The following is a 275,275-nucleotide window of genomic DNA, read 5'->3' on the forward strand; positions in this document are numbered from 1 at the left end:
AGTTGACTGCTATTTCTGTTTCTGTTCTGTCACAAAGGAGGCAGAAACATGGAGATCTGATAGAAAAAAATACGTAACGCGTATTTATTTGGTCAAAAGCAAGGAAAAAAAGAATCACTAATATAAAGTGTACCCATTTCATTTACTGATACGATTGGCCTCGACCAAGCGAGTTTAAATAGTCATTATGAATTTGCGAAAAATTGTATTTTGGACGTCAAAGAAACTGTTACCAGTTTACTGTTTTAGGAGTAAAATTTAAAAGAATATAAATATTGGCAAATCGCATCCCAGACGTTTATCTGAGGTTTATATATCTTTATTCCTTTTTAGATTTGAATATACTATAGCGAGTTTTCAGAAAAAAAAATGTCGGAAATATCTTGAGTAGTTTTATCATTGCACTGAAAAAACACTACACTGGTATTTTGGACGTAATGTCACAGTGTCAATGTTTATTCTTACATTAATGTATACGACGATACATCTCTTAATTCACGATAATACCTAGTTTCCGACTTCGCAATGATAATAAGTAGGTAAGTACATCCTATCATGATATTCGTTTCTATAATAGGTACGATTTAAAAATTAGTGCAAAATTATATTAAAGATAAAAAAAAGTTTAGACTTAGTACTTACACGCGTAGATCAAGATATGGTCTACATTTACTTCATACTTTTAAACCTATACTTTGGATAAGGTTGTTACTCGAGCTGTTTTTTTTTGTATACAAATTACCGTTTACATATTACGTGCATGTGTATTCTTCAAATTCAAACAAAGCAGATGAAATTTGAAAAGTTGACTACGAGCCGTTGGAGAGATTTACTATCCATCCGTATCATCAAATAAGATCGACTTACCAAATATTTCTAGTCATGATAGAGAGAAAAAGAAACGCACTATAAAAGTAACGTGTCAACTTTATTATTTAAGTGTGCGTGATAGCTACGCTTAACACTTGCAAAACTTCATTTTATTATAGTGTGCGTGTACTTTGTGACCAAAAGTTGGATACTATTTTTTGACGCGTTTTCCCCTTTGCACGATACAATGAATAATGCAAGAATTGATTAGCCAATTCCAATCTAAGGAATCAAGATAATCAAACTTTAAATTTACATATTCTATATGATTAGTTAATAGCTCATCTGCATGTATTGTTCACTATAGTACAACAGTGTTTCACTTAATTACTTATATCCATTTCAGTTTCATCATTCAAAACGTCATTTTTTTGCATATCCATATTGAATAACTATTATAGATTATTCAATACCTATGATATCGCTTCTGTTTGATGCAAAATGTTTTTAATTTGTTTTTACTTATGGTTGGAATAAAATCCCTTTCGTAAGTAAGCACTAAGTGTCTTCTCAGTAGTATCTATTTCGAACCGGTTGTAACTTAATTCCGAAAAATGACGTTTGAAATGTATCTATGCGAGCTGACTTAAGCAAATTGTATATTAACTTTTAGCTCACATCAAAAGGCAATTATTCAAATTACATTAAATATAGATAATAAGTTTTTTTTTTATGGAATAGGTTGGCGGACGAGCATATTGGCCACCTGATGGGTAGTGGTCACCATCACCCATAGATAATGACGCTGTAAGAAATATTAACTATTCCTTACATCGTCAATGCGCCATCAACCTTGGGAACTAAGATGCTATGTCCTTTGTGCCTGTAGTTACACTGGCTCACTCACCCTTTAAACCGGAACACAACAATACTGCGTACTGTTGTTTAGCTTTTATATCTAAAAGATATTCATATAAATTTTATGAGGTGGCCTCATGAATTGATTGATCATCGTTAAAGTTTTTGTAATTTCCGGATTCCCTTCAAGTGGATTAATATAGTTTTGTCACTTACCCCGAAGCCTGCAGCTATCTCTGCAGTACTTTGTAATGGATTTGCTTTTACAATAGCCTTTAATTCTTCATTCACTTTATCTCCACGGGGTTGGTTCTGAAGGTCGAAATTTCCAGAATAAAAACGTTGAAACCAAAAACGCACTATGCATTCTTTTGCGACACCAGCGCCGTGCACATCATTAATCCTTCGAGCTGTTTCTTCAGGACTGGTGCCACGGTAGAGCTTGTAATCGTAATTATACCAATAAGTATATCATGTTGTCCATCGGTTAAAAGCGATGTCAGAGAAAAAAAATGAATGACTGTTATCAAACATAAATGTACCAACTAAATTAATTTACAAATTTGATTTCGAATTCTTAACCATAGAGAAGCTATTTCAGATCGATGTGGTCAGTACGAGAAAACATTAATTTCATATGTAAGGACCCTAATAATTACATAAACAATATAAGAAGCAAAATTTAGGATAAAAAATAAAAATAGGTATAAATAAACGTATAGCGTAACTATGCGATTCAATAAGGTTGATTAATCGAACTAATCCTGATCTCATTTTTTCTTTGCGAAATTAATAAATATTCTTCTAAGCTATTTTTTTAATAAGATACTCAGTTTCTATTTAGATTAAATCGTCCTTATATTTTTTATGGCGCAAATATTTAGTCTTGCTTGATGTACTATTTAAAATATATTTATTTAAAAGTATTATTACAATATTTATTAGTATTATGTCATTTGATCTAAATATTGTTAACTTTTATTAAACAAACTAATTAGTATTTTGAGTACTATTATGCTTTGCTTTTTACAGGGGTAATATCGAGAAGAAAAGTGTTCGACAGTCATTCCAATCATCAGTAATGTTATAGTGTAATGAGCCGAGTGGCCCAGTGGTTAGAATGCGTGTATCTTAACCGATGATCAAGGGTTCAAATCCAGATAAGCACCACTGAATATTCATTAACCCTTTCACCGCCAGAGTCGGATTTATCCGACAAAACATTTCGAGCTCATTCCGCCTGAGTCGGATTTATCCGACACAAAACCCTGCCTATTATAAATTCAATTTCTAAAGGTATTATGATGTTTTAGGCTAAAATAGATATTTTTTTCGAAAGTTTATCTTTTCAACCTTATATTTAGTCTTATAATTCACATTTACTGTATCAAGAAACAAAATAAAATACTATTTCATTACGGTAAATTTACTAATATTATTCAGAAGAAAATGCATTGACTTCCAACGCCTGTGTCGTATTTATCCGACCGCAGTGATGAGACATAATGTTAGAATTTATAAGATATGGAATATTTTTAAATAAAAATATTGTATTAAATACCAAGTTATTTAATAAAAAAAGCACATTAAGTTATTGTTATTTAATAACGTGTGTTTTTTACTCTGTGTAAATATATATTTTTCTAAGAAATTAGCGATTTAGTTATTTCTGTATGGATAACTATAAATGCAAATTCCCATCCCTAGACTGTGTCCATTTTGCTTATATAGCCAGCTCCTGTGTCGGATAAACACGACCGTTCATGACGTCACAACCGTATGGAACTTTCAATTAGTGTTGCGCGTGTTTTTGTAATAGTTTTATGTTCCTGTTTTAATTACCATGACAACTGCTGAACAATTAATGCGGATTCTAGAAGTCGATGACGATGTTGAATTTGTGTCAAACGAAGATTTTATTATTGATGAACAGTAATTATAATTTTTATTTTATTTTTTTTTAGTCTTATTTCAACTGAGGTAGGGTTAAAGTAGGACATATCCTCCTCGAAATATAGAGTAGCCCGACGGTGAGTAAGGTAACCAGAGCTCCTGGGGGGAGTTCGGCAATGCGCTTGAGGTGCTTTTAGTTTTTAGTGTTACAAGCTACGGTTGTCAGTCACCATCAGGTGAGCCCTACGCTTTTTTGTCGACTTAGATGTATAAAAATTATAATAATAATTGTAATGTATCATTTTTTAAATTTTCATTCAGTAGTAGTAGTAGAGTATACTGTAGTAGGTAAGTATGTATGTAGTTGTTGGTTAACCAAGCTCGTAAATACAATATCATTATTATAGCCAAATATCGACATCAACATAAAAAAATGTACCCACAACCCTATTTGTTGTAGGTATTATTTTATTGTTAAATGTGCCGGGCGCTGGGGGCACGCCAATCGGTAAAAAGTCTGGCGGTGAAAGGGTTAACTTAATTTGTGTTAATAATTCATCTCGTGCTCGGCGGTGAAGGAAAACGCCGTAAGGAAGTCCGCACTTGTCTAATTTCATAGAAATTCTGCCAAATTTGTATTCCACCAAACCGCTTTGGAACAGCGTTGTGGAATATGCTCCAAACCTTCTCCTCAAAGGGAGAGGAGGCCTTAGTCTAGCAGTGGGGAATTGACAGGCTTTTGTTGTTGTTTGTTATAGTCCATACAATTTGTTTGACTAGAATACATTTATATAATGTATTTACTTACTAAAAATAAAAACACCTGATAATTTCTTAAAATTTATTTTCTATGCAACATAAAAAAATATCCATCGTAGTTACAATAAATTACCGTCACTTAATGCGAAATAAACAGTTAATTATTAATTCTTCAACTCAAATGTTCATCGTGCCAAATACACCTAGGCAGTAACACTTACAATTTGTCATGAGTAACTTTAAATGCAATTAAAGTCGAACAATACTCTGAAAACATTTCAAAAGCTAAAATAAGTCGTAATAGAGACACATTCTGAAAAACCCGTACAGTATATCTGTATTTATACTATTCTTATAACCCGGAAATAATAACTCCATCACTTGTCACTTAGAGAACGTGTCTTTATTACGACTGTGTATACAAAGACTTAAATTTACTAAGATATATTCGAGAAATACACTTTTCTATTTCAACTGTTATAAGTTTAATTTTTTTACATTACGTCAAAAATCTGAATACAATTACGGTCAAATGAAATATTCCTGCACGTTTATTCAATCGCAACATATAATTGACAAAGGTTTGTCATGTAACTAATAATTCGGAATACAAAACTGGTACACTTTTGTGACGTGTTAGAAACATTCATAAATGCATATATTGTGCATGCGTCGTACAAGACCAAGATATATTATCTATCTATTTTCTCTAACTTGATAATGGTTCTCCTCCACAATTATAAGGCAAGTATCGACTAACCGATTTGTATTGTTGAAAAGGTAAAATGTAAAATGAACACATATAAAACTCTAATATTCTTAGGGGAAAAGGCAGTGATGTATATCACCGTAATTTTTAGTGAGTCAACAATTTAACGTCATTTGTCATTTTGAATGTTAACAATTATTCCAAGAGAGAATCTATCATTTATCAACAGCACGGTTTAATAAAAAAGCGACGAAAACAGACGCGAATCGAACAAGGCATTCCTACTATATTAATTAATATATATATATTAAATTCTTACTAGACAATAGACATGATAAAGACTCCTTAACAAACAACTTAAAGGGGCTAAGATAACAGTGCTTTCAAATATAATAATGCAATGTTACAAGGTACCAATCGTTACTCAGTAAGCTCAAAATCAGAACAATGTTAGTGTTGCCATTTTAAATATATAAAACATCAGCTAGTTAAAAATCATGACCAGAATGTGATTCTATCGATCGCCGCGGTCGCCGTCGGTCTAGTTTTAAAAACATTGTCCAGATTAAATCTGACTGACGACTGCCGTTTGACGAATAAAGGATATTTCACAAAATCAACTTGGTTTGACCGCGTGGAATGTATTTTAGGACCCGACACCTTTCAGGCGCATAAATAAATATTAAATACATAAATAAACATTTTATATCCACTGTCAAGTCTGTCGATCATTTAAACATTGCATAAACAATAAAGAGTACACGCAAGAGTTACTCGACAGCGTATTGTGTTGAGGGGTAAAATAAATAATGCAAAGAATACATACTTATTACAGTAGAGCGACAAGCGAACGCCTTAGCTGTCTAACATTAGATAACACGAGACCCTTAATACTAACACGAGATACATTTGAGATGATTGCCATGTACATATTCCTATACGAAATTTCGGTGCATGGCAACACTGGCGAAGCGCTCGTCTGTATCGCGTCAAGGATTAAAACCGGAAACATCAACTTGTCATAACATTTGTATGGTGCGTCGTAAAGGCAGATAAATATTAAAATTGGGAGATAAAAAGCCTTAACGTTTACTATCACTAGTGGGATAAAATTACGATTGAAGTCTCAGCAACGGTTAAATTTTACGGCCATTTTTACGGTTTCATTACATTTAATTCGTTTTCGTCTAAAGAGAGCGGTAGTTTGAGATTCTTTATAATATCGTTACAGTAATGCGATTTACAAGGCGGTTACATCAATTCGTTTCGTGCCCCGTTCCTTTGAAGGCCGAGCGACGGCGCGCCCTACACTTCGTGCGATCACAACATCGAATACAGTCGTCTCCGATCACCCCGCAAAGCACCAACTTCGTCCGGTGGTCAAACCGCTCGCTTACAAAAATACTCGATACATTCTATATAGGAAAATATATTTATGATATAAAGAGTAATTGCTCTGATTTTTTTATTACAATATATTATTACTTTTAAATAATTAAAACGAAACTATTCGACCATTACTACATAACGGTGACTCGATTGGATAGTGGGAGCTAACGGTGATAGTTGGACTTATAACGCTAAAGAAATTACTAATAGTTGCAAGAAGCGAATACATTTGCTCTAAATAGAAGAATAAATATCAGAATTGATCATTTTAATCTTAAATAGTAATAAAATATAATTTTCATAGTGGTCCTAGCAATTTTGTAGACAAGTGTATAGAAAGATATGCATTTTATATAAAAAATAAACGTGATAGAATGGTGCCAGGTTTTCTATTATATATAATTTCAAGCCTCTTCACATATAGATAAGATACACGCAACTCGTATAAATAGAGTATTCTAGATATCCTCAGCGAATCTGACCACCGGCACTCAGAGCAATTATTTTTCTTTAAATTTAATCAAATACCATATCATCTGTGACAAAAATAGCATTTCTTATATTCCAAGTCTCCGCGATCCACCGCACTTACCATACGAGTAATTGATATCGAGCCGGGGCCGTCCCCCACGTTACTACGATTTCAGTCGAATGGGTGTGTTTTCTTTCAAAAATTTGATCCTCCACGGCGTCAGATATTTCTCGACGCCCACACACTCGACTCTAGTGTCCGACTACGAGGACTAAAATATTACACGGTTACTTAAAATCAGTCTTAAACAAACGAATCGCATCCTCACTGAAATTAAACATCGGCCTCCGGCTCCGGACCGAACATGAAAAATAAACCAAATACACTGCGAACTGAGAGACATGCTGGGAGCCGCGACGCCTACACGTAGGTGGGCGGCTGCGCGGCGGGCGGCGCGGGCGGCGGCAGCACGCGCGCGCCCGGCACGTACTGCCCGATGAACGAGCCGTCCTCCGTGAAGCGCCCTGCCACACGCACGTAACCACTGTCACTCTCACTCTCACTCTCACTTACCAGTGCGAGGCTCGGCGACCTCGCCAGCGACAGCTAGCGGGCCCCGACTACTTCAAACTTTAGGGTAGGACCTCAATAGGCTATTTGACTGGTTTTTAATATCCATTTTATGTTATTAAGTAGAAACCCAGGATTTTTTATTTTTAGAACATATTTGCCAAAAAATATCATATTTAAAATTCCATATTTAAATAGCGCACGAAAACGCTACTTTGACATTATGGCCCTGCAATAGAGTCGGTGACGTCACTTCCCTGTATTTTAAGCTGGCAGGCAAGAGCGTTCCACACAAGAGCGAACCAATCAGGAGCGTTTTGTTTGAAAAACAAACGTTTGAAAAAATGAATTTTGGTTTATGGATTTTTGAGTATATCAAGTATGATTTTCAACTTTCGTTAGTAAATAACCATTTTTAAATCCATAATATACACTGATTACAATAATTAACACTTCATTTTTCGCATCGTCAAATAGCCTATTGTTGCACTTAGTGTAGCTAGGGAATATTGAGGATCACTCGTAATCATTTACGGTGTTCATTTCCCTCCTTCCAAACAACTGTTTTTTATCCTATATTTTTACAAGTAATCCCCTTGATAGTACATATATATATATATACATACATACATTATTGAGTGGTTTTGTTATTCCATTTTATTAGAATTTATATTCAATTCAAAAATTATTTTAAACTTGTTCCAAAAGACGGTGGTCGTGAAAACGGCCTATGTGGTGATATAGGGGGTCGAACAACACCGCCCATAAAAGTTAAAGGGGAATGTATATCATAAAAATGTAAATCAAACAAGCATACAGTAAAACAAAACAGTGTTATAAAAGCTGACAATGATCAATTAAAAAAATAAATAACATAAAAAAATAAAAAAAAAAAACAAAATCATACCTCTTAAGAAAACATAAAAATGGCGGCGCGTGCAGGAGATAGGATAAACAGACAAGGACGGAAACATGGATACGTTTATCTATTCTATTCTTACAATAAATGCAAACTAAAAAACATAACGCTCGTGCTCAATAAAAAAGACTATATTATATTTAGAAACATTCACTGCAATTCACTCTGTCTATAATATCTTTTTTACAACCTAATTAGCTTACGACTAACGTGTACTTAACACCTAACCTAAACGCGTAAGTAGAGAAGACGCCTTGCAATTGTTGAACATGTGGAACGACCTTTACTGCGACTATTTTTGAAATAGTACAATAAGATCAAAACGTCCTTACATTATCGATAAAAACAAAGAAATTCGAATTTCAAAGAGATTCTAAACACAACCAAATAGAATTAAAATGGTGGGTAAATTTGTTGAATGAGCCGATCAAATCGAAGACCTCGCTTCGCAGCGATTGGTCGATTCGTTCCAGTTGTGATGCAATGGCACTACGTTTTGAGATTCGTCTAGCGGACAGAACGTATATCAGCTTTGTGCAGCCTAAGGGTGTGTGCGGGGAGGGAGGGGGGGGAGGAGGCGGGGTTACACGAGCGTAGCGAAGGCCTGCGAGGCCGAGTCGGGCTGACCGGAAGTGGGCGGGCGTCGTTTCCGCCCGTACTGGCCGATGAACGAACCATCCTCGTTCATGCCCGCTGCAATAATCATGCGTACAGGCAATCGTGACAAACGAAATAAAAGACTCATGCGATAAAAAATAAAAAAGAAAAAAAATAATACATCATGTCATGCTCTTAAAAAAATGAAAGGATATGTAACTCGAATCGGTGTATCCGATATCGACGTACCTGTCTCGCCCTCGCCGTACTCGGCCATGGAGTCGGTGTCGCTCTCGGGGCCGGGCTTGGTGCCGCTGCTCATCGAATGCCGAGATTTGTTGTCAAGTCTGAAAATAATTCAAATTCCGCATTCATTTGACGATCTCCTTGGTCGAGTGGTGTGTACATCGGTTTTCATGGGTTCGCCACTCTGAGGTCCCGGGTTCGATTCCTGGCCGAGTCGATGTAGATTACCATTAGTTTTCTATGTTGTCTTGGGTCTGGGTGTTTGTGGTACCGTCGTTACTTCTGATTTCCATAACACAAGTGCTTCAGCTACTTACATTGGGATCAGAGTAATGTATGTGATGTTGTCTCATATTTATTTATTATTTATTTATTTATATAAACCGCTCCGCGAACGGGGGGGGGGCGAGGGGGGGGAGATACTGACGGGTGCGTGTACTCGTGGAAGGCGGCGTCGGGGCAGTCGGCGCGGCCGTGCGCCAGCTCGCGGTCGTGCACGTCGTACTTGCCGCCGCGGTTGCGGCGCGCCACGCACACCAGCACCAGCACCAGCAGCAGGAAGGCCAGCGCCACCATCACGCCGATGAACCAGCCCGCCGTCGCCGTCGCCTCCTCGCGCGGACGCACGCGCGGGTCTGCGGACACCACACGCTCAGGTTAATTAATCACATATACATTCACAGAAAGATAGATAAAGATACGAGTGTAGGTGTTTAATCTATTAAATTTACTGCGAAATAGAGTAAAGTAAAGTAACAGCCTGTAAATTTCCCACTGCTGGGATGAGGCCTCCTCTGCCATTAAGGAGAGGGTTTGGAACATATTCCACCACGCTGTTCCAATGCGGGTTGGTGGAATGCACATGTGGCAGAATTTCGATGAAATTAGACACATGCAGGTTTCCTCACGATGTTTTCCTTCACCGCCGAGCACGAGATGAATTATAAACACAAATTAAGCACATATTTATAGTGGTGCTTGCCTGGGTTTCGCGTGCATCGGTTAAGATGCACGCGTTCTAACCACTGGGCCGTATAGAGTAGCAGAAGATTAAACTTACCGATATTGGTATCGACAACTTTGACTTCGCTGGTGCTGAAGTATTCTCCGTCGTGAGCGGTGACCTTCACCTCGTACTCCTGCCCTGGCTCCAGGCCCGTCAGGATTACATAGTCGTCCTCCGTGACTTCGTTGCTCTGCAGCCAGTCTGGATGACCTTTCAGTCTGTACCAGGCGACAAAGTGAGTTCCGGCGTGACCATCTAGAGAGGGAATCCACCTGACCAGGATGTGAGCCGTTCCCTCCTTGGCCGGCAGCGTGCTGGTCTCGAACATCGGTATGTCGGGCACCGCGTTGACCATAGCCTTTGTTGTTTGTTCCACATAATATTTGTCTCCTTCTCCTGCCTTTGTCTTCGCGCGAATTTCAATTCTGTACTTCGTGTTCGGTTCTAGTCCGGCCAGCTTTGCGCGGTCAAATTTGGGATCGATCTCCTTTTTTCTCTCTTGCAGCGGTCCGAGTGACGTGCCGGTGACTTTTTGGTAGTAAATTTTGTATCCCGTCAATATACCGTTTTCGTCCAACGGTTTGTCCCATTTGAGAAGCATGGCTGAAGATCCAATCGGATAAACTTCGAACGATCTGACGGTTCCAGGTTTACCTTCTGGAGTTACGAAGCTGAGAGTTTCACTGGGGGGTCCATTAAATCTTCCATTGTACACTAGAATTCTAGCGTTATTTTTCTTGAACGGCTTAAATTTCGAGACTAAAGCACTGGACGCGTCGGCTTTAACTAAAATTTCTTTCGGCCGGTCTTCTTCCCCATCTGACCAAGTCTGGATTTTGTATCCCTTAAAGTGTCCTCGGACCGACTCAGGGGTCACAGGATTCCAACTCAACAATGCGGTAGTGCCTGTAGTTACTTGGACAAGGGTGAAGTTTAATGGTGCCTGCAATGGAGTGTCTTCGCCTGACCACCCAATAACCTCAACTGGTGCGACATTCGAAGTTCCTTTGGAATTGACAGCAATTACCTGTTAGGACATAAGCGTACAATAATATTTTACGTTACTGAAATCTTGAAATTAGTCTATAGATAAAAAATTAACACTGTAAAGGTACAAATTAAAACGATTAATTGAATTTACCTTGATCTTGTACGGCTGGAAGGTTGGCGTATTAGGCACTACAAGTTCGGTCTGCTGCCAATTCCTAACCTGCTCCTCGGTCCAGGTCTGCCCCGTGATGTTTCGTCTCCAAGACACCAGGTAGTAGAAGCCGGGGCCGTTGTGCTCGATCTGGGGCATTTTCTGAAAGAATACGAATGAATCGATAAGTCAGAGTCGCGGCCTCTGGGCGCCGGTAGTTGGTCACCGACACTCACCGACCACGAGATGACCATGTTGGTGGGGTGGCTGCCCTCGCCCTCGACGCGGTCGGGGTTCTTGTAGGGCACGTCGGCGCGCGTGGAGCACACGTCGGAGTGCGCGGAGGGCGCGGACGGGCCGATCTTGTTCCACGAGAGCACGCGGAACGTGTAGTTGGCCCACGGGCTCAGCTCCACGGCCCACGACGTGTCGATGGCGGGCACGCTGTCGCTGGCCAGGTCCCACGTGTCGGGCGTGAAGCTCGTGTTGTACTGGATGGAGAAGCGCAGGATGGGCGCGCGGTTGTCGCCCATCGAGTGCCAGCGCAGCTTGGCCAGCTTCTCGTGGCACTCCACGCCGTCCAGCGCCGGCGGGTTGGGCTTGTCTGCGGACGGCGGTGGGGTGAGTACGGGTCGCGTGGGTGTCGAGCGCCGTGACGTCACAGCGGGGCATACCTTGGACGGTCAGCGTGGCCTGGGCGCGCGCCTCGTCGATGGCCGTGCGCGCGATGCAGGTGTACTCGCCGGAGTCCAGCTCCGTGGTGTCGGATATGAGCAGCGAGTAGTCGTTGGTCATCCGGAACCGCGGCTGGTTCTCGAAATCGATCGGCTGTCCGTCGTTGAGCCAGATGATCTCCAGTTTGAGCGAGTCGTCAGCGTTGGCGTTGCAGCGGAAAGTCGCCGAGGCGCCCGCCGCGACCTCGTAGTGCTCGGGTTTGTCCGTGATGACCGTGCGTTCTGTAAGACAGGGGAAATGTTTATTTACTTATGTCTACTTCCATTCCATAATATATACAGAATTTTTATGACGTCTCTTAAACATATCCCATTTCAGGTTTGATCTATGTTATTTCATTGGTCTGAAAACGTCTTTCTCTACGATAAAATTAGAGAGACAATGATCACACTAATAGAAGAAGCATACTAACTTTTAACAACAAGCGATCCAAATGCGGACTTTTCTCCAAACTTGTTCTTAGCGTAGCACTGGTAGGTGCCCATGTCGGTGTACGATACGTCTCTGATCACAAGGTCGCCTTCCGAAGTTATGTTGTACCTGACAAGAAAGGAATTAAGGGTATTCGCATATTTCTAAATCACTGTGTAGGTAGCCTGGCAAACGACTTTGGCCACCAGTTAGTTGGTCACTAACGCCGGTAGAAATTGGCATATCCCAATATTAATTCAATTTATTCGCGTTATTATCATTCCTTACGAGTTTTCAATGAACAGATTTTTTTTATTAATTAAAGAAATTTACTATCTAGAGTAAAACAATTGGCAAAGCAAGACACGGAAATAATTTACGTTTATCGAGTCCCTGAGTGGGAGGCGAAGACATTACGAAGCAATTATTGTAATAACCTAAAAAGTGCCGAGGCTGCTATTCGGGGATCTAGAATTAACATTCATTGACATCATTAAGGCCATAACACACTATAATATGGGGGTATAGGCTATGAATATGACACCTTACTATATAGCATGTAAAATGGTTGAAGCTTATATTACTGTCTCTAAACAAAACCAGGCAAATAATATTCATTGTGTTTTTCGATTCTTATTTTTTTTTTGAAAATAAGAGTAATCATAGAATTATATTAAAGAAAATTATTTAAAATAAAATGTGATCATTGTTTAAAGGACACTATTTCTGACTTGCCCCAGAAAAAGAAAAAAACGACTATATATAAGAATAGTTTCCAACTTTGTCCAAGAGATATATTGTTTTATTGATATGTATATCAATGTATCCCACAAAAATGTACGCGCTTTTGGGTATGTATATTAGTGTGTCGACGTGTACCATACAGCCTAAAAAATAGTAGTTGTTTCTTAGACCACCTTAGGTTATTTTGTCGGTATAGTTAGTGACAGCATATCATCTCAAATTAAAGCGGTCGACTCACTTTCCCCCCGTGACGTCGACGTCGTCCCTCATCCATTTGACGATGGGCTTGGGCGCGCCGAACACGCGACATTTGAGAACCGCTTCCGAACCGTCCACTTTGGTAAGATTTTCTGGTCCCTCCTTGATTTCTGGCGGTATGGCTAGAAAAAAAATGTATGATTGGATAAAATTAAGTACATAATTACAATCTTAAACGTTCTTAATATAAATTAACGTAATTTGAATGAAGGACATTTTTTCGTAAAAAATGGTCTTTTGTTCGACCACAGATTAGACTTAATTTAAATGTCATTTTGACAGATTCTAAAATAAATAATATACGATGTTTTGTTGGTTGTAGTTAGTGGATCATTAATTAAAATTACTCCGCATAAGATTTATAACCATTCATCACAGATATAACAATTAGCAGAGTACAAATTAAAAGTGAGGACGAATTCATTCCGCTAATGTATTTCATAAGTTGTACCATGTGTCTCAATTTATCATCTAAAAATCCATTTTTATGCCAGAAAATTTGTAAGGAACACGCATTAATCACCGTTTTTACTATCTCGACCTATTTATTTATAAATAATTCATAATAACTCTCGCATTGCGAGCATCCGCAACAATTCGTAGATTGCGGTGTGGGCGTGTGAGCGTACCGCCGCGTCCAGCGACCTGCGCGGATGTCTCTAATACACCTCGCATCTATCATTTAGGCTTAACTTAGACGATGCAGGATGTGATGCGGAATTTGTGAACGTCTTAACGGGTTTTTGATCACATTTTATATGTCGGAGATTATGAATATATACGTATACGAACTCATTTGATAGAAAGACAACGTGATTAATTTTATGACTACGACTCTTTGTCATACTCTCGTTGCCAGTTGTCATAATATGTTCTAAAAAAAGACAGCCTAAAGTCAATTTCAGGGAATATTGGCTTGGGTTGTCTGGAAGAAATAGCTACTTAGCCATAAGACCGCCCGTTGTACTCTACAATATTATATATAATAATTGTAACATATTATAATGTGTATCATGTGGTGTACAATAAAGTATAAGTAAATAAATAAATAAATAAGATTAAAAAAGAGATATTACTAGACTAGACTTCAATTTCGAATATTATCATGTCTGAAAACGAGTTTATGCCTAACCCCTCGTTGTACATATATATCCAAATGCTAAAACGATTAACGTTTTAGTCCAAGACGAAATCCAATTTCTAAATTTGATACTATTATCATCAAATACTAAAGCGTAACGTCACATTCTATACGTAACCGTGAACAAATCGATAGCTAAACAAAGGTGTGAAGGGTGATTGAACTTGGGCAATAAAATACACCCCGGGGTGTAGCCAACCGCGGTCCGGTATTTTCGGGGGTTGCAGATGATTCATCCGCAGGTATGGAACACGCTTCGGAAGAATATCTACAGCTGGACGTATTTTTTTGCGTCACTTAAGTAACTAATCTTTGCGTAGTTTTTTTTAAAGATACTCGTTGTTATGAAATGATAATGTTATTTGTAACGGTTTTTTGCAAAATTGCAATATTTAAGTTAGTTTGAAAAGATATACTTTTTTATACAATGTCGTTATATTTCAAAAAGAGTAACTACTGAGTTTCTTGCCGGTTCTTCTCGATATAGAATGTACTTTCCGAATCGGTTGTAGCTTCACTTAAAATAGTTGTTAAATGACGATACAAAAGTGCCTACTTGATAAAATATATTTTGATTTATTTTGTTAGTTATATTTTTAATTATTATCAAATTAATAAATAATAAAAATGGATGAACGCTGGCAAGAATTATAAAGCAAGGCGAAATTTCCTTAGGAATATAAATATACGTTGAAGACAAAACTTTTATTCATCCAAAGAGTCTTGCTCGTTTATTGTGTTAGCTACCCTAATTTTCATGTTCGTTACGAGTTGCTTATTACAAACGTCATATTATTATTTACACAGCGATGAGAACTTGTGAGCTGTGACGCAAAGTAACGACGCCTTAATTAAAATTTCCTCTCTGTTACAAATAACGCGGCATAGTAAATATGTCACGAACGTAAAGCTCGCTTATTATTGTGGACTGGAATACGACAATAATTTCATAAAGATATTATTATTCCTCAAAACTAATCATTAGGTATTGAGTAATATTATAATGACTCAATTTCATCCTTCTTCACTTTACTTTGAGTGTTTGTAATTTTTATACTCTTAATAAGCTGAGTCTCGCTACTGACGTTGTCTTAAAAGTCGTATCGAAAGGAAGTTTGCGGGAAAAAAATCATTTCATTATTTTACGTTAGTTTGTACTAGTAGTCAAGCGGGGCTTCATTCGCGTTCTAGTGTGTTGATTGTCATGTGTTAGGCACAAAAGTAGCTAGTATGTTCTCTCTTGGAGATCAAGTTTGCGTCATACCAAATTTCATGAAATTCGGTTCAGCTGTTTGGTCGTGAAAGAGCGTCAGACAGATAGACACGAGTTACTTTTACATTTATAATATTGATATATTTAATGTTTAATGCTGCCTTTATTATTATGTTAATTTTATATTTTTTCCCCTTTTATTATTTATTGCGTCGATTTAATATCGCTCTTTTATTGTTACCGCTGTCAGTTCCGCAATAGCATTAGGAGACCACTGAAAATCAGTGTAGAAGCAATAATGTTTCTATTTTTCACTGAGTGGATCTCCTTTTGACTAAATTACACTGCTGCAAACTATTTATTGTTTTATATTATTTTAATTATTAATTTTTACTCTCAAAACTTGTTCTGTTGTTGTTGTATTTTTAGTTATTATTATTTTTTTCTTGTTTGATGTATTTTAGGATACATGATATTTCGTTATTTTTCGTTTTTTATGTTGTATGAAAGTTGTGTAATTTGCTCAATAAATGTTTATTATTATTATATAGATTAATAAAAAAATAAGTTTACTTACATTGTACATTAATGTAGACGTCCTTATAGACGTAACCGTTCGAGTTGGTCGCGTTACAACCGTAGTTGCCGGTATCCTTCTTCACCAGATCCGTGATGATGATTGAATTCGACGTGACCTGTCGTCTCGGGTTCGATTCCGCTTGCTCGATCGGTTTACCGTTGTGCACCCAGGCTATTTGAGGTTCTGGCGTACCGCCTGCTTTACAATTTATAATAGCTGTCTCGCCTTCAGCGAGGTTCTGGAACTGCGGCTCTTCGATGAAGAAAGGAGCGGCTGTGGAGGAAAAACAAATTACATTAGAGATATATCGTCTTGAAATGAGAGTTTTTTACGAGCCAAATGTCCTTAGTTTTATAATCTGAAAAAAAAAATAGTAAATATACAGTACGACCTAATTCGCCAATTTAGTCGAATGTAAAATAAAACTTGAAATATCTCGTACGCAATATTTTAGATTGATAGTTTCGTTCCTGTGTGATAAAAGGAAAACCGTTTCTAGATAAAATGAGATAAGAATATCATTTGTCTATAAAATAGGGCCAGAAAATATTCTCCGTACTCAAATACTTATGCATACAAATTGTCATACATACATACATCTAGCTGTATCTTTATGTGTATGGAATATATTAAATAAGAAACGTGTACCCAGCAAATGAACTGTTAATAATATATGATGTTAAATTTAGACCAATATCTTTAAATATATACCACGTAAAGGACAGATAAAGGTTACCATTAAAATGGTCCATTGTATGATTCCGACAGGATATTTTGAGCCCTTTGAACTTTAGTATGAAATCATTATATAGGGAATTATTTTAAGGCTAAGTGTTCACTTGAATATACATTTAATGACGATGAATAATACAGGAACAACTATAAAATTTTACAACTAAATTCATTCTGAAATATACCTAATTTCATGTTAAATCAATGTTTCTTTTTCAAGGCATCCACTTTAGGCAGTATTATATTCGAAATTTATAATCCCCCACCGGAGGGTAAATGTTGTATCGGCATAACGAATGGGATTTAAGTTATTTTGAGGGGTTGGAACGCATTACATACATCATGTCATAAATACTACGGTTTTTATTTCAACCACCATTTGGCAAAATACGCTTCCCTGGTTCCGTATGCATTTTCCCTTTGTTTCTACACCTTTTAAGGCTCAAATGTTCAAATAAAGCCATTGTTACAAAACCAGCCCCTCGCGAGCGGAACGTGATCGCGTGATTAAAGCAATGCATGCGACTGTAGCCCTCGACAATGCCGGTGACACCTTCGTATTGAAAGGAATTTTTATTTTACGTTAATTATTTTTCCCTCATTCGTAAACACTTGAAAAATAAATAGACCTCTTAAGCGTAAATCCGACGATTCATAAAAAATAAAAATCACTCGTTACATAAATCGTTCCCTCAGTTATTTCTGTTCATATTAAATAATAAGTCAATAGATTATGCTAGGGTAAGACTTATTCTAAAATGGTTTGGATTAATCCAGAGGCAAAATTACTTCCGATTCATAAATCTGACACCATTGAGTACGATTTATTTAACACAAATTGAGCACATGAAAACATATTCATTAACATTTTATTCATACCTCGTTTCAAGGTTGTCGAGTGTGCAGTAATCCGGGGATGTTTATATATCGCATACATAACACTCAGATGTAATCCCTCAATTGTCGCGTGCATTGCTGAGTTATTCGCGTGACACAATTACTCCAGCGTAGTGACGCGTAACAGCAATGTACTAAACAATTTGTGTAACGAGATTATGCGATCGCTTTGCCGGTTGCGATCGGACATTATCTTTCGAACTGCGGTCAGGGATTATTGGAATTTCTATCGAACCGTGCTTAGTTCGCTGAGTTTGCTTCTAAGGTATTCGATGAGCGGCATTTTCATATGCATTACAAGCGACCTCTACTATTTATTGACAAAATGTCTTAAGATCACAAGTTTCCATTATTTTGAAAAACGAACATTACTACTTTTTTCAACAAAAGGAAAATTCGGAAAACTTGTGCCGGTATTTATTGTTCAAATATTTCGTAGGCTTATTAGATCATAAAACGCGCTGCAGGACGGCTATATTTGCATGTACCAAAAATGCGAAACGGTCCATTGTCCGAAATATTGCGCCCTTATAGGGACAGCGACGAACGCTTCAATTGGGACGCATTAGAGCCGCACTTCCGGACCGTCATTACGACTAAATTACGCTTGCGCTGGAGGCGTTTCGTGATATATAGAATTAGAGCAATCAAACATCATCATAGTTATCAAGTCATCTTATAAACCGAATAACATATCTTTACACTTTTCGATATAATTCAACAGCTCAAAATATATGAGCAAAGTTCGCCCTTTCATTTGTACGGTGGGCGTAATCAGACTATATTATGATCCTATAAATAGACGAGCCAGTATAACGATGCTCATGTACACGCCCGAGTCGTCAGCTGGGCAACATGAAAGCGCTCTCCGCGAAATAAATAACCCGGTTGCGATATTCATAAGGCAAGGGAAATGGTAAGGGTGAGGGCACTCGTTCAGGCTTGCTTGGGTTCGAAAGTTTCTCTCGCAAAGCCAAAGAATATTTTTTATTTACGAATCTCTGAAATAATTCTTCATGAACGATTTCGTATGCCGTCTGAAACGTCGTGTTTAATTTGCTTTAGGTATTTTGAGCTGTTTACTCTTGAGATAAATTGAAAATATGACGCTAGACAGGGAACAAAAATATGGATTAAACTATAACTAACTAAAGCAGTGAGTCGATTAATTTATGGAGAAGTTTAGCGTGGTTTAAATGAACATACCTTCAACGTTCAACTGGATGGAGTACGTCTGGGCAGTGCCAACGCCGTTACTGACTTCGCAGGTATACGTTCCTTGATCTTCGTAACCAGCTCGTTTGATGACTAAAGTTTTCCCGTAATTGTCTTGAGTTATCCGCTGCGATGAAAGTATCGTCCGTCCTTCTTTTTTCCAAACCACTTGAGGTAACGGCCTATGGATTGTAATTACGTTAATCTTGTACGTAGGAAATATGTCTTGGAGGTAATTATGGGTTATAAATATTTATCTTTAAATTAGTGGGCGCAAGAAAACTATAAATATTGTTACATAAATATATACAAAAAAGCGATTTACTGTAGCTATCTCAAATAAATAAAGTGATCGCTGGTATTTAATTATTTATATTTTTATTTTACAAACACTATTATTCAGAAAACGGTATTTATAACCGACAATGATAAAATACCACAAATAACAATGGACGATAAATCATCATTGAATTCAATAATAGGACATGTTCCAGATTGCTGTTATCCAAGGTTTTAATAGTTCACAGGAACATGTATGATTTATCGTGTTAAATATAAAATCACAGTCACTAACGACACAAAGGCAACGTTAGGCGCCATTAACTTAGTGATTCATTAAATCATGTTGATAGTTACGAGGCGTATTAAAATTCTCAAGCTAAGGACACGGGTATGTCTAAAGGCGACCTATTTGGCACACGCCGCCCCTTATAAAGCCAAGTCTGAAAAATGCATTATAAAGTCATTACCCTGATTCTCTAAAGTACTTCAAGCACTATAACAATGTTACTTTGACAGAACAAGATCAAGTTTGTTAAGTGAATAAATAGCATGCGGGTATCGGTGCCGTATATTTTATAGATGAAAGCATCCTATTTTTCACTTTAATTGTTTGAATACTTACGTCCCGCCATAAATGCAATACAGCTCCACTTTCTTGCCACGCCATGCTTTCTCCACTCTTCTGGTCGTGTATTGCCTGACAGGGGGATACTTATTCGAGGTCGGGGATATACCCGTTTGTTCAACTTGCAAGTAAACTTTGTTACCTAACTTATACTCATTTCTGAATACTGATTTCGCGGCACATGTATAGGCGTAGTCTACGCTCGCGTCAAACCGAGTTACGTTCGAGAACCAGAGGTTTCCCTCAGGATCTAATGTCATACGCGAATTGTTAATCGTCTTGAGCTGCCCTTGTTCGCCTTGCAACATCCAGTAGACATTCGGACTGGGGTGACCGTCAGGAGGCGCGCAGGTGAGGTTGAATGGGTGACCTTCCTGTGCAGTGATTGTTTGTTGAGGTCCATCGGTCTCCTTGAATGAGTTGAGCTCTGCTTTTCTCACGTAGACCGAATTTGAGGTAGCTGTTCCCCATTCGTTGTAAGCGAAACATTGGTACTGGCCGAGATCCTCGTTACGCGGTTTACTAACTACCAGCGTACCACGGCCTGGTTGCTGGGAGATTCGATTGTCGTAGCTCGTGTATTCAAAGGGCTTGCCGTTCTTGATCCACCTATACCTGTTGGACAAAAAAAAACGGTTAAATATGATGTAATGATGAAACGAGTAACTGACGGTTCATTATAATTAGCCATGACAGAGTTTTTGCACGTTCGAAACGAACCTTCCTCCCACTACATTTTAGAATAAACAATGCTGTTAAGAGAGATCCCATAAATAAATATTCTCTTTAGTGGGCTATAAAAACGGTTATAACATTTTATATATTTACATAAAAATATACTATAACAGTGGTGAACATTTTTCGTGAACGATGTCATAATATTCGAACGTTGGTAAAGCATTGAAATGTCAATAACCGACAACAAAGGACTATCGGAACAATATGTTGGATTTCCTGAATTATTTTTCAATACTTCCACAATAGCAAATAATTTTATCGTTATAATTAATTAAGAACTTTGCCCTTAATTTCGCACAGCAAAAGAGAAACTCAGAATAGGTTAATTGAGGTAACAGTTTTTAATTATGTTAAACCAGTTAATTAAGCACATATTATGATGAGTGTTAATAGTAATTTTAGTGAATATAACGTTATTAACGGTGACACAATATATCCGATGTCTGCTCCTTGAGATGGCTGCGTTGAGTCAGAATGACTGACTCATGAATAATTTATTAGGATTCATAATGTTCATGAACGAACTTGCTGCTCCTAACCCGCATATGGATACAGACAGCTTCACTTTTGTTATAAAAATTGATATGTTTTAACTTTGGGTATTCGAAATTTAATAATTTTCTATAATGGAAAATAATATCAAAATCTAATCAATTGTTTTGATGACACCAATTTAAGATAACAAATTTTGACCCACACACACATACGTATATACATATATAGATGTGTGTCAAGTAATATAAAGAAAAGCTTTACTTAAAACTTTTCGCTTAAGGAGTTTGAAATTTAAGAATAAAATTTTATAACATTTTTTTTCGAACGGATTACATACAACAATTTAGATATATGCAGACCTTCGTTCATTTCGATTCGGCATAGTCACAAAGCATCTATTGATTATGCAATAAGTATTGTGTTCCAGATCTGGAGTTTCATTAGTCAAGAGTTTGGAGCACCTATTATACATTCAGTAATATAAACTAGGCACGATGTTTTCAGTATGTTGACGTCATTATGTTTTTTAGCGAGAAACACTTTTTAAGTAATTGTTTTAAAAAACTGCCTCTACTAACGAGATATTTAATGAGCGAAGTTCTAAGCTATTATTACGTTGTCCAGAGAGGCAATTCATATATGGAACATATTTTTGAGGTGAAAATATTAAAATATAAAAGATAAATCAAATATCGTATTTATCATACGATATTTGATTTATTCATAATTTGTGAGTTTTAATGGATGGCATTCAATCTAATGAATAACATACACCGAGCGTTCAAGATAGTTCGTACATGCCAATACAGAACAAGATATTATAAGCTTACGAATTCTAATCTATAGTTCAAGTAACTTAAACTATAGGTTAGAATCTTACTGTGTCTATCCCTATGTATGCTTAGATCTTTAAAATTACATAACTGATTTTGAAGCGGTTTATTTTAATAGATAGAATGATTCAAGAGGAAGTTTCATACGTATAATTATATTATACGTAAAATTTCATGGACAATATAATAGATAATCACTGAAAATCTGTTAACATTGTAAGACATTCTGCGGTATATATGTATAGTACCAGTATTGTAACCGTTCGAAGCCGGGGCGGGTAGCTAGTTTAACTATAAAAACACCTATAGGCGACGAACGCGATAGGAACTCCGCCCTCTCATACGAATTCGAATTGCCTTCCACTCAACCGAACTCGTTACAGCCAAGTGTGTGCAAATATGTCCTACGCGAGGGGAATCCTACTATGATGATGAGACACTTGAATCAAGGAGCCATCGTCATCCCGCTCTTGGTGTAACGATTCTTCAGTTGATCTTCCAAATCATTAATTCTTAAGTCAGATCTTTTGAACGTTTTTACCAAACAACAGTGCAAAGTGTTATCATTAGATATACTGTCTGTATAGTACATTTTTATTTCTCTTAAAATTAGTGGAAGATACAACGCATAAATCAATAGGAGCGCTCGGGGCCGGTAAAGGGAAGGGAGTACTCGCTTTGCTGGCTAATAGGATTGTTTGGGTATTATATATTTAATACTCATTTACTAACAAATTTTCAAATAAAGCGATTTCATGTGCCACTCCTAAAGCACGCACGCACTTACCTCGTAGACAGCCATTCGCAAGATTTACCCATACTATAACCTTAAACTAATTTTGTACTTTTTTTGTTATGTAACTATAAATTTACGATTACATAAACAAAGAGTATTTTATTAATTAAATTTATTGATTTGTTGACGCCACTGGTTACTGTTCCACTTCTTAGGATCGTGTTCGTTTTTAAAATAAAATTGCAAACGCGACAAAACAGTCTTTCAAATAAGAAGCGCAATTGAAATAAGCCTTTTCAAATACAAGCTCTCCAGTACTACGGCATAAAGGAGTTTATTTATAATTATCTAGTACATAGTTCCAGAGCTGCAAAACTGGCTCATTTTGTTTATTACTCACAATGAAGTAAAATCAAGAATAGTTTTTTAAAAACTATATCGTTCTGAGTGATTTTGGCTACGGTTAAATCTCAAGGGAGACCAGGCAATTACGCAGGACATATTATAGTGTACCAGTGTGCAAATACATGTGCTCTCGATTCCCTTCTCTCTAATCTGATTGGATGGCAAATCTCATGCAATACTCTCGTATGGAAATGACTTCAGGCGCAGCCCTAAAGGCTTTTTGTGGCTTAGGTGGCTACGTGGTGGCTTTACGCTTTCTGAGGCAAGAGTGTATAAGCTACAAACTTTTAGACACTGGGCTACTTCTTCTTAACTAAGAATAACAAATATACAACTTCTAATAATCAACTAAGAATACAACTAAGAATCGATAGAAAATCCAATATTTTTTATGGGTTCGATCCCTAAAGCAAAGAGGTTGACAATTTTTATAAATACATGAAGTAGAGAAATTGTAATTTTGTTTATAATTCATATATTTTTTTTGTTTTGATAAGAGACACTGCAGTAAAGTGTGTGTAGTGTGTTCACAATTAAAACTCTTTGTATTTGTACAATATTTTCAATGTATAAAGGAAGTAGGGCACGACTCGCTGTAAGAGCTTTTTTACACTTAGCATACTTGTTAGATTTCATACTTAACCCTATACTGTCACAGCCTTATATCCGTCAAGATTAAAAAACTACAAGAATGCACTCAACTAAATGTATGCATAATATATATGCGTATGCGTGCTTATGCAAGAATACCGGTAATTTACATGAATCGCAAACGATTGGATATGTTAACATACAATGAAATCATTCATATACATTTATGTGTGTGTGTGTGGTTTATTTAATTGATGTATTGATAGTGAAATACAACTTAAATTGACTATTTAAAAGTCAAACGATAAAATACTTTGTATGGCTTTGTTAGTAGGATGAGTCCATTTAAGCATCAGCATAAGGGACAATATTTTATTCGCAATTTTATAGTGTTTATTTCTCATAGTGCTGTCTATCGGGGTGGCACTAAGGTACAATTAGGTAATTTAATTTCCCGTATGTATTACTACTAGAACAAGATAAATATCAACTATCTAATTATCCCTTGACATCGGTATTGTAAAATGCATCAGCCTATTATATTGTTCTACGTAAGACATTATGTTATTTATAGTGCCTGTTATCATAGTTGCTCGCTCACCTTTCACATAGTAATACAAAACACAATGTGTAACTGTGCTAAAGTGGTGGTCTTAGTTATGTATGGGAGTCAAACTGCACTACCATTTAGAAACAGCTATTCATACAATAACTTACAGTAAGGTCCGATTGTACGATTATCGAATAAATGAATTTAAGAAAAAACACAATATTTTAAACGCAATCTGCGTTAAAGAGTATACAAGTTCTGCTCATAAACATCTGGTCACACCCTGTAGTAATATAAAGGGAAATTAGTTAGTCAAGTCACATTCGCAACAGGCGACGCGATGTTTAATTTACTAATGTATATTTCTACGTGACCCACTAACCCCCTATGGGTTATGGGTAAGGGCTTATTATATTGACTAGAAGATATTTTTATTATTAATACTTGTATGGAGCATATAATTATTTATTCACATTCTATATATAACTGGTAAAGTAATGAATCAATTTCGATGAACACACAATCGTAAAATTTAAAAGTATATAATAATATATCTATTAAGTCTTATTACAGTCACCAATTACATAATATTAGATGACCTTGCATGAACTTAGATCCTTCCCTCTAGTCTTTGTCGAACAACAAATTGTATATTGAAGTTAGGCGATTCGATATTGATCGATACGGAAATTTGACGTACATTTAGTTTATTTTTAGCAAGAGCCTTTACTTTATTGTTTTCATTTGAACGAAATGTCAATCGCTACGAATAGACGAGCGTCCTTCACCTAGGTCACGTCGCAATGCATTGTGCGATGCAATCGAAGTAAAGGTGCAGGATATGACCACTTTGTCACCCAGCGCGAATCTGGGAAGTGACATAACGAGCGTCGTAAGAACATTCGCGTCCGTCTTCGTCTCGAGTAGGTCAGTTGACATTTTCCTGCTAATTGATGGCTTATTTCATTCATGGCAACAAACCACTCGTAAATACAATAAAAGTCAAAATTTATAATTCAATATAAAATCCGAACTAAAAGTGAGTTTTTATCTGAATACGATCGCCAATCATGAAATTCTGAATACATATATACAATATGCTGTCAGCAGTAGAGTTATATCTATCAAATGCCACCCCCACACGGGGTGGGAACTAGTCATGGCAAACATTTGCACATTCTCATCCTTAAAATCTTATATCCAGACAGATAGATAGATATATATCTCTAAGCACACAACGGGATATGAATAGTGAGAATGTATGCTTGATACTTGTGTTCAATAACTCGTGGATTTTCAAGTTTAACTAGTTTATATTGCATCTATGTATCTACGATGAGAGCAATAAATGCAAAACTGTACATTTTGGGTTAGAGAGCGAGCGACGTCGCTTTAAAACCATCAATTATGTTAATCGTATTATTTATTAGAAGAGGTCATTGCTCCGTTATTGGACATAAACAAGCTATTAACTTCACGGTGTTTTAAAATTCAATTTTAAGAATAATATTTGTATCAAAAAGTGCTATGTAATCTTTTGTATGTACAATATAATGCAAAAAATCTAACCTTTTCATATCATTAAAATAAAAAAAATTACATATTAGAAAGTATTTTGAAAAATAATTAGTTTAAACTGCTGTCAAAACAAACAAAGGCTCGTGGATTTGTTTCGCATGGATGAATATAAGCTATCTTGTCATAATTAGTAACGTCTTGTATAATATAAAGAAAAGTAACAACACCGTATAAAAATAATTGAAACTTTCTTGTTATTTAAATTAAATTAAATTAAATTAAATATGCATACTAACATAGTTTTAAGATGTTCTGTTACTAATATTTTTATAGGCCTAAATGACGTCAAATAAAAAGATTTTTTTTTTATTCATTAAAAATTCCAATGCTGGTCAAAGGTTTGCTCTTCTCTTACGAAGAATATAATAATATATGATAATCTTGAAATTCTACGATACATTTAGAAAGTTCCTGTTCAATCCGGCTAGATGGGATATGTTGTGTGGTATTAATATTGACTCCACAAAAATTTTTATCACGAAGCGGTAATTAATCTCCACGAGAAACGCCATCGTATATAGGGTATATACGATTGCAGTGCCGTCACACTGGTGTGATAATAAAATGTAAATATTATTTTTGTTAATTGTTATATGTGTATAAGTTTATGTAAATAAATATCCATTGTATTCTAACAACGTTCGAATTGAGTCGAGTTAAGGTGTCGACGGAAATAAAAAATTCAATAAGACAGGGTGTAATGACCGGATGGTGTACAAGCGTGGATCCTGTTACCGGGAAGTGATTTAGCGAATAAGAGGATTAAATTATGTTTACGTTTCACTTATTTCTCGTTTGCACTGGATTCTTATGGTTGTGGCCGACTCTAAAGTATGCAATCCAGTTAATGTTATGCTAGTTATATTTTTAAGTTTATGACGTAATTTACCATTAGGCATCTACAGTAATATTATAAACGCGAAAGTAAGTCTGTTTGGCCGCGCTTCTGCTACGCTTTCACGATTAAGCCACTGAACCGAATTTGATAAAATTTTGATAGAATTTTAACGCAAATAATTACATTTGTTGGGTTTCTTTCGACGGTGTTTTAAGGTCAGTGTATTTTCATAAAAATCTTTCTCTAATCAAAAACAAAGGATAATGATTCCATATTAAACTATGGAATCTGTTTTGATTACGAAATATATATATTATAGTTGAAATATACGAGGCCTATGCGATCGAAACTGAGGACGAAAACTAGTTATTGCATAAATATTTGTTAACAAATAAATATTATGTTATTAGAATGACAGATTGGACAAAACGAATTAGTGAACGATTCGTATGTTTTCTTTTGTACATTTTGGTTGTCGAATAGTTTAGGAATAGCGAAGGTACTGACTTTAAAGAACGATAAATTTAAATGATAATAATACAATATAAATACTACAATCGACTATAACTCGCGTGGAAAGAAAATAAAAGTAACCGTTACAAGTCACGTCATCTCAAAATTAGCTACTAGTTAGCAACGTATAGCGTTATAGCACGATCAGGTCGATGGACGACGATACTTTCATGTTTTCCGTATGTGAAATTCAAGCCTTCCCTAGTCGTAATCCCCCAGGAGCCGGGGATGCTCTTAAGTAATATGGCGTGGTATGAAAGCGCTTACCGCGATGTATAGAACTTGCATCATGCACTCCTTGAAAGGTTTTTTTGAGGACATACTTTCTTCCTTTATAAATTCTAAGTTATCAGACTTCCTAGTATTTTTGCCATAAAATATCGACTTATACGAAAGATTTTAACTTTTACTAGTCTTTAGGCTTACGATCGGAAACTCTATTAGATATCCCATCTGTCTCTTATCTGTCAAGACGTTTTAAACATAACGACAAAGGTAACACACATAATGTAGAAATAAAAACAAAAATCGCAAATAACACTTCTAAACTTAGCTATTTCATTATTTATAATAAAAAATGACGTAACCCCGTCACACGATATTCAAAAAAAAAAACATTAGGAAAATATAACCATTATTAAGTTAAAACGCGAAACTAGGGTGTAAAGTATATAATGTATTTCACAGCCACCATTCGAAGGCTTTCTATTTCTAGGAAAGTAATCGTAGCGTAACCCAATGCAGACGGTAATGAGAGTTGGCGAGTGAAAATAACATCGTGCCTACCTCCGACAAATGTTTGACCAAACCACACGATACAATTTAAGCTTTCATCTCATTCAATTTCCCACATTAATATTTGGAAAATATTAATCTTATAATTTCATTGGTCCTTTAAGACCATGTTACTGATTTTATATAATATTCATTTGATGAAATTATGTAACGTATATAATACATATTATATATGTAATAACATTTAAGAAGATCAAATTATATCTATATGCATGTATATATATAATAAAATTTTACATATTATCTTTAAGAAAAGTAGAGCTTTTTAAATGTTACGTATAATTGGACCTTCTAAAAAGCATGTTGGATATATGATGATGATATATAAAACTTAATAAACCACATATAACATATAGAAGGTAGAGAGATTATTTATTCAAATATAAAATTGAAAATTTATATAATATTATATAAATAAAGCTAAGCTACATGAATTAATTTAACATTGAAGACTACCGAGTCTAGATTCTATATGTAATTAGTTTATAAATGGCAGAAATCAAATATTTTACGCATAGGGTCATATCACCCTGACCTTTATAACATAAGGCCGTTATGTTCATGTTATGACATCATTGTTCTCGTCATACTATCGTTTCTGATACTGCGACCGAGTCATCGTGTGACAACATTTTATGACCAATTTATAATGATAATTGGGCACGATATATATGTTTCCAGTTAAATTAGTCTTAACCTATTTTAACAATAGTAACGTTATTTAATTCTTAGTATAACTGTTGAAATTAGAACTCACTTCGAGCTTTATTCGTGAAATTTTGAAAATCAACTTACACTGGTTGATATATTTTAATGATTGTGTCATATGCATTTCATCGTTATTGCAGTCAATTTCGCATATAACTTTCTGACATTTCACTATAATGTTCTGCGGTGAGTTTCGGATTTGTTCTCATATAATAGCTCTAGTGTCATATACATAGCGAAGTCACAAGAAATCTGATACGGTGGTCGGTATTGCTAAGGAGTTTCTTGAACCATAGAGTGCATGTGGTATATACTTACTAAAAAAGCCGTATTTATACTCGACCATACACATTTATTGTATGAATATTACGTCGCCGCGATAATAATATTATTTATTTTTGTTTTGTTATTTATGTTATGTTGTGATTTTGTTCTACGAAAATAGATTCACACCCAACATACGTGTATATAAAAAGTTGTATCACATAAGAGTGATATGTACGATATGTTTCAAACGTCGATAGTGTGCAATAAAAAGTTTCTATTTACATAAACAAACCAAGAAATTTAACATCCTCATATGTTTTTTCTCATCTAAATATGTTACAGATACTAAATACGACATCGAATAGTAAAGTTCACGATCGTGCAATCTCTTGGCAAGTGGCCGGAATTCAGGTTTAGACCTACTGCTCTCAATACCTTGTACTGGTCTGTGGCTCAAGCTAAAGAAAATATAGAAAACATTGTTTATGTTGTTCGGTTCGATACCGCATAGATCCATTTAACCACTAAACAAAAATATATACAAACATTTTCATATACGCGTTCCATTAAATGTTTATTAAAAATATATCTTTGAAGCTTATAAGATGAAATAGAAACATTTTCTAAAAATATAATCAATCAAAACTATTCCTGACAGGAGGTGTGAAGGATTACTCGTGGTCGATATTATCCATCTTGGTCGGAATAGTTGTAATTAAAGAAACATAACTAACTCAGATATTATTTCAACAAATGTATCATTTACTAGCAAAACTTCTGCGGCTTTACCCGCGCAACGTTTATAAAACCTTAAAAAAATCCTCCTCGAGGGGTGAAATTAAAAAGAAGCCTATGTCCTTCACTAGAACTGACATTATCTCCATAGTACATATAATATAAATCGCAAATTTAAGCCCAAACAAATAACATACAGAGTTACGTAAGCAAATAAATATTACTTAATATACAAAAATGCTTTGAAATTGAAAGTAGACCGATGAATGCTAATAAAATGCTAAAAGGAAAACCAAAATAGAAAAATATATAAACTGAGAAACGTTTGAAAACTCAAATAATTTATGTACAATATATTGTTTTTCAAACTGATACCGTTTTGGAACTTTAGGTAGAAATATAATAACATTTAAAATCAATACGAGCATAATTTATGTGAGCACTATGTTTATACTTCACCGATTCCAAATAACGATTTTGCATCAAATGATTCTCGGAATATGACCTGCATCGAATGAGGTCGCCATGTTCGTGATGTTTTACGATCAACCCATTAGAATTACTCAGGACACTTTTAAAGCATTCCATAATTGGAAGTGGCGGCTATTTCGATTGATACTATATCTGAGCACAACTGAGGAACGACGATTTTCAATCATAATTAAAAAAAAATAATAATAATAATTTCAGCCAATAAACAAGACTATGGTCTTTTGGTGATATCATTTTATCTTCCAACTTGAATCTAACCTGGTTTCGCGGTTGATTATTGACTCTATTCGTTAAGGCAGTAGTCCAGGCCAGTAGTCTGGAGCAGTCATGTTTTTTATCAGCCAATTTCTAAAAAAAACTTAAGGAACCATCCCACTAAGCCTTTCACATGAATGTCTTCATACATTGACGAAATCCGTATGAAAATTGGTTGTTTTGTATTTATCACTAGACACACACGCCACTGGAACTGACATCTTATTTACATTAATTTAAAATAAATCTCCATAAAAGACAACGCATTAACACCACAATTAGTGGCTAAACAAATACAGGAAACGCTATAATTGCCCTTTGTTCCCGATAAATTAAATCCGGGATAAAGTTATAAATATAGCGATCAGTAGTCGGAGTGTGAAAATAATTATATCGGCACTGCCTTCGTGATACGTGACCACGGGGTGAATATACGTGCATCGAATTTATTATATTATCAATGGATATCAATATTTAACTGAATATTACCAAGTGTTATGAATAATTGAATACCAAATTGTTATTTATTTTAATTAGTGATATGCCTTATTAGACAACGATATCACTGAACAAGCTTTTGGTAAAGGTTTTTCGACATTCGTCTAGAGGTTTAATAGAAGTTGAAATGCGAGATCGAAAATGAACTCCATCTTCGATTTTGTAATGTCAAATCACAAATACATTAATGTCCGCTACTATACCAGGTAGTGACGTCAGCAATTTTTCAGATTTGAATTGTCACGGTACCTATTTAACAATTGAGCGTTGGTTTTTTTTGGTAACGATCACAGCCTATTTAATTTATATTTGAGGTCGTGAATTCTTATCATGTCACTTTGATTCTGGACTGAGTGAACGGTATATGGGGGTTCCCAAGTATTTATGACAAAATTTATGATCACCACTACTAGTCGCTCGCGGCTTCACTCGTGTTTTAGGCAAAATGTTATGTGTTAGGCAAATGTGCTTCATGGCAAAATTTCATCAAATTCGGTTCAGCGGTTTGGTCGTGAAAGAGCGACAGATAGAGTTAGATATATATAGATTACAATCGTGCAACATAAAAAAAAAACAAATCAAACAGTGCAGAAACTTTACTAACATTTCCTCTACCTACTTTAAAACCCTAAGTCAACGTTGAGTTTTTAACTTCGCTCGTCTATTTTCGTACGACGATTCATTTAATTACACGTACATTACTCAGCGCAGACTGCAGCACAGGGCCGGCGAGGGATTTTTACGACGACAGACGTGTATGTTGCTATATCATAAAAAAAAATTACAGTCAGGATGTTGTTTTACTGTTGCGGTTCGTGTATAATATTTGAAGACAGGAAGTGCAAAATCCGTACCAACGCCACACATACAAAGCATTTTTAGTTAAAAAAAAACAATGATCGGGCTTTGAACATGTTTATATGATTACGTACTCCTCATCCATAATAGTACCTATTGCCTTATAACAAGAGTTTATTTGTATCGCTGCTTTCAGGTATAAATCGTGAGTGAATCAGTGGAATTATTATAGACGCACACAACATCTTATATCTCTTGTTTGAATGGATTATATTTGTTAGAGTGACAATATCTAAGTCACTCATTTAACTACTAATGATCTATTTGCTTGTCAGCACTCCAATTTATGTATACATTTAAAAAAACACTCCATACATACGTCACACCACAAACGTATGAAGTTTTATTGTCCTTTGCAAATTACACGCTTTCACCGACACGTATTCAAGATATGTGACCTCAATAGAGAACAACAGATTATCACATATTCATAAAACCATTGAATCTATAAGATGTTTTTTTCAGTAATTCCATTATAAAAAACCAGTATTAGCTTAAACGATAATTTAATAAAGTCCTCACTTAAGTAAAACCCCTGAGATTGTTTGCACTGAAGACTCTGAAAGTAGCGTCAGCGGTGAAACAATAATGGTTATATGCATTAATGTCGGCAAATCTTCAAACCATTAAAATAATATGGATTGGACTACGGAAAATTGCTTTCTTTGTAATATCGACTAAGTAATGTTTAATGTTTGATATAAAGACGATAGCTTTGCATTTTCATCTTATTCAAAAAGTATTTCATTAAATTAAAGTTGAAAAAATTGGTTACCAAATATACAGTCGAAGGTATTGCGTGTCGACTTAAAAGGACAACTTTTTTCTTTATCATAAAAAGCAACAAAGAAACACGACGCTGACAGTATTCTTCAGTCGAAAGTTTTAAATCACGGAACCATTGTACGTAAAGTTTTTGCAGTAAAATCTTTTCACACATAAATGTTACGGGTATGTGAGCTAGCTAAAAAAATTCACTTGTGTTTATAATATGTATGTTTCATATACAGGAGGTATAATATGCTCGTAACAGCTTTGTATAATCTAACGTAACATAGAAAAGTTTGGTATTTCATTTAAGACAGAAAGAGAAGAGTGGAAATATAGTGGTTTATTTTTGCTTAATCTCTCTATGGAGTTCGCACAAAGCGCACGATTAATTTAGCTAGCCGAGGTAACGGCAGGATAAAGCCCTTGTGACGAGTGTACCTAACGCTGCAGCACGAGTTATCCTGCGCTGCAGCGAGTTTAAAATGTTAATTAAACACTTGTATTTTAAAATTCCTAGTCACTCCAGCACTGGCCTCGTTTTTATACTCACATCGTTAGTTTTCCACAATGGAAATTTACATTACTAACGACTATTATTATATTTTTAATTTAAAAATAAAAAATAAAATAATTATCTCCGGTAACATAACTAGTTGCCAAAGCGGCTTCGCTCGCCTACATCCCTAGTTGGTTTTCAAACGTGTTTGACATAAAATTTCATCAAATTCGGTTCAGTTAGATAGAGCTACAGCTATTATAGAAAAATAGCTCAATCATACTAACCCAAGGAACGGTAAGATCTCTCAAGCTATTGAAGTCTTGACATCCGAACCTGAACCATAATCAAGCTCATACACAAAAACGCTTCAGCAATCGTTAAAAAGTTTGTCCTCATTCTGAATAACCGTATCCTGTGAATTATAACGATGCTCTTAAAGCCGTCGAGTCGATAGTTGTTACGCTCCAGGAAGTTTACGAGAGTCGACGATTGAATCGAATACGAACGTGAAAACTTAAAGCAAGTATGCTGAAAAAATATGTGTATTCATTCTGATTTTCAGCTGAAGTATTTTCAATATTCAAAATTGATGTCGATAATTGGTATCGATTTAAACGGTTTACGTGATAAAATGTGCCAAATACACTGACCCAATTGGCGAACTTTTGAAACGGTTTTAATTTTTGGCAATTGCATAAACATGGTCTAATGTTTTATCTTTGACGTAAATGACTGGAGCTCAAGACTGCAAACATCCCAGCCATTTTTACAACGCCCATTTAAAGATTAAGCGTACATTTAAAGAAGGTATCAAAATAATAAACCTTTTTGCGGACGTACCAAACCAGTCAACTTGTTTACGTAATGATACGAGAGAGAATCTTTAAGAAAAACTTCATTGCATCGACAGGGTGAAGTTCAATGCCCCTTTACAATACGTATAAATCAGATAAGAATATTGTGATAAGCGAGATTTATTGTTCTTAATGTATGAATGGTTTTGGTTATTATCTTTGAAATGTCCAGAAGTTTTGACCTATAACATTGTAAGGAAATTAATTAAGTATTAAAAGCACGAACAGCTAATTAAACTTGTTTTATATCTTTGCTGGCTCAATTATAGACAGGAATGCAGAGTGATTCTCTGAGTATTTTCTGATTTAAGGATCGTTATAACTACGGTATATCTATGTGAAATAGAAACCATCGGTTTTCTGGCCACGGTATGTTTGGGGAACTAATGGATTTTCGACATCGGACCGTCCGGCGGCACACAAACACATATAGAGCTAACATTAAAGCTCTGAAAAATAAAACACCGATCAACTAACTGAAGTTTTTATGACCAGCCCCACATAAAATTCAGCTGAATGGCTTTCAAATGCCGTTCAACGAACATGATATCAAAATACTAATACGAAAAGTACGACTGATTTCATTTTAAAAATATTAAAAATATATGTTTGTAAAGACCATATTTTTTTATTCAATACGTAGTAAATCTATAACCTTTTTTCAATAAAACATTTACATGTTTCAGAAGTTGGTAAACAGATTATATAGATTCGTAAATGTCGTTTCGCTACTAATACTTGTTAGTGCAAAAGTTCGTGTAAAATTGAAGCACAGTCCTATAATTAAACGTATTTGTATAATACTTTATACGTAGATAACATAGCTTATGCTTTTATTTGGTGCATTGGATAAAGCACAAGGGTTAAATACGTATAAATATTAATATTTTAGAAATACAAGTAATGTCAGTTAGAAGGATACAAACTATCTACGTAGGATCTTTTGAACTAAATTATGGTATTCGTAAATCTTTCAATTATTTAGTGAATAGGCAAAAATTTTCATTATATTGCAGAGGACAAAATTCTCACGAGTCTCGATTCAAATGCTATATCTGGCTATAAATGTTATTACGAAAAAGGATCGTTCTACATACTTGGGCGCCGGCTCGCCTTCTGCTTCACATTCTATGATAAAGGGTTTGTCGACCTCTCCAGGCTGCGCCACCTGGAACAACAGCTCCTCCACAGTCGGCTGTTTGACGATTCGCGGCGGTGACGTCACTGGTACAAGATAGGACATCAATTAGTACCAGATTTCAACAAGTATTAGACATTTCAACTTCCATCCATCTTGAATAAAAATTAATCTTTGATACTGATATGTCATGAAATCAAAAATAAGTAACTATGATTTATGAATAGCTTTGGTATTATTATCACAATTTCATTTTTATTTATCTATTGATATTTCATGGGAATTGTTATTTTATGGCTATAATGGAATATTATTTATCATATGTTCAAAAGTAATTACAGTACGCATAAATCAATAATTATGTTAATTTAACAATAACAAATTGAGTCAAATGTTTAAATATATTCCAATTTGAATACCACATATAGGTATATACTTTTCACTCATCCATTCTTTATACTAATATTGAAAGAAGATACAATTTGATGTTCATATAAGTATTTGCGACTCACACCCATAGATTTACAATACACAAGAAAAATAAAAATCAAATTGCCTAGAACTTTGCAATATTAAGAGCAAACAACATATATGCATAGTGATGTATATTATATTGAAAACTATTTATGCACTTTTGCAGTTGAATAAAACAAATCTAGAGATTTATTAAGAACAAGTTTCCATCTTTACCGCTTTGTCAATGCAACGGCAAGAATGTTATCTTTATATTAGCGTCACAAATTAAAAAGTATCAATACAAATTACATAATATGACTAACACACTCCAGTATACCTATATTTTAGTACATTTTATTATATGCCTAATAATAATCAACATACTATAAATTAAAACAATTCCATCGAATTTGTAGTGGATTTAAAAACTCAATTTGTGACTGGTCTTAAATACTGTTCATAAAAAACAGTGTTTCCATACAGTATATAATTCTGTAGGCAATAAAAAACTAAATGGCTTTTCCAATAACTACAAGGTCCTTTATACTTCAATAGACGTCCATTAATAATACACGGTAACATATTTTAAACTGAAGTGCTTTATTTATTAACAAGTGGGTTGTACGTTAATCAAGTAGAAATTATTGATGAATTATATTAAATATTATATTTTAGCTACTACTTGAATATGAAGCAGCTAGACTTTTCTTTGATTGCCAAACATTTAAGTAAAAATATAAATTAATCAAAAAAGATATAATTTAGTTCATATTATTTTATCTGTAATTTTCTTTAGCAATTAATTTTAGCAAGAAGATTTAACTTATATTAATACAAATATTACATGTTTATTTTTTTAGATAGACATTGAATCAGTCTCTCAAGGAGTGAATAATTTTATTTACACATTAAATTTTTTTATTATAAATGTATCTAATTACTGATGCATTTTAGTTGTAAGTGAAGATAATTAAAATTCAACTGTTTTTTAACATAATATTATATAGATTTTTCATTTGTTAATAATTATCAATAAGTCATAGAGAATGAAACAAGGATCCTCTGATATATTACGTACTTAAGTAAATAAATATATATTTGTAAAAGACTTTTCAAAAATATTTTCTGCTTTAAATATACCAAAGAAAGTTTAATGAACTTCGAATCATATAAAACCTATAAATGATAAGAACATAATAATGTTTAATACAAAGCTTTAAATAGAAAACATATCGAAAACACTTACATAGAGCCGCCGCTTGCGCCAATATCGCGAAGAGACAAATAATTTTACTTGTTTCCATTATTGCAACACTGGTGGCTCGTAGATCTAATGGGAAATCAAACAAGTCTATTTAGTAAAACTAAAACACTTTTCTCCGGTACACATGTTCACCACACTTGATGATGACCTAATCCGAATGAAGCTCGTAAGTCGTAATGACAACACCCACCAAAAATAGTAACATTAGCACTGAACTGCCGCCCAGTTATAACAGAAAAAAATATCGTACGGTTAAGTACAGTAACGGTAATCCCTTAGCCCTTTTTAATTCACTATTTCATGACTGATCAGAAGCAAAAACACGCACAATCGCACTTTGCAACGGTGGTCGGTAAATCGATAAATTGCATTCGATATCGGCGTCAGATTCAATACACATTAAATATCAATGAATATAATCTTTTTTTCATAAAAATTACCTACTTTGTCTCTTTTATAAAAGCATCATCGCGGAAAGCCCGAGTAAATTATATTTACAGATTTTAAAGGCGGGGCCTTTGAGATTCTTGTTTCGACAGTGATCAATTCAACTGTTACCTCTACCATAGACAAAAGCTAACGGTGTTCGGCCATGACAACGTTTATTTTCTTCTGGGTTAAGCAAACGGCGAATGTTATACTGCCAGTTTTAAGAATCGATATTAAAAGCCTTCAAAAATAGCTTTTATAAGTTATCTATTTGACAAATTTAATAGTTTCTAAAAACAACTTACATCAATACAAACCATTTTAAGTAAGCCCTAACCAGATTATTATCTGCAAAAAATGTATGTAGAAAGCTTTATAACAGGAAATGAAATCCAGGTACATTATTTGAATCAATCTTTATTAAAAACAGCATAAAACATTTCTGTTAAGCAGAAGCCTTCAAAATTAGTTAAAAAGGGCAATACTAAGACAAATCTTACCTTACGTAAAGAGCTACCCTATCTCCGGTATCATATCCAACTTCAGAAAATATTTCGTTCGTGAGATTTTGAAAAAAAATAAATATTATAATTCCAACCTTTAGATTAAGTTTTTTATCAATAATTTGGAAACTAAGTGCCCTTCGGCGCTACGGCATACGCAGCACCTTCGCCTTTCGTCGTGCCGTGGTTAGTGCTGCAACTTCTTCGCACTTTCGGATTCTAAAATACTGTAGGGGTAAGACAGACAATACTAAGATCTATTGAGTCAGAATTAACCCATCCGGTTTTTGTGTCAGTCTAAGTTTTTTTAAAAATCATCAAAAGATCGAATCGACACCATAGAAAGTTCGTAACATTTGACACGATCATTAAGCGTCTTGACATATGACAGATACTGCTGTATGCTGCATCCTTGTCGAATTTGAAAAATTACGTTACTTACTTACCCTGCTGGTGCAGTTTTACTCGATGGACTGATATTGGTGTCCATAAATGGACTGGACCACTACCGTATGCAATATTTAGTTACCCCAAAATCAACTGAAATTATTTTGATTAAAAATAAAAGTTGTATTATTAATAAGTTTATAAAATGACGCTATACCAATGATGTTTAAGTAAACAGATATGTTATTAACGCACAAAAAGTGAAGACTAGAAAACGTCCTAGATGGGACGTTTTCCTTTAGTCGTTTTACGTGGTAATACATCATAATTACGTAGTTATACGTTTTGCGTAATTAAAACATCTAGTTATCCCTTTTACTTATTGTTTTTATCAAGCTATCCTTTTTACTTTTAACGAAATGTAAAAATAAACTAAAATAAACGGTCCCCGGCGCGGCACACTTTTTTCTGTTGTTTAGTATGGATATAACATATCTGTTTATTAGAATATCATTGCGCTAAACTATTTCATTATAATTATGGAGGGTCTCTATTTTAGGTTCTATAAATGAATAACGTTTTAAAATTTAATGTTTGATTCCTAAAATATTTTTCCAAAATGGTCTATTGGCTCATCTATTTATCTATTGGCTATTGGTCATCTTTATGATTTATTTTTTATTTCTATAAGCAGGAGAGTAAAAAAGTAATTTCCACATAAATATTTAATTATACTGATTGGTATTTCGCAGTATATCCTAAAAATACAATAATAAAACACAACATTGGTATTTGGTCTTGTCTCCATATCTCTACAATCAAAATATTATACTATATATACTTTTACAGTTAAAATTATGTAAACCTTTGTGATACAATAACTACAGCGTTTTACATGACATATTTATACTCTACTTTTTGGTATACATCAATGTTACGAATTTTAAAAATAAATCTCTGTTAATTTGTTATGGTCTTTTTTATAAATTATTTCATGTGCCTTATATAACTTTATATTGAGAAGTAATGTTACGGTTTCAAAATGGGTAATGTAATATTATTTACTATGTTTATATTTCAACAGTTATTCGGTTTTTAAGCGTCATCCTAAACTCGCCATATAATATGCGGACGGGGAAGGAGTCACTTGATGATGGAACCATTACTTACATCGCCATTGCGCTAACAGCTTACCAGCGGCGTATCAGCGTATTCCACTCCGACGTTCCGGGCTCGATTATCTGCATTTGTTTTCTATGTTCTCTCGGGTGCTTGTAGTTCCGTCTGTACTTCTGATTTTTCATAACGAAACTATTTTAGCTACTTACATTGGGATCAAAGTAACGCATGTAATGTTGGCCAATATTTATATTTATTTATTATAGCTTTTCTAACAAATATGTTACGTCGCTTGTGCATAAAGTTACACTCATGTGAATGAGTCCTTAGAACACCTACTGAGACTGGTTTGCACAGAACCCTACACAGGATTATTTTTTAATTAAATCAATTACTTATTGGAAAATAAAAATATGCACATATCGTTTGGAATCACGCTCATGTACATTTACGTACGCACTGCAGAGACAGAAGGACTGTTGTTACTTATAACAAATATCAAACGTCCAATCATTCCTATCTTCAGGTTATCGCAAAATATTATTTAATTTCATGTTATCTTCAAATACGGTTGATTGAAAAATTACTTTGTAGCCTCTAGAGAAGTCATAGGGTTGTACATTGTTTTTTTTTATTCAATTTCAGACCAAGAATCAGCTAATGTCAGAAGACTTAACAGTTGTATTGTGAAAATTTCTCCTACAATAACTAATTTACGAGAAGAATATAAATCTCAGCACTCAAATATCGAAACCCGACAGTATTATAAAAAATATAATGCTGGCGATGATTCCGTAAAGGATGAGGGTAATTACAATAATCGTTCAATCAGTAAAGATAATGCAGGGCAAGGAGACAAGAGGGATTCTATTACTAACTTTGATCTTGATGAAATAGAAATGAAAATACTCAATAAGATGTCTCAAGAACTTCAAACGGACGACAATTCTGTTAGTAGTCTAGATTCTAATATAAAACTATTTAAAACAACTGTCAACCAAATTTTAGAAAATTTTTACATCAATGTGAAAGAGTTTGAACTTTATAAGAAAAAGTTCCATGAAATATTAGAAAAGAATAAAGGAGATATAGTTACAGAAATGGAAGATTTAATTAAAGATATGATACAACATGTTGGATCATCAGAGTCGTCCGTTAATAATAGTAAACTCAATGAAACAAAAGAATGTAATAAAGATATCCCTACACATAGTAACTGTAAAGTAAATATTGATGTTAATAAAAACAATGTATCAAAGAGCCTAAACTCAACTACGGAAGCTTTTAAAAACGAAAGTTATTTGACAGACTCAACTTTTGAGCAAAACAGTTCGAAATTGAATACCAGTGAAAATAAAGAGAAGTTTTTAAACATTTCTCTTCTAAGTGGCACTCGATGTGTCGAAATTAAAATGAATGATCGAAGTATATTTTCCGAAATAAATATAAGAGATCAGGACTTGGACTGTATAAAAGAACCGCTGGCATCAGCAGAAAATTTGAAAAAATTAAAAGACAAAAAACACGAATTAGATAAGTATTTTAAAGAACAGGAACTACATTTGAAGGATAGAGAAATACCAGTAAAAAGTTCAAATGCAAAGAAAAATATACATCTAGATGAGGATTTCCTCGATAATGATAAAGATGAATGCAACAAGTTTTTCATATTTAGAATTTGTAACTATTTATGTCGCAAACTTCGTAAAAATGCATTTGCCTAATTCAACTTTTATAAAGGAATATCATGTTCAATATATTACGAGTATTTTATTTATTCAATTAATTTATTGAGGACTAGATAACATAATACAGGAACAAAATTATCACGCTTCACCATTCTCTTCGAAATTAACAATGTAATACCACCTAACCATAGTTATGTGCTTGCAGAGTTGCATTGCAAATTCTTTCTTCATATGCAAAAAGTGTGTTATAATTGGTAGATCAAGCATTATAAAGGCCTGACCGTCTATTTCTTCTTGCTTCATCTTGTCAGCAATCAGTTTGCAGTCATCAGTACTACTTAAGTAATCATATACATCGTCAACGGACCAATCCAGCGGATTCCGAGCTAATTTTCCCTTCCCTTTAATCCAAGTCATGGCCGTGTGTTTTTCAAACATTTTGTTATCCGACGGAAGAGGATCATCGGTATTAAATTTTAGTTTCTTTAGTTCTGGCTCCTCCGAATCCGAAACATCCGAAATATTTTTGGCATCCCTCGAATTGCAACTGCTTTCATTGGTCTCATTTTCTGTGTCGCTGTCCGCGTTGTTTTGTTTCTTCGATACGCAAGAATTACTGTAAATAGTTTCGACGTCCTTCTTGTTCCAATGCGCCTCTTTCATTTGTAACGCGAAATTCGGTAACTTTGCACCTCGTGTTTTCATTTCCATTTTCGGGTAATTGCTTTTAATTTCGCGTTTTCTTCTAGTGCTTCTCTTATAATCTGACACACTGTCAGGTGAGTTTGGCCTGGTTCCGGATTCGGAAGGCGGTGTGGACCCTGCACTGTGTTCACTCTCAACAGATTCTCCATCTCTATTGCTCTCAACTTCTTGTGGAGGTTGCTCTTTCTCTCTTTTTTCCGGAGCTACCTTTTTCTTTTTCCTTCTACCGTTCACACTGCCTTTTGGTCTACCGCGACGTTCCGTCCCATTATCTTAAAAATATAAATGACTTATTTATTATGTTTATTAATAATATAATACAACACAACAAACATATTTAAATCAATACTTACGGAATGTAGATTTTTCAACTTGCTGGCACATATTTGGGCACTGCTCTGGGTATTCGACGGGACCGAAAAGGCTTGGGCAGGCTTGAAGCTTTACGCATACGTCTCGACAAAACGACTCCACCTGATCCGATGACGTCACTATCGGGACGTAGGCGTGGTAGGGTCTGGTTTTTAGTCTAAAAATAATAACATAATTTTAAAGTACATTGTTAAAGTTGTAATATTGATATTTTTTCCATAGTGAGATTTACTTAATTACAAAATAGCCACAAACATTAACAAAAAAGTCAAGAAAGTTTACTCAAATTATAAGAATTATAAGGCAGTATTCAAATAAAAGTAATTTAAACATATTTAATTATATATAGATCACAATAATTAATTTGCTTAAGTTAATTTTCCTGCAGGATATATAAATTTATTTTTTTATGACTAATACATGTACTTAATATAAATGCGCTACTGTAAGTAGGGCTGCCGACAGAAATGCCTAAATACGATGGCTACCAGTACGTACTAAGTACTATTATAATGATTATTATTCAGTATCCATATTATAGCTGTACTTTCATATTATATATGAATACATAAATACTTATATTATTATATAAGCAGAGTCGGATTTAAAGGTCTGGAGGCCCCGGGGCCACAAAGCAGTGAGGGCCCTAGACAAACAGAAGCGTGAACACCCTAATAATTATATTATTATGAATTAATTAGTTTTTTTATTTCAATCAGTAAGCTATCATTTGTTTCGTTTTTGTATAGGTAAAATATTAAATAGTAACATTATAATTTGACTATATCTCAGTATTTGTTAAGTTGCTGAAAACTGTGGCCCCCTCTCATGTGGAGGTCCCAGGGCAGTTGCCCCGGTTGCCCTCCCCTAAATACGGCCCTGTATATAAGTATTTTGCATAAGTCATCTTGTAAAAATATGATTTATAAGTACTTTATTTTTTTATATCTTTAGATGGACAGGTAGACCTTATGGTAACTAGCCAACACCTTTAAGTTTTGGCGTTATAAAAATATTATACACGGCCAATGCGCGCCCAATATTGGACAATAAGAAGTTATATCCCTGTAGTTAGTAGTGTGCCTCACTCAATGTTTAAACTGGAAAACAACAATATAAAGTATTGCGTTTGCGAGCAGACTATTATGATAATATTAACACAGACAGGCAAGTAAAAATAACTACCTACAAGAATAAAGTTTATATCAATTGAATGACTAATGTATATGATTTCCAGGCGTATACGTCGAGTGGCTTTATTTGAGGTGGATTAAAACCTTATTTGTAAAATGAAGTGATAAAAAAACCTAAATACATATAGCTATAATTAAACATTTTATCTGTACATTTATTTTAACTATAATTGATCCCTATATATATAACATATATACAGATAGTTTTCATTCGGAAAATAAAAGTTTTTTGTAAACAATTTGAATAAAATCTATAAATATATAAAAGCATCATAAAACAATGCTATTAAAATAGGTTACACTAGAAGAAAATAATAATAAAATACAACTTACTTGGCTCTCAACATTTCAAGTCTCATGCCCTCTTCCGGCGGCCCTTCAGTTTCCCAATCTTTGAGCAACTTCGCAGGTTTGTAAGAAGCCGATATTATCTTATTCAGCACTTCCTTTAACACAAGCAGCAACGGTCCGGGCCCGACGGCCTTCGGTAGCTGGGACAACTTGTTCCGACTTATCGATGGCCCCGCATAACATTTATAGTTAAAGAATATTCGATCGCACCATTCTTCAGTCGATTTCAAATCTTCCTTAATCGTTTTCGGTTCCTCTATCGGCTTTGGTGGCTCTTTCGGATTCGTGTCGGGTATGTGGAGCTCATAATTGTTGCTGTCACACCATCCCACGGGGAAGAGGAGATCACTGTCCTGAGAGAACCAATATTTTTCTCCGATTGGCAGGAGTTCGACATATAACATATGCTCTACAATGGACTCCACTGTCGCCACATGTATTTCTTCGTGGTTAAGAGGGTTTGCAGCTTCCAATTTCATATTGACATCGATACCTTTCAAGAGATCCTTATTGCCAAAACAGTAATCTGGTGCAGGGACAGACGCAGTCATCGATAGATATTCTTCCCAATCAAAAGGCCCTTCTGTCCATGTTTTGGGCGCTTTCAGCTCGAGTTTGTTTCTCTGCGCCCAGCCTATGGGGTATATGTAGGGATGCATATTGTCACACATCCATGCCATTTTGGTGTCTTCGTAATCATCGATATGGTCGTCGAGTACGACAAGAAATTGTAGGTTGTTGAAGATTTTGGTAACAGTTGCTGGACAGAATGTGTTCATGTCAAGTGGACTTAGAGCTTCTAACTTCATACCCGTGGCGAAGCTGTGTGCTTCTAAAGTTGGATTTGGCTGTTGAGTATTCAAAAAAAAGAATTAATATACTATAAAGACATGTTAACCTTGTAAATTTATTGCATTCCTTTTTTATCGATAAATTAAAATAATTTTCCTGAAATTAAGTGTTGTTTTCCTCTACGGTTTTGATAACAGACTTAAGGAACGTGTTTCGTTACTAAAAACAAATTAACTGCAAACGACGATTACCTCACCTGAAACAAGTCAGCCGGTGTCGGTTCCTTGATAGATTCTTCGGCGCTTTGTCTCAACTGAGCACTGAGTTTATTTTTACACGAGAATTTATTGACTTTTCCCGGATATTTAAACTGCCACGGAGAACCCTGGAAATATAATAATTTCGTAAAATTTACGATAATAATTTAACAACAAACAACGAAAATAATTTAAAGAGTAAAAGATATGTAAATAATGACCTTGTTTGTGACAAAACCAAAACTACTTAGTCGAGGGTTGCAGAAAAATATCCAAAATTGTTGTAACTCCTCGTCAGCGCCGTCGTAACGTAATAAAAGACGCCCGCCGACATTTTCGCGAACCTGAAAATTGTAATATTCAAATTGTTTAATTTTGTTACTTTTATCAAATCTTCAAGAATCATATATAAATCTTTAGTCTCTAATAAAATAGAGCCCACATTATGCACTGTAAATATGATGATTATTTCAATGATGCATATTTTTTAATTCCATGTAAGTGTGTATTTGGCGTACAATTAATTAGTATTTATTTTTCAATATCAATATTTTAATACTCACTGTCGCTATCCAATATCTATAAGGATCAATAACATTCTGAATTTCGACTTTCATCCCCACTTTAATTCTATCAATTGGGGACAATCCTTTATTATTAAGTGCCTCAATTGATACCGATTTACCGACCAAAAGAGCTTTCTTCATTATTTCTATGATCGTGTCTCCACATCTATCGTTTATCTCATCTGGAGGCTCGACTAACTCGTCATATTTTCCACACCAGCCTAATGGGTGAACTTTTGTGGTGGAGATATCACACCAGAAGTCTGTTTCGGCGCCTATAAACTTAATTCTGAGGAGATGGCCACAGACCATCGTGATATCGGCTATCCAGTATACGTCCGGATTATTTTTATGACAAACTTCCAGAAGCATGCCTTGTTTGATGCCATTGTTGAGACTCGCTTCGACCTATAACAATATTTTTTATTACTTCTCAAACTACACGTACCTACCTAACTTAATGTATTATGTAAGTATCGGGTAAAGAATTATTTTTAATAAGTTGCTCAACTTATTTCTGGTATTATTTGTACCTCAGTTTGTTATGCAGACATAATAAGTCTTACAAAAAATAACGTTACAATTTTTTAAGATATATTTAGGGCGAAAATTTAATACATTTTAATAATTGAATACCTAAATCTATCCGCGAATGCCGTGTCGTAGCATAACAGTATTCATCCTTGACATCTTTCATTATTAGGTCAAGAATATTTTCGTGTTGTGGTCATTATTCGTCAATTTATTAAACATTAAAGACAAAATAGTGATGAACCGCAAGAGATGCGTTACATGAAATACTACATTAAGAAAAATACTATTTACAAAATGAAATTTGCGGTGCGCAGGAAAACCGACTGTGGTTTTTGTTGTACCGTTTTGTGTATTATTAATGTATTGTTCCTTTGGTTTAATAAATAAATAAATAAAAATAAAAAATAAATGGCTTCATTTAGAAAAAAAATTAATGAAGTTATACAGCAATAAAATAATTGTGCATGACCCAGCAAAATAATAATATGGTCCAAATAAATAAAAAAAAATTAAAACATTATAATTTACTCCTGGCTTAACTTAACACATTCGGGATACATCAAGTAAAAATTCTGTTTATATAAACTTTATATACAGTTATTTTTATTAAAGCTAAAAGCACCCTTTACTAGGTAATTATTACAGTAGCACTAGTTGGACACACAATTTGATGTCCATTAAATGTATTAACTTTTATAAGTACATTATGATGGCAAAAACTATTAGTACTCATTCTAATAAAGTCACCTTGAAATTAGCATTGTACACATTTCATAGAAGGTCAAATTATTATTCAAATAAATCTTGAGCATATAAAATACTATGCTAAACATTATTTTTTAATAGAAGACGTTATTTTAACATGTTAAATATATTACTGAAATAAATTGCCAATTTGATTGTACCATTGCCAAATTATGAGGCCATATGCCATATGCAGAGGCAAAGAAATATTACCAGAAGTTACTTCTCGTTCCGTCACAAGGATCATCTCCAATATACTCTTGAAATATCATTGAGCAGTCTATGTTATATTTGTTGGAAATACTCTAACCCCCTCCTCCAAATTATTTTAAACCAGTGACATCTTGTCCTTTAAATGTGTTAATGTTGCTCATGTTCGGTGGAGAAAAAAAACATTGTGCGAGAAAACTTTACACATATAAATGAAAAAATCTACCACAACTGTGTAAAAAACCAGAATTGGGGCAGCATAGTGGAATTATCATCAAACCTTCTCATTAAAAAGAGAGAAGCCTTAGTGTGGCTCTGATACATTTACAAGTTGTGATTATACTTAAAAAATTAATTAATCCAAATATTTTTAAGGTGAGATTATATATAGAATTAAATGCACTCCATGGTAGCATAAATACATAAGCCTCATTGCCAGTGCTGTAATTATTACGTTCAACACCACTAGGCATCATTAAAGAAGTTGTTTCATTTAAAATTCGATACTTTTTTATGTTAAAAAATAAATATAGGTACTTCTTATAACATACATTTTTATACAAACTGTTGTCGATGACTGCATTAATATTTTTAAAATAATAAATGGCTACATTTTAGAAAAATAAACTATAAACAGATAAACTTAATTTTGTTATACAGTTCTAACTTTTTAGGCATATCTTTTTTTTAATGTACTTATGTATATCACTGAAAAAACTGGACCAATTTTGATGTTATTTTTGTTTGTTTCAATATTTCTCGTTATGGTTTAGTTTGGATCCGCTAGTTGACACATGAACTGGGTCCAGGCAATATTTTTTTATACATACATAATACTTTAATAATTTGAGGCACATAATAACAGGATAATAAATCACTATGTAATATTACATATTATTATTACAGGAAATATTATTTAATATTTCAAATATTTCAACGGTTAGCATAAATAAATTGGATAGATAGATAGAAGTATTTGATCTACAGCTAAAAACTGTACATGTGTTATACACATATAAATTGTGGTAAGTTTTTTAAATATTTTTAGACTAAAATAAATATTTGCAGTTATTAATATTTAAATTTTTAGTATCCGTTCATAAAATAATCTTGATTTGTTACTCGAATGCAGAAAATATTGTCTAATATAAGAAAATAAAAAAATAACATAGATCCACTGATAAAATGAAGTAAATATAAAAATAGATTCAAATAAAAAAAAAAAACAATAATTTATGGAAATATTACAATTAACTGGCACAATGGATTTACTCTTTATATGATATTATGATTCATTTAAAAAACAACATTAAAAAGATAAAATTAAAGTACTTACTTAATTAGGCAATTATATTTCGTTACGACAATGTGGCACAATTCGTGTTTGTTCTATGTTTTCTTAGCATATGGTTTAATTCATAAATAATATTTAACTTAATAACAATATATTTCTACGCCAATAAATAAAAATATAGGATATTCAATATAAGTATCTTACTTTTTTTCGTAACTAAAATCTATATATAGGTTTAAATGGCCTTTATAAGTTGCGATGATGTTAATGTTTTTTATAAACATATTTATATTTTTATAAAAAAAGCTTATTTGAACAATTAAATTTAACTCATCAATATATTTTACTTTCATCCAACTTCAACAATAACAATTTAAAATAAAACTATTTTTATCATTATACAACATTAAAGAGTAGTTAAAAGTCGCTACTTACATGAGAAAATAATTCTTCAGGGACAGCAATACTTTTAGTATCTTCTAAATAATTATTCCAATCAAACTCCATAACTTTTACTAATAAATAAGGCGAACGTAGATTTCATTAAACTAATTATATTTTAAATAAATAAAATTTTACTCAAAAGCCCGAAACGAACTTAACTCCCCTCCCCTTTAATTTCAGTTCACTGAATGAAATTGAAATTCATAATCACCCACAACTATATTTTTGTTCTCAATCTTTGAGTTTGACGGATGTATTGTGTGAAATTATAGATCTGAGGACCTTTGATTTACCATTCTCTTACGACTCATAAATTTTGAGCTTATATTAATTAATATTTATTATTAAATGTACAAAACGTTGAATACCTATCATATATTACATACATGTTTTGAAAACTTGAATAATTATAAAGCACCGTGTAGTAATTTAACAGATTTTTTTAAACATATTCATATAGTACTATTGATTTAATATATATCATAAATATATGCAGTTCATATGTAAGGTCTAGGTCTAACTAAATATATATACATTACTTAAATTAAGTATTTTAATTATTTTAATAAAATACTATTGAAAAAAATTGCTTTAAATACCCAAAGAAAATACCATTAGCTAACTTAGCAAATAATTTATTATATAATTGAATTAAAACCATATATATATTTGCTTTAATCAATATACAAATGCACCTTAAAGTATTATTTAATATTAAAATATTAATCTTTAAGTTGAAATTCATCGTACGTGTAGTGTTGATGTTACATCGTTACATTATTAATATAGAGAGTGGAATGTAGATTGTAGTTATAGTCTGTAGTCTGTACCTTTGTATCATGTATGACGTTATGATGACGGAATGTAAGAACGAATGATAACTATTTGATCAAGTCAATCAAGTCATAAAGTTTTCAATTTTCATACAAATCATACAATAGTCAATACAAATCTATATACGCTAGACTTTTTGTGATCGAAACAACATCTTATCGTGATTTTATCATATTATTAAAACAGCTGGAAAGTGTGCGTGATCAAATGAGTCAAAGTAATATTAATTTGGTAATTTAATTATGTGAATACTTTCTCTTTACGAATTGTGTTGCGACATCAACAATGGATCGCTTTACACCAAGCAGTATACTTGTTTCTTTATCTTCAAATACCTCAAACGGAACTGATGATGAGGGTTGTATGCTTTTAAATCCGTCGCAGAATGTGATAATTACTGGTGCGTACAATGGTATACCGCAGACCTTGATACTAAACTTGATATCGTGGAGCTGTTTAATTCTATTATTTACGGTGTTACGACGCACCGCATGGAATTATGGACGGATGGCTTTGGTGCAGCGTTCTAAAAGTCGCTGGACGAATTTATTCTACCGAGGTGGAGATAATGACGCATTAGTGGAGAGACGAAGAAGTGCAGATGAGTCGTTAAATATCGATGAAGGATTTTTCACATGGCTACCTGCTGTATTTCGACTTACTCGCGAACAAGTACTTGCCAAGTGTGGACCAGATGCTGTTCATTACCTGTCCTTCCAGAGACATGCAATAACGCTTATGTTTATTGTCACCGTGGTCTCCATTGGAATAATTCTTCCGATCAACTTCCAAGGGTCAGCACAACTCGATGCTAGCACATTCAGCCGTACAACATTATCCAATATCAATGGTAGGTCCTATTGGTTGTGGGTTCATACTCTGATAAGTATTATGTTTCTACCAATCTCTGTATTGATTATGAGAAGATGTACAGGGAGAAAACCAGTACCTACATCCATGACAGGAACAATAATGATCACAAACATATCAAAAGCTGATAGAAATGAGGCAACAATAAGGGCATACTTTACACATAACTTCCCACATATTCAAATTGTTGATTTACGCCTTGCTTATAATATAAATAAATTAAATGAAGTACAGGAAAAGAAAGAAATGGTGACAGAAGCCCTTATTTATACTGATACATACTTTAGGAAAACTGGGAAGAGAATAACGGTTAAACCAACATTATGCGGGCCAGAAGTGGATGCTCTAGAATATTATACAAATGAGGAAAAACGACTAAAAGACGAAGCAATCAGATGCAAAGCTATTGTATTGAATGATCCCTTAGGTATAGCTTTCCTAACTTTGCCCTCGTATCAATTAGCTGAACATGTCATTAATCACTTCAGCTTACACCGTGGATGGGTTCTTCAACATGCTACAAACCCATCAGACATCATTTGGGAGAATTTGTGTGTGCAGCCCGGTGTCTGGTATGTGAAGGCAATTATTGTCAACTTTATTTTGTTTATTGTCCTTTTCTTCCTAACAACACCTGCTTTTGTTGTTAATCTCATAAATACATCAATTGCTAAACCAGAAACTCTAAATAGAGTTAGTAGTTTAATCTTTGAGTTTCTTCCCACATTACTTCTGTGGACCATGGCAGCTGTGATGCCAGCAATTGTGGCCTTCTCGGACAAATTCCTTTCACATTGGACCAAATCACAGCAAAATTATTCAATAATGACAAAAACTGTAATGTTTCTTCTACTTATGACTTTGATTTTACCATCATTAGGACTTGCTAGTGCTGAAGCATTCATGGCATGGGCATTGCACCATGAAAATGATACAATGCGTTGGGACTGTGTGTTTCTCCCGGATAAGGGAGCACTGTTTGTTAATTACGTAATAACTTCTGGCTTCATAGGTACTGCGCTCGAACTTATACGATTCCCAGAGCTATTTCTATATGTCTGGTATTTATTGCAGTCAAAATCGAAAGCTGAAAAGAGTTATGTGAAAAAAGCTATATTGTATGAGTTCCCGTTCGGTGTGCACTATGCTTGGAGTTTGGCAATTTTCTCTATAACTATGGTCTACAGTTTGGCCTGCCCTTTGATAGCGCCGTTTGGGCTTATCTACTTCTTGTTCAAACATATTGGCGACAAGCATAATTTGTATTTCGCCTATGGACCGTGCGACATGAGCGGGGTTGGCGGCGGCCGAATTCATGCAACTGCTGTTAGATTGATTCGAGTTTCCGTGTTGCTTTTACTGATAAGCATGGCGGCTTGGGCTGGTCTAAGAGCAGGTTTTGAGGCTCGAACGATAATTTTGATAATGGCTTCAATTGTTGCTTTTGGGACATTCCTGTTACTAAGTCCATTCCCTAGCTGCACACCTCCAGCTCCGCTCCAAGAGGAATCTAGTATGAGGTATTCGGAGTACGTTGCTCCGGTTCTAACTAAACCGCTGGATTCTCCCCCCACTTCATCGCCTTCGACGCCTGATTACGGCGCGTCATCACCGGTCGTTAATATGTCTTACAACCCAGACCCTATAAACATATAGATTGTTTCGCTTAATAACTTAATGTTTGGCAAAGTCATATCAAGAGATAAAAGAATATCTTTAGATATCGGTCGCGTTTTTGATATTGACAAAAGAAAAGTATTTATAGCAATGTAAATAGATATGTTACTAATGCAATATTTTTATATTATAATATATTCCTAGTCCTTAGGATATTTTGAAGGAATCTGTATTAACTTTACTCTTATAATAATTCATTGCCTTATTCATATATTTATGATATATAAAACAATTAATATTTTTTTTGTAATTTTTCGATATATGTATGTTAGTTATTTTATCAATTGATCTTTTGTTCAAATTAATAAAAAATGATATCAACCACTGATATAATAATTATTCGAAAGCATAATTTTGTTTACATATTTTTTTATTTAAATAACATATTATGTTATTAAAAATCATTAGATGGTGTAAGAGTAAAAATGTTAAATCCTTTAATGTAATAAACATACTTAATAAATTTTTGCTTTGTTATCAAACTCACAAGCAAAATTTTTGTTTAGCGTCTACACGTTCTAATAACACGAATTCAACGCTAATTTATTTAGTTTAATTGTCACATTACGGCATATTTATATGTAAATAATAAACTTTAATATTGTGATTTTAATGGCTGTCTAATTTCGAACACTTGGTTTGTTCACAGATATTGTCATGTTTTTGTTCCATTGATGTACATTGATATAGTTAAATTTTACAAAATAAATGATAATGTTTATGTTCAATATTGTAGTTTCATGTTGCTTTACATGACGTGTTTGCAGATCCGCTTTATCATTTTAATCATTCGTACTTAGTAATTTTAATGTAATATCCAGTCCAATAAACGATAAACATTATAATAATGACGTAATCTATTAAAATTAGTTTGTTGGTCAATTAATGAATCTTTTTAAATGAGGCTATTCTTCAATGTGAATTAAATAATTACTTAAATTCTATTAGAACATGTTTTGTTTAAGAAAATATATTTTTTTATTAATTTAATTATCTAGAAACCATACCAATGAACATAGTAACCTGATAGCTTTATAGGAATATTTTTATCATACTAACTGCAGAGAATAACAAAGACTTTTAATTTAGAACATAATTTTTTATACAAGTGCAATTAATTCGAAAGTATTGTGCAATATTGAACTCGTAAATATGTTACGTAAATTGAACTGGTTTTCACCGCGAAATTATTTATGTACCTGTTTTTTCACTTAATGTAGGAACTATGTATTTGTTAGATAATGCTTATCTATTGTATTCTGTTGAATTGGAATTTGAACTCTAAGTTAGAAGGAAGCAATTAATAATATAGTATAGTTCTACAAATATTGAAATGTTTTTATCTCAATAAACAAAACCATTTTCATTCTATAATGTAGTATTTTTATGAATCATAATACATTCAAAACATTTGCCTTTTTTTTTTTGTCTTAAAAATGGATCCGCTACTATCTCAATTTATATTCATAATAGTATAATACATATTTACATAGTAATTAAAATACTTTTCAAATTGTTGATGGCAACCATTAACCGTTGAATCTTCAACTAATTTATTTTTATAGTTTTCTTAATTAATATTACTTTTGAGATCTATGTTATAATTCACTCTAATTAAAATTGGTCCAACCGTTAGAGATATCATTGTCCTACATAGAAAATAAGACGAGAGCATCGATTATAGAACATATTCCTTTTATTGTCTCGATAAACGAGTTTTTCTTGAATAAATAATACATAAATAGATGCTGACCTAAGTTCGTATTTGATCAATAAATACATAAGAGGAAACTATAGCTGCTTGATTAATACTAATTTTAACATACTTATATCGAATGATTTTCCAACATGGCACGATGGTGTATCGGCCAACAAAATATATATATTTTTTGAAATTTGTTCACACTTTTTTATATTCTTGGCGTTGATAGCTAATAGTGCTCTGTGAGACTCAATACTCCCAGAACCAATCCACTTATGACTTACGGACATTCCTGTTCCTGGTCAAATGTGTTTAATTGTTTTTTTAACACGTGTATTTATCAGTCATCGATTTATCATCTAAAAGAACGTACTTGGGACGCCTACGAGTTGGATATGAAACCTCTAAAAGGCTAAGTGTTTGCTCGCTTTGGGTGTCCATGACACTGTTTTGAATGTCGACGCTTTATCGACATCTCGTTTGAAATTCGATATAAAGTGGATCGTGTATTATATTAATTGTGAAAGACACTTGAGAGCGTGATTCAGATAATGTTGTCTTAAATTTTCGCGATGATTACACATTTAAATAAAACTATTTATAACGGATGAATCGCGTATATTAATTATTTTTAAACATCCCGACGTTTCGAGCACTTTGCAGTGTTCGTGGTCACGGGCAGACTAAGATGACATTTGTCTATTTGAAGAACAAAGGAAATATTATTAACAACTACCGCCAACGATTTCTCAATTGATACCTTGAGTAACGTTCCGGTTGCACGCAGAAGGCACTAACTGTATCTTTAGGTCTTGCAGTCTGTTGGATTTGGGATTTTAAATTTTTAATAAGTGGATCCCAGGTGTTAGAAAGTCTCCAACCATCTTCTCTATTGAAGTTCGGATGTTTCTGAATTTCAATAGCCTCGCGTATCATTCTAGGAATGAATCTGTGTTCTCTAGCGAGGATCTGTGGTTTATCAAATCGGATAAAATGGTTAGGTTTATCCAGAGCATGTTCACAGACTGCAGACTTAGAAGAACGCCTATTTTTGACATCTCCTATATGTTCCTTGACCCTGGTACCAATACTTCTCTTTGTTTGGCCTATGTAAGATAAACCACACTCACATTCGAGTTTATATATTCCTGCAGTTTGTAAAGGAATATTACTCTTGATAGGTCTCAAGAACTGGCTCACTTTCTTATGAGGCTTGTAAACGGTTTTAATTGAAGCTCGCTTCAAGATGTTGCCAATCCTGTCTGTAACTCCCTTCACATATGGTAGAAATGCAGGTTGTCGCTCAACTGTGGGTGGCTTGATACGGCTTCTGCGATGCTGGCGAGGCACGGGCAGCTTGTTCTGGTGGAGTGCAAGCTTGACCTGACGTAGCTCGTCCTCTAGGTGTTCAGCATCGCAGAGATGGTGGGCTCTCTGAAACAAAGATTTGCCAACGGTAGCTAACTGGCTAGGGTGGTGGTGCGAGTCACCATTGAGGTATTTGTTGGTGTGTGTGGGTTTCCTATAAACTGTGTGACTTAATGTATTGTCAGGATTCTTGATAATAAGGATGTCAAGGAAAGCTAAAGAATTATTTGCCTCTAATTCCATAGTAAATTGAATGTTTTTATTTATAGAATTAAGATGTACTAAAAATGCAGATGTCAGATCACTAGGTAATATTGTGAAAGTGTCATCTACGTACCGTTTATAAAACCTAGGTGTTATAGGTCCGGAGCGAAGAGCCCTCTCCTCCAGGTCTTCCATGAATAAATCGGCGACCACGGGGGATACTGGAGAACCCATGGCTACCCCGTCAACTTTTTAGTACATCTTAATTCTATAAATAAAAACATTCAATTTACTATGGAATTAGAGGCAAATAATTCTTTAGCTTTCCTTGACATCCTTATTATCAAGAATCCTGACAATACATTAAGTCACACAGTTTATAGGAAACCCACACACACCAACAAATACCTCAATGGTGACTCGCACCACCACCCTAGCCAGTTAGCTACCGTTGGCAAATCTTTGTTTCAGAGAGCCCACCATCTCTGCGATGCTGAACACCTAGAGGACGAGCTACGTCAGGTCAAGCTTGCACTCCACCAGAACAAGCTGCCCGTGCCTCGCCAGCATCGCAGAAGCCGTATCAAGCCACCCACAGTTGAGCGACAACCTGCATTTCTACCATATGTGAAGGGAGTTACAGACAGGATTGGCAACATCTTGAAGCGAGCTTCAATTAAAACCGTTTACAAGCCTCATAAGAAAGTGAGCCAGTTCTTGAGACCTATCAAGAGTAATATTCCTTTACAAACTGCAGGAATATATAAACTCGAATGTGAGTGTGGTTTATCTTACATAGGCCAAACAAAGAGAAGTATTGGTACCAGGGTCAAGGAACATATAGGAGATGTCAAAAATAGGCGTTCTTCTAAGTCTGCAGTCTGTGAACATGCTCTGGATAAACCTAACCATTTTATCCGATTTGATAAACCACAGATCCTCGCTAGAGAACACAGATTCATTCCTAGAATGATACGCGAGGCTATTGAAATTCAGAAACATCCGAACTTCAATAGAGAAGATGGTTGGAGACTTTCTAACACCTGGGATCCACTTATTAAAAATTTAAAATCCCAAATCCAACAGACTGCAAGACCTAAAGATACAGTTAGTGCCTTCTGCGTGCAACCGGAACGTTACTCAAGGTATCAATTGAGAAATCGTTGGCGGTAGTTGTTAATAATAATTCCTTTGTTCTTCAAATAGACAAATGTCATCTTAGTCTGCCCGTGACCACGAACACTGCAAAGTGCTCGAAACGTCGGGATGTTTAAAAATAATTAATATACGCGATTCATCCGTTATAAATAGTTTTATTTAAAAGCGTGATTCAGGTTTGTTATGAGTCATCACGTTAAAACTATGCAGAATGTGTAAATACAAATAATAAATAAAATTTTCATTGTTTATTCGTTTGCTATCATTGCATAGTATACCTAAAACAAAGCTTACCGCTGTCTGTCTATATATACTTAGATATTTAAGATTACACAACGGATTTGATGCGGTTTTTTCAATAAATAGATTGATTCAAGAGTACGTTTTATGTGTATAAAACAATATAGTAGAGAAACATTGATTATTTTAAAGGTTTCTAAAGATATATCATAAATAAACACTTTTTTGTAATTATGTACATTGCAAACGTTGGCTGGCTTCGAAAAAGTCCGTGATGGTATATGGCTATCAATTTGAAATAATCCACAATAATATATTTTTTTACGAGGAATAATGGGTTATTTTCGAACCGATTTTAAGCATATTAAGTACCTCATAACAACCCTTTACAACGTGTAATTTAAAGGAATATTTTCGAAGATATTTCAGATTTCAAACGGAGGGTCATGGTTTAATCACAAAAAAAAAACTATGTACGACGTAACACAATCTGTAGTAGTGTTACTTAATTGAATTAACTTATTGCATTTGGTTCACAGTAATGAATAAAGTTGTTAGATTAAATTGAAAAGAAGGAAATTTCAAATAAACACAAAAAATCTAGGATATAAGTATATTATGTTACAACAGCGACGCGAAGCGAGCAAAGAAGAGCGTGAGCAACAACTAGTACATCATAACTGTCTAAATTATACATTTTTACATTCAGCATTGTTGTTGTAATATATCCAGCAAATAGTATAATCAGTAACATTCGCCAGCTTTAAATCATGAACTAGAAACTTTAAAATAAAATAATGTTTTAAGACTTACTTTGTGTATTTTTTATCCATAAGTTTCATATTATCTAATATATACCTATTTATATTAGATGCAATATTTATTATACGATATACTTACTAATCTTAGGAATAAGGATCTTAGGAACCTTTTTGCTGGACGCAATTTTTTTTCTACTAATAAATTATCATTTTATCACAATCGCATCGAAGCGTTATTGTGTCCGTTCACCCTTTTCCTTATCATCACGACGGATCCATTAGCGTTTCGGTCGAAGTTAGGACGAAGTACCTAATAGCGATCGCATTTGAACCGGTATTGATAAGTGATTTGCTCTCCGGTAGGTACGATTAAGCTGAGTTCTATTGTATGAGGAAATTGGATTGGAATAGAATAAGGAACGTTTCATCTTTTTATTTTAATAGAACTAGCCACCAAGTGCTATTGAAAGCCGATGTTCCATGAGTAACGTCAGAATCCGCTTTCTTTTACACGAGATCTTCCTGTTCTAGGTTCAAGGAAATTAGAAAGGCAATTGGCCCTAGCTATCTTTATAATAATAGATCATTTTATATCGATTTGAATGTACGTATCTTTTTAGTTTATATCTTATTTGTTTGTATCAATGATTGCCTTATCTATGCATTATTAACTAGTTCGAACAATTACCATATCTGCTTCATTACAACAGTTCAGATGTGAGATGACCTAGATCATAGAACACGTGGATGTTGACTAAAGGTCATGAGTTCAACTCCGTGCAGGAAAACTGACGTTTTCTATCACAATTTGTGTTTATAATTTATTTTCTGCTGAACGGTGAAGAAACATTTCATTTTTGGGACACCCATGTCGTAATGCACTGCCGATTATATTTTTACTCGTTAGGCTTACCTGAAAAAGGCTACAACCGCCATGGACATCTGCAACACTGGGAGGCTTGCAGGTAGGTTGCCGGCCTTTAAGAAACGGGTAGGCAATATTTATTATTTTTTAATAAAGTAAAATTTCAATTAATACTCTAAATTCAAGTAGACTTTTAAAACTATTGAATCTATATATAACAAGATTGTATTTAAAACAAAAAAACCACCAGTTCGAAATGTAGATTCCACCGAACAGATTTCCAAGCACCGCCAAGGAACTAAGTCGTTACTTTTCAAATATATGAAATGCAAAGTTATATCAATTAATAACAATTTATATACTAGGCTGAAAGACAACGAATATTAGCTTCACGCTTTTTTATCCGTATAATATTACATTAAATAAAATGTCTTTATTTATAAATGTTTTCACAAACGGTTAAAATTTTTGAATCGGCTGTGTTAAAATATCTGACATTTTTAGTTTAGAAACGCATATATTGCCCCAGGCAGGGTTTAAAGCTTGCGATGTTAGAAACTTATTAGACAAGACAAAAAAATTTAAAAAAAGAAAACGAATGAAATATAAGAATCGTGCAATAAATGTATGAATCTTTTCCTCTTGTATTTATTGTATCTATGTAATAGGTATTTGTTGTCTTATTTTAATTTAATATGAAGTTACAATCATTACTTATATCAAATGTTCACATATTATATCTATATTCAATACTTTGTATCAGTTAATGATATCTGTAGGTCTTGATATACGTAGGCTTTTATCTCATGGTTCGTGAGATCAATGGCCCTACTCTGATTTAATATAAACAAAAACAATAATTCGAATTCAAATAACAATAACATGAGGAATTTAAATAAAAATTATGAGTACAGCTTCGTTTTCGCATCTGCCATGCGTACTTAATATCTATGCATATTATAAAACTGGATTGTCTGTTTGTAACATTAAAATAGTCCTTTTTTACATTGTTTTAAAAATTTTGTCCGTCTCTCTGTTTGTTCCAGCTAATCTCTGGAACGGCTGGACTGATTTTGACGGGACTTTCATTGGCAATAACTGATATAATAAAGAGTAAGTTAGGCTAAAATACTTTTTTTCGTTAAATTCAAACGCGTACAAGGTCGCGGGCACAGCTTGTATTAAAATATTATTTGTAATATTTAAACAATGAAACTTCTTAAATTTCAGCAATGTTGACTACCTAATAGTGAAATCGTAATTAGTTTTATTTTGATATCATTATTAAGTTATTGTCTTGTATTCTTAACTACTACTTACACTCCATATTGATTCAAGTACATCAGAATCATATCTTAATAAATACAAAATAATTAAATCATTGTAATTGCATAAGGTTAACGATATAGCTTGAAGTGTAATATGTACTGTACTTGGCTAATTTTTATTGTTTTTTTTTATTATTATTAACAAGTTTTACCGTTAAAGTTTCGTTATAATTCGTAATAATCAATATTGGTCACAACCAAGAAAAGAAAAAAAAACTATTTTAAAATTTTACTCAAATATCACTAGAATTTGAGACGAAATAAATATTATTTCCTCGTCTATAATTTGAACTTTTACTGCAGTTCTATATTTAAATATATATTTTTAATAAATACATACACTTTTAGTGATTGATGGTCAGTGTTTGCAGTCTTGACATATTCCTTTAATCTAATAAGATTAAGTATACACTTATCAAAAATATTAATTGTACAGTAATCCTGAGCTTTGATATAGTGTACGAGTTATTTTTTATCGACACATTCTAAAGAAGGCAATTTGCTCATATATGTAGTGGTTACAAAATCAACTTACATCATAATTTTGGGAGTAAAATGACATTCAAATCTCACTAAAATGTAACATTTTTGAAAACATGCATAATTTTAACAAGTATTTTGTTAAATATCAACGTTTATTTAGTATTCTTACAATAGATTCTATTAAAACTAAGAAACTAACAGTTTCTATATCTTTGTTTCAAGTTCCTGATAAATATTTGGCCCACAGTCCCTTTAAAGAATCTAGTGAAAATGGTTAGTACGCCATAAATGCTATTATCGTTTTGAAGAAAAGTCTTTTGAAGGGAAGTATTCTTTATAAATTCAAATCAAAGAACTCTGAAAAAATTTTTGTGTTGACAATTTTATTTATTATAATGAATCAATTGTAATTGTCAATGGTAAAAGTTTTTAAATAATTCTAATATGAATGATATGTAATTAATACTGTATATTTTGTTTGTTCTTAGAATTTTCATTTTATAGTTATGTATACTTTTCCAACTTATTTATATTTTCATCAAAATAAACAAAGAGTAAGCAACATGATTCTTCAAAAAACTTTCTCATCTGAAAATATTGTTCTTAATACATACATTACTACATCATTATATCATTAAACAAATTAATGGTTAAAAAAAAAGTATAGTTCAAACAAAAGAAAATAATATAACATGCCATTCCTATGAACAGACTACCTTTAAAAAATACTAATAGTATTTCTAAATGCTAGTTTTAATGTAAATAAAATAATATACAAAAATCTTTTAAATTATTCTTTTATTGTTCATATAAATTAATAACAAATAAAGATGATATGGATGAAAATAATGATAAAATGAAATTGTTCCACAGCTTCACTTAATCCAAATATTCAACAAAATGTTTTGTGAAGTAGAATATTATTAACTATTCCTTTTATAATTTTATAGTAGCTGGTATTCGGCACAAGACTTTTTTTTCAGGTTTAATAAAACAAACAACATTACCAATGATTTTTTTACTAAATTACTAATACCTAACTAATGAGTCTTTTTGGGTTTTGAGAGCTTCTCATATTTGCTCTTTGATGAGAACCATAGACCGAATGGAATTGCAAGAGACGGCAGAGTCATTACAGCGAAGGCAGTCCAATCTAAGATGTGGGAAGAGAATTTCCGGTCGTAATCCTTGAAAGCAACAATTGTTCCCTCTCCTGGGGCACTGCTGATTGCATATTGGACCTGGAAAAAGAATTACACACATTAAATAAAAATCAATTATTCAGCATTATTATTAAAAATGTTAAAATTTTAAACACAATCAAATTATACTTTGTTCATTATGTACTATTATGTAAAAAATATACATTAACTTTTTAAAAATCTGGCTAAAGCCGAAGCAAATTTATCAAAATGAACATTACCTTGCAGAGATTTAAAAAAATTGATATTGTGTTAAAAAATTTAAAATGTCAACAGGTTCTATACGGAAATAATTTTTTTTCTAATAAGCTTCTGATATGAATTAAAATACATTTAAAAACAAATTTAAATATAAATTTCCCAGTATCCCTTGGTATACTTATATAAATGCAAACAAAATATTCCTTACACTTGAATAACTGTCAATTTACATTTGCACTTTCACTTAACTGTTTAAAATGATTGAACAAAAAATAACTGTACCTCAGCGGCATCTTCACTTGGCTTGTATGTGACTTCAGCTGCTGTGAAATTGAAGTATCCATATCTGTTCGATCTTACTGTGACTACATGAGACACATTGGTTTGTGGAGCTATCCTGTCAATCTGAGCATTTAATTGTCCTCCAACCACTGTAAATACTTCTGGGTGGAATCCATTATCAACGAGCTTCACATCCACAGCTGGTGCTGTTCCCACGTTAAACAATGTGTATTTTATTAAAATATCCATATTCTCTACCAGGTATTTGTTTAATACTTGTTTTGAGATAAGAAGCTTTGCGAGCGATGGTTCTTCATCTGCTGTCACAGCCGCAGCGATGATCACAATCAATGTTAGTAATTTTGCAGCCATTGTGTCTGAAAAGTTAGAATTTAATTATAAAACTGTTCAGTAAGAAACTATGAAAAAACTCGGCAAGATATATGAATGAAAATTAAATTGTTTAATCTTAGAAATAACAAATAATAGATATAAATTAAGAAAGGTTAATGGTATGTCAAATTTTGTTTGTATTACCTTATAGTTAACTATTAAAATGAAAAATTAATACAACTTTCCAGCGACGAGAATAGCGAAATGTTACGACTATTAACAACTGTTCAATGTACGTGGCTGACGTTTCACTCCACGCGTTCAAATCATTGCCAGATATTAGAAAATATATAAGTATACCGTTAAGGATACATCCACTTAGGTAGGTTAAACATATGTTTCTTTTAAAATGTAGAATCTTTTTAGTTAGTTTTTAAATTAACCAATAGTGTATTAATTAAATACCCTTCTAATATTAATATTTTTCATTTAATTGTAGTTTAGGGCTAATATTGATCTTAAGATCAACTTTTATTTTGAATGCTTCAAATAGTAGTTGTCAATTTCTTAGTGGATTGTATTGAATTCGTATTTTTGGTGAAAATAAATGGATCAAAGAATGTCGTGTTTTAATTGAATTGGTGTTATTTAATTACTTAAAAGGTAATTAGTGAGCTATAAAATTAGTTAAACTATGACAGATAACGAAGATGTTAATAAAGAACCCGCTAAAGAACCACTAGACGACGAGGCTCTAGAGAAGTACGATAAATTTATAATACATTTTCATGGGTTGTTTTTATTTTTAATAATAGTTTGTTTATCGTGGTAGTATAAAGTAGTTGTATTATTCATTGTTGTCATTTTATCAACAGTGTTTTTTCATTAAATAAACAGATAATCTTGTCCTGAAACATCTTACTATTCAATTTTGTTTAAATGTCATTAATTTACAATTTTATTCATATGTTAATATTATTGATTTCATTTACCCTTTAAATATTGAAAAACTTTCCAGTTTTTTTTTAATGATATTAAAAATACTAAACAAAACCTTGCAACAACTACTAAAACAATTTATTTATAAAATTATAAGTATAACTCATGCAGCTGTTATTTGAAATACATTAACCAGTAGTCCTGGTGAAATGTTCAATATTAAAAAATTACACATGTAGCAAATTTTTTATAACTCTAGTAGCCATAGTGTCAGGTTTGTATTATGGGGTTTTTTAAGTACAATTTATTAAAAAAAAAACTATTCTACATAGTTAGCAAATAATTAATTAACTTACATAAGTCAAAGGAATTGTTCTATACATCCTTAAAAAAAAATCAAATTTAATTGCTTTAATAAAAAATGTAACATATTTTCTAGACAATAATGACAATAACAAAACCAACTTTGATTAGAAATGTATTTATACTAAATAAAATTAATTATTTAACATATAATATTCCCCTCCATTTATTCCTTCACTCGATTATATCTTGCTAGATATACATACTGGCATCATTTACCCTTTTAATGCCTAAACTTAGATATTGGCCGAGTCTGTTGCCAGCTATGTGAAAGGGTATATTATGCATGTATAACACAAAACATTATATTTTGCTTCATAGTACTGCATCTGTAGCTGCAGTTTCATTGATAGGATATCAATAACAAAATGAAGAAGACGAGTTCTTAGTGGTAATAATTTCTGTACCATATTAAATTTATCTATAATACTCTTAGTATTGTTGTACTATTAGAATGATTTCTAATAATTTAACTTAATTTCTGTTGATCTTAATAATAAACACAAAATGAATTATTACTAATTTTTTTTTATTTATGTTTAAAATTAAACCTATTAAAATTGTTTAATCAATAATTAAACTACTTGTCAGGTTAGCAGTAGAAGAACTCCTACGAGAAGCAGTTCAAGGTGCTGCAAGGGCTGAAATTGTTGGTCCCTCGGGTTGGATAAAAGCACCACAGCAAAAAACTAACAAACGATTTCTAGTCAATACTCTTAGACATGCTGTGAGTTCCAATAGAGCCTATGCAACACGTAGCACACCTAGAAATTCATACAATAAATCACCCAAAAATGACCGGAAACCAGAACTCCCTATCAAAAAAGATAGATCAAAAAGAAAGTGTTAATATGGCAGAATATGATGTTGAAAGTATAATAAATAAAATTGTTAACAACAATGATACAAATTGGACACCACAGGAAAAAATGCCACTAATTATTAAAGAAATAGATCAACTTAAATTAGATGTAAGAACATATTTAGATAATTGTGATTATGATGTAGCGGCATTATTGAATGAGGGCGCTGAATTATGTGCTGAGAGTAAAGCTTTAGTTAATGAAATGGAAACATGTAAAAAGGAAATTGAAGATGAAACAATGGCCGAAATTCTTAAGTCTATTGAAAATCATGACCAAATTGCCAAAGAATTACAGTCTGTTAATTATGCTATGAATGTTGTTATTGACATTATAAAATGTAGTGAATATCTAAGGGAATTCAATGAAGGTAGAGAAGCACAAAGCTATTCAAAAGCCATAGAAGCTGTTGATGACTTACTTGAGTTCATCGAAACAGCTGCAGATGGTTTCAAACAATTAGAACTTTACGTCAATACAAAAAATACAGCTAAATTAATCTTCGACACTCTTTTGCATGATTTGAATCAAGAATGGAGCCGAATGATATCATATAGTTGCAAGCCTGGAAATCGTAAAACAGTGTTTAATTTCAACATTACATTGGACAATTCAGAGGCTTCGAAAGATATTCTAATCGCTCTTGACAAAAGTAACAATTTGGTTCATAAGATTTCAGAATTCGCTGAGTTTCTGAAGAAAGAAGTTCTCATAGAAATCTTAAAAAATGACAGCTCATTTTACGCAGAAACAGAAAACACGGCAACAATAACGATACATCATAAACAAAATCAATTGCCTCATTACCGCGTTCCAATTTCAAATATAAGATTATTGTTTCGTTTTCTCAACGACAAATTTAAATTAAAATTTATAGATGAAAAAACTATAATGAAAATACTAGGGAGCTTTATAGGAAAAGACTTTTGCGACATGATGATAAAATATTGCTTGGTACATACTGTACCAAATAACATGAACGACCTCCAATGTTACACTAACATAACCTCAGAAATACAAAATTTTCAAATTTTTCTAACAACTATAAAAATCTTTCCTGAAACGGGCGTAACGCTCTTAAAATATATGGACGATATTGACGTTTTATTTGCATACAGATCAAGTGAACACTTTTTAGAAACGGCAAGGTCAATTATGCTCAAGGATTTAAGTATTACAATGTCAATTGGTGTTGAAAAGATTCCAGAAGAATCTACGCCTCCAGAAAACTTTTCGGGTGACAGCTATACAGCGGAAGCCCTTGAAATATTTGGAAAGACATTACCGCATAGCCTGTTCTATTTTCCAAGATGTATGATATCCAAAACCGCACAAGAACTGTTAGATTTAGTCTACGTTATAATGGAGCAAGCTGTGCAGTGCCGGGGAATTGTAGCTAAAAAAATGTATTATACTGTAAGATTTATATTTGAACTTTACGATGCGGTTGTTCCTTATAGTCATGAAAATTATTTGCAGACCATCCCACAATATGTCGGTAGGTTATATGAATTTATTTTAAGTATATTTCCATTAAAGTACATGTGTTACAACTATTGCATTTCATCTGAAACTCACCAACAATTATATCGATTCATTCACGAAGGCTCGATTTTCAAAATAAATTTATTACTATTCTCGTACTTTATTACGAGTGGGTAACACTCGTTCTTACAAGATGTCTCAGTGTGTGTTCCCATACACTTAAAGTATGCATTGAAATGTATTTCTTAATTTTATTTTATTAGAACGCTGATACGTGATTAAATAATCGAATATCGATTTTTCTTTGGTTAATTATTAATATTTGCTAACTTATCTTTCAGCTCTATTCCATAACAATTGTATGTACCTTGCGCACAATCTACAGACCTTGGGTGATAAATGGTTATGTTTGATGGAAGGTCAAGAATTGGGGTATGCAATTGGATTCATAGACTTGGTCCAGAAACTCAGGGAGTTGGGCTACAGACATCTAGCTATGCACATGCAGCAACAGAGGAAACAGATACTAGACAATATACGTTCCTCAGGTTAGTTTTATATCTTAAATAGTATATAATCTAATGAGGGACCTGTCTAAAGATGAATATTTTCCTGTTTAAAAAAATAAGTGTTTTAAATATTTTATATTATAAATAAGAATGTGAAAACTACGCGCTAGATCAGACGAACTTGTCATCATGCGTCGTCAAACTATCTATACTCTCAACTCCAAGGAGTAATATAGGCTACTTTTTTAACCACTAAAACCCCAGTAGTATGATAAAATTATTATTATTATTAAAAAATAAAAATAAATAAATAAAAAATTATATTATGAAATTTACTGCGGTGTCGTGTCGCCTTGCGCAAATAATTGTGCGATTCTAATGTTTTCAATGTTTCACATCGATCAGGCGTTCCACAACCAGTTTGACTTCATATGTATTATTTTCTATCAACCAAAAAAATGTTTGGTAAAGTAAAAAAAAATATTTAATATTACTGAACTATGACTTCAAATTATACATTTGTTCGATATTTCAGATTTAAACTGCATCGTTGTAAAAGATGTATTAGGTGAAAATGCAGAAGCAGCGGTCAGGCAATGTCTAAGGCAGCTGCAACTATTGAAGAATGTCTGGATCGGTGTTTTTCCATCCAATGTGTTTACAAGGTAAAATCTTTTATACCAAGAAATAAGATTATATCTGACTATCTTTCTGATTTTTATATGACGATGTGTAGTGAAGCTTGGAATAAATAGATGATATCTTTATTTAGTTTAAAAATAATGATATAAAATAAAAACAACGAAAACAGTCTAGAAAGTCTCTAAGAAAAACATTTTTTTTTAGATTAATGGCAACACTAGTGAACATGTTCGTCGACGAGCTAATACATCGAGTGTGTACTGTTGAAGATATATCTATGGAGATGGCCACTCAGCTCACTGAAATGTACACACTTGTGGTCCAAAAGACGCCACAAATGTTTCAAGTATGTATATTTCTATTATTAAGTGGTATTCAATTTTTTTAACGAAAGGGTAAAAGGGTAATTTTACTTATTCTGTACCAACTTTATAAACCGAAAAAAATAAGAAGTTATTTTAATTATGATACTAAGATAATTTTCCTTTCAGAATTCATCAGATGTCGAAAAGTACGTTAAGTCGTGGGTTAAACTGCAGGAATTAATTTTCGTTCTTGGCGGCTCACTAAAGGATATAGAAAATCATTGGAAAGATGGAACTGGTCCTCTGGCAGTGAACTTCGAAGTCGAAGAATTAAGAAGCCTCATCAAAGCCCTATTCCAAAACACGCAATTTCGCGCCAATTTGTTGTCAAAAATAAAATAGTTTTGTTTTATTGTAGTCACTATGATTAATATAATATTATGTGTTTAATGGTCTTAGTAATTTAAATTTAACCCTTTTAGTTAAACTTTATACTATAAAGAATTATAACATCAGAAGCCAATAAACATTCAGGTACTTTCAAATACTATTAATAAGCAGTATAATTTACATAATCTCATAATCAATATAACGATTCTAAGAATTTTTTTATGGGTTCTTTTCGTCACATGTTCTTATGACAACATTAACCGTTTACGAGAAAATTGTAAAAAAATATACCGTTAATCAACAGGCTATTTTTTTAAGTTACTAATTACATTTTTGTAACATGTTCAAAACATACTCCTGAAACTAACTTATGATTTTAGAAACTTGCAACTCTGATCTGAACTATCATCTTAATGTCAGAAGCAGAACTGTCAGAAATAATTTAAATTAAAAATTTCGAAACCGAAATTTTATTAACAAATTTTAAATAGTATAGTAAATTACAGTTAAATAATTAATAGTTAACACTAACATGAAAAAATGAATGCAGTTAAATTATTTGTGCAGCGCAGATGTCCCAGTTACCTAGTTAGTCGTACTGCCACTACAAAAAAGAAAATACATGATCCCCGTGAAGAAGAAAAGTTACCAAGTATACTCATCAATATTTATTTGACTTTATATTTCTAGATAGAATTTATTAGTTTTTATTCCTAAGAATTATGTCATTCTCCTTTTATTTGTAGGTTATTAATGTTATTGATGAAAGAAAATTTACTTTAAATGACATTACCATCACATTAAATTAATTTTAATGGTCTCTTGACTTTAAAATACTCATTTATTTTTTTAGTTTTTCAATATCCAGTAAGCAAAAGTTCTGATAGAAGAGTTTATGTATGGGGATTAGCAGAAACTGGTGCTCTCGGCATTCATATGCCGAGGAGCAAGAAGACAGGCAAGAAATCTTACAGAAACAACTTTACCTTTGTCACATATCCAAAGCGATCTAGCTTTTGTGAAAGATTTGATGTGAGTACCAACTGAAAAAAAATAATTAAATAATTGCAAATTTGCCTGTTCACTTCAATATTTTTTTAAACTTGATATAAAACATTGTATTGATATTTCAGGTTACAAATGTAGCATGTGGTTATGGATTCACAGTGGCAGCAGTTAAAACAAATGAGCAGCACAAAGTTTTTGGGACTGGTATCAATACAGATTCACAAATTGGTTACCATGCACCTAGGATTGGTAAACCATTGGAAATGTTGCTAAGTCCTGCACCTATTTATATACCATATCATTCTTTAGAGACCAAGGTATGAGATAAAATCTTTAGATAATGGGATACCTATATATAATCAATTAATTTGTTGATATTAACATAGTTATATTATTGTGGTTGTTTGTGAGATTGATTTGTACAATCTGAAAATGAACTATAAGGCAAGAACATGAGCTTTAGGCAATGTTATGCATACAATATATCCAAAAAAAGTAAATTATTTTAACTTACATATACATATTGAAAAGTTTAGCTTAAAAATAAATGAATTGTCTTCTAGGTTACAGGTCTAGCAGCCGGTAGAGCACATACTCTTATATTGACTGATAATGAAGGTGTTTATACATTAGGTAACAATGCATATGGACAATGTGGTAGAAAAATAAATGCTAATGAGGAATATAGAGGCAGTATGGCTTCCCATAACATAAAAAGGCTAGGAAAAGAAAAAATTGTAGACATTTGTTGTGGACAAGATCACAGGTATAGTAAAAAAACAAAAAATAAATAAATAAATGAATACATTTAGTAATTTTACTAAAATTATTACTATTAATAGGCTTGTCTCCAATGTTGCAGACACTATCTAATGAATGATTTAAAAACATTACAACAAAACTTGCACATATACTGCCTTATTATGATTTGAGTTACAATTACAAAGAAGCAAATAGATCATATTTCTTTGCTATAGGATTAAATTGACATCAACAATTTATACTAACTGCTAACTCAAATTTTAGTGAAAATGTTTCTTATGCCAAATTGCTCAAAATATGTTATTTTATAAGTATTAAAAAAATTGTGAAGAAATATACAAAATTAATGAAGTTACAAATTTTATACAACACTGACTAAAGGCAATTGTAATCAATAGATTTAAATTATTTTTACAATTTTTAGCAGAGTGTGCACACTCTCGAGTTAAAGTAGTATAAATTGTTGGAGTCGAAATGTTTATTGTAAACAAACAATATTTGTCTTTTTCAGCCTTTTCATCACAGAATCAGGAAAAGTATACTCATGTGGGTGGGGAGCTGATGGTCAGACAGGTCTTGGTACATATGAAAATCAAGGCTTCCCAGCTGCTGTTAAGGGAGACATTACTAGTGAAAAGATAGTCAAAGTTGCTTCGACTGCTGACTGTGTACTTGCATTGAATGGTAACTGTATAAAAAATTTAATAAATTCAATGTGAGTTAAGTACATTAAATTAAGATAGTTATTACCACTTACAAATGGGTGCATTACTATGTTTGATTGTGTGTAAGACAACTAAGGCAGAAAAAATATATAGATTATATATTTGACTAAAATGCTAATAATTTACCATAGGTGGGTGGGCCTTCAAAGCTGAGTAGATGGATATACTATATTAGAAGCTTATAAATGTCTTTTAGGTAATGATTAGTTACATAGTTTAGTGGTTAGGTTAAAATATGTTACTTTGTTTTTCAGATAATGGTGAACTTTTTGGGTGGGGAAATTCAGAATATGGACAGGTACCAATGGCTACAAATCAGCAACAAGTAAACATGTCATATGCTTTAGTTAAATTTACCAAAGGCTTAGGAAAGATTGTAGATATAGCAGCTGGTGGTTCCTTTTGTCTCATATGTAATGGTAAGTGATAGGAACTACGAAGTATTGTGTGAAAAAAGTTATAGTATTGTCGATATTAAATAACAAAACAAATATCAAAAGTAATGCCAGTGACATGAGTAACTTTGGTTAAGATTTTTGTATGACTTAATTAATGCTGTTTTTTTTTAGAACATGGTGACGCCTTCGTTTGGGGGTTTGGTTTGTTAGGACTTGGACCCAATGTGCAGCATGCTAAAGAGCCCAAACAGATACCGTCACCGCTGTTTGGGAGGAATGAATTTAATCCCGAACAAATGGTGACAAAAGTTGCATGCGGTATTGGACATTTGGCAGCAGTAACAAATAATGGAGATCTTTACATGTGGGGAAGAAATAGACATGGTTGTTTAGGTTTAGGCCATTGGAAAGACCAACATTTTCCTCTGAAAATAGGTATTGGTGCCCATGTGTTGTCAGTGGATTGTAGTGTTGATCATACAATTGCAATGTGTCAGCCTTTTACCTAGTCAATGATTTTATATTTATTTAAGATAGTTATATCTATGTTATAGTTAAAAGATGTAGTTTTATTTACACCCTTTCATCATTTTCATTGGTGCTTGGTGCAAGGCTTTGTACAAGCTCATCTGGTAGGCACCCACATCAGATATTTGACTGTCAAACAACTTTTTAATACTGTTTCTGGTTTGAAGGGCGAGTGAGTCATGCTAAACTGACATCAGTTACACTAGCTTGCTTGTAACAGTACAAGAACATAACATCTTAGCTGAGGAAAGGAATGGTTAAAATTTATTATAGTACAAGTGTCAATGGGCTCTGGTGTCTCTCTGGTTTATCGGTTTATGTATATTATAAGTAAAAAAAAATAATCACTGCATAAATAAAATTGCAACACAGGTTAATAAAAGATGTCTTAAAACACTCCATAATATTAATTAAGCTTGATTATAATATATTGAAATTGTACAAAACTATCTTTAGTCCTCATAATTACACAACAAGTATGAGAGTATATTACATTGTATTACACATTACTTAGACAACTAATTTTACTCAAAACTTATAAAGGTTTTTGAAGTTCAAATTATTTTTAGTCCTTGTTTTTTATACAACACAACTCACAGTAACTGTTCATTGCAACTTGAGATATTGAAGGAGAAAGCTGCAACACAAGTATCATACCAGTGCTCCAAGCTTTCTACTTCAATACCACATTAACTATTGTTTGCACTCGTCATGAAAGGGTTCAAGTGTGCGGAAGTCACGCCAGGCTGGAGGTAACATGGAAGTGTGATGTAGATGGCATCCACATCGTTTACATGGTTCACTAAATAGGTTTACATAGCTGTGGAGCCATGTCATAAATGAGCGAACTGCCAGCTCAGGCAAAGTTGGTGAATAAAAGTGTAGCATAGCAGCATGAGCATTTTCAGTAACTTTTCGGAAGACATGGTGTCTCGACTCCGTCCATAAATCAAGAGTCTCGCCGTAACCTTTTACCATCACCCATTCCATCAGCAAGCTTTTGAAAGCAACAACGGCCTTTAGAACATGGCTTAAATTTATCTGGACAACAGCATTGCTTGCAAATGGGCGTGAAATCGTGATTTTCATATCGTTATAGGATCTATCTATGTTATTTATTACATTGTCTACTTGAAGCGGGGCGACGTTGTGGTTACTTTGCAATTTACCGCGACGCTTGGTACTTCCAGAGTTGATGTATGATCGTTTTAAAGAATTCTGACTTAGCAGTGTATGCGCGAAGGAGCTGTATTCGTGAATTTTGTCCGTCCATTTGTAACTGTTTACTAATTGAGTGTATAATGCTTGTCGATCTTGTGTTGTTTCCTGACTCAAAAATGTCGTGTTTCCAAGGTTGAACGGTGCAGTAGGTATCGGTAGCCCATTCACAGTTTGTTCTAAATCTCGTAAATTTATATTTACATTACTTAAAAGTTCTTGAAGTTCAACCAAAAACTTGTCTTTACCGTCTTCGCCGTGATCGGCTCGTAGTCCATTTGATAATGTTTCAAATACATGACTTACGCTGGAACGAAGAGTTCTCAGCGATGTTAATGCTGAGTTAAGTTGATCTACGTTAATTGTTTGATTCATATTGACAAATTAATAATTATTTCTGGTTGTTTTCAGATTTACCAAACAAAACGCATACCTATTCTTTCAAAACTAACTTGTCAATTACTATAGTGTCGATTTGACATTGACATTTAATTTTTTAATAATGAGTTAGAAAGCTGTATAGTCTTCCATTGTATTAAATATACTGTTTAATTAAGAAAACAAACGAAAATGACTTTCATAATTATTCTTATTAATTTTCTTATTTCTAATTAAATATAAAATCTCATATTAAATGCACGTATTAGTACAAAACTTCTTTCAGCAATTGTTTGTCTATGGGATGGGAGATTGCTATAGCCTATAAGTGTAAGTGATAAGACCGCCTTTGTTGTCTTGTTTAGCTTTTATGTTATTCGTTATTATATATTGTAAAATACGGTTTATAAAACGAAAAAAAGAACATATAAAATTGTAAAAACAATTGCGATTTTACAATTTAATGTTTACTTTTGAAAACAAGAGTTATGATCATTATGATTATTTTATAAAATTAAAATATGTCTCGATGGCAATAGGCTATTTGATTAGTTTTTAAAATCCAATTTATATTATTTTGTATTAAAATATTATTATATAGTTTAAATAAAAGTTTTCTAGTTGATATTTGCCGAAAAATATCAAATTAAAAAATCCATATTTAAGTGCGCGCAAAATCCGTACTTGGACAATATGGCGCTTCAATAGGGTTGGTGACGTAACTTGCCTGTACTGTATTCTGTGGTACATATAATCCACATACAGTAGGCTAACTGACGTAATCATAAACATGAAAAATCAGGAGTGTTTTGTGCCACGTGATTAATGTTTAAAAAAATGTATTTTAATTAATGGATTTAATTTTATATATGAATAGATTAATTATTAATTTTAACTTTCGTTACTAAATAACCGTTTTTAAAATCCTAATATACAATGATTACAATAATTTACACTTTATTTATCAATGTGAAATAGCCCATTTTCTGCGCATTATCATTCTTGTCATAAAACATTGAAACAATAATACAAAGATTAGAAGAATTTATGAAACACGATAACTCATTTCTTACTTAAAAAGTACTTGATGGTAACTGATAAGTACTTTGAAATTATTTATTGTTTTATTGGAATAAATTATTATAAAGTAATATGAGTTTTTAGACCTTGAAATACTCCATGAAAAAAATGTATCTTTGTATCCCTGAAATTCAAAATAAAAGGAACACTCTTAATAACTAGGTATAATGATGCCAATATTCGTAATATTGCTTATTAAAAATGGCTTTAAATTCCGTAGACGTAGACAGTATACATTGTCTCAGTGGTACACGTAAAAGAATAGCGTGAGATTTGAACTTTTGCTCCAAGCTAATAACCTAGGTAATGTAAGTAAATTGTCATCAGAGGGGTTTCCAATACTCGCAAAGCTTTTGTGATACTTTTTTTAACTTTTATAACATTTATCATATGATTTTTATAATGACACTCAGGGCATTATTCGCTGCCTTAGATTTGGTAGATTAAAGTATAAGTTTGAAAAAATGCAGCAACATTCTTTGTTTTAATTTTTTAATGCTTTGGATAAATATAAATTATGGAAGTGAAAGTAAATTTTGTTAAACACACTCACGATAAGTTGGGCTTCTACAATGACGGTAAGCTCGATCTTAATAATCATCGATTAAGTCTTGTGTAATTCGATTATTTTTGAACAGCATCTACATTCAATAAAAAATATTTATTCTATTTTACGCAAAACAAACAATTATATACTGTTATTAATAAATATATATGCATATTTATTATTTACCTAATTTGCAAAGAGAGATTATAACAGGGCTGTTTACGTAGTTTTGTACCTATGTAAATTTGGATATTAATCGCAAATTACTGATAAGCCATCGTAAACACAATGGAGGTTCGAAAGGTGCGGTAGTTTCAAAATTACTTACTTGTTTAGTTCAGACGATATCATAATTCAAATGTTGGCGAACGAAATCATTGTACTCCTAAGTAGTTTGAATGAATCATTAATACCGACCGAAATTGTAGTTTCGAATCGACTCGTTCAACAATGAACATTGAACGCATGAAGTATTACCGCTATTGTAGCTTCGGTTTTACTGCTGTTTGACTTTGAATTATTGTGTACTAGGTTACATGTAAAATTTACAGACTGAACTACACTGATATGGGGTATCTGAACTTTAGGTTACTATATTAACTTTAATAACGCTTATATATAATTGATTATGTTTATAAAATAATAGATACGGAAGTAGCTTAGTTCAAATACCACTTATTAAGTAGTGCTTTGTATTGTGTCAAACAGCAGTATTTAGTATGGGTGTGTACCTGTTCGAAGGGTGAACAAGTTTATCTAAAAGGCTCAAAGGTCATAAGAACTCAGATCCGAGAACGGTGGCGAATTGCTGATGTAAGAATTGCTAATATTTCTTACTGTGCCAATATCTACTGCTAATATCTATGAGCAGTAGTGACTACTTACCATCAGGTGAAGATCTCAAAGTGTCACGCCCTTGCATGTCTGCCTGCATATTTTATATAAAATTATATGAATTCAATATTACGACAAGATCTCAACCGCAACAAGATTCATACAAAACAATCCAAGCCCATGTAGAATATGTGAATCTCAACCAATTATAATGATTCATATCTGTGCAAATGTTTTTACGAATGAAATTTAAGTGTATGTAAGGTATGAAATTGACATATGTGTATTCAACGATCAACATTGTGAAGATATGTTACTTTCAGTGTAAAATACAAATGAAGCTTGAAACATTTGAATGACACAGGCTTTCGAGAAGAAACGTTATCAAGTTTGAAGTAAGGCAAGCGAGGCCGCCGGCGGCTCGGCTGGGGGAATTCAAATAGAACTATATTAAACTAGGTTTAAATAAAATGTTACATTACGTGCTTTAGTAAAGTTAAATAGCAGATATGAACTGGTAACGCGAGATTTGTTTGGTTTACAGCATAGCTGGGATCTGGGTGTTAATTAAATGCACGCTGTTTTAAGTAACTGTACTTATTTAGTATTTAGGTCTTTTTCAGTTTCAATTCAATTATTAGATATTACTTTATTTGTGATTATGGTATTACGACGTCTATCCGGACCGCTGTTGTATCTTAGTTATAATTTGATTTTTTTTCCATGTCCAATGTATTTATATTATTAAAACTTGGTGGTAGGGCTTTGTGAAAGCCCGCCTGGGTAGGTAAAATCCACTCATCAGATATTCTGCCACTAGACAACAGTACGCTGTATTGTTGTGTTCCGGTTAGAAGGGTGAGTGACCCAGTGTAACTATAGGTACAAGGGACATAGCATCTTAGTTCCCAAGGATATATTGTGAGCTGAGATGGCCCAGTGGTTAGAACGCGTGCATCTTAACCGATGATTGCGGGTTCAAATCCAGGCAAGCACCACTATATATATGTGCTTAATTGTGTTTATAATTCATCTCATGCTCGGCGGTGAAGGAAAACATCGTGAGGAAACCTGCATGTGTCTAATTTCATCGAAATTCTGCCACATGTGCATTCCACCAACCCGCATTGGAACAGCGTGGTGGAATACGTTCCAAACCCTCTCCTTGATGGAAGAGGAGGCCTTATCTCAGCAGTGGGAAATTTACAGGCTGTTACTTTACTTTTACTTTACTTTACTTGGGTCATACGCTCGTCTGTCAAGCTATTCCATAAAAAAAATAGCCATTACCTTTATCTATAAATTAATTTATTGAAACGTCCTTTCTGTCACGTAATTCTGAATATTCACGCTTATCTAACGAAATAATGCGGGTTTTTTATATCACTTTCATCATAAGACATATTTTTAACGAGGAAGTTGTAGATTTTTAATAAAGTACTAATCTGGGTTTTTTTTGAGGCCATCCATGTTTGAATTTTCAAAAGTAATATTGTAATTGCCGTTATTTTACATAACTTGAAAGTTTTATTTTATTTAGAAACTGTAGACAACAGATTATAATAAATCTAATCTATATATGCAAAATTATTACCCATAAAATAATTTCTTCAATTTTTCCGTCCGTCAATAGATAGGTATATCCAATGACCTGTTCCAAGGTAATAATTTTTAGAGCTATTTATCGAGCAAAAAATTAACTTTTAATGAGTTTTTCTTTGTGCCTGTAATTGCTCTAGTCACGTTTCCATCAAAACGCAGTAAACTTGTTTGCATTAAAAGCGTCTACAGCCTGCTAGAGATAGATAAGTGCCGATCGACGAAATATTGTATTCCATTTTCCGTATTATGTTGGAACCGATGATTTATGTGTCTCGGTAAAAGTGTTTTATCGAAAGAAGTTCTACGCACACAATATTTTTAATATATTCTTCAATATATTTAAATACATTTTTAGGAAAGATTCGGTTTACTTTCGTGTAATTAGTAATTTTAAATGATTGTAGAATTCTAACTTTAGATGTAACTTACATGAATAAATTGTATTGAAAAATAAATGTTTCTTTTTTGGGTAAGTTTTCATACACAAGCTTGAGCTTAGTGATTATATAGAAAGTTATTTATATGAAAGTAGCTTTCATTCTAGAATTTCACTAAAGAGGGTGTGCAATACCTCTTTCTTCCTCCTCCTTAGGGAGGGTATGGAAAGCCAAAGAAATAAATTGATAAAAAGTTTTGCTGATTTTGTTGATAACTAAATGCAATTAATTAGTTAAGCGTTTTAGTTTATTTATTTGGGTAAACCTTTAATTCAAAGACTATGTTACAGAAGTTAGCTAAACGTTTGTAGTGTACTATCACGTTCGCACAGTACAAGGACATAATTTGAAATTGAGTACAATTTAATTCACACCCATTCCTGATACGAATACGAAACCTTATTACAATAGATTCATAACGAATTTCTCAAACAATATTCACATAACATGAGTGAGTATATAGAGATACCGGGAGCGTACCCACCGTTGCGCTGTTTTCGCTACATTTCTACATTTTATGAGTGCTTTGTGTTACTCGAATGCGAACAGCCAAGTAAATATATTTTCAAGTCGATTTCATTCATTCTTGTATCTTTTTTAACGTTTTGTGAAGTAATATTAAATTGCATGAAACCGTGTTTTACATTTACGTTACAAATAAAATAACTTTAAATAAAATTTACATAATGTTATTTTGTTTTTGGATGTGTAGTAAAATTTCTTTTAATGTGATGATGAGTTGGTATAGCGTATATAGTTTTATGTATAATGTTTTTAGTGCAAAGATGTTTCATATCTGACATTTGTGCCGTTTTCCTTGTATTTATTTATTATCCTAATTCAAGAAGTGAAAATTATCAAGCCGACATAGTTTTTTGCATGTGTGCCACAGTAATATTGTTTTTTATTAAATAGGTAATTAAGAAAAAAGTAATACCTTAGAGTTGAATAAGGCTGTTATTTGTTGTGTGCTTATTACTTGATGTCTTCTTCGATTTTATAGTTGTCTTATTTAATTAATAAATTACCTTTAATATTTAAATACAGAACATATTTTTAGTGTTTTAATTTTATCATCTATTCTTTTTACACAAATAGTTGTCGTTCGCAGTTTCCCTTGCCTTTTAAGACTTGGTAGTTAGGTATAAAGCATACAGTTCATATTACATGTTCTTACTTGGAGTTAAAGCTTGCTTCGTGCGAAATTTAATTAAAATCAGTTTCAGTCAGTGATTTAGTTCATTCATCATTCAGTGATTTGGCGGCGAAAAAGCAACAGTAAGACATAAAACAGAGTTACTTAGGCTTCTTGGATTATAACTTATATGTAATATGTTTTATAAGTTTTGAATAAGTGGGTCTTAGATTGAATATATTAATAACACAATAGTCTGTTCTAATATTTTAAATGTAAACCAACAAACCGATTTGATGAAATTTGCTGTTAAGCAAACTTGAACTCTAAGAAGGATATTGGTTATTTTGTTGCCTAATACATGACAACCAACCCCCTAAAACGAGCAAAACTACGGGTGATTGAGCTGAGATGGCCCAGTGGTTAGAACGCGTGCTTCTTAAACGATGATTTCGGGTTCAAACCCCGGCAAACATCACTATATATGTGTGCTTAATTTGTGTTTATAATTCATCTCGTGCTCGGTAGTGAAGGAAAACATCGTGTGGAAACCTGCATGTGTCTAATTTCATCGAAATTCGGTCACATGTGCATTCCACCAACCCGCATTGGAACAGCGTGGTGGTATATGTTCCAAACCCTCTCCTTAACGGGAGATCAGGCCTTAGCCCAGCAGTGGGAAATTTACGGGCTGTTACTTTGCTTTAATTACAGGAGACAACTGGTAAGAATATATATTTACGTATGTACATAATATATTAATGATGATATCTATTCACATAAATTATGATTTAATAAATGTAAACAAGTAAACAAACGATGACAATTCCGTACGTTTATTAAGGATAATGAAGCGTGGTGTGAGTGTCTTGATTTTCTCGCAGGATGAATGATGGTGATCTCGACATGACAGATTGACAATTCAAGAGTGCCTTGAAAGCCTACTTGAGGGAACAATCTTACATTTGATGTTGAATTGAAACGTAATAACACTTCGTCATAATTTAATCAAATGTTATCGAAGAATTTGTTCAAATAATTTTATATTCATACGTATATTTATTTCGTAGTTTCATATTATTAAAACAATAATCAAAATTAAAATAACTTTATTCAAGTAGAATCACAAAAGCAATAATTAATCATATCAAAGTGTTGAATTCAATGTAAAACTAGCACTGGTTCCAAAAGAAGATTCTACTGATATTAATAGGCTTGTAACTCAGAAGTTACTCTTTTGGACCATTTTAATTGCATTGTATCCTGCCTAGAAATCAATAAATTCAAACCTCAGGTACGTTGAATTATTTTTTTTTACACGAGAATTACTTTTTAAGTACGTAATGATATAAGACATGCTGTGAAATAAATTGAAATATGTTTAGCGAACGGTTCAACATTAATAAATAGTTTATATTTTTAACTGCAAATGCCGCCTAGCTTTGTCTTCTCGCGAATCCGTTTCAATCATAAAATCTAATAATTATTACAAAAATATAACATTCACAGGTTATTAAAATTTACTTACATGATTTTTTTTTGCATAAATCATTTAAATAGAAATATTAACATCTATTGGCAGTGCTTTTTAGTAATCTATATTACTTAACAACAAATTAGTGAATATATTTTTATTAACTTGGATGACTTAGTATTGACCAATGACTAGAAATTAAGGTTATATTGCAATCTATTTCTACCTCCCTACCTTAAGTGCATTGACCCAATGAACTACAAGCACTATACGACTGTACTCTGCCTTAGATAGATCCGCCCTAGTAGTCGAGTACATTAGTTTCCTGTCATCTAACTGATCGCAGAGCATACTTTTGACTCGTTTTGCACAAAAACTAACAAACTGTCAACGCAGAACATCTGTTATCACAGATTTCTTAACGAAGATCAGTTTTCATAACGATCGTATCAGTTTGTTGACAATTATTCGTTAGATTTGAACAATGCGTAAAGATCTAATATTTAAACATTATTTGTTGTAATTAAATAAAAATGGTCGTAAAAAATTTGGTTCCTTCTAAATCACCATAGTTATAAATCAAATCAAATCAAAATAAACTTTATTCAAGTGGGCTTTTACAAGCACTTTTGAATCGTCATTTTACAATTAAGTGAAGCTACCACCGGTTCGGATAGTAGATTCTACCGAGATGAACTCTATATATTTCCGAAGGCAAAAATATTATACACATGTACAGAACGAAGACGAAATTATTCCACCATTTACGAGAAATATGAACGAGAATGAGAAATAGGTGACTTCACGTCGGATTTCTTTCGGTAAATTGAAACAATCGATCAAACACGCGTTAATGTAATGGGCAACTAAGTGTACTTGTTTATTTGGTTTAATTTATAAATGAAAACCTTGATTAATAGAATAATTGTCTGGATTCAGCCCTGCAGACCAATTAGTTGGATCTTTTAGAAAATATTTTGTCAGAGTCAAAAGGTTTACATACGTTTTTCAAGATAATCGGTTTACAAGCAATTCTTAAAAAACGTTATAAATATATAAAGCTATATGTTCGTTTTTTAATCGAACTGCAAATTATCGAATCTCTTGAAAACTCTAATAGTTTAAAAAAGGTTTATTTTCTATCGTCCCTCATGTAACAGGATCAGTGTTGGAAAACACATTATCTCCTCTGCAGAGGGTTCGCCGACACGATTACCTATGTGTCTCCTTGAACCATATAGGTTGCATATATCGTAACGATATTTACTTACGCTAACTGAAATCAAAAAATAAATTGTGCGACATCTTTTGGTGACAATATCAATTCTTGCTTAAGAATTGAAATTGTCACCAAAAATGTTGTAAAAGATACATAATATTGATAATATAATAAGTAAATATGCGTGCTAATTAATATTTTCGTAATATGTCTAGACATAACTAGATGATCAGTCCATACACAATAATTACGCGCGACAATATTATTATTTAAATCGATCGAAATTTTCCAAGCCGTTGACTATTTATCTTGATAAATGAACTTCGCAGACGCGCGATGGACTTTGATTAATATTGTGTTCCGCATAAGAGCTCTAAAGGGCGCATAAAGATTACGGGGCTCTTGGCCAGGGCTGCAGCGACCTTGTCCTCGCTGCCCTATTTCCCTAACATCCTGTACATCAACATTTACAGTTAACGCCGTCGGTCCACACAATGCCCTAATCTGAGATCGGAGGATTTTTCAAGGGGCAGGGCTCAGGTCGGCGTCGCGCGCACCTGAAGGCTGCGCAGCCGGGCGGGGTTGAGGGGGTCGGGAAGGCAGGGGTGCTTCGGGGGGTGAAGGCGGCGGGCGAGCCCAGTCCCGCGCCGAGCGCCGCTCGGGCCGGCCGCCGTACGTTTGAGGAGGCCGCATGAGCGCCCCGGCGTGCTAGCGCAGCGGGCGCGGGTGTGGTATGCCCGCGCGTCGCCGCCATGGCCCCAATGCTGGCGGCCTTGGCGCTGCTCGCCCTGATATCCGGTGAGTCCGCCCTCGTGTTGCCCTCGTCCGCGCAACAGGCGTCTGCCGCGCCCCCGCGTTTGTTTATCAATCGATTCCAATAAGCAAGGTGTTGTGAGTGATCTGGATGTGGTATTCGGATTTGGTAAGATTTCGAGGTCCTGGAGCTTCGAGGTCAGGTAAACTTCGGCGTCGTGATTGATTGGGCGACAGCCGACAGGATGCTACCTATTACCTGTACTGGGATATTCTCAAAAAAATATAATATCGTCTAACTCAATCATCAGACAAGCAAATGTTCTACGATGCTATGGCTAATGTCTGCATATGGTCCGATAAATATATAAATAACTCCTATATTTAACTTATGACAAAATGATGATGCCATATTAAAACCTATTTAATATGGCACCTTGATATATGAAACAAAATTAATGTTATTAGGTTATTATTCTCTATCATAAATGAATATTAATGTTAGAAAAAAATCTAATCAATCTTATCATTAAATAAAAAAAAAACGCTTCTCAAAGTTACCATCTCCGATACATTTTATTTGCAAGGCTACATTAATTAGTACCTCATGACATTAAATTTTCCGTCTCATAAAATTTTAATTGAAACTCATTGGGGTCATTTTTAGTTGTTAATATAAGCGTATTTGTATCCGATGCACATGAATAAATTACCAATAATTATTAAGATATAACAAATATAAACGTATGAAATTTTACCATATGACGAAGGGCCATTTTAAATTTATTCGATAAATGTTAAAATCCTTTCAGAAATATTGAATTTATTATCGTATTTTACTTTTGACAACGTCTTTATTATTTATAGCTACCATAAAGTTACGATTCTAACAAAGGAGTTGCTTATCACAATTTTCTTTGTTCAGAATTGTTCTTGCTTCTATGATGTTTGATATTTAGATGTGGACTGAGTTTTCGGGGTGAATAATCTTCACGGAAAACTCCAAATATTTATTTTAAAATAACTCTAGATTAGATGAGACTCTTTGTAATTCTTGGCTTTGAAATCGTCTAATTAAAGTTTCCAATAGCCAAACTATAAGTTAATATATTTTTATAATGTGCCGCAACACCATGCAGACTGATAAAACAATTATTTATCGTTACCTAATTTGGTACCTGCACATATTTCAAGAAAAAATATTTAATACACATTTCATTTTAAATTCTAATCATATTAATAGTCAAAAAAAGTTCAATATTAAAATATAAGGTACTAAGAATAATCCAATTTACGCGGTTTACAATAGAATCGCAAACATTAAAAAAATAAAATATTAAATCAATTCTAAATATTTGTCCTGCACTACGCGTACTGTATATAAATACATATATATCAACTAAGGGACTTGAACGTTAAATGGATCTTGTCTGAAATTTAACAATTTACAGATCAATGTCGTAGATATAAAAGTCTTGCTTGTTTTTCTCGAAGTTTCAAATACCTACTTGGTAAGTGTCAATAACACAAATCCTTTGATCCCAACTGCGTGTAGAGTAAAAACTTTCCGAATTGATCTCACACGGAGTAATAAAGATGGCATACATTATGAGGCAAGTCGGGGTGAATTCCATTTAAAGTTTAATTCGTTTTGTTCACTAAGGTCGATCGAGCAATCGATCCCATATTTTTTCCATTTACCAGCATACTCAGCATGTCGCGAATGAGTTATTTGACAATTTCTTACTGAGGAACTCAAAGTTTTATCGTATTTTTTTTTATAAAATACTCGTTCGGGCAAATGTACCTTGTGGTAAGTGATTACCATCGCTTATAGAAATTGGCGCTGTGAGAAATATTCCTACATCGCTAACGCGGTAACAACCTTCTAAACTCAGATGTCATATGCCGGTAGTTACACTGACTCACTCACTCTTTAAACTGGAACACACCTACCACGATTACATTATATTCATCAACCGTCTCTTTCTCTAGTCAAATTTTCAATGTATTCCTTCATCCTTCACTCAGTCTTTTGCTAGTCTCTAAACATCAAAATTTATATCTAATCGTGTAAAGACAATCATGCCACCGATATTACGTCCATACTACGACAGTTCCCTTAAGTTGTTGTTGCCGGAATTACTTTCAAACTTTGTCTTACGTATTTCATCCCTATATTAGGTGTGCTTCCTCATTACTTTAGACATCCATTTTATTCCTATCTCAAGCCCCTCAGCCTGTAACTTGGATCTGTAAATGAAAACGCGTCTGATTATGAATTTTGTTCTCTTTAAGGAAAACTCGAGGATCTCGAGTAAAACCACTGCCTTTGTCACCATTTTGCCGACTTAGAACTATTGTAACTGTAAAAATTCTAAATTCTTGAAGGATAATGCACGCATCTTTTCAACCATACGGTACCTTTTTTACGAATAACTTATAAACGAGGCATTTTAAGCAAAATGCTAATAATTCCACAGCAGGCAAACCGCTGTTATTTTAACGGTCATATTAAGGGTAGTGCCTGTTTTATAAAAATATTTTCAATTTTACGTTTCCGGGAATGGTTCGCTGCAAACGGTTACTGAAACCTGTGTGCTTTTGGAAATTCATCCGTCTCTTTGTATTTTGGTTTGCAGCTGCAAAAAAAATTTACTGACGTAAAGTTTATCGTATTTCCATTGTTTTGCTACCACTAGTGAAAATAAGTCTACAATACGAGCTGCTTTTATTCTAAAGATAGTATTAATGCAAATAATATATAGTAGAAATGATATACAGTTTACAACAATTATGTAATGTATTTTCAGCAGCTCGTTTCAAAATATCTATAAGAATATGTATAGCAAATATACCTCGGAGAGATTTATGGCAGGTCTTTCTGGTGTAGTGTTGGCAGAGCATCTATCATTTTTGTGCCATTAGTGTACAGCTGAACTCAACACGCTCGTGTTATTTCGAACGTAATAATCCGAACAATCGTTCCATTGACAAACGCGTATTTGTCATGGACGTCTTAGCTTTATTTACTATTTTTAATACAATACTGTATTTTTATTTAGAAAAACACGACACACGAAAATTTAAAAGGTTATTGACCTTTGAAATAAAATTATTTTCACATTTTGATATGGTTCACCTTTGATTACTACTAGCATTACTTATGAACGTATATACATAAGAATCATTCTGGACTTTGTTTTTCGTATGACTAACAAATACCTATATTAAAATTTCCTATTATATCTCGTGTAATTCATTGATTACAATATCTGCAAAAGGATACATGTTTCTAAGACATTTCGTTTAAATTAACTAAAACTATCAATATTATTTACAAAGCTAATTATTTTGTCAGAACATTCTATTAATATTGAGTTAAAATCCAAAAATTCCCAAATACTACTTTAATTATGTACGAATTATTTTTATACTAAATATACTTGTTTGCTTATGGTAGTTTATGTAGATAAAATAGTATTTATCACAAACAATATTTTATACTTAAAACTTCTTTCGTACGCACAAAAATCGATGTTACTAACTTTAGTGATTGCCGGTGATAGCCGAGCGTTCCCGTAGTTTGAGATGGAGAGATTCATAAAGGTATGTATTGATCCATTGGGAAAGTTAAATTAGAATATTCTCTTTAAAATAACGCGTTTCAAATAAATTTATTCAAGACGGTAGGTTGACTGGTTTTATTCAAAATACAGGAGCAAGTTTTCTGACTTGCTATTTTCTTTCACAACGTTTTGTGATTTTTATACATTGTAACATTTGAAATACTTTGACCAAAGCGGATCTATTATAAATTTAAAAGAGCAAATAAAAGGCACATTGCTTCTGACTAATCTGATCTTATAATTTTTCAAAGGTCCCAAAACGGGTGTGACAATCAATAAACAATTTCATTAATATCATGGAATTCTTCTTCAACTATACAACACATACCTATAACACATAGCCCTTGATAGTACGTGTTAATCTGGGATGCGTAACCAATGTGTACTACATATTAAATCATCGAATGTGTCGAAAATGTTCAAAAGTGATTTTATCGAGTTAAGTACGAACCTATTTTTTTGGTATATTGAACTATACTAACTCATGACTTTGCTCGCCTATTAGAGACTGATCGTCAGTTGTTACTCCTATCTTTTATTGGAGTCCAGCTTGGACTTGTTTTATAACAAATTTTATCAAATCTATTCAGTGTTTGGACTGTGAAAGAGCAATAGACAGACGGAGATACTTTCCCATTAATAATTTTATTATAGATAAATACATTATTATTTGTCTGAATTTTACGACAAAATATCCTTCAATCTTATTCAACCAATTACATATTATACCAAAAATGTTTTTCTTTTTACATGAGTATATTGACTAATAAGACCAGAATGAGTAATATACTTAAGTGCCAACGATTATGGTTAGAGGTTAAATATAATATTCGAGACTCAGTTTGCTTTGAGATAAATACCAATATCCTTTAATGTTTTCTATTAGGATTCCGTATCTATGAGGAAGTTTTCCTTCAGTGATTCTTATTTGATCTGCTTTAAGTGTCTGATAAGAGCTGATGGCTTTATTCGTAGTGTTAGTGTTAAGCTATTGTATTAGGCTTAGCATTAACTGTTCATTATAATTATAGGCTTTAGATTTGTCGAGCTTTAGTTTAGGCTTATAAATGTGTACACTTAAACTTATGGCTTAAGTTTCTAGATTCAATGGTTGCTGTAGAAGAGAATTAATTTTAATAATCGTAATTTGACATGTTTTTTTTAGTTGAATATATTTGAATCTATACGTATTTTTTATTATTCGGAAAGTTGGCAGTATATAACACATTAGTAGATTTACTAACAAGCTAAAAAATGAAAAAAAAATACATATAAAGATTATAAAAGTCATAACTGACAGCTAAATTCTGACGTGAAAGATTAAAAAAATAAATATAAGTTAAGTAGCTTTGGAATTGTAGAACATGCTTAAGCTGTCTGCTTTCATACGAAAATGCAAACAAGACGGATGCATAAATAGAAATTCGTTTAAAAAGTAATGTGCTTGTTTAAACTTGTAAGTGAAATATCATGTTCCGTGAAGGCCTGTAAACTCGAGTGTCGACTTTTGCACAAAATTCTCTTTATCGTTAAAAGATCTGATGTATAAAATGGAGTAAGTATATAATGACGTGTTAAAAGCTTTATTCAAAGTGCTATAAACAAAAGTGTACTCATTGCTTAGAGTAAAAAATTATATTTAACGACTACATAAGCCCTTATAACACTATGATAGTTATAATACTAACTACGTATTTTTATTTTTTCAGTTTTCAAAACATTTTCACTTATAAAATATTTTATATATATGTGATTTTAAAAACTTAAAATTTTGATATCTTCTATACCAAATAGAAATATTTGATTTGGATAAATTTTCTTTGGATTTTCAGTCAGTTTTAACGATTTGAAAAAATAAAATTATATAAATTTGATTTGTCCATAAATAAAGAAATAAGACTGACATATCTGTATTGAAAAAGAGATTAAATTAAATGACTAGAAAGAAGTAGGAAAAAAGTGAAACAAACCTCAGATTTTAAAATGGTATGAAATATATTCGTCAACGTTCAAAACGCCTTATTAAGCAAAACCATAGTGAATATCATAGATTAATCAAGCTCTAAATCAATAAAGTCGCGTTCATTAGTTGTCAAATTTTGTTTATTTGGCTTTTTCCTGTTACGTGTACCTACTTAATTGTTTTTATTTAGTGTAGTTGTGCAGATTATCTTACCTGGATATCACAAGGTAATCTAATTATGAACAGTATTTAAAGGAGTATTTCGTCTTATATTTAAACAAATGAAAGCTATCGATAAAGTATTGAGAAATGACACAGCTAAAACAAATGAATGGGCTAGAATATAAAAATATATTTGACTGAAGTGGTGAAATAGTGTTACCTTATCTAATTTGCCTTTTATTACTTCTCGATACCCATTACCGTTCAGTAAATAACTTCGGCGTAATTAGGAAATTGGGTTGGCCACTCACCACGATAGACCAGTGACAGTAGTTAATTGTATTACTTCTCTTATTTTGTTAAGTGTGTTAATATGAATCAACGTTTTCAGAATACATAGAATTGACACGTAAGATTTTTTTCATTTAAAGAAATATATATATTAAAAAACGTATTAGATGATAAATAATAAAACTTATTATCTCAATACCAATACTAAAGATATGTCATTATCAAATTGTAAATAGCGTTAGTCTATCTTAAGAGGTGACAAAATTTGTGAACCTTAATAAGCTGTTTAAAAAGTAAACCATTTTGAAAGAAGTGAATTTCAGTAAAATATAAAAAATAAAACTATACTAAGTTTTATTATAAATGGAATCGGTCTTCACAACATTTCAGCAGTTTATAATCACGCAAGATTTATTAGTATTATTTAAACCTTACAGTGATATATGACATCTGCTAAGAGTAGGAATATTGTTAAAACATGTAAACATAATCAAAATTAAAATAAACTTTATTCAAGTGGGCTTTTACAAGCACTTTTGAATCGTCATTTAACAATTAAGTGAATCTACCACCGGTTCGGAAAGTCGATTCTACCGGGAAGAACCGGCAAGAAAGTCAGTAGTTACTCTTTTTCAACATTTAAAAAATACAAAGTCATATTAGTTAATAGAACTATTTAAATTAATATATTCTGCCTGGAAGTCAATATTAATCAATGTATACTTTATCTAAGTATTGAGATTTTGGCGAGCAAGTTTGAATCGTACGACTTAATTTTGTATCTGTGACGACCTTATAACAAAGTAGGTGTTCGCTCACTTAAAGTTTCTGTTGAGCTATTGTGTCCTAAACTCAATCTTCTTTAACAAATCTGACAAGTCACGGTGACCTTATCGGAATAATCTTTAGTAACACACAAGAAAGATGTTAGGTTTATTTAACGTAAGGTAATATTCGGAGACACCTATATATAATCTCACAATTCCTGAGTTATTGTACTCGATCATCCAATAAATAGCTAAAATCTCCTGGAGGCTTAGTATATCCCCACAGGTTGAGGTTCGAGGTAGGTTGAGTTGCAGCCAAGTAACAGCGTTTTTATGGGAAATAAAATTGACAGTTATGCAGTGAGCTCATCTAAATATCCATTAGGAAAATGCAATAAAATAAATTTGATTATTATAATTAAAACATTAACACGTAGTATCCAAGTCCTAGACAAATAATAAGGCGTTCCCAAAAGGATTGATATATGTGTTGCTTACCTCAATACCGAAAATAAAAACGACCATTTTTGTCGGCCTAAGAATACAATTATTGCTGTGTGTGTCAACAACATAATTTATTTTGTTTGAGATGACATTTTTATAAATAATTAGATAATGTTTACTATTCAATGAAAAATAATATATTTTTTTATCCTAATGTAATCTACTCGTATACATTTTTAATTTCTTACAAATAATAGTTTACACCGAGTACATAGTTGTTCTTAAAATTTAATACATATAACGTAAAAGGGTACAAAGTTTTAAAATTTCATACGAATTCACTAAACCTTTAGTCAGTTTTTTTAGTTTTCATACGAACGTATTGAATATTATATGAATAGCCTGAATGGACTTGAACGATAAAAAATTTTGTTAAGCAACTGAGAGCTGCGAATTAAACACAGACCGCGGATTAACTTGCGGTGAATTTAAGCAAGCCAAACAAAATCGACGCGAATTATTCAATTCACTGTTTACGCTGAAATCACACTAATTGCTATTGACTTACCAATTCACTGGAAACAACTTTTTTTTTGCAACTTTATGACCTGGTTTTTAGGCACAGCTAATATTGGTTCTGGTTCAGCATTTAATATTGCGGCATAATTCAACTGCAAAACAAAAAATGTAAGCGAAGCTACAGGCCTATATTTTGCAAAGGTGATTTTGTAGAGCTTTCCCTGCATAATCGAGATGTAACAATATACAATTACAAATAGATATCGTAATTAATTGTAAGGCCTTTTTTTAATAAGAAAATATCCAAAGTAGATTTTTTTATTAAATTCAAATCTCATTTAAATATATAATATAATAATTAAGTACACAATTTAAATAACAATAAGCGTGATTATATTTTTTCACAGAAATCTTAAAACTTATAGATATTCAATGATATGAGAAATTATATGAGGCTTATGTGACAAAACACCTAAAAAAGTTGGGTCCATGATTCAATGTACCCCATCGAGCTGGTTGCACATTTAGTAAAGTTTTATTCAATTGAGAAAATATCAAAAATAATGGTACGGAATTGTTTTTAAATGAGAAACAGAGCGGCGCAGTTCAAGCGATAAGTCGCTGTGCAACAAGCTGTGAAAATGCTTAAAAACAAAACGCGGTGTGCCTTTGTTTAATTTCAAATTGTCACCACGTTTATAAGGAAGTTTTTTTTAAAGATTTCTTTTATCATAATAAGATTTATGTTATGAATGCGTTAACAATTGCTGTCGTAATGAAATCTAAAAGAGAGAGAGAGAGAGAGAGAGAAGTTTATATACGAATATATGTATGTATATAAATTACAGTATCGATAGCTTAATTAGTTAAACAAATATATCTAAAGAGTGTTTATATATTTTTGTATTGTACTCTAAATACTAAAATTAAAATTTGAATCAAAATTTGCAAAAGGTTCATTCCAGTGCGGTCATAATGTTAATGCGGGCTCTTCTAGACAACTTTTGGACAAACTGCTGATTATTATAAGATATAGGAGAATAGCAAAACATCAAGGGTTAACATTTAACGTAATACATACTTCCTTTGATTGAAAATTCAATGAAAGGCCTATTCATAATTTACACTTCAATTTTGCTCAAAGCTCTAATCGATTACCGTTTAAGATATTCGGTAATCTGAAATTAGTGAATGAAAAGCTGAGCCTAATTACTCGAACTGCCTTTAATTGCCACGAGGATTATAATTAGTATTTTCTTGCGACGTCGCTGAGATAAGTTAAAATGTCCTACAAATTACAGCCTCACGGTATCCACAAAGAAATTTTTTCCTCTTTGACGGCGTCAACTTCTTAGGCTTCCTAAAGGAAATATGAAACCGGAATTAAGCATTACTCGGCTTTAGTGCACCTCATTAGTGAATTAAAAACGCTCAATGTTATTTTAAAGTCGTTTGGATTGAAAATTCTCAATTTAAATGTCAAAACTGTTTTACCTTTAGCGCCGAATTATTTTAAATATTCATTTAAACTTTATGAAATGTTATTGAAGTTAACATTCGTTTTTCAAGTGATACTTATTTTTTAGCGCGATATAAGTAAAATTTCTGGACCGAAATTTTCAGTAAGTGAATATTTTTAAAATCCAGCATTTATGAATAGAACATTTTTAAAGTTTAGAAGATAATTTAAATCCGTGAGTGCTGTTAAACTCCACATGCTGTGGAATGTCTCGCCATTCGGGGGACGTAAATTAAAGTTTGCGGTCGCTTTTGAAGGCTTTCAATTAGCATTCTCGTACTAAACCAGACTCTGTAAGCAAGTAACTAAAATAAGGAGAACTAAAGGATACGAAATTCACTGACTGTTTCATATTTATTTTTCTCTAAAACGTACGTTTATAATTAAGCGTTACATTTTTCAACTAATAAATTAACAAAATATTTTAAAAAATAACACTTAATAAAAGAACTATAAGAAGTGTGATGTTATGGTAGGTAACATACCTTTATTAAATAGGAAAAAATTTAATGTTGCCATCAAAATAATTAAAAATTGCACTAAAACTAACTAACACGAGAAATATGAAATGGAAAACCGGCTTTTTTAATTACCACAATTCGTAGATGTGCGCTATTCTGTCTTATATTAAAGTCTGCATTGGGTCCCGTGAGGCGGACATTCAATTACTGAGCTTCTACTTTACCAGAGGATTCAGGAAATGCTGAACTGCTTCTCAAACAATAAGCCTGTTAAATTTAAGGATTTATGAGAGAATCTCATAGTATTACGGATATTTCAAAGTGTAATTATTACTATCATACTTTTATGCTTTTTTTTGTGGCTTTTATTTGTGTCAAAAAGACACAGATTATTTCGCCAATGTTACGTGCGAATACTTTTATGCTAATCTTGGTTTCAGGTAAAATGTATTAAGGTACATGTCATGATTATCTTGAAATGATCAATTGTTAATCTTCATACTTCCCTTATAAAAAATAATTATAAAACTAAGTTTTATAAAAAAACTCACACCAAGAAAAAGATCAAAATATATATAATTACACTTATTGCTATTTTTAACTAAATTTTTATGTAAGTGGAAAAAAAGTTAATAAGGTGCCCAAAAATAATGTTATTTTCTCGTATGTTATATATTATATGTTTTTAGTGTAATATTATCTCATATGATTCGAGAAGGCTGTGATTCAGTAATGGATATATTTATATATTTTATAGTATTTTTTTCTATTATAATATTCGTAAAAAAACTTTAAAAGGCGTAAAATATTTCCGAATCAGCATTTTTATGACTAGAAGTCTCTAAACGTCTGTATAGTTTAGAAAATATGGGTTAAACTTTTATTGGAGCTCGAAATATATCCGAGGATTTCATAAAGGTCGTTTGCTCGTGACGGCTACTTCTGTTATGTCGGGGACATTTCCGGCATTTGGTTTCGGTTAATTTGAAATATTAAATTTCATTGCTCTAAAAATTCAAATGCTCATCTCTGCTTATTTTTATGCACATAAATGGCATTACAGGATTATTTGATTAAATTGATGGCTTAGTTTTTGATTTCATGAATAATTAATATGAAATTAATATTTTGAAAATTAGCCTTTTTTCGTCTGTGATAATTAGTATTCTCCAAAACATACAATACAAAAATATATGTGTTTTAGGGTCGAGATGGCCCAGTGGTTAGAACACGTGCATCTTAACCGATGATTGCGGGTTCAAACCCAGGCAGGCACCGCTGATTCATGTGCTTAATTTGTCTTTATAATTCATCTCGTGCTCAGCGGTGAAGGAAAACATCGTGAGGAAACCTGCATGTGACAAATTTCATAGAAGTTCTGCCACATGTGTATTCCACCAACCCGCATTGGAACAGCGTGATGGAATATGTTCCAAACCTTCTCCTCAAAGGGAGAGGAGACCTTTAGCCCAGCAGTGGGAATTTACAGGCTGTTGTTGTGTTGTTAGGGTATATTCGTTTCTGGCGAACATTTAATTTTTATATTCCTAAACGGGGGACCCTCTGCAGGAATAGTTTCTCTCTGAAAACTTCTTACAAATTTTGCTCAATTTCATTGTAATTGGGCAAATATGTAACAAAGGCCAAACAATATCGGAGTCCATTAATTTTGTTCAGATATCCTACTTTCATTTATAAATATTCATTATTTTAGTTTACTTTGTGTTAAAATGTTGCATTTGGTATATTTTTTGTTTACAAACATTTGAGATACTTCAAAAAATTACTAAAAATTACAAAATCAAAATTAGTCCAAACATAAACGCATCTTAAAACGTCAACACAAATTCAAAACATTATACCTACAATATATTTTTTGCTTGTGTAGTTAGACTTGAAATGGGTATAGTATGACACAAATTAGATGTAGCATCGGAAAATGCAATGGAATGAAAATAAAACCAATTACTGCCGATTTACACAACCAATAGAAATAGCTCCCTATCGCGCCATTCGACGCTATTCGTCGCTATAGATTCACGCGTCAGTGAAAGCATGAAAATCGACGCGTCAAATTGACGAATATATTAGGTCATGTGATATTACAAGTTATTACGTTTGTGCAAAGACTATCTATATTCGCATGAGAAATAAATATTAATAATTTGGGATAGCGTACTCAATTCGGATGTGATCGGTTTTACGAATTTTGCCGATGCGACATCTAAGTTGTTTCGTACTATACAGTCAGACTGATAATATTTAAAACATACAGATGATTTCTGTGAAATGGAAAGAGAGATGTTAGTACAATTTATTTTATGTAAAGAGATTAAGTATTAGTTGGAGTGGTCAGCCGCCCACATTATACAAGTTGTGCCAGTCGTATCACAATTTGAGTTTGTTTGTCGTGTGTGTTTACCGCTGCAATGGAACTCGTGTAATAAACATTCATTTGCTTTAGAGGTGGTCCGGAGAGACTATTCCCCAAGTTACACCAGCCTTGAGAAACTTAAGTGCATCTGTGATTGTTATTGTTGTGAAGTGTTGTTGTAATATAGACTCTACATACATATGTAGATATTGTGATTGTTTTTTCTTAATTGTATAATTAACAAAATCCCGTTTATAAATTAATTATAATTTCTAAGAATATAGAATAAGAAGACATGCTACGCTGACCCCAAGTGAATTGACATAAGGGCAGCAGTATGATGAAAATCTTAGTATCAAACTAAAAGTCTTCTTCCATGTTCACCTATTTAACAACATCTAACAAGTAACATTCTTTATAGCGTCATCTTTCACACAATCCATTCTTCGTTTCTTTGGTCACCTTTCTTTATATTCTTCTACGTTCATGCTCAAGATATATATACAATATTTGATACTTACAATGAGTAAATAATAGCCTGGTGGTCTCACACCTAGGCAGGATTTTCCTCGTAAAGAGAAGTTCTGAGCTATTCTGTCACAATGCTCCAATGACGGCTAGGATACACAAAATAGGAATTTAATCCGATTAAGGTTTCCTAATGATAATTTACATCAACAGTTTTCACTTATAGCAGCGGACTCTTTGACATGTCTCATAGGGATGGATGGATGAATGGACTTTAATGGGACGCCCGCCATTTTCTTTCCCTGCACGGTTTACTTGACGTCTTTTAAAGATCAAGATTTGAGGTTTCTTCTAAGAATGAGGACGATTAATATCTACATGTCAGAGATGACTTATGTTCCAAATACCAGTTTTTTAACGTCGAACGTTTGTAACGTCGAAAGAAAAAGCTAGACTTCTTCGTAAATATTAATCGTTTCGTTTTATGAGTGCAACGATTTTTTATACCACCGATTACTTGTACCTTTGTTTTATGTAATAACTCCAAAAAATGTTTTTAAATGTCTTTGAATATAGTAGGAATTACAGATACAATAAATAAACAGACTGTGTCGCAGAATTTTGTACAGGAATTACTTTATTAAATATAATATGGGCAAACTACCCCTCTGATGGGAAGTGAATACCACCACTACCTACCCATAGACATTGGACCCACAATTGGGGGCCTGCACAAAGCCGCTCTAACAAAAGATTTTACCACCGAAATAATAATATAGATATCACTTTTAGAGATGGACAAAGAGTTGGTTTTCATTTACGAAATAAATAAATACATTCAACAGATAGATATATTAATTTCATTGAAATTGTATGTTACCTGAGACATTACGAAGTAAGTGATATCCACGTGTTTTACGCTCCCGACGCGCGCTCGCGACACTTCATTCAATCCTTTGTCTAGACAAGATTTATTATCCTTTTCTATTGGAATCTCGTGAAGAAATTTAAAATGTATTCAGATGTAAATAATTCAATCAACTTCGTAAATTATTTCTTCGATTCTATTGTGACAGTCACTTCGTTCGTTACTACGCGCTATATTTATCCAATTTCGGCGAAGTCAAAACGGGTTCTGATTTCAGTCATATGAATGTATGTTTTTCCATTTGTTCCAATAACTTCGAAACTAAATCGATAAATGAGAAATATTTAGAAGCGTATTGATCGTCCGTTTGCTATGTGGCGTCACATTAAAATTAAAATTAATATTCTACTCTACGAGATGGTGACATATAATGATATATAAATTAAATAAAAATATATGTATGTTAGATGATATATATTAAATAGTAGATAAATATTTGAGGCAAGATTTTTTTTTCTTATTTTTGTCTTTTTATAGCGCATTTTTCATTTGTTAGCAATTAAATTACACTCCTGTTTCGTTCTTGCGATGAACAGACCATAAGCTCCCCCCTTAAATGATGAAATAAATAAAACGTAGCGATAACTCTGTATAATTAATATATATGTTATGTTATTGAAATCTGTGTATTATGAAATAGTTCTCTTTGTGATACTAAGAATATAGATAATGCTAATATATTTAGTCCAAACCTTCACATAGTATAACTTCAGCCATATGAAAGTTTGTGTATAATCTAAAATATATTTTTCATATTAAACGGTTTTTATACAACGTAATTAAGGTACTGAATTTTTTTTAATTTCTTTATAGAAAGCTTTATATGCACGGTCAGCATTTATGTAAAAACTCGTCTATAAAACCTCTTTGAAAACAAAATGCGTCATGAAATTACTCTCAATTTGTTAGTTGAAAAACTATGGCAATTTTACGCTACACAAATATTTTTCTTGGAGCATGTTTGCTTTAAACTGAATATTTTTATTTTTAACCGAGATCAGTTATGAACTACTTGTTTAGTATGTTACTAGACTCGTGTAAAGTTTTTATGATTATGACATTAATTTGATTTTATTAAAAAAATTTTTTTTGAGGAATCTTCATGATAAAATAGGCAGACGGCTTGTTTTGTACTGCCTAAGTGAAAAAGTGCTGAGCTTAATTATAAAACGTATACCAGAAAACGCAGATTTTTAGAAGGTTTTGTTATATTATTTTAACATATATATTAGGAACGTTTTGCATTTTCACTTGTTTTTAATTTAGACTATTGAATATAGAGGCTCGAATTTCAGATTCTTGTCTCATGTAAAATAAGAGATCTCATTTCATATTTCAAAAATGAATATAAAGTAACACGCTCTCGTACAATAAATATACTTAAAATCAGTGTTTTGTCACTAAAAAAATCTTGAAATATTTTTGCGTCAGAATTGTCTTATTCAAAAAGAAAAATTGTATATGACACTTGTACAAATCTTTTGACTCATATGAATATGAAAAATTCTGCGTTCGTTTGACTGCAAAATTACTCAAAATGAACACATAAAATTTCATCACGCTCACATAAGTTTCGCTTCAAAACATAATTATCATTAGTTCTCTATGAACTCAAAACATGTGTTACGAGGTGTTTCTCGGTCTGTATGCGTGTTATCAAAGAGAATTTATCGCGCTATATATTCACACGGCCTTATTCATTTCGAATACGTTAAATTTCTACATGTGATATCCCGCACTTTATAAACTCGCGTCAAATCCACCCAGCTATTACGTTTAATTTATGGTATTTTCAAAGTATGTACGCTGATAAAGCCATGCTCCTTTCTGGCCGCCATCTTTGTCTCCCGGGGCCTGGGATTAGGGTGGGATTCAGTATTCAATAAAGCGTAGGCTGACCGTTCACTGAATAGATAGCGTAATACCAAACAAAAAATGTTATTGTTACTTATTTTATGATATATTTACATTAACTTTGTGATTTTATATACAATAAACCCTTTTTCAATTAGTAATAATGTCGAAGTGAGATAGTTATAGTAATATCAATATCACATGAGTGAGCGAGATAGTGATATGATGCGCTGTGTCGCCTGTGAATGATTCGTTTAACTGGCTGTATGTTATCGCCCATTCTCCTTGTTCATTTTGTTGTAAAATAATATGAAGTAACTCATTGAAAATAATAATATTAAATATAATAAAATAATCTTTAGAAACTGAAATCTACTTATAAAAGACGTTTTTACAAACGAGAATAAATCTAGATATTATACTGAAGTTTATTACGTAAAAGTTACATATTAAATTAATTTTCATACTAAGATGTAACTATTATTTATTTTTGTTCATTCAACTTTTCACGTGATGCAGTTGTAAGGTAAATGTTTATTTTTTAAAGGCACACACACACGTCGTGAAACTCATTATGTAGGCATTTTAACATCACTGTTTGCTGGCCACTACATTCTTTCTCTACATCTTGTTTGTATGGAAATGACGTTTCGTTATTAACTTCGTTTCGTTCTTGCTCGTGACTTTGTCGCATTTTTTTATCATTAAAACTTAATAACATATTTTTCTGCATTTTCACCTTTCCACTTTAAAATAAATTCTAATTATTGTATTGCATTATTTGTAACTGTTATAATCTTTTTTATTTAACTCATTTCAAAACCGATTTACGATTATAGCCCGCCCCTCAGAGCCTCCCTTGGCGTTTCCGAACAAAGGTAAATTTTGGAAATGTACATAATTGGCAACCCTTTTTTGAAGTAGGTACGAAATTTAAATAAAAAGTATTTACGAGGAAATATCCTTGACACGGTTCTTTAATGTCCTACTTTTGCCGTTAAGTTTTGTTACACGCTTTTATACAGCGTTAAATAAGTCGACACAGGCCTGCTCATGTCGGTACATCCTGAGGAAGCGGCAGCGGAAGGCGTAAGGCTGCACTGAATACGTTGAATCATATGCACCTTGTTTTCTGGTATGCAATTTTTTATCTCTGACAACGATAATTAATGTTCTACTACAGTCTGTGGTGCAGGAATTTGTCATTTTTGGCGGCAGTGTACGCCATTTTGAAAAGTGCACATTGTCATTTCAAAATTCAGAGTATACGCTGTATGTATGCGTTTTGAAATGTTATTTAAATTTCGAACGTATTTAAATTATTTATTGAACATAAGTTGAGTACCAACTGAAAATAATAATGTTTTTATCGTTTTAAACTGGGGTTTCAATTCAGGCCCTCAAAAACGACGAGGCAAGGCATTATGTAATGATGTATACATATTTTATCTTAATTTAACTGATATTATGAATAAGGGAATCTACACAAATATATATTTGAGTTATTTAAATGAATCATTCCCGCCGTCTCCCGGGAGTCGCGTCAATGTCCAAAGTTACAAGGCGAATCGTAATTGTATTCATTATCATTCAATTGTAAATAAATGACCTAGTTTCTCTATTAAATTATTTAGTAAATGAGAGATAAAATGTCGTTGTGTAAAAGCAATCATTGTTTGCCTTATACCTTTTCTTGTAAATTAATATTCTTTGCTAGAATTAAAATTGACGCTCGTTTTTTGAACATGATTTTATTGTAATTTTATATATATAATATAGCAGTTTTATGCTTTTGTGTTATTTTCAGTGTTAATATTCTCCACCTTAATGGGAAGGCTTTTTTAGGGCTTTCCTATTTTATTGCCCCTATCCGGTTCGGTTAGGTTAGATACAATACGTGTTTCTAAATTTCACAAGAAAACCTGCACGTTGGAATGACATACTGCATATATTTTTATATTCGTCAAACGTCAGAGTAGCATATTCGCTTAAAACTTTTTTTACCTTATAATAAGGGAAATTGCTGAGTAGTTATATATTGAAGTAATCTTACTTTATTTAATAAATAAGCAAGCATACAAATTTAACAAGAGGAAAAACAAAGCTTATTAAAAAAATAAGATATTATATGATTGCCTATTGTAATTAAGTTAATTTAATTTAATAATATTAGATATATTATTTCAAATTACCCATCGTCGTTTGGCATAATACGTTAATGCCTTTGACATTCATCTTAAGTCAATTAGTATGCTAATTGATGGAACACTAGCAGAGACCGCGATTGCTGCTTGTCATTCAATTTGTGACTAAAATTCTTCAAGGTCTTATATTCAATATCTCATTCCGATATTTTATCCATTATCCTCATTACTTTTGTCCCCACCATTACCCTCTCTAAAGGGTCTTGGGGTTTCAAAATCGATTCAGTGTTTCAGTTATGAAAGCGTAAGAGATGGACGTATCTTTATCCGTCGAATTTATAATATTATTACAGATAACATCTTGATTTGTGTAAGTATCGAAAGTGAGTGAATTGAAAATAGTATGTTATTATCAAAAAATAGAAAAAAATATGTTTTTTAATTTTTATATTTCAACTTGAATATTCATCTGGTAATTTTTTTTGTCCTTAATACATTTTGCTTATAGTAAATATTTGTATTGACTATAAATGCTGTGTACATATATATAATACGTGTATAAATGTAGCTTCAAAGGCGAATTACATAGCAACTAATAATAAGTATGTAGTATTTGATTTGAAGAAATTTAATACTCCCTCAATTAATTAATCAATACTTTCATTAATTAAATTTGTGTTAAATACATAAAATTGTTCTTTAAAACACTTGCTAGTAACATAAATATTTAAGTACTCTCCTCATTAATGGCATCAGCTTAGCTTAGAGAATTAATTAAACGCTTAGGCCAGGTTCACACAATCTCCGGTGACTGAAATTTTCATTCGAAATATTTCAGTTCGGTATTTATGAACTCGGAGGAAAGCGAAGAGGTTAATCTTAAAATTCATTTTAAATTCACAAAGTTATAGTGACCGGGAGAGTGAATGGCTCCCGTGCGACGGAACGTCTGTTTAAGTTTAGTCATTATATCTTTCGTCACCGTGAGTAGAACCGTGGAATGGAGACTACGTTATCGTAAAGAATGAATTATTAAATTGTTATGATGGATATTATTCGCTGTTCATACATAATCCTTGGTGGTAGGGTTTTGGGTAAGCCCGTCTGGGTATCCACCTACTTATCAGATATTCTATCGCCAAATAGCAATTCAGTATTGTAGTGAGCCAGTGTGACTATTATCCTAGTTCCTAAGATTGATGACGCATTAGAGATGTAAGGAATGGTTAATATTTACCGCCATTGTCCATGGGCGGTGGTGAGCACTTATTGTCAGTTTAAAAAATAAGTTTCTTATTAATGTAAATAGTAAATTTCTTAGTAACATAATATTTAATTACTTTTGAAATAAAAAAGTCAATCTTTGTACATTACAAGGATATTGTCATCGAGTAATAGTTTCTTAACATCGAGTGTACTAGCTTAGCTATGCAGGATAAGTGAGCTGATGTTACCTGGCAAATTTCCAACGAGAAGAGATTTCGGTAAAACCATGTAAATTGAATACACTAGTTTGATATTATACAACGCTTAACAACATTAAAATTCAGTGGACGATAGCGATTTAAAACTGTTTAGATCTTGCTATAAAAACTGTTGAACGACGTCTGGTGCTTCTATAGACTCTAAATTTAGATTTATGTCATACTATCAATTATAAAGCACAGTTTTAACTATTTTACTTTTAAAATTTATAAAAGCAATCTTTTTTTATGCAACATGAAAATACTTTCGGTTATTAAGCTAGCTAGATATTAGAAATCGAAGTAAGTTCTTATTGTTATAATATTTTTTAAATTACCTGTTAAATTATAAAGGACGACGATACACGAAAAATATATCATCAAGTATTTTTTAGTATTCCAATATTTAATTTATGTAATCTGTCCAAATTTGTAGTAGGTAATTTTGGCTCTTCAGATATCGACTTTAGCACAACGTCAAATTATAATTTAAAAAAAAAGTAACAGCGATTGCGCCATCCCTTGTCTAAAAGATTAAACATTTGTAAGTTTTGTTATAATTGTTCTTCTCATCTTTATTGCTTTCATTAAACCGATATGATTTAAGCTTCCCTAAGATCTCGTTGAATTACAGCACAATCGCTTCGAAATGGAACTTTAATGGTAGTGGAATGATTTATAGCGGATAGGACGGTACGAAAACATTTTTATTTTTAAACAATGCAAGAGATTGCGACGGTGTTAAATGTACTTGCCTTTTCTAAAAGGTTCATTGTTCGTGATAGAATTGTTTTTTTTTTTTCGTTACAAAGTATTTTTTATTCCTGATGCTTCCGACTTTTGATCCGAAGGCGTTTGTGGTATAACGTGATTTTTAAAACTATGTAGATTCTCTTAACATATAAAATAGGGTATTTTGTGGTATGTGTGTTCTTTAAGTAACTAAGAAATTTCATCAACTAATTAGCTTTGAAATTAAACTAATTTTCTCGTTTTTGTTCTTTTTTTAAATTTTACGCTTTGGATTTTACCTAATTTAAAGCCTGCAAGTATGTGTGTAGTAGTCGTGTGGAAAATCCGACGATCACCGATGCGCCTCTGCCGTCGTAGTAACATGTTCGTGCGCTAAATGGTTTTCGGTTTAATACTCTACTTGAGATAAATTCGCTATATCACAAATGTGACTGAAATGTTTTTGACCACGCAAATAAGTATTGAATTAAAGAATAATTCATGGTTTGCCGGCCTTGAATCAAGCCCCCAACTATCCGTAGCGGCATTGCTACGCATATCAAAAAACAAAAAAAAATGCTTAGTTCTTACATTGTATGATAAGACAATGAAGGAATGCTTTAATGCTTCAAAACAAAACAAATCTAATAAATAATAAAAAGTATTATAAGATTATATTTTTTTTTAAACGAAAGTGGTTTCTATTTATTGGCTAGTATACATTTGTCTTAATAAAAAAAAAAACTTTTGAAGTCTTTAATAAAACATATGTTTTGGAATTCAGTCTCCGAATGTATTAGATTGGGTCCCATCGGGTTATGAGTGCGCACACAATAATTTACTCTGAACAAATACCGTTGAGTATATATCGAAATCCACATGGAAAACATCATGATCATTAAAATATATTTATATATTGAATGAATACAATATCCAATGACAGAATATTATTGAGTAAGATGAGAAAAACAGTATTATATAAATTACAGCAAAAAATGATCATTATAATCGTATTTCGTAATGATATATCATTGTTATATGGCGTGTTCAGTTTCTCTCATCTTTCATACCTAAATAACGTGGCGTGATAATTATACGTCACGCGAACTTTTCCTTTGGCATTGTAATCATTATTATCAATGGTTTATTTCATTAATTAACAGAATGTTTTGCTTTGACAAAGTCATCTCGCATTACCATTATAAAAGGAATTGTATCAACAGTGGCTTAGCGACGAGCCCATATCGTTCTTATACATATGGCTTTGTCAAGCTATTCTTTGTTTGTTAGCTTTTGATGATTAATTTCAAAAAATTTAAATGCTATTTAATAAAAAAATAAATGGTCGAAACATGCAAAATGTCTATCTTAAATTTTCAAAAGTAATTTTGGTTGAATTTCGTTCACTGAGTACTCTTGGTAATCAAATTATTTAAAGCTGGAACGTATCTGCTTGATCAAGGAATAAAAATCTCTTTGAAATGAATTCGTTTGTGCAACTACGGTCACAATGGGTCAGCTTAATTAACACGTTATTACTCGCTTGCTCCTTCACTGTGAACATACAGGATCGATGGATTGTGTTTTACGACGTGACCATATTACCGAACAAAAAATATATGTTTCTTTGCTCAATCTCTAGAGTCGAGATGCCCCAGTTGTTAGAACACGTGCATCTTAACCGATGATTGCGGGTTCAAACCCAGGCAAGCACCGCTGTTTCATGTGCTTGATTTGTCTTTATAATTCATCTTGTGCTCAGCGGTGAAGGAAAACATCGTGAGGAAACCTGCATGTGACAAATTTCATAGAAATTCTGCCACATGTGTATTCCACCAAACCGCATTGGAACAGCGTGGTGGAATATGTTCCAAACCTTCTCCTCAAAGAGAGAGGAGGCCTTTAGCCCAGCGGTTGGAATTTACAGGCTCTTGTTGTTGCTTAATCTCAGATTATAATCCATCGTCATAGATTCGCATAAAAAATATGTAAGATATTTTTATTTCATTTCGTTTATTTGAGTTCGGTCTAATGGTTTAACAAAACTAGTTCTCGTCCGCAGCTTCGCTCGTGTTTTAGGGGTTTGGTTGTCATGCGTCAGGCAGAAAAGTAGCCTATGTCCTTCATTGGAGTTCATATTTGCTTCTTACCAAATTTCATCAAATTCGTTTGATAGTGAAAAAACGACAGACCGACAGACAGACAGTTACTTTTACATTTATAATATTAGTATAGATTGTATATAGTAAAGGATGAGTGTATTCGTTTTCTATTACAACTTCACTGGTCAAAGAATCTCTTTGATGTAAGTTATAGTTTGTTTTTTATGTATATTCCTTATTTAATGCAACATTTCAAGCGTCTCAGTTTTACTAAAGATTTTCAAAAGATAAATGAGTGTTTACAAAACGCGTTAATGATAAAAGTTTCAGTAATTACCCTTAAGTTTTTAATTAGAAGTGGAACATGTCGAGAATCGAGTTTCAGGTGGTAAATATTGTCTATGAAATATTTTAATTCGGTGTGCACAAAATGGGATAACAACTTAGCGAGCCTAAGCAGGAGGAACATAGGTATTTGTCTACTGTTCCAGTGGACCTCTACGTATGTATCAATATTATTATTCGCTGACTATTGATGATATTTATATTCAATATTTTTTATTCCAATATCACATTTGTTACTATGCTTGTCGTCGTATATCGTCACAGTTTATTTCAATCTGCAAATATATCAGATATTATATGTATTTGTGTGAACCTTTTTTGTCGTAGAAAATATTTCAAAACCTAAGTCACATGTACAATTGCTTATCTTTGTTTTTTTATTCAAGCGTATTCTCTCAATAAGTCCGCGAGATATGGTAACCAATGCAAAATACATACTAGACGACCTCTCAAATAACTTCATTTCATGCGATTTGCATGACAATGGAACCCTGAAATCTGCATCGTCTGGGGGCAAATATGACTGAAATATAGTTATTTATTAGCTTGACTTTATGTATATACTTTTATGAAAAGGGATATATGTTTACTAAGATGGTCTATCGGGTAGAACATATAGATCGCAACTGAACGTCGTTAATCAAATCAGGAGAAGATCTGGATTTTAATATTTGTCCTGTATATCTGCATAAGAAATTCTCGTAAGAAGACCTTGTGTCAGATGGAATTCCATTATCAAATTACTATTCTCCAGTTCACCTTGGGGCGTGGTGGTATAAGTTGGTAACGTTTTCAATAACGGCTTAAGGAAAGTTACTTTAAGTACTCTGATGTTTCTGTGTATTTTCAAAGTTTAAATAATAATAATAAATATGAGACAACATCACATACATAACTCTGATCCCAATGTAAGTAGCTGAAGCACTTGTGTTATGGAAATCAGAAGTAACGACGGTACCACAAACACCCAGACCCAAGACAACATAGAAAACTAATGGTAATCTACATCGACTCGGCCGGGAATCAAACCCGGGACCTCAGAGTGGCGTACCCATGAAAACCGGTGTACACACCACTCGGCCATGGAGATCGTCAGAGCTTTCAAAGTTTTTATGTTCTTTGTTTATCGCGCGTACGTTAAATGAAATATATATGAAAACATTCGGCACACGCACAAGCCACACTTTTATTAAACATTTGTTCTATGAACAGGGCAACAGATTTTAATATAAAACCAGAGGTCATGAACGTGTTGCTCTAAACACGCCGATACTACAAAAAGCGACAATTTGGAATAGCGACGGAATTCTGATATTACATGCATACTAACATCTGCGGTCTCGTTTTCGTATACGAAATATATACGTTCCTCTTTGTCTAACTGTAGCGAACTCAGTAGAAACTACAGCTGTTTTGAGAAATGAAATCTGTGTAGCACCAATTAGACTTTACATGATATTAATCATTTCTCGCGACTTCAACCGTTTCAAATTTTAACGTAAATCACATAAATTATATATCTCTGTCCTTTTCTACGTCACGAGCTCTTTTCATGTCAAAAATAATTACAATCGGTTCAGTGGTTTAGAATTACGAATGCATTTCTTATCCACCACGACAGTGACGTTATGGATTATGCAAGAATCTTTGCAAGTGCGCTCTGATGCCAGATTAGAGATAGAAATTACAGTTTTAATTTTTTGTGACATACTTAAAAATAAATTGTACTTTTATGAAATATTCTGTAATTCATTCGGTGGAAAAGAGTGCCTTCTCTTTCTTGTCGGTTCATCTCGGTAGAATCTACTCTGCGAACCGGTGGTAGTTTAACATTTCATTCAATACATAATGTTTTAGAAGTGATTTTATGAGCCTACCTTAATAAAGAATATTTTGATATATTACGTTGATCGCATATATGGCACCGAGGTTACAGCAACTAGTTAGATGATGCCAAGTATTTTAAGTGGTATTTTTCTTAAGTGGCAGGGCCACGCTGCATATCTTCGGGTCACAGTAAAGTGGTAGCTGTAACACCGCGTTTCGTCCGATATGTGGGACTACCGAAGGAAGTTATGCCGAATTGGGTTACAGTACTTGCAAGTACATCAGTGTTGCCGATGTCCATGGGCGGTGGTAAATAAATTCCATCAGATTCGTTTGCCACCTATTTATAAATACATACATTTTTGAAAGCAGTAGTCACCTATATTATTCAGAGCGTTCAGCTTTGTGAATACTGAAAAAAATAAGTGGTCGATATATTGTAAATACGGTCCAAATAGCTCACGAGTAGATATATTTCAATATCAAGGAGCTTGATATTCGGATAATATATGATTTACGATGTCAACGTTTGGAAAGAATGTTTCGAAATATATAAGCTCATGTCGCTGAGAGGATTGTATTGATTTATATATTTCAGTGAATTATTTTCGTGAAGAATAATTGTCTGGATTTCTTGATTAAGGCAGTAAAACCAGTTGTAGCTACAGTTTCGTTTTTATTTATAGTTTTTATGCATTTGTTTCTCTCGGTATTGTACAAAATTTGTATAATTAATGGTAATAATTTTATCCTCATTTTTTGAATAATAAAAAAGTACGTTTTATTCTACAACATATCTGAATTCATTTGTAGAAATCGTCTTAATTTTTGTATTTATAAGTAGTCTACTGACAAACTATACGGTCTAGTTTAAGTATCACAAAACCAAATTTCACTTTACTCTTTGCACATTTCGAGCGAGTTATTCCGTGATTGCGTGAAAACATCAGAATACTGACACATTAAATTAGTTAGTCTATAAATAAGAACAAAGTGTCAAAAGCAACGAATGACCCAACCTGAACATAGAATTAACACAGCTGTACAATATTTACAAATATAATAATTGTTGAAATGATCTTAATTGATAAATCTTTTAATTAATTAAGAAGTAACCTGGTATCGCACGTTTAAACCGTGTTCTCTGTAATTAAGCGCCAAGAGTTTGGTAGTAAAAGATAACGCGATCATAAATTTTAATTAACTTCTCTTCCCCGCTGCGAGCGAAGTATTGATTTTGTTATTTATTGTCTAATTTTATGGATACACACATTTCCTTCCCCGATCGATGATATACGCCCGGCTTAGAAGTGAAATGAATTGTGATTACGATTGTTTGTGTTGTGTGATTGTTGTTGTTTTCATTTCATTATTCGACGTATTTATGTATCCCGTGTGTGTTTAAGGGTAAAAAGATATTTTGTTGTTGCTACGAATTCATAAATTGAATAAATTAATGTCATTTTGTATTATTCTTATATCAACTTCGGTTTTCGCTTGTTTTCTTTTTTTTTAAATAAAATAACGCACTGTGACCTTATTTTATTTAATGTAAAGATAATTATATTATTTATTTTAAGATATTTCGTTAGTCTATTTTAATAAAATATTATTTCAATTGCGCATTAATATGATTTAAACGTAGCATATACAATATTATTAATATACGTCTGTAATAATCTAAATATAATTATATTCTAAAAGTTCCTATGGCTGAAAATTATGTTTTTATTTAGTTTATAATTTTCTGTGTAATATATTATATGTATTACTGTATATAAATATAAAAGATAGCCAACGCTGAGCCGACTCTACTGAAGCTGGAGTTTAAAATTTGGAGATAAGATTTTGTTCGTGACGTAACCACTCGGAAATGTCATTTGTATTTCGTTTAAAATTCTACAAATTTTAAAATCCTGATGTAAAATATGTCCTAAAATTTTATAACTGTGTTTCGTTATATTATTTCGTTAGTGAAGTGTTAAATTTTGTAGAGCAATTGTTGTATTTTACTTTTTAAAGAAATTTTAAAATTTCTTTTTTATAAAAATGTAAACTCGACTAAGATGAAAATCTTAACATGAGTCTCATATATATTCTCTCCATCTATATAAATCTATACTAATATTATAATAGAATAAAATTTGTTTGTTGGTATGTAATATCCGGAACTCATTATCCAAATCTAAAATTTGTTTCACTGTTATAAAGCTACATTATTTCTTATCGCTTTAGGGCATAAATATTATTTATAATAGGTACTTCACTTTTATATTAATAAGCTCGTGGGTTGGCCGCAATATTTCGTGTATATTCAACAGATTTTAAGGAATTCCGAAACTTATGACTGATTCTGTTTTGATTAAATGGTGATGTAAACTGACGACGTTATATTTGTTTTTTTTTATTACATCCATAGTTTCTACCCGGCCAGTAACTTTTTTCCGCTCTATGCAACTACATATACATATGTTAAATCGTAATAATTTAGTAAATTTTTGTTGCAAACAAGAATCCTTTTTATTTTTCTGGACATCTACGGCTGGAGCTCTTCAAAATAAGACCATAACCGATCTTTTAGGAACAGCTATCGTCCCATAATTATTGGGACAAAAAGGCTTACCCTATTAATAAGATTGAGATCGTGTGTAGCGGAGTCGTTAGTATCTTATATGTACATAAGTATCATTTGTCTCAGTATGATCTGCTGCTCATTAAAATAACCTCAACGTCGGAGATCTTGGAATCCTAATGGTTCATTTCCATTTCGCTATTACCTTGTCCCATTCGATCTCGAGAATGCGACGGATCAACTCAGCCTCAATTTACAATTGCAAATCAACTTCAGCGTGAGGTATTATTTGAACTGTTCTCTGGATACATAGCTTCGTATGGCATTATGTTACTAAGATAAATTGCCTTACGATTATTCCTTTTTTTGGAAAATTACTTATCATACAAATTACTTCTCTTCTGTCTATGTAAATTAATAGGATTTTATAAAGTTTTTACTTTTCTGTTATTATGATATTTATTAACATTTAATGAATTTATAATATGAACCTAATTAATGTTAAGCTAAACAAATGTTGAAACGATGAATTCTTTAATAAAATATAGCGTCTATCTTAAAATGTACTTCAATGAATAATAATTACTCGTGTAAATATAAGTCCGACTCTATCTGTGTTTTAAGTTGATTTTGAGCTATTTTCTAAAATGTAATTTATTATATAGACTCATATACAGACTTTGATTGATTCCCCATACAAACTGCTGCTTCCCTATTTAAGCTCTCGTGATAAAAACCTAACCTATTTCCTTTATTGGGACTCTATTTCCATGTAAAATTTCTTGTAGGTGGGTTTGGCGGTTAAAGCGTGAACAGGCAGAGTTACTTTCGCATTTATAATAGTAGTAGAAGTAGGGACACATGACACATTTTGAATCAACTGTTACACGGAGATCTGAAATTATAAAGATATATTTAAAAGAAACATTTTTCAGAAGATATATTTAAAAGTTTGTTATATTTAATTTTCAGAAACACATTGATTATTTTTAATGTACACCGATGTTTATTCACCATTGCCCTAAATGTAAATTGAAATAAATTAAGCGTCACTCAGGATTATGAAAGGATTCTAACGACATCCCATATATAAATACATCCAGGCATTTAGAAGTTATCGAGGGATATTTAAACTCAAATAAATTAATATACCTGAACCCTGAACACATAACTCCATTTTTGGGCTCCATTAGTCTAATTACCAGAGTACGCTTATCCATTCAGCATATTCTGCACTGCTACCGTTACTGCTTATGGAGATATTATGCAAACTTTGAGAAGCAACCCTTAATAATTGACAGAGATAATGTTCACGGAAAACGGAAAGGTCAATGACTGTGAATTTCATCAAGACATTAGCACTGCTCTCAGCGCTTTAGATCGGTTCTGTTTGTTAACGTTAACGGTGATATCGGAAAATGTTAAATTTGGCTCGAGACTAAGGAATAATTATTATGCAAGATTATTTTTGACCTTATTTGCTTTTATCCTGAATATCAGTAGATAATGTATTTAAATGTGAATTGATATATGTTTGATAATCCAAAATATTAGCATAGCACATACTATTATATCATAGATGTACATTTTATTTCACTGAAATATTAATGAGACAATCCAACACGATCAATGAATGATACCAAGATAACCACTTTGTCACACAAAGGCACAAGTGTGCGACAACCTTCAAATTTTGAGTGATTTTTTTTTTTTTGAAAAATCTTGTAACTGGGCAATCATATTATTTATACATGAGCCGATGTTTTCATCCTGTGTTCCTCAGTAATGGTGGCCACACACCACCAGTTGGCCTATTTACCTCACCATCTACTTATTTTATTTAAAAAAGGCAGTAAAAAGTTTTTCTTATCAACGTGCTTCAAAATAAGGCGGAGGTTGTAAAGTTGGTAGTATTTTTTTATGGTTGTTACCTCAGAACTCCGTCATTTATGGGCTTGAATTTTATTTATAATTTATTTTCTCTGAGTTTATTATTTTGAAAGCTGAAGGTATACCCACATATGGTTACCCGATACCCAACTCAAACATCGGTTTCCTCTTGCATCGAATTCGTTAACGAATGAACAAATTTACTTACATTTGAGAGATATTCGTTGGTAATATTTTGGAAAAACAAATACCTTCTCTATAATTGGTTTATCCGTGTGAGATTAATATACTCGACACTATCTATATTCATATCATGAAGGTAAAAGTCACTCTGCCTGTTTTTCGGTCTGCTATGATTTCATGGATTCGCTGAATGGCTTTGATGAATTTTGGTACTAAGCAAGTTTGAACACAAAGAAAATACGTAGGCTTAACACCTAAAATGTATAACCTAAAACGTGGATCAAATCCACGGGTGAAAACGAGTTTGATATATTTGACATATGTGTATTTTTATGAAGAAGATTTTTTAAACTATAAGTTTTGCTGTAATTTATCACAAAGTGATGAATTGCAGCTCCACACATTTATAAAAGACAACGTCGTAAGGCCTTGATAGGTCTAATATATTAAACTGATTTTGTTTGCCAGGATTTACTTAAAATATAGTTTACTGCATAATGTATGCATGATTCATATATTTCTCATTGTTCCACATATACACGTGTAACCGAAAATTGTTCGTCCATATCTTACAGGCAACATTACACGTAGGTACTTAATTTGTGTTTATTATTTTTTCGTATTTCGCGGAACAACATTATGAGACTTTCACGTATTGAATGAAATTCTGTCACATTTGTATCCACTAACCCGTAAGAAACTACAATGAGCAACAAACTTTACCTTAATAGAAAAAGAGACCTCAGGTCAGCAGTTACGGTTATAACCTATTACTGTAATATAATGTCATAAAAATACAAATCTATTGTTATTACGAACTCGTATTAGGTATGTGTAAAAAGTTGAAGATAAAACAGTGCAGTCCATTTATCTACTTAGTTTGTTAATCGATTTTTAAATAACAGTAAGATAAGAAAAAAACGTGGAATCTTACTAATATTATAATTAAAACAATTAATGCTTGTTACCCGATCACACTAATCGACTGAGCCGTCTGGAATAGGTAGTTTTTAGTTATTGTTATGTTTTTTTTGTCTTTTAGTTATGAGAAAATCAACAGATAATAATAGCCATAATAAGCCAGTAGATAATAAGCCAGTGTCACTGCACCTCTAGACTACCTCCGTGGTCGAGTGGTGAATACATCGGTTTTCAAGGGTACACACCATGAGGGCCCGGGTTCACATAGGTAATTTGCCGGTCTATTACATAAGGAATATATTTTCGCAAAACCATACGTTGTTGCTTGAAATCGGTTAGACATATCAATTACCATAATCCGCTGAAAAGATTTCAACTGATGAAATTCGCCCAAAAAAAGGTAAGATTGACGTTTACGATACAACATTTCCTAATACAAACGGTAGTGATCCGGGTAAATTTTGTCCTTCCCGGGAGACATCGATCTAATTGATATTAGCATTTTATTTTAAACATCACATAATATATGTATATATTTTTTATATTTGGCTCAATTTATTGCTGAATATATGTAAAGTAATATTACATATATTCACCGGATTAGTAAGCTGATGTGGCAGTGGGGTGGACATATTTGTCGTAGAACCGACAAACGTTGGGGAAAACGTGTTCTAGAGTGAATACCGCGACCGCGGATGCGAGTAGCCGGAGAAAGACCACAGTGGCGTGCACTTGGAGAGGCCTATGTCCAGCTGTGGTGATGATGATGATGATGTAAAATATTGAAATACAAATATTATAAGAATTATAAATACAAATTAGAATTTTTTTATTTAGTAGCTACTCGTCCCGGATTCAAACGGATACCTGTTTGAATATAGGCAATGTGGTGTATATTGCCTTTATGATTAAAAATTGATGACCAATTAAAAAACTTATAAAATTTTTAACTGGTAAGGTTAAAATTCTTAACTTTTTTTTCTGCTATAAAATAAAAATACATACAACACTTAAACATAAAAAACTAAATCTTCAATAACTTTGTTTATTAATGAAAACCACACCAAATCGAACCAATCGAAATCCGTTTAGTAGTTTAGAAGATATACGACGTGAAGCGACATTTTTTTTATCATGCAGAATTTCTAAATTTGTTTCTTATTAAAACGCACACTTTTGTTACACTAATAATAAATAAATAAATGTGCTAAGTTAACTAAACAAGGCAATGTTTGAAAGGCGAATTTTTCAAGGTCACTGATTTTTAATTCACATGAGCGTATCCACTTGAACTGACGGGCCATATTTTTGGGTCTTAAGTTCGGACGCACAGAAGATCTAAAAAAAAGTGCGTTACAATCCCACAGAAAAGCGGAAAGCTTGAAGTTTTTTAGCATTTATTCTTATTCAAATGAAGGCTTATTTTTTATTCATAATACTTTTTTTTTTAATCAATATCTGCAGCCACAAAAATTATATACACCGTAATGCTTACAGAAAGCTGTGATAAGCCTTCTCTTTAGTCGCGTAAATGTCGGATATGGGGGTACGGGGCGTACAGTGTTTGATTATCTCGTGGAATATTTTATTTCCTCGTACAAAAATTAACATATAAAGAGAGCCTGGATATAAAACATTATTATGCTAAATTTATTTTATTCAATTCCATTTAGTGATTTCAGTAGGATGTGTGTACAAATTATACTTATGAGGCAGGTGGAGCGCACGGAACATGAAATTGAAGGCAGCAAAACGAATACAAATTCCCGTTAGTGCGAAAGTTACATCGAAAGTGTCAATCCAATTATTAATTAATTGACGTATTAACAAGAGCCGAGATGGCCCATTAGTTAGAACGCATGCATCTTAACCGATGCGGGTTCAAACCCAGGCATGGAATATTCATGTGATTAATTTGTGTTTATAATGCATCTCGTGCTCGGCGGTGAAGGAAAACATCTTGAGGAAACCTGCATGTGTCTAATTTCATAGAAGTTCTGCCACATGTATGTTCCAAAGGCTTCTCCTCAAAGGATGCCTCAGGCCAGCTGTGGGAAATTTACAGGCTGTTATTGTTGCGTTGTTGACGTATTAACAATATGCATTCGCTTTTGATTCTTTCTTCGATTTTCGTCTGTCTTTTGTTTAATATTCTGTAATGGACAGAATACATAATTTTTATTATGTCTTTTCACGTAAATCTAAATAAATAATTAATACCTCTTTAAAGTTATCGTGCATTGTGTATGTTAAGTTTGTATTTCACAAATGTCGAGTCCCCGTAGTCGTTTTGAATAACAAATACGTGTTCTTTCCCCAACCAATTCAAGTTTGGTCTTTAACGTTCTTAGATTTTCGACATCGGCTTTTTAGGTTTTTACGAGATTTCGTAAAAGGCCTCATTGTGATTTTTGTAGACAACTTAAACGCGGATGCTGCCATTACGCGATGCCTCCGTAAAGGTTTAAATGGCTAAAGTAAATTGTAAGTGTTCCATTGAGGTTTTACGTTGACAAAAGTTTTGATAACGATGAGAAGTATTATACACGAGATACCTCTCTCGTTTTCATACTCGTGCTTATAAATGTGTTTAGTGATGTTTTTATGGGAGCGCGACTTACTTTAGTAAGTCAGTTAAATTTTCTTTTATTATGGTCTTAAATGAGACGGGCGTCAGTAATATCTGGTTTAATCTAGTTATATCCAGTTTCAGGATATAGTACAAGGCATTGTTTGCTGTAACTAGTTAGCTGGTTGAGAAAAATTTGTTGGATTCATTTTGCACTACAATATATCTTTATCATAGACGTGTTATTTAGTAACAATAGAATAGAATACAATGTGTTAAATTATAATATATTTAAATGGCCAGCAACGCCCCTGTAAGTTCTCCAGTGTTGCAAATGTCCATAGGCGGAGGTAGTCCATTCCCTCAGATGAGCCTCCCGCTCGTTTTCCAAAAGTAACATAAAGAAAGTCCCTATATATAATTCTAATAGCCCCCTAACAATAACAAGTGTTAAACAATAAAAAATCCTATTTTCTGTTAACATTTGGTTGTTACTAGCTGCCTGTACAGACTAGTATAAATAAAATTTTAACAAAAAGAAAAACCGACTTCAAACAAAACACTATTTTAAAACAAATGAATATGCACGAAAAAGTAATAAAAATAATTGCGTATTCAACATATTTTTTAGAGTCTTCCTAAGTTAAATGAAATGAAAAATATTAGACTACTTAAAAGTCGATTAACGATTATATCATGTAGTTATAGTTATTGGTATATTTGGAGCCGGTGTCAGCCACGGTGCCCTTGCCCCAACAATCAAAAGAAAGAAGCGATACGAGCCCCTTGATTGATCCAGTATATTATTGTGTAAAAGGTAATTTGTAAAAAACATATTTGTTAAAGTATTCTCGTATTGTTTTTTTGATAGATATACTGTAGGGTTTTATTGGCTGACACCGACTCCAAATATAACAATAATTATAACTATCCCTCGAAAGAGCTGTAATCGAACTCAGCAAAAAAACTTTGAAAAAGACCAACTATATTTCGTACATCATATGACATCACATCATATACACAAAATTTGATTAAAGATAGTAAGAAATTCTGCCCCATATCGCACCCTAACTGCGAGCCGTATAGGAGTTCCATCACTACATAGTATAAAACAAAGTCGCTTTCTCTGTCCCTATATCTTTAAATCTACGCAACGGATTTTGATGCGGTTTTTTTTAAAAGACAGTGTGATTCAAGGGGAAGGTTTGTGTATATAATACATGAACAATATAGTAAAGAAACACTGATAATTTTAGAAGTTTGCGATGTGATGTCGTATATAAACAAATTCTGTAGTATATTTAGTATCAGTATTGCACCCGTGCGAAGCCGGGGTGGGTAGCTAGTTGATTATAATATTCGACTATGATAATTACATAAACATAACCACATTACGGAAGGTGACTCAAATATCCAAATAACCTATAAATAAAAGATTCGACCGAGTATCGCTAACGTGCTCCTCAGAATTGTTCCGTTCCCTTCCGTTCCGTTACTTTGTCATGGATCCTGTGCTCAGAACCTTACCAAACTTTCACCAAATTACCCTTGAAGTATATATTTTATAATAAAAAAAGAATTATCAAAATTGGTTAACGTGATTTTCAGTTATTCACCTATTTGTCGCGCATATACATAAAGCAAATTTAAGACTTATGTCGTTTTCACATGGATACCATCGTCGGAAAAAAAAAATAAAAAAAATGGGACCCCACGGGAAGCACTACCTTTCAAACAAAAAAAAAATTATCAAAATCGGTCCACCCAGTGAAAAGTTATGAGGTAACAAACATAAAAAAAAAAAAAAAAAAAAATACAGACGAATTGATAACCTCCTCCTTTTGGAAGTCGGTTGAAAATCAAAATAGTCTTTATTCAAGTAAGCTCTTAAAGCAGTTCTCAGTCTTTATGTTTCAGTGTTGAAATGTAAAGTTATTGGTTCGGAAAGAAATAATAAAAAAAACTTATACCCAACTATCCAGGGATCCAAAAATCATGAAAATCAATCCTGCCATTTAGGAGTTCAATGACACGTTCAGAATAAATGTAAAAATAAGCCATGTAGTGATTTTTCTGTACAATTTGACCTAAAAACGTCGCGAGGGAAGCAGTTATCAATTTATTACAGAGTGGGTGATTTATAAAATGTAATGTGTAAGTATTCGGAACTTTAACAATCCATAAAGACATAAGCGATGAAAATAGGTCTGTTATATGACACAGTCGAGAACTGGAAAAACATTTCGATATATGTAGTTATACTATATAGTCGCCGGCGGTTTCGTTACGTGTCAGGCAAAAAAAGTAGCCTATGTAGTAAAATAACCTTTCTTAAAGTTCAAATTTGTTCATACCACATTTCATCAAATTCGATTCAGTGGTTTGGTAGTGAAAGAGCGACAGACAGATATACAGAGTTACTTTCACATTTATAATATTAATATAGGTTGAAAAATTCTTATAATAATGTCTTTTAGTTGCACTAGATACGTTGATATAAATACATAATTAAGAAAAGTCAGCATTCGGCTGGAAATAATACTTGGCTTATTCGCACTGAGACTCTTCACACGAGAACACTTCGACCGTTCGAAAGCTGTCGACTCGATAATAGTGCTGTACCAAGCTCACAATCCCCTGAATCCCCGGATCCCGGATCCCGGAGTTTTAACTGGCATGCTGCCTGATAGTATTATTGTCATGATTATATTGTTCGAACTTATACTCGAGTGTATGTCGTTTGAGCTATGTGCCATTTGTATTACGAATTGCTTATTAAATTTCTTTTGATGTTTTCATTGGTCCTATCTGTGCTCACAAATTTACTTTGTAGTAATAACTGTAACTTAGAAATTATCTTGTTTTGTTATTATGTTTCATGTAATGTTCTTTACATAAAGGACACGTTAAGGGCTAAATTGTGTATTTTGTTAATCTAAGTAGTTGTGTAAATTTTTAGTAATATATTTCATTTAGTTATGAAATATTTATGATTTATTTTTTTCATTCAAAATCAAAATAAACTTTATTCAAGTAGGCTTTTATAAGCACTTTTGAATCGTCATTTTACAATTAAGTGAAGCTACCACCGGTTCGGAAAGTAGATTCTACCGAGAAGAACCGGCAAGAAACTCAGTAGTTACTCTTTTTTAACATTTAAAAAATACAGCGTCATGTTAATTAAATACAATTATTACAATTAATGTATCCTGCTTGGAAGTCAACAGGTATTAACTCCACGCTTTTTTATCATCTACAAAATCTTGTATCGAATAGTATGCTTTTTCTACCAATGTATTTTTAACAAACGATTTGAATTTACTAAACGGTAAAGTTAAAAATTTCTGCGGAATTTTATTATAGAAACGGATACCTTGCCCCAAGAAGGATCCATTGACTTTGCGGAGTCGGAAACTTGGCGTTATAAGTTTATCCTTACTTGAAAGTTTTATCACCCAGTAGATAAAAAATCATATACTTCTAATGCGTCATCTATCGTTTTGTAGTAGTAGGTATTAATGGACAATAAACCTGGCAATACCTAGCTTACTTAGTGTGATTGGCAGCGCGATGACGGGAATTGAAAATCTGGAGTGAAATAAAAATCGTTTTTTTTTTCCAGCGATGTTTAATGTTTATTTTAGAAATTATGTTTAAGTTCTTTGGAAGTATATTTCGGTAAACGTTTATTGGAAAGACTAAAGCACATTTATAGTATAATTACGTATTTATTAAGTTCAGCTTTTGCTATAACTTTAGAACGTTATTTGTACGTCTTTAATAATTAATACAAGATGTTTTTAAAATTAAAAAATAAAAAATAACGGAATGATTTCAAGTAAATAGGAGATTTTAGAGAATTTTTATTTTATTTTAATCTCAGGAACAAAAAGGTTTATATATTAAAAAGAATGTGGTATTAAACAAATAATAAAATATAATCTGTATACTGGTTATATTTATATTATACATTTTACGTTGAAACTTGAAATATTACTTTAAAGGGTTTTGTTCTAGCGATTATCCTATTATTTTACGTGGGTCCATCACTAGCTTTTGTTTCAAAAGGCGTATTAGCACTCTCACTGCGATAGAAGGCACTTTAGTTCTTTATTCTAAGTGATCGTGTTTTTTATTCTCATAGAAATGTAACAGTTACTTAAGGCATCCTTATTTTTCTTAAATAACTTTAATTTCACCTCTAAATTATTGAACATCATACATTACGTATCGATTTATGTAGTTATAAAATATTATTAGATTAATTATTATATATCTAACAAATGTCGAACTATTAACGAGAGGTCTATTATTTCAGAACATTTGGAGCATATTCCACCACGCAGATATTTCTTATATATCTTTACTAGGTGAACTTTATTATATATGTATTTCATCTTCTACCTTCGCGATGTTCATGAAAATATAAATAATAACAAATATGTGGATACAGCGTGTTTCTTTTATATAATATTATCCAGCCTAGTCGACTGGCTTTTAGGCTCTTTAGTTGAAAATCAATATTATCGTTTTATAGCTAAAAACGTTAACGTATAATGTTCCCATAAACGCTAAGTGATTGTAAAAACTGATAAAGCGTAGTACCTATAACATTTTAATAGAGGCAATTTTTGCATGAAAATTGTGTCATGTACTTATAATGGGTTGTGATGTTTTTGCTGGGACTGTACAAAATGTATGTATATGACCTGGTAAAGGTCGCGGGAAGCCAGTGGTTGCGGGCTTGCCAAGACTGGTCGTTGTGGCGATCTTTGGAGGAGGCCTATGTCCAGTAGTGGACGTCCTTCGGCTGAAATGATGATGATGTACAAAATGTTTTGATAAACCTTCTCTTAGTTTCAAGATTGGTTAAAAATATTAGACAAAACTTAAGTTTACATGAAAAAGATATGGAGGATCATATCATTGACGCTTTTGAACCTGTAATGTTACTCGAATCTCCTAACGTGCGGTGGAAGTTTCGGTTCAATTCCTTTTTTGAAAAATATTTTATATATTTTTTTCCGTGTTTATAGATGACATATATTTTTTTGTGGATAGAGATGAACATGTCATTGTTATTATGTAAAACTTATATAATTTATCCAGAATTACATAATTTTGAGATTGTCAGTAACATTATAATGATGTATCAAGAATACGAGTAGTCGTGTAACACTCATATCTTGCCTTAATAATAAGTAACATTAACATTATATATGCCTTCATGTTTGAATACATTTTATGCTAAATTTTGTGTTTGAATACTGTAAAAACGCTTTTCCAGTAGGTGTCGGCGAAGTTTTCAGTTAAACTCCAATATTCAGTTGCACCGCCAAGCGGCCACCAGTGTGACCAGTTGATAAAAACATTTTACTAATAAAGTTACTTAAATTAAACCTTAACACACAATATATGAGTTTAAAAAAAAATGGAAACTTGATAGTGCGAAAATATCCTATGATACCCGAAACAATTATTTTCATTTAAACCAAAGATTCCAAAGAAGTTTTACTAAGAATAATTTTAGTTGCTCGGTTAGGTAACAAAAGGACTGTAAAATATAAAGCAGTAATTTAAAAAAAGAATAAACTCATTACAAAGGTATATTCGCTTAGGTACAAATGCGGTCACAGATAAATTAAATAGTACATTTCGCGTTGTGTCATCAGCATAACAGAGCATAACAAAATATTTATATTGTCATTCATTCGCCGCCATTTCGCACACGTGTGTCGTATGCGCATTGTGGTAAAATTACATCGTTAAATGTAATGACGGATTTTACAAGGGAAATCTTATTTCGTTACAGACTTTTGTCTACATAATTATACGAATTACTTAAAATCACCCAAATATTACTGGAATATAACCAGAGTAGTGTTATTTTTTTGTCAAGTATTCGTAAAGACTATAATTGTCTTTTAGAAAAATCCATTCACAAAATCGTCTAATACTGCAACATAAAGGTGTTACTCTATCATATTTTATTGAATTATAAATGATTGAATGAACGAATGAAGGTATTGAATTATCAATCAAGTATAAACGTTTTGTTCTATTGCAATCATTGTGACGTTTAGTACGAATATTTTAGTATGTAAGTGCTTAAGAGCCGAGCGAACGTTTGCTGGTGTCAGGGATAAACATCGACCTACACTTCGCCATTTGCTGTAGACCTAGCACTTGTGCACAAATGAATAATTCATCCCAGTGCACTCGGAAACAGACGCACATACATTTTAAATGTGAACATGTTCCTTTACAAGCGTTTAGGCGCTTGGATTGTTAAGTATATCCACTTTGTAGGTACCTAACCAAGGAGTATTTAGTTTAATAACTCTTGGTTTAATACAAATTACGCGTACTAAGAAAAAAAGTTTTATTCTGTAAATTGTATTTATGAAAGTATTTTTGAATTTATACTTACATAAGTTGCGGTAAATTAATGAAAAATAAATTACCCGCTAACGGTTAAGGCCTCTTCTTTTGAGGATAAAGTTTGGAGTTTAAACCACGAAGCCGCTTCACTGTGTGTTACTGGTAAAACATATGGCAAAGTTTCATTCGAAATCGGCATTTCCTTATCAATAAACACAATATGAGCACATGAAGCACTTGTCTGGGTTTGAACGCGCAATTACTCGTTAAGTCACGTGTTGTAAGCACTGAGTCATCTCCGCTGCTAATTCATTTTTCATATGAGCACATATGAAAAGGGAATTAGCGAGCTCAGAACGAGGAACACGGAATCTGAAATTAAAAACGAAGTCTCATTTAAAATCCAATAAAACATTATAATTAGTTCTTTACTTATTAAACTTTATCATCTCTTCTCTTCTTTCATTTTGCTTTCAGACACGTTTTTTAGGAATTATTCTCCTTAAAATTATACATAGAGCTGTTGGGTAAAAGTCTTCTCTCCAACTGTGTATAAAGTATTGAAGCTTTTTGCTTTTTGTTATGCTATAGATAGTATCAGGTTGATAAGTAGTCCACACCGTCCACACACATAGGCGCGGTTTATTTATATTAACCATTTCGTTAAATTACCAATGTGTCATTAACCATGGGAGATAAGATGTTTTATCCCTTATGCCTGGCTTCACTCCTCACTGCCTCACTCACCATTCAAAGCGTAATTCAATAATACCTCATAGTATTATTGAGTTCCGTTAGGTAGCCAATCATCTGATATATGAATATCTGATATATAATAATAACTAGATAAGCCTACACATAGCCCTACCACCAAGTTAGGAATATTTGCTCTATTTTTTTAGTATTGATTTATCTATAGAACCGATAGTAACGTGAAGACGAGACGGATAGCTAGTTAATTTATAAATTCGCAATAATAGACGAATCAATTAACGGTATTTATTTAAAATATATTATATTCTATATATTGTAATGGAAAAGCATAAATCTTTGAAGTGTTCGCGTCGAAATACATTTATATATTTTATACTTCTGCGCGTAGAATAAAATAAATATCGGCTACATATAAAAACATTTAACACAGTCGATCTTGTATCGTACGTTAATATATTCAGTAATGTAAAATACCACTGAACAAAGGATCGAGTATACCATTCAAGTTAGCGAAGCGGATTCACTCGGACGTTGAAATAGTTACCGGCCAGTATATACGAAATAGCATTTACGAGGTATCCTTTTAGTGTTAACTTGCTTGGTCGTATATTTAATCTAAGCTTTAAGAGAGGTCACAGTTGCATTTGCTTTCCCTTTGCTTAATTGCTTAAGTGGATTCAAAGCAAACGGTAGTTAGACCTCGGATGTGCACAGACACACCACATACGTATAATTAACGTTTGTTTAATAATTAATATATAATTACCTACAACCAGTATTAGCACACTCAAAGATGAGTGTGTTCATACAATAGAGTATTCTAGTTATGCTGAACAAATGCTTGCGATAAATATTGAGTCAAACTGAGATTTTTTTAATTTAATCAACGATTTAAATCAATAATTTAAAGAACTGGCATGAAAATTATAAGTTAGTATTTTTGTTTAAGGGGTCTAGTTAAATACTGTTCTGTCTTATTCTTTCGAATGTAAAATTATGATGACGGAAAGAGCTATACATATAAATTTTAATTTTTAAAATTAGTATGTCTACATTTCAACTTCTACGTAATCATGAAAATAATAATTATATATTTTATTAATGTAAAAAAAATGAAAAACATTTTGTTTGCTTTTTTTTAAAAATCTTAGTCACGAGCTGATATTTATGAACTTAATTTCTTCAGCAAAAAGGTTTAATGATTTTAACGACTCAATTAATCACCACATAGAGGCCACACGACCCTTAGCTGGGGATTAAGTGAGCAAAACAATATGGCCATTCAGATACTCGCCTGAACAGAAACCTCTTAGGCTTTCAGTAATTTACGTGTTAACGTTTTCCTAATTGACTACTCGACGACGACGTAACAAAGGGCAGTAATGCTTTGACACTGTTTTGTGATTGGTGTCCTATAGCTTCAAACAAGAAATGTATATACATATATGTGTTTATATTTATGAAATGTGTCTAAATTATTCGTTTTCAAAGTTAAATTGCATGCCAAGGGTAACTTATTCAAATAATGTATCTTTTACATGTTTAAGTTGATTGTTCATTCACATATTGTTTAAATTTGATAATATGAGGGATTCCCCAATATTCGCGTACTACACCTTCGTGTACATATACAAATGCATTTTTTTTTCTTGAACTGAAAATTAAATCTGTTATTTTTAAAAAAAGAATGAACATTTTATATTTCATGTTGGATTCTACTTAAATTAGATACTAAAACGAGAGGCGAGGTGTGATATTTCAATTATACTAGATAACAATGTAGCCAATTCAAGGACCATTTACTGTTTCGCTCTTTCTCATTCCTTCTCGCTCACACATAACTATGATAGGCATGTGAAAACCCATTCGATACTTCATTCGTTTTGAGACCTAGTTGATTCGATTATTATTTTTATTATTTACTGACTTTATACATAATATAATATTTAATTTTACTTAGCTAGCAATATGAATGTTTATTAAACACTATCCGTAGGACACAAATGTGCCAAATAAGATGCTTTAGCATAGCTATGGGACCGTTAAAGTCTGTTACAGTGAGTACAAACAATAATTTTATTAATTATAAATTTTAAAACAAAATTTTAAGCACGTTTTCTATTGATATTCAATAAAAACTGATATAACATAAATGTTCGTAACGATCCGCCCCGCCTTCGCAAGGGTGCAATACTGATACTAAATATACTACAGAATTTGTTTATTAACGACACCACATTGCAAACTTCTAAAATTATCAGTATTTCTTTACTATATTGTCTATGTATTATATACAAAAACCTTCCTCTCGAAACAATCTATCTATTAAAAAAAACCGCATCAAAATCCGTTGCGTAGTTTTAAAGATTTAAGTGTACAAAGGGACATAGGGATAGAAAAAGCGACTTTTTTATAATTTGTAAAGATGTGTGATTATAGTTAGATTGTTGTTAGATTATGTGACTGTTGATTTACATGAATAAATTTAATATTTAATATTTTGTATTGTATGTTTAAGTCTTCCATTATAAATAAAATATTCCATAAAAATATACATTAGCTGCGATCTCAGAAACGTTTTCTTCAAGGTCCCGGGGGGAGGCTTTCAAAGACATTGCGACGAATAATCTGATCGAGAAGGCGATGAGTTCTGAAAAGAGAAAATAAGTACTTGTTTAAGGATATTTAAACAATAATTATTGAACAATTTTTTTTTATATATTGCTAACTAGTTACGGATCAAACCTGCAACCAAATATACATATGCTTTAATAGCTATTATTAAGGTTTATTATATTATTTATTTTCTTTGAATAAAGTGTTAATCTCAGTTGTTCATATAGTTAAATAATAAAAATAACTTCATTTCATTAAGTTGAGTTTTTAGGTAATGTACACGTGACATTAGAAGATATCGTAATAAAGATAAAACGAGAACATAAACATATGTACGGGCATATAGTTATACAAAGCAAGGTTTGTGTACAAATACTTTCTATAAAGTCATATTACACAATAAATCCTAAGCGATGCTATGAAATATTTTCCCGCCGTCCGCCATATTGCTTAGTTATGGCCCATAAAATGGCGTCGGATGCGTTCGGATACTCGCTGAGGCAATCGCGGAGGTAACCAAATCTAGATCATGGTTTTTATGTCGCGTAAATAACTCGCGGCGCTGTATATCTTGAAACAGCGAGATGGAATTCTTTTATACGAAATAGGGTGTAATTTTATTTTTTTTCGTTTATCTAAATTATTTCCTTCAATATTTTTTCGCGATTAAGAAAACTAAATGTAGTCAGCTTTCGTGGTTCTACTGTCAAAGGCGTTTTGTTGCAATTTTCATTTTATATAAAGATGGAAAATTGAAACTATTTTATAAGGATTTCAAACCAAGCCTACCCGTCGCGTTGTCTGCTACGCGTGAAAGATTTGCTACGAATGCAGCACGTAACACCGCTACGCCGCTACGCGATGTAGCTGACAAGAGCCATTTTCTACGTGGTACAAAGGAGAAACATAGAAGTGAATAAATACGAGTGTAGTTTTAAAAATGTTAGCGTTCGTGTCGTTTTGCTCACGTTCTTTGAATTTGGCATACAATGGTGTAAGGAAAATAGAGCATGACATAGCTAATGTAATTTCAATATGAGATGTTTTCAAAGAATCGGATTAATCTTATACGATCTGTTCTTATTTTGATATTGTATGTATTTAAAATTACTCATCGTATAAGGTCTTTTCATATTAAAGAATAATTTACAAAAATATATTTTACTCTTAAATGCTATTACAACATAAGTACAAGTTTCGTCTTCCCTATTGCAATAAACAGTCAAAATAGTAGAAACATAATACTTCTATAGACATTAAAAGGTTATAAAAAAATGAATTAATTTTTATATACTTATTTATGAAAACAATAAAATAATTATTTTTCTATATAAAAATAACTGTTTACTTTAAACCGTTATTTCCATAAAAGATTATATTTCAACTAAAGTTTAGAAAGATTTTAAGCCCGTCGAAATCAACAAAAGCAATTAAGCCAATCCCAGCCTCTCGACTTGAAGAGATTACGGAATTAAATTTATTAAGAAATTCTTGTCAATATTGGAAAGGCCTGATAACTCGACTGTTTTCAGGAGGAGATGGAATTGTTCGTTAAATACATTTATTTAAAAGTCAATTCTTTTTGTTCGTGTTTCACCGTATCTCGATACGTTTTATTAACATATTAGTAACATTGAGAGTTACTTTTTTCACGACAGTAACACAGAGATGTGGTGTGCTGTGGTTGTGGAGACTTGGAGTCTAGATGTTTGGCCAAAAATAAATAGAAAACGAAGATTCAAACGTCAAACTTCAATGCGTTCGGATATTTTGGTTAACGTATAACAAAAATATCCGATCGCTATTTATGTCACTCATAAATACAAAAAAATTTATTGTATATTTATAAATGTAATTAAGCTAACATTTTTAAAACATACGGTAATAGGCTATTTGACAATGCGAAAAATAAATTGTGAATTATTGTAATCAGTGTATATTATGAGTTTAAAAATGGTTATTTACTAACGAAACTTGAAAATAATACTTAATTTATTCAAAAATCAATAAATAAAAATGCATTTTTTTAAACGTTTGTCACGTGACACAAAACGTTCCTGATTGGCCGGGCTTATGATGAAGTCACTTTCTTGTAAACCTTGCTTTTCTACTATATGTACCACAGATTAAAATACAGCAAAGTGACGTCACCGACCCCATTGCGCCATATTCTCCAAGTAGCGTTTTCGCGCGTTATTTAAATATGGAATTTTTAATATGATATTTTTCGGCAAATATGTACTAGAAATAAAAAAATCAACTTTTACTGGGTTCCTTAACCTCTATTAAATAATATAAAACGGATTTTAAAAACCAGTCAAATAGCCTATTGTAAATGGTTACAGTATAATTCTTAGGCATAAATTCACTTTTTTTTTAAATATCGAAATTGTACCACCGGCTTGGGAATAAATTCAGTGGGACAATAACAGTAACATATATTTTTATACATTTCTAGCTTTCTTTATTCTTTGAGAAGGATTGAATCGTCTTTCACTAATACGGATACACAAGACGGGGGCTTTCATCCATAACACGTAGGTTTTGTTCGAGATGTTTTCCTTAACCGCGGAGCGTGAGACGAATCATTTGTTACCGTTTTCACCACTGAGGCATCTCGGAGATCGATGCAATCATGAGAAATCAAACGCAAATAACAAGTTACTTTACATCAATCTTTACATACAACATTTTCTTTCCCATTAACGTCTAGTTCGTGTATTTCCTGCTTCCATAATTCATGCCCCATTTATCAGAGAGTTCTTAATTGCGAAATTCGTTCCCCTAAACGGTACGAAATTTTACTTATATAATTTCGAAATTGTTTCTTCCTTGATGCATGGCTGTTAAGTAAAGCAACGGGTAGGCTAACTGCCTTAGTGACGTAATGTAATTCCGCTTGCAAAACATCTTAATTTAGAAAAGTTTCAGCTTGTTTGTCGTGCCTGTTTTTGTATATATATTAATTTTGTAATAAACGGCGACTTTAGTAGTTAATATGAAAAGTATGTTTATGTTGTACAGTTTAATTCCTCCTTTAAAATGTAAAATATGACTTAAGATTTTTTTTTTGTCTTATGTGGTATAATATCATATGACATACAATATTCTAGATGACAAATACCGTTAATGTTAAGAGTAACATTAAGAAATGGTTATATACTTTGATTTTGTATGCATTAATCGTACCTTATATTTCATATTAACGATTGTTTTTGAAGTTATATGTATGTTCAAGAAGTCTACAACTGAATAAAAACAAAAAAAACAATCTTTCTATTCGTCGTTCAATATCCAAATAACTTTATTCAATATAGAAGCATTACACTTTCTTATTGATGGTCAATTGAAACACTACCACCGGTTCGGAAAAGAAAATACCCCGACCTGAGAAGAACCGGCGAAAGAAACTCAGCGGGTATTTTTTTTTTATTTTGTCTCATATATCATTTAAACAATTCAATATGAGATGAAATAGCCAGGAGGCGATCGCCTCATTCCCAAGGTGTGCTATCGATCATAAACTCATTAAATTCCAGTTCTATCTCCGTTTACTAAAAACACTTAAAGTAATAATAAATTAAACTTCTGACATTTTATTTCATGTAATTTTTTATTGAAACAAGAAAAAGTATCTTTAATTTGTATATTAAAACGTAAAAGATTACGCGGTAAATTAAAAAAAATATAAGTGTAAACTTTAACTCGGATCCTCACCTTCGCGAAGTGTGTCCGCCCGTTCATATTCTGTTTCAACGGATTTTATCTCGAAAATATTTTTTAAAAAACTTTTGTGCAAAATATTTAACGGAAAGTGAAATATTTTCGTGCGGCATTTTCAGATTTTCGCTTAAATTATATAGCGGCATATTCGAGTTGGCACTTAACGCAGAACCGAACGATAAAATATCTACAACTGGCGTAGTTTTCTTTTTAATATCTACAAACTTCGGGTGGCGGGTCGAAAACTTAATGGAGAAAACAAAAGAGATTTATAAAAAAAAACTTTCATATAACATTTTTCATACAACAAACTTTTTTTTTATTTTTATCGACATAGACGTGTTCTAGCTTGCCAGTATTTGTATTTGAGTTTATTTTAGTAACCGTTTTTATAATCAGGCAAAGCTGATTTGAACTAAAATTATTTTAAGTTTAATACAAACAAGATTTCATTTAATTACGATATAGAATTGCACGTCAGGTCTACACATATGTAATTTTATTTTCTGTATCATTTGTACGGTACGCTTATATTAAATATTTAAGCTTAAACCAAGGAACTCTTTTTCAATAATCTTATATTTTTAGACAGAAATGCGACACGAAATAACCATTACGGTTAATATAAAATAACTTCCCATGTTATTGCCTTTGTGGTGACAGAGGGTTCATATTTCTCATAAGATAATTGAAATTGCGGTTCAATGGAGAATTGTTACTAGCATTCTTGCTTTCATTCCGCGTTCAAGATTAGATTGTAAGAATTGTTTTTTAAATTAATTTAAAAATAGGAACTTATATATTATATACATATATAATATACTTCGTTTTAGTAAAAGTAAATATTTTGGTATCTTTTATTATCAACGCACTGCAAACTTTCAGATTATGTTCCGAAATTGAACATTTTACGACGTAAACATCCATTAATATGACATCGGCCCGAAACGCGTAGTGAACCTAGGACCATAGAATATTTATTCTTTTAAGATACAAGACTATCAATACAATCAAAAACTCAATTAATGAAAATATATATGTAAGGTAGATATAAAGAAGTTTTTGTGTAATATTAGATCGTGACGGCTTGACGAGGTAACAAATTATATCAGGTAGAGTGCACATTTTTAGCGACGTCATGTTATGTTAGCGAACTCATTTATTTCGTTGATGTTCCATTTATATTATGTCAAATCGTTTTAACGTAAGCCGAACGGTACAAAAGGAAATTTACAATGACAGTAACAAGCTATTGTTTTAAAATTTCAATAAAATAATAAAATAATTAGGCAATAACCGACTGTGTGGTCATGGGTATTAAATTTCTTTTGCCTTGGAATTACCACCGGTACTTAAAACCTAAAAACATGATATGCCATATTCGGATTATAATATAATTCATATCTTGTCTAATTAATTTTAATGCTTCTATTAAATGTGGGTACTGCGGTAATCAAAAGGAACGATTATATAAGATCGAAAAGAACTAGCGAATATTCAGTTGTCATTACTTATAGGAGAAAAGCAAATAGAAGAAGGAGGCGTTTGATGTGAAGAAGGTACAGTCAGAGTAAGAAAACCTTCGTTAGTTTTCAAATTAATTCCCTTATCAAGTTTTAAACTCTTAGTACCATTTGAATCTAAACATCAAATCATTGCGACGCAATGTGTCATTCTCTATCGGTAAAGCAGACTATCGCTCATTCTGAGTACACGAAAGTAGATCTTAAAGTGAAGAACCTTTTCTTACCCCGACTGTACGACGAACGTTGTATATGATGTATGTGTTTATAACTTTACCACCCAACATGTAAACAAGCGACTGTAAAATTTATTTTTTCCAGTTATTTTCCTTAGTCAAACAGGTGCGACTAGAGCCTTACAAATGTTAGTCGAGGAGCGTTGTCGTTTAGCCTGATTGCGGGGGCGTGTTCGACACTTAACAGTTTTGTTGTGATATCCTTGTATTTTTAATATTTTCCTCATTGCGGTTACATCGGAGTCCATTTACAAGCTGGAGACGTCACCTTTGACAGATTCCTGTAAATTATGTAAGATCGGTTCTTGTAGGGCTGCGTTTTGTGTTCTTTGTACGATATAACAACGCTGTGACTATAATGAGTATATATTTTTATGAGAGAATAGTTCGAAGTCAGTTATAAAGGATGTTTATGTGGTTAATTTTTAAAGGTCAGTTAAACTTTAAGATATTATCAAATAGTGTACTGAAAGTCGGAATACTTTACGTAGTATCTTGTCCTCTTGTGTTTGAAAACGCGATCGTAGATCAAGATTTATTTTGATAAAACAAAATGGTATCTATAATGCTGAGTTGATCTTTGAAGGATAAGTAATTAATCGTATCATCGATGATTATGTATGAATGCATTGCATATGTTTATGGGCCAAGGTAACCATTTACCATTAGATGGCACAAATGCTCATATATCACATTAAAAGAAAAAAAAATAAAAATAAAAATATCACACGAATCCGTGAAGTCACCGACTAATGTAATCTATATAAAAAAAAAAACAAAGGCAATTGACTTTATCCAAAATCTTCCGACTGTCGCACACAAATGGCGTCAACTCTGAGCGCTTAATAATTCTTTTTGCACGTTTTCCGCATTCCGTGAGCGTTTTCGTTCTATCCATATCCATTTTTTTTTGTTTCCCCGTAGATATCGGAATGACTTTATTACATCGTCTGCGGGATGAACCATCTCTGAAATGAGAATAGCGACATGAAAGAAACGTAAACACAGACTCGGAATATTGAATCGAGAATTTTTACTGGATTTTGTTATCTTATATACTTTTTTTTATGAAGAGAAAGCTTTCTTGGCTTGAAATTGATTTAAAATGGCTTGCGATACATTTGTTTGTTTTTGTTTATATAAACTAGTTACTCGTCCTTGCTATACCAAGAACAAAAATATATGCAACTTTTAAATTGAAAAATAGATGTAAAAAGAAAAATTCTGGCTAGGAAAATTGAAATACTGTTTTATTTGCTATAATATAAATTTATCACATTGATTATTGATGAAACTGGGTTTTAAATTCGTTGCGTACTTTAAAAGATTTAAAACTAATATCATATTAACGGTAGGAAGCAACTTTATTTTTTATACTATGAAGAGATGATATACATAAGTATATCATTAGAAAACAGTAAGAAGATTGGTTTTTAACCGAATATAGTTTCTGGGTTGAAATTTTGAAAAAACGGTGCCGCAATGGGGTTGATAGGTACATAAGCAATAGGTATTAATTCGAAACATATAAAATTTCTTGAAAACTTGAGATAAATTGCATATTAAGCACATAAACGGTGGTCTTAGCCCAGACTCGAAACAGTAATCGTCTATTATTACGTTTCTTTTAATAACTATGTAACTGTATGTTTCTCTATACTCCTTACACACATGCCGCAGATAATAGCAATCATAATTCTCTGAATGATAGAACAGCACGCATTGATCGAATCCCACATCGTTATCAGAACAATAGACAACACAAAGGAGAACCAATCAATGTCATTTCAGATTCCTTAATCTATGACTTGAGGAAAAAATGATATATCTTCATTAGAGCAAATAGTGCGGAATATTTTAAGATATAATAAAGTTATTGGCAGTTCGTTTTTTATTGATTAATGACAGGCAAATGACTCGAGTCATAATAAGTGATCTGCCTTGTCCATAAACACTTGTAATGCTAGATGAATTTATATTTATAATAAATAATTAATTAAACGTAACGTAACTAATGGTAGATCCGATGTCTATGATGTAGTATTTGCCAGACCGGACACAGATGTATTATTTTTTATATGGTTGTTATATTGTTAAATGGGATGCCTGGTGGTAAGTGTTCACCACCGCACATAGACATTACCACTGTAAGAAACACCAATGCGCCATCAGCCTTGGGAACTAAGATATTATAGCCCTTGTGCCTTGGTTACACTGGCTCATTCACTTTCAAACTCAAAAAACATTAATGGTTTCCGTCTAACTGATTATTATTATTTGTGGGCCGATCACATCTGTAGAACTGATAGCAAGAAAGTTCTAGAGTGGAGACCGCGAATCGGCCAGCGTAGTATAGAACGCCCTGTGGCACGGCGGAGCGATGATGTACTGAAAGTAGCCGGTAGAACGTAGATGAGAAGGGCTGAAAATTGGTCTCAGTGGTGCGCGTTAGGAGAGGTCTACACCCAGCAGTGGAATAATACAGGCTGATCATAATGATGATCATTGGACGGTAATTGTGTCCAAAGTTTAGAAGCTGGTGACAAATTTATGATATTAAAAATTGTATCATCATAAATATTTGCCACATAAAGGCTTGTTTAAAAAAAGGTCATCAATATATTTGATTTCATTACAAAATCAAAAGGCGACTGAACTTACTTACGTTACTTCAGCGTGAAGTTCTCTTGATACGAGATCTAACTTAATGAATACGTTATTGTTTTATCTCAGTCGGGATAATCTCTGTATTCTGTAAACGAGTACACAATTGCCTTTATATGTGCTTAAATAGGGCATTGAATGGGATTAAAAAAAGACATCGCTGCCAAATATTTTGTACGAGTAAAACTCTTTTAAGTTTTATCTCAATGATCCTGAGGTTGGCGTATAAGAGATGAAAGTGATAAGGCCGCTTTTTATACGCAATTTTATTTTTTATTATTTATGTATGTAAATTGCCTTCATTTTTGTAAATGAATGAATTTATCTCTTTTTATGGTATAGGTTGGCGAGCATATGGGCCACCTGATGGTAAGTGGACACCATCACCCATAGATAATGAAGCTGTAAGAAATGTTAACTATTCCTTACATCGTCAATGTGCCACCAACCTTGGGAACTAAGATGTTATGTCTCTTGCGCCTGTAGTTACACTGGCTCACTCAACCTTCAAACCTTCAATAACTGATGAGTGGGTGGTACCTACCCAGACGGGCTTGCACAAAGCCCTACCACTAATTTTTGTAATTGAATGAATTTATGCTTTTATCTTCATATATTAGGATCCTACCCATCTGTTTATGCATCAATGCACGCGTTACTTAACGTTAACGGAGGCTTTAGCTAAGCAGAGAACATAAACAGACTGCTATTTTAATTGCTACATTACGTGTAGGAGTTTACAGATACTCCTTTTACTACCTAACACCACAGATTAAACTTAATAGATAAGTTGAATATACGTCAATATTATATAAGAGAAAATATATATTGTATTCTTTATTATTTTCTTTTTTTTTACATATTTATATAGAATAGGTCTTCCATCTCACCTGATGGAAAGTGTAGATAAAGATAAAGGTGGTACACGCCCATCCAAAAGAAACCTGTTCACTCTTCTCTTAAAGGCTCTGGAGTTCTACTTATCAGGAAAAATAGACGCATGCAGGTCGTTCCATATCTTAGCGACTCTTAAAAAAACGAGCTGACAAATCGTTTAGTTCGACTTATAATGACATATAAAGAGGTATAAAAATATACTCGGTATAGGTTATTCTATGTTATATTTCAAAATTATTAAACAGTAACAACATATCCAAAATTTCTAACCAACAATTTATTGTTGAAATTAAACGCAAACGTTTTGCTCGTGATGAATTTAAGTGAATAATTTACATGGCCATTGTAGTTAAGCCGGCATTGTATAATAAAACAGTTTATCATATTAATGCGTATGAACGCACAGGCGTGATGAATCGTTCTATTGTTCGGTGATAGGTTTCTATCAACGAAGCGATAAGGCACGATTACGCTTCGAGGCACCTTAGTTACATTCTGAGTCGTACTAATACAACACATGCAGGCAGGGAAACATGTACAGGCAATAGTTACAAATAGACCAATTAGCAATTTGCATGTGATACTTTGTGATTAAAATTGTGGAATAGGTCACGGTTTCTTTTTCGTAGAATTTGCTTTCCGAATCGATAGCTTTACATCTAATTCGACACTGTAAAATTACGATTGTGTTTTTTTTTATTTTATAAAATAATGTAAGCAACTAAAGACAATATAGGAATGATTAGTGATCTTATAATTCACCACTACATATATCACCTTTTAAATTCGTGTATATCTGGGCTGGCGTGCTTTTTTATAATGTAAGCGGACGGGCTTTTAATGTTCGGGATTCGAACCCTTTAGTTTTCCAGCCACAGGAAAATCTTGGATCATGTCGCTTCATAGGTTACTTAATAACATTTCTGTTTCAATATACTGAATTACACAATTGTAATCTGTATAATAGGTATAAAATAGTTTTTACTCTGTGGCTAAATGGATTTTTTATCCATCCGTCATTTCACTCATTAAATGTGTCACTTTCATGAAGTTTATCATCCAAAGATGGGTTACCCGTATGGCGTATACTATGGCATTTTAAAATCAATTTTTTGATGTCATTCGACGTCATCTTTACATTAAAAAATCAAATTTTACCCGTATTTATTCTAGAGTCATTAAAAAAATTTCAAAATACCTGCCCTAATTTTAATTAAATATATCGAATGAAATCTCGAATCTCAAAAAGAAATATAAATGAAATAAATAAATATTAAATTTATATATAATATTAATATTAAATACAATAAACATAGATATTCATTTAAGGTGTGAAAACATCTGAAATGGCTAAATTACATTGATTTCTTTATTCTCAGAATAGCATATTCTCCTCTTCGAAAATCGAGACGATCTTTTGAACGAATATGAGGTTCCATATTTGTTTGTAACGAACAATCAAGCAAGATATCAACTAATAACAACCTCGTAATGACTTTTTTAAAAGGTAAATTGACAGCCAAATGGTCCATATAACGGTCACTATTGCACCTAAACATTATTCTGTATTATAAACCATTTCTTATCGCGAACATTTTAAATTAGAACACAATAATACTGTAATAAAAGCCAAGTATGATATAACCACTTCACTAATTTATCAAAAGGCTACAAACAGTTTGCGTCAAAGTGGATGTTTTCGAGATCATCATCAAACAGACACTGTTGTATGCATCAAAAAGTACAGACACGACTCGGGCGAGATAAATAAAAAAGTAGATTCCGAACACAGGCGTCAATATGCAATATTGGCATGTGGCGGTGTTACAAAATGGAATCGCTATTTCGTATTGTGACTCGTGATTGCGTCACGTCAGTCAAATAACAAAATACTAAGCTATTTTATATGTAACAAACTGTAAGGACGCATGATATGATAAGTCTATTTAAAATATTTATATTAAAGGACAAAGATACAAAGAAGATTCCCTTTTTTGTGGGCAGAATACTTCGCAGAGATTTTTCAAGTTAAACAATATAGAGCACAATCATTAAAAGGACGTTTATATTTACTTTTTTAAGATTGTATAATGTCGCAGTATTTATAAGTTACACAAAAGTTAAAAAAATCCAATGAAGCTTCTACTAACCTATGTGGTAAGTAATATGTGTTTATGAAAAATTATATCATGAATAATGAACCATCATGAAATTCCTCCTGAACAGAGTCACCTGATCAGTGTTGCATAGCAAGGCAAGAAAGTGCGGCTGAAACTTGTTTTTTTGAACTAATTACGACTACCAACTAAATTATATAAAATTTTTATATAAAAACAGAAATGGTATATATGATAAACATAGGAAAGGCTACAAATAATATCTAAGCAATAATTGAATGAGTAAAATTAATATAATAATAAATAAAATTTTAACAAAAAGAAAAACCGACTTCAAACAAAACACTATTTTAAAACAAATGAATATGCACGAAAAAGTAAAAAAAATAATTGCGTATTCAACATATTTTTTAGAGTCTTCCTAAGTTAAATGAAATGAAAAATATTAGACTACTTAAAAGTCGATTAACGATTATATCATGTAGTTATAGTTATTGGTATATTTGGACCGGTGTCAGCCACGGTGCCCTTGCCCCAACAATCAAAAGAAAGAAGCGATACGAGCCCCTTGATTGATCCAGTATATTATTGTGTAAAAGGTAATTTGTAAAAAACATACTTGTAAAAGTATTCTCGTATTGTTTTTTGATAGATATACTGTAGGGTTTTATTGGCTGACACCGACTCCAAATATAACAATAATTATATCTTCATGATATAATCGTTAATCGACTTTTAAGTAGTCTAATATTTTTCATTTCATTTAACTTAGGAAGACTCTAAAAAATATGTTGAATACGCAATTATTTTTTTTACTTTTTCGTGCATATTCATTTGTTTTAAAATAGTGTTTTGTTTGAAGTCGGTTTTTCTTTTTGTTAAAATTTTATTTATTTTTTGATTTTAAGTGAAGCTGATGTTGACTAACTAATTTTTTTTAATATGGATAGATTAAGCGTTCCGTTTATATGAGTCAGAAACTACTTCGAGGACAATTTCAAAGGAAACTTGCGAATAAAGCAAAAATAGACTTTCGAAAATGCGGATTTAATACGTCACGCGGCGTAAACTACAAGGATCCCTCGAAAGAGCTGTAATCGAACTCAGCAAAAAATCTTTGAAAAAGACAAACTATATTTCGTCATCATATGACATCACATCACATAAACAAAATTTGATTAAAGATAGTAAGAAATTCTGCCCCATATCGCACCCTAACTGCGAGCCGTATAGGAGTTCCATCACTACATAGCATAAAACAAAGCCGCTTTCTCTGTCCCTATATCTTTAAATCTACGCAACGGATTTTGATGCGGTTTTTTTTAAAAGATAGTGTGATTCAAGGGGAAGGTTTGTGTATATAATACATGAACAATATAGTAAAGAAACACTGATAATTTTAGAAGTTTGCGATGTGATGTCGTATATAAACAAATTCTGTAGTATATTTAGTATCAGTATTGCACCCGTGCGAAGCCGGGGTGGGTAGCTAGTTGATTATAATATTCGACTATGATAATTACATAAACATAACCACATTACGGAAGGTGACTCAAATATCCAAATAACCTATAAATAAAAGATTCGACCGAGTATCGCTAACGTGCTCCTCAGAATTGTTCTTTTCCCTTCCGTTCCGTCACTTTGTCATGGATCCTGTGCTCAGAACCTTACCAAACTGTCACCAAATTACCCTTGAAGTATACGTAGTCGGTCCCAAAGTTCTGTCATATATGAAAATAGTGATAAAAAGAATAGTACCAATCTGTTTTTTATAAATTATATATTATATGAAAGAACATTCAATAAGGAATTATATTAACTTAAAATTATTCAAAATGACTGCCCTTATTTTTAATACAGGCCTTTAGTCGCCGCGGGCAGTCGTCTATCGCAGCACGCACCATATTCATGTCTATTTCAGCGACTGCTTTTATTATAGCTGACTTTAGGCTGTTCAAATTTTTATGGGGCTTAGCACACACCGTCCTCTCTAAGACTTGCCAAATCTTATAGTCCAGAGGATTAAGGTCCGGACTGGAGGAAGGCCAATCTTCATGTCTTATGAAGTCGATGTTTTGACGCTCGAACCAGGCTTGAGTGGTCTTGGCTTTATGTGCAGGTGCAGAATCTTGCTGGAACACAAAGTGATGTCCTGAAAATAACGTGTTGGGCAGGTCTTTGACATGCTGATACAAAATCGTCTCTTGGTACACTTTTGCACTGGTTTTGACCCCTTTTTCGCAAAAATGAACCTCAGTTGGTCCGTAGTAGGAGACTCCTAACCAGACCATCACTGAAAATGGATGATGCCCGTGTTGCACCCGCGGAACTCTTTTTGCTGCTTCGTCAGAGCTCTCAGCATACACTCTATCATTCTGTTTATTGTACTTTTCTTCTATATCGAAATTTTTTTCGTCCGTAAAGAGTATATCACGATGTCGATTTTTCGCGTACCGTTTCAACAACACCCGGGATCTTTTGAATCTTATTGCTTTTAGACGAGCATTAAGTAGGTGTCCACTCTTTTTTTTGTAAGCTCGCAACTTAAGGTCTTCGTTTAACACCTTTTTGATAGTTTTTCTACTGACCCCCATCTGCAATGCCATCAGCTTCTGTTTTCGGACAGGATTCTTTCGTATGCGTGCCTTAATTGCTTTGATCACTGCTGGTGTCCTTGCGGAGCGTGGCCGGCCAGTTCTTTTCTTATCCTCAACACTTGAAACTTCATTGTACCTATTTATAGTATGATACACAAACCTAAGCGATATTTTTAAATTTTTGAGCAACTTGAAAATGGTATTCGGCGAGTGCCCACAGCGGTGCAACGCTAAAACTGCTATTCGGTTTTCCTTCACGGTCCACTCCATCGTGAAAAATCGCGGCAAATGATAACTTTTTGTTTTTTAATAATTGACAAACATTGAAAAATAGAATGCAATTAAACTTTTTTTAAATCGTCTTCGAAATTGGAAAATAATGTGCCAGTGACAGAACTTTGGGACCAACTACGTATATTTTATAATAAAAAAAGAATTATCAAAATTGTTTAACGTGATTTTCAGTTATTGACCTATTTGTCGCGCATATACATAATGCAAATTTAAGACTTATGTCGTTTTCACATGGATACCATGATCGGAAAAAAAAATAAAAAAAATGGGACCCCACGGGAAGCACTACCTTTCAAACAAAAAAAAAATTATCAAAATCGGTCCACCCAGTAAAAAGTTATGAGGTAACAAACATAAAAAAAAAAAAAAAAAATACAGACGAATTGATAACCTCCTCCTTTTGGAAGTCGGTTGAAAAAGCTTTAATTTATGTTTGCTGTCTGAAAAATGGAACAGTCTGAAATACATTTTATTTAAAATATATATATGTATATATAAAAGAGCTGATAGTTTAGAAACCAGCAAGAAACTGAATAGTCTCATTACTACATAAATTAAAGTACAAAAACAATGATTTTATTTCGAATATAATTTTAGTTATCTACAAAAATAATGCAATTTGAAGGCAAACTCTATCAGTTTATTAAGTCTTCATTGACTGTTTTAGTGCTCCAGGAAACACCTCAATGTAGCTTAACAAACTTCGCGTATCGAATTTTAAAACTCTATTCACTAGTTACTAAGTTTAAAAGGCTGTCTAGAATATGGATTTGAAATTTGTAATTGAAAATTAACAAAAGCGTGTACATTTAACAAATGAATATAATACCAACACGACTATCATAATCCTTAGCCAAAATGTCTTTATAGAATAATACAATTTGTATTTAAATGATCTCTGTATCTGTATCATTGGCTTATAAGTATATCCTTATTCTTATCTTTACATAGTATCAAACAATCGCTTTATGCTGTCTGTCCCTATGTATGCCTAGATATATATATATATTTTTTAATAGATAGTGATTCAAGAGGAAGGTTTTTGTATATGATGCATAGACAATATAGAAAAAAAATGATAATTTTAGAAGTTTCTAATATGATGTCGTAATGACAGAAATTCAGTAGAATATTTAGTATCTCCCTAGTATGTATATATACATGTCAATGTCATAAATAAATCAAAGCGTAATGATTTTTATACAAAAATACAAATTTTTCAAAAGTTAAATTAATAGTACAGTATACAGGTATGATTGTGTATGGTAAAGCTACTTGGACGTTAACGTCCGGATTGACAGAAAACTGGTAAAATACTAATATTTTAACGGTTTTTCTCGGTAGTATTAGACATATAATAATATAAATATTCACACTGAACGCGTGCGCTAGCTTCATAACGTATGAATCACGCCGGATTATAAAGATCGGCTTATATTGTAAGCTGTTTGAGATAAATATTGATATTTGTATAAACCAAATTTGACGTACGGCTCAGTCAGTAGTTACAAAAGGCGAATTAAATTCAAAGGCGTTATTTAAAAAAAACTACGCCTAAAAGTTTGGTTCGAATATTTCTGAGTTTAGGAACATGTGTGACAAAGGCGTTTGATTGAGTTTTCGTACGACAGAAAAAATAAAATAAAATTGTTTGGCAAACGAGTAGCGGGCATCGCGCCATGGTCAGCTAACACGTGTAAAGAGATTCGAAAAAAAAAAATTATAGTAGGTCGGACGATGTGGAATATTTATTTATTTTTAACGTTTTTGGGGCCACGCTTCTCTTCACATTTAAACCTATCTTTTGGAACTATGTTCTTTTACGTGTCCCGCAGTAGAGTCAACGTGCAGTAAAAGCCACGTAAGGAAAAATCATTATGCTTTCTCCAGGAGTATTAAACTAGCTTCCTTTCTCTCTGTGTCTTTCGATTTGAAATAATATTTAATATTTTTATAATGTCTTTTTTTATTTTCTTAAAATTTTTAATGACATTTATTTCTTGTAATTGATTTTTTCTCAAATAAAGAGGAATCTCTTTATTTTATTGGATCTAAAGCTATTGGCTTCTTCTAACGGCGTTCTTACCTTGTGTCCTTCGATATAACTTTTTCATATTATTATATTTTATTGATTTATTATACATTTTAATCATCTACCAATACCAGATAACTTTACAACATAGGCAAGTACCATTTGGTAGTGTTACACGAATATAAGAAAAAAATGTCATAAATAAATCAAAGCGTAATGATTTTTATACAAAAATACAAATTTTTCAAAAGTTAAATTAATAGTACAGTAAATTCTATTATTTTGATATAACGAATGTTTGCATAATTGCCCAATTTGTTATTGAACGTTCTCACAAATAGTATATTTGTAAAAGCTATTTATAGGAAATAAAATAAAAGTAGAGTCGAAATAACTTCGGTGAAGAGTACATGTGGATCGAAACCGAAGGTCACGGATGCTCTTAGAGAAATAAAATATAAGTTTTACCAATCTTAAAGTCAAGTAGCGCTACGTGACGCTATTTATTGAGTGTAAGACCGACCCTAGCAACAGATGTTTAATGGCTTACCGAGACATGTAGCCGTTACATTTCAGGATCTTTAAGCATTTGTAACATGTATCTGAAATTTAAGTGCAACGAATTGATATTGCAAAATTGTTTCTGTAGTTTAAACGATTTTAAATATTAATGTTTTATTTCATGTCTTGTGTCTCTTCATCTCGGTCTCATTTTTGAATTAAACTTCTTAAATTTTAATGTTATCAAGAATTGTATAAAGTTGTGTGTTGTTGTTTTTGTTTTAAATTAAATGAGATATATCAAAAACAAAATTTGAATACGTTTTATTTTAAACACTTTTACGGTGGAAAATTTTGCATAGGTATATTTACACTCATACAATTATTTCTCATAACAAATGAGAAAAACCTAGCTAAATATATTGATCAGTTCTCATTAAAGTTCATTGAGTAACTAAATAAATATAAATAAATGTAGTTATGACATTCCAATCAATGTAATGCTTGAACGGACGTTTTTCAGTCAGTTCAAATACGTTCAAATTAATTAGTTTGACAATAGGTCTAATCACGATTGGCCACCATCAACCACAGATCATTGGCGCCGTAAGAAATATTAAACATTTCATACAACACCGATACCAAAGAACCTCGGAAACAAAGACGTTTTAGTTTTAGTTTGGGCCTACACTGGGCTACTCACTCTTTACACCGGAACATACATAATTGTACTGAGTATTGTTTGGCGGTCGAATATGTGACGAAACGTCCCACGGTATTCATTTCTATATTCATTTCTATACTAAGATTCAAATACCTTTATAAATAAGCCATATTACTATATTAAGTATATAATTATAAATTGAATAGAACTTCAATGGCAGAAACGGTATTTAAAATAGTGAAAAAGAGTAGCTGCATACTGTTTTTCTTTCCAGTACATCTCGGTAGAATTAATAGGAACCTGTGTCAGCTTTATATTTATCTCAACTCTGTAGCGTGGCGATTCAAAAATGCTTTTTAGAGTATACTTGATCAAAGAATATTCTTAGTTTGATACATACCGTTCGTTTTGATGTTTATCATACATCCTCGTGTTTTTCAGCAAACCGTGACAGTGATTGTGTAAAAAGGGACGGAAGTATGTAACATGAAGCCGGATAAGTGACGTTCGTTTATTGACGAGCGCGCGAGACGCTAGAATAGGCGGCCAGAGTCCGATTTCCAAAGATATATGTATCTTTTTACAGATATTTTAAAAGGTAATCTTTACGAGTGACTACTTAAAGTTTCATTATAGTTTACTCAAATATAACTCGCCATATGAATAACATCCAATATCAACACAATGTACTCGTAAATGATAAATGACTTTTATTGTATAAATAAATAAATGTATGTTAAGTTAATATGTTTGGCGAAATAGCGTTATATAGCGATATATATTTGATGTATGACTAACTTTAGGTCGGGTACTGGACTCGGTGAGTGCTATAATGGCAGCATTTATCATAAATAAAACGGCAGCCTTCGCATTACAGCCTGGACGTTTGCTGAGCTAGATAAACGGACCAGTAGAAGTGTGTATAAAAGCGAAAACAATTCCACGACATTACGGCTAAAATAATGACATTTGTATTCCATTGCTTCGATATTTACTTAATTTATTCCTATATTATTAATTGTGGTTAGAACGCGTGCATCTTAACCGATGATTGCGGGTTCAAACCCAGGCAAGCACCACTATATATATGTGCTTAATTTGTGTTTATAATTCATCTCATGCTCAGCGATGAAGGAAAACATCGTGAGGAAACCTGCATGTGTCTAATTTCGTCGAAATTGTGCCACATGTGCATTCCACCAACCCGCATTGGAACAGCGTGGTGGAATATGTTCCAAACACTATCCTTAATGGAAGAGGAGGCCTTATCCCAGCAGTGAGAAATTTACAGGCTGTTACTATATGCCTACGTAATAGTTTACAATCATGAAAAAATACTCGGTATATGAAAAACGTCATGTAGTGCCAGCGACAAATAATAAAACCATTTCAAGTCATGTAAATTCAGACTAAGGGAATTTTGTTGTGTTCGCTAAACAAAATTCGAATTTGAATTCGTCAATCGACCTCGTAAGGGCCTCTGTGGAGAAACCAAACCATTATCCAAAGTATTCCCAAAGAGGGTTTGAGTCAGGCAAGCCGTAAATATCTGCTAAATCTTTTTTTATGTAGTTTATACAGTGCTTTGATTCCAATCGAATGGGATAGGGATAATCGAATGATGGTGGCTTTTGAAGAATTATATTTTTTAATCAAATAATAAAGTAACGCATAATATTGAACGGTTTCTTGTTCACTAGGACTTTTTAGGGATTTCCCAAATTAAAGAATGGGAAATGCGTAACTCGTAAATCCATAATAGTCCTAGTAGTGTTACTAGGTTTTTCGAGTTACCGGCATCCATTACGCCAATGTAACTCAAAACTATCGGTATCCACTCCATCCCTCGGAGGCCTTTGGAGGCCTTCAAAATCCCGTGAGGGTTTCACAGGATTGCTTGCTTATACCGTGACGCCTCGCCGGTTAGGACAAAAACAAAAATAAACTCCTGGAATAGTCTTAGAACAAATGCCATATGGTGTAAATATATCTGTGACGAATATACTACTACTTAAATTAACATATAAACCACTATACGTAACAACAGGTAACCTTTAAACAAATTATCGCTTCATATCGTACTATATCCATTATGATAGGAAAACATTTTAGAGGATAATGTCTAAACAACAATATGCACTATGTAACTCTTGTTTTGATGGCTACGAGGTTACTGAACCCGAGGTTCTTTGTTCGAACTTCAGGTCAGACCAAAAGAAGATTGCATTATCCTACCGAATTCTCAGTAATAGCCTCGAGTCTGGAAGTTGGAAATGTACACTCCCGTATCTTGGAAAGCTCGTAAAGTCCTGCGCTCGATCTCTCTCCGTTTGTGTCAGATTTGCCGTTCCATCAGGCTATAAAGGTGCACCTGTGTTTGCGCTCAGATATATACGTATGTATAATATGTCTTGCATATTGGTTGATCTTTCTTATTTGGTTAGGATGACATCATCGTTCTTGCGAAGAAAACTGTAAATCAAATGTTAAAAAAGTATCAATTACTTTCTAGTTCCTTTAACAGTTAATAATCAAAACAATTAATATGTAACTTAATAATCTAGTCGCCACGAATATAATGTATCAAACGAATTTATTCAAGAGTTTCCTTTGATTATTATAAATTTTCCTTTCCGTAACAGTTATATATATAATTTGGCTTTGTAATGTTTTTGAAATTCGAAAGTTAAAATTTTGTATCAGTATCTGACAGCAGTGTTTGTGTGTTTTACTTTGAAGCCTTGAGATGGTTTTAATTTTATTGTATTATTCATTGTTTTGTAAGTTGATTTTAACATTTAGACGCTATTTAAAAGATTCATGTAGTTTATTTCACGTGCTAAAAGTCTGGATGTGTATTGTTAAATAAAATATTTGGTCTTTCGTTGGACATTTCTCTGCGCTGATCTTCATAAATATATTATACTATCAATGCTCTGAAGGAGACACGATATTTTCTGTATCCGGCTCGAAGGATCAATCATTTTTTTTAATTAAAATAATAAACTGTTTTCCAATTTCATACTGAAATATATAAATATTGGATACAGTTACAAGGCAACATTAGTATTTTATCTGTAGAGGATGAATAGTTAATTAAAAGCTACCTAGTTAGCGTGTCGGCGACAGGTCGGCTAGTTATACAAAAAAACAAGTTTGCTTCGAGTTTGTACCGCACTAGAATATTCGTGCAGAGTTTCGAAACCTTTATCAGCGAGCTAAAATACTAAAATCATGTAGTTAATTACTTGATGGGTTGGACTTTGTACAGAACCCTCTAAGTACATACCACATCACAGGTCATGTATTCTACCGCCGAGTAGCAATACATAGTATCGTAGTGTTGCGGAAAATAAGGGATAGCATGTTATTTTCCAATGTTGGTAGTGCATTGGCGATTTAAAAATGGAATTTGATTTGTAATGACGCCAATATCTATGGGCGGCGGGCTCTTTCCACTATGGTGTGATCTTTATCCAAATGTGAGAGTTTCGTATGTTCTTAATATTTGTTATTAATATTATAAACGAAATACATATTTACGAATATACGCAATTAAAATTATGTTAAATTCTTACAATTATACGCCAATTAGATGATACATTCTCTACAGATAAAATATTCATGTTGTCTTGTCACTGAATCGAATGTTTATATATTTCAGTATAAAATTTGAGGACAATTTGTCATTACAATTATGTAATATCAGTAAAAGATAAATCACATATAGTGTGAGGTTTGAAATTCACTTGCTTTATCTTTTTTTTTAATTATTCCACGTTTATTGCAAAGAGTTTTTATATATACATAATTTTCTACGAGTCGCCGTCAATTTGCAGTCAATTAGATTAAGTTTGATGCAACGGAGCTCTTATAATCCGTTCTGTGGTAAGAGCACTCGCAGATAACAGATAATAAAACCTTAAACCTTGTTACGCCTCGGCAAGTTTTATTCCATTCCGTTTTCATTTCGGGATAAAAAGATTCCCGTGTATTATATTGACCTCGGGTCAATACCCAGATATACGCTATCACGGTAACTTTCATTAAAATATACTCATTACTATTCGCCGTATGTTTTGTACAGAATATACAATATGTTGTTTCTTTTTCTGTTGGAATTTTTGAATGAAATGTTTCAAGAGTTTTGTTTCTGTCGTATGTATTGTATTCTCTCTTATATAAAAACGGTTAATCCTAATTTTACATAATATTCTCACAGACTCATGGTTAACTGAGCGTATTATATATACGCTCAGTTAATCCAACAAAATAATCGAAGTCTCATTAAAATTTGATTAGTTTGTTAGTCTTATTATCTAATCATTTGGTTTACCTTATGCATTGAACTATATAGTGAATTATACTGCGGCTGCAGCGGAATGCAGGTTGGTGGAATAGACAAGTGGCAGAAATTAGACATATGCAGGTTTCCTCACTATGTTTTTCTCCATTGCCGAGCACAAGATGAATTATAAACATAAGTTAAGCACATTAATATTCAGTCGTGACTGGGTTTGAATCCGCAATCTTCGGTTAAGATGCATGCGCTCTAACCCCTGGGCCATTTCGGCTCTTTTACTTGTCAAGGTGTAAATTAAAAAAGTACAGTGTGAAAATTAATTAAGTCCACACGTAAGCAAGCGTAAGTGAGCGTGAAGAGATAACATACAAAGTTACTTTCGCATTTATAATATTAGAATAGATGGTAATATTTAGCCAAAAACCTTTAAATCACGCTGAATATAATGCTACTTTCATGTATCATATTCAGAGGTTTTTCCGTCATGCTTGTTCAAAAAATAGCGATCTTTTTATAGATATAAACGGATTTTTATAGACAACGACGCATATCACTTTCTGCCAATTCACGATCGTGTTCGAGCTTTTTGAACAGGTTTCGAGATTTTTTCTTAAGAATAACTCTCTACTATAAACAGCTATCTCCCAGTTATATTTTCGATGTATTGTTTCTAACGGCTATGAACTAGTTGACACCTGCAGTTTAGCTCGCGTTTTAAGAGGGGATAGTTGTGACTTCAAGTTCGTTTCACACCAAATTTAATTAAAATCGTTTTTTTTTGTTTGAAAGAGCGACAGAGAAACATACAGACAGAGTTACTTTCACTTAGATATATGAGAATGAGTTACGATTAAATATCTCCTTGTTAAAATCTATTGTACAATAACTATTGAAATTTCCTTAAAGAGTCTACTTGAATTAAAGATATTAAGTTTCGTATGTTATACTGCTAAACGCAGATGGTTATTTAATTGAAGACGAACGAGTATAGTTTTTCACAATATGAGTTTATATTACGACCACACAAAATGAATCATGGTTCGAGAGTAGTATTTATGAAATCAAAAACGATATATGCAGGGAAACCTCACTTATAGCGCTCTAATTAACTGTTGTAAAGTGAGATGAGAAGTGAAGCACGTTTAATAAAAATCTTTACAACAAGAGTCCAGTGATCACACGGATGTACCATGTGTATTTCCCCATTGACGACCTCCGTGGTCGAGTGGTGTGTACACCGGTTTTCATGGGTACGCCACTCTGAGGTCCCGGGTTCGATTCCCGGCCGAATCGATGTAGATTATCATTAGTTTTCTATGTTGTAATGGGTCTGGGTGTTTGGAGAAGAAAAAGAACGACGGTACGTTACACCTGATTTTCCATAACACAAGTGCTTTAGCTACTTACATTGGGATCAGAGTAATGTATGTGATTTTGTCTCATATTTATTTACCATTGATTAAGGGTCCGAAGCCGAATAACCACCGATTACCACACGATTATTTGTGTTGAAAGCAAAATTTCTATTTGACAGTGAAGAAAGACATTGTGAGAAAATCAAAATGGCATGTGTTGTTGTCATTCAAAGCATGTTCTAGTATATATTCCGCAGACGTATTTAACTTTGCCGTTTCATACATTCAAATCATTTGTAAAAAGTATATTGGTAAAAGCGTATTATTCAATATAATATTATATAGATCATAAAAAAGCGTGGAGCTAATACTCGTTGACGTTCAGACAGGATATATTACATACATAAATTATTGTATTTCACTTTGTATTTTTAAATGTTGAAAAAGAGTACTGAATTTCTTGCTGGTTTTTCTCGGTAGAATCTGATTTCAGAAACGTTAGTAGCTTTACTTAATAGTAGTTAGTGTTATGACGATTCAAAAGTGCTTGTAATATCATACTTGAGTTAAGTGTATTTTGATTTTGATTGAAACCACTATACTATGTTCCACAAGAGTAACATTTCATCATTTGTAAAGGAAAGGCTTAATACTGTTAGAATTGATATTGCATTGACAAAATTTAGTGGTCGACTAAGGAAGCTTGTTTTGTTCAAATGTGCGTTCAAATTCTATAGTTGTATCATGATTATGTGAAAGAAAATATCTTATTAGTTTTTGTAACATGTCACCGAGACAAGATCTCTCTAAACTACTACTACATACTCGGGTTAAAGATGTTTCCGAGATTTATCTACCTTACTTACATAGGTTTGAGGTTGAATGTCTTACAACTAACCTATGTATATCTATAATAATAAATAAATTTACTAAAGTTATAATGAAATGCTAAATTCTACTACCTGTAAAGTTAAAGCTAAATTTTCACGTGAAATACAGACTCTACTCGGTCGTAGTCGCCTTCTTTGGTTCGCGCCTTTTTTATTACCCACAGAAAGAAAACGATATTCTTAAACCTTTGACCGCTGGGGTCAGTTGATATAAGAGGAACACTTGCACAGCGCTTTTATTTTAATGTTTTTCTTAAAACCGTAGTGACGTAATGTATTATAATAATTATTAATCAAAATATGATTGAATTTATTGGAAATAACGTTTCAAATAATGTTAAAAAGCTGAGTAAAATACTCAAATTTATTACATTTTATTAATATTTTAATATAATTCTGAGTAATATTAATAATAAAAATAATTTAATAATAACAGGCAAGTTTCATGGACGAATTAAAGCGTCGTTAGCGTTCACGGTACAGATAAGTGTGCATGAAATGCTACGGTTCGGTAGATATATCGATGTTTATTTTTACTTACCTACATTCTAGTTATAGAATGTGGTGTTACACACTCTAGAACACATATATGTATGTTATATCGTGTTAGACTATGTGTTATATTTAGTAAATTGTTTTCGCTCTTGTTTGATGCCAAACATTAATTAAATTTAAGTTTGATTTACCTCATATGGTGGTTTAAAAGGATTCTTCTATGCATATAATTAGTAATCCTTTAGATAAGTGTATATGTTTTTTTATTATATAGATAGCTCTTAATTACGTATGTAACCTGATGATATGTGGTCACCAACGCTAGATATTCGCGCTTCAAGAAATATTAACTATTCCTTGCATCGACAATGCGTCGCTTTAGGAATTAGGAAGTCATATCCTTTGTGTCTGCAGTAACACTGGCTTACTCATCCTTTAAATCAGAACGCAACAATAATATTACTATTTGGTTCTGGTGAGTGGGTGGTACCTACCCAGATAAACATACACTAAGCCTTAACACTCAGTAAAAAGTATAAATAAAAGAACATAAAGCACGTTTTCGCTAAAAATATATAATTATTTCAGTGACAATATTACATGTTAAAGCATCTAAGCACTGTGTACATCTTAAAGCATTGTATGGTGATGTTGACTCTAAACATACCTTTAAATCGTTTTTGGCGGACTGATACATACAAATACACGTACACAGACGTATATACAAATACTTGTATACATATTATATAAATATTGTCATTCTCACCTTTTGTTAAATTTATATTTGATTTTAAAATAAAGTATTAATTAAATTGAATTAATTAGCCTGTAATTATTTAAATTTTATGACTTCAAACAGCGCGTTCATTTGCCACAGTTGTATAACAATCTCAGCAAGGATTGTTATAGAATTTGAACGTAGGCGATCCTGTTACGAGACTTCAAAGCGGAATATAAAAGAATTAAAATAAAGGTTCACGTTGCAGAGCGTTTTTCCCGGGGAATTGGGGCATTGAGCCGTTGCCATGGCGACGGTAGGGGCGGAATCAGCCTCTCGAATATAACTAGGGTGCTAATTTCATTGATTTCCACGTTGACTTTTATATATGCTAAAATATTTTCTCGTATATGATAACATTATGAAGATTTATCCTTATACGATATTATTATAACATTTAAATAATTTTAATGAAATTTTATTAACCGGTTTCGTCGTAATATGAATTGTTATAAATATTCTCATTTTGATAGTCTATATTTTGACTTCCGACAAGTTTTTGAGTTCGTATTATTCGATGACGTCACTTTATGTATTTCGCCTAACGTAAGGTTAATTGTTATTGATTTGAGATCAATCATTTCATATTAAACGACACGTTTTGTTAACGGACAATATAATTGTGTACAAGGTGTAATTTGGAAGCTATTGTTGGTTACCGACGAATCAGAAGTCTATACACAACCGACAGCAAGATTGAATAATAATAAATTAATAACCCTCTAATATTTATCTTGAAAATAATGGAATGTGCGTATTGATTCTATAGTATATTCTAAATTCAAATTCCGTAAAGCCTAAGAGTTATTTTAATATTTTCCAAGCTCCGAATTTATCGTAAGCGGGGAGAAGTAAGTTAGTCTTAAATAAAAGTAAAACCTTGGTAGAGTTTTCTCGTGTTGCCCTGAAGGCAGAGTGTACGGGCCTCGGGGCTTGGCCCCCTTACTCGGGATTCTTTTATTGTAGATTTACCGACCGCTCGGATGATAAAAATAAATAAAACACTTGCTAATTTAGCGTGAGCAACAGCTACACTATTCGCGAGGTTGAAAAGAACGCATATTACATACAGTTTGAATAACGAGTAAACAATTATAAGAGAACAAATAAACATAGTCTTAGCAAAAATGTTTAACTACTTAAAAGGCTTGAAGAATGATTTGCCGAGATTTGTGTTTATAATCATCTCGTGCTCGGTGGTGGAAGAAAACATCGTCAGGAAATCTGCATGTGTCTAATTTCAACGAAATTGTTCCACATGTGAAACTACCAATGGAGCAGCGTGGTGGAATATGCTCTTAACCTTCTCCTCAAAGGAGGAGGCTGTATATAAATTGGAAATTCACAGACTATTACTGTACTGTAAAAGATAATTATTAGCGATGGTATAAAAACTAACCAACAAACCGATTAATCTAAAAATAATCTTGTTGTATCGTTTTTGTTATGTTCCATTTAAAAATACATAAACGAGTTTTTTTTCTAAAACAGATGAATAATGACGGAGTGCAAAGGGGCGGATGTTAGGGAGATTAATTGTTCTTTAAATGTGGTCCTTTGGGATTACGTATACGTTAATCTTTGTGTATAAGAAATCAATTCGAAATTCAAATTGTGAAAACCGACTTACGATAATCTACTTTTTTATCCGTGTATCCCTACGTATGTTATGATTATTATATAATAATTGTATTGTCAATGACTTATATTATTCATTAATGTTAATAACACAAATCTAACGTAAACTGTTTTTTCTAATGAATATTAAATTGTATTAATGACACAAACAATTTTATTCTCATACACGTTTGATTAAAAATATCATAACTACATATTGAATATTAAAAACGATAATAACTGATGTAACAAAGGAAATCCTATAACTCAATTTAATAAAATCACAATCAATATTAAAACTAAACTAAATATACTCGATTTCATTTCCTACGCTAATAACTAGAATTGAATAGTATACAATTTATTTAAAAATTAGTTTTTGTTAAGAATTTTCTCTTTTAATTGATTTTGAGTGTTATTGAATTATTCAATATTCGATATTACTGTATTAGCCGAAGTCTAGTAAGAAGAGAGTTCTGGTCAATTAAAATATATTTATTGTAAAATAATATAAGCTTATTAAATCTAAGGAATACGTCAATCACAACTAAAACAGGTTCAAATCCCAGCATGCAAGTAAAAATCTTCAAGAGTCGATTACAAATTAGCTACATGAGTATCCATCAAATCGCATAGAAGACAGTTACTTCATGGCTAGTACTTCAAATTACTCATTTCATTTACTGTCTGTATGGCTACATCTTATTTTAAAATCCTCAATAAGAACTCTGGAAACGTGTTATGAAATAAAATCCGTGTGTTCGGGAACACCCGCCAATCGCCCATTAAACCTAATCCACGTTTGAAAATCATTAATTAAATTAATTCACATTAGCGATATGAAATATGCTATTTGAAAAGCATATCGATACACGGCATCATTATTATATTAATTGGCGTACAATGGATTTTCGCGGTCACTCGTCGTTTTAATTATGAGTAATATTTAAAATTATGCCATTATGAGTACCCTGGACTATCCGCGTGGGACAATATATCGTGGAATATAAAACTCCATGTAATTACTGTTGGTGACATGAAGATTCAATTAACACGGATCGCTGCCGCCAACTTTGTATATATTTTGTAACAGTTCATTACCTCCGAGGTTCTATACATAACAAATTGATGTTTATCGCCTTTATTTTTTTATGACTTCAAATCGATTTTAATATTCAACGTTCTATAATCTTATCGAGAAAACCAAATAGGATATCGTTGTTTTTTGTTCAAAAGGACTTATGTTAATATTGTGTACTTTTGAGGAGAACATATAATATTTTTTACATTGTGACCTTTTGGAATTATAGGATACCTATTAAATTAATTACATTAAGTGTTCGATAAAATTATTAACGACAGTGCTATTGTAAGAAGTCACTTCGTATCGATCTATATCAATATTTCAGAAATATATTTTACTATAGACAATGTCGCTTATCACATTTTCAAGATATTTTATGATTATGATCGTGATCTGCGTTGAGTTTCGGGTTTCTTCTTAAGGAATTGTTATAATGAAGGTTTGTCTGAGAATCAACTTTACCTCCTCATCTAAGGCCCAAATTGGAGAAATTGAGAGCTGTTCGAGACTATTCGAAGGTCTCTATTTAATGATATCTCGAAACTTATTGAGTCAACAACCCAAGACCGAGCAGCCTCGGTCACCGTCTGAATTTTAGCTTATAAAGATTTACGCGAACTTTGTCAAATTCGGATACTTTCAGAATCCAATGAGGATCGATGAAATTCAAATTTTAAGCAAATGTTTTGTTAAAATTATTTTCCAATTTGATACTTAGATATTTAGCATAAAATCCTTTGATATCTTAATCCTCTAGATTTTAATTCAAATAACTTTCTGTAATTAATTAAAACTGGACTTTAAAATGCCGCTTCGTAGATATCATAAAAAGTTATTCATAAATTGATGTCATAGTAAATCTTAGCAGCGATTCTAAATGTCATAACTGCCAAGCCGCAAAGAATATTCAATTTAAAAGCGACCCAACAGACCGACTAATCTAACAAACTTATAGAGCCTCGTATCGCTTCTTCTTACGGAGATTTATAGGGAAATGTTTTTGTTTGTGAAACATATAACTATGTTCTTTTAAAAGATTTTCACTTGGTGGTAGGGCTTTGTGCAAGCCCGTCTGGGTAGGTACCACCCACTCATCAGTTATTCTACCGCCAAAACAGTACTCAGTATTGTTGTGTTCCGGTTTGAAGGGTGAGTGAGCCAGTGTAACTACAGGCACAAGGGACATAACATCTTAGTTCCCAATGTTGGTGGCACATTGACGATGTAAGGAATAGTTAATATTTCTTACAGCGTCATTGTCTATGGGTGATGGTGACCACTTACCATCAGGTGGCCCATATGCTCGTCCGCCAATCTATACCATAAAAAAAAGATACGAATGAAAGTCTGCCAGTGTTGTATTTTGTTTATACAAATAGGTATGTAAATGTTGATATGTATAATTTGTAGTATGGCTTCGTTTAAGGGACTGTCAATAACAAATATTGAAACATTTGACATTTATAAATACACCCACACACACTCATTATATATTCTATAGCCAAGCAGTAATACTTAATATTGTTGTATTCAATTTTGAAAGTGAGTGAGCTAGTGTCACAGGCACAACGGATATAACATCTTAGTTCCCAAGATTGGTGGCACATGGGCGATGTAAATATAAAAATATATGTAATTAATGGTCAATATTGCTTACAGTGCCCATATCTATACTTAGTGGTAGCAGAATATTTATTTTTATTTCCATATCCGACTCCATATTTAATAAAAAAAAACATTTATCATATACATAGAAACAGGTAAAAGATACACGCAACCACACAGAGGTAGAGGTATCGCTCGGTAAATATCGTATTGTTACACAAGGGTTAAGCTTTGTCTCCTATTAATGAGAAGGCTTGGACTTTAATCCACCGCGTAGCTCTAATGTTGCCAGATAAATGACTCAGAATTTAGTCGAAAATCTTCATGGATATATTATAATCCCATAATACATATATTGTCACCACTTTGTCTCGCTTCCTAGGAACCTGTAATCATTGAATTACCATTCAGTCCTGTCCACTAAGTCATCACGGTTTTAATAAAATCATTTATAGTAAAAAAAGATATAGTGAAAAAGGTTTCGTATGAAAAGTCTGCCTATCTTTCATGGCGCAGACGCGGCATTTTTTTACCAAAAATGTTAAAAATTCTTTCGCATTCAATTTATAACATCAAAGGGCGACAAGCACAGCGTGACGTAATCCGTCGAATTGCAGAGGATTCCGTAGCACTGAGTCTTCAAAATATAAAGCGTCTAGTTATGAAAGTGGCAAGCAGTTTTATTTAAATTGTATTCTATCAAAAACATGACACTGTTTTGAAAACTACGTTCGAAATTCGAATGGGAAAAATATTGGGATTTTAAAGCCCAATATTTCTAAAGAATACATATACAGACTATTTCAGTCGAAGAAATCATTAAGGTAATCCAACCTTAGAATTAGTATATATTATGAGTATATATAATATACCATTATTTTTCTTAATTGCTTACATATATAACGAGGAGTTACGAATGAACTCTTTATCAGACATGATAATATCCGAAATATCAGTCTCGTCATTCACGTTCGTTTTCGGCTGTCTTGTGTTCTACATGATACTGATGTGGCCAGCATGCTGAAACTTCGACATAATTATGCATTAATTTGACTTCCAAAGTTTCGACAGCTTCGTCAATATTCAGCGATGTTTAACAACATTTAAAATCGAATTGATGGAATATCAGTGATGACTGATGAAAGCTTAAATAATCTAACATATTCGTATGGATTTGCAAAAAATGCGTTATTCAAGATGTGTTTGTGATGCATAATATAGCAGAGCTATTACCAAATCGCCTGGAAATATTTAAATTTGAGGTTCGTTTATGTTAACTCCTTTTTCGACTGGAATATTCTATAGTTGGATAATACTTTAAAAGTCTATTCATAATTAAGAATGAATTATCTGATTAATTGTTTCGAAATTTTTTGTTTAAAACTTCGTACTAATTTTACATTTCTTTTCGAAGTCTAGTGATTTATGTATCATTTAATATCAGTTTTTACTAAACTCGTAAAACTAATGGCGGCGTTCACACTCAGTAACTACTAATTGATCTTAGTATTGGACTTTCCTGGCCAATTGTTTATCTTATATAAAAATTGATAATTGAACTGTTTGAACATCGATACTTATAGGTACTATTTTTATTTATTTATTTATTTATTTATTGGATCGCCAACAAAGTATACACAAATACAGCCATTTAAATTAATACAATTAAGATGCTATGTGCTACCTCAGTTACAGGCAACCACTTCATGCTGAAATAGTAACAGAGTGCATGTAATCACAAGTTAACATTTTGGTTTAAATACATTTTAGTTTAAATAAAGTAATTAAATGACTTTTATACTTACTTCATGATTTATTTGATCGTAAATTTTCCTTACAAGACGCTGAAGCACATCAACTTCTATACTAACTATTAACTGTAGAAAATGTTTATTTTTTATTTTAGAGAGTTAGTTATTATCTGGTACTGAAATCCTATTAGCTGATAGATTATTCCAATGAACGCATGATAATACCATCTTTAAATATCATCAAAATAAAGCAGGCATTCCGCAGGGCTCTGTGTTAGGTCCATTACTGTATTTAATCTACACGACTACCAGTGACTCTAAATTATTGTTCTGCCACAGATAGATTTTAAAATTCGTATGACTTGACAACATCACAAAGTTCCAAAAAGTTAGGAATTCGAAATCCGATACAAGAGTTTACACTGACTTTTTATGTTGAACTAGCTTCAAAGTTGACTATGCCATCATGCCATCATGGAAATTACGTCTTTGAAAAAATAATATTTTTTAGGCCGTTTTAAAGGCCGTTTCCCAAAAAAAAAACCACACATAGTATAAACGTCAATCGCAGATAGGGATGAATAAAAGACAATTTTAATAGTATACGAAGCTGCTACTGACAGTTACTAAGCTAAAAATCATTAAGTTTCCCTCTTTGTTCGTATAAAATGACAAATTAAGGGCGGTTAATTTTTTTTATGACTGTTTAAACAAAGTGGAACCAATCTAACACTATTGGCCGATTGTTTGAAGGCGACTGACATTTTAATTAACCCTTTGTGGAGTTAAACGGATTTTGTAATGTAGTCTGTACCCTGGTTCATGTCACTTCTGTGGTTCAACGAGGCCGTAGCGTAAAGTAGCATTATAAATTATCTACGGGTCTATGTATGTACTTGTCTCTTTCACACACTAATATATGTGATAGTTTTAATCTCGCTCTCGCTTTTTTCATGTTTTATTAATTATTTTCCTCACTTAGTTTTTTAATAAAAGTAATTTTTAATAACCGATTTTATCCTGATAATATTATACTTCCCTACACACACAAACATATAAATTTGAAAAGACATATACTTTTTAGGTCTGAATCTGAATTATTAAAATCTGTAAGATTTAAATTATTCAATACATTATATACATATGGTTAGATTGAATAGTTTTGAACATATGATTCTAGACCAATTAAATCTATGTTGAATGAATGTTGACATTTGAATTAATAAATGTTTATGAATGTTATATATTGCTGCAGTTATAATTGATATTTTATTTGGTATGTTATTATATACAGCTTCATTTTGTAACAGTAATTAATAACTGCGTATGAGTTCAGTCAAAAATCTACGTAACTCAACTGAAACTGTAGTTTGTTGATACCATTAAAGATCGTCGAAGTTAAAAATAGTTGAAAATTATATAAAACGAATAATTAACTTTAAAAAATAAATAAAACCGACTTCAAATGCGTGAACACAAAAAAAAATAATGGTTCAAATTGGTTTATAATCGGCGGTGATATTGCGTATAAAAAGTTCATCCCCAATTTTCCACCCTTGGGGGTTGTTTTTTTATTATTAAATTTAACCTATACGCCGAAAAAATTTTAATTTGTTCAAATCGGTTTATAATTGGCGGAGTTATCGCGTAACAAACATAGAAAAAATAACTTACGGGTCGAATTGAGAACCTCCTCTTTTTTTTGAAGTCGGTTGAAAATACAACCAAAGATTTAATTTGTACAAATGTAATCCGATCCAGTGACTGAGCGCAGTTCGCATATGACGACGATGATGATAAAACTCCCTAAAGTATATGAAACATAATTTCATTTTAGATTTAGGGATATTGAAACTTTTTCAAAAGAATCTTTTTACATAATTGTATATAAATTGGTTTGTTCAGAATAACTCAAAAAATAAAGAAACTGGCCAATGTTCATAGAATGCAAAACCATAAACTTTCCGAACCGCTCTTATAAATTACGTATTTTAATTTCCTAATTTCGAAAAGCAAATGATGAAGTTTTCAACTTTTTTTTATTTGTTTTAGTACTAGCTGTTGCAGTCGCTTGAGCACTAGATTAGTCGAGACCGCGCCGTTATTGCGTTCCGGTGAGCAATAAGCTGGCGGAGCCATTGTGTTGCTATGAATTGTTACGAATAACTTTTATTATCATACAATAAACAAGAACACGCTAAAATTTATAATTAATTGTTTCTAAAATTATCAAATATTAGTGTAGACCGATATATTTCATAATACGTCAAATGACACAATCGATGACCAAATATTCCTGAACATATATGTTTCTTATAATATAAACTTTTTTATGGCATCTCCTTTCATCAAAACTCCTTTTTAAACAAAAAAAAAAAAAAACATTATAAAACACTATACACATTACACATACAGCTAGTTTGTAATTTAGTACTGAGAAACAAATTAGAACATGATGGTACAAATTTAATAATTTTATATTAAATCCATTACTTCAAACACATGAGACCCTTTAATAATAACAACATGATTAATGAGACGCGGAATTGTATAATAAATTTGAACACAATGATCAAAGTCCTTAAACGAAAATGTCTTTTAATTAAAATCGTTACGGCATCTTGAAACTATTACACGTAAAACGGCCCATTGTACCCTTGAATTCCCAAGGATATGAATCACCTGGTTTAACGGCTTCGCGTATTCCATCTCTCTCGCGTAAACTAATCCAACCATACACGATTTATACCTGTCGCTTTCGCACCTTCGTATATCACGTTCACAAGAGCGATCTAAGCCCCTAAAATGAGTGTTTATTGCTAGTCCTTCAAGCCGGACTCCAGTGAATTTCTGAGGACTGCTCAAACGAAATTGCACTTTTTGTCTTTAGTTTAGGTGTGGTCATAAATTTACCATTTCGAGAGGTTCAGGTGCGTGGCTAAAGGTTTTATCCAGTCGTAACTCTTCGGAGCGGGTCGCTTCGAGTATCCAACAAGGATTTGCGCAATTTGTTGCGGGTAGTTCCTAGAGCTCCAGCGGTCATTTGTAAAGCCGGCGCTAAGTTACTGACCCTATGAATTATATAAGAGACTCGTATACGAAAAAGGCAGAGATATCCGAGGCAAATAAAATGTAACAAAACGACATTAAAGCTTTAAAAACTGAAATATTCATCAAAGGGATCTAATATACGTTTTCTACGAGCAAACATGGAGTTTACATCGGTCACGTCCAATAAAAGTGAGTGGAAGGCGGGTCCAATTAGCAAGTACAAACGCGTGAACAAAAGAAATGCAGAGAGAAAAAATAGACACAGAAAAGATCGCAGCTCTAGATAAAGCTTTTTAAAATACAGGAATTTTTCATTTGAATTCACCGTCGTCGACTCTATTGTTTGCCCAAATTCGGTTAGATTATGTTCAACATTTTGGGTTCGACAAGTCGGTTCAATATCCTGTTTATTATTCCATACATTTGTAGGATGTTATCATTTTGTTCCAGTTATATCCAAGAGTTTTATAACTTCTCTCAAAGTATTATTCGCACTCGTATATATAGGCCTGTATCATATGGCTGTATACCTTCTAATATTTTTTTATCTTGTTTTGTAGTGTCAAGAATTCAATTTAGAATTTGATTACTGTGTTAGCTATGAGTTGGTATACTTAAAATTATCCCTACATATAACGCAACAATCCTTCTTGTTACATGATACTATTATCATTAGTACTTTTTATTACAATTGATTCGGTTATTGGTGCTTCTTATAAATGCGAGTTTTGTTTTCATTTATATCATATCACTAATTACGACTTTGTTTACAGTATCGGAGCAAGGACCGCACGAGAAGCGTCTACTGAACAGTCTTCTCAACTCCTACAATACACTGGAGCGGCCGGTAGCCAACGAGAGCGAACCGTTAGAGGTCAAGTTTGGACTGACGCTGCAACAGATCATTGACGTGGTAGGTTTTATTCTTATGAATTTATTTACCAGAATAATAACTATGATGGTCATACCAATAAGAATTTGATAAGAAATATAATTTTATAAGTATTTCATGATATTATTTTCAATGGCAATTATATACCTTTAAAAAAATTTCAATTCAAATTTTGTCGTATGAAAAATGACATCGATTTAAAAATAGAAATGTAACTGTTCATGTTTTCCACGTCGCTTTAGAAAACTTTAACTATAATAACAATTGCTGAAGTACAAGAAAAATATAGAAATATTATTTCGAAGACCATACAGATGCTCGTAGTGATAAGATCTGGTCATGTGATGCTAAAAGATTTCTTTAGGTATGTCTTAAATATTAATTTCATGGAAGTTTATTAATAGTATAAATAATGCTTAGATGATAACTATTATCTTTTTTTTTTTTTTAAGTCGTTACTTTTGTCACGTGTCTTGAAATTGAAAGGAACGTAGTCGAAGCTGGGGACTTTGATTAATATTTCGCAAAATTAAAATTGCGCCTGCATTGTGTATCTTACTTTGTCGTTTTGCGACGGCCGGCGAAGGTTTTGTTGGCAATACTCAACAGAATCGCGAAGAAAATTAAATCCATCACAAAATTTAATTTTGCGAACTTTTATTACTAAAAATTTACGGATTAGGAATTACAATTTAATTCCTAATCTATAAATTTTTAGTTTAAGGTTTTTTAACTTACCATATTTATACATTGAATTGATTTCAGTAGTACTATTCTGTAAGAACTTACTTTTTTCTCACTTGCAAAATGTTGAAAATGGAATTACAGTGATACGTTATTTTGATCCTTTTTAGCTATAATAATTATTGTTAATATTGGTTAGCTAATTGTGATGTCATTGGATTATGTTCTTACAGAGTAACTCTACCGCTACATAAACTGAAAGAATTGAAATGCAGTTACATTTACCCTAAATACGCGTGTTGATAGTTTCATAAGGTATTTACTTATGAAAGACATTTTGAGTAACTTTGGTTTATATATAAATGTTTTGTTTAATTATCGACAAATACTATTACATCTTGAAATATTTATCGAGGTAACCTCGACAAGTTACTATATATAATAAATAGAGCGTGAGTATGTTTAGTACATATATTATGGTGTATATTTCATTTGAGACATACGATCCCTCCAAATACAGAAGAGAAGGATTCTCGGAACCGTCTCGTCGAGTTGGTCAGATAAGTTAGCCGAGGAGTAAGCTTATGATTTGCGTGCGAAAATCACCAAGTACGTCGGGTGCATTCATCTTGTGCGCTGAGATTAATGACGGCTGTCCGGTAGCTGCGGTCTGGGTTCGCTCTAAGTAACTTCAGTGACTCGCTAACTTGTGATGTCAGTGTACTCAGAAGCGCAGTTAACCTTACGTAATAATGTTTGAGATATTTCATTACAAAGTGTAGAAGATTAACGAAAAACAATTGAATGTGGACTAATTACGTCATAGAATGAATTCACGAATCCTTCAAACGTTACAAACAGAAACGTTGCATCTGCAAATTTCGAGTTCATTGTGAAATTGTTCCGATTTTTTCTTATAGATTTATTATTAGTTAAAATAATTTAATATGCATTTTTACCCTTTATACAGTTTGTAATGAAACTGAATTGAAAACGTAACGTCGTATCGAATTCGTTACTGATCATTAATTTTAATTATTTCATTTCTTTCAATAAAATATTACGGGCAGACGTTGTTTTAATAGTTAAAAATCCACATTTAAAAATGGAATTTAAACAAAGGTTTATACAATAAAATATATCAATGCTAATATTATAAAAGCGAAAATAAATAATCGAATAAAATTTGATCATATTGTCTATTCTTAAAACCAAAGATTTTACGATTTTTTTTAAAAACAAAACGGAATATGTTCTTATAATCGAATGAATCTGTAAAATGAATCGTTATACGTATATTCGAGAGTGTGTGCGTATATAAAATTTTTGGCGCGTGTCTTAGGTTAAAGATTTGAATATTCCGCGGTTACAATCACGAATATAGTATAATATCGTTATTTTTTATCATTATACATATAGGAAAGTGTCGCAAGGCCTAACTTTGTGCCGGTCAACTTAGATTGCGCGCATCGCAAACTTCTTTTATATGAACACATTTACACAGATGAGAATGTAACAATATTAATTTGTATAACCTGCCATAGGTTTGTTAACATTAATTGAATGCATTTTTTTTTATGGAAGAGACTGCGTTTTTAATGGAATAATACTGTGATTGGCTATCAATATTTCAATTTATTGTTTCATACTGGAAATTAAAAGCACGGATATATCGGATTCCGTTCTCTATTTTTATTTATATTAGTTTACATTAGAAACAGGATATAGACCAATATATAATAGGAATAGAAATAGTTGATAGTAGTTGTTACCTCTGGACATAGGGATATTATTATATAAGATGCTGCGCGCAGCAGGTTTAACCGCGTGGAAAATATCCTCATTGTTACGACCTGAGTTACTTATATTGGGATTACGTGTTGGCAATTTATTTATTTTTCAATAAAATATATCTTCTAATACTGCAATATATTTTTGTCTATTACTTAGACATTGGAGTCCGAACTCAATTAAACAAAAAAAATATTTTAAAACTAGTTCATATTAATATTCTTGCAATATAATTGTACATTGTTTCAAGTGAATAATAAAACAAAAGAAGATCACAGAACATTCGATTTTATACATTACTTTTTCTATTTAAATATTGTAAAAAAAAGGTTTTATATATAATGAAATAATGTTAATTAAAATTGAGTTTATAGATATAGATATTATTAAAATAAAAATCGCGGGCGCGAACAATTTTTTTATTTTTATAAAAAAAGTACTCGTAGAATTGATTCAATTGTTCCAGACATTTTAAGACGAAGAAGAACAAATCAAAGGCTACGTAATATTAGTTTGGATAAACCATTCATTGCTCCTGTTTTATCTTGTTTATAAGCCTACTTCATTTGTTCGTTATTTTAGATTAACACTAACACGTGCTCGCGACTTCGTGTTATTTAATCCTTATAACATCAGCTTTCTACCAAAGAAGGACCCGTCAAAATAGGTCAAAATCGTCCAGTGTTTAGCTGGAACAAACAGACAGACTCGCCCACTAAATTCTCATTTATATATAATACAACAGTGTTTTTATGTATTCTCAAGGATTATAAACTGTCTTAATTCCGATAAGCATTCTGATAATATCTGAAGAATTAAATGAAGGGAAATTTTGCAGTTCGTATTAGAGTATTCACAGAGTCAGTGGCGGATTTACCAATAGCCTAAGTAGGCTGGCCTAGGGCGGCAGATTTAGAGGGGCGGCAAATTTAGCCCAAATTTGTTATTATCTTACAGGAATTAAAAAAAAACAACTTATAATTACATGTATACACATAACGTCCGTAATCCGTATGCTCGACACTATATAGCGGGTTGGAAAAATAATCTAGTAACTAACAGAAATATCACCTAGTCTATAATCATACTAATAACGGGAAAAAACCGATGTAATGAGGACGATAGAACATAAATCATTACAACAACAACAGCCTGTAAATTCCCACTGCTGGGCTAAAGGCCTCCTCTCCCTTGAGGAGAAGGTTTGGAACATATTCCACCACGCTGTTCCAATGCGGGTTGGTGGAATACACATGTGGCAGAACTTCTATGAAATTTGTCACATGCAGGTTTCCTCACGATGTTTTCCTTCACCGCCGAGTACGAGATGAGTCTTAAAGACAAATTAAGCACATGAATCAGCGGTGCTTGCCTGGGTTTGAACCCGCAATCATCGGTTAAGATGCACGCGTTCTAACCACTGGGCCATCTCGACTCACTCTCGATAGAACATAAATCATAAATGTTGCAAAAAAAAGTAGGGGCAGCAAAAATTGAATAGCCTACTAGCGGAAGATTTGTAAATCCACCACTGCTCAGAGTTTTATCCTATTATATAATTACAAGAAGTCTTTATTTAAATAACACATGCTGTACTATTTATAATATGAAGAATTAAATATTAAGTCGAAAATTAATATGTTTTGCATTCTGAGGTTAATTAACATTCCCTTTCTATGTTTTCCCAAAACCAGCGAATAGAATAGCGTCGAATGTGTTTGCATTCACGAGAAATTTCACTTCGGCTTTTTATATTTTTTTTTACAGAAAGCGGGAAACCTTTTTCACGTGAACTGACAGACGTCCGATATCTTTGCCTCTGCCACGAAATTCAATAGAACGAAAAACGAACTGTAAAGAATCAGTACAAAATACGGTTATTTGATATAAAATCCGTATGTTTCGTAGCGTTAGGAAAGCATTTCTCTTTTCAATAAAAATAATGTTTCTTCGGAGAGTAAAATTACAGTCGATAAGGAAATCATTTCGAAATAGTTCTTTGTTATATTTCTATATAAATAAGTTATATTTGTTTCATCATTAACAAAGTATCGATATTTTGTTATTATAGTTATACAATGTATGGGAACGCTAATTGTTTATATAATATTTAGTGTGATCTATATTTTCTACAAACATAATGTGGATTATGTTAAATTAACTAGCTGTACCCGCGATTTCGTGCGTGTTTGAATATAACAATAAAGTTATTGTTTAGTTCCCAGATTTTACTTTGACTTATTATTTATTAAAAGGGCTTAGTTACTCTTTTTTTTCATTAAAGACATGCTAGTGAAAGTCTCGGCAAAATCGGACCAGCTGTTCCAGAGATTAGGCGGATCAAACAGAGAGAGAAAAACTGTATAAAATATTATTTTGGTACATGTACCGTAAATACATACATATTTATTTAGTAAAAAAACAGTTATTTTAATATTACAAACAAATGATTTTATTATAATTATAGATACATTTGCATATTTCGTTAAAATGAATACAAATAACGTGTGCATAAAGTGAAAATTTATATAATTATTTAGCATTTAGAAATACGAATATTAATTTAATTATAAATACTAGCTTCATTATGATGAATAAACAACTCCAAAACTAAAAACGTTATTTTAATTAATATGATTTAATTAGTCTGGAAACAAACATCGACCTCCGTGGTCGAGTAGTGTGTACACCGGATTCGATTCCCGGCCGAGTCGGTGTAGAAAAATTTCAATAGTTTTCTATGTTGTCTTGGGTCTAGTCTGGTACTGTCGTTACTACTGATTTTCCATAACACAAGTGCTTTAGCAACCTTCATTCAGATCAGATCAGTATGTGATGTTGTCTAATATTTCTTATTATTTTAATTATTAAACATCTTTTATATTATTAAGACTCGTGTAATATTATCACTTTAGGTAGAATTAAATCATTATAAGCAGATAGGGGAGTAGAAAATCCGTGTGTTAAAATGGTAGGAGTTAACTTGGAGGTAGGATATTGTGCAATCCCGCCCGGGTAGTTTCCAACAATTCATAAAATATTTTATCTCAAAACAGTAATACTTAGTATTGTTGTATTCCGGTTTGAAAATTTCATTGAGTGTATATTGTATAAGGTATTTAACATCTTTGTTCTTAAGATTCGCTGATGAAGTAAGTAATCTTTACTAATATTATGAAAGTGAAAGTAACTTTATCTATCTGCCTCTCTTTCATTACCAAACCGCTGGAACTTGGAAACTCCAAGGAAGGATATAGGTTACTTTTTTTGCCCAACACATGATCACTAAACCTCTAAAACGCGAGTGAAGCCACGGGCAACAACTAGTGATTTATAATTCTAACAAGGCCCTTGTCTTCGGGTGGTGACAACTTATCATCAGGGCAAGCGGATGTTATGAAGTTTTGTCAGTCTCAAATTTCCGTGGCTTGATGAGCGTAACTCTAACTTGGGTTTTCAATTTATAGAAAAAAGTAAATCTATACATCGACTAACAAACATCGACAACAATGTATTACAAACAAGAGCCTTTATTCAGCTATAAGTGATTTAAACTGGCTTGGTCTATCGCCAACTTCCCGAATGTAAGATCTATAGACCATGTTCAACACAGCTCAGAGTGTTATACAAGCTACAGCGGCTAGTTTCAATCTTCCGAGCAGAATTAAATGACATTGTCACACGGAGGATTAAACTAATCCTTCAAGATATTAAGAAATATTTGCCATGTTTATTAAAAATCTGGCCTTGATTCAGCGTAACCACAGTTCACTCACTGGCAAATTGGCCCCTTTAGAGGTAAATGGTCATGGTATATTGACGTAGACATTAACACTGTAACAAATATTAATAATTGCTTACACACACCAATACACCAACAAATTTGGGGGCTAGGAAATGATATTTCTTGTGCCTAAAGTTACACTAACTTATCCATCCTTCAAATCAGAATACAACAATACTAAAAGATCTTAGAATAATAATAATATCTCATAAATACCTACTGATATCTATCCAGGTTTGCAAAAGTCCTAACACCAAGTTAAAAACAAAATATTGCCTGTCGTGGCCGAAATCAGGCATGAGATCATGTTTGCCATGTTAATATTGACGCTTAGCTAAGTTTTAAGACTCAGATTTGAAATTCTGAGAAAATTTCATTTCATAATGCAGACGAGCACTAAGAAAATATGTTGCAAAACTTCATTTGAAGTCATGTGAAATTTTTCGTTGTAAATGTAATTTCTTGAGAAATGGTTTAAATCCTTTTACGCTGGTGAAGGTATAAAAGCTAGAGCAAATAATGGAAGTATTGTCCAGAGTTATATAGTAATTATTTAAATTGTATAAAGATTATAATAAAAGCTAATGCAAAATCGCCTCTATGTGTATGCGTTTGTATATAAATTTAAATGATCTTAATGAATAATGATGAATTTAAATCTTTGAAGAACTCCAATATGAATCAGTGTAATAATGTTCTGTATACATATTTTGATTTCAATGAATGGAAGAGCTTCCTAATCGTCATTTAAATCCCGCATTACATAGCATAGTTTCACCATAATACTCTATTTATAATAGCAAAATTATTTATCGGCGTAACTCAGACCGAATTACCATTTAACCTACATACCGGATTAAAATTATTCTAAATTTATAATACCCTACCCAATTTATTCAACCAATCAATGCGGTAAATATATGAAGCTAGCTAGATTTTATACATTATGTAACGAATTCAAAATATACGATTTAAAATACAGACTTGAAATAAACCGGTTCGGACTGGTTCAGTTTTGACGTCTCCTCGGTTCAGGAACAAAGGATCCTTCCGTAACGCCGCAGGTTGTATTCGCTGACTTCTTTAATGTTTCAGTGTAACTTTGTGAGTTCGCTTTCGTGGAGCTAACTGAATTTCGGATTCCATTTGCAGTCTGGTTAGTTCTTTGTTGACACACTTTTGTTACAAGTGTCGAAATCTTGGTACTTGCTTCGTTGAAAAGTTTAATTGCATCGCCAGTTATAAAAGTTTCTTTTTAAATACTTCTTGTTATTTCAGTAATGGAATATTTTGTGTTCTATCACATGATGTTCTTTCTGGTGATGTCGAAAATAATGTCTATCCATCGCAAATTATTTAAATAACACTAGTTATAAAGGATTTGAATCGCGTAAATTTATTATTTTTAACATCCCGACGTTTCGAGCACTTTACAGCGTTCGTGGTCACGGGTAGACCGGTAGACAGGTAGGTCTACTTAAATGTGTAATAATCGCGAAAATTTAAGACAACATTAAACGCAAATTATAGTCCAATATAATAGGTCCAATTAATCTGAGAGAATTACCACAAAAAATACACTAATTATGTTAACCATTAGCAGTCATTTGATATACAAACCTTTTTAATAATCTATAATCTATAATACGATAATTTTGAAGCTAAAGACTATGCAATAAATCTCCCTAACTGTTTTAGTATTATTCAGTACTCCCGCTAGCTTTGTTTAGATGTTGATTTTATCAGGCGTTTTCTATAAAAAAGCAGCCTATACACTTCAAGGTTGCTGCATACCATATTTCATCAAAGTTATGTTAAATTACTTTTGCACATAATATTATTTTTACATTATTCATATAGATTACTCACGCATCTTCTATTGTACGTTGGACAAGGTACTAGATAAGAAACCTTTACGCAAGTTTCGAAAATAACTGTCCTAAGTTTCAACTCAACAATAAAACATTCATATAATCATAAATAATATAAGAAATATGTTTGTTAGAAATAGGGCCAAAATTTCAGGTCATTAAATTCATCCACGACAGACAGTTTATAAAATATATCTACCAAAACAGCATAGTCGTTATTGATTTTGTAATATCTTTTACAAGAGGTTTGAAATATCTTTATTTTCTTTGTAACATTTAATGTATAAAATTTCTGTCAAATAGACTATCCTCGATTTTTAAAACGTTGATTGTAATCAATTTGAACAATTTGGCTTTAAGTAAAACCTTCATTGGTCGATGACTGTCGACGACGCAATGGACTACCAGTGACAAGAGATAAAAGCCAATTTAGTTAATCTGATTTCGATCAGCGTTTCAGAAGCACAAGTTGTTTACATCCGAAGCATTAAAGGAGAGGGGGGGATTTATATTGGATGTTGTATCAAACAAAGGAAGTCCTTTCCTCTATTGATTTATATAAACAGTTGGAAGCTATGTGTAATTACTTTAATTGTTTAATAGACCGCGAAATATATGATATGTAGTACATTTAACTTCGTAATCTAAATCTTATATCTTAGTCTTTTGTTGAAGGATTATTCTGTTATTTTTTATAATTTACTTTTCCTCTATGCCTTTGATTTCCTCATTTTGTTTAAGAATTCATTGAAAATAGTTATTGCATAAACACAATGTGCAATTTCATATGTAAGAGTATTTTGTCTTATTTCATTGTACATATAAAAATACGATAATAGTTATATTTTTAAATAGACTTTTCAATAAAATAGAATAAGCGAAACTTATTACGTAGTATTTGAACAGAAGGAACGGAAGAAGAAAAATATAATGGCAAAATATAAGTAATAAAAAAATGTGGTGTCAAAGACAAAGAACAAATAAACGATGAAATATCATATTGAATCTAACTCTCATTAAAAAAATCTGTATCAAGTATGGTTTAACAATTAAACTAAGATTTAAATAGGTCCATATTAAAGATTTACTTTCGATAACGATTGAAGCTATTTGCGTGAGGAGTAAGGTGACCTTTTTTTTCGCTGGAATAATGCATTACGCGCTTCCCTCATGTGATGGAAAGTTTGGGGTTACTCCCCGGTTCCCTGGACGCCAAGTGCGCTCAGGACTACCGGGTTTACCCACTAAAAAACCAGAGGTACCCTCTCCGTCTTTCGGTGGGCATCACGGGGCTTAGGCATGGTACCGTGTCGCCCTGACGAGGAGGGAAGTGACCTACGTAGCCCTAAATTTTCGGTTACGGTCTAAAATATCAGTCTGTAAACATATCGAACAATTTATGTAAAAACTAGCGTCTGTGCGGACACGTCATAACGGACTATTCTTCCATTATTAGAAAAGTATGACCGATTAATTTCTCCGGCTCCCGACAATGCTCTACAAAAACTTGTTTCCTATTTCCCTATTCAGCACTTGTCTCATTTTATACTACACTTACAACTACAACCGTGAGTCATTGTAAAAGTGGTTTCCATCGCACTAGTCCCCCCTTTGTACCTCGTGCCCGCTTTGACTCGAGCAATATCGTAAGATGCAGCTTCATTTTCTTATTGTCCACTATCTATTCAATCGGAAGCTTGGCTGTAATCCGAAAATCTTGTAATATTTTTTTATTCTTAAAAAATGTAATTTATTTCTTTTGTTTTAGGAAGTCTCGCTCTGTTTGCTTGCTCTGAACCTTAATCGTTACCAAAATGTAAAGATTTTATATAATAATTCTTTTAGACATACTTTGTCGTCTATATTATTGTCTTTGACAAAACCAATTTTTTTTGTTTTTGTATTTTGTTTTTTTTTTATATCTCCATTACTTTTTTAATTATTATTAATAAGTGTTTGACACTATTTCATATTTCTATGAATATGAGTTATTATTGGTCTCGGTTACAATATCTTTTTGAGATAAATCTCTTCACAAAATGTATTACGTTTAAAACTTCTTAGTAACCTGAATACAATCACTAAAACATAGATGTTCTAAATTAAAAGCAATTAAAAGGAAAATTATAACTTATTCTTAGAAACTAGATCTGAAATGATTAAAAATATAACCGATGTTACGTTAATGGAGTAGCTATTAGCGTAATTGAATGAAAATTACGGCACTTAGGCAATAAAGAAGGCAAAGATATAAGAACGTTTTATGGAAACACTGAATTTCAATACGGTATCAAAGCTCGTTTCTTGGTAACGTGCCAGAAAATGTAAATCGTATTGAAAGAAAAACATTATCATGCTCCGTAGCGTTCGGGACAGGTAATCCTCTTTTCGACTTGTTTGTGTCAACACACTGGTGTATCGACAATTATGTAAATTAATATATTTTTACGTACGTAAAAACATAACATACTAATATGAAAATACTTTCAACGAAACAATTATATTTATGTCATATATTTAAAAACTAATAGGTATGAGGTTGTATAATTAGAATTAATTAATCGCAAAACATATTGGATGGAAGTATTTATATAAAAATAACGTCTGCCCATTTAGACATCTTAAGTATAAATATAGTTATTAGCAGGTCAGTAACTTGTTCGACATTTGAATGGTAATTGCGGAAATGACAGTGAAGGGAAATTCTATTAACGAATCTTTTCATTGGCCCTTAGAGATTGTTTGTCCAATCGGACGGAAATTTGCAATGCATTTGCAAAATTGCCGGCCCATTTGCGATACAATTCATCATTTATTATTTCGTAAAAACACGTGACGCAATTCGTTCGCCGCAGCATTATGCGAGTTATTTATGTGAGCGGTTTGTTACTGAGATTTTTATTTATGACCAACTCAATCATATTTGACTATGAAACCGTCGTTTTCGAACTTTTCCTCAAACTGAATTTATATTTTCGATAACTTTACGTTTTATTCATATGTATCTATATTGTGTTATTTAAGTAACATTGTATTTTAGAAAATGTAAAAACAGGAAGGTTGCCAAGATGGCGGGTAAGATTTTTGTTAATTATGAAATGTAAACGTTCTGGGAATTTGGATGATCAATGTGTTTTTTCGTTCCTTTCTTGCGACGCCGTGCGTTCGTTTTACAAAATAAGGATGAGAAAAATCAAATCCTGACTACGAACGTCTGGCTTAACTTGGTAAGTGGTAGGAGCCGGGCCCGGCGCCTTCGCCGTCCCGCCCTTGCAATCAATCAACGGTAAAGTTTATTTGAAGTCACAAACAAGTTTTTTCTTAATATTTAACACGCTAAAGCACAGTAAACTTGGGTCGCACATCGAATAATAATTTTGGCTTAACACTGAAGCACAGTTTAAAAATAACGGTTACAGGAGGCGGGAGCGGCTAGAGGGCGCCGCCATCGCGGCAGTAATGTCGCATGGAGAGTCGGTGTTAAATTGTTGTACTCGTCATTTCGCCTAATATTAGATTGTGTGTGGGGCGAAGCGCGAGGGGCTCCGCGCATGCCGTCCCTCGCGCGCCGCCCGTGTCCTCTGTATCGTGGCCCCGAGTCACCGCTGTCTAGAACATTATACTGACTGCGTCCTTTTTCTCTGTTTATGTTGACATCGTCTAACCAATAGGACGAGAAGAATCAACTACTTATAACCAATATATGGCTGTCATTGGTAAGTGTGATTAAACAAATGAACCTAAATTAACACTTGATAAAATTTCTTAAAGTTATGTTCGTATCCTTTTTCTTTGTTTTGATTTTTTCTCGATTCTTTGTTTACGTTGATTCTATCGTTGATTTCTCTTCCACTGTCTGTATTGAAAATTGCATTGCATTGTGGCGTATGCGGCAGTTTTGATATATTTTCAACTGTTTGGACATTGTTTAGTGTTTTTTTCTAAAACCCTGATCATTGCGCTGATGTGCAGCTCGTACAAGTAGCTTAGTGGTAGTCCCTGTTATGCATCCCATCATGAGACTGTCATTTGTTGAATAGCATCTTGACGATTCTTTGAGTACCTGTATACTTTAGTTTATCTATTTAGGTGATACGTTTTCTTAGTATGTTTTTTTTTTCTTTCAGGTAAGTCGATGTGATAATTGATACAAACAATTGGTATTCCGTAGTGACAAATATAATATTTAATCCAAATTTAATGTAATAGCAGCAACAGTATCCATTTGAAAAATAGTCAATGATTTTATAAATTAATATTTTAAAATACGAGTAGATTAATTATACCTTGTAGAATGTCATAAAAGAATTATATATTTCGATTTTAATTCACAATGTTTTTTTGTACCGGCGGTTTGTTTTTACTGCAAAAACTGCCGCGTAATCCGCAATGCATATAATACATATAATATAATAATTAAAAGCAAATCGATTATAATACTAATTGGCGCAAATATATACATCAAGCTATAAGACGCGGGATTTTGTTTCCTTTCAAATGTTTTAGTTATTGTACGAATTGGAACGTTGGAGCGTATTTTATGCACATTATTGTAATGGAATATGTGATCTTCACTGTAAATTTACTATGCACTCACCTAATACCCGCTGTTATTTCGTTTCGCTACGAGGGAATTGTAGTAAATCATGCTCTGCGTATTGCATGGCCATGCTAAAGGAAATCCATTGAAAACGGAGAATGATGCCATCGGGCAGCCATTTTGTTCAAAAGTATTTTTTTTTTCCAAATTCTTACAGATCGTTTCTCGTAGTGACTAAGTTAAATAATAAATATAAATAAAAATCGTTTGAAACTCGATTATGTATTTATTTTTGTTTTTGTTTTTCACTTCCGAACGGAATGTAATAGTTATAATTTCCCGTTTTATTATTTTATATTTCAATTTTCCATTAAAAAAAAATGACTAATAAAGCTTCGATAAGGTACTTTTAATTAAAATAAATTTCATGCTATACTTCTGAGTAAATGTTAAAAGTACGTTACGCGGGCGTTAAAAAAATATACTAGCATTTACCAATATGGCAGCTCAGCCTAAACTAAGTAGTTCCCAAATCTTACAAAAATCTTTGAGAGCGGTCAAAATTTTCTTGATAACTTGCTTTTGTTTACTGTGTGGTGAACGAGAATCGCATGCTCTGTGCACGTGTAGCTTAGTCAATATTTTTTTTTTTTTTTTACCTTTTTTGACAGCTCTTTTATAACCATGAAAATTTATTATCTGTTGTAGTTATTTTTCATCTGTTAGTGCTGTCTTAATGAAATTTAGCTTTTAAATAGTTTCATTTAATTTTTAAGTGTTGTAAGAAATGTAATATGATTAATTTTTGAACTCACACATTTTGTATTTATCTTTTATCGGCAATGATATGTTTCCATTTTAACTATGACTGTTTTTATTTAAATAATGAAATAGTTTCATTGCCTTTAAAATACCGTGGAGAGAATGAGAGAGATGTACTTCTGTCTTGTTCTAATCGTATGGGTTATGGCGGCAGATAATATCGTTTATATAGACTATTAAATATTTTAGGGCTTTCATATATACATTTTTAGCGTTATATACTTAATGTATATAACCTAGCGGTTTTGAAGATTTAAAAGTTTTTTAATGAGTGTTTATTTGCAAGTTAATTACTTACTGACTATATTCCTAACCGTCTTCGAGCGAATTTATTCCCCTTGTGTCAACAATAATATCGGTTTAATCTTGACAAAAACCAAATTAATACAAGCATCGGTTTAGCGGTGCGATGCTGAATGGTTTTCATTATAAAGGTCCAATAAATGCCTTTATCACTAATTTAGTGTTTGTGATTTAACCCATTGAAAACGCTTCTTGTTTACCGTAATTAATTTGATTTTAGAATTGATAATATTTAACAAACCAAATCAATTTAATTGATTCTTGTTCTATTCTTGCTGGTATAATTTGCAAGAACTTCATGTCCCTTTTGTTTGACGTTTATTGTGGGCCTTGTGTATAGCCTGTCAAATACAGGCGCCATCATATTTAAATGATTTCGAATATGACATTGGCAAAATAATCAGCCTTCTTGGTACAAAAAAGCCACGAAAAAAGAATGTCTGACTGACAATTAATTTTGGAAATAACGTTTCAAAAAAGTGTAAATGTTTAAAAGCACACTAACAATATACATATACGTAAAACTTCTAAATAACTGCCAATTAACGACGAATATATGCTAATTATATTATATAATGATTCTGTAAGCTGTAAATACATCTAAATTAATTGAATTAGATACTTCAAATATTAAACAATTATAATACTTCACGAAAAAAACTTGCTTACGAATAACACGATTGTATTAATAAATTGCTTTTTATTTACTAAGACACTTGTAACATCGATAATAATCAGTACTTAAAATAATAATTAATAAAATAATTCAAGATGTTACAGAACAGAATTATGAAAAGTGTTATATAGAATTCTTATTAGCTCGTATTTAGTCCTAATATTTTCAGGGCGTATTTTAGATTCATAATTATAGTCGAGATAGTTCCGTAGCTTAACCTCCACGTGTTAGATGAAATTCTGCCCCGTGTATCTAGTTTGTAATGGATTACTCCATTGTGTAATAAGTTACAAATCTCGATTAGCGCTTCCAGAGAGAACAAGAGAGCAAGTTTAGTCCATTCAGTTATTATATTTATCTATGCTTAACTGAAAACTAATAGTCTTGTTTTTAAATATCATGCTGGAAAGTAGATTTTTATCTCATTAACAAAATAAAAGCATCGTATATGTAGACTGTAACAATTCTGTTCAAAGTTATCAACAGATTCCTACCGTATACAAGTCTTTGATCGAGCGTACGACGTACAACTGGTCTGTCTGATATTGCCAAGTTACGAACTTTTGTAATATAAGTGGTGAGGGACCGGAGTTTGTGGTTGCTGTGTTTCATTCTAAATAAAGCCTCTACACCACATGTGATGCTATACTTTAACATGATAAAAAAAAACGTTAACGTATATTGATGGACTTAAACCTTTATAATAGTTTCTTTAATTAATAAATAATCTATTTCAATAAAGCAATTTGATTCGATGAAGTATTGTATTACAACATTTTAAATCTGTCAATATAATTTACTATTCTAATCGAATTATTAAAAGATATTTTTTTATCTGTATTTATTAATAATTCTATTTTCAAAACGTCAAGCTTATTACGCTATGTCATGATATAAGTAAGTGGAAGTTGTAGGGTCGCTTATCGTTTGCATCGTATTTCAAATGCCGCCCTAGCCCGTATGGTGTTTGTTGATTAGTTGGACGCAATTTTGAAACTTTTTGTTGTTAGTTTTATTGTATAAAGTTAAGGGATCGTGGGTACGTGCGTAAATGTTTAAGAGTAATGAATATTTTAGAGTTTTAGTATATTAAATAGATTTGTTGTAGAAAGTGTATAGCTTTATTAATAAAACTGTTTAAAAATTGGGTCCAAATGTCTATTATAGAATATTCTCATTAAAAACAATATTTAATTCAAAATGTGCAAACTTAATTTCATTATACAATCGTGCACTTAAAATCACATCCTTCGTTTGCACATTCAAAACTATATGAGCAGCGCACATTATTTATATCACAATAATGAGCGCAGACGTTACTTTTTTATATCGCGTTATCTCTTTCTTTCATATAAACTGATTTGTATGTGTGACAGGAATGGAATGACTACAATCTAAGGTGGAATGACAGCGATTATGGAGGCGTTAAAGATCTTCGCATCACACCGAACAAGCTTTGGAAACCAGACGTTCTTATGTACAATAGGTGAGATTTTGCATGAGATATGCTATGAAATAATATGATGCTAATGTTTCTCTTTCAGAGGAAGACTTACTCCGAGTCTAGGTAATTCTTCAACTTACTTTTCTTAAACTGAATGCACTTTTTTTTTTAAGGTTGGTATCATTGATTTTTTAGCGTACTACGTGTATGTAATATTACTTTTCATTGAATTAAAAAAAAATTGTTAAGTTTTTTTTTCTGCAATTTAATTTAGACAATTCTTAAACGCAACATGTAAAATAATAAAGCAAATGCTGTTAAAGTTAAAGCCTATTATTATTTCATGTATAGTATTTATAATGACATGAACCATAAATATTTCCTAGCCGTAACACGTACAGTACTCGTAGAAATTTTAAACTAGAAGGTGTCATAAAACTTACTAGGTAAAATCAGTAATGATTTTAATTCAAGACTTTATTCTTATATTTTTAAACAATTGATTTTTCTAGCTAATAAAAGATAAGTTCCCTCTATCATGACGAGATCTAAAAGAACTTTTTAATCTTTATTTGTAAAAGGTTAAAATTCTTGGAAATTATGTTTCACGGGAAAACAATATGTATATTATAATATGAATACTGTATGAATTTAATAAATAATTTATAAAAAAAATCGACGTCAACATTAGAAACGTTTGAAATTTGGGTAACTTTGGGTATCATTCTTATTTATTCCACTTCCAAAGAGCAATCGTATGTTTTATTGTGTTCCAGTTTGAAAAGTGAATGTGTTAGTGTAATAGTAAGATTTGGGACAATGTTTTTGATCTAATGATCGCCAAAGCATTGACAGAGTAAGGAGTGATATATACTAGTCGTTAGAGTGTCTATTAACAAAGGTAACACGCTAAGGTAGCCGATTTTCCTTTCACAATACTAAATACCAGTTCTTACCACTTCTATCTTCTTAAAAACAATTCATTCGAAAAAACTTTAGTTAAACATTTTTCTATTATTCAGTTAAAATTTCAACTTAGAGAGAAACTTGGCTACGTAATTAAATTCAGGAATATGAATGAGTCTAGTTACTTTGAGTTAATGTATTTGAAACGACGCCAAGTTACACGAAATATCGTTTAACCAAAGATAGTGTTATGGCGACGATCGTCAAACATCTGAGAAAAGTTTTAAAATACGTAATTTAATTAATTTATTTTATTAAATCAGTGAACGAAGATGGGAAATAAAATATAGGAAAATGTAAAAATGTCCTGTTAGATACGTAGTAGTATGGCAAAGTGCAAGCCCCTCTGGGTAGGTACCCAATCATTTTATATTTTACCGCCAAGCTAGACGGGTGAGTGCACCCTTATAACCGCAAGCACAAGGGATATAACATATCAGTTCCCATTTCGTTGGAGCATTGGCGATTTGGCGATGTAAAGAATGGTTAAAAAAAATAAAGCGCAAATTTCTATGTCCGCTTACCTACGCCATAAAAGATCACATAATTATAATTTGTTAATTTGTATCAAAATTATTTAGAAATCTGAGAAGACATAATAGAAAACAAAAGCTTTAGGAAAATTTGGCTGTAAGAATTAAAAGAAATGCAAAACTGTTCATAATCTTTAATAAACAAATGTCTAAACTGACCGCTAATAACACCAGTAAGAACGTTACCTAGAATTGACCTAATTTTTGAGTCATCATTGATTATTCCCTGTTTATTTCTTGGATAAATAATTATGGTTATTTATACAGTTTTAAACTAACATGCAAAAAAAATGTATCTTAGTTGCATTCGATATTTCTGACAACAATCATGTCAATGAATAAGAAAAATCCCTAGAAATTGAGGCGAAACTAAAAATATGTTTAATAATTTATATTCTCAACTGAGACCTATAGACTATCAGACGGCCAGCGCACTCTAAATGCAAATACGATATGAAAACTTCGTCTTCGCCATTACTGTTCAACATGTTTAAAAGTACTAGAATTTATCGCTGGAAATGTGTTGAAAGGTGCGCTTGAGAATTAATAAAATTCATTACAAGACCGTCAAATGGTCCGTGTATAATAAATATGTAAATATGGTACTGCATTTTGAAAATCAAATTATAGTGATATTTGAAATACGCTTCCTTTTTTAATATAATTTAATGCTAAAAGATAAAAGTGAAATTCATTCGTGTAATGTTTTGCCGACCGTCTGGTGCAGCGGCATTTATATTTATGCTAATGCTGCCTGTACCGGCCATAATGATTTTTGTTTAAGGTTTTGGTTTTGTTATGATAGGGTGAATGCACTGTGAGTACCTTCAAAAAACATGTTAAGACGTCGTTATCGTCTGCTATTACATATAATATAATGATAAAATAAAAGAACTTGGTAATGAAATTGGCGTTTTATCAAATTGGGTTTATGACAAGGAATATATTTTCGCATAATAACACACATAATAGACAATATAAGTGTTAAGAATAATTACCGCCTTGAATATGCAATTATTATAAAATATATATTTTAAAAACACAAGAGTTTAACTTCACATAATATACAACCTTTTTTTACAATTAATATAGACGAACATTGGGAATTAAGAATTGATGTGCCTTGTGAATACCTGTAAATATAAGAGCTCACTCATCCAAGCAATAGTGGAGCAATACTAAGCCATGCGTTTTCGCAGTCAATCAAGTGAGGAATCGATGGTATTTTTCCAGATAATCAATTATAATTATAAATATTCAATAAATGTATAGTGGACATAGTATAAATACGTACCTAGTTGAGTCAACGCGTAAAGATATATTAATGTTCGAGTCGTGATAATGGATTGGTGATTATTGTTGTGTCTCCAGAGATGCAAGGCAACTCATTAGCAATATTAATATACATAACGAATGAGAAATGTAGTACAAAATAATATTTCAAATATAATTGGCTTACTTAAAAAACGTGCAATCACTAAAGTCAATTATAGCAATAGAAATTGTATGGCAAATCACGTTTGTGGAGATCTGCCTATTTGATTGCTACGTCGATGGATGGGCTACAAAATATGACGCCCTGGGTTTAAACTTCAGTTTAAGCCATTATGAATCTGTTGAATATTTCTATTGAGAAATTCTCAACCCACCCTGATCAAGAAATTCACAGTATTTACACCTCATGCATCAGAAATTACGTAAAGCTGTTGGTCCTGGCCTTATACTTTTTCCGATCGTGCCCGATATGCCATTCCCTTGGATTATGAGGTTTAGGGACTGGGGAGTGCATTTCTGTTTGTGCACACACTTGTTCCAAGCTTTCGGCTAGTCTCTTTAAAGTGGTATTCGAGATTGAAGTCGGTCAGGATGAATGCACAATTGATGAAATGATCTACTGATAACAGATATACAGTAAATGTATTGATATTGCAATACCTAATAAGCACTTGTCGTCTATCAATAACAAACTGTAAACATAATATATCAATACTTACTATAGAGGACTTATAATAGTAGACTAGCAGTCAACCGGAGCTTCACTCGCGTTTTAGGTTTTTGGCTATCATATATCATATACGACGACCTCCGTGGTCGAGTGGTGTGTATACCGGTTGTCATGGGTATGCCACTCCGAGGTCCCGGGTTCGATTCCCGACCGAGTCGATATAGATTATCGTTAGTTTTCTATGTTGTCTTGGGTCTGGTTGTTTGTGGTACCGTAGTTACTCTTGATTTTCTATATCACACAGTGCGTTAGCTACTTACATTGGGATCAGAGTAATGTATGTGATGTTGTTTCATATTTATTTATAGCAAAGGCAAAAAATTTACCTATGTCCTTGCTAGGAGTTTAACTTTGTTACATACGAAATTTTATCAAATTTGGTTCAGAGGCTTGGTCGTGAAATAGCGACAGAAAGACAGACAGAGTTACTTTCACATTTATAATATTAATATAGAATATAGATAGCTTAAAAGAAAATACTATTCCAGAAAAATTGTGGTTTTTAAATTCGTAGACAAAAAACGAGGAACATTTTATTCAAGTGTATCAAATTTAAATACGGGTTAACACATTATCGTTATAATAAATTGTACCGTTAAAAACCGTTAAATTTCTTGAAATTGAATGTTAAATGTTAACAGTTCTTTATCAGTTCCGCCTGGCCGCGAGCCAGATTTCGTGCTCGTAATCTGAGGACGGGTTGATGCGCTTTGTACAACATTTTATCCACGTACACCCTGTCGTGGATATTGTTTGCTAACAGATGTCTACTTCAGAATGCCCTTATCTATATTAAGATTATAAATGTTAAAGTAACTGTGTCTGCCTGTCATTCTTTCACAACAACTTTACTTGGTGGTAGAGCGTTGTGCAAGCCCGTCTGGGTAGGTACCACCCACTCATTAGTTATTCTACCGCCAAATAACAGTACTCAGTATTGTTGTGTTCCAGTTTGAAGGGTGAGTGAGCCAGTGTAACTAGAGGCACAAGGGACATAAAATCTTAGTTCCCAAGGTGGCACATTGACGATGAAAGGAATAGTTAATATTTTTTACACCGTCATTGTCTATGGGTGATGGTGACCACTTACCATCAGGTGGCCCATATGCTCGTCCGCCAACCTATAACTTAAAAAAAAACACAACCACTGAACGGAATTGCTTGAAATTTATTATGAAACAAACATGAACTCACCGAAAGGACATGGGCTACTTTTTGTGCCTAACACATGACAACCAACAATTTAAAACGCGAGCGAACCCGCGGGCGACTACTAGTGATACACATGTGATAAGATCAAGAATACTTAAGGTAAATAATTGACAGGCACCTAACAAATAAGAAATTGTAAAACAATCAAGGAGAGAAGTAAAATTATAATAATGGATGGCTTTGAAATATAAACATCGCAGTCAAATAATAGAAAGATATTTCGATAATTGAAAGCTCATATAAAAAAGTATTAACGTTAAACTGAATATATTTTATTTAAAAATCGATGTGTATACTCTAAAATGTTTCAGCATTTTTACTAATAAATTGAGAATCTATGTCTCTTCCAGAGCACTGAATTGAATATGAAATTACGAAAAGACTTAAGTGTTTTTTATTTTATTCAATAGATTATAACTTGATAAGTGGTCTTATGTAAATTAGTCAAAACCTATTACCGAGAGGACTATGTAATCTAATAGCTGCTGTCTTATTTGAGCAGTATGTTAAGAAAAGCGTTTCGATATTGACCACTTATCACTTATTTACAGTAAGGCCCATATACAAACAATAATCAAAATTTATTGCTGTAAAATCAAAACGCGGTATCACCACGATTTAATTAATTAACCATAAAAGTAAAGTAAAGTAACAGCCTGTTAATTTCCCACTGCTGGGATAAGGCCTCCTCTTCCATTAAGGAGAGGGTTTGGAACATATTCTACCACGTTGTTCCAATGCGGGTTGGTGGAATGCATATGTGGCAGAATTTCGATGAAATTAGACACATGCAGGTTTCCTTTACCGCCGAACTCGAGATGAATTATAAACATAAATAAAGCACATATATATAGTGGTGCTTTCCTAGGTTTGAACCCGCAATCATTGGTTAAGATGCAAGCGTTCTAACCACTGGGCCATCTCAGCTTAATTAAGCATAAAGTAAATATTATAATTATAGCTAAATAGGTTTGCTTTCTTCCAAAGATTTACATATGTGTGCCCATCCTTTAAAGTTGTTCGATGGAGTTGTTTTTTAATCCTCGTGTCTGGATAACGCTTTCGAAATTCTACCGCCATATTCTTCTAACATTAATACCATATATATACTTGTTTTTGGAAGCAATAGTAGCTTTATTGACAAAAAAATATCAAGTGGAATGCTATATATTGAACCAAGTGCTCGTCCTGACCTCATAAAATTAAGAACTTTAACCCGCGATATTTTTTAACCAATGAGATTTAGACATACGTCATCTGATTCATTTGCCTCTGATGGCGTACTGTGTCAATTTAACGTATAATACGTGTAACAATAATTTCGTGTAGGCTTACGATAGACCTGATTAAAACCCATTCACAATTTTAGATCGTTAAAAATAATTATTTTTTGGCGATAACATAATTCGCTAAATTCATAAAAGCTATATACTTTTAGATATTAAATCCATGAATTTCAATGACATGACATTTCAACGGGCGGCCATGTTTCACGTTTACGGGTGCGTTCCAAATAATAATTTCGTGCAGAGTAGAAAATTTTATTTATATTATCACCCAATCGAAAACGGGTTTAATAAATAATATAAATACGATTTTAGAACACCTTCGTATTTTAAACAATTCAACCAAAACGAAGAGTTATGATATAATATGTTGTGGTTTGAAGGCTAAGCCGCTTTCAAGGTTCATTATAGTCTTAATTACTATTTAACTAATAAGCATTAAATATTTTAATGAGCATTCTTTTTCAGGAACCTAATTACGCTATTAACTAGTCAATGTTAATCCATAGATCAAAATTTTGATATTTACTATGAAAACGATTAGTATTTAAATACGTTAAAATGTCCAATTTTTCGTTAAACAGTACTGATTAATCAGCCGTAAAATGAGAATCATTGCGAAGATACTTTACGCGGTCTACAGCATCAGGGTTATCCCACACATTTTAAATCCCGTGCATCAGTGCTGTGGGGGTGCCATGTCGTTACTTTTATCATATCCGCCAAATAGAACCAGCCCAGTTTCTATGTCGCAGAATCCTTGTGAAGCATCTCGATTACCTATGAAGCATCGCTTACACAAAAGCTTGTAGGGAGAGGCCTCGTTCGACCTCGTGACTGAGGTCTGATCTGATATTTCGACGCTTTCTGTGCCCTGATAAAACATGCAGATCTGCTGACACTCTTGCGTCCATATTGTTTTAAGTAGGCGTTAAACGTCGCTGTGTTGCTAACCAGAACTAACTCTTTAGAGCATTCTATTAAAAGAGAAAAAAAAAAACCAACATAAAAACGATAATGATGTCGCGGGATGAAATCAGTAGCTGGTTTCATTGTGTTAATAAGAATTATTAATGGTAACAATAAAAATAAATATTTTCTTATCGGTCATGGCTATATTAACGTTAACTTTATTATTATAACGTTTAACTGATCATCTTATTCTGATACATACAACGGTCGTGGAATGACATTGATATGGAATCCATTATGTTCCGTTTTGTGGTAATACTTGTTATTTTTGTTATGGCGGACGTGCATTGTTGTAGGAGAAATAGACCTGATCGAAGGAAGCCTCTACGTCAGCCTAAGTCGGAAATTTCACCCCTAGACATGTTTGAAGCGAATTTCCATGATGTAAGAAACAAATATATGGAATTATCAGCCAGTCTTGAGGATTCCTGCAAATATAACGGCGTACGCGTTAGTGAAATCTACGGCTTTGGGAGTTATGTTTTAAAATATCATATCATGGTGAATAAAGGTGCAACATATGAGTATAGTGTTAAAATTTATGACCGAGTATTACAGGTATTGGTATTAGAGAAAGATGCAGATGGTGTTAGGGTAATTGTAGGAGATTATACAATATTGTCCGATATTTTAAATTTGGAGAAGGCGTCTTGGTTTCATGTCATAAATACACTGAAGATAATTATACCGTACAATATTAAGTTCGGTCAAGAAAAAGTCAAGATATGTAAGCCTGCTAACAGTAATGTCATAGAAGTGCCAATGCTACAGAATTCAGAAATTGATGTGAGAGTCAGTAATGACGATTCGGGTGATATTCTTGATGACGAAATTATTTAATCAAATATTACTTTACATATGAAGAATGTACGCAGTAATGCTAAATAAATCTTTAATAGAATAATCAGCAATTATTACTTGTTTATGTGTATGTATATGTCGAAGCATCAAAAAGTTTAATTGGGACTTTTTTTTATGTATCACACATGACAGCCGAAAAGCCATACTTTAGGGAAGAAACATATTTTTCTCTCCAACAATTTTTGTATAGTTTAGTTTATTTTTAGATAGTTTCTTTTGTAAGAAAAATTAAATTTTTGATTCTACATAAACGTCAAACTTAAGATAAAAGGTAATACTGAGTGTTTTCATAAAATCATTAATCACTTTCACGCCGAGTGCTGTCAGAAGGCAACCCTCTTTAAATGCCTGCTATAAAAATACTTTCGAGAGATCGATCTTACTAATATTATAAATGCGAATGGTTGGATGTTGCTTACGTTATTCACAATGGCTGAACTGATCTTAATAAAATTAAGCTAAAAGGTAAATTATGTTCTGGATTAGCAGATAAGTCACTTTTTATCCCTGATATTTGCAACTCATGCCCTCGCTCCTAATATGCAAGCGAAAACGTGGGCTTTGTATGTCTAAATGATGTTTAATAATTTTTAATAAATTAACTCGAAGAATTTCTCTTTTTTTTTTCTCCCACTATTTCTCTATTGATTATGTTTGATACTAATATGAGAAGATAGTATGTTTCGGAAATACGATAAAATATTTTGTTATGAAACAATATTCATTCATAAATTCGATGCTTATGGGATTTATAAATTATCTTTTTAGCAAGTATGGAGATAAGTATGAGCAATATGAATAAAATTGGGCAAAAGCGCATATGTTCCACATGCGCTTTCGCTTTTTCGCAAATGTAGGTTAAACTTTTTGCATTTTGGATAGAGACTTGGTGTAGGAGACTTTTTGAAGCAGTAGCGTGTACTGATGATAACTTCTGAACTCATTCCCCTGAAATTTGACGTTAGGGCTTTGAGGTATCTGAGGTACTGAATAGGTATCAACTCATCACGTGTTCTGCAACCAAATTCCAAGATATCCCAATTTATTTACTACATACTCGTATAAAGAACCATAACTTTTTAAACACGCTTGTATTCTGAACACATTAAACATTCTTCGCCGTTTTATTCAGTGCAGAAATCTATAAAAGAACTAGCCAAATGCATTATTAATGTGACAGAGCCCAAAATCGGTGCAAATTCATGACAACAGAAGTCTCCAGAGGAGGATGTAGAATTCATGACTCGTACGTTCGGCAACATTTGTGTTTTTATAGCATTATATACTTTAAATTCGGGGTGGTAAGATTGAAATTTACATGCGATTGTGGAGCCACTATGTGTGCCATGCTAAACTGGCAGGCCGCCAACAAATCCGCATTAAGGTGGACCGCATATCACACAGTCCACTCTTGGTAGCAAATATTTTATGAGTTGCTTTTTATCGAATCAATTTTGCCAACTGTTAATACTACTGTTACAACAATACTAATTTGGTATATAGAACCGATAAAAGAACCGAATAGTTTTCTTGTTAATAATAGCGTGGGTATTTTTCTGAACATATTTTTTGAATGTTCTTATAAATATGGTGTGTTGTACATGAACAAAATAAGCACAGATAATATAAATAGAGATGTTTTAAACTTTAGCAACTATTTATCTTACTCCTATTTATATTCGAAATATTCCATTCCATTCTTTATTCCAATTTTAATCTTCTTAATCAATGTGGTAGCAGATTTATTTTCAAAACCGCTAAATAAATAAGAGTGGAAAAAAATTAAGATAAATAAGATTACACTTATGTGTGATAGAAGGCCAGTGAAACTGACGATAGCAAAACACCGCGGAGACAGTAAACACGGCCTTTATTACTGAAACCTGTAAGTGATTTAAAAGCCTCCCTTATCAAACGCTTCTGTAGTGCCATTTTGGATCGCTGCCAAACATTTGACGTATATTTGATCCAATCGTAGCAAGTGTTACAATTTCTTCATATATTTGTGAAGAACTTGTCTTTTTTTAAGGTAGTCACAACACTTTATACATACTCTGTGCAATTATTTCTAATAAATAAATTAAATAGCACTTGGTACTATAATTTTTGTACAATGTTTATACTATGGGCTATCTGATCGTAAGTGGTAACCCCCACCAAATAAATCGACGGAAGTATTAACCATTAAGGATAAACCGTTATTTACATCCTCAATGTGTTGCCAACTATAGGAACTAAGACGTTGTAACTTGTGCCTGTATTTACTCTGGTTCACTAGCCTTTTCTTCTGTTCCGTTTGAAAAACGAAACTGAAGAATATTAAGTGTTCCTGTTCGATGGAACAAAATAAAATGTGGCGTGTGGTTGGTACTTAGACGGGCTTGCACACTCTCTTCAACCAAGCATTGCAATAACTGCAATGTATGTATTAAGGCTTAGGGAAAAGTTTTCGCTGCCACAATAAAACTCTTTTGAAGTATTAGTAAAAATGCTATTAATATTTGAGAATAATCATCGATGTTACATCTTTGAGATTTTTTGCCACAACCTATATGTAATTCACAAAGGAATCTGAGAACTAGAGTTAATTACGATTTGAATTAACGTTATATTATAATAGTTAAGCTATCTTGAAAATTTCTTTCAATTCTACACGTATTTCATTTTGTCATAAACATTTTGTGAAGTAAAGTCCTCTGATTGATATGGATTGTAGGTATGATTTAACGCTTCTACATTTAGAAATACTTGATTGATGTCGGATTCGATGCCAGTTATCTCATTAGCAAAATATTTACGAATCATTTGTTTAAATATAGTGTTGTTAACAAGGATTTAAAATAAGGTATATATTATAAAAATACTAAACAAATTAGTAAGATACACATATTTTCAAGTCTAACATTCAGATAAAGATTTTACATCCAAAACATCTTATCACTTCTATCACTTCTAGTTTCGATTAGAGATGTAGACATTTTTAATATTGCGTTTTAAAACTGTAACAAATTGCACGTTTATATGAACATTAATTTCGAACATTTATGTTTCTCTTATTTGTTTGTTAAAAAAGAAAATAATAATAGTACCGTTCTTTCTTTTAAAAGTATCTTTTAATTTAAAATCTAGCTCGTTTCGATTCAGGTTACTCGGTGATAAAGTGTCAGGCTTCCCGCTTGGTTTAGTTTTCACTTAACTTTTTTGTGAAGATTCTCAATCTCGTATAAATTCGAACACTGCATTATAAAATAAATTTCATTCTCAACAACAACTTAAACGTTTAAATTTCGAATGAGACTTTATAGATTAATTTATTTGGATTTATAATTTTGATTTCACAGACATAATTTCAATATTATTATATCCCATGAGCTTAATAAAAATGAAAGTATTTTAATTTCTCTACTGTTGGAATTCAACACGGAGCTGAGGCTATGAGCCAGAGGAGTCCGTTTAAATACCCATTTACAAAGTAAAACTTGTTCTATTCAGTCGTGAACATCACAATATAATCTGAATCTACATTCCAACTACAGTCAGACGTTCCCTAGATAGTATTTCAGACAAATAACAGTTTAACCGTGTTCTAAATAGTTCTTGTGCTCCGTTATGACGTTCGCTCGAAACAACTAAGATTTTACCTCCAAATGCACTGCACCGACTCTTAATTAAGTAGGAGTGCACGATAAAAAGGAAGCACTTTTATGTGAAAATATAAAGGAGTGATTTAAACACCCTATATACACAAATTTTATTAGACAAGTACACGTATGTTTTATGCACGATGTCAAATGATTAATCTGCTAATAAAAAAAATGAATTAAAATGGATTAAAATAATGCGTGTAAGTATTTAACAATTATGCACGGTAAAGTATGTTTTTTAGCTTGCTTTATCTTTTTTTTTATATCACCTTAAAATTTACGTTAAATATGATATTTATAAAAAAACCAATATTTCAGACTTAGTGACAATTCAGTAGGAGGTTATCCCGAATACGATTGGTGCTTTTGTAACAATCGCTCGCTTGGTATTTACAATAAACCTCCTACTGCCTGTTGCCACACTTGAAAATGAACAAATAAACGTACACGGTCATCTAGTCGCTGATTTGACACGCCACAATCATCGTTTCGCTTATCAGATAAAAGGAATATTTAAATAAAATCAACATTTTTTTTCATTTAATAAATAATCAGTTTCTTGCATGAAATAAATAATATTGACTTCGATCTGAATAAGCGATGCGATGAAACTCGCTGCCGTTAACGATAAAAGAAATTTTGCTTGTAAATGTCCTTTTACTATTGACGGCATCTCTAAAAACGTCCCAGATAAAACCTTAGCACTAATATAATACGTAAACGCATAATTAAAACTCGCTTCCGTCACAGCTTCTAAATAAACAAAGTGAATTTATTAAATTTTATAAATAAAACACTATTATTTTCTCAAAAGCTTTCTCTAATTAACATTTTCGTTTTGGTACAATTTTATTCTTTCTCTGGTGCATTTTATTTGTAATGCTTTGATGTTTGAATCTCAAATTTCAGGATAAATTTACAATTTTATTTATCGTCTGCACAATGTTGTATGAAATATTGTAATATATTAACCTTTGCTTTAAAATGTTGAAGCGTAATAAATTTTAATGACTTCTCAGCGGAACGTTTTACGCAAATTAAAAGCGTTCTCCTATTGATTAAAAAAGCTTTTTTAGGTTAACAATTTAGGACTCGGATCGGTAGATTTGTTTAAATTATTCAGTGGAAATTCATTAGTTTTATCCACTCGGGATTTGGTTTTATTAACCCGCGTCATTGATTTTCTGTCTAGCTTTTATTATTGTTTTGAAATTCGTACGGAACGATATTGATATTGTTCCTCTGCTTACATATTGAAATATGAAGTATTAAAATGGATCAGAATTTGTCGAGGCTGTTATAATGTGTTGGACGGGTTGAACAAGAATGAACTGCAGTTAAACGCTTACGATTTTCTCATTGGTATAGTGCTGACGAGGGTTTTGATGGGACGTACCAGACCAACGTGGTGGTCAGAAACAACGGCAGTTGCCTGTACGTACCCCCGGGCATTTTCAAGAGCACATGCAAGATAGACATCACCTGGTTTCCCTTCGATGACCAACATTGCGACATGAAGTTCGGTAGCTGGACTTACGACGGCAATCAGGTACAGCGAAATAGGCTCTTCATTTTATTGCCATAATATAATTCTCTGAATAAATCAAGTGAATAAATATTCCATAGAAAATACAACATTTTGATATAAAATCATCTAAAGTATTAAATTTAAATATTTTTGGGAATGACTTATATATAGTTGGGTTGTAATTTTTATGTTTCCATTTCACATTGAAAATATATTAGTACTTATACTCATTTTCATGTATTGATTAAAATGTCAAGTACTAATACAATTAAATTAAAATTTAAGAAATATAGTTTTAGTTTTACAATTATTAAAGTTATTAATTAAAATTCAAATGAAAGAATCTCCGTAGATTAGATTAGGTAACATTAGGTACAGTTGACCATTAAGGGAATCATGTGATAAACCAGACGGATATTATATATCCTAAAAGTTTTGTATGTACTATTTTGCATGATGCAAATAAAAGAGAACAACACAAAGCACTTCCTAATAAAATTATGTACCGATCTATATTTATTCTGCCATTCGGATACGCGTACTAAAATAAATTATATTAAAATGAAAACCATTTCTTTAATGAAATATATAATATTGGTTTCATAATTTAATATCCGAATTAAAGAAATGATTTTTAATTTTAATTTTAGTATAAATTTATTTTGTATATAAATACTATTTTTGGTATTTTTAAGCATGACAAATTTCGTCTGTTTTTAGTACAAATTAAAAAAAAACGCCTGTGTACATTATTTTAATGACATAGTTTTTATGGAGTTTGGTTTTATAATTTAATACAAACTTGTATTATATTATTTTTTAAGAATTTAGCACAATCTAGATGATTTATCTATCGGATAACTATTTATTGCTGTATTTTTCTGTATATATATATCAGCGTAAATCCGTTTGGCAGTTATTAGGATAATAATATAAATACCAGCATGTTTTCTTTATCATTAACTTTTTTATTGTCATCGATTAAATATCCCAATCTAAATTATGTTTATTATAATAGTATTTATATTGTAATGTTAAATAAAATAGGATTGCGGATTGTGCATGTGTTTAAGAAGTAGTGTTTTCGTAGTTTCGAACATTTACAGTTTATTGACCTTTACTAATTATAATCTGCACTAACAGCTGGATCTGGTGTTAAAGGATGAAGCAGGAGGTGACTTATCTGATTTTATAACGAACGGAGAATGGTATTTAATAGGTAAGAGTTTGAACGTCCACTGTTTAATTTTAGAAATGCTAAGCCTAGTGTAAATCTTTTATAATGTCATTTAAATTCGATATATCACAGATTTAATTGAGAAATGTCACTTTCTCAGGTATGCCAGGGAAGAAGAATACAATAACATACGCTTGCTGTCCAGAACCGTATGTGGACGTGACGTTTACAATTATGATAAGAAGAAGAACGCTATACTATTTCTTCAATTTGATAGTTCCCTGTGTATTGATATCCTCTATGGCCCTTCTCGGGTTCACACTGCCACCTGATTCCGGGGAAAAACTTACACTTGGTGAGTAAAAATTAAAATTAACGACTATTAATTACTAATTTATTTAACAGTATATTGAACTATGGCTCCAACCGATGTCGATGTAGTAATATTTAATGCAATTATTCAATGCACCTATGTGCCTTTATAAACACATACTAATTAGATGTAAACTAAGAATATAGTATGACCTTTTTAGGAAATTTAGTCAATGTTTCTGTTTTATCGAATATGTTGATGTGTTATTAAATAACAGGTGTGACAATATTGTTGTCGTTGACTGTGTTTCTCAACCTGGTGGCTGAAAGTTTGCCTTCTACGTCGGATGCAGTACCTCTGATAGGTATCGCGCTGTAGGAGGCGAATGTGCGCATGCTCTTTCTAGATTTTATGTTTGTAACCCCGCAGGGTCCAACTCTCGGCCCATTTTAATTCATATTCTCCATTTTTGGTGTCATCCGAATTTTGGAAATATTTTTTATTAATATAAATATGAATTTGAAGTCCCGAATACATGAAACATATTTAGTAGTGTATGCCTAAATATTGAATGTTTCTAGAACTTTGCGATGATTGTTTATGTTAGTTGTTTCCCAGTCCACCCATCTTTCAGATTTATCAAAAAGTAAGTATACAGCTACTTTTTCGTGCTTAATTTCATTACAATCATACGAACGACGAATTTGTAATAGGGAATCATTATATACGGTTAGCAAATAAATATTTAAATACAATAGCGCGTATTGGAGAGTTGTGTGACACACGGTTTTTGTTAAAACGAAGGTAAATCGGATCGAACAGTAAATCGGATCGAATCCAAAACTACCTTGTAGGGTTAACTATTCTTTTGATTTCAGGAGTCACTATTCTTCTATCGCTGACGGTGTTCCTCAACCTGGTTGCCGAGACCCTGCCGCAGGTCTCCGACGCAATTCCCCTGTTAGGTACACTGTCCAGGCAAAAACGAGTTCCTACCTCAAATTCCCCCGATTACTTCTGTTCGCAACCAAGACTCCAATATGTTCTTTTTATTTATTTAAGCTTTAAACCACTTTATTTTCGTTCAATTATTTCAACATTATTTTTTTATCCTATTAAATTGATATACTAAACATATTATTTTAAAACATTACAAGGAGTAAATTATGTACAGTAAAAAGTAGAATGGTAAATATATAATTAAAAACATCCTTTTCTTCACAAATAATCACAGGTTTCTATGTTGTGACAAGTTTTGTTTTAGAAGAATTATTACGAGTACATGCTTTTGCCTGTCAATCAATAATATCACTTTACTGTTTTGAATAAATCTGAATAAAACCACTCATCTCATTGTAGCTAAAAGTTCTATGATGTAATTTGTAATATGTGTTGAAATAAATAATTAATCTTGGAATCGATTCCGCACGTCATTACAATATAGATATTGCATATTGAATTAATTAAATAAAAGATTAGCGTTTATTTTGTAGTATTAAAATTAAATGAAATTGATTTTGGATTGTAGCGCATAAATATGTATATATTTGATGCATAATAAAAAGCAAATGCATGACATGCAGGACCGGATTATCCATTAGGCTGTTTGGGCAGCCGTCAAGGGGCCCCGCATGGACCAGGGACCCAGGCAGGTCACATATTGGGAAAACTTTGAAATCTTATCTTTCTCTCATATTTAAATTAGTAGCATACCATAGCAATTTTGTAAAAAATCTTTATTATCAATTGAATTGTGGTAAGAATATTTTCGTAAGTTAGTAAAGGTTAAAGGGGCCCTGAGAAGCGCATTGCCGACATGGTTAATCCGGCCCGGATGGCATGGTGAAATACACATGTTTATGTATGCATATAAGGTAAGTCTTTGTTATATATATTATTTAAATTATTTATTAAAATACGTAATCGATTCCATGGTTCCATCATCTGTGTTGTGTTATTTGTGTTTTTATATTTGAAATTGATAATTATTATTCGATTGCCGATCCTTTAATTGTATTTTTGGATACTTGGAGGGTGGTTTGATATGATTCGTTCGAATATATTTTCGATACATTTTTGTGTTACGATTTAAACTAAAATATATAATATGAAAATTAAAAAAATAAACACTAAATAAAACTACCTAAAACAGTATCTGCATGACTACTTCGTTCTATTTTGTTTATTATTTCACTTGTAACCTTTTTACCGACACAGCCCACGAACAGGTGTTTTCTAAAGCCGATACAAAGTGTCATTCGATATGGAATCAGATGTTAACTGATCTGCGTTACGAAACAGTTGTAATAAGACATTTATCATGGAATTGTATTGGTCTTTCCAGGTGTTACAATTCTCCTGTCGCAAACTGTTTTCTCTCTATTGGTGGGGCACGTCATCACTAAAACCTCTGAGGCGATCCCCCTAATAGGTGAGAAATTCGTGTTTGCTTGTGATTAAATTAAAACAATAATAAAAAAAACTAATAAATTAAATTAATATGTGAATAGATCTTCTAAAAATATATCAATAGGGAATGCTTCAGAGGAATTGTTTCTCAATTCAATTTAAATAAATTTACTTTAACATATTTAATTGCAACATTTCCTCTATTCATTCCTGTATCGAAAAATGTTAACAACGACCTAAATAGTATGCTTGAATGAATCTAATCTATCTAAAAAGTATAGAGCCTTAACCTTTTTTACTTTTAATTGCATTTTAGAAATTCAAGATGGAATTAATGTGCTTTAAGAGTTGCTAATGCTCGGAATGAGTATGGCGGCTACACAGCTATGTATGTTTAAATTCATCTCTATCTTTCAAACTACCAAAAATCTCAAGGTACTTTCAAACTGGCCTCCAATCTTGATCAACTTCTTGTAATGTATTAAAATGATTTTGCCTTTTAGTTCTTCTTTCACCACAATTGACACCGTTATCTTTTTCATTAATTGTATTTTTTGTTCACATGAAACAAATGTAATTAGGTTACAAATAACGCTATTTTGAGCATGTTCTTAATGTGTTACATAACAGAATTACATAATGCACAACTCTCCTTGATTTTAAAAATAAACTTTATTATTAAATACAATAGAGTTGCTTTTAGATAAAAGTGAGCTGAAAACATTTCGTTAGCGAGGATCCAGCCTCCAAGTATCTTTTTAACGTACGTCTTATATATTTGTTTTGTATCCATGATTTTATGTTGCAATAAGATCATTAGGATTTTTTCTTTTAATGCGCATAAATATATAAAATAATGTGTTTATTGAATTATATATTTGTAATGATTTATTCTTTACTCTAATGATGTTATTGTAATATTAGTGTTTTTTATTTAACATTATTTTAGAAATATAATAAATTATTTTGTATTCAAATTAAAAAGTATTTTTAAATTTCTTAGAGCTTTCTATTTTTATATTGTAACCAATTAATATATATCAGCATAACACCCTTTAAGTTTTGTTCCTATTTCAAATTATATGTTAATAAAATTAAATAATACGACGAAGAATAATTTAGAGCATGTTAGCTTGCACGTACTTTTGTTTAGTTGTAGTTAACATATAGAAAGTATGAATCTTCTTTTTTACATTGAACAAATCTTAATATATAAATTCAAAGTTAATGAGACATAATACTTAAAAGTACTTAATTTTCTCCTTATTTTTATAATTTATTTATTCCTTTCTACTTTTAAACTTTTAATATTAAATGTGTGTAAATAATACAAGTTGTACATATAATTCATTAAAAAAAAAAATTAAATAAAAAAGTTAAATCATTATTATTTATGATCTGTTATTGAAATTGTAATCTTCTGAATAACAGGGACTTACTTCAACTGCATCATGTTTATGGTGGCTTCATCTGTGGTGCTAACTGTCGTCGTTTTAAATTATCACCATCGAACAGCAGACATACATGAAATGCCTCAATGGGTAAGACATCCTTTGAAAAAATATGAATGGCATTTTTATTACATGAGTAAATTTTGAATCCAAATTCTATAGAAATTTTGGCATTTTAGTTGAGCCAAGTATGCCAAGATTAACTTGTCAATGCCACTTGGTGTAAGTTTGACATTCAAATAAGTTTTTTTTGGGCTAATGTTACTTTTTTAGTTACTATTGGTGTCATACTCAATAAAATGAATAATTTAATAATAAAAATTGGTATAATTATAAAAATAAATCAATTTGTTCGTTTAGATAAAAACAGTGTTCCTACAATGGCTGCCATGGATCTTGCGCATGTCGAGACCAGGGAAGAAAATAACTAGGAAAACAATAATGATGTCGAATAGAATGAGAGAGTTAGAGTTAAAAGAGCGTTCGTCCAAATCTCTACTAGCCAACGTATTGGATATAGATGATGACTTTAGACATGTGCCACCACCACCGAATAGTACGGCGTCTACAGGGAACTTAGGACCGGGGTAAGACAGTGTAGTACATTAAGCATCACCTAGAGTATATATGAAATATATTGGAGGTATTTGAAAGAAATTTGAATGAAATTTCATTTTTTAATGTGTTGCTAAACCTGGGGAATAAGTCGAAATTTTACTTTCCTCTTATGTTTGTTACACATTAATTAATTATTTTTATCATTCGAATTCTAGCAATTGACTCTTTTTAACAGATGTTCAATATTTAGAACGGATTTTCGTCGTTCGTTCGTCCGACCGTCGACCATGGAAGACGTCGGTGGTGGTCTCGGGAGCCACCATCGAGAACTACACTTAATCTTAAGGGAGTTGCAATTCATCACGGCAAGGATGAAAAAAGCAGACGAAGAAGCCGAACTTATAAGCGATTGGAAATTCGCAGCGATGGTAGTGGACAGGTAAATTTCGCAGACCTTCAGTATTTTCAGTATTAAAAGTCATGGAAGTGCAATATGAAAGTTAAATTTATAGGTAGTACAAGTTGGTGATGTTATAGATGACTTGTATGATCAACAGGTTCTGTCTGTTCGTGTTCACGCTCTTTACGATCATCGCGACGGTGGCTGTGCTGCTGTCGGCACCGCATATCATCGTACAGTGAACAGCGAATCTAGTCCCTTAATGCAACTACGAGAGAACTAATTTAGTTATAAAATGTAATTATAATTATGTATAGTAATATAATTAATTACATTGATACGTGGTTCAAACGCACACGTCTCTTAAACTAAGTCGGAAGACGGTAAACGTGAAAACTTTAAAACATTACACTTAGCTTAGTTAAGTCCAGCATTAATATTATAAAAGAATTGTGATGTTGACTAGGGAGTAATACATATAAATGTTGACGTATAATTTGTTAAATATATAATTATATTTCTAATAAATACGGTTAAATATATGACTAAAATGTTTAGTTAAAATATTTTAAATGGCAAGCGTGAATCAGACTTACTTTGGTTCATTATATACAACAATCCGCATATTATTTAAAGTATTGATATCTTTTGATACATAAGAAATATATCTGCTGTACTTAGGTGATTTTGATACATGATTTTTATTAGATTTCATTCTGAATAAAATTATTTCAGAGTATTAACATCAGTGGGAATGACTACATTTATCGAAGTGTAATAGGAAATCAGACATGCGAATCCTTTAAGCAAATGAGGGATCACTATCAATGACATTACCGTAGGGAGTTAAGTAATGTACATAACATAAACTATATTAGAATCATAATAGATACAAGTATCGGGTCACGTTAAGGTTATTTTGTTTTGTAATATCATCGGAGTCGGTCGTTGATACTTGGATTTCCAGTCCAGATCAAGATACCGTGCGATATCGGGAATTGGTAACGTCTGTGGAATTGAACCAGATTAAATAAGTAAAAGGAACCAAAGTAACGGTAGAATAGCAAGTAGATACGCGTATAAAATAATTTTAAATGAAAAATACTTAAATTCGTGAAATAAATTAAATTGTGTATTAATTTAAGTTTGGATGAGGAGACTCGTCTAAATTTTGGTACGACGTGTGTTGATGCGAATAAATAATTAGGATCAGATATGTTTAAATGAGAATACTAGATGCGTTCGGTTCAATAGATGACCCTTTAACTAGTTGCAATGTATCACGCTGCTGAAGATTATAATGTATCGTGTGTATGATTTTATACGGAGATATGTATATACAATGCGGGTTTGATGTACCGTCATTTAGGTTTTTAATAGCAATGAATAAATATGAAATGCGAAGCGACGTTCTAAATATGTAGGCGAATACCCAGGAGATAGCGTGATTGTCACTCAACAGTTACAGGAACTGCGTTGAGTGACGATGCTATCTTTGTTTCGGGTGAAAAATCCTTTAGCACTTACTGTAGTTATAGTAACTATTGTAATTTAGATAAATTACGTAATTATAACATTTATTCACGTCTTTATCTATGTCCGTTCCTCAATTTCGCTCTTATAGGTGTCGTGATAGCCTAGTCAGTGTCGTGTCTCTTAATTAATTAAGGCTACCGTGTTACTATAAGGAAGCTCACTTACTTTAGTGATTTAAATAAAATTAAACAAATCGTATCATTGTGTTCTTTCAAATCAAGCATTACTCTTTGTATTTATTGTGTTTTTGCTGTAATTGAATTTTCGCTTCTATTTCTATTATTTAATTATTTGACCGAATTGTTATTCCAGTTTTAAAAAAAATAATTGCTTCAAAAGTTTATTATTTGTTATATATTAGAATGTTTCTTAACTGTTATTCACATAATTAAATTGTTAATTTTATCATATACTGTATGGTGCTCAGATTATATCAATATTGCTGTTTTCTTTGTATATAAAATAATTTCATTTCCGATTACTTGAATATTGTAAAATTGTAATTGAGAATTCTCATGACCTTTGTATTATCAGTAAATATAACAGTATTAATAAATTATATTCGTCTTCGCAAGCGATGAAAAATAATAATCGATATATATATAAATTAGATTTGTTAGTGCCAAAGTTTAGGATTTATAAAATTGAATTAAGTTGGTTTTTAGGATTATAAATTATAAAGGTAACGTTGAAAGTTTTATTGTAAAAATTAAAAAAAAAAAAAACGAAATAGTGTATTTGTTAATATAATTTAAAGTTAACATTGTAAACACATTGGGCCGCACCTACGGGGTCATTCAGCCAATTTTAAAAGCTTAGTTTATTTTAAAAAATAAATAATTAAGAGGTTGTGAAAAGGTTTTAAAAGCCCGTAGGTTGCGATTCTATGTTTGATAAACTATACATTTAAAAAAGTGTAGAATTGAATCTACGTATAAAATAAAAAGAATAATTCAAACGCCTGCTCGGGACCGGGTGGGATATAAACGTTAAAAGTGAACTGATGCATTACAACACTCTTTCATCTGCAGTGCTTTACTTTACATATTAAAAAATGCTTTTGCTTTAATGCTCATTGAAAGAATAGTAATAATATCCACATTACATTCATTAAGTGCCACTTATTTAGAGATCTGTCATATAACTGCGATACGAAGGAGTTTTTAATGAAGAAATGAAAAATTAACACTGGCTATATGTAATTTGTTCTTTTTTTTTACTTAATTAAAAAAGTCGCTGTATCAAAAAGAGGTTAGTGTCGAGCGTGTTTGTGGGTGATCATTTAGATAAAATAAGGAAATAAAGCTGCCATATTGACGTGTATTTTAAATATTTTGTATAATCACCGATTTAGATAAATACGACATTTGATAATATTCTAAGAACGCTTGACGGTTATTTAAAAAATATTTTTCGCAATTTATGCTGCCTGTACTTATAAAGGAACATTTCTTCATCATCAATTTAAACGTTTTTACTTCTACACATAACAATTTCATGCACTTATACCAAAAATTCTTAAATGTATTTAAATTTGAAAAATATTTTGGTGTAAATTTATGTTTAATATTTAACAATATATGCGTGAGGCGGTATTGTTTGTGTAGTATTTTGAAATAAAAAATTCACTGAATTACATCTAAATTCATTACAATTTTCTTCAATTAAACTGATATAAATCTTTAAAAAATAAATTGATAAACCCTATGCAAACTCATTTGTACGTCATTTAGAAAAAAATACAGATTATAATTTAAAAAAAAAAAAACTACACAAACAGAACTATATATGCATATTGCACAACCGAAACTAAATGCTTTAATTATAAAACAGGTATTTTTGACTTTCATGTATATTTATCACTATTTCTGTATTTCTGATACCTGTAGTCTAAGATTTCACGATCGAATCTTTGTTAAATATAAGGTTCGTATCTCATCAACGCGAAATTATCGACTAATATTTCATTAAAATGTTCATACATATTAAATTTCTATGTATAAGTAGTTATCATGCGTAATCAAAATGAAAATAAAATGTTGAAATAGTTTTCATGGTAACTTTGAAGTACAGATAAAAAATAAATAATAAAGTCGTAACGAATACATAACGTAATCTACCTTTAAATCTTTGTGTCATAAATAAAATTATAGATGGCAATATCAGGGAAAATTATATCTTCTGCTATATTCCAGACTATCGCGGAACATTTACTATTAAATTAAATTATTTATATTTCTGTTTTCAAAAATATAAAGCGTAACGCTAATTTAGCATTGATTTAATGTTTCACAATATTCATTTATTTGAAATATATTATGATGTCAAAAATGTTAATGGATTTAAATGACTAATCAAAAATCTTAATTCATCGAATTTTAAATCCACACAAGGATTAATTAAAGATTAGACAATAAAATCATCGAAGCTAAATTGAGTTCCAAAGCAAATATCACAGATATTGGAACAAAAGCGAGGGATGCAATTACGATTAAAACGAGATAAGATATTGGATACACAGTTCATATGGTATTGGCTACTCCATGCCAAACCGATGCCAAGTTTACAATTTCAATTCAATTTTAAGCAAATGGTTTCGTTAGTGGAAACATTTCGATGAATTCTGGTTGAATTTTATAGATGATTTTCGGTCTTTAATAAGTAAACATTTTGGGTCTCTCAAAATAAATAAAAAAGTTATTGACAAATGATTTCAAAGTTGCCATGTTTACACTCAAAGCTACTTAAAATAATTTATTCCTTAATTTTATCTATGCAGCTTTTTTGTAGTCATCGTTCGTATGTCTAAGTTAAGATCGCAAATATAAGAAAAAATAAAAAATTCAATGATTTAGACAGATTATAAGATATTTAATTGTTTTAAATAGATGACTACAAAAACAAGATACGTTTCATCAATCGATTTCAATTATCATGATCACGATCACACATCGTATAATTTATTTTTCTATGCCTTCACATAATACTCCACATTGTGTTCCTGTGGCTTATCCATAGTCGAAAATAATTAATTAAAATTAATTAAAAAAAATATATGACTGCAGGTAAGATAAAAATACTACCGAGAGTAATGTAAGTTTTTAAATGAAAGCCCCTATGGAGGTTTTTTATAATAGTCGTCATTATAAAAATACAAAGGTAAATTTGTAAAGATTATTAAAAACTCAACGGGTAATACATTTATTCGTTAAATTGACTAAGTAGTATTCGATTTGTATAAAACTAAAATTAAAGCAATCTGATTTATACTAAAACATTGTTTTATTTATTTGTGTCAACCCTCTCTGCAAACAGGTTACGGAAAAAACCTTATTGTCCTTTGTTTTTTGAGCCTTGAAAAATAATCATGGAGATAATATATTTTCCTTAAAATTTTTAATAAGTTTTATGATCTCTATTGACCAGTGTGAGCATCTTGCTACTTATAAACCTGCAAGCTGACAATAATAATTATCTTAATTTTGAGCCACTTTCTACACGAGATGAGACTTTTTAAATCTGTTTTAACTTTGCCTTTACTCGATGTTTTTGCTTAATATTAACTGATTTGAAGGCTTTTTTTTTAACACAAATATTAAATTTAAATTTTAAATTAGCAAAAATATGTAACTTTAATTTTTTAGAAATGTAAATGGGTGATCTGATAGAGTGTTATCAATTATTAAACATTCCTTAAATCACATAAAACACCCTGGGAACCAAGTTGTTACACTGACTCGCTCACTCTTCAAACTGGTATCTACTGTTTTTGCAAAACGCCTGGCAGCAACTGTAGAAATGCCTACACTAGTACTGTTTAGAACAACTATGACAATAAGTGGTCACTTAAAGGCAAGATATTATTAAATATTTTAAGTATGAAACCCGAATTCGAATATTGGTGATAATGTATTTAATACTTTATTGCTCATACCTTACAACAAATAGTAAGACATGTTCAACTCTTTATACGGTTTCTTATATTTTACGAATCGTTGGTGTGAAAAGAGTGGCGGATAATTTTTAATTTAGAGTAAGGAGTTAATGTTTTTATATATTTTTGGAAACAGTTCGTTCGTTTATGAGATACGCTCTGACATTTAAACGTTGAGTAAGAATACAAATACAAAATACATTTAAAATACTGTGTCAAATCGTGTCATATGTATGTCATGTCACTGTTAGGCAAATTCTCCTCTTAGAGATAAGATTGTTAGAATTTATTGAACCGAGTAGCACGAGAATTTTAACCACAAATATATGTAACATATAGTCCACTAGTTCTGACTTATTACAAGGTGAATATTAGAATTATTCCAACAGAAAACTTGGTAACACTCATAACTAAGGAGCTCGAGGGATCGATTCATCCCGTCAGCGGCGATATCTCCCACACCTGCCGCCACGTCAGACTGAAGAATTAGAAAACAATTTTATTAAAATCTTCCTTTGTATTTTCTATTTAATATCAGTTAGTTGCATTTGTTTGAAACTTGGACGGAATGAAAATTAGATTGAAATTCAAAATGAAAAATGTTTTCTTGTTCCCCAATTCATCTTTTGGACGTGAGAAAACCAGTAGAGATGAAATATGTTGGAAATATTGTCATGATGTGGAAAATTCTGAGAAAAGTAATATTTATTTGTCTAGTAGTGAAATATTGAAATACCAGTAACACTATACAGTGATTTAGATTTTATGTTTGTATTAAATGTAAATAATCACATTAAACATGCAACACAAGCGTGACATTATTTATGAAAATGAGTTTTAGACTGATGCAATGAGGAAACGTTACTTGGTTAAGTATATTTTCTTATCCTTCTTCTCAAAATTCATAATTTTTGGGTTACAGGGAAAAGCCCTATAGATTTACATTTCATTTGTAAATGTTTGGGAGGCAACAGGGAGGTAACATTTGATTTTCTTATTACTTCAAGGCATAACTCAGTATTTGATATTAATTTCAATTTTCTTCCTCCACGAATTCCTTAAAAGAAAAGTCTTGATGGAGATAAGGAATGAAAATATTCCTTTAGAAGTATGGTTCTCAGAGGGTGCGAAACAAAAAAGCCTTCAAAATCGTGGTGCTGTGGACTTCCCGACATCGCGGTAGTGTGGGTGAAATTTTAACTTCTGATGAGAGAAGTGAAAGATGAAATCTCTAACATAAATAAATATTATTAAAAAAAAAAATCACAATAGGATTAAGTTACAATCTATAGATACAAAACTATATCTGATGTTTTTATGATATTAAAAAATATATCGAAATACACAATACCAAGAATCGAAACAAAGAACCCGTTTTCAAGAGCCTTTCTTTTAAACCAGTTATTTGTGCCGTCCGTATTTTTCTTATATCATTTATTTCTTTGCATAAAATGGATACCATTTGCCATAATATGTCGTGTTATTAGTTTCTCAATCATTATTTACAAAATAATTCATAACTTATTCAATTAAATTAAAAGCATTCTATCACCGTAAAATTGTGAATATTAATTGTATTAAACAATTCAATTTGCAAGATTGTAATCTATCGAAAGATTTTGAACAAAGAACTGTTGATAGATTATAAACGTTTAAGTTAGGTTAGTTTTCAATAATTTAATTGAAATTCATTTCAATAGATTATAATCTATCGAAAACTAATGCGTTTGATAGATAACGATTATTTTAAAGTAATTAAAAATCAAATTCACGTTACATTGTTGGCTTAGACAAATAACTCGTTAGCTTATGTAAATTCATATGTGAAGTGCCCTTGTGTGATGTAGTCCAATCACTGCTCCGGTCCCCAGGTACATGGTGTATGTTGCCTATTGCCTATGTTGTTATAAAACTCTGAATTTATTCTGTATTTTATTAGGTTTAAAATTGTGTAAAAAAAATACTACTAAGAAATGTATTTTCGACAAGTGACAGTAAAATTTTACTTTTAATTTCGTTGCTTATTCTTTTAAGATATTTAAAAATCGAATTAGTACAAAAACAAAATATTAAAAATAATTTTCGATGACAGCCTGTTATCGGCAGATGCGAAACATGGATATTAATGGTTTTTAAGATAAGTTATCATTAAATAAAACTAAAAAACAATCAAGAGTAAAAAAAAAAATCATTAATACCATAAATATTATATTTTTTTTATTAAAATAATAATGATCGTATAGTAACAATATATAATATCGTATGCATTATGTGGCTTGTCGATATCTTAGAGTGACTTACGACCGAGGTGCGCCAATGGATGAGTTAAATCAAAAATAACGTTACTCTTGGACCACGATTTCTCCCTTATTTAGAAGGACGAAAGAAAAAGGTACAAGCTTTTTGAACTGCGGCTTAGAAAAATCATAATTTATAGTTCTATTAATAGTAGTAGTAGTTCAATTTATAGTACAGGAAGATTCACCTCCCAACATAAACTGTCAGAAAAGTTAGACAACGAATTGATATCGATACTGTATGGCTCATGGGATATTACTTTGGTTACGTTATTTGTTCTTGCACTAGAAAAGGGAGCTGTCAAAAGTCAGGCTATTTATAATTTTGGAGGTCAACAGGACTATTGGCACGTTTTTAACAAAGTGAAGGATTGGTTACAATTGCGTCACAATCTATTTACAGCAATGTTATGTATATTCAGAATAACATGGGTCACTTTAATCGTATCAGTGGTAATTATTGTATAAACACGGGAAGCGAGGATAAGCTAATAAAGCCAAGTTTCCGTCTCCGCAAAGTCAATAAATCCTTCCTGGTGCAAGGTATTCGTTTCTGTAATAAAATTGCTCAGATATTTTTAACTTTTTTTAAGAAAAGCTTTAAATATGATATAATTCTTGTTAATCGTCAAAACAAAGTCGCTTCCCTGTGTCTGTCCCCATGTATGCTTTGATATTTAAAATTACGCAATGGATTTTAATGCGTTTTTTTACAGAGTGATTCGAGAGGAAGGTTTTTGATTTATGGCCAATATAAAAAAGAAACACTGATAATTTTAGATGTTTCTAATGTGTTGTCGTAAAAAACAAATTCTGCACTATATTTAGTATCAGTATTGACACGGGGTGAAGCCGGGTTGGATCTCTAGTGTCAATTAATTAAAAATAGTGCAGTAGTCAGATATTTATGTTGAAAATAAATATGCTTTATACAAAATTCAAATACAGTTTAGAGGTATCGGTTTACCTATCATTTTAAAATTCGAATGAAAAATTTACCGCATCGTGCCGCGGAAATACGTAAATTGGAGGATGTTTGGGTTACGGATGGGGCAATTTGTGTATTGAAATATTTATTTTGAAAGTTTTCAAATAAATTGTTCGAATTGTTATTATATAACGTAAACTAGAACAGCCTTTTAATGCTCACTTTTGGGATATTATCACTTTTTATTACTCTCAAGGAGTTTAGGAGTATATTCCTATGCAGGAATGTACTCCTAAACTCAAGAGACTCAAGAGAGAGAGCACGCGCTGCTCCTATACGGTTTGATCAACGTATAGTAGAACTAGCAGTTACCCACGGCTTTAGTTAACCACGGCTCGCGGGAGTTGAGTATATTTACAGATTAACTATACCATACTGGTAAGTATTCCATTTCATGCTTTTTACTTAAAAAATGACGGACTTCCATACAAACTGTCAAACTCTATTTCACTCCCTTAGGGCTAGAATTATTAAAAAAAATCTCCTTAAATTACATGGCTCCAACTTTAATAGTTTACGCTCAGCGATAGCGTATCAGTCAGTCAGGACAGATTATTTTATATACTTGTAGAAGGTTTTCGACACATGCAGGTTCATCATGTTGTTTTTCGTCACTCTTAACAATGATCAGTATTTCTTAGTGCTTTACTGTATTGGGGCCCGAAAATTTCAGTTAAGGTGCTCGTGTTCGAGCGACCGTACCAGCTCGGCACTTTAATGGTTTATGGAAGGTAATAATTGAAGAGAAAAGTCGTATTACCTGCGGAAAGGATGAAACGGTATAACGCCAAAATGCTGCTTTCGAAATATCATTTTGAGAAAGGTCTGAAAGTTATCTTATTTTGAACAATAATTCTAAGGGAAAATATTCTGAATCGAGATTTTGTATATTCTACGTACACACTTTAAGCGTAAAAATTTAAAACAGGTGGGAACGCTGGCATATAGTGCACCAGATTTTGGAATAAAGTAAATACTATATTTAACTTAATTAAAACTCAATAGCTAAATGTTTAAACTAAATTGTCAAATATTTGAAATGTTTACAATTACATAAAATATATTATAATAAAACATTAAAACGTGTGATTATGTGATCAACGATTTTAGTCATTAACAGTGAAACTATGAGTAATAATAATAGTTTCACATACCACGGATACACCACTTACCCTTAGAAACCACGATGTTATGTCCCAAATAATAGTAGTATAGTTTTGTAGTCATAGGTTAACCCCATTATATTCAACAATAATTAGCATTATTCTTTAGCAACAGAATATATGATGGTACCTACTTAGATGGATTGAAACCGTTATAATGTTCATTATATATTTTTTTTAAGATTCGTTCTGTTTTTATGACGTCATAGTATTTAAATATACATTGTGTTAGAGATTAATAAAAATAATAGTAATCTTTATTTCTACTTCTTCAAATCGTGCGGAAATCTTAAGCGTACACGGGAAATAAGATCTATACAAAAGTTAATCTCACATAAGCTTGGGACCATCATGATATTGAAAAAATAAAGACCTTTTAAAGCTGGTTTTTTAAAAACTTGAACATGACAAAGTATCATAAGACATTTATCCTTTCCATCCTTAATACTATTATTGAATTTAATTGAATAATTGGAAGCTTACGTATTTTCGTAAATCGAATTTTCTTAGAAGATCCGTAATTTAAAACAAAATATGGTGTTACAAATTGCCAGCAAATTAATTTTAATATTTTTCCTTTATAATATTACAAGTACAGCGAAAATATTAGCCGATAAATTATTTAAAGATTTATTCATAAAAATATATTGTAGTAAAAAAAAAAACAAGCGTTCTTTTCAATTCGGAGAGATGAATTATTATATCTGAAGGTGTATCTTGACCATGGGACCCTGCGTATTAGTCATTCGAATAAAATATTGACACACATCAGTTTTCGGAAGAATTTATTGAAAAAAGAAGTCGCAATGTAATGAAATTTCACGTGATATATCAACGGAATGGTTCCACGCTGGGATATAACTTTCCTATGAATTATAAGACGTTCTTCGTTTTATTTATGATTTCATTCGAGCAGTGCTTCGTATATTCTATTTTTTGACGTTTCTTCAACATTCGATGTAAGAACTAAATGTCCCAGTGAATAGAATACGTGTTTTAACCGATGCTGGCGGGAAGACCATGTTTTCATGCTTTAAATTTTTGTTTTTCTACCAAGTCGTACAGAAGCAGTGTTGTGAAATAAACGAAGTTCGAACAAGAGTAGAATGAATTTTGAATGATGAGGATGCCGTTACCTTTAGAAACTGTGACTTTATTTGTATGTGTTGTTACGATGTATATTCTTATTAGTAGCAACAATTCTTAAGAGAATCTTCAGACGTATTTACTTTTATTTAAAAATGTACTCGGAATTTTAATACCGTTACAAGTTTTTCCATTAAGCAATGCATTACATTTTTCGACGCGATGAAACTGAACAGTAACAGCCGGTAAAGTGCAGGGCTAAGGTCTCCTCTCCCATTGAGAAGAGGGTTTGGAGCATATTCCACCACGCTGTTCCAATGCGGGTTCGTGGGATCTACATGTAGCAGAATTTCGATAAAATTAGACACATGCAGGTTTACTCACGATGTATTCCTTCACCGCCGAGCAAAAGATGAAATATAAACACAAATTAAGCACATATATATAACAATATATATGTGCTTAATTTGTAAAAAAGCACAACTGTGCTTCCCTGGGTTTGAATTCAAAATCATCGGTTAAGATGCACGCGTTCTAACCACTGGGCCATCTCGGCTTATATTCTTGCTGCCACTTAAGTTCATCCTGCGGCAAAGCTTCTTAAAATATGATGTCATTGATTTACTTAATATGCATCTACATTTCGTTCGAAAAATATTTTATTTTGCTTGTGAAGTTTAATCATGCTGATTTATACGTTTATTCTATTCTCCATTACATATTAATCCCATCAAAAACAATACTTGTCAAAAAAACCAAGTCTCGCAACTCAGTTGTTCTACGGTAAAAAGTTGTGAGATCCATGTAATACCAAGTCTTATCCATGTAATACTTAAGCGACTTCCTATCTTAATACGTCCACTCCCTAAGACCATCCAAGACATCGCATGAAAACACGTGTTAATTAAATTATTTAGTGCGATGACCAAGTCAATATATTTATATAAAACATTAAACATTTTTAAAATTGAGATGCGTCACTATAAGATGCTGTCAATTATTACGTAAAAACTTAATGCTTCGAGTACTGAGTTTCCAGACACAATTGATTTTCAATTGTTATGGACCACGATCGTAGTCATAGGGAGTGGACGTATTAAGACAGGAAGTCGCTTAAGTATTACATGGATAAGACTTGGTATTACATGGAGTAGACAAGTATTGTTTTTGATGGGATCTCATTTCTTTTTGTATTTTGTAGACAGTTCTACTTTTTTTCTTTTCGGTACCTTCTACTTATATCTACCAGCAATGAATTTTCTTATAGCCCTCTCTCTGACTTATTAACTTTTCTTATTTTTGTAGGTAGCCTTCCGTTTTCTCTTTTCCGGTAATACTACTTGAGCTTCAGCTACAGTTTTTCTAAGAGCCCACTGCCTGTCTCTATGTGTTTTTCTGGGAGGCCTCGATGTTAAAATTTTTGACAGATCTGGATGGTAAATGATTCTTAGTCTGTTGTATTCACAAATTGAGGATTCCTGCGCTGTAACACTTCCAAAGTCGATATTAATTAGATGTAAACCGCCCAGACTTGGAAATGTCGAAAATGCCACGTAAGCTTGACCGGATGTGAATACTGCAGAACCGATATCCATATTTTATTTATTTATTTTTATGGTATAGGCTGGCGGACGAGCATATGGGCCATCTGATGATAAGTGGTCACCATCGCCCATAGACATTGACGCTGTAAGAATTATTAACTATTCCTTACATCGTCAATGTGCCACCAACCTTGGGAACTAAGATTTTATGTCCCTTGAGCCTGTAGTTACACTGGCTCACTCACCCTTCAGACCGGAACACAACAATACAGAGTACTGTTGTTTGGCGGTAGAATAACTGATGAGTAGGTGGTACCTACCCAGACGGGCTTGCACAAAGCCCTACCACCAAGTAAAATTATGTAATTAATACATTAAAATATTAATATGTATATTATTATTAATAATATATACTATTATTAATAATATTATAAAATAAATTAAAAAATAATAAATAAATACAGGAAAAGCGGTCTTTGGAAATGTAAAGAAACATGGTTATAGTTTTTCAGTCTGGTCTTGTAATGATCTGTGTGCACTAGATGAGAACCTAATTACACAATTAACAAATATTTTCGAAAGCTTATTAATATAATAAATTTATTATATTGTTATTATAATAATATAATAAATAATATCCCTTAATATTTGTATTTTTTTTTAATTTTATCATTTTATTAATTATTTTAGTTTTTCCTTGATTCATAAACTCAAACTCAAACTCAAATTCCTTTATTCAATATAGAAGCATTACACTTACTTATTGATTGTCAAATTAACACTACCACCGGTTCGGAAAAAGGAACACCCTGACCTGAGAAGAACCGGCGAAAGAAACTCAGCGGGTCTTCTTTTTTTGTTATTTTTTTTTGTCAAATTAATAAGATACATAGTAGTATATGATTGAAAATAGCCAGGAGGCGATCGTTTCATTCCCCAGGTGTGCTATCAAACATAAACTCGCTAATTGTATAGTAACCTTTTGCACACAAGCGTTCCTTAACATTTTTTTTAAATTTGGCAACAGAAGCATTTTGAACGCTTTCTGGGATCCTGTATATATATAAGCATTTAATGTTGTTAATTCTTATGTTAATAAATACATCTATAGAGACATCAAAGTATGAGGTAGAGTAAAATATGCTTTTTACCAAAAATGGACCTAAGTGGAGATAAGGTTTGAGAAGGCTATATCAACGGTAGGGCTATTATGTTATGATAATGCTATTCGAGTATAGTGGACTATACTAGAAATTCAAGATTTTTGTATCGCTCTTAAACTTTCACCAGGATTTAGTTAGACATCTGCGTTTACTTGAGCATATTGTACTCAGGTTTGGTTTCGTTGCAAATTTAGTCCAATTGTAAATGTTCTATTTTGACGAACAGTAAAACTAGTTAAACTATCTGGAACTATCGAGTTAGCGATGAATTATTCAGACGAGACTGCCGAGAGTCATCTTTGAAATTAGGTTCCCTAGGTCTCGAAGGCTGAGATGTAATTTTGGTTCATGTTATTACTATTACAACGCTACGTGAGACAGTTGAATTTATGACCTTGAATTTTCGGCGGAGCTATATCAATAAGGTTTATTTTTCTATATAATTGTAAATCTATTTGATGATATCTTTCTTCGATGTTCTCCTGAAATTTGGTCGGTATAGCACTTCTTAAAATAAGTCTAGAAAATTGGAAATGCAAGTTATTTTATTAGTATAGATAGGCGACCGTAAACGCCTCTTTTTTTCTCGTTGGACAAACGCATTACGCCTTTTTCCCACGTAAAGTAAGGGAGTAAGTGGGATTCGCCGGTATCCAGGACGCTGACTGCACCTTTCTATACCGGAATACCTACTAAAACAGCGGTACCCCTTCCGTCTTTTCAGCGGGCGCCACAAGATCGCTGTCACATGATTCTGTGACGCTCTAACGGTCAGCCCGCGTTTGCAGCCCTCCAATTCCTAGGGGGGATTCCCAGGGAGAGTAAATGCCCCAGATTAACATGCCCGAACACTCCATAGATTGGGGTTGTAAGAAATAAAAAAGCAAACCTTAGGAGCCAAGCCAAACATTGAGAGCTATGTTAATATGTCCCTTGTGCCTGTAGTTAAAGTATAAGGAACAGGAATAATGACATAATGATACTTCGTGAATTTTCGAGACCGAACGCGTCCCTGATCTCAACTCAGATTCAATATTTTTAGTATCTGCATTTAACTTTATTGGTCATTTATTTTCACGGTGGCTTTATAGTTTTATGATGACATTTATGGATAGTTTTTATACCGTAGTCATTTAATAAATCTGTGACAGGGAAGTGTTCATGAAATATTTTTACAAGATCGATCGTTGTGAAAATGTTTCTGGATTACAATTTTGTGTATCTATTTATGTATGTAGTTAGTAGTAGTATGTTAGTATATTGCATGTTTGTGTATGTGTGATTTCTTCTCACATACATTTTGAATTTTAATTATGATGACGACTGTTAAATATTTTTTGAACAAAACTGATATTTTTGTTAAGGTCACTTACCATAAAAATAAAGCAAACACACCATTGAAATCCTTTACTTTTAAGATAATGTACTAGTAATTTCTCTGTGAATTGGTAATTTGTCTAAACCGACTTCTAACTTGACTTAATAACAAAATAAATAAAGTTTGTTGGGGAGTAAGGCCTCCTCTTTTATTTTCGAAATGATTTTGTTCCAACACGCACGAATGAATATATCTATGGCTGAATTTTATTCGACAAATGGAGTACATTTATGCCCGTAAACTATAACACAAATAAGCGCTCGAAAACTCAGCAGTGATTTCCAAACTTTGGACAAACCATTTTTGGAGAATATGCGTAACTTGGTCATGATACAAAAAAAAATGTTTAATTGATTTAGCTTGAAAGACAACGAGTTAAGTTTGTTATATTTAAAGACATAATATCTTAGTCCAGACATATAATGAAAATGGATTATATTTTATACAGCGATAAGCACGATCATTTTCCTTCCAGCTATTTAAGAATTTTGAAAAAAGAAGTCAAAGAATGACCCCAAGTTGTCTGTATCTCAGCTATTTCATTATTTTAAAATGTCCTCAGTACAAGAGATATTGGATGAACATTATATAAAGCATAAAAACGTTTATTATTAAAGCGTCCCGTTATTCTGTCTATCCATCAGCTTTTATTAGCCTCTAAGTATTTATTAAGCGAAGAACGAGCTGAAAATTCATATTACATTTTGTGTTCCATGAAATATTGTGTCCTCACTTAAAAAATCTTATAAAAATATTATAGAGTGGTTTTACGTTTTTAATTGTATCGTTATAATAAATATATGAAGGCCGAATGATAATACTTTTTTCTTTTACTTGGTTGATTCTGTTAGTTGGTTAAATGGGTCGAATTATTAGGATTTTGACGATAGGCTGACTTGAAGTTCTGTTTTGCCTTGCAGAACGCACCAAACTATTTACACGACAATTTACCTTCGAGCCTCGATATGGCGCCAAGCAATTTAAATATTTATGTATTTGTTATTTCATCCGAAAATATGATTCATATGTTGATAACTGCATTCTTAAATATAGTTTTTATATACATATTTATAGTATATTGAAGTGTATCATTTATCCAATAGTTCTTCTGCAATCAGCGTAAGTCAAAGGGTGGATCTTCGTAGGAAGTGAATGTCATCTCTCTACCACAGGTCGCACGAATGTAAGAGGAAAAAAGAGTTACGTTAAACCACGACTAGAATACGACAACCTCTTCGATTCCTTTCAAAGACAGCCATCAACTGTGTTATAAAAAAACCTTGGCGCTAGGCATCGGAGCTCATTTTAATAGTTCCTCGAATATATTAATATTACTAGATACAATCTGTCATGTGAATCACTTGCATGGTACGGATGCCCCTCCACCGGCTTTCTTTGGCATTTTTCTTACAACGTATTATACAAGATGATATTTGACAAGTGGAAAAATTTGTATGCATATTATGAAGTACAACACACACAAATCTATAACTTTTATTAGCTATCTTGTAATCTGTTGATAAAACCAGAAGCAATTAATAATTCAATTGGATAAAAAATCTTCAATGTCCCCGGTACTAAAACGTTTAGTATCACGTAAACACTTTTTCCCGTACCTTTGGATGCTTTGAACACAGATTGATCCGGAGCGCTTACAGTCGCATCAGTATGTGCATCGTATTTCCATAATGACCTAAGCGTCGAGTCAACTCAAATTCATGAACCTTACGAAAGCGCTTAGAGATTTCACGCTGACTTTTTATATATTTTTTGTCTACGTTACAAGCAACTGTACCTACAATTAATCTAAGATGGGATGGTTAGACAAGCTTTCTCGAAGAATAAGCCCTCTAATTAACATCTACCTATTCAGAATATATTTCTAGTTCCAAGACTTTATTGCATAAAACTCATCAGTTTAAGTACCTCGTACTCATTTGATATTCTAAGCCAAACAGCAGGGATTAGACGGTCAAAATGGCATACGTGGCAAAGATTGGATCGTGATGGAAGAGCTTGAAGATGCTGGGATGAGCCAATGTTTAAGCTTGACTACTAAACACAAAAAAAAAACACCTCTAAATCCACATCGGCAATCAATTGGACGATTATAAAAAACGATGAATTATTTAAATATAAACATAAACATGAATAATTTGTAGATTATATTTGTGTCTGTCTACTGAGTTTCTTGCCGGTTGAATCTACTTTCCGAACCTGTGGTAGCTTTACTTAATCGTAAAATGACTATTCAAAAGTGCTTGTAAAAGCCTACCTACTTGAATAAAGTTTATTTTGATTTGAATTGTTAATATGATCTCAATGATTTCCGAAAGTTTTATTTCGATCAAAAGGTACATAAAATTTATTTCACACGGAATATTATTCATATTTTGTAATGTACTGTCCCTGAAAATGTTATGTTATAATAATTATTTCTAAAGTAATTGAGATATATCACTTTCAGACCTTTCCAGATCATTTCTTGCGGCGAGGGTCACGTTTGTTCTAAGGGCGGTTTGACACTGAGAGCATTCGCTTTTATAACTAGATCAGATTCGATCATTAAAATGGACAATCTTTAATTACATATTTTGTAAAATTATAGAAGCTTGTAATAAAATTATTTAGTCATTTTTTTCCTTCTACCCTTTATCATATAATAGGAAAATGCTCGTCCGGTAGTGAGTACTATAATGTTTAAAATCGAATCATAGCTTGTTATATTATATACGGATGCTCCAGTGAAGAACAACCCTTACAGAAATGCTATAAATCTATATAAGTATAACTTGGTTAAAATCACAATTGATCACACGAGATTTATTTGTTCGTTGAGATAGTTACACTATCAATTAATCATACACATATTTTTTCATAGATTTTAAATAATTACAATTATGAATGTTGTCTTAAATTTTCGCGATTATTACACATTTAAATAAAACTAATTATAACGGATGAATCGCGTATATTAATTATTTTTAAACCTTATTATTATTAGACCTACGGGTAGTCTACCCGTGACCACGAACATTGCAAAGTGCTCGAAACGTCGGGATGTTTAAAAATAATTAATATACGCGATTCATCCGTTATAATTAGTTTTATTTAAATACAATTAATAATTAATATATATTGAGGTGATATGAATTTAAAAAAAAACATATTAACAAATATAAAAATTAAAAACAATTATGAAAACTAGTGAAATTGAACAAGGAATTATTATTAAAATTATTTATTTCAATAAAAAAAATAGAAAAACTAATAAAAATTAAATGCTCGTACATTTAATTTTGATTAAAATTGAGAATAATTATGGAAAGAATTAAATATAAGATCTCTGTTGATCTCGTATTACTTATAGGCGTACGAGATCAACAAAGATCTTCGGAAAGTCTACATATATTGTTTTCTTACTATGAAATGTCAATTTCGTTAGATGACAAGCTATTAAATGAATTCATATGTCTGTTGAGAGATGTGTATCTAAGTTTGTTTTTTATTTGAAGATATGTTGTATTAATGTTATATGTCATAAATAGGGTGTTATTAATAGTACTAAATTTCGTATACGCATCCGTAAATAAGGAGTTAAATAGTTTAACCAAGCTTTTTTACCTATTTGCCTATACTATGCTAATGTTAATTATTCATGCATTTATTTATATATCCTGTATTATTTCTAGAAGTACTTGTTAATAATATTGAAAGTTGAAATTAACATTAATAATTGTACTTTTTTACTTTTTATCAGAATGAATATTTTCAATGCGACCTATCTATAAAATATAGATAATAGATGATATAAAAGATAGAAATAAGCTGTCGATGACTGTTCTGTTAACTTTTTCCAGTAACAGCCGGTGTCTGAAAGTTGGATGTCAGTAATGGATTCGATCTCTTTAAGATGTCGTTGGATAACCTCTTATCGGAATATTTCAGTTAGGGTTATTATACACAAGTGTTTGCGCAATTGTGACACATTATGAAATCTTTTGCACAGTTGGCTAGTTGCGATTGGCAGCGTTGCTTAAATATTAGACAATCGTATGTCATTACTACATACTGTTTATATGTTTCAATATTTATTCAATACTAACTGTGCCACGACCCGCGTTGTACGCGTTTGAATTTAACAAAAAAAATTAAGAGAAAAAAACTAAGAAAAATATCAGTTATCTGCCAGTGAAAGTACCGTCAAAATCAGTCCAGCCGTTCCAGAGATTATCCGGAATAAATGGACAAACAGACAGATAGACAGACAGAGTTACTTTCACATTTACAATATTAGTATAGATATTGGGATTGAGCTCTATTGATAAACTATGGATAAAAAAGCTTCGTTTATTATCATTAATTAAATCATTCACAAATATATTTAGCGTCTAATGGATGCAGAATTAAGCTGAGTTTATATAAAGCCGCAACAATTCATCAATTGAATCAACGTTTAATTCACAATAGCGAAGACAAGTCAGAGTTACTACAAAGATAGATGTAGTATACGCATTGTCTGTCTGTCGTAACAAATATAATATTCACATGTGCCTCATATAAGTTAGGTACTAGTTTAAACTTAGAGTAACTAAGGTTTCAAGTGTGAACAGAATATTCATATGATTTTAGAGGTCGACTAAGTCTAAATTAGCGCTTTAATAATTGAAATGAGTCGTGTAGCCGGGGCAATAACTCGAGAGACAAAAGCGAGTTGTTTAAATTAATATTTTACAAAGAGCCATACACCCTCGACCCGGTAACATCATGAGTCACTTTCGTAATATCAGGCATGGATTCTTTAAAAAAAATTGTGAATTTCATTATAATACTTTTGTAAGGTATTTTTCTTAAGTAACGGTTAATTGCAAGTCATTTAGGGGCATAATAATTGCAAAGTCTTATTCTTTACGCTCTGTGGGGCTAAGTTAAAAATAATTACCTTAAGGTTAAGATGGATAATGATATGCTTTATATATTTCTGTAAGAGATTTAAGAATAAATTTATTATCTATTGTATTTTAACTACAAAAGCATAACAATACAAAGTTCCATTTAAACAACATAATTCGTGTGTACACCGTTTTTCATGGGTACGCCACACTGAGGTCCCGGTTTCAATTCCCGGCGGAGTCAATGTAGAAAAAGTTCATTAGTTTTCTATGTTGTCTTGGACTAGGTATTTGTGGTACCGTCGTTACTTCTGCTTTACCATATCACAAGTGCTTTTACTACTTACTTTGGGATCAGAGTAATATATGTGATGTTGTCCAATATTTATATAATTATTTTATTTTTAAAGTCACTAAACTCCAATAATGCAAATTGTTAATTGAACGAACGTTTCAAATGTGTTTAAATTCAGAACGCGCGAACGTTTATCCCTTCCAAATGCGATATCCCGATACAGTCGTACCAGCGGGCTTAGTAAACGCATGATTTGATTTGAAGCAATTTCCGTCGCCTTTCTTTTGTATAGCTTTGATCACATGACGTTCGGTGTTTTATGTAAACAAATTTGTGAATCGATACATAACTTGTATCGGGTCGCTGATTTTGTTACGTTATTCAGATAAATATTAGGCGCATCCCACGCATAGGTTTAATCTCCTTCACAATACTCTGAGTCATCGGAACATATATTTATTGAGGTCTTATTCGGACATATCAAACTACTACTGGGCGTATTTTACAGTCCGTCACTCAATATTAATTATTTTAATGATTTTGAAATTTTATTAGAGCAATTTAGTACATCCGTTGATCACACGATAATTATGGGCAACTTCAACACCTGCCTACTTAAGGATGACCAACGTGCCCGACGCTTAAAGTATATAGTTGATAGCTGCAACCTTAATGTACTCCCAACGAATGCAACTCATTTCTTTCCGAATTGTTCTCCCTCGCTGTTGGACTTAATGATTGTTTCCTCTCTTAATCATGTTGACACTCATGGTCAGTTCCCCGCTGAAGCTTTTTCTTACCATGACTTAGTTTATTTATCCTATAAAATTCGGCCTCCGCGGGCAAAACCAACAATAGTGATGCGGCGTAATTTCCAAAAGATCAATAACACCAATTTTATGAGTGATTTGAACAATATTGACTGGACTGCTATCTCTAATGCCAGCTCAATTGACGAAAAAATGAGTATTTTTAATTCTTTGTTAACTGATTTATTAGATAAACATGCTCCGTTGAGACCTATAAAGCTTAAGCATTTACCAGCACCTTGGCTAACTCAGGACATTAGAACACTCATGGTCAAACGCAATGTTGCGAAGGCCAAATATAAAAGAAATGCGACAACCAGTAACCTGGAAAAATATAAACAGCTGCGAAATCGTTGTAATAAGCTCTGCCGTGATGCTCAGCGTAAGTTTATTGCAAATGCTATTGAGAATAGCGATACATCCAAAGTTTGGCGGTTTTTAAAATCATTGGGAATTGGGCGGAAACGGCTAAAAATCTTGGGCTAATTCTGGATGCTTCCTTCTCCTGGGTCCCTCAGGTTGCAGAAATAAGCCGTAAGATGTATGCCATCATTGGTTTTTTAAGGCGATGGAAAAATCTACTGCCAATCAAGGCTAAGATCAACTTAGCCAATTCGTTCCTGTTTCCAATATTGGATTATGCCGACGCCTGCTACACTGACTTAACTGAGAACCTTCTAAACAAATTAGAACGACTGCAGAATTTAGCCATTAGATTTATCTTTGGTCTACGTAAATTCGATCATGTCTCGCAGTATCGGTCTCAGTTAAAGTGGCTGCCAATCAGGCTTCGACGAAATTTGCACGCCTTATCTCTTCTTTACTCTTTGCTATATGTTGAACATACACCACCTTACCTGAAAGAACGCTTCAAATTTCTTGGGTGTGACAGTATACTCAACCTGCGTTCTAGTAACGATAATAAGCTTGTAACGCCCTGCAGCCGGACACAAACTTACAGTAGCTCTTTTACTGTGAAAACCGTCAAACTTTGGAATGCACTACCCAACGATATTCGGCAATCGAAATCCTTGTCCATCTTTAAACATCGCTTGAAAAACTATTATCTGTCCATATCCCAAGAATGTATGTAAATATGAAATAATATGTAGTTTATAATTATGTATATATATTGATATATATTATATGTATATTATATTATTATATGTGTATTATTTGGATGTAGTTGTGTGTAGTTTATTATTATACTGCAATATTAGTCTACTTAAATTATAGTTATTATCTCTTAACTATTAATTCTATTTGCACTTACCTGTTCTCTCGTCTTAAGTTCCTGTCACCAAAGGTTGTCTGTTAGAGATCGCTATAAGCGATAAGACCGCCTTTGCGCACCATTTGTTGTTTTTTTGTCTCTCTATTACCCATTGTCGTGTAATGTGTTGTGCAATAAAGTATTTTAAATAAATAAATAAATAAATATATTTATTTTTATGGTATAGGTTGGCGGACGAGCATATTGGCCACCTGATGGTAAGTGGTCAGTATCAACCATAGACAATGATGCTGTAAGAAATATTAACTATTCCTTACATCGTCAATGTGCCACCAACCTTGGGAACTAAGATGTTATGTCCCTTGTGCCTGTAGCTACACTGGCTCACTACAACGCAACAATACTGAGTACTGTTATTTGGCGGTAGAATAACTGATGACTGGGTTGTACCTACCCAGGCGTGCTTGGACAAAGCCCTGCCACCAAGAAAATACTTTACAAACTTAACGATAGATGACAGTTAACCATAGATAGAGGCGCTAGGAATGTAATGGCATTTTAATATGCCAATATGCCAACCAACGAACTTAGATGGTTTCTAAGCTTGTAGTTACTAACCTCGAGAACTAAAATGGTTTCTTTCGCCTATAATTACACTGACAAGATCATACATTGAAATGGAACACAATAATCTTATATATTAACAGCGTAAGCAGATTTTTGTCCCAATCAAAGTCAAAATTATTTATTCAATATGGAAGTATTTTTACAAATGCTTATTGATTCTCAAAACTCTACCTCCGATTCAGAAATTAACACCTCGGAAAACTTAGCGGGTTTTTTTGTTTTAGATTTTATTTTACAAAATATTATATATAACAATAAACATTTATTCGTATATTTGAAACAGCCTGGATGATAGCCTATCATCTCATTCCCAAGGTATTCAATTAGACGTCATTAGTGTTGTAATATCCTTTGGCATACAAACGTTTTTTAACTATTCTTTTAAAATTTACACTTGAATATTATGATTATGGGATGCACGTAGAAGATAGGTTATGGTATCATTTTAAAGAGCTCCAACGGTAGATATGCAAAGAATAAAATTTGATTCTTTATTTCAATTTACTAAATAGTTACGGTCTAACAAATCATTACTTTCAGGGCGCAGAAAAATCTTACTGGCTATATAGAGTGCTGTGGCAGTTTAAAAAAAAGTTAAAAACGTGAGAACTGACGTCATCAGCGTAGAATTAAATTACCCGCTTAAATTAAATAAAAAAATCTAAACAAAACCTCTCATAGGTTTCAAAATTCCTAAAAATCTGTTTAATAAACGAGGGAAACAAGCTGTAGTTGAATATAATATAATAAATTGAATATCTGATGAGTACCTGCACTTACACAGGCGGGCTCTTGTTTGATCTCCATGACAATATGTATTTTTGCGAAGAATGTTTACATCTTTACCATAATAAATTATCATGTAGTATATATATCAGTATATGTATGTAACAGGCAATAAAACGATAGGAACCCTTTATTTGCAAATTTAAAAAAAAAACAAGTCGGCTCAAATTTACGACCGTATCAATAATAAAAATTAATTGATCAATTTTCTACTCTATTTTATTATGTAAGTGTTTTTAACTATAATTTTATAATGGAAAAGGTAATGTATGCTTCGTACACGGCATAGTATGTTTTTATTGCAAGCGGATGGTAGCGCTGTATTAAACAGCTGCTGCATATTGCCATTCTTACAAACTTAAATTGAACATTGAAGGAGAATTCTTTACGGTAATTTTTTATACATTTAAAACTCATTATGTAACACAGTTAGTACCTCATGCGGATTAATGTACGTGGATAAAGTTTCACTCTATTAAAATATATGTTAAAGCCAGTAATATAAATGAAAATATATTTTTTATTACAATTGTAATATAAAATTAAAAAACTTCAAATCCAATTAACATGGAACTACTATTTATTTAATTTATTTCTGGAGGATCACATGTACATACATATGTATAAAATTGTTGCAGATGTTTAACTCTGAATGTGGAAATTGGCAATGGCTTGAACTCTCTTCAAGTATACCATATTGTTAGAATTTTTTTACACATTGTATATTTATAATTTATTAGAATAATTTAATTAATAATATGTCGATTGACTATTTTTAGAATATGTAATGTAACGTAATATTTAAAATTTTCACGATTAATATTGGACGAATGACTCATGCTGGTCGGTAAGAAAAAAAAGTTCACAAATTTCAATCACGGATTAGTGGGTAAAATAAATTTGAATAGTGTTAATAAATGAATCTGGAAGAATATCGTTGTTTAAACTTGACGCGCCTTAGAACATTCTGTATACCATAGAAAGCACGCACTTGTGCACTATTATCTCGAATGCGTTGATCATTACAGAATACAGATGTGACCAAAATTGTTCAGGCATCCACAATCATAATATTTTTAACGTTGATAAAGTTTAGGCTTTAGCAATATTCATCATACAATTCATTTAATATATTTATTTAAATACTATTATTACTTGTCTTGGTTACAGAAATATATAACAAAAAATAAATAAAGTCGAGGTAAACGCAGAATTGACAGCCAGACGCCTTAAAGGATGCTTTGAGCTCACAGTTTGTTCATGGCTACGACAGCTGTATCTCTGTCAAACTGTTGTGTAAAAAGACGATGTAAATGATTGTTGTACAAAAATATTTCTCAAGTTGACGTTTAGGATTAAGAGTTTTATGTGCTAATAGTTTTTCATTCTCTGAAAGCAATCTTTATTTTTAATTCATCTCATGCTTATTTGTGGAGGGATTCATTATGATCAACAACGATGCAGTGTACAGGATTATATAACCAATAACTCCATAGAAAAGGATTTTCCCTATCATAATCCACCTGCCCTTATACCAATTTTAATTGCATTCAGCGCAGCATGCCATCTTCTTCCATACTTCTCTGTCTGACGTCTTCGCACAAGTAACATTCTTTTCAGCCATATCCATCCATCGTTAGGATTTTGCCTAGTATCGTCATCATTATGCCCTTATCCTAATTTCATTTGCGGTCGGCGCAACACGTCATCTTCTTCCATACTTCTCTGTATGACGTCATCTCACAAGTAACATTTTTTCTCGTCCATAGTCTTTCACACAATCCACCCATCGTTAAGACTTTGCCTAGTAGTAGAATATTAATGGATTGTTATAATATATTACCTTACAACGTCAATAAAATATATTTCCACTCAATAGTATCGACGTGAAAATAGATTGCACAACATCCGATATCTGCTGAATCGACTGGAACAGAACAGCGTTGATACATTTTTCATGCGACAAGATTTGTAATTTGAAAGTCACCAGTGGGTTCGTGTGTTACGAGCGCCGCAAATCGGATTTAGCTTGAAGTGAAACTAAGTCAAACATTACGAGCCCACCTCTAGCGTACGTGAGATGAATAAATTCAACCACTTTAACGAACATGGAAAATAAAAATTGAAAACTTTTGGTAGACAGCGTCGTTTACTAAACGAATTTTGGATGTTAATTTACTGATTAATTTAGTTTTGTTTATGTACGGCTTCACAGGCTCAGCTTAAGGCCCAATGGTGATTAAAAGTAAAAAGTATCACCCGCTTTTATGTATCTTCAAGGTTACATAATTTCTGAACAGACAATTTCACTCATAAAAGGTGTCGTATAATGACTATCATTTTAATTCGATTAACAATTTCTTCCCTTGTAAATTTAAAAGCATTACATGGAAATATGATGCCTTAAGATGTAAAAGTATAACCTGATACATTATTTTATTATGTTTTATAATCCCATCGTGTATATCTGTTTAGGGAAATAAAAATGACGAAGTTTTTTATTCGAAGAGAAATAGATCGATTTATTAGCAAAAAAATAATTAATAATTAAATGTAGCAATTAAATGGTTTTTATTAACATAGGTTTCTTTGCGTTAAATATTTGAAACGATTAAGCATTAAAAAGACTGAGATACGGGTTCCGCACATGCTGTACACGTAACAACGTATCCTATACAATATTCTTGGCGCATGAAATATATTTGCGTTTGGCAAAATCAATATTTAGATTAAATTGGAAAACATTTCGAGATTGACTACTAACGCTAGTGTGAGTTCAGCATAAAAAATCTCGGTATAACAAGTCAGAGATAGATATAGAGCTTAGTAATAAAATCGATCGCCAATAATTTCGAGAACCATGTTTTAACGTCGTGCTGCCACCTCAGGCCGGTCAGTGACCTTTCAGAATCGTAAATATTTTTCTTTCTTTTCTTAGGTGTAGGTTGGCGGACAAGCATATGGGCCTGATGGTAAGTGGTCACCATCACCCATAGACAATGAAACTGTAAGAAATATTAACTATTCCTTCCATCATCAATGTGCCACCAACCTTGGAACTAAGATGTTATGTCCCTTGTGCCTGTAGTTACACTGGCTCACATACCAAACCGGAACACAACAATACTGAGTTCTGTTATTTGGCGGTAGAATAGCTGATGAGTGAGTGGTACCTACACAGACGGGCTTGCACAAAGCCTTACTACCAAACAATTAAATTTATTTTATAAAATATATATATCCATAAATATATATTTCATAAAATAAATTTGTATTTTTTTTCAATTTGCAATGGAACGTACTTCGTTAAACTCCGGAGGTATCCCGAATTCACATGCAATATGTTGCTTTGATATTATAGATAGATACTCGAGGCCCTTTTTATTACAAGGCCACTCTGCGATATTGAGCCTTTAGCTAATTGGAGCCTTTCATATCGATATTACCTTCATATTTATAAAGCATTTTCCCTTTAATGTTTAAAGGAAATTTTAATGCGGTTAAGCTCTTGCGGGGCCTGTGAGGTACTTGATTTATGTCGAACCAAACACACTGCGACGTAATTTCATGCTTTTGATATTTTTTAACATTTTTTACTGTTTATTGCACTGGCAATCCGAGACCAATTCATTGATCTTGTTCAGTTTCAGGGATTCGATATTCTTTATAAATAATATTAAGATTTTCTGCTGGACAATATATTTTACTTCTTATACAGTACTATGAGATACCATAGACAGTACAATATTACAAATAACAAAGAATGTTGACAGTCTATAGACGATTTTCTTATATCAACGTCTAATAAAATTATACATTTAACAGAGGTTAAAGCTAGTATTAATTTTTGTTCTTGGTTATTAGTAGGTATAATTTAAAACTGTTTCATTGTTAAATTAATAATTTATAGTGAATTTTGAAATGTTAAATTAGTTTGAAATATTTCAGTGTTTGTAAACAGCTGTTATGTTGAGTGAATAAGTCTACCCACCTATTTTTGTTATAAAAGATCAAGCGCCCGCCGGTATCGACAGGCTTGGTCGAGCCGTCGGAGCGATCGGACCGCCTCATGTTGGAATAAATCAGAGAGGATTATTCCCTGAGTTTAATTTCAAACCTCCAAGGATGGATAAAGATCGAAACTCTGACACTCGTGACAGCTAAGCTGATGTCATGATTTTTAAAAACGGGCTCGGACATGCTGCTCCGTTATATATAAATAAATAATAAATGGGTATATAGTATGATGAAAAACTATATTCCTAACAGAGCCGCAGAATCGATAAACGGTAACTACCGTTACCGTTACTACTGCAATCTCAAGGTCACCTTTTTACCAATCTGGCTACCAGTTAAATTATGATGTTTAGGCAATCGGCATAAATATACTCATCGACCTTGTATTTGCCATAGAATGTAAGACCGAAATAATTAAAACAGATTTGCAATTTACAAATACATTCTCATCAGATATTCTTCCGCCAAACAATAATATAATAATCAAAGGGCGAGCGAGCTAGGTAAGGTACTTCTTAGCTCCCAAGGTGGTAGCGCATTGGTGTAATGTAAGGAATGGTTATATTATTTCTTATATAGTCTACTTCAATGTCTATGGGCGGTGGTAATATTTTACCACTGGGGAGTCCATACAACAAAAAAAAAACAGAGTATATGCATGTGTACGTACACTACTTTCAAACTCTTATATTAAAAGTCTTCATCAATCCAAATATAAAATCACCTTATAATCATATTGTGTGACTATTATTACACTGGAGTTGACTAGTCAGTCACTTGTCTCTCCTCTGTAACTCCCCATAAACACTACGCATGCGCAAGTATACTAAAAACGCTCCATACAAGTTAAGTTTTTCCAATTCTCAGTAAACAATCCTAAACAATCTCAAACGTATAAATATTTATACGTAAAGGAACAACGAAATTCGTTAAGACTAACGTCGAGTGAGCACTTCACAGAGCATTCATTGTTACGTCTGTGCTATTTCGTTTGTTAGATTTCAATTAGTTTCTTAAAGTCGCATTGGCTTCAAAATCTATCCTATATTATTAATGTGAAAGTAACCCTGTCTGTATGTCTGTTTGTCGCTCTTTCACGACCAAACCACTGAACCGAATTTGATGAAATTTGATGTGAAACTAGCTTTAAATCCAAGGAAGCACTTAGCCTATCTCGTGACAAACAACCACTAAAAAGCGATCGAAGATTGTGAAGCAATTAGTGGTATCATAAATGTGTTAAAAAAATTGCTTCTTTTGTAATCGTAATACTGTTCTTATTTTATTCAAATTCAGACTAATGTACTTTAGAGGATGTTTTACTTACTATAAAATAATGTCACATACAGAATCATAAATTCGATAGAGTCCCGTTTCATTTTTATTCCCTTAAATCTTTGATTTATTTCATCGAGGCATTTCCGCAAATGGACTATTTTTGCACATTTGACCAGATGCTAAGTGGTCACTTTCGTAAATAGACACTGGCACAGTAAAATCATAAGCTAAGCCGTGCACCGTAAATGCAGTGCTAAGCACAGGACTGAAGGTATTAAATACCTTGCACATGAAATAACGCTTACTACTTAAGATTACTGAAGGAGTACAACCTAAACCACGGCAAAATAAAGCATTGACGTGAACTAATCTAAAGCCTGTAAATATATCGATTTGTATATACATACACAAAATATACATGTTCAAGTAAAATATTAAAAAATACCACATTAAAAAGCCACCAGCATTCTTGGATTTCGTAATCTTCGTAATCAATTCTTATAATTGTACAAAATTTGTCTCATCTTGAACACAACAACATTAGCTTAAAAATTCCCACTACTGGGCAAAGGTCTCCTCTCCCCTCGAGGAGAAGATTTGGAACATATTCCACCACGCTGTTCCAATGCAGGTTGATGAAATACACATGTGGCAAAATTTCTATAAAATTAGATACATGCAGGTTTCCTCACGATGTTTTTCTTCACCGCCGAGCTCGAGATGAAATTAAGTCGTGCTTGCCTGGGTTTGAACCCGCAATAATCGCTTAAGATACGGGCGTTTTAACCACTGGGCCATCTCGGCTCTAATTCTATCTAAATTTAACATAAAAACATGCCATCGACGATACTCCCGAAAGAAATTATTTTTCGAGTGTTTTCATAGTTTAAAGATAGTATAAGTCATTATGTCTATAGACATTATCCTTTAAAATTATCTATATATTATGTATCGAGTGAAGCTATGCGTGATGGCTTGAGCCGCGTTCAATCCATATTTTTCGGCCAAGGCTACAATATTATATATCGTTTTTTAACGAACATACATCCATAATAACTTCATACTTATTATAATGTTTTACTGAACTACGATATTGGGCGAACTATTCAACAGAATTTGCGGTACCACGCGTCGCCGGTGCGGTTGCGGCGTCACGTACACGAAGCTTACAATTTCGGATTGAATTCGAAATGGGTATTTGTTTCACTCTATGACACTTAAAAAGTCAGGTCATGATCATGGTAGATGCAACTCTTTCTAAATAAAAATACATAATCTCAGTCAAAGTCCCAATACCTATACCATAATAATTATTTGGTTTGTAAAAGTTTCAAGTATAGATGTGCACATTGTATACACATTGCAACAGTAAATGAACGTTGTTTTAGTTTTAAATTATTCATGGAACATAATTGTCACTTATATATGTTTTTTAATATTTTATAACCTGTTTTTACGTTTTATTTGAGCGCTTTTCGGTGTTATTTAATGGACGATCAGTCCCATGTGGAATACGAGTGACGCATAAGTGACTAAATTATTAATGTCTAGAACTCTGCTCCTTTTATTTTATTATAATTTTATGTTCTTTGAGATAAAATAAAGGAATATACATAATGGTATTATTTTGTTTTTTTTTTTAAATATGAAAATTGCTGCTATCTCCCACCTAACTCGAGTTAAATAGCAGTCCTCCGACGTGGGATGCAAAATTAATCTTTTTCAATAAATGGGTAATTTAGTGTGAAAATATGAATTAAATAATTGCCATTTTTAAAATGTTATATAATCTGCAATAGAGACACGTACTCTTAATTTGATTACGGGAGTATCATACTGAATAAATTTAATTATCATGAAATAACATTAATTAAAATCTGATCAGCAGCGACGAGATAACCGCAAAACTGGAGTACAGTTGCGATCATATTTAAATAAACTTATTTAAATATGATTGTATCTGTACCCCAGTTTTCCGAATTGAACAGACTGTCGCCTGTTTATTTTCGATCAACATAGGACAAAATTTAAAATCATATGCTATACATAATTTAATAGATTGATTCACCTACGCTAGGTAGACTAAACCACAATCCAATACAGTAGAGTTATTAACGCGTAGAACTGACACATTTATTATTAGTTATAGTTCTAGCGGAGAGTATCTAGCGGGTGTATGCTAAAGGCTTAACGATGAGAATCACAAATTGACATGAAATAACAAGTCTATAATAAAACCTGGGAAAATAGTAGTACATTATGATATCGTATATAAATACTAGTTTTCGGCTACGGTTTCGCTTGCATTTAGAAGGCACGGTCTCTCTGGTTTTGGGTATAAAAGAGTTTCATCATATACATCAATAGTTCAGCTTTAAAATAGTTATATAGAGAATTAATAGTATAATGATATTAAATATAGACATACAAGGCCGTAGAAATGACAGCCGCCCGACAACAGTCTTTCTCTTTGTACATATTTATGTTGTATGTATACTAGTTGTGCCCATGACTTTATGCGCTTTTTAATTTAACAAGAACGTTATTGTTTAGTTCGTAGATTTAACTATAGATTAATTATGTATTTGGCAGCTTTTGTGATGTGAAATCGTTGCTGGAAAGCCACCCGACGTCACAGTAAGATGGTGGTATGCGCGAGGGCGCGTTACTGCGTAGTATTTGGACATTGCACTATATTTTTATTTTATGAAAGTCTTACAAAAAGGTAGCCCATGTTACTCTTTATTACATCAGCTATCTGACGGTAAAAGTCCCGTCAAAACCGGTCCAGCTGTTACAGAGATTAGCCGGAACAAAAGCGGTTATTTTAATATTATAAACAGACACTCCAATTTTATTATATGTATAGACTATTTAAAATCGACGTACACTACATTTGGTTATATCACATAGGTAAACACAGACGTGTAGTTCATATGCGCAGCAAGAGGTCGACCTATACAAAGAGACATGACTAGTGTCACAAATAGGTTGGAATGGAAGACATGACTGAAATCTGCTAATACCTTGAATATTTTTTTTTAAATAAATCTTTTGTTTTTTTATGCATGGCCAGATTTAAAATGTTTTTCTTTAAACTAATTTGTTTTCAGCAGTGGAAACTTTTTACACGACTACTCCAAGGACCAAGGGTTTCGACAGCAAATGGGACGAAAAAGTAATTTGACATAAGATACGAATATTAAGATATTTTTTTCATACAATTAAGTTTGTTAATCTTGAATGAAAATTAACGAATACCATCTCCAATATTATCTATATTCTATAATCAAGATCAAGATCTTCTATAATGTGTAAGTTAAATTATCCTGCTAGCTTGCTAGCTTCCATATTAATATGAAATATATTTTAATTAAGGTAAGATTTTTTTTTTAAGATTTGTTAGCCTTGTTTTTAATATTTTTATTTTCTTCGAATTTTCCTTACATTAATTACTAAGAAACAGCGACGTATTAAAAAAAACGGACTCCAACGAGATACTTTAATTGATACTTTATTTTGTACAAGATAATTTAGATAGTAAGTATTGCTGTAATAATATTGAGTACTGCAGTAGTAGTAGTAGCATTTTGAAGGGTATGTGAAACAGGTACGCGGGAAATGAGTTTTCTTTTCAAGGTTGAAGTATTGACGATGTGAAGCATTGTTGATATTTCTTACAGTACTAATGGGCGATGGTGATCTTTTACCATCAAGTAGCATATTTGCCAGTCAGCCTGCCCCTTTTAAAGAATCAAAGAAAAAACACATTATGTAAAATAAATTTAAAATTTTGAAGATTATGTTGGTGGTAAATAACAATTTTCTAGAATAATCGCTGGTTACAATTAGGAAATGGTTTCGTTGGTCGTATGTATACATCGATCAATGTCCCGTATAAGATCTTAGTTTACATACTTTTAATGACGGCGAATGTAATCCTTCATTCGAAGCGTGGCTTTGCAGGTAAGAGTTATTGTTACCAGGTGTACCGTGCCCGATATGCGGGGTATTCCGATTTATCATAGAAACTGCATGAAATAATTGGACCACCTCGTTTTAATTTTATATAAACTATATATCAATTTGTTGTTTGTTGTTGTTATATATCAAATATTTGAATTGTTATTTTAATTTGTTTTGTAGATTTGTACGCCATGTTTTCTGATGGTGTAGGTATACTAGCAGGAGGCTCACCTAATGTAGTGACCTTACAAATATACGTATGCACACCATATACTACTACCTAAGGACATTTGCAACACCGATGACTTCCAGGTACGTTTCCGGCCTTAATAATGTTGTACTATTGTTATAAATATATCGTTCGAAATACAGGTTTATCCTGATATTTTGTGTCGTCACAGAGTAACTATAGGAAAATTCAGCGATTTCCCACATTTGAACTTATATTGATATTTCAGGAGTAAATTCTTGTATTAGTTTATATGATGGTTCATAATTTGGAAATAAAATATTTGATAAAATTTCCACGTTTTCCAGTTAGTAAAGGTTGAGTGTGTTCATAAGAAGCGTGTCTGTGTACGTGCCAATGTTCGAGATCGTTTCTTATGCCTCGCACAATATACTGAGAACTATTTATTGAATCACTTTCAGACCAATTGTATACGGTATCAAAATATACAAACAGTGTGTTTTATTTATTACTATTATATGTATATTGATTTGCTTATAAAGATACTCCATTGTCCTGAGTTCATACACTGGCTTGGACCAAATGTTATTGGGTTATTCTGGTATGTACTTTTTAATAGCAGCCGCCTTGGGGCAGACGATAGTATTCAGAGTCCCACCATGCTTCTGAAAGCTCAAAAAATATGGTCATGCATCTTTATTGTCTGTGGTCGTGTTGGAATGGCCAAATTATAAGTTGATACGTTCCAGTAGACTTAGTCTAACTATTCATTCTTAGTTTAACTATGTAGTCAATAATGAAGTGCAATGATGCTGCATTACACTTCGACGGTCGGTTAAATATCTAGTGTCACTTGATGGTAGGACTTTGTCCAAGCCTGTGTTGGATGCTACGAACCGCTCCCATCCTGTATTCTACCAACAAGCAGCAATACATAGAATTACTGTGGGTCATCACAACTCAGTTCGCAAGGACGGTTGCGAATTGGCGATGTAAAGGATCGTTAAAATTTCGTACTGCATCAATGTTAATGAGTAGTGGTTACCAGTTACTAGCAATTGGACCATACTTCAGTCCATCTACTTATGGTATAAAAAACGACCATTTTTGAAAGGACTGAGAAGAACCAGCGATAAAAACTCAGCGTATGATGAATGATCTTATCATTCCCAAGGTGTGTCTTCTATAAGGCATTAGTCAACACACAATCGCTTCATAACATTTTAAGAAATTTCATTAGATTTCTAAAAGTTTCCTAGGATAATCTAAATTGGCGAAATAGGATGTAGCTTATAAATCTAATACTACCAATTTGCAGTGATTAACGTGACCTATTTTCTCCTCCATTCCTGATATTAATAATAAAAAATATAATAATTATTTTCGTTTCAAGTTAGTAGGTCAGTTTAATTTCAATCGCTTCGATCGTACAAAGTCGATGTGATGCACACAATACAAAATAACTACTACACAGCAAGTATACCTTGATTGATTATAGTTACTCACTAGTTTGCTCTTGTAGTTTGCTATTTTAAATTAAATTTTCTACGGTAAGCATTTTATTAGTATTATGAAATTAATAAATAGATTGTTTAATGAATTATGTAAAACAAACAAGTTGTGAAAGAATGTTGAACGAAAACGAACGCTACAACCGTTATTTCAAAATATAATAAATTCAAATTAAGAAAAACAATTAGGCCTTTTTACACGACTTTTTTGTATTAAATGTGATATGAATTATTTTTCTGTATGTGACCTTGTGAGCTGAGATGGGCCCAGTGGTTAGAACACGTGCATCTTAACCTTTGATTGCGGGTTCTAACCCAGTACCACTATATATATATATATATATATTATAAGATATATGTTTTGATTGACTATAAAATGAGCTGCACTACCGCCATTGATTCATTGTGATTTCGGTGGTCGTTGCGGCAAGTAGGAAGTGCGTTGATTCATTGTTCGTAAAAGTGCTTTATTGTTGTTATTAGTCTTTATATGAATATATGTGATTTGAAGTGTAAATAAAGTGATAATTTATAAGAGTAAGTTATTTTTGTTTCAAGTAAGAATAAATAAATGTAATTACGTAGGGTATTCGAATATATTTTTTTTATTTTTTTCTTTATTTTCATTTCTGAACCTAAATTCAGAAGTGGGATAAAGAACTAGTTTTGTGATTGTTTGTTTAATTACATTGACAATGCCTCGCGATAGCAATGAATCGTCGCACCGTTCTCGCGGTAGTTTACGGCGTGTAATAACTCCATACGACGAACGCGATAGGTCACGTCATCGTAATCGCAGTGCTAGCTCTGATCGTAACAACCGCCGCTCGCGACGTCGTCGTCAGACGCGTTCACGTTCTCGCGAACGCCGAAATCACGATTCGCGCTCACCCGCATATTCTCGTTCTGTCAATAACGATAGATTGCAACTTACGCTCGATGCTATTTTAAGAAAGTTAAGTCCTGCCGATAATAATGAACCTCGCGATCTACCTAATAATACGAGTGTTAATCTGGTCAATCATACTAATACGTTACCGAATAACTCTAATGTCAATATTGACAAAGAAATCGATCAGGCTATAAATAACCAAAGTGCCGCGTGTCCGTCCGTTCTCGTTACGCCTCGTAGCAATGTTTCACACCAAGCACGTTTGGTGGAGGGCTCATCAAGTCACGGCGATAACGTTCGTAGTCGGGAAGTCGGTTCGTCGGAGCTAATAGAGGCCCTAAAGATGTTACAACCCATTAGATCAAACAGTTATTTTATATCTAATTTTGATCCTACCGTCAACAATATTGACACATGGTGCGATGAAGTAGACCGCGCTTGCCTCGCTAACGGTTGGTCGGACGGTGAGTGCCTTTCGAGAGTAGCTTCATGTCTAAAAGGGGACGCGCGTGTATGGCTTTCGGAATGGATAACGAATGATCGTACATGGTCAAATTTTAAAAAGGAACTTAGGCCTCTCTGTCCGCAGCGCTTAGATTACGCAAACATCCTTTATGACGTTATGAGCTTAACATCTGGTCAATATGTAACTTATGCTGAATATGCGCGAAGAACCCTACTTCGATTACGTGTAATTAATGGTTTGAGCGATGAGTTGCGTACGTTAATTGTTATATGCGGAATAGAAGATGCCCAAATACGGGCGGCAGCTACAAATGCACACTTAACAGTCGATAATATAGTGTCGTTTTTATCTATATATGTAAAGACGGTTAAAAATAAATCAAATGCGCGAAACGATAACGGTCACCCGCTCAAACGATTGAATTCAAACGTTAATAGGCAAGGCGATGCTAGGTGTTTTAAGTGCGGTTTACGTGGTCATTTTGAACGCTCGTGTAGACGCTCAAATGTAGACGCGAGTCAAGTATCAAGTGGGAATTTTAGAGATCGGTTACAGTGTAGATTTTGTAAAAAGATGGGTCATGTTGAGAAAGATTGTTTCGCTAAAAATCGTTCGAATACGCAAGGCCAACGACAAGTTAACCTATGCAGAGCTCGTTTGACTTCCTTCTCTAAGGATGTTATGACCGCGGTGGTAGAAGGAGTCCCGATGGACGTTCTTATAGATAGTGGGGCACTTAACGTGTCGTTGATATCCTCCGATGTTTTGCGTTATCTTTCAAGTCGGCCGCAGACAACCTATTGTGTCCTCAAAGGTATTAGCAATCGCGAGATCATAGTGGACTCTTTTGTTACCGTTAATATTGAACTTGACGAAATTTCGATCGAAGCAGACTTGATGGTCGTACCATCGTCCTGCATGAACACGTCTATAATTATTGGTACGGACGTTTTGAATCGGGACGGGGTAGTTTATATAAGGACTAAAGACAGACAATATCTCTCGCATTCTTTGAATGATATGAAGGCTGTTAACCGGGTAACGACTATCGATGAGGTTAAAATAGACACCCCGCTTAAAGGTAACGAATATGAATCCTTATTAGAAGTAGTGAGAGACTACTCTGACTATTTTATTTCTGGTACTGCGACTACAACAGTTAAAACAGGTGAAATGTGCATAAAGTTAACGAGTTCTGAGCCGGTCGCTTATCGTCCCTATAAACTTTCCCATCAGGAGAAACTCAAGGTTAGAGATATCATTGCTGATCTGCTTAATAAAAAAATTATCAAAGAGTCGCAATCAGAATATGCAAGTCCAATCATCTTAGTCAAAAAAAAGGATGGGTCAGATCGTATGTGCGTGGACTTTCGAGCTCTTAATAGATTAACTGTAAGAGACAGATATCCTTTGCCCTTAATCGACGACCATATTGATAGATTGGGAAGTTATAAATATTTTACGAGTCTCGATATGGCCACGGGATTTTATCAAATACCCATTAATAGCCAGTGCACGCATTATACGGGGTTCGTAACACCAGAGGGTCATTACGAATTTTTAAAGATGCCATTCGGCTTGACTAATTCACCCGTTGTGTACCAGCGTATCATCAATAATACGCTTCGTGATTTTATTAACTCGGGACGCGTGCTAGTTTATATCGATGACGTTTGTATCATGAGCTCTTGTGTCGCTGAAGGGATTACTCTTCTTCGAGAGGTTCTTTGCACTCTAACAAACGCTGGTTTCTCAATAAACTTAAGTAAATGTTCCTTTTTAAAAACCGAGATCGAGTACTTAGGACGTTTAATTAGTGAGGGTCAGGTTAAGCCGAGCCCCCGTAAGGTAGAAGCACTTACAAGATCTTCCCCTCCTCAGAATGTTAAGCAAGTCAGACAGCTTCTTGGCCTTGCAGGATATTTCCGCAAGTATATAAGGAATTACGCAACTAAAACGGTTAGTCTTACACATTTAACTAAAAAGGGTGTTAAATTTAATTGGGGACCAGAACAGGAACAGGTACGATTAGAATTGATTCAAACTCTTACTAACGCTCCCGTTCTAGCCATTTTTAATCCCAAGTTCAAAACTGAAGTCCATACCGACGCTAGTAGTGCAGGCTATGGGGCTATTCTTTTACAAATTCACGCTGATGATAGTAGGCACGTCGTAGAATACTTTAGTAAGGTTACACAAAACGCTGAGTCCAGATATCATTCTTATGAGCTGGAAACCCTAGCAGTCGTGAAAGCTTTACAGCACTTTCGACACTATCTTATCGGTTTGCAATTCAAGTTGGTCACTGACTGCAATGCTCTCAAGTCTACGGAGCGAAAGAAAGACTTGCTGCCTCGTGTGGCTCGATGGTGGTTATACCTCCAAGATTTCGATTTTGTAATAGAGTATAGGCAGGGTGTGATGATGCCACACGTCGATTATTTGAGCCGCAACCCTCCAGCTGTTGTTAACCAAATATCACGTCCTCAGAACTGGGCACAAATCGCTCAGTCCGCTGATAATAAGGTTCAAACTTTGATGGTAAAGCTGCAGGAAGGAAAGTTGGATTCTAACCGGTATGTAGTTCGAAATGGATTGCTTTGCTACAGACATAGTCAGACGGGTGAGGAGGCTAGGTTCTTGTGCTTTATCCCTAAGGGCCATAGGTTGAGCCTACTTAGGCTATTTCACGACGAACATCAGCATATAAATGCCGAAAAAACCTTGGATCTAATACAAAGACATTTTTGGTTCCCTGGTATGAGCAGCTTTGTACGAAAGTACATAGCCCACTGTATAATATGTGTTTCAAAGAAACGTATACCCCGTCAACCACTACAACAAATAACCTCATGGCAAAAACCGTCGGAACCTTTTGATACGATTCACATTGATGCTTTGGGCCCTTTACCGATTTCAAAAAATTACAAGTTTATATTAATTGTTGTGGACGCATTTACAAAGTTTTGTTTGCTCTATCCTATTCAGCGCCAAGATGCGCTGGAACTGAAGGCATGTCTTACTAATACAATTGCTCTTTTTGGGGCTCCGAAATTATTGATCACAGATCGAGGGCGCATGTTCGAGTCCCGTGAATTTTCAAGTTGGATACAGCAGCTGGGCTCATCAATACACTACATCACCCCAGAAATGCATCATGCGAATGGACAAGTTGAGAGGTACGTCAGGACACTCCTCAACATGTTACGCGTGGAAGCGGACCTCAACCCAGCCTGGTCAGATACCTTGTGGAGACTTCAATTAACGTTGAATATTACGCGTCAGAAAACCACGCAGTCATCTCCTCTGAATTTGCTGGTAGGTATGGAAGGAGCAACACCCTTAATACGCTCTGTTGTTCGCGATTTAGCTATCGATGGTACTCGACCAAATAGGGAATCGTGGCGAGACATGTGTAGAGCTAGAGCTAGTGAGTTATTGGAGAGCAACCAACAGAGGCAAGATGACCGTGTTAATCAGAATCGACAGGTTCCGAAGCAGTATAGCGTTGGCGACCTTGCCTTTGTTATTAAGTATTCACAATCCGTTGGTAAGCAAGACCCCGGGATGCGAGGTCCTTATCGGGTCACACGAGTGCTGCCTGCCGGCCGCTATGAGTTGAAGCTTCTTGCTGGTAGCTACGGGAAGATAACCCAGGCGGCGGCTCAATATATGGTGCCATGGAAGGGCGAATGGTGTCCTGAGTCTTGTGCGTCGTTCTTCAGTCGTAAGTGCTAATACGAATTCTTTATGTTGACTTTAGTCGAGCTTATAATTATGGTGTGTGATACCTGAATTACGATGTAATTCGGATGACATATATAATTTTTGTGATACCTGAATTACGATGTAATTCGGATGACGTATATAATTTGTGTGATACCTGAATTACGATGTAATTCGGATGACGTATATAATTTGTGTGATACCTGAATTACGATGTAATTCGGATGACGTATATAATTTGTGTGATACCTGAATTACGATGTAATTCGGATGACGTATATAATTTGTGTGATACCTGAATTACGATGTAATTCGGATGACGTATATAATTTTTGTGATACCTGAATTACGATGTAATTCGGATGACGTATATAATTTGTGTGATACCTGAATTACGGTGTAATTCGGATGACGTATATAATTTGTGTGATACCTGAATTACGATGTAATTCGGATGACATTTATTACGTTTCTGATACCTGAATTAATGTTTAATTCGGAAGACATGTTTTTATGTATGTGTAACTCGGAACATATGTAAAGCATAATGACTTCCGAGTTAACTCATACAACGGACATAAAGTATACGGTCGCGATATTTGTATGGCACACAATGGCGCCTTGTGTGTCGTGCGGGTATCGGGACGGTATATGTCACTAAAATATTCATGTAACATAAAAGATTTTTATACGATTTAATCCGCAGATGACGATGATGATGTGGGAGAACAGGACAATTCAACGCCTGGAACAAGCCAAGGTTTGTCAATGCCACAACTTGACTGTGAGGATGTTGATATGCCACAAGACAACTCGGAAGGGTGTTCATCAAACGTCGTCGAGGACGACTCCACGTCAGGAGAGGCCGTATAAGATATATGTTTTGATTGACTATAAAATGAGCTGCACTACCGCCATTGATTCATTGTGATTTCGGTGGTCGTTGCGGCAAGTAGGAAGTGCGTTGATTCATTGTTCGTAAAAGTGCTTTATTGTTGTTATTAGTCTTTATATGAATATATGTGATTTGAAGTGTAAATAAAGTGATAATTTATAAGAGTAAGTTATTTTTGTTTCAAGTAAGAATAAATAAATGTAATTACGTAGGGTATTGGAATATATTTTTTTTATTTTTTTCTTTATTTTCATTTCTGAACCTAAATATATATATATATATATATATATATATATATATATATATATATATATATATATATATATATATATATATATATGCTTCATTTGTGTTTATAATTCATCTCGTGCTCGGTGGTGAAGGAAAACATCGTGAGGAAACCTGCATGTGTCTATCGAAATTATGTCACATGTGCATTCCAACAACCCGCATTGGAACAGCGTGGTATAATATGTTCCAAATCCTCTCCTTAATGGAAGAGGAAGCCTTATCCTAGCAGTGAGAAATTTACAGGCTGTTACTTATGTGACCTTGTGGACTAGCCCAGGCAACAACATTATAAATTTAATAATTATTTCCGACGAGTTATGGTTTTGGATATAATAAAGAGGATCCTCCCAGGTCGTAATTTTTAAAATTATAAGACCATCGTAAAATATTCTTATAAAGATCGTCTGATAACAAAAACATAAAAGAACGTTATTAAAAGTATAATTCAAAAGTAGATTACACTAATTATAATTCTTGTTCAATTATTTATACTCGTCATAGTGTCTGGTTTATCATAAATCCAATTTAAAAAAAATGCGCGATAAATTGAAATCATTCATTATTATAAGAGGGAACATCTTCGCATACGCGACGTTTGTGATCTTTTTCAATTGAGGTAAGGCTGAGGCAGTTTTACGTTACCTTAACTGTTAATCGTCTATTCTACGTTTATATTTTATGCGGATTTTATGCATACTTTAACGTGACCCGTTTTCCGTTTAGAAATATTATTATCTTTCGTATTCCATGGGGACAACACTTGATTTTTAAAAGTGTTTGTATAAAAATAAATTTGTATATCGAGCATAGTTTTTATAATGTTTGATACATCTATCGTTATAATCGGTGTATGACCGATTCTATCGATCTGAAGAACAAATCTATTCGGGATATCCCATGCTTCCAAAATGCTTCTAGCATTTAAGTGTTATGGTGGAATAAAAAAACTTACATACATACATATACATATGTCACCGTAACATAACAAAATTGGTTAGATTACAATCTGACGAGACGGAGTGTAAACTGTCGATAGATTACAATATAGCGATAAATACTATGTAAAATTGCAATCACATTTCATGGTTCACAATATTTCGACATATTACAATCTCGTCAGATTGTAATCTAACGAATTTGGTAATCTTACGGTGACATATATATATAAACTCTGAAAACATGACACTCCGTTTGGAATAAAATATTCGTCCGATATATTGAAAACCTCCTTTAACAAAATACGATCTAGAGTTAGCAGATTTCTTAATTTACAATCCACACATCGATTGTATCTTGAATAATGAATGTATATATTTTTTTTCTTTGAATGTTGTTTATTTAGGATATGAATTGTATTTTGTCGTGTATTTGAAAAGGATAAGTTTATTTCTTTGTGCTCGTCGCGCTTTATACGGCGGGAAGGCGACAGGTGGCCTATAGTCTATGAGGTCGTTTGTTTACTTTAAACGCGAGGGTCACATTGTTACAGAACGTCAATGTTTGCGTTATATATATTTGTTTATAGTAAAAACGACATCTCAAATTTATATGAACTTACATATATGAAATATTACCTGATTCCCGAGGCTTGAGCAAGTCAACACTTTGAGATAGCAAACTGCTTCTTTAAATTTGGGGGACTAGTGACCATGAGGTTTGAAAGTTAATATCCCGACCAGTGTTTATGTTACATGTCAGATTTGGCAAATATGCGATACTAATATATAGGTTCTGATGTCATGAAATGATGATATATCTTAAGGTACAATTGCATATTTAAATACGAAAGGCGACCACGAAACTGAAAACACATCGTGGGTATACGGTACACTGACTGATCTGGTGAGGGTCGTGAGAAGCCACTGGATACGAGTTTACACATGGTTTGTACTGACTGTGATCTGTACTTGGATATATGTCTTTGGGCGATGCATGGACGATAATGAGAATTCAATTCTACATCCTTTGTTTAAACTTTCTTTCACTGAATTATCGACTATACACATACAAGTCACGCTTCTTAAATATTATGATTAATTTCATTTCACTATAAGCAACTAAAACGAATCTATTTTGAGTACTCAGTATGGAAATATATGCTTTAATACCTAATAATTATGTTGTAATTTCGCATATAGTGAAATTAATTAGATTACCAGCCTTGTGGTATACCAATTTTAGTTTTAGCGCAATAATTCATCGTACTTAGAAATTTAAATTAAGACGAAATATTAAAGTATTTGTAGACATTATTTAGTTTCTTAAAATTAAAATAATTTTTCATAGAGTTTTTACACTAACTTACATGATTTAAACACTATTAATGTTTTTGGAAAACCGTTATAGTTCAGTACACACTATTATTTCATGTATCCGTACCTTCGTTTTTGTGGTGAGGCGATAATTTGGAACCTATTCCACATTAGTTAATTCAACACGCCTGTGTTCACACGAGGTATTTCCTCACTTCACTTCACTACACATGATATTTAATAACAAATTAAGCATGAAAAAGGAAATACGGAAATAGGGCTTTGTGCAATCCCGTCTGAGTACCAGTCATCAGGTATTCTAATGACAGTATTCAGTATTCTTGTATTCCGATTTGAAGAGTGAGTGAGCCAGTGTAATTTAACAAGCACAAGGGTCATAACATCTTAGTTCCCAAGGTTGGTGGCGCATTGGCGATGTGAGTTTATGATCAGCATAAAAAATTACCTTATAATCTTTGTTTAAGGTTCACGTGTTTTATTCACAGGATCATCGCAACTATTTAGTATACATCTGTAAAATATATATAAAATGCTGTTTGTTATATACAAATTCTGACACCTATATTAATGGTTCTAACGCAAAAGCTTTTACGTTAGCGTTTTTCTCGTTGGTTCATAAAGCTTGACTTGGCTTTACTGTCTTCGTAGTTCATTAATGCCGCTACTGACTTTTGATCTATAGTTCCTGGCGTATTTCTGTAAGTTCCAGGTTCGGATCCCAGGAGGGAGTAATAGAGGTGCTGAAATGAGCTATTTAGCCAATAAATTGTCATCAGCAGCTAAGAAGATGGTTGCCTTAAAAACAATTTCTCAAAATCCGGTAAATAATTCTGACAATTAGAAAAATTTTTAACAATTATAAGACCTGGCCTTATATAATACTCTGAGAATATAAATTATAAAAAATATGCCTTTTATTTCACTCTTACCTTTGCGTGACTGATCTGAGTGTTCTTTTTAGAAATTCCTGTCTAAAATGATATCTGAAATTCTATAGTTTCGGTTTCATAATTGGCTATGACGGCTTAGTTTTTAAATAAATTTTTGAAATATTTGGCCAACCAGAACTGGAAGTATCGGATTCGCTCGAAAACCTAGCCCTCAAAAGAAGGAGAGGCTTTTCCTAGGAGACTTTTAAACGCTGTTGACCTTCGCAAGCTATACATGATTACATTTAGATTTAGCATGGGTAACTTTTATTTTACGTCCTCAAACACGGAACGAATAGTTAGTACTGTATATAGATAAGCTAGTCTAGTTATAGTCTATGTAGAGTTAGATGAAGCGACTTTCAAGATCTTTTAAATATTTATGTCTGAAAGTAACTTATATCGCATTCCATAAATTACCATGTATATTCTGGATACATTCTGTCTGAAGATTATGAGATACGGCAAGAAGGAAGTCTTAATATTTAAAAAGGAAACGTTTTGTAAATATTCAAATCAAAAGATATAAAATGTTTAAAGTTGCATATATAAATATTATCTATACTTATAATAAATCTGTAGGGATGTCAATTCTGTACATGAAATATTTTTACAAAATAACTATCAGGGGGTGATCAGGGGTCGATACTGATGGCAAAAATGCAATCAGTAAAATTTTTGTCTGTCTGTCTGTCTGTCCATATAACCGTTATAGAAACAAAAACTACTCGACGGATTTCAACGAAACTTGGTACAATTATTTTTCATACTCCTGAGCTGGTTATAGTATACTTTTCATCACATTACAGTCAATAGGAGCAGAGCAGTGAACGGAAATGTCGGCAAAGCGGGAGAAATTACTCCATATTTTAAGCTTCCGTCGCGTGTACATCCTTAAAGGTTAAAGCTACATAGAAATTGTGTATTACGGAAATGTTCTCCTTAAAATATATAAAAAATATCACATGACAGCCTTTGTCTATCTTTTATGGTTGACTCACAATAACACGTGTCACTCCCGATAGCTTAGTAGTTCGAAGCTTTCTGATTATATTTGTCTACTGCTGCGTTTATATCACTCTCAATCATCCCAAATTAAAAAAGTTAACAGTATTAACTATTCCATAAAAAAGAAGCATAGAAATCGGTATAGAAACACCGAAGTTATAAATTAAATACGCTAATAATAAAGCTATCGCACGTAAATACTAAATCTATACTACTATATAAATCTCTAGAGTCTGCCTGTACACTTATTTTTGTCGTAATTCGTCATAAGTGTTCTTTTTATTATTGACTGACATATTTTTTACCATTTTTGACATTTTTGTCTGGCTGTATGTTCTGCTACAACTCGAGAACAGATGCACTGATGTTTATAAAAATTGGTATACAGGAAAAACATGTGCTTGCGCTAATGATAGGCTATCTATATACAATAATAGATGTGTTTGTATGTGTGTCATCGATAAACTCAGAAACTATTTGATCGATCATTAAGATCAAATGAAAAAAGAGATTAATCATTAAAAATAACCAACAGATGTCCCTTACGAACATTACGATGCATTTATATGTCGATCAACCGATAAGTATAAAATTTCATATTTTGTACTAAAAAAATAAAAATAAAAATGCAAGTCATTGATCATCATTGAATAAAATAATTTACATAAATAGAAATTACCATGACATTGAAGAAACAAAAGATCGGAACATCAACAATATATGCGCAGCGTCATCCAAAAGAGCTACGGAAACAACATACCAACAAGAAATACGTTTAGAAACAAATAGAATCCGAATTTCTACTTTGAGAGTTGTCAAAACAGTTAGTCAACGTAATTATCAAGATCCAGATCTTCGAACAAGAATCTTTATCAAGAGATACTGAAAAACCTGACGAGCGAGCCCAACGACTGGATGATCAACGATTAAAATAGACTATGTCAAGAACTAGAACCAATCTCATTAAATCCCGATGTGATCATTGGTTCAATGAATATAGTATGCCCATGTTGTCACGCTATGATGTTTAAAATAAACTGCTGATATAGTGCTACTCCACTGACAAAATGTATTTACCACAACTGGTTGAACCACCAGAACCTCTTCTTATCTACGTTACGGGAACTACTGAGGAGTTTGAATATTTCCTTCAACATATTAGAAATTACAATTCTTGCTTTGAAATAACATCATTTGGAGCAACAAATATTGTACAATACAATAATTTCGCGTCTACGTTTAAAGTGTATCATATGATCGGTTCACTTCTTTCAGTATCTAAATAAAATCCAGTTTCTGGACATTTATTCCATGGACAACGTAGAAAAAGATCGATCTTCAATGCATGTTCAGTACCACAACTAATCGAGAAATCATCGCTAAATTTAGGATTATGCTTTGTAAAAATAAATGTTTAGTAAAAGATTTTAAAACTGCTCTAGAAGGTGAAACAACAAATGATTCATAGTCATTATCAATGCAGATAGAACGCCATTGAATGCAGAGCATGAAAGGCGTTTTAATGCTGCCGTAGCTCCTGAAGTCACAGCTAGGTAAAGAAATTACAAAACGAGGTATTGTTATCATTAAGCGACACAAAAACAATCAAGGTGTCGCTGAAACACATTAATCGTATTGACAATTATTACGATTATCCAATTATAGATGCATATTATCTCGGACTGTATCAACATATTCTCACGACAGTTTCTGTGACATCGAAGAGTTAGTTGTATGGATTTTTTTGCGTATCGTATAATGATTAGAGATAATCAATGTAACCATATTCTGAAGTGTCGTCAACTGTTTTAACAATTCATTGTCGACATGTACGCTATGGTCGAGAACGAACGATTAAACTATATTCGATACAACCAATCAAAACTCTGAGCCAAAGAGTACATTTATTTACGAGATACAATATCGAATGATAAAGTATCTGTTGATATTGGACAAAGATCTTCGTACAGTGGAAGTCCAAGACATATGCACGATGATACTCAGGATGCTTTGACGTACGTTCGCAAGTATTGACAAGGTTGTAAATGTAATAACATTGATATTCGATAGAACCGGATAAAAGAGTACGTGTTGGTTTGATTGATGCAAATATTGATGCAAACTTTTACTTTTAAATTTAATTAAGAATTTCATCGTACCTATATAACATATATATAATTAATAATAATTAATATAAATAAACGTATAATTTTATAGGTGTTATGACCAATCTGCAGCCTATCGAGAACATCATTGAAGAAGATGAAATAGATGACGAATATTAATTTTTTTTTAAGAATTTGACTAGATCTCGCATGTTTTTTTCTCTTTATTTGTTCCTTTATTATTTGTACATGTTGATGATCAGTAATTAATTACAAAATGAAAAATTAAATTTTTTTTTCTGCTACTAATGCCCAGCGAAGCGGGCGGGTATAGCTAGTATTTAATATATTGTAAAAATTTCCACGTGAAGAAGAAAATTGACATATCTATCTTAAGCAACAGTCGTAAGAACTTGTTAAATTTGTGTTTATTTTCGTCCATACTGTGACGGTTGATCACTATCACCCGAAATATCCAATAATATTTGGTTATGACTGGTGAAATTCTGACTTTACTCACGGATCCGCAGTTGATCAGTCATCGTGTGTTTGACACAAGTGTTCAAAAGATTCGTGTATTAGTTTTATTATAATAATTTGAAGTGAATGAATAAAATGTAAAGATATCTTCGTGAAATGTGTTGTTGAAACAACAGCTCGTAGCTAAATATAAGTCGAAGCAGCGCTATTGATTACCTGCTGGAGAGAAATGAGAATTTATCTAGTCGAGAGGGCGATTTATTTTCAAAGTAAGGTATTTACATATAGAAAAGCTATTAATTGTGGTGTTTATTATTTGGTTAAGACAGAATCGCTTTTAATTTTAATTTTATTGTTATTTTTACGCAATAATTAAAGCACATTGTGTTTAAGGCGCTGTTGATAATTTGATTTTACTTTATTTTATTTTTAGAAAACCTGACCTACATAATAATGGAGGCAAAATCAAAGTAACTCTTTTAGATTGAGTCTTATACATTTCATTGTGGTCCCAAATACGTATATTGCTGAATAATAAAAGTGAAAGCTAAATAATCTTACAACAAAAACATTACCAATCGCCTTCATAATAGTATGTATAAGATTGTTTGTCGAACGTTATCGGGCGTTAAGAAAGAAGCCATTCCGTCCTAACAAAAGAAGTTTTAACAAAAGTACAATCACAGTAAACGGTGTTCGGAAGTAAAAAGTACAATTCGGTCCTTCACATCAAAGCGTACACTGACCCAATTATGAGGGTAGTCACGCTCGTAATTGCGAAGCCCTCGCCGGATGAACGATTTGTTCGACGTTCCGTACGAGGGATTTTTATATAACCTGATATTGTACACGATTATACCACGTGTCATGGAAATTTATCCGACAAAGTTACTAAGCATGTTGCTATAATTGCCGACTCTTTGGTCCAGTCTAGTTTGTATGATCATGATATCCAGGTTTAAAGTCATCTTGCATTCGACTTATGTCTTATCGTATCGGATTATCGACCCACTGTTGAAGGGGTGCAATCGTATTTGTATATAGTTCCGCACTGCAATTTCTTTTGACAAACCTCATTGGTTGTCAGTGTGAAAATGGTCAAGATATCATCAACATAATCACCAAAACCAATGGGAATTGGAAACAAAAGGACTGTGGAATCAAAACAAACGCATGAGGTTTATATAATACTAGATGTTGCTGTGGCTATGCTCGTGATCGATTTGTTTGTATTTCACTGTTTGTATTTATGGGTAGAATACTTATGTATCTTTTCAAACTCAAACTCAGTTCATATGATAGACCGGGAGATGATAATGACAAAATATTTGGTCATTTGTACCAGTATGGCGGTTCTTCAGGGGTTTAATTACGTAAAGGCAAAAAGGAAAATGATGGCCGTAGAGCTCGCACCGGCGGCCCAATCGCGTGGGCATTAATCGAATGCGTAAGAAAAATAACGAGTGTCGAACGATTTGTTCCACAAAAATGCTTGTGTTTTCAGATAGTCGAAAAAAAAGAAGTAGGCGGTAGCGTAATGCCATACTTCTCGGGTGTGGCTTACAGCCCGCCATACCGACGCGAATACATTAATTTTAATAAAACAATTCAACCATTTGTACCAGGCTAATTTTTGGATAGCATATCATCGTCAAGTAGCCATTCACGAAAATCACCTTGCCATACTTTTCCGACGGCCCCACCCGAGAAGTATGGCATTACGCTACCGCCTACTTCTTTTTTTTCGACTATCTGAAAATACAAGCATTTTTGTGGAACAAATCGTTCGACACTCGTTATTTTTCTTACGCATTCGATTAATGCCCACGCGATTGGGCCGCCGGGGCGAGCGCTATGACCATCATTTTCCTTTTTGCCTTTACATAATTAGACCCCTGAAGAACCGTCATACTGGTACAAATGACCAAATATTTTGTCATTATCATCTCCCGGTCTATGAATAGTTGCAACACATTGGTATTTTTATGTTTAATTTTTGAGGATAAAATTAAAGATAGTTCGCACCGCACACCTTTGCCAGTAAAAATATAAAACTACATCTCATCATTCTGCATAAATATTGATGAAAAGAAAGATTTTTTGAATCTCAATAATACTGTATTATAGATTTTTCAAAAATTTCATGTTTAAAGAAAAATTAAAAGTAACTCCTCGAAATTCTACACTAGAAATATTTAGTGCAAACCCTTCCATAAAAAGTCACTTTGAAAATAAAAATAGTGTGACATAACGCTGAGAAATAGTTTAACTAATAGGATTTTTAACAGACTGTCGAGACAGTGGTTATTAAATGTGCGCTCATATCATGTCGCTTTAACGGCCCAATAGAGACGCCTAGCACACGCTTGAGGCGATCACTTTCCCCCTGAGCCATGAGCGGAGCACGGGGTTGCTCCGATCCCTATCGAGGACGGCCATCGCAAGGCTTTTAAGGTAAATATTTCCGTTACCGACCGATTCCCTTAGAGACTCCCTATTTTCAAAGTAAGCCTTATAAAAAAACATAAACACACCAGACAAATTTATGACAATTAGGACAAGGTGACCAAAAATTCAGTTTGTTCGTAAGAATTTATAGAATATTGCCTATTATTAATAATTATATTTTACATTTAATGTTAGTTTAATTGAATGTTCAAATATATTTATAATTATTAAAGGGAATTAAATTAAATTGGATTTGGTAGATTTTTACGTAATCGCTGAGAAGACTCTTATGACCCCATAAGGAGCTATTACACAACCAGTACCACAAGTGCATATATAAATGTGATAGAATTTTATAATGCTATTGTAATCTATGTAGATGCATATTTTACAACAGCATTATAGGTAAATTTATTATATATAACATAACGTAATATCTAATATAATCGAAATTCTAGCAAATTGGTGACGTATTTGTAACATCAGATTAATACGTCATTAACTATACTAAGAGTGGTTAATATTTCTCACTTTCCATGTCTATGTCTATCGGCACTTACCATCACGAGATTACCTAATCTGCCCGTTCCTCTAATTAAAAGTAAAAAAATACTTTCAAAATCAGTTGCTACAAAGGTTTATGCTATAGAAATTAGAAAGAAAGACTTGCCTAAGCAAGGGTACGTATGAGACTAGAAATGACATTGTGTACTTAGGTCCTAAGCCTTTTAAGAATCAAAAGGACATCAAAGCACTAGTTGCTCAAGTATTATCTTCAAATACTTCAATAGAAGGGCATAAGAATATTTCATAAAAAATCATAAAGGATTATGACTCATATATTATGCGTAGAAGATTCAAAATTGCTTAAATAATCCATGTCGTATCTAAGAGGGAAACGGTTTATAACGTCCATAGAAGTTGCACAGTGATTTTATGGGTGGACGTAAAATTCGTCGGCTATCGTAGGAAATCGCCTTTGAAAGAATCAGCTCCGGTCTTTGTTGAACGCTACAGTGTGCTTCGACCTAACGTATAGGGAACCGGATTTTTATCCGGTCCCCTGCGACTTTATTCGGAGCTCTGTTCGGGGCTTATGGAACGTTTTAGAATTTCGAGTTGTAGTCAAATTGGCTTATACAAGAACATGTCATATAGAGTGGCTATCAGAAAATGTACTCGAATTATTATGATTTTACTATTTAGTCTCATACATACGTTTTGTTTGATTCCTAAATTAAATTAAATTCTGCAAACGGGAGGCCTTTTATAACACTAAAGTAGACCAGAGTCAGACCAGATGATAAATGAGAACATTTCGACAGATCTCAATACATTTTATCGAACCAACATGAGGCTTGAACCAAATATTAAGGTGATTTTGAGTACACTATTTGAGATAGCTTTGTTTTTTTTTTTAAATACACCTGAAACTAAAAAAATAAACAGGTATGTCATTATGCTAAGAATCATAATTTTCTAGAAGCTATGCTTCTTGCGTCTATTTATGTAGGAAAAGTAATGACGCCGAAAATATAAATAATAAATATGAGACATCACATACATTACTCTGATCCCAATGTAAGTAGCTGAAGCACTTGTGTTATGGAAATCAGAAGTAACGACGGTACCACAAACACCCAGACCCAAGGCAACATAGAAAACTAATGGTAATCTACATCGACTCGGCCGGGAATCGAACCCGGGACCTCAGAGTGGCGTACCCATGTAAACCGGTGTACACACCACTCGACTATGGAGGTCGTCAATGAGATTAATGTATAATTCAACTTATTAGTCATTATGTGTATCATAATGTTATCTTATCGTGTCTTTCCACATTGCATGTTCGATACTAGAACCGCATAAAAATGAAGGAACTGCATAGCGAAGAGAAATATAAGTATGTGAGTTGATCGATGGTCGGCGCAGTGGCATCGCGTGTCGGTGCCGTATTTATCAGCCAGATAAGCACGCTACGCCGTGTGCTTTAAACCAGGTCACGTCTTGTATCTACCAATCTTTGAAGAATAGCTGTTGCAAGCGACTTATTTACCGTTGCATTAACGCTGCAATGTTGCGCTCTTTTGTCATGATTATAATGAAGATATTGTTTTAATTATTATTACATATACATATATTTTATTATATAGAAGATAATATGTTGTATGATGTACAAATGGGCTACTTGGAAGGTAAATAGTCACCATAGCTTTTAGACAATAACGCTGTAAGAAATATAAAAAATATTAATTAATTCCTTTCATCGTCGAGGAGCCACCAACCTTGGGAAATAAAATGTCATGTCCCTTGTGCCAGTAGCTAGATTAACTCACTCACCCTTTAAACCGGAACAACAAATTCTGGATACTGCAGTTTGGTGGTAGAAAATCTGTTGTGAGGTTGGTATCAACCCAGATGGGCTGGCAATGCCCTACCACTAAGTAAGACCATTTATTATCTAAAAATATTTTTTTCATTTCAGAAACGATCTCATTATCTCGCTTTATTTTTAGGAACTGTTAAATCTGTTTCTATTGGGTTCATAAAAAAACTCTCGGAATTGTAAATCAAATATCAAATCCATTAAAAAGAACTCACATAAACTTCGTGGAACAAATATATACAGTATAAGCGTGTAATACAACTTGTTCTTGATTATAGAACCCAGGTGGGACGTTCTCTCGAAGTTATTACAGGATTACAGCGTCCCGCCTCGTTATGATTCGGATTTCCTTCAGCCATGCTTTATTTATTGCTTTATTTCAGTTTCTTTAATCTCTTTATTTTCGACGCAGCTCGGCACAGACGGTGGTCGCAGATAATTTAAAGACAATAATGATGTCTTACAAGACATGACCTATTGGTTAGTACGTCTGCATTTTAACCGATTATAACGGGTTTAAACCCTGGCAAGCACTGAATTTTTATGTGCTAATTTGGCTTTTGTTAGCGAGGAACTTTAGCGTCCAATATGGTTATGTCATAGATGTTATAATTAATTGTGTCACGTTACATACAATGATTATAATCGGAGCTATTTATTTTTAAATTAATATGTTCATATAAAATTATTGTTGTAATTAGTTGTTTAATATCTTAAACTTTAATTAATACAATTTTATTTGGCAGTGTATTCTTATTCATTTTACTTTAATATATTACCTTTTACAAGTGGATTTCATCGAGGTGTTTCTAAGGCTTAAAAACGATAAAGAATTTATAAGAACAGCGGATAAGTGCTTTGAAATATCGCAGAAGAGATTCCTTATAAATATTGGATTTGTAAGTGTTTATTTATGCTCATAAGAACATAAGCATAATATGTAATTGGATTTGTAATATATTCTATCTATCTGACTTCGTGGAAAGCAAGCTCATCTAACTTACTTAGAATTGAGTGGATTGCAAAAAAAAGAATAACTACTGAGTAAAAAAGAGTAACTACTGAGTTTCTTGCCGGTTCTTCTCGGTAGAATCTACTTCCCGAATCGGTGGTAGCTTCAAAGAAGAAAGAAAGAAAGAAGAAAGAAATGTTTATTAGGACACAGTACATAATAAAAGAATAAGAAGTATAAAAATTTAAAACAAAAGGAAGAAAAAACAAACAAAAAAAATATAAACATATTAACTAACTATAACTACTTGCTAACTAAATATACAAAAAAAAACAACAACAATACAAAACAACACAATGATCTTAACATGTCCTAAAAGGTGTACCATTCAGCTTCCAAGTTGGGTTCCAAGAACCCAACGCTGATTTTCAATGGTACCCTGTGTGGTTGTGACGGGTTGTGACAATATATGATAATATATTATAAAAAAATAAATAAAAAATAAATAAATAAATAAAAAATAAAAAAATCTACAATATGAATGTACATACAATATACACATAATAACAATACATAACTATAAATATATAAATACATACATATTTTATGAATCCATTAGCTAATGACAATTTTGTTCCATTAGCTAATAATCGTTCGGGGGGTGACGAGGGAAGGAATGCAAGGCCTCCCGCCTCAGTGAGGCGCGCGCGCCGGCAGTGTTTCGACGCTGTCACGCATCCTTCTATTGCGTATTACTTTCAGTTATTTACTGTTTCCCGTAATAAAATACAAAATAAATAAAATTTTAACAAAAAGAAAAACCGACTTCAAACAAAACACTATTTTAAAACAAATGAATATGCACGAAAAAGTAATAAAAATAATTGCGTATTCAACATATTTTTTAGAGTCTTCCTAAGTTAAATGAAATGAAAAATATTAGACTACTTAAAAGTCGATTAACGATTATATCATGTAGTTATAGTTATTGGTATATTTGGAGCCGGTGTCAGCCACGGTGCCCTTGCCCCAACAATCAAAAGAAAGAAGCGATACGAGCCCCTTGATTGATCCAGTATATTATTGTGTAAAAGGTAATTTGTAAAAAACATATTTGTTAAAGTATTCTCGTATTGTTTTTTGATAGATATACTGTAGGGTTTTATTGGCTGACACCGACTCCAAATATAACAATAATTATAACTACATGATATAATCGTTAATCGACTTTTAAGAAGTCTAATATTTTTCATTTCATTTAACTTAGGAAGACTCTAAAAAATATGTTGAATACGCAATTATTTTTATTACTTTTTCGTGCATATTCATTTGTTTTAAAATAGTGTTTTGTTTGAAGTCGGTTTTTCTTTTTGTTTATTTTTTGATTTTAAGTGAAGCTGATGTTGACTAACTAATTTTTTTTAATATGGATAGATTAAACGTTCCGTTTATATGAGTCAGAAACTACTTCGAAGACAATTTCAAAGGAAACTTGCGTATAAAGCAAAAATAGACTTTCGAAAATGCGGATTTAATACGTCACGCGGCGTAAACTACAAGGATCCCTCGAAAGAGCTGTAATCGAACTCAGCAAAAAAACTTTGAAAAAGACCAACTATATTTCGTAAATCATATGACATCACATCACATACACAAAATTTGATTAAAGATAGTAAGAAATTCTGCCCCATATCGCACCCTAACTGCGAGCCGTATAGGAGTTCCATCACTACATAGTATAAAAACAAAGTCGCTTTCTCTGTCCCTATATCTTTAAATCTACGCAACGGATTTTGATGCGGTTTTATTTGAAAGATAGTGTGATTCAAGGGGAAGGTTTGTGTATATAAAACATGAACAATATAGTAAAGAAACACTGATAATTTTAAAAGTTTGCGATGTGATGTCGTATATAAACAAATTCTGTAGTATATTTAGTATCAGTATTGCACCCGTGCGAAGCCGGGGTGGGTAGCTAGTTGATTATAATATTCGACTATGATAATTACATAAACATAACCACATTACGGAAGGTGACTCAAATATCCAAATAACCTATAAATAAAAGATTCGAATGAGTATCGCTAACGTGCTCCTCAGAATTGTTCCGTTCCCTTCCGTTCCGTTACTTTGTCATGGATCCTGTGCTCAGAACCTTACCAAACTTTCACCAAATTACCCTTGAAGTATATATTTTATAGTAAAAAAAGAATTATCAACATTGGTTAACGTGATTTTCAGTTATTCACCTATTTGTCGCGCATATACATAATGCAAATTTAAGACTTATGTCGTTTTCACATGGATACCATCATCGGAAAAAAAAATAAAAAAAAATGGGACCCCACGGGAAGCACTACCTTTAAAACAAAAAAAAAATTATCAAAATCGGTCCACCCAGTGAAAAGTTATGAGGTAACAAACAAAAAAAAAAAAAAAAAAAAAAAAAAAAATACAGACGAATTGATAACCTCCTCCTTTTGGAAGTCGGTTGATAAAACAAAAAACTATATAATATAAAATCTAATGAGCTTAATCCGAAAGTTGTAATTTGTTAAAACGGTAAGTTGAATATCCAATTATTATATCTTACGTAACTCAATTGTATGCTTTATTATATAATTATCTGTCATTCAAACCATACAGCACAATATGTACGACCACGAAGAAGTCGTACAAAAAAAAAAAAAAAACAAGAAGGCAAATAGCAGCCTTTGCAGCAGCGCGTTGCTAGACCAATCTGAGCTATAAGCTACGGAGCCATACCTTTAGGTAAGATATAAATAATTATTATAATAAATATTAAATTATTAAATTAAATTATACCTATAACATATATACTACAAGTATTTATATTATAATAATAAAAATTATTCATATAACGATATAAATATATATATATATATAAACCAACTTGGTCTACACATATATATCATTTTGATATATGCATACTACAATTGTATTTACTATTAATTGCATAATAGTTAACTAAATTAAAAGAAGAAAAGAAAAAAAAATATAATAATAATAATAATAAAAAACAAATTATGACTGAAGCTGTAGATTACGTAAATATGATTTGTATCTAAAACGAAATATATTAATGGTTTCCAGGATCCGAAGGGGAGGCGGCAGATTGTTCCAGCACTTCGTCGCTGCATAGCGGAAACTACCACGAAAGGCTGCTGATCGATGAAGAGGCACGCTAAGCATATAAGACGACGCCCTCGTGGGATATGTTTTGTTACTTTCTTTTGCCCAACGCAACTTACTGTATAGATATAAAGGTGCTTTATTTTGAATAACGCCAAATAGGAGGGTAGCAAGATGTAATTGCCTTCGGTATTCCATCTTAATCATCCGTGCGGTATTAAGGTATGGGGATACATGTGCGCGAGGCGGAATGTGGAAACAATACCTGAGACATGCATTTTGTACTCGTTGTATTAGGTTTTTTGAGCGAGCTAGCAGTCTGGGTCCTAGAACGGCATCAGCATAATTAAGTTTAGACAATACCAGGCTATCACAAAGTTTAATTCGCATGTCTTTACTAAGAACATCTCTTATCCTATACAATACTTTTAATCTGTAAAAGCAATTACGAACTGTATTAATGGTGTGCTTTTCGAATCTCAATTCCTCATCGATCAACAAACCCAAGTTTCGCGCTTCTTTCATGCGCTCGATTTTCTTTCCTTTAATTTGTATGTTAGGGTTTAAGTTACCAATTAGATTGATTTGTTTCTTCGTTCCTAATATGATATACTTAGTTTTGTCCGGATTCAGTACGAGATTATGAGATTCTGACCATTGCGTAATATAACTCAAGTCATCATTCAACTTTTGAATAGCCACGCTAGCTTCAGATGGCTTAAACGATATATAAATTTGTATATCATCAGCGTAAATGTGGTATTTACAGTGTTTAATGCTGTTAACAAAGTCGGCACAATATAGCGCAAAGATAATCGGTCCTAGTATAGAGCCTTGTGGAACACCTGTATTAACCGCGCTACAGTCTGAGAGCACCCGGGAACCGTTTCCATTAACTACCTCAACCATTTGTTCGCGATTACTTAAATAACTTGCAAACCATTTAATAGTTTGACAACTGAATCCGTAATATTTTAATTTGGACAAGAACAGAGCTCTATCAATGGTATCAAAGGCACGAGAAAAATCTAGTAAAACAAGAATCGTTCCCTCGCCTACGTCCATGCCGCATAGAACATTGTCTGTAACATCCAGTAGCGCAGTAGTGGTGCTGTGATGTTTACGAAATCCAGATTGCACAAGTGGTAAAACATTATTATTCTCTAAGAATCGTGTCAGTTGGTTACATACGATTCTTTCCAATATTTTGGATATGCAGGGTAAAATGCTAATAGGTCGTAGATCCTTGAGTTCACAAACATTCTCCTTCTTGGGAATGGGTTTAACTATCGCAGTCTGCCAAAAGTTCGGAAATGTGCCCGTTACGATTGATGTATTTAAGATTTTAATTATAACTGGTAAAATACATGGTAACGACAACAAAATCATGTCCAACGATATTCCATCCACACCTATGGCGTTAGACTTCAACGAGCGGAGTATTTGTAAAATTTCGACTTCGTTAGTCGGTAATAATGTAAAAACAGCCGTGCCAAACTTGTTCGATTCATAATAATTCATTGTTGCTATTGAAACGTGATCCCTACTACTTGGCACATTAAGGAAGAAGTTATTTATCATTGTCGGGTCATTAAGATGTTCTGGTATATTTTGGTTGTGTTTTTGTTTTATATGTATAATATTATTTAAGTGTTTCCAAAGTTCAACTGAGTTTTTAATATTGGAATTAATATGAAAATTAAAATAAGCAGATTTCTCCCTGTGCATTGCCTGTACCACTTGTCGTTTTAGGTCTTTATAGTAATTTACATGCGAATCATTTTTAGACAACCTTGCCTGAGTTTGAGCTTCATCTCGACGTCTCATAAATAATTTAATATTATAAGTAATCCAAGGGTAGTTAGTATCTTTGATGGTGACCATCTTAATAGGGGCAACAGTATCAAATACCCATAATAGGCAACCAGTGAACTGACTTACCATGTCATTAATGTCCTCGATTTTGCATATGTCCTGCCAATTAACTAAATTAAGTGTATCTGTGAGACATTCTTTGTTAATATTTTTTAGCGGTCTGAACATAAAGATCTTTGATGGACTTTTAATTCTCTTAATATTTAATTCACAAGAAACAAATGCATGGCCGCTAAGCTCTGCAATATGTTCTACTACAATATTGTGAACCCTTGTATTAGAGCAAATGAGATCTATTAAAGTTTCACTGTTAGCCGTAAAATGTGTAGGCTTCGTGACATGTTGTGTCAAACCGTGAGTCGATAAAAAGGTGTCCAAGATTTGTTTCTGATATTCATGAGTTCTAAGATAATCGATGTTGAAATCTCCTAATAAATATAACGAATCGTAATAAGGCAATGCACTGATAGTTTCTGACAATGCATCAAAAAAACTGGACGTATTCAACCAGGGAGGGCGATAAGCTGTTCCAACAACTATAGTCCTGCCGTTCAATTTAACGAGTATCCACATTTGTTCAACCAAATTAAAAACAGGATGTGCAAGTGTACGCGCAGATATACCACATTTTATATAAAAGCCAACACCACCACCCCTTGATCGTATTTCCGTAGGTCGCGGTATATGACGTAATCGATAACCTGGGACACGAGGGGCTCTGCCATCTTCTCCAGGACGCAACCAAGTTTCATTAATGGCTATCACATCGGCTTTATGACGTTCCATTAAAACTATGAACTCCTCATGATGTGACCCAAGCGAGCCCGGGTTGAATAAACCAAATTTAAGATTGCTCATGTTAACCCTTTTGATAATAAATATAAAGAAATGAGAAATAAAATGTATTATAACGAATATGAGTAAAATAATTAATTTAATAGTATTAATAAATAGAGAATAATTATATAGAACAAACCCCGCTTCATACGCGTTCATAAAATGATAATTGTTATAAAAATAAATAAATAAAATAGTATATATCTTATCTATAATATTTCTTAATATACAGAACAAGGCCACATCACTGTTGCTATCATTGAACAAACTAAATCTCTCATAACTTAAAATTATTGTGAAATGATAAAATTGAAATAAAGTCTTGAAAACATCATTAATTACAGCGACATAAAAAATATAAATAATCATAACAAAATTAAAAAGTCGTTTACAATACATATAAAATAAGACTTCCATAAGAAAAACACATAACAATGGAATATGCAAACTTAATTTTTGCCAAAAATTTTGCAGATATCGTTTTCTGAACGTACCCGTTGAACTGCTGCATCCGTTTCGCGCCGCATGAATATTCTCCCATCGCGACTCCATATGTAACGCCAACCATGACGTTTTCCCTCCTCTCTGGCCTTATAAAAGAGAAGCCGGTTTGCTCGTGTCAGATGTTCGTTAATATAAATTCGAGAGGGGTTGCCGTCAATGATGCCAGACGTATCAATTCCGCGTCGCACCCGCGCCGACTTTATTAAATCGTCGCGCAAAGACCGCCGCGCCAATCGCACCACGACAAGTCGCGGTCGCCGATCTTCGTTTGGCGACAACTGGTGGCGAAGTCCGACACGCTCGGCACTGACTATGTCGCGAGGGTCGAGTGTCATGCCCAGTTTCCTGGAGATGGCTTGAGTCAGGTGCACCACATTTTCACCCTTCTGTTCAGGTACTCCTGATATTTGTACGTCATTCAGCAATGTACCCTGTTCTCTATCGTTAAACTCTGCTTTCAATGACGCAATTGTTTCACTAATTTGTGAATTTTTACCCTCTTCATTAATTTTGAGATATTTATCCTCCAAAGACGTCATTCGGTCTTCAACCGTGTCCACCCTTTTATTAAATTCGGCCATATTTTCATTTAGCCTTCCTAACTCCAGCCTAAAGGAAGTCATCTCCCGCGTAACTGTGATGAGCTCTATTCTTAGCAGCCTGATTTCCTCAGCCAATGATCCTGCAGAGCTTTTATCTACCGCATTGGCGTCTATAAATAGCTCTTCAGTAGGCGATTCGGCAGAAGGCTTGTTTTTAATATCGAGCCCACGACAGTGACGACACATCCAGCGCGCAGGGAGGCGAGAGTCGGGGCTTATATTGACACACGAACGATGGAATACCGAACTGCATTTATTGCATTTAGCGCCATCTGTTGTTGGGAGGAACTTGCCGCATTGATTGCATTTGTTAGCCATTATTTAAAAATAACGTAGTACTAAGGATATCCGATAGATGGCACACTGAGATGAGTAACAATTGTTAATTAATAAAGTAGTTATTAATTTAATAGGATGCACTTGAAGTGTACGACTGATGTGATTATATACGAATAATGCACGAATCACAAGATGTATGAGTTGTTTTTTGTATTTGGTTATTTTAATTCTTTTTGTGGGGGTACCTGCGCATTCACTATTTGAAACAGCTGATTGTTGTATCTGATAAGAGTCACAAGCTACACACTTATATACCAGTGTTATAATAATTCACTCACTTTGTTAAACTCACGTAAGTGTTTAAATAAACTTTTTACAAACAATATCCGACTTTTTTTATATTAATAATTGAAAATATACAGAGAGACTATTGTCACCGCTAAACGTCAACGTCAAAAAAAAAAGGGCACTTAATTGTTAAATGACGATTCAAAAGTGCTTGTAAAAGCCCATTTGAATAAAGTATACTTTGATTTTGATTTTGATTTTGGTACCTATCGCCATATTTTCTACCGCCAAGCAACCATACTTGGTAATTTTGTGTTCCGATAAGTGTGAGCGAGACGGTGTATCTATAGCTATATGAACATAATATAACATAACAAAGGTACTAACTAAAATATATATATCAAACAGATGATTTTATTCATATACCTACTGAATTAATCAATACAAAAGATTGACTACTGAGTTTACTGTTCTCTGGTCTGGTATCAGTATTGTACCTTCCTGGAGACTAAATCTTCCAACTAAGAACAAAGAAGCTAGTTTTATGCAAGTAAATTTTGTTTGATATTTTAGGTATATATGAAACAGCTTTAGCACCATCATAGATAATTTCAGAATGGACATAGGCTATATTATGTTTCTGTGCGCATACAGCGAGGTCAAGCTTGTTACGTAAATGTAGTCGAAGTGAAAATTGACGGCACGGAAGCTTCCCATGTGAACTCGGTCAGAAGTGGAACAGATACCCGAAAAAATATATTAAAATAGCGTTAAGGTCCGCAACAGCATAATAATGTATGTTTAAAAATTTGAATGAATTTAACAGATAACTTAAGCGTTTTTTTGGGAATGAAGTATTTCAATAAATACATATTAAGAAACGAAAAGATATGTTAGAGACTAAACTCTAGCCTCCAATACGGTGTCGTGTCATTTGATTCTATATCAATAATTATATGACATTATGATTACATATCACTACATAGTATAAAACAAAGCCGCTTTTTCTGTCCCTATATCCCTGCGTATGCTTAAATCTTTAAAACTACGCAACGGATTTCGATGCGGTTTTTTTTTAATAGAAGCAAGGTTTTTGTATACAATACATGGACAATATAGAAAAGAAACACGGATAACAAAAGTTTGTGATATGATGTCGAGAGTATTGCACCCGTGCGAAGTCGGGGTGGGTCGCTAATTATGAATATAACAGAAACTATTGTATTTACTTTATTATGAAATTATTGTAAGTAATTGATCAATAATAATTTGTACAACTGCAAATAATATTACTTTATATGGCAAAGTATTTAATACTGGCATATAATACTATTTCATATTTTAAAAATGATTGAGCTGTCATTAAAAACAATTGGTTGATTGCGAGGCGTTGTAACGAAATACAGAGACATTGAAACATCATTGTAAAATTTATTTTCCTTTTTTGCTATCCCTGTCTACTGGAATTATACTAATTTTCATAAGATTAACAGAAGATGGAGCGCGTTTGGAGAAGATTTTATTCTATACATGACTGGCATCCGGTATATAATTGTATATAGTATAATATTTTTCTACAGGAACATATGGCGCGAAAACGAGCAAAATAAATCCTACCGTGGAAATTCGGATTTCTAGCCGGCACTAAGTTTCATCACGTCGAAAAATGTAATGCATTGCTTAATTGAAAAACTAGTTACGGTATTAAAATTCCGAGTACATTTTTAATAAAAGTAGAAACGTCTAAAGATTCTCTTAAGAATTTTTTAGAACCTACTTAGCGCTTTTGAGTGCATGCCAAGATAATTTTAATCTTCCGAGAGGCTTTCCAGAATACGTTCGACCCAACGCAACAGGTCTGCAAACTTGAAAATCACGTCTGCTGGCAGCTTCCCCTAACTGTTATTCTGTTTTTATCTCCGGGTAGTGTTGCCACACATAAAATTTCGAGTGGACACAAGATTTCGGCACTTAAATAACTATTTCTTTTTATAATCTTTTGTAACCCATTTTATCTGTATCGTCATGTCCGCTCGTTTATTTAGGTCTTTTAATTATTTAAATATAAAAAAATGTTCGTTTATGAAGAAAGTGTGAATTAAGTATTTAAATAATACTATATTCAATAATAGAGTATTATGCATTGTATGAGTTTTTTTTAATTCATCTGCGTTGCCAGTAACAAATATATAATTATAAGATTTTAAATGAACATGGTTATTTTTATTATTACAGTCATTGGATATTTACCATGTTTTTTATTTTTATTCGGTGGAGCCCAATATTTCGACATTATCTGCGAATGTCTTGTTCTCGTGAGCAGCATGGTAAATATCCCGTAATTAATAACTGTCAAAATATATAATTACCCAAGTAACGCCATATGTCCTGAAAAGTCACGATCGATGGTGACCCATCTGCTTGCAAGCGTTAATGAAGCCACTGAACTTTGCTTCGTAATCATAATTTTATTAACATTCGTGGATCAAGTAGGGCGGCTTAATTTCTGGAAAAATCTGCTTTAAAAAGTTACTCCTCTAACGAAACTTTTTGGTTCTGTTTCGAAAGAACTGTTTGTATTTCAATTTGGGGTTCCGCATATTTTAAAAATAAAACGGCTTTCCCGTCTGTATTTTAATTAATTTACATGGTAATAGTATCTTGTTCAAATCTTTGATCGGCTAATAGTTCCCATAGACTTAGCGCTAGGTAAGAAAAATAACCATTCCTTACATCACCAATGCGATACCAACCTTGAATCAAAGCTGTTATGCCCGTTGTTCCTGTAGTGACTTAATGTCACTCTCCCTTCAAACCGGAACACTATTAACTAACTTACTAAGTATTACTGTTTTTAGTTGTATTAACAAGTGTTACAGAGCAACCCTAGCCTTCAATACGGTGTTATGACATTTGATTCTATATCATAATTTATATCACATTATTATTGCATATTATGAAATATAGCAGGGGTTATTGAATTTACTTTATTATATACAATTATTATTGTAATTAATTGATCAATAATTTGTAAAACTGTAATTATAATTACTTTATATGACAAAGCATTTAATACTGGCATGTAACATTATTTCTTATGTTAAAAATGATTGAGGTCTCATTAGTAAAAGATTGTGACAATAGCGGGGCATTCTAACAAAATATAGAGATAGGAAAACGATAATATTTTTTTGGCCATCCCGAACTACTGAAATTACACAAGATAAGATAAGAGAAATCGGTATTATTTGTAAGCTTAATGTTCATTAGCATCAAAAATATTACAAATAAAATCGCATTCTTTATAGAAAAACACCATTAGCAATTTTAAAGTTTTGATATAAAATAAGTTATATAGCACAGACGTGAAAAGTCAGGAGCGATAGCTGGTTTCGCTCGTAACTCGTGTATGTTGCCCAGTCAACGGTTGATAGCTTTTGTATTAATAGAATGGAATATTTTACACAACAACGATTCAGTTGCTAAGCCTTGGCAGGTACAAGTACGATGTATTGATTATAAGCATGCTACTTGGTATTTACGACTTTTATGTTTAATTACATTTTTCTACTAAATATTAACGACCCTTTAATACTGGTACTAAATACTCTACACAATTTGTTTCTTTTCTAGATACATATATTATCCATTTATTATATACAATCCAAAAACCTTCCTCTCGGATCACTATCTATTAAAAAAAATCGAATATAGTTTTACAGATCTTAGCATACAAAGGGACAGAAAGCGGTAAGCAACTTTATTTTCATATTATATAATAAAATAATCATAATGTATTACATAAATATATTTGAGACATAATATAAGCAACGTGAAACGCCAATCCTATACATACTTACAATGAGTTTCACAAATCTATTTTTAAAGTTTATACTATATGATAGCGCTACATATGTCAATCGTCTATTGAAAGATTTAAACAATGATTATAGTAACATGTACATGTATGTTGTTAGTTATATTTGTGGATGTGGCAGCTCAGCTTTAAATATCTCGCATAACTCTGTATTGTGAAATTGTATTATAATAATCATTTAGAACGTATTTGGTGCTCGAAATTATTAACCAATTAAAATAAATAAATAAATAATAAATAAATATGAGACAACATCACATACATTACTCTGATCCCAATGTAAGTAGCTGAAGCACTTGTGTTATGGAACATCAGAAGTAACGACGGTACCACAAACACCCAGACCCAAGACAACATAGAAAACTAATGGTAATCTACATCGACTCGGCCGGGAATCGAACCCGGGACCTCAGAGTGGCGTACCCATGAAAACCGGTGTACACACCACTCGGCCACGGAGGTCGTCATCGTCGTCAATTGTAACGAGTTTTTATTTTGCATGTATACCATGCATATATATCTGATGCCTAATAAGTGTGATTTTAGTTTTAAATCTATATTATGTATGTAGCAAACAGTGGCGTCAAAGCTTAAACATACTAAGTACACTTCACTGTAGTTTCACAAAATATGTATTTAAATCAATTGTGCCAGTTGTAAATTAAATTCTAAATATGAAGGTCATGTTTAAAATTATATGTGTAAATATTTACAGTCTTTCAGTCAAATTTTCAGACATCGAGGTTATTAAACTAGCAATGAAATCGTTACAGACAGATAGAGTTACTTTCGTATTTATAATATAAGAGTACATAATAGAATGTAGTAGATTACCAACGCATATGTTACTATGTAAATTGTGTGGTTTTGTTTTGGTTTTTTTATTTGGTTTTTTAGGCTGGTGAATAAAAAAAGGAAATAAAATAGTATAACATTCCTGTTGAGTAGCTATCCATTTCTTCTGAGTATATATCTAGGTATTTACTTTTTTAATGGTAATTATTAAATGGCTTCAATGAAAACCATCTAAGACAAACTAAAACACAAATGATTCCTTAAAATTGTTCTAGCGTTTTGAAGTTCAGTAACACATACAGAAAAAATATCTAAGAGTTGTTGCACTCTTTTAAGTTAACGTTCGAACTTAAGCTGAATATTAAAACAAAGATACCTGTTACCACCTATCTGCTTAGAACCATACATTCAATTTCATAGCTTAAATATTATTTTTTGCCAACATGCTAAAAACTCGTAAATGTATGCAGGTCTGAGCCGGTCTAAAAGTACATATGAGCGCAAAAGTGCTTATGCAAATGCGCGCTGCTTCAACGGAGCTCGTTTGAAAAAATAAAACTCAACATTCCCCAAATATTGCATTGTAAAACGACACAATATACTTATTGTTACTAACACGGGACAATATTACATTTGCATTACAAAACACTTTTCACGACGACTGTACTAGCGCGACAATTAACGCTCACAAAAACAAAAGACATCTAATTGGCACCTGAAAGTATTAGCTCCTTATATCTTAATGGTTCCAAAGCGGTATAATGTTCTGCAAAAGTGAAGTATTCCATATGCCGAGTTTAGTCGCGTAGCTTTTTGTAACGGGTGAATATGTGGGTATATTTATTTCGTTTCTCTTAATTTACTTTAGGTTGGCTATAAATCTGAAATATAAAAATTAATGTTAATAACAAAAAAAGATAAATATTAAAATAAAATTTGCCAACTACGAGATGAATTATAAGACAAATTAAACACATGAATCAGCGGTGCTTGCCTGGGTTTGAACCCGCAATCATCGGTTAAGATGCACGCGTTCTAACCACTGGGCCATCTCGGCTCTCCTATGATTATAAATTACTTTAAATAAGATAATTACCATCATCACCACAAAGCTCAGTGTATTCCAAAAGGTCCGTGTCAGGTCTCGCAAAGCTGAAATATAGGTAGTTTTTGGAAACTCGGAACGAGAGGAGGCGTAGTGTAGGCGTCAGTTGCACGCTAGCCAACTTGATGTACTCGGTATGATTAGTCAGTGGAATATCTTGCCAGTATTTTGAGCAAGCTGAGCTTCTCTCTTTGAACCTGAAAGTTTTTAATACAAAAACGATTATTAGATAGATATGTGTATTGGAAAAACGTGGGCTGATACGTATTTCATGTAATAAATCAGATTTGGAACAAAACATTGAAAGATATAATATAATGTTTGTTTCGACTTGTCACTGTTTTGATTGTCTTTACTTATATTTGAGTTGGACTTTATGAAAGTACTACCTGAACCAGCGGTGTTACCCGCACAATATTTATACTCTACTTACACCACACAAAACGTCACCTTCAAACATTTGACTCTTGATGACTCAAAGAAAAAATAGCCCAGTCACCAATGTCCTATTCCAGACACCAATTTCGATATCATAACATCTAAATCGGTTCACTGTTTTAGACATGAAGAGGTAACAGATTAGAGTTACCTATTTATAATATCGGTATAGATATGTCGAGGTTCACTGCATATGACAACGTTATAAATCTTATATCATAAAAAATACCAAATGCACATGACATTTGTCATATGAGACAATATTTTGAGATGACGTAATCTTAATAGAAAGATTTAGGGATAGTTATTATGATCCCACATTTGGTAGAATTTAAGGTGAAGGTCGTATTATGCTGTATAAATTATACTTGGTTTAATTTGCTACGGGTAGATTTCCCTAAGATTAGAGCAACAAAGTCGAAAAAGTATGGCTTTTATCGCGTTACAGGCATGGAAATTGTTATATTAAAATATTAGGGATGAATAATAATTAGATAAATATTACCAAAACGAAAAAATTCTCTTCAATGCACCAGAAATTTTGACCGCCATCTTGACATATAAATTATTGACAATATATTTATTTTAAATGAAAAAGGACATTATGTATCACTGTAAGTTTTGTTTATTTATTTCCAGCCAGTCTAATTACTGAAAAGAGGCATTACATTGCAAAATTTATATCGGTAATTCGACTGCTCTCCGTTTGGGGAGGGTGATTGGTAGTCTTATTAAATTTTTTGTAGCAAGTCAAAGGAAGTAATGAACATACATATAATTATTTATTTATGTTATGAATTTACATATATATATATATACAATATGTACAGTCATAAAACTATAATAATTATTATCGCTTATTTTTATCATTCATCTTTATGTTATCACGCCATTTTGTCTTTTTTTATTGAATCTGATATAACTAATATTAGGAAAAAAAAATATCTAACTATTCTCCTCATTCTAATTCTCTCTCTTTCTCTCTCTGTCTCTCATATAACAAAACTTTTTACTGATGAGGTAAAAATCAGTCATTTTTTTATATTCTAAGAGAAGCAAATTTCCTAAGCATACCTGAAGATAACTGATAATATGAAAAATACTAAGTCAAGTAAATTTACGTCAGTAAACACGACCTGGTATAAACGAATTCCTTTTTATATTATGAGTGACATAATGAAATTAACAGCTAAGCACATCCTTTTTATTTAAAAAAAAGGAAAAATGATATGAAGCAATTTAAAAAAGGGGCGAATGACGGAAAAATTCTCATTCCATAAATAAACTTGCTGATAAAGAGATTGGGGTTTAATTCGAGAGTAATATTGTGATGTCAGGATTAAATTTTTCCCCTTTGAAATGAATTATTTAACATTTTTTGTGTAGACGAGAAAATTTCAGTTCCTTTTTCGAAGTTTAATTTCTCAGCGGCCTAACATAAAAAAATAACCAAAAAGTTCACTAATATCTAGTTAAGAATTCTGAAAATGTGTTAAATTATCCTTCTTTATTGTCATCGGGGCGGGAAATTGCGGGGAAATTTTTAAGGCTTAAGAAAACATTAGGGCGGACTTTTTTCCTTTTACAGTATTTCCATTTGTCTTGTCGATTACTTGGTTGTCTAGCAACTCGGGTACAGACCTTGAGGTCAAACTGTGGTTCAGTTCAATTAAATGTGATTTTTTTTTGTTTTTTCTTTGATAGAAGCGTAAAATTAGCATTGATGCGGGATAGATAATAATTAAATTGTATTGAATTTATATACTAGTGTCATTATTTGACGAAAAAGAGAAAAAAACAAAAAAACTTTTCGGGAACGAAGCTTTTTTAAATGTTATTTATTATATTGTAAATTGGCAATTCGTACGTACTTATATAAGGCATCGCTAACAAACTAGGGGCTTAGATGTTATGCATGTTATACCTGTAAATTCATTAATCATTCACCCTTCAATAACAAACAATCTGGAACACAACAATACAAGGTATTTCTGTATGGTTGCAGAATACCTGATGTTGGGTCTTACACAGACGGGCTTAATATGCACACAGTTTAATATTAACATCTGATCTGGACTACTGAATAATGTTAGGTGGGAATTAAGTTAATAAAAAACTTTTCATAATGACATATTACAAAACACACGATGTACACATACGACTTATTACAGTTGAACCACAATTTGTTATGAAATTTCGTAGCACGTGGAGCATTTTCGCGGTTTTCCTTTAACGCAAGAATCAAACATAGTCTTGTTACCGATGTTTTAAGATTATCATAACACGAAAAGGTCTACAATTTTTAATTAAAATATATATAAAAGTAATTTGAGGTCCATAGTTGTGTTACTACCTACTAAAGGATGCACGGAAAGTTTTAATTCGCTTTGGGAATTAAATAGCCACCTTCCGTCATTTCATCCAAATATAAAACACTTGTATCCGCCCACATATTTTCTCGCGTGTTAGGGATGTCTTGCACTGTTGGATGAAATCCTGCCGAAAATGTAGTCATCAATGCACATTGGAACAACAACAACAACAATAGCCCGTAAATATCCTGCTGGTGTAAGACCTCCTCTCCCTTTGAGGAGAAGGTTTGGAATATATTCCACCACGCTGTTAGAATGCGGGTTGGTGGAATACACATGTGGTAATTTTTTTGTGAAATTAGACACATGCAGGTTTCCTCACGATGTTTTCCTTCACAGCCAAGCACGAGATGAATTATGAACACAAATTAAGCACATGAATATTCATTGGTGCTAGAATGGTTTTGAGCCCACAATCATCGATTAAGATGTACGCGTTCCAACCACTGGGCCTTTTCGGCATAACGTTGAGGATTAAGTTCCAAACATTGATTTGTATGGATCGTTAATGGATGTTACTTTTTTATTAAAAAGTTAATCGACCCAAATAGTAAGCTCGGGTAATTTAATCGGAACACACCACGTGTAAGTATTGAAGTTTCTAGTCGTTAGGATAATCGATGGAGCCGATAGGAGGTCCAATAAACAAACTTGTAGTCTCAAGGGTTGTATTGGAGCGAGGCGATCTTGACAATTAATTTTAACCATACTTCTATTATGTTAACATTTTAAAGGGAAATCTTGGGAATATGAGCTTAATAGACGTACTACATACTCGATTTTTTAGTTGCAGATTAGCTTAGAAAGCGAAATAAATGCATTAATCAATACATTAAGTTTCCAAGTATACTATATCCAAATCCATATTTTTTGGTTGATTTTCTGACATATGTACCATATTCTAATCTGTGTCAGAGTAACTTGGTAGAATTAGATCTAAAACTTTGAGGGAAAAGGGGAAATTTACATTACTCGTTTTTTATATTTGTCATTGATGTTAAAATGGTTCCATCGAATATTTACTATTTATTTATACAAGCTGTACTAGCTTGTATAAATAAATAGTTATCGCCCGGATTTTAAGGGTTGTTAGTCTGGTGTTAGTTATAATCCTCCGTTCATATATCACTAACGACCTTGCCGGCTACGCACGGGTGCAATACTAAATAAACAGTAGAAATTGTTTATTTACATCACATTAGAAACTTCTGAAATTTATTTACTATATTTTCCACGTAAGATGTACTAAAATCTTCCTCTCTAATCACTCTATTACCGAAAAAAACCGCATCAAAATCCGTTCCGTAATGTGAAAGATCTAAGCATACATAGGTACAGACAGTGGTAAGCGACTTTGCTTTATACTATGTAGCAGTATATCCTCCTTGGAGTTCAAGCTTAATCCGAAACAATTTTCGCCAAGTCCTGTTCAGTGGTTTTGGAAAGCTAGCCAGCAGAAATACAGAGTTACTTTCGCATTTATAATATTGTATAGATTTTAAGCTTATATTACGCAATGCCGTAACAAACAAAACTTTGTTGCCTCAACCATCGCTCGGCAACAACACGTTTCAATGAAAACATTTTCATTACGGACACTACGGAACTGACCCGCTGACCTGGATAAGACCTGCACAATGTTTTACACCCGATATTCAATACTTGCAAAACTATTGATCATCGACTGTTCCAGCTTTATTTAGCTCTCATTTCAAAGTGACTGGAATGGATGTGTTTTTTTTTTTAATTAGAATTTTGGCCAAGATCTACTTTTTCAGGTTGACATGTGAATTTGTTTTTTTTTTTGTTTTTCAAAACAATGTTTGAATATCGTCAATAGCGCAATGATTCACTGGCAGTCTTTTATGTTAATAGTTACAGGTCCGATCTTGACCCCTTGGACTATTGTTTTTCCCACTCGCTGCAGTGGGTCTTAAACTTGGGGGTCAATAGGAATATTAGTAATTCCTTAAAATGAGGTATTGCTACTATGATTTAAGAATATGATTGAATAATACGTGTGAAACAATGTACATAATAAAATGTTGAATAAAATATTTATATATAAGGTTTTTTTTCGCCCTTATAAATATTCCATATTGTTAACGAAAATAATTTGTCCCTTAGGAAATGTTCCATTGGAAAGTTTCTAATGTGGGCGGAACAAGTACATTACAGTTTGCGTTAACTGCATGGACCAGGATACGAAAATAAATTTGTATATGTATATAAAAAAAACTTATATTCATCTATATATACTAATTTATTTGCTTGCTTTAATTAAACGTTGTTACAAATGATATTAATTTCAATAGTTCGCGTCACGTGATCAGCACAATTTTTTAACTTAATCACGTTTGATATCAAAATTTATAAGTTACGTCAGAATATAAATTATACAACATTTATCTAGGCAAATATATATCCTAACATTCAGATATATTTGATTTTCGCTCAATGATTAGTAAATACGATGTAACAAATATCATAAACTACAATTACAATGCTATAATTGGCGTCACTAATTAACTAATACATGGTTTCATTCATTGTAATTCGTAATTATACCTTTTTGTACTTTATAATAAATAATTAACAGTTTTCATAATTCAAACTTAGTTTTATTACATTATGTACATAATCTGACAAGTAAATTATTCAAATCAGATCAAATCAAATATTCTATAGGCTCATGACGTACTGTATCATCATGTGTATGCGTTTGATTCATGTGCTTAATTTGTCTTTATAATTCATCTCGTGCTCAGCCGTTAAGGAGAACATCGTGAGGAAACCTGCATGTGACAAATTTCATAGAAATTCTGCCACATGTGTATTCCACCTACCCGCATTGGAACAGCGTTGTGGATTATGTTCCAAACCTTTTCCTCAAAGGGAGAGGAGGCCTTTAGCCCAGCAGTGGGAATTTACAGGCTGTTGTTGTACTGTTGAATTATTTCGGTTACAAAAACCTACCCCCACTTCGATTGGGGAAACCCTTACATACGGTCTTATAACAAGATAAAAAAAAGTAGATCGTCACACGGGCTTTCTGATCCTGATGGCATTCCTTACATCGCCCATGAATCTCCAATCTTGAGCACTGTAATGCTATGACTCTTATGTCTGTTGTCTACTGTAAATATTTTGATAGTAACGAATAAATACAAAAACGATATTCAAACTTTAAAACGCCTGAACAAAACAAACAAATTTAAAAATTAGCAAGAGAATGAATTTCCGCATGTATTCAAAGGGAGGCAGGCAGTCTCATAAAAAGTGTTCCTTTGACATTCATTAATAAGTCGCGCTTAGCCATTCAACAGTTAACTAGGCACTACATCGCAGCAACAAAAGTCTTCATGGTATATTCAGAGCTTTGTTCTCAAGTGCGAATATCTCTCGACGTTAACCGCCGTCATTACGGAGTCGTTTAATAAAATGTTTAGTTTTCCCTTTGTTTTTGATTGTTTCCGTGATAAATTACTGTTTATTTACCCATTGTTAGAGACAATTATGAAATTGAATAGATGTTTTGTCGAGATTAAATTGTTGCGTTTTAAATCTTATATATTAAATGCAAGCTGCCCCGCGGTTATAACCGCGTTAAATATTGCCGTTCCGCCCACTTGGGTCGCAGCGTGAAGCTATGTGTACGATATAACATTTCTCAAATAATCGTCTGTAAAATATATTTTCAATTGGAAAAGTGAGATGGTATTATTTAAACAAGCCATTTTTCTAGTTCTTTGTATTAGTATAGACTAAGCATAATAGTTTTAACGTTTTGTTTAAAATATCTTTATATGATTCTTTTCAAGTGTATGTAATTGAATTGAGCCGAGATGGCCCAGTGGTTAGAACGCGTGTTCATGATTATGGTTTCAAACCCAGCAAAGCACTCATGTGTTTAATTTGTGGATATATTTCATTGCGTGCTCGGCGGTGAAGGCAACATCATAAGGAAACCTTGATGTGTCTAATTTCATTGAAATTCTGCCACATGTGTATTCCACAACTCGCATTCTAACAGCGTGGTGGAATATTTTTCAAACCTTCTTTCAAAGGGAGATGAGCCCAGCAGTGGGAAATTTACAGGTCGTTGTTGTTGTCATTGAATTTCTCCCATACGATTAGTTCGATTTTATAGTTTTGAATGGTATTTTTGATGGCTTAGATTGGAAACGGTAGGTAAAAAATTTATTCAAGTGGGCTTTTACAAGAACTTTTGAATCGTCATTTAACAATTAAGTGAAGCTACCACCGGTTCGGGAAGCAGGTTCTACCGAGAAGAACCGGCAAGAAACTTAGTAGTTACTCTTTTTCAACATTTAAAATACATACACATCATATAAGTTAAATACAATTATATATGTATGTCCTGTATCCTGCCTGGAAGTCAACAGTTATTAATTAAAAGCTACTTTATCATCTACAAAATCTTGTATCGAATAATATGCTTTTTTTACCAATGTATTTTTTATATCATAGACAATATTTTTATTATAATGATAATAATGATTTTGTGCCTCTCGTATGCTATGTATTTGGTATTAACTTTATAGTCGGTAAATAGTAAGCATTGTATTTTAGAAAAGAATACATCTTATCACAAAGTGTTTTATGTACAAAAGAAGCCGCGTATCATTACCAACCTAAATAACATAATGACACAATCCATTATCTTATTATTTCGGTGCACATTAGCATCACACAAGACGTAATAGTTCTAAGTATAATTCCATATTATATTACCATTACGTTCCCATGGTTTATACGATAATCTGGGTATTTTAGCATACAGAATGTAGGGCGGATTTGTAAGTAAATGACAGCAGGATTTTCCCATCAGACTGATCAACTAGGGTTTCGACAAAATGTGTCATTAGAGCGATATCGGATTCCTTATCAGGAATGTTATATTGAGCTCAGTAAATATAACTGAAGCTATCGGATTTTCAAAATTAAAATCTATCCGAAAACCGTAACCGTAGTCGATAAAAATCACGTTTATTAAAATTATGTCCACTTCCGTGGTCGAGTAGTGTATACACCAGTTTTCATGGATACGATATGGATACGATCCCGGGTTCGATTCCCGGCCGAGTCGATGTAGAAAAAAGTTTGTTGTACTGTCGTTACTTCCGATTTTCCATAATACAAGTGCTTTAACTACTTACATAGGGGTCAGAGTACTGATGTGATGTTGTCCAATATTTATTTATAAAAAAAATACTTGCATACTTTTATACTTTTATGTGTAGCTAAACAGGTTTTATATGACTATTTGTTTTTACAAATTACAAAACAAATCAAAAAGTTACCAAAATCAAATCAATCAAAAAGTTGAATTCTATATTTTTCCATGTTGAAACAATGATATATTTCGAAACAATTTCGTATCCGTAACCGTATCTGAAAACCGTAAAATATTATTCACATATATGTATACAGATCCGACATAACATATACATAACATCCCTGCTTCTCACCCTTCAAACAATACGATAGGATAACAATAGTACAAAATATTGATTGCCGTTCAAAGAACTGACTTTGTGATACGCAATCATACACAAAACACTACCAGACGTAATTGAAAAATTGAATTCAATAACACAACAATGAAGACCAGAAGATCGTCGTAAATAGTGCGAATTCTTTTATATAATAAAATAGCCCGAGTCCTTGATTCTATAAACGCATCTTTGCTCACAATTGCGTTAAAAAAGCAAGGATTCTTTAAACTTTTATTCATGTGACGGGTGCTTGTATGCAATTATATTAAATAGTTCACATTTTTCCTTTTCAGAAGATCGGCGCTTGGCGACATTGTTTGAAACATTATTGGAACTTTATACGAACACAACGATACACAAATGTTTTATGTAAATTCATATTTTCTATGACCCGATGGTTCAATGCGCCTTCAATCCTGGTCCAATACGCTTGAATACCAACGAAAAGACCATTGGAACCAACAACGTCTTTTTTTCTTGGTAAGTGGTCACATCCACCCATAAACATAAATACTGTGAAAAATATCGACCGTTCCTCATATCATCTTCGCCATCATATTTGGGAACTAAAATAATTGTCTTGTGTGCCTGTAGTTACACTGCCTCACTTTCCTTTCAAACTAGGATTAAACAATACAAAAAGCACCAACTATTGTGTAGAATTATTATAAAAATGGTTGATTTTAAACAGTCGTCATGTATATTATTTTTTATACATTATAATGAGTTGAGATTGCTTTGTGGCTATAAATGTGTTTATTTTATATTTATAACTCAATCTCGTATTCATTGGTGAATGAAAACATCGTGAAACAATAAACAACCAGCTATAATATATAGCAAACACCGTGATACAAGCAATGTTTGCGAACCAATCTAATAATCTGTAAACGTTCTACTCGAAAGAAGAGATCGCTTCACCCACCAGTGGGACTCTACTAATATATTCGGTTTTGTGAGCGATCATATTCTCTCTAGAAGAAAATCTTAAGCGCCAAAATGGTGCTGTTTGGAAATGACGCTTAAAGTTAAGTTAGTAAACTTCATTTTCCAAAAATATCATTTTCCTTTCCACTGACGATGTTTATTTTTGTGAAGTTCAGTTGGAGTTGCGTCGTGATCATGAGTTGAATGGAAAACTCAATCTTTCACCAAGTTTGCCAACCTCAATTTCTCAAATAATATATTACTATTATCCCTTGTTTTGTACTATACAAACTAAAGGATAATTATAATATATTTATCGATCAATACCGACTGCCCAGCTGTATCTAAAGTTAATGAGCCCTCCACGGGTTCTAAATTATCATCCTCCGATCAATACTATTTATGTAATTTTGGCAGTAATGTAACTGAATGGTGATGAGTGGTCTACCACTATTTTCTTGCAATGTATCGTATATAACAGAAAATAGTGTAATAGGTTTGGTTGTCGTTTAAACTGTTTTTGCATCTATGTGACATATACCCACAAACAATATTCATACATGCATAACGCACACAGATCAAGGTTCGTGTATAATAATATTTTTTCTGTGACATTAATGAAGAACTTCAATAATATTCACGGCTTATGTAACTGTTACAAAGGCTGCACGTCAAGGCTCGAGTGATCTCTCTGCGGTAGAGTCAACTGTTATCAGACACTCGCTTTGACTGCTGGGATGTTAAACGCGAAATTTAACGCGCGTGACTGATGATTACGCCTTGTTTATTATTGTTTTATACATTTTGAATTTGTTGTCTAGCTGATTGGAAAGTTTAAGTAGTTATTATAATTGTATCTGAGGTCAAGAGTATGCACTTGGTGTAAGAGCTTTGTGTAAGCCCGTTTGCGTAGGTACCATTTATTTATATTCTACCGCCTATCAGTAATAGTATAGTATACACAGATCTATAATAATATAATAGTATTCGATTTATATTTTATATGAATATATATTATCTGTGTATTTATGCATCTGTCATTTTGAGTGACACACATCGCGGAGAAAGCGAAAAGAAGAATATAGGTGAAGACGGTGTGTGCACAGCGAGCTTTAAATTTAAATATAATGTCTAATAACTCTAATCACTTTACATTATACTTAGCACTGTTGTTTTGTTGTTTGATGGGAGATAATATTTTTGTTATAAAATATGGTGGCTTAAGTAATATGAGGAATGATTGATATTTTTACAGAATTCACGTTTATGGGCGGTTTTGACTTTTTACCAAGAAAAAAGACGAAGTTGCTACCAATGGTTTTTTAGTTGGTATTGAGGCGTATTGGGCGCTAGTGACTTCCATATACGCCATGTAGGGGAAAAGCGTTAATGTCTTTTTTCCAGCGAGATAAAAAAGGTGCTCATGTTGAGTACAATTTGATGTAGTATATTTAATGTCACTTATCTTAGTATTTTCATCGTGTACCTTGTGTCCTATCTGAATAACCATTTTTTTACAAAATGATTTAAGAAATAAAATCACAAATTACTAGGTGGAATCACATTACTATTTATAAAACGGCAACTAATATTTATATTAAGTTAGTGGTAAAAGTGATACAAAATCTAATACAAGGTAAGGGTGAGGTAAACATAAGATATATTTCGTTGTATCTTTCAACACTAACTTGATTTTTATTGGTTTAAGAATCGGTACTAATTGCTAGTATCATACTTTACTTGGTGGTAGGGCTTTGTGCAAGCCCGTCTGGGTAGGTACCACCCACTCATCAGTTATTCTACCGCCAAATAACAGTACTCAGTATTGTTGTGTTCCGGTTTGAAAGATGAGTGAGCCGTTGTAACTACAGGCACAAGGGACATAACATCTTAGTTCCCAAGGTTGGTGGCACATTGACGATGTAAGGCATAGTTAATATTTCTTGCAGGGTCATTATCTATGGGTGATGGTTACCACTTACCATCAGGAGGCCAATATGCTCGTCAACCAACCAAAAAATAAATAAAAAACAAATAGTTTATGATAGTTTATCCCCTACATTGACTAAAACAATGTCACAATTTATTCAATACTGTCAAATATTCATAGGTAAGAGGAAGTTACACTTCCCTGCCTTAAGCGTACGAAAGAGAGAAAAGACGTTCCTTGTAACCCATCAGAGTGAGAGAGTAGACACTAAGCGTAGTTTTCACTAGCCTACCATCATTGAGGAGAAAATCATGATAATAGTTTAGGTTTAGTTGGTTGGTTTCCGTCAAAACTATTCTGGGTTGGCTGGCAGAAAATGCTGTTAAAGCGTTAAGTCCGCCCTTTGTACTTGTTTTTGTGCAATAAAGAACATAAAAAAAAAAAAAATTAAGTAGTTTCCGAAACTTTTAAAAGGGATTTATGATTCTGAGAATGTGTGTTCGTCATATATGTGATTATACGTTGTTCAAATTGAGAACGTTGAACTTTATATATGCACAATATTTGTATATGTCTATTTTTCGGCACAGCTGCTTGATAGCTCGTTACTCAACATTTCCAAAACTCATCGATAAAAGTTCATCGAAATATTTTCGATCAAGAGTTCTTACTTACTCTACTGTCGTTACTTTTATAATTTAAAATATTCAGAAAGTAAATAAGGAAGGAGTAAATCAAAATTCTTGATAAACTCTTCGGAATTAAAGAAACAAACACGGATTAAATATCAACAACAACAACAACAGCCTGTAAATTCCCACTGCTGGGCTAAAGGCCTCGTCTTCCTTTGAGGAGAAGGTTTGGAACATATTCCACCACGCTGTTCCAATGCGGGTTGGTGGAATACACATGTGGCAGAATTTCTATGAAATTTGTCACATGCAGGTTTCCTCACGATGTTTTCCTTCGCCGCTGAGCACGAGATGAATTATAAAGACAAATTAAGCACATGAATCAGCGGTGCTTGCCTGGGTTTGAACCCGCAATCATCGGTTAAGATGCACGCGTTCTAACTACTGGGCCATCTCGACATATGAAATATCATATTTATGATTAATTAACTGAACGAATGTTGTTATATCAAGAAAGTATTACCGAAATATGTTCCGTAACTTTTCATATTTCCCCGCATTGAGATATTTTAAGGGCAAATGTTTTTTGTGTCTTTTGTTGGAAAACGCGAGAAATGCATTAAAGGAGGAACAAAACATTGTTACAGCTATGAAAGACGACGTGATAATAGAGCATCTGAATGTGTGCCTCCCATGGAAATGTAAAGAATAATAAAAGAATGTCTAAGCGTAATATGAATTTCTGTTTCAAGGGTAGTTTTGCAAGCGACTTCGTTACGTATCAGATTTTATAACTCCTTATTTATTTATGTTTAAATGGATGGCTAATATAATTAATAGATAATAAGTTAAAGTTAGTATATTAAAAATTCTTATGATTTAAAAAAAGTTTTAATAAGACTTTTTTTTTTAATATTAGAATAATTGTGAATTCTATTTCGATAGCCAATTTTTTCGTCATTACCTTGATGCTTGGTCTTTTGTGACTTGTTATTCTAGGAATTTTCTATCACGTACCGAAAAATCACGAAACATCTTCAATCTACTTGTTCACCATTGTTTTCAAATAAATCTGTATTAAAATCTAATTCTCATAAATGAATATACAGTCGTGTTTATTCTAAATGTTGCCTTCGAATAAAACAAAAGAAGATTTTAAGTGCAACGGTTTTACGTTTATGATTTGCAATAAAAGTTTCACAAACAGTCGGTACTTTTTCCTTATGAAAATAATCATTAGAAATAAAGTTTGTTGCACTTTGTTTATTGCATTTGGTTTATATAACGTTATTTATATTAGCGTTATTTTAAAATAACGTTTCATTTTGTTATTACGTTAAAGGAGGTCGTGATTAAAGAAAACCTCAGTTGTGTGCGGTTACGGCGTACGTTTCAATAGTGGTGTAAACCACAATACCCTCCCGGTTTCCCACAGTTAGGTTATATAAAACAAGCTGTAAAAGCACATTGAACTTAGTTCTTGATTCTTTATATAAACTTTTTTTATCCAAAATCGGTCTCTGCTTTATTTTTTTGGAAATGTTATATTATTAAATGTTGGACGGAGCCAAGATGGCCCAGTGGTTAGGAAGCGTGTGTCTTAACCGATGATTACGGGTGCAAACCCAGGCAAGCACCACTGAATATCTATGTGCTTAATTTGTAAAGGAAAACATCGTGAGGAATCCTGCGTGTGTCTAACTCCATTTAAATCTGCCATATGTATATTCCACCAACCCGGAACAGTGGTAGAATATAATGAGTATCAAAACCTTCTCCTCAAACGTAGTGGAGGTCTTAGCCCAGCTGTGGTAAATTTACAGTCTGTTGGTGTTGAAATGTTGTTTTGAAATAAAATATCTTAGTTTTTGCGTCAGTAATAGATAACTTTCGAAACGAAACTTTTATACGCTAACTGATAACGTGTTATTAAATTTAAAATTAATGACTATAATTTTAGCTACTTTATCCCAACAACTAAAATATAAAGTTAGAAGGAAATAGTTGAGTAAGTAGCATATCTCCCTGCAACATAGTATCATTTTAACCTCACATCTCTTAAATAATATTTATTCTTCACGAAATATGTATTCATGGCGTAAATAATGCATCGAGCGTTTCCTACCCGAGAACGGAGCACTTCAAGCGCGAGCTAATTTGAATATGGAATAGATACATTTGAATTAAGAACGTTCAGTTTTTACGAGCGCGCATTTTCGCGACTGCTATAAAAGTGCTTCTTGATTATCTGTGGTCCTAACTTTTTATTTTGATATTTGTCGTTATTATGGTTTTGTGGCCCGTATTCATAATTTGTAAAATTATTGGTATAAGTCGTAATGAATAATGGATGTTAAGAGTGATCTTAGTACTTTCTAAACGTTTATATTTATTAAAATAAGTGATATTGCAAATTCGTTTTTGGTTGGTTAAGTTTTTTAAAATTACAGTTAACGTAACGTTCTTGAAACATATAGTTTGAGTGGTACTTCTTAAACTTAATCTTATAGAAAAAGATTCAAGTTTACCGCCAATACCCCTGATTTCTTGATATCAGTTTAATATTTAAAATTTGGGGGATTATTAATCCGTTCAAAGGTAGGAACTTTTAGAACTGTAATGTGTTGCTTTTTGAGTTTCTTTTAGTAACTTGACTTTGATGCCATTAAAGTCGAAAGTATCGCTTACTACTAGCATT

The 275,275-nt window shown here is 32.7% G+C and overlaps 9 protein-coding genes and 1 long non-coding RNA gene across 22 annotated transcripts; 6 read left to right on the plus strand and 4 right to left on the minus strand.

Annotated features, from left to right (window-relative positions):
• Positions 1-7,308: 7,308 nt before the first annotated feature.
• Positions 7,309-37,667, minus strand: LOC124532284 (neuroglian). 3 transcript variants are annotated; one of them, XM_047107128.1, is made up of 16 exons: positions 37,514-37,667; positions 37,052-37,135; positions 35,309-35,435; positions 20,200-20,817; positions 19,287-19,477; positions 16,449-16,724; positions 13,498-13,639; positions 12,517-12,644; positions 12,044-12,325; positions 11,606-11,973; positions 11,370-11,531; positions 10,283-11,255; positions 9,650-9,857; positions 9,226-9,323; positions 9,007-9,072; positions 7,309-7,414 (listed from the first exon to the last, which is right to left on the minus strand). In XM_047107128.1, the coding sequence occupies exons 2-16, from the start codon at positions 37,107-37,109 to the stop codon at positions 7,311-7,313; spliced, it is 3,801 nt and encodes a 1,266-aa protein (XP_046963084.1). In that variant the 5' UTR covers positions 37,110-37,135; positions 37,514-37,667; the 3' UTR covers positions 7,309-7,310. The 3 variants fall into 3 exon arrangements, with proteins under 3 accessions (XP_046963084.1, XP_046963067.1, XP_046963075.1); XM_047107111.1 differs by lacking the exon at positions 7,309-7,414 and having other exon boundaries at positions 8,277-9,072; XM_047107119.1 differs by lacking the exon at positions 7,309-7,414 and having other exon boundaries at positions 8,277-9,072; positions 37,510-37,653.
• Positions 37,668-39,314: 1,647 nt separating this feature from the next.
• Positions 39,315-41,232, plus strand: LOC124531283. Its single transcript, XM_047105798.1, has 2 exons — positions 39,315-39,434; positions 40,153-41,232. Exons 1-2 carry the CDS (start codon positions 39,431-39,433, stop codon positions 41,229-41,231), a joined length of 1,083 nt encoding a protein of 360 aa, XP_046961754.1. The 5' UTR covers positions 39,315-39,430; the 3' UTR covers position 41,232.
• Positions 41,233-41,261: 29 nt separating this feature from the next.
• Positions 41,262-48,894, minus strand: LOC124531274 (scm-like with four MBT domains protein 2). Its single transcript, XM_047105787.1, has 7 exons — positions 48,649-48,894; positions 45,429-45,839; positions 45,087-45,209; positions 44,865-44,993; positions 43,799-44,664; positions 42,254-42,429; positions 41,262-42,172 (listed from the first exon to the last, which is right to left on the minus strand). The coding sequence occupies exons 1-7, from the start codon at positions 48,718-48,720 to the stop codon at positions 41,334-41,336; spliced, it is 2,616 nt and encodes an 871-aa protein (XP_046961743.1). The 5' UTR covers positions 48,721-48,894; the 3' UTR covers positions 41,262-41,333.
• A 644-nt stretch (positions 48,895-49,538) lies between these two features.
• Positions 49,539-53,451, plus strand: LOC124537564 (CSC1-like protein 2). Its single transcript, XM_047114471.1, has one exon. It carries the CDS (start codon positions 49,777-49,779, stop codon positions 52,015-52,017), a length of 2,241 nt encoding a protein of 746 aa, XP_046970427.1. The 5' UTR covers positions 49,539-49,776; the 3' UTR covers positions 52,018-53,451.
• A 7,699-nt stretch (positions 53,452-61,150) lies between these two features.
• On the minus strand, positions 61,151-62,517 carry LOC124537319 (translocon-associated protein subunit beta). Its single transcript, XM_047114175.1, has 3 exons — positions 62,370-62,517; positions 61,833-62,209; positions 61,151-61,388 (listed from the first exon to the last, which is right to left on the minus strand). Exons 2-3 carry the CDS (start codon positions 62,202-62,204, stop codon positions 61,188-61,190), a joined length of 573 nt encoding a protein of 190 aa, XP_046970131.1. The 5' UTR covers positions 62,205-62,209; positions 62,370-62,517; the 3' UTR covers positions 61,151-61,187.
• A 174-nt stretch (positions 62,518-62,691) lies between these two features.
• LOC124537240 (centromere/kinetochore protein zw10 homolog) lies at positions 62,692-67,725 on the plus strand. Its single transcript, XM_047114050.1, has 6 exons — positions 62,692-62,828; positions 64,059-65,828; positions 66,157-66,363; positions 66,860-66,989; positions 67,171-67,312; positions 67,458-67,725. The coding sequence occupies exons 2-6, from the start codon at positions 64,214-64,216 to the stop codon at positions 67,671-67,673; spliced, it is 2,310 nt and encodes a 769-aa protein (XP_046970006.1). The 5' UTR covers positions 62,692-62,828; positions 64,059-64,213; the 3' UTR covers positions 67,674-67,725.
• Positions 67,726-68,084: 359 nt separating this feature from the next.
• Positions 68,085-71,108, plus strand: LOC124530497 (RCC1-like G exchanging factor-like protein). The gene is made up of 7 exons (XM_047104684.1): positions 68,085-68,313; positions 68,515-68,693; positions 68,795-68,986; positions 69,233-69,435; positions 69,943-70,115; positions 70,411-70,575; positions 70,726-71,108. The coding sequence occupies exons 1-7, from the start codon at positions 68,202-68,204 to the stop codon at positions 71,061-71,063; spliced, it is 1,362 nt and encodes a 453-aa protein (XP_046960640.1). The 5' UTR covers positions 68,085-68,201; the 3' UTR covers positions 71,064-71,108.
• Positions 71,109-71,474: 366 nt separating this feature from the next.
• LOC124530504 (mediator of RNA polymerase II transcription subunit 27) lies at positions 71,475-72,735 on the minus strand. Its single transcript, XM_047104691.1, has one exon. It carries the CDS (start codon positions 72,673-72,675, stop codon positions 71,776-71,778), a length of 900 nt encoding a protein of 299 aa, XP_046960647.1. The 5' UTR covers positions 72,676-72,735; the 3' UTR covers positions 71,475-71,775.
• Positions 72,736-81,664: 8,929 nt separating this feature from the next.
• Positions 81,665-198,687, plus strand: LOC124529807 (neuronal acetylcholine receptor subunit alpha-7). 10 transcript variants are annotated; one of them, XM_047103789.1, is made up of 13 exons: positions 81,665-81,804; positions 158,551-158,690; positions 170,471-170,515; positions 174,517-174,626; positions 187,432-187,612; positions 188,735-188,810; positions 188,929-189,123; positions 189,960-190,046; positions 191,426-191,512; positions 192,922-193,031; positions 193,302-193,528; positions 193,735-193,938; positions 194,057-198,687. In XM_047103789.1, the coding sequence occupies exons 1-13, from the start codon at positions 81,759-81,761 to the stop codon at positions 194,139-194,141; spliced, it is 1,593 nt and encodes a 530-aa protein (XP_046959745.1). In that variant the 5' UTR covers positions 81,665-81,758; the 3' UTR covers positions 194,142-198,687. The 10 variants fall into 10 exon arrangements, with proteins under 10 accessions (XP_046959745.1, XP_046959689.1, XP_046959716.1 ...); XM_047103733.1 differs by lacking the exons at positions 170,471-170,515; positions 191,426-191,512 and adding an exon at positions 169,982-170,026; XM_047103760.1 differs by lacking the exons at positions 170,471-170,515; positions 191,426-191,512 and adding an exon at positions 169,982-170,026 and having other exon boundaries at positions 193,750-193,938.
• A 51,281-nt stretch (positions 198,688-249,968) lies between these two features.
• Positions 249,969-251,089, plus strand: LOC124531890. Of its 2 annotated transcripts, XR_006966610.1 has the most exons (3): positions 249,969-250,006; positions 250,091-250,216; positions 250,559-251,089. It is a non-coding gene; the product is annotated as an uncharacterized LOC124531890 (long non-coding RNA). The 2 variants fall into 2 exon arrangements; XR_006966609.1 differs by having other exon boundaries at positions 249,972-250,216.
• The last annotated feature ends 24,186 nt before the right edge of the window (positions 251,090-275,275 follow it).

The sequence above is a fragment of the Vanessa cardui genome, chromosome 1, assembly GCF_905220365.1.
Source record: "Vanessa cardui chromosome 1, ilVanCard2.1, whole genome shotgun sequence".
NCBI lineage: Eukaryota > Metazoa > Arthropoda > Insecta > Lepidoptera > Nymphalidae > Vanessa > Vanessa cardui.

Bases quoted from the DNA above. Each gene is read 5' to 3' on its own strand.
- LOC124532284 (XM_047107128.1), bottom strand. From the start codon at position 37,109: ATGGAAACAAGTAAAATTATTTGTCTCTTCGCGATATTGGCGCAAGCG. The intron at 9,858-10,282 runs GTAAGTTTAATC...TGGTGTCCGCAG, and splicing joins AGTTGTCGATACCAATATCG to ACCCGCGCGTGCGTCCGCGC. The intron at 7,415-9,006 runs GTCAGCCCGACT...TGCGTGTGGCAG, and splicing joins ACGACGCCCGCCCACTTCCG to GGCGCTTCACGGAGGACGGC.
- LOC124531274 (XM_047105787.1), bottom strand. From the start codon at position 48,720: ATGGAGTTTGATTGGAATAATTATTTAGAAGATACTAAAAGTATTGCT. The intron at 44,994-45,086 runs GTCATTATTTAC...TTATATTTCCAG, and splicing joins TTGGTTTTGTCACAAACAAG to GGTTCTCCGTGGCAGTTTAA. The intron at 42,173-42,253 runs GTAAGTATTGAT...TATATTTTTAAG, and splicing joins AGTTGAAAAATCTACATTCC to ATAATGGGACGGAACGTCGC.
- LOC124537564 (XM_047114471.1), top strand. From the start codon at position 49,777: ATGGATCGCTTTACACCAAGCAGTATACTTGTTTCTTTATCTTCAAAT.
- LOC124537319 (XM_047114175.1), bottom strand. From the start codon at position 62,204: ATGGCTGCAAAATTACTAACATTGATTGTGATCATCGCTGCGGCTGTG. The intron at 61,389-61,832 runs GTACAGTTATTT...TTCTTTTTCCAG, and splicing joins CAAGTGAAGATGCCGCTGAG to GTCCAATATGCAATCAGCAG.
- LOC124537240 (XM_047114050.1), top strand. From the start codon at position 64,214: ATGCAACACGTAGCACACCTAGAAATTCATACAATAAATCACCCAAAA. The intron at 65,829-66,156 runs GTAGGTTATATG...CTTATCTTTCAG, and splicing joins GACCATCCCACAATATGTCG to CTCTATTCCATAACAATTGT. The intron at 66,364-66,859 runs GTTAGTTTTATA...TCGATATTTCAG, and splicing joins AGACAATATACGTTCCTCAG to ATTTAAACTGCATCGTTGTA.
- LOC124530497 (XM_047104684.1), top strand. From the start codon at position 68,202: ATGAATGCAGTTAAATTATTTGTGCAGCGCAGATGTCCCAGTTACCTA. The intron at 68,694-68,794 runs GTGAGTACCAAC...TTGATATTTCAG, and splicing joins GCTTTTGTGAAAGATTTGAT to GTTACAAATGTAGCATGTGG. The intron at 70,576-70,725 runs GTAAGTGATAGG...GTTTTTTTTTAG, and splicing joins CTTTTGTCTCATATGTAATG to AACATGGTGACGCCTTCGTT.
- LOC124530504 (XM_047104691.1), bottom strand. From the start codon at position 72,675: ATGAATCAAACAATTAACGTAGATCAACTTAACTCAGCATTAACATCG.
- LOC124529807 (XM_047103789.1), top strand. From the start codon at position 81,759: ATGGCCCCAATGCTGGCGGCCTTGGCGCTGCTCGCCCTGATATCCG. The intron at 191,513-192,921 runs GTGAGAAATTCG...TCTGAATAACAG, and splicing joins TGAGGCGATCCCCCTAATAG to GGACTTACTTCAACTGCATC. The intron at 193,032-193,301 runs GTAAGACATCCT...TTGTTCGTTTAG, and splicing joins TACATGAAATGCCTCAATGG to ATAAAAACAGTGTTCCTACA.